Source organism: Callionymus lyra, chromosome 7 (assembly GCF_982586985.1).
Source record: "Callionymus lyra chromosome 7, fCalLyr1.hap1.1, whole genome shotgun sequence".
In the NCBI taxonomy this organism is placed as follows: Eukaryota; Metazoa; Chordata; class Actinopteri; order Syngnathiformes; family Callionymidae; genus Callionymus; species Callionymus lyra.
In genome coordinates this window covers 28753482-29041839 of record NC_141824.1, presented here as the reverse complement: position 1 = coordinate 29041839, position 288358 = coordinate 28753482, and the positions used below count along the sequence as shown (strand labels likewise).

The window sequence follows — 288358 nt, the reverse complement described above, 5'->3', positions numbered from 1 at the left end:
TTCAAATGCGGACCCAAAAAAACACCAAATCATGTGTCAATATTTTGATGGTGCACAGCTACACTCATACGCTCCACCCCCCCATTCTCATCCTCTTAAACCAATTGTGGCAGTAATTTTTCCTTCGCTGAGTTTTATGAGCCATAATGTGAAGCACCTGTAGCCACATTGGGGCCAGACGGGGGGCTGCAGGAGGCCATCTGTGACCCCCGCCACACACACTCTCATGTATTCACATGCTCTACAGGTGGATTCTGGAGTCTAACCTGGTATGTCACAAAGAGCATCCTCCTTTTTAACAACTTTAATTTATATATGTATGAATTTAAATAGGCAGACCATGTCATATTAAACTAAACTAAAATACACTGTCACGCTAATGTACATTCACAGTTAATTTCTGTTTGACATTATCTTTTATTTTTTATCAGATTTCTTTTCAATAATTGCTTGACCTTGAATATCTTATGAAAAGTGTTTTATTTGTGAGTGTTGATAACCAAGAAACAAGTGGCCATTAGTTCCAAAACAAGGTTGTAACTTCAGTTAACGGTCAGATGCTTCCTATTAACTCAGGCAGTCGACCCTGCACTGGTACCTCTGGCAGAGGAGCCAGTTTGTGGACCTAGACAGTGATGCTATTGTTGCGCTCTAATTTTAGGCCAGTGTGGAGAAAGACCAGATAAGATTTTGAGGCTCTGCACGGCACCCTGGTTTCAGCTGCTTAAAACCAAATTCTTTAAAAAAAAAGTTAAAACCTATTTGCCTAATGATACATGTCGATCCCAATAACATTAGACTAATCGTATGATTGAATCATATTAATCAGGGAGGCTGTAAAGACAGAATTTTACAAATAAACTGAAGCGTTTTTATGTGAATTCATCCCAAAATTTTCAAAATCAGATGTGTCTACAGTCAAGATAAGCACCCGGGAATCAGACCAAAAACTTAAGGCAGCTGTCACAGCCTGATTTGTTTCTATTAGAAATTCACTGAAATGTTAATTCTTGTCCAAAACGAAAAACGGAAAAATAGGTAAGTAAGGCTGACAACTAAATGATGCCTTTTTTTTTTAGTACCTTTGGATTTATTTATGTAACACTGACATTTATAATGACAATATTAGTTTTTAACTCTTTTTTTTAAATTGTAAAGCACTTTGTGACTCATGTGGTATAAGAAAAATGCAATATAAATATTCATTTATAGATCTTGAATGTGTTTATATACTGTGTATATACAGTGAGCTGACAAAACTTTTCTCTTGTGAACTCCCTTGATCCCACACCCAAAAAATTATCTTTATTTTTATAGTTTCACTGCATGTTCTGTTTCCACCTTTTTGCTCAGAGACATTTAACGTTAAATTAATGGGATACCGTTTCATCACAATGTAAAGGTTGCTTTAAGGGGACAAAAAGAGAGAAACTATCCTTTATTAAGACCAACTGTTTGCGCAGCTTAGAACTTGACAAAAAACCTTTCATCCACTTTTGTTCAGAATTTTTGATGGACAACTTTTCAGTGCATCCCTAGTTGACAAGTTAAATACCACCATTCATTTCTAATTTGTTACTTTTTATAAAATGGCCTTCTTGTTGGTTTATAGTAAATGTCTCTCTTTTCCCTTTCTTAAGCTGCTTCAGATATTTTTGCTAATGCTGTCATTTCTTCCACTGATTGTATATTATGTTGTCACTACATGTTAATAACTTTATTGTAAAGCAATGGTAATGGTTTGTGGACGCCAGGTCCTAAAATGTTAATAAAATGGCCTAAAATTAAAAAAAAAAGACGAATATGACAGGCCACACAACTTATCGGTAGTTTATGAATAGAATCTTCTGCAAAATTAAAAAAGTGAGGTTGATGTTGATGAGTGAAGTGAGCTGATGTTGCAACTGTGTCTCTGATTGGTCTCTAACGGTGGCCTATGGTGCCCATGAGTCAGCTGCAGGGTCATCAGCCAGGAACAGTCCTGGAACGTTGACTGGTGGCCGGGCAATGACAGGGCCGTCTCCATGCCACCCCCTGCAGCTGATGACCTTCTTCAACTTTTTCTGATTGACATAAACAATTTTTTTTGTGATATGTTTGGCTCGAGTTGAGTTACAAGGTAACTGCAAGATAATAAGTTGTCATGACATTGAATGGGATCTTTTGACTCTAATGCAGTTAATGTTTCCCCCTATTGTTATCTCAGGGTCAAGGTGACCCAAAGGCACAAAAACAAATGTGTTTGAGGTATCCCTTGTGTTGTCCCTGGGTCAAGGCAAACAACCTCCCTGTCATTAAAATAGGTATATTGATATATAAGTTCATCTTAAAAAACATTTTCTTTAAGTATAAATCATACAAGAACTGCAATATAAAAATATAATATTTCTTTGTTTTGTTTTTCTGCCTTTTTTTACATTACAATAACATAAATAAAACATGTTCAAAGTACTATCATGTTTCATTAATGCATGATATTTTATTTAAAAAGCACTAAATCTGCAAATGGAAAGACTTGAAGACTAGAGTTGTTAATATCTGCTGATGACATTTGGGATGTATTTGTAGAAAATGACACATCCACATAAAAGGCAAAAAAAGCCACTAAAACAATCTTAAATTGACGTATTTGACTGTGTAATGGATTTATCTATGATGAATATCCAGTCTGGAAACTAAATGTTTCGCCATCGTCTTATGTCATTTTGGCTTTTACTCAAGCCGTCTTTACTGTTTGACAGGTCCAGTCTTGTGACCACTGCTCAGCTGGCAGAGCCACAACACAACCTCCTCTGTTCAATTTAAACTGAAGTTTATCGCTTAAAACGTCTTCTGGGTGGACGACCTTGCATTATTGAATTACCATAATCTATTCATCACTTGGTGCTTCAGTCTTTGCTGTAGCTTGAGTTTTTGGGTATTAGATGGTGCTGATCAAAGATCCAGTTTGATCCAGGTCCAGTTGACTGAGTGAGAGACATGTTCAGTCACTGGAAATCTGGCTGGAAGGCAGTAAAGCGTGTTTGAAATGCTAATGAGAACTTTTCCTCTCTTGCTGGCTACCACATTGGTAATTCCCCTCCTAATTTATCAGTGTGAATCCAGTCCAAATAAAGCGATTAGAGGGTTCTGATTTTGAAGGATGCCAGGCTTGAGTGGAGCTGTGGAAACTTTAAATCCTACCCTCGGTAAAAACTTCTTAAATACATTCATATATCCTCATCTAAAGGTGCGCTTTGGCAGCATGATCTGTGTGTGGACAGTATGATGTTTGACTTTCTAACAGTATTTATCTGTTGCACAGCCACAGAAGTTGACAGTTATGCATGCCCACCCATGTCGTCCCACCCTCACCCCTCTTTGTCTCCCCCTTGGTTGGTGCGCAATTTTCTTCATGAATATCCAACATGTGTGCTCGTGCCAACATGCAGGCCAAGACAATACTGGAAATATCTTGGCTCAATCATGGCATCGCTTCAGGCAGTGGAGAGATCCATTTTAATGACTTCAGACAGCTAGCTAGGGTCTGAGCAGGGACAGCCAAGCCTGGAGTCTCAGCCAGTGCCGACTCAAGTGCACACGTGTGCAGGTATGCATACAATTAGCGGGGAAAGTGAAAATAAAATATATAAAGCAGCTACAAGTATATACTAATATCAGAAACAGATTTTTCTGATCTTTTGTACTCGTTTTGTTGGTGATCAGCTACAAAATAATTACCTAAATTACAGCAGGTGCAGATGAGTGGAGCAAGTAATGAGGAATAATGGTTTCCATCAGTAGAACCGTGAACTGACAACAGAAAGTCACATAGAGTTAGAGACAATGGTAGCTTCAGAGATACAATCTTGACATCATGAATGTCCTGTTGATGTTGATAAAAGTGATTCAACCCCCTTGATATAAATAATAATGAAATAATAATGTAAACTGACACACAGCCTCACTGTATGACCAGAAATGTTTGCCACAACCTCAAGTTCTGCTCATGAGTGGATCCAACAACATGCCATAAACAAAGAACGTACTCGAGGCAAAACCGCCAGTTGACATTGCACCTGGCAGAATTATGAATGTTCCTAAAGGATTCGACCACCTCTACAATGCACACAGGGTTTCTGGTAATGACATCATCATGTTCAGTAAATAAATCTGGATCTTCAAATCAAGGGCCCTTTTGTTAGGAATGATCAGAGGCAGCATGATAAGAACCGTGCCAGACCAACTGTCTAAAAAGAGATCAGCTACCAAAGCACTATGTCTTTGCTAGCGATGGGTCGATGAGGCCTCATGATACAACATCAACGTGTTTCGGTCAGACTTTAAAAGTTTTATCATACTGCATACATAAAATCTGAGCTCTGATTGGTTTCCAAGCTCTAGATTCATCAACTTACTGCGTTACTGCACAGGTCGTCTGAAAGCTGCATGATCTAGTTGTATTGTTAAATCGGACTGTAGTAGAAAACCTGAGTCATTCAAGCAAAGGGCAAGTGAGCGTCAGCGGCCTCTGTCTATTTGACCATTTTGTCATGGAATGTTAACAAATTACAAAATACTCAGGAGCGGAAGATAACGCACAAACAACGTTTAAATGATCATATACTCAATTTAATTTACAATTAAAACAGGTCAGTTCACACAAATCACGCTATTAACAAAAGTTCACAAGATTGCGGCAGAGTCCTATTGAAAAAATAACCAAAAAGCAGGAGGTCCAAGAAAAGGGGTGGGGACCAGAGGCCACTAAAACAAAAAATGTACAAAATAATATTTGCTAAAACCGAGTAGCATAGCGGTGACTGAAAATATCCAGGTAATCCTAAATCCAATGTAAATCAAAGAAAAAGGGAACGAGGGGAGACAGTAATACCAGGCAGAACTGTAAAACAAGCTGATGCTGGTCCATGGAAAGTCTAGCGTATAACAAGGGTTGGAGGATTGGCAGATCTTTGGCAGCCGCGTGTCATGAGGAGGATCAACCACACATGGTTTTGAACCACCCCTGACAACTTAAACAACACTAGGGGAAACAATGGATAAGACAGGAAATAACAAAATAAAACATCAGTAGAGGGAATCTTCACTCGACTTTTACCAAAAAATAGTTGGGTTTTTTTGTATTTACGCTTTAAAGGCCAACATGAAAATTTCTATTTGTATCTGTGATACATAATTTGACTGTTTGAAGCGGCAATGTCACCACATTATTCCATGGTTAAACATTCCAAGTGGAAGTGACAATACTTTAAAAGCCTTGTTACATAAATGGGATCGATAAACTTTTACTACTTTTAAAATGTGGCTTCGATGTCAGGAGGGTCGCTGGCCGGCTAGACCATCCATAGAAAGCGCTCAGCTTATCTGAAACGCCCACTGGAACCGAAAAGTTTTATGCTGGAAACTCATTTACAACTTGTTGGACATTTGAGCTGCATTATCGTACCCCACTTGAGTCAAGAATCAGCAGTTTGTGTGCTCAAGACGGCTAATGCCTGCTTGGCTTTCTGGTCCATTAGTGAATTCTTGTCAGAGTTTTGTCCGTTTATGTCCCAAGCAGATGTGAATGTTTTACCACTGGGGGGCTGGCATGGTTCAAAAACAAAAAGGGGCTTACGATAGACATTTTTGTGTGCAGATAATCTTCCTCTTGAGATCACCAGCTCCTCTTAAGTGGTGCTCTGCTGGAGCCACATTGGTTCCAGCCGGGCCTGGAGGAGGGGGAACCGAGCCAGGCTGTATCTGAGAGCAGTGTGACCAGGACACGCGGGTGACAGGAGGCCGTCGAATCGCTGTGGGGACGAAGGGAGGTAAGAGGAGAGCCGCGTTTGATGTGGAAAAGGAATCCTCGACCCCTTTTATAGCCCACTCTTATGCCCTTCTCCGCAGAGAATGGTGTTTTTCTTTTTTGGAGAACACATAAAGTTGAGATTCTGATGATTTATCGAGAAATGAAGAGGAAAAGGGTGAAAGGGAGGGGTGATGGCAGTGGGGTTTAAACATGATGCAAACCATTTGGAGCTGAGAGCGGAGGTTGCCAGCACAGCCTGCTCTGTTTAAACTGGAGAGGAAGTGACCGTATATACAGCATGCCAGCAAACTCCCTCTCTGTCTTTCTGTGTCTTCTTTTCCTCCAAATCTTTCTCACACACACAAAGTCAGGATCAGATGAAGCCCCAGAACGTGTGCACACACACGCACACAGGTCAGGCCATGGCCATTGGTTATAGAGAGTGTGTTTGTTATTTTAATATTCCCTTTCTTTACATCACCGTCACCAGACCCATCATGGGTATTATCATTATGACTATTATTACAATCTGGAAGGCCGAGGAGGTGAGCAGGGGGGGGGGGGTGGGCGCATGGTCGAGCGAGAATGAAGGAGCTTCAGGGAGAGGAAAGAGCCAAAACACAGAGACTGAAAAATGAAAGACAGGGAAAAGGGGAGAGGAGAAGGTCAGAATTTTCCCTCAACACTGATCCATGACTTAATCCAAGTCCACTACTCAGTGGAGACCTTCCCAGGAATGAAGTTTGGCTGGAAGAAGAGAGAGCCGAGAGGGAGATGACAGGAAGTGAGGAGGTGCTAGAACAAATTGTAGTGATGAAAGGAGGTGTGACCTGGGTGTCGAGCTGAAGCTCAGGAGGTTCTGCATGAGCATGGAGAAGTTTCAGTTGGTGAAAAACTCTTTTTTGACTATTTAGGTTTAAACAAACTTAGCCTTAGGTTCAAAACTTAGTGTTCCCATTTATATTTCTGATTCTCTCTGAGGTTGAGTTCCAGCATAACTATTTTATAAAAACCTTCATGAAATCGTTCTAAGGAGATTTATGTGAGTGGTTTCTGTCTATATGGTCCCTTCAAATCTGTGGTTCCCACCCACCGTGCAAGGGCTGATAAAGGTCTGTGAAGAGTTTGATACCAGGCCACACAGAAAGAGATACATATATGATATATTCTTAATTGATAACAACTGTCTAAAAGATGTTTTGTGAAAAAAAAGAAGTCTCTTTCAAGTCTTATTAGCCTGGTCACTTTAAAGTCTTCAAAACACTTTTTTTTCTATTTACTCCATATGAATACCAAAAAGCAAATGAAAGATGCTACAGTATATTGTGGAGGAACTTTGTTCCGTACAAATGCTTGAATGATCTCATCTGCTGAACGTGATTCACAAAAGAAATCTGTCTCTTTGAAATTGCTAAAACAGGTGTCTTTCAGTGTTGGTATAAATCATACAGATATACCTTCTATATTATACAAAAGCCTTGAAAGGCCCCCCCTCCAAAAAAAAAAATCATTGTGTAATTTTCAGTGCTCACATAGTTCAAAATAACATGATACTTAATAGTTAGTATGACAAAATGATAACGTGACCCATTTCCCAAACAATGACAACATTCAGGCAGCATTTGAACACTTGACTTGAGGAGCTGCAGTGAGACGGCGGAAGTAGAAGGTACACATTTTTTACCTTTTTCATCATTAGTATTATCTGGATATTGATGCCAATTAATTGACAATTATAATAAATAAATAGAATGTTACTGCACAAACAACTAATAATGTATTTCATGTGTAAATTTTAATAGTAACAATTTTTGTGTTTGGTTGCACTTTAAACTAACTTATTATTGTGTGTTGTTTGCATGTATGCTAACGTAACCAGGTGTTCAACATGGCTCTGAACATCTCAAAAATAAAATAAAAAATAAAAGTAAAAGTTGTCATTTGTGTCTTGTCATTGGGGCCTTTTTTTAAATAAACAGCACCACAGAGTTACACTTAAATCCAACAGATGTGAAGCAGAAGATGATCGACATCCTTCTTGAGACATGGAGGAAGAGGCTGTGGTCACGCCATTTCCTTGCTGGGCAGTTTGAAAGTTTCCATCCATACCTTTCTTGTGTCAATTACTTTTTGTGGGGTTTCTTGTTTTGATTTTTTTGTATTGTATACTATTTAAAACCTCCACAGCATCCTGGGATGAGAACTGTATGGAACAAGGTAGGGTCACCAAGACGACGCAGTTGTTATCTCTTTTTTTTTGATGTAACACTTTATACGAACCGGACAACGTGTCAAACTCACTAATCACTGCTGAAATGGATAACTATGGACTGTAAATCCATTTTGAAGGTAAGAAGATAAGAAGGTCAGATGCAAACGAACATTTGACTTTTTGTAATTGATATTAAAATTGCCAGATTTAAAAAAAAAAAAAACAACAAACAATTAAAACTACTTAATTAGGTTTTTATTTAAGCGAGAAACAACCTTAGAAGGGATACAATCAAAGAATAGAAAACTGTAACAAAATGAGTTTTGCACTCATTCAATGTTTGTAATTAGTTAGTTCACTTTATCATCTTGTTTCAATAGGTTGTATTTGGTTTGAAAACCACCAATAAAGTCTGTTAACTTTCATGGACTTCTCAAGAAACTCACGTAGATAAGTTTTTTTTTTTTTCTAAAGACTGCTGATATAAAGTCTTTAAATTACAACTGAATTATGTATCATTTTTCAATGCCTCCCATAAAAGAAATGTATTGCAATATCATTTTAAAAGGAATTTAGTTGACTGCCAAAGAAATCTACAGTTGCAGAGCTTCTGAGTCCATTATAATGACCTACGTCCCCCTCCGGATTAATCCAGCGAGTCAAGTGCCGTTTTACTGCACCATATACAAAGACTCCTTCCTGGTAAAGAATTTTATGAAATAATGGAAATTGTTTACCAATGAGGGGAAACGCTGCTCTTGAAAAATACATTTTCTTCTGCAACCGAGCCGTGAAACATGAATCAAGTAAAACTGACCTATTAGTCCCCAAACTCTTATTCAAGGACCACCTATGTCTGCGGGTTCTGCATCGGCTGTGGTGATTCGGTCTAGACCTCTGGAAGTTAGTGCGCTGCACTCTGGCACTGATGTCATCTTTACAAGTTCACTAAAAGACTAATTGGCCTGTGATCACCTCCCAATTGGTTCCCCGAGGACCCCATCAAACAGAGAGGGGAAAGGTTCACGGCTCTGACAAGCTGCACTGCACTTCCACTTTTAGCTCCAACAGTAAAAGTAGCTTGAAACAAGGTTATTGAATGAACCCGAATAGATTGCTCTGCACCGCATCTATGGCCTTAAATCATCCCATGGAGAATGCAAAGAATAAAACCATGAATATATTTATGTTGTGATTCATCACCCAGACGTTCACACCTTTCATTAATCAATTAATTCATTAGTAGTTCTTAAGGAGTACCCGGAGGAAACCCAATGATATCAAGATAATAGTCTGGATGTGTGCGGACAAGTCTAATTCTAAGATGGAGGGTGTAATGATTCTAAACTTTAAAATGAACTCTGACCTATTGGTTATCATCCATAATCATCATGAAAATACATTTAAATTATATTGAAATTAATAATTTGATTTATTAACAATAATTCGACTTAGGAGAACAAACAACAGATTTTTATTTACTCAAGTCTTGAATCAATTTGTAGGATACAATAAGTGACACAAAAAAATAAAATAATAATAATAATTGAAGAAACCTGTAAAAAAAATTAAATGTAAATCGTATAATAATTTAGTATAATGGTTTGAAAATAGTTTCTTATTTTTTGGAATTTCACCAGAAATAACAATAATCAATGAGATACAATTTGAGTTTCTACACACGGACAACAATATTCAACTTCTCCTTCAGCATCTTCTCGATTGATCTTTAAGATGAAGAAATTTAATTCATAAGAAACGTATTTTTATGGAGCCAACAGAGAGCCAATCACATCTGCCACATCATTTCTAACATATTGCCTAAAGTCATCATCAGCTTATATGAATGTCACAAATACAAATGAAGTCAGTGCTTAATGCAAATAAATCAGTGTTGAATTTGGGATAAATAGTTATTCACTTCAATTATAATTTAATTAGTAAAATAGAAACAACTTAATTTAGTCCTCAAAACCAAATGGACTGCATCATGCAAAAAGCTGCTACAGTTGCATTTGCAGCCTCAGCAAATGTGGTTTGTCTACATCAAGATGGAAATGTTTGGTTAAAACAAGTGACTTCCTGACTCAAAATGAAAGTGTCAAAGATCTTTCCGACATCTTTTTATGGTAATTGACAAGACCTTGCTTAGGCATCTATTTATTTTTCTTAGATTTATTCTATAAATGACTTGTTAGTCCCAATTCAGATCATTCTGTTGAACCCTCCAGTTTTATCCGTCACCTTTATGAAACAAAGTCAAACCTGCTCTGACATGAGTCAAAAAACGCCGTCACGTTGCAGAAATTCATTTTGCTTCACCATGTTTTCACCATATCTCCGGCTTCCTTTTGAGCCCAATGATGCGCAAAAAAAAGAGGCCGTAAATTCTACTGAGTATGCAAACACATGCCAGCATTTCTGCGTTGCGAGCGTGTGTGTGCAGCCAAAATGCTGGTGGCGCAGCTTCAGGATTGTGTCTGTCTGTAATAAATGTGCCCGGGTGAGTGGGCCCAGAAAGATATATCACAAACAGGAGGGGAGAGAGGAGCAAGTGGGGGTGATCGGGCCGCAGAGTGGGAGAAGAGACCCGGGAACACAGTGGAGATCGAAGGAAGACTCGGTGAGGAAGGAGAGAAAAAGGGAGGCAGTGGGCTGCTCTCTCCTGGGTCCCGCTATGTTTCCCATTATGTAAGGCCTGGTCACCGGCAGCATGCCAGCAGGCAAAATAAAAGAGTCTCTCTGGCTTGGCACGACTCGTATTTTCCTATCCTCGACCGGGGTCAGGGAGGGGTCAGGCAGCTGGATGGGGCGCAGGGGGGATTGTGGGGTCTGGGCCGGCCTCCAAAACCCAAAAGGCCCAAGGTTCAAGTACCAGCTGAAAGCAATCAAGGGGGAAATCTGGGAGTGCCACAGCTGCTCGCAGCGGCGTTCTTCTGCAGATCGACTCTCTCCCACTTTGAATCTCTTGCCCCACTTTCCCCTTCATCAGCTCCCCGGTTCCCTCATGACTTTTACGGAGCGCCACACAATAAGTGCATACTTTAGTCATGAAAACATCCCAGTAACATGTTTGATTGAACACGTGCGGCCGCTCCGCATGAGTAAGCGAGGTCAGCGAAGAGACAAAAGCCGGTCGTGAAGTTTAAAGAGCCACTTCAGAACTCCTCAGGTGGATTGGAAACATTTTGTGGAGCAGTTTCTTCAAACACTTAATATTTGTTTAAAGTTGAAAACACCATTTTCATAGCCATAGAGAGAATTTGTCAGTTGAATGTTCCTTTTACAGTCAGCCATGACTTCCCAACTTCTTTAACCTTGTTCACCAAACATTCTTCATATCACTTTTGTGTGCCTCTCTTTTGGACTAGGAATCTGATCTTCCCCTTGAACTATTTTAAACATACTCGTATTGAAGGTTGCTGGATGGCAAGAGTGAGTAAACAGTCTGTGCGTCGATCTGCAGCAGAAGTCATACATGTTACACCATCAATTTGTGTGTCACTTGAGTTCCACCTTGACATCCTCACCTTCAAAATAATTTAGTGCCTCACACAATTCAAAGTACCTCCTGTGGATAAAAGGTCAGCAAATACTTTAATACTACTTGTGACACCATAACTTAGAAATATAAGTTTTTAACATCGTTCCAAATGGAGATTGATCTTCAGACTAAAAGAATAAAGCCTCTTCCGTTCAGGTTTTCTCCTCAACTTCAATATTTGGTGGCCAGACTTCCCCTCTCCATGGCAACAGAACAAGATGTTACCACTTCACCAGCATCTTGAAATCACTTTGTTATTATTCATATAATCCTACACTCTTTTTAATCTATGAAGCTTGATCCTTAATAGAAAGCTACAATATAACTGTGAGCTTTAAAATAAATTTGCCGGAAAAAAAAGTTGGTCAAACTCAAGAAGCATCAGAAACAAACTCATGTTAAACTAGAAAAGCACTTACGTGAGCGCAACTTCTGCCAAGCTGCTCTTTCACGCCGTCAGATTTAGTTGAATTGAAGTGTGCACTGACAATGACAACATGTGTTAGTGCAGAGATAATTAGAAGTTTTCCTCTTGAAACAAGCCTAAAATATAGACTTATTAAAAAGAATATTGGAACAATTTATCATGTTCATCATACTTCAATATACCTCTCTGAGGTTGAGTTCCAGCATAACCACCAAGAGCTTGGTACGTATTTTTTTGTCACTACTATCAGACTTACATTTTTGCCTATAACTTTAAAGAAGAACGGACTAACAATACCAACCCTCAGTCAACTTGATGGTAGGATGGTAGTAAGAAAATGAGTACGATTTGAATTTTTGGTGAAGTGTCTATTTAATTAATTTGATTTGCCTACCTTAGTTTTCTTTTTTTTTGCATATAAATTATCTTCGATATAAATCAATAAATCACCTTCACAACACACTGGATGCAGGGGCAACAACAGTTTGTTCTGCACCATAGAAAAGTCCTTTACAATATTTCCCACAATATTTTTCCCTAAATCTGTTTACACAAGCTCCTCGGCGGAAATAAAATATTTAAAAAAAGGGTTAACCAAAACTTTATTTTCAACAAAACTCTTAAGACTCAAGTTGAATTTGACTTTGTTTGTCCCAGGACAAAATACTTTTTGTTAAGTTTGACTGCAAAAAGACCAACAACTGAGCGCATTATCATTAAATCATTAAATAACCAGTATTTATTTTCATGAGTATTAAAATATATCATGTCCTTATCTTTAAATTAGGCACCAAAAGTGTTGGTATGTATACATTTGTTCAGCTTGTCCAGTATATGTATCCATTTAACTTATATAACTTAAGTATTTTTTTCACCTTCAGCTTGATGTGGCAGTTCTGGACGTTTTATTTTATTTTCACTCAGCTTGAGGCTTGTTATAGAAACGTGTGTGAAGCCTGCAGCAGGAAATAAAACGCTGGAAAATATTTAATGTAACATATCCATGTTGAACCGCAAGTGTCTACCTGTGCTTCCATTCCAAAAATCATTTGCTTATTTAAATCACTACTGTTTCCATGTTGACCCGCCGTTGCACTTTGGGCAACGTTCCCAGCACTGGTAAAAGTGAAATCCTGATCCACTGGATTTCAAGTGGAATTTGTAGTTAAAGAAGTGTTGCACAGACTCATTGCTAATTTTCCCCAAATGAGCAATGAAGCTGCGTTCAGTGCGTTGGCGGCGAGCAGCCACTGAACACCCCATTATGACACCTTGTGTTGTTGTTTTCTTTGCCCCGACAGTTACCTGCGAGAGTGAACTTATTACCGCGGCCTGGAGAGAAACACTCGCCATGAAACCGCTCATTAGCCGAGTCATTAGTAGCTACAGGACTATTAAACTTTCTCCACCGCGGCTCAGTCTCATAACAAGCAAGAGATAGTGCAGAGCATTCGGCAGGGGCTATTAAGCTTTGCATAATGTTTATGACAGGCCATGGATCTCCATTATGTCTGGTTCTAATGTGCTCTGCATATTATCTCTGGGCTTGCTCCACACACACTATGCTGAGCTGGCACTGCTGCTAGAGTCAAAAGCCTGTTTGGCCTCGAAGCTCTGTTATCATCAGCACTCCTCTGGACTTGCTCAACTCATGCCCCACATCCAGACACCAGCGGAGGAGGAGGACAAATATAAAGACAGATAGCCATTGCAAACGGCAATAATAGAGGAAGTTATAGAGAGGAGCCTGGATGCATGGAATGAAACACTACGCTACGTTCCCTCTGTTCCAAGGAGCTTTCAGGATTCATTAATCTAGGATGAAGCCTTTATTATCATCAAACTTACAAAGGCATTTTTACGGTTCACAAAATAAATAAACAAATAATGTAAAAAAGATAAACTTCAATCTACGAGGGGTAGATATGAAACTGAACTTTGTGCAAGATGACAATACTATACTACCCCACAAAATATTAAAATATCAGTACATAACAGTAGTGCTGGTTTGATGAAGCATCGTGATACAGCATCAACTCTATCATGATGAATTTTAAAAGCCCACTAGATGGCACTCTGTTTGAAAATAATGCCAGTTGTATTAAATCAGTATATCAGAGCCAAAGGTCAAAAAGCACGGAGTGCCACCTAGTGGTCTTTCATAATTAAGACATTGTATCAATAGAATACATCATCCCTTTACTCCACTCCTACCCCTAAACTCAGAACTCTACAGCCTAATAGCGAACGAGTCCCTGAGTCTATTAGTGTTGCATCTGGGGAGGAGCATAAAAGGCGCCCATAGACACCATATTTAGTTGAGTTAAGTCTTAATAACACAGAAGCAATACCTATGCAGACAACCTGACCAACAGTTCACTAGGCTAGCAATGTCCAGGGTCAGGCGTGGTTCAGAGGGAAAGAGGCACCTGAGATACCAGGGCTGTAGACATAAATGGCTTAAAGAAAAAGGCAGTGGGTCAGATCTAAGATCGGCAACAGGCAGAGAGTCATAGTCCGTAAGATGAAGCTCAAATGTAGGATTCAGAAGATCTTACTGGAATAAGTGTTTCAATCTGGCAGTTATTGCTGTGAGTGGGGTAACATATAAAAATTGAGAGGACAAAGATGCATCATTATCAATACATGAGTAACCTCTAATTATTGAAGAAACAAAAGTGGCTGTTGACTAGGAAAACACATAATTGATATTAGTTAAATCCTATTGAGCACGAGGGATTAGTAGATTTGTTGCCAAGTGCTCACCAATATAACCCAGATTGAGAGCAGAGAGGGTGGTACAAGTCTCCGGACACCTTTCCTTGGTTCTCAATGGTTCCTCAGCGTGAGTGACGGAAGGGCTGGCTGTTGTCAGCTCAGCCCAGAGCAGGAAGTGTGTCGGGGATAACGCAGCCATGTGGCAGGATGTTATGGATTTCTAATTAGAGCAATTCATCTGTCAGCGAGCGCGCGCTTTCACTGGGGTTTTCTCTGGCCCTGGTTCTACGTGGACCTTCATACTTCGCACTCGGAACGTCACCCACACATTCCTCAGCCAGGAAGATTAGAACACATGTCCCGCCGAGACTTCCAAGTCCTGTCCTGCGTACTCCACTTCACGCTGCAGCAGAACAAATTGACCAAACAACCCAAAATGGACAGAGGGCATCCCCGGGGAGCGCTTACTCTCCATCAGCATGAAACTACAGCTGAGATAAGGAAAGTCAAGAGAAGCGAAACACATGCACAAAGTGACAAAATGGTCTGTTCCTGCCTGAAGGAAATGTTGCAGAGTCGGCTGTTCTTTTAAATGATAATGCTACTGTAAATCTGGATGCGACATTACAGAGATCTCTCAGGGGAACAGGCCGGGCTATTGTGTTACACCAGATATCCTGCTGCCACTTTTTTGCTCATGAGCAGATAATCATATAAATAAACAAGCAAGGAGGAGGCGGCTTGAATGTCTGACATGTGCGCCTTTCTCAGTGTGGGTGTGTGAAACATGGAAACTTCAAACAATGCTTCAAATTATACTTCCTTATTGGATTAAACTGTACAAACAAACATTTGTTATTTCACATCATTTAAAAGTCACATTAGAACTCGCACAAGTTAAAAATATGATTCAAACGATAACAATCTACTGATTATAACATGTTTTTGTAATAATTTGAAGCATCTGGAACCAAGAAAAGATGAAATATATATTAACAACCATATTCTGTCACCTACAAGTAGCATGCTATGAAATAGATGTAGTGGTCTAGATACAAACACATACATAAACTCCCAAATCAACTTTAATGTGACCCAAGGACTCGTTTTCAAAGAGCAGATTCATTCATATTTATTTCACTACAACCAAAATTGTGCACCCCATTTGTGACTTGATGCATGGATTTATTTTAACATAAGGGACATAAGTGAGAATACTATTTGTTATTTGATTGAAAAATTACAGAATTTAGATCAAATCTTGAGAAAAAATAAAATCTTACAGGGTGGCAATTTCCACCGCAGGAGTTTTAAACTCCATAACACAAGAGGTCAAATTATTTCAAAAGTTTAAGTCACGGAAAATTTAATGTATATTTACGAAACTAATATTGTTTTTCCATTCTTTGAGGCTTGATGTATCTATTTTATTATCCTCCTTCATCAGATGTATTTACTTTTCATAATTATAGTTGACATAGATAACCTATGTTCCTTGACTTCAATTCAGGCATATCCAAAGCATATGTCACCATATCAACATAAATATCATTTTACTTTGATTTTAGCCACATAAAATGACTTGATGGCCCATTTAGTCTTAATCCTTGGGTTAAACAAAGTGCCATAGAGTGATTGCAGCTAGTAGCACTGATATTTACAAGCTAAGGTAGCAAGTACACAGCAGTACGACATTTTACATTTCACTTAATATTACTGTTGAAAACAACTTATCTTCAAATAAATCTTCAAAGTTTTGATGCTACTCAAAGAAACAGTGTCTATGTAATTGCCAGTAAACGTGTTTTGTGGTGTGTGTATCAAATGTATTAAATAAAATAAAATGGAGATTTTTATATGAGGAATTACTCTCAATCAACAGTTCAATTTTTAAATTGAAATAGATGACAATTGTGTTAAAAACAAGTTAATTCTAGGTGGAAATTAGACGTTTAAACAGTTTATTTACTTGAGAAACAGAGTAGTCTCAGAATGTTAAAATCCAACAAAGTTGTGTCATAATATTTTCTTAATGTCTAAAGGTCTACTTGTATATGGATCCTAATAAAACAAATCACTGCAAAATGAAGAACGCTGGCGTGCCTAGAACGAGACAGTAGATAAAGAGAAAGACGGAACACTGCAGGAGGGATGACAGGAGGAGTGGTAGAGCACAGAGAGGGTGTGAGAGAGAACAGGGTGAGGATGAGGAGGGGGCAGCAGAGGGCTGTTTGAGGCCGGGAACACAGAGCAGCGGCCGGGGGGATGTTTAGATAGGTGCAGGCTGCCACTAGGAAGTCCACGCTCCAGTATAAACAGGCCGCCACACAACCCAGCACTCCCGACTGTGGGAGAAATCTGCCCTGAGATGCTCAAAGTGGCGTTGGCCAACAAGGCAGGAGTGGGAGGGAGTGGGAGGACGGGGAGGACGGGGAGGACGGGGAGGACGGGGAGGACGGGGAAGACGGGGAGGATGGGTACACGGCCACTTTCAGATCCTGACAGAATATATATACACAGCTGAGTCTGGACTCTGAGCCCATTTCCTTTCACTTTGATTGTAGAAGACAGTGGAGCCTGTAGCTCTAAGACACCCCAGAAACACACAAAGTCCCCCTGCTAATCCCTCCTTGCATCACTGACTACTCAAATGTCAACCCTTTCTTAATAGCAAGCGACTCCTGGAACTGACTTTAATTCTTGAATGCTGATAATACCAAAAGGCATCTCTTTGGTTTGTGTCACAAACTGTCTTCTTACTTTTCTCCAAAGGACATCTGCTCACTGGATTCCCTTTGGTCTACATCAATGTTCAGTTATTAAACTTTTGAAGATGAATCATTGCTTGCTAGAAAACAGCCTCTGTAAGCTCTGTGAATGAAGATATCAAGGTCTTTTTTTTACCCTAGTAGGCATTTCGATCTCATGTGGGCTGCAAAAATGAGTGCGATGGCTAGGGTTTGAAAAATCTATATTGTTAATCCTGACAACGAAAAATGAACATCCACAGTGGAAAACTTCAGACTGTACCTGCCAGGCTAAAATGTACTCCAGTTGTAGAGTGTAAAACAATAACAACAACATATATTGTCAGTCATTTCTAGAATGAGCCAAAAGTGAAGACAGATTATCTGGAAACTGAAAAAGAACTCTCCCAATACAGCAATAACTTAACAATGCCCAGGAAGCAAAACCATAAAACTTCTTCCTGATAACTTTGGCTCACTGTTGAGTGTGCAGTTAAACTATTATGATTATGTGAGGAAGAACTATTTTTGTGTGGCTTTCCAAAACTATGATAATAAGGCACTGCGCAAATCTTTTAAACGCTTCTCTAAAAGCTCATTTTAATCCTGGCTGTAACAACACCAGGAACAATGCTTCACTGTGGAGGAATATTCATAGTTTGTCCCTGGAAGAGAATACATGGTATTTTCTAGCTATAGAAAAATAGCCACACTTATATATTTAAACACACTATCACACACTTGGTGGTTTCCATGCTTCACTGAGGGTTTTTTGGGGAAATTCCTTCAAGTGCAGAGCAGAGTTAGTGAAAAGAGAAACATTCCAAGAGAAGTGATAGAGTAGAAACCCTCTCTTCCACACTAGAGACACTAATGTCAACGTACATCTTATATGGTTGGGTATCAGGTTCTGACATCACAAAGGTGCAGACTAGTGATCAAAATTCCACACACAGCTTAGCAAGGTGGAGATCACGTACATTATTTTTGGTCTATTTCGGGAGCAGTGACACAGCACATAATACAGTATAGATAAAGGGACTGAGAGTGTCATAGATTTATCAAAAAGAAGGTAATCATTTCTGTGCAACTCTGCTTTGTCTTCAGGGGAGAATCAGAAAAACAAGTGGGGCAAAAGATCCAGGGAAATTCAATTAGGTCCATTTCAAAATAAATGTTTAATAATTTGAATACGTATTAAATAAGGCTGATTTTCATAATTACAGCTCTTTTATTCGGACCCTTACTAAAACAAACCTATGTACCTGACATACCCTGTATTGATGAAGCTTCATGAAGCAGTGTCATTATCTTTAGATGGCGATCTCTGCATTCATTTCATTAAACAACATGACACTGCTTCATGAGGCTTCATCAGCCAATCACCCGGACACTGTTCAGGTATTTTCGCTAGTATTTTACAAAATCATTGTATTTCACCTTCTTTTTCCAACTTGCTATTTATTTATTTTGAGGGAAAACAAATACATGAACAATGGCCAAATGGATAGAGAAAAATAAACAGTTTAAATAAATATTTAAACAAACATATCATATTTAGAATCAAACTTGATTAGATTAGACTTCAACTGGAGACTTCTGGAAATAAGTTTCCGAAAAAAAGACGCAATTTGTCAAATTATAATTATTATGTGGCCCATTCTATACAAAGCCCAGATTTAGGGATTTATCTCGGAATCGCTACCATCTTTGCTGATGAAACACTCTAGATTTAGTGAGGAAACACTTTCCCAAAATATTTTTCAGTAACATAGAAACTGTCAGATTTCCCAGAAGCAGCCACAGAGCATCGATCCCTCACTTAAGACGGACAAGCGTGCAACACAGACTGTCAGGAAGAGGGAAGGAGATTTTCCAAAACCCAATTGTAGCTGTCTTTTCCACATGAGGACTCAAGGTATCGGAATAAAACTGACGATGGAATGTCCACACAAGTCAGATTTCAAAAATATGAACTCTTATCTCTTTGACCCTTCATTCAGATTTAATGACCCTCACAAGATGAAAATGCACCTTATTTCATTTTAAACATTCTCAAGCATAAACTTCATTTGAACTCTTGGCATCCTCTTTTGCCACATAGCTAGGATGGCGGCCAACATTCTGACTCTGGCGCTACAGGACTAGAAGTGGTCGATGATAAATGAATGAATGAAAACATCTAAGTGTATCATATACAACATACTTGTCTGAATATTCTGTTGATACTTCGCATCTTGTTTTGGGAACTTTTGGGTAAAAACATTCCATTAAATATTTGCACTCTGTTTTGAAATACTGCACATGGATCAGAGTGTTTGGATTTTGTGTTTATCGCTGCTGAACATTATTTAATTTGTGGGTTTACACAGTTTGCCACACTGAGTCGCAGGAAGGGCTTCAACTTTTGATACACGGAAGAGGCTGAAAGTTTTTGAAAACTCGTTTTTTTTCTTCGGGAATGAAGTCTGTTCGAAATAACAAAACTATATAATATCAGGTCATAATCTGGAAAGATTGGCATCATTTTTTTGGCCCATTTAGTTTGATAAAAATGTGATCATCAAAAGCTTAACTGTTCTCACCACTTGCAGTCAGAATTAGATACAAAATATAATTTTTTGATCAGATTCTTGCCATCAGTTCCAAATAATGGATTTACTAAGAAAGTAAATCATTTGCTGCAGGAAAAGAAAAACTGCAACAAATTTCACATTTATCTTTTTTGTTATGATCAGGATGAGCTTGGCATCGCATCAAGTAGAGTTGTGAAAGTGTCTCATTCTTTTGGGACGACGTGACGAATCAAAAGATGGACACAATGACAATGACGGACTAGTTGAATATAGACATTATTTTCTGGGACCGATTTAACATCTTCAGTCTCTGGACTATTTTCCTTTGTTTTGAACAACTGTTCTAATGAAGCATGAACTGATGGCGCCACCTACTGACCTCTAAACAACATGACACTGCTTTATGAAGCTTCATCAGTCCATCACTAATACCCGGACACCGTGCAGGTATTTTAGCTAGTATTATATATAGAATCACTGTATTTCAACTTTCTATTTTTTTTGTTTTGAGGGACAACAAATACATGCAAAACAACCAAATGGATAGAAAAAACAAACTATTTAAAAAAATCTTCAAACGAATCTATCCTTTTTAGGAGCCAACTTAATTATATTAGACTTTAACTAGAGGCTTATGGGAGTGAGTTAAGTGTCAGAAACAGACTCGATAATGAAATTATTATTATGTGAACCATTTATATCCTGCCATTCTACCAAAGATTTTACATCTTAACCCAACGCTGAATCAGCAGGAACCCAGGACAAGTTCCTCTGTAAAAAGATGCTCCCATAAAGAGTTTGAAATTTTTTTTTAGTGCACAGTCTTATGTATTTGAATAAATTGATTCAAAGAAAACCCCTTCTTTAAAACAACAAAAAAAAATGTTCTGTGTACCAAAGCCTAAGAGCCTTCTGATATTAATTACTTAGTTCCATAGAGTTCCATGATTATAATGAAACAGGAAAAACATATATTTTTGTTGTTGAATAAATGAATGTAAAATATAATTTTAATACTTTTCTTATTATCAGTATTATGTATTTTTGTGTTGTAACATTGAAACATTATTATTTTTTTTATTTATTTAAAATGCTCTCCTGACTTTACAAAGTTAAGTCTAAATATTTTTCTTTCGCAAAGCATTTCCAATTTTAGCCTTCACAGGTTTCTTTGTTTGTTCTTCGGTACATCGGATGCAGAATACTTGACTTCACTGCAGTTACTCATTGTAAGTCACTTGATATAAAACATAAACTGCTGCTTATTGTACCTGATGTAACAATTCTTCCATCATTGCTACTGTAGTTCAATGTCACCACTGGGACCTGGAAAAAATGAGTGCTGAGCAGATTCTAGTTCAGTTACATTTTGAAACAAGGCCGAAGAACTTCAAGGGCAACATATTCACTCCCTGCCCGACATACGGAGAAAAACACACAAAGACACACCAGCTAGCTGCCAGTAAACACTAACAAATCCAGCAGCTCTTCCTGGAACAGAACCACGAGGCAGCTGTGAGTCCCAGCAGAGCCCGACCCTCCCACTCACTGGGCCTCTCTCAGGCAAACACACACCCATGCCCTTATACACACTGATACAAACACTCGCCCACAACCTCAAGCCCAATTTTCATGTGAATCATTAGATCGCATGACACCTACACTTTATAATTAAAACAAATTTCGACCTAAATGAATCACAAGACCGTAATAACTTCTAGTTCACTGCTCGCGGGTTGACTCAGATCTTTGAACACGACATCTCTTGGACATCTCGTGGGCCCATCTTAACCACAACATCAAGTCGTAACCATCTTTGGTTATTATCTTGAAGGTTCAGCGCTGCTTGTTGACGGCTATCTTCTTAAGCGGGAGCATTCGCTGTCTCCCTCATCTGGATTTATGGTTCCTGTCATGCTTTTTCTTCAGCCCTCTTTCAGATGATGCAGCTTAAATAAGCACGGAGGTCAGACTTTTATTTTGAGGGACTTTGTTCTCTTAAATCTGTGAACAGCTCAGGTTTTAACATGAGACATGATTTTTCTTTTTACCCTTAATATTAAAGAAATGTATTCCTCTTCACAAGTTACCTTTATATTTCTTTTAATCCTTGTGTTATCTCAAGGTCAAGGTGACCCAGTCTGAAAACAAATGTGAATCTGAAAGTCATGGAGGTCCTTCTCCTTGACCCAGAGATAACACAAGGGCTAAATTCAGTAAGTAATGTTGGATTTCTTCTCATCCTAAAATACTTGTTTTTGAAAAGAAACTTTCACTTGTTTATTTATTTATCTTAGGATTTTATTTTTTAACAAATGTGCAACACTGTTTTTAATTATTAGCATACAGCCTAAATCTGAATGTAATTTAAAGGGTATTTTTCACTAACAAAGCTCAACAACTGAGCATACCTCTGCCAAGAAACTTGACTTTAACAACATAATACATTGTGTCCCAGCAGTCACATAAAAGTTGATTATTTTAGAGATTTCATTGTATTTAGTTTTATTAATTCATGTTTTATCCTTTTTTTGCAGCTGTAAAAAATAAAAATGTATTTTTATTTCAAGAGAGTCACAATTCCAGAAGTAACAGAAAAACACCTTCATCTCCAGCATTCGACTCCGCCCATTGTTGCTTGTGCCATTGTGCAAATCTTTGAAGGGAGTGTTAAGAGGCCTTACAAGTAAATAACGTTACCAAAAGAATCATCAAAACCTACTTAAATCCAGATGGAAGGCCTGAAGACCATCGAAATGTAATGTCCCTTGTCTTACTGTCAACCATACAAGAACCGACGACCACAAACCTTCTTTGGAGAGATAATCACGTTCTGAAACATAAGATGCAGATGGAATAGCAACTAAGATACATTAGCGTTATGTTCATCAGGATGCTTCAGCATGAGCCGCATCTTGAAATATTGTTGCCATTCGAAATCCCTCCCAATAGTGGTGCATAAATGTTAAAAATATCCAGTCTAGTCTTGCTTTGGCTGACTCTATGTAACAGTGGAATGTTTGATTGTCGCTCACCAGCCTGTCTAAAGAGGATGTGGACTCTAGTAGTTGAGTTTCACTGACACACTTTCCCAGGCTTCGCTCAGTCGCACATCTTGCGTCACAACTTCTGGTCTCATGTGGTTTTATTGTGGTTGCAACTGCTTCAGTTCACAGAGCGATCACTGAGCTTCTAAAGCAGCTCTCATGATCATTCACATCCTCGCAGACTTAGTGCCTGTAGCACATCCGAGAAGCCTCAAAGCTAACCGAACCAGAACCAAAACATAGTTTGATTCTCTGAATAAGCCTGTGGAGAGTTTTCATGTATTGTGTTTACACATAGACTTGGACTAATGTTTCAGGAAGCTTTTCAAACGGATGTTAGCTAGCAAGTTGACAAGCGGAAAGGCAAGTGATGACACCTTGTGGGGCTCTATTGTCATCCACCTCTCATTATATAAAACATTGACTTCTTTTTTAAATGAAAGATTTAAAAGTTAAACAATAGAAAGGGAAAATGTAATTAATTATTGTACGAAACTTCCTTTAAAACATACTTTGATTTTTCACCTCATGACTTGCATTGGACTTGTTACATTTGTTTGAGTGTTTTTCCCTTGCACACCCTTGTGAGGAGTGGCAGACTAATTGTGAGTCAACAGCACAGTAGTGAACAGTTAACTGGAAAGTTTAGGACGGACTGAAACGTTAAGGTCAGGCAGAAACCTCAGCCAATAACTTGACCTAAATGATACGATGGAATAGAATTTACTTTGCTGGGCCTTGGATAGTGTATACAAGATGATTATCTAGCTCTCTTGGCATCATAGAGGATCAGGAGTGCAAAGTAATTTCTAAAACTAATGCCTGAATCTAATCAACAAAAAATATAACAAGACAGACAGGGAACACATTTGGGCATTAATATGATATACATGATTTAAACATCTTTACTATGGTTGAACGGTTTGACTGTCCCTTAATAAGGGATACAGTTAGGTCTGCCAGGAAAGGTCTTACTGGAGATAAAGGACCAGACAAAGAATAGGGGTATATATCAATAGGTAAGGGCTTGCACCTGCACAAGGGCAGAACCAGGATACATACGAAGAACCTTCCCTAGGCTCAAGTGTTGCCCCAGAATAACTGGAGTAGCTTTCTAGGTCGAGGGAAGGCTATGTCTTTTTGCTCAGAGCCCTGTGTCCTGACCTCAGATAGTGTACAGTGGAAGATGGATGGATGCATTTTTTCTTCTAGTCTCGAGATAATAAGATGATTAGCGTGTTTTTTCAAGCAGTAGGGATATAAAATATTGAGTAATAATATGTGAATATGCCTCGCATGAAGAGGTACCTGCACTGATGAACATCTTTGATGAAAACTAACAGTGTACACCCAAGATAAACCAAGAGTGAACACAACAAAGGTGCGCTTCTGTCTTCTATAAACAACACTTCTAACTTGGGCGCCCATTCAGACGGAGCAGTGAGCCAGGACGAGCTGCAGCCCCGTCCACCAGCCCATGTGTCTGTCCTCAGGCAGTAAAGAGAGCCCTGAGAATACCCAGTCGTTGCTGGTTTATAATCAGTCAAACAAAAACTTGTCAGCTGTGCGACACTCTGGTCGGTACACTACTGAGGACAGTCTGCTGAGCTAGGACACACTCCTGTGGTTCTTCGTTAAATTGAGTTGATTCTGCCTGTGACCCATGGCAAATCAACACGAGCATTTACAAGGTCCTGTCAGCAAGAGGCCTTCTGGTCCACCCAGCAGAAATGCAGGTCCTGGACGAGATGACACTGTGGAATTTAAACATTTCAAACCATGGAAAGTGTAATATTCAGTTTTCCGTGTATCTTTGGCCTGTATGGGATCTGGCACATCTATCATAGGGACAGTTGAAGAGGACTAATGCAGCTGCTGAATGCCTGCGGTCATCACATGGATTTTTTTTTTACTATCCTGAGACAAAAAACCTGGGTTACATTTAACTTCATTTTAAGATTCAAACTGTCCCAACTTTTACGCTTGTATTAACATCCCAAACGTTCTATCTATTTAAGATTTAACTTTTAGTTCCGTCTAAATTATGAGGCAAAATTGAAATACATAAAAAGGTTAAGGTTAAGCAGCCAAAAAGACAGTTGGAAATACAAAGTAATTCTTCTTCTTTATTTCATATTAGTTGAGATCAAGTTTCCTACACCACTAAACAACATTCACGACAACAGCAACTAATATGAAACCCAGCTCTCTTGACTTACCCACGTCTTTCAAATGTTGAAGTCTTCCTTCCTCCAGACTGCTGTAGTCGTGCCTTTGTTTATACAACGAGTGGGCGTGGGTATGATAAACAAGATTTTAACTCCAGAAAAATGAAGCACTTAAATCAACACATTAGTTGCGCTTTAAAAAAACATAACTTTAAAAGCCTTAAAATAGGAAAGAAACCTCAAAACAATGCGGAAAGGAGTCGAAAAGTGTATATATGACACCAGTACTCCTTACCTGACTGCAGTGGAAGGGTTTAATTGGTGCAAAAGGAATCATGTGTTTGGGGGCATTAGGCATCCAGTTAGATCCCCCGTGATAGGTCTTACTGTAGATGAGGAGCAAGACTAAGGGTGAGCTCCATCAGTGATAGGATGCTCCACCACAGGTCCTTCCTCCCTGCTGCCATCAGATTAAAATGCTTAAAATGTCTCTTGTCCAGTTGTAGGTCAAAAAGCGAGACATTATATATTGTATATGTGTCAAACGTAAGGACTGGACTCTGGTCCTTCAAGTCTTTTTATGTGGCCCGCTGGATGGTTGGCTCAAGACAGTAAAACTGATAATGAAGGAACGGAAACAATATATGACTCCAACCGTTAAAATATTTTGGCGTGAGTGAGTTTGAGTCACATGATCTGTTTCGCACCAGCGTTCTTGTGACATGGATATCATTTCTTTAGACCAATAAGTTACTGTATGCTGTGTGATATTTCTTTTTGAGAACTAAGGACGTGGAAGCTGGACGATGTTAAGGTGGTTGAAGCCGAAAAAAAAAATCAAAAATCAAAATATTGTTGTCATGTTGAATTACATAGGCAGACAGAGCTGTCATGTAACTGTGGACTAAGAATTAATCTCTTCCTGTGCACCCCACTCATCACTGCTGACAGTCAGTTCCGAGTAAGAAGTACCGCACTGAAAGCACCCTACAGAGGTGTGACATGGCACAGCAGGGGTCGCATCAAACTTCAGAAACACTGGGCCCCTAATGTGACGAAGCCTAACGGAAGAAGCGTCCTCAGCCATAAAGATTCCATAGTGAAGAAAGAGATAAGTCTATGATATACTTTGCTTAAATAGTCCATATTTTGATGATTGTGATATTTAAACAGACGTGCAATATTTTGAGCCGTAATTGTAAAACATGTATTTGTTGCTGGGATTGGAGCGGCTGCCAGGTTTAACAACTCTTGATGCACTACAATACATGGTGGCAAGTTTATTTTTGCAAAATATTTGAGCACAATCACACTCACAATTATAACCAAGTGTTTGAATGATGTTGTAATTCAATTCAACATATCTTAAAATGTTATCGTATTGATAAATGGATCAACTGTGAGGAAGAAAATGTTGGAGCCCCCTGCTCTGACCGATATCTTTTTACATCACTGGTTCGTTGGCATAAAAAACATAAATGAACAAACATTAATCAACCTCACTATCAAGTTTTTCACTCAGTGAATATTGTATGAAGATATTTGCCTAACTGGGGCAATTATGTGAAATGAAAGTCTTGCATAAACAACCCTTGTAGCTCCAGCCATGATGTGCTGATAAAACTATACACGTGGACAAATCCACATCTTGGAGTAGAGTTAACAGCGTCTCAAGAGGAAATGCAACGTGCACAGTGTGTTGCAATGTTGTGTGTCTGACTGATTGAGAGAGTTGCCGTGTGTGATTAAGAAGGGGGAGGTTTTGCAGGTGGCTTGCACGACTGTGCTGCCAAGAAAGCAGAATGCCCTGGGGTACGCTGGAATAAAGGATATGTAGAGGAGGGAGTATTTGAGAAGTTGAGGCGAGGAGGAAAGGAGAGCGGCGGGGACTTGATTTAGTTGGTGGTTATCATAATCGATTAAAAGTCGTTTTGCATCAGCAACAGCGCCCAGTGTCTCTTGACTGAGGTCGGGTGGGGTTTCTCGAGAAGCCAGATGACATCATTGCCATATGGTATCTAACCTCCCAGTAACACCCACTTACAACAATACCCATTCTCCAAACACTCCCTTTGTTATGCACTTCTCAGTAACTCTGATAAATCCTGACCCACACACAGAAGACTCCTGAGAACTGAACACAGATGACCTGGTCATCACGATCATCATCGTGGTGAGAATGGTAAACTCTGAGTTGTGTTTCTTATCATGCAACTTTGTCAATATTCAGTGGAAGTCAGGGTGTGTTGCAGTTTTGAAATTCTTTAAAACAAACATGAAATAAACCAATATGTTCTGGTCTAGAAAGGCGCTTTACAAATAACTATCTATCTATCTATCTATCTATCTATCTATCTATCTATCTATCTATCTATCTATCTATCTATCTATCTATCTATCTATCTATCTATCTATCTATCTATCTATCTATCTATCTATCTATCTATCTATCTATCTATCTATCTATCTATCTATCTATCTATCTATCTATCTATCTATCTATCTATCTATCTATCTATCTATCTATCTATCTATCTATCTATCTATCTATCTATCTATCTATCTATATGCTTTGATATCTTGAATAAAAACTGTCTTATAAGAGAGAAATAATTGTTCGTGTGAATCCTGAATTGCTTTTCTTTTCTTTTTAAAATAGTGGTACTTCACTTAACAACATAAAGTGTATTGGTCTCTGGTATGATCTACGAAACTACTGTTATAGTTCTTATCTTCTTTTAAATACATTTTTTTTTTCAATTTTTCAAAAAATCCATACAAAAAAAAGTTATATTAATGCTTTCTTTTCTTTTCATGTTATTATTTAACTCATGTTTCTCATTATAATAACAAAGTGTGAGAAATACATATAATGAGAAAACAATAGATTGTATAATACGTACTGTAGTATCTTTGACGTCACTCATCTGGTACCGTTTTGAAGCCAATCTGTTGGATACAACTTGAAATATAGAGTTCCAAAATTGTATTTATTTTGACCATAATTTGACTTCCAGTCTTTCAGCAGCCAGCGCCAAGTGGATACTGGATGAACTTCAGCATTTTGTACCGGAACTGCATTGGCTTTACTTTTGTCCCTTGGACAAAACTTAAAAACAAGACATAGTTGACACCATGTTTACAATTCTAAAATGTTATTTTACTTTCAATGTGAATGCAATGTAATTACTAGAAATGTGTATTTATAAAGCATATAAGCACCTAAATTCACATTTATTTATAGTTATACAAGAGAAGCTTTAATTACTGTTGAAGAAGGAGGGAATTGTCCGCTCATCTGAAAACTTAAACTGGAAAAAAGCAGTTTCAGAAGTTTGGGAAACTCATCTTATACTCTGTGACAGAAAACAAAACTGCAAATAGGTCAGGAAATGTTCAGATGTGTTCATAGTCCTTATTTTTGGTACCTTTTAAGCGACAGCAAGGATGAGGATCTTCTATAATGCTCAAAATGTTTCCTTTGATTTTCTTCACTTCAGGATCTACTTAAGCATTCATTATTGACACAATTGAAACAAGGTTAGGAAGGTTGACGCTGTGATTAAGATGATTTAGTGTTGAAAGTATGACTGGGTCAAAAGTCTGGTAATATTTAATGTGTAGTAAGTGATGTGTGACTAGCCCCTAAAGGGCGCAAAAAACACTTCCCACAAAACAAATCGAAAACGTACAATACTAACAATCAAATCACGTAATCAGTGACCAAATTTTGGCTTCAACTGAAAGTAATTTTACGACAACAAACAGTTTTAGCTGAATTCAAGAACAATATGATTTGACAATAATCCTATCAAGGATACGATTACTTCAACGATTGCTTCAGAAATGTGGCACGATAGGATTTGAAATACAACTTTCATTTCCCCGTCCCTGGCAAACCGTTCGAGGATTTCCATCGTCATGCAAAATCAGAAATAATTCCAAAGCTGGCAGGCGCTCGTGCAATCACACACTTGCAGCTCCTGATTAGTTTAAGATAAACACAAGATGGACCACGGAATCAGAAATCTTCACTACCGCTCCGCTTGCATTCAATAAACATTCATCTTCATCCAGCAATCTGAACATGGACGGATGTGATTCATTTTTTTAAATGTTTTATTCTTCCATGTATCCAGATTGTTGGTTGGAGGAAATGAATGTTGTGACATGGATTTTTACACAAAATATATTTTTATCTGCCAACTCTTCGCAGAGTTACGATCCCAATAAATATTACCATGGTGACCGTAGAATAGATGATAAACATGTTCAAAATGAAAGTGGTTGATAACGGTTAATTAAGTCTACATAAACTGAGAAAAACAATACTTTAACATTTATTAATGAAAACACCCAAAATCTTCAAAAGCCAGATGAAAGCTATTATTTTTATCAAAGTTTCAGGTTTCCACAAAAGGTCAAATATTAAATCACAACTGTCTCAGAATGACATCAAAATGAAGGTCAAATGAAACAGGGAGCTGTTCAGCATTGGGTTCCATCCTATGTAATGGTTAAAAGGCCTACTGACCTAAAAAAAACGACAACACTCAGGACGAAAAACAGAAAAAGTTAAAACCATGAGGCAAGTTGATTCAGATCATCTATGGTGGCTTCAATTGGGCGAGTAACGGAAAAAAAAGTTTAGCTTAAATTCTGTGAAATCGTTCCAGAAGTCTGCATATTTGCAAAGTAAAAAATGTTTCGCATCCCTACTCCCACTGCAAAACATTCACAGTTAAATAAATGTAGTAGATTTCATTTTTCACTTTAACAACTAATGTCTACTACTATTAAAGCTAATACTAGTGATGGACTGATGAAGCCTCATAAAGCACTGTCATTATTATCAGAGCCCACTAGATGGTGGTATCGGCACTAATTTCCTTTGTTTTGAACAACTTGTTCTAATGAAACATTAACTGACCTCTCAACAACATTATACTGCTTTATGAAGCTTCATCAGCCCATCAATAGCTAATACTACTACTACTAATTATAATTACTATAATAAATAGATGAAATATATGCTTTTAGTGTTTTTAACAACTGAGTTAGAGCCAATTTGTATGTTACCTTCGCCTGTGACAAAGAGACAAAAGAAAATACAATCAGAGGGTATAATAGTATTGTGTATACTCAAAGTAAAAAAAGAACAATAAGTTAACTTCCTAACGCCTAGTGTAGCTACTTTCCTGTCTTGAAAGTAATCTCTTCACCCAGAATGCTTATATAGTTTTCTGGAATGCAGCCTAAAATGAAAGCGTAGAGCACGTATTTGCCCTCGACTTGGGTCCCTCGGCTGTGACTTGGCGGCGCTATAAAGGTTAGTGAGAGCATGGTGTGGGTGTTGGTGTCTCTGGGTGAGTTATGGGCACTGAAGCCAGGGGACCCCAAAAAGAACGGAGTGAGCATACTGTTGGGAGAAGGATGAAAGAGAACAAGAGAAAGGGAGGAATGGAGGGAGGGCGGGCAATTTAGGAGTTCAGAATGCCAAGTGCTGATGTGTTTGTTTTCCATCACGGCTGTTCTGGGCAATGACAGAGAGAGAAAACAAACGCTAACTCTGATATATTGCACACAGACTTTCAACTCTATACTCAGGGCTATAATTCTACAAAGAAAATGGCTTACAAATTGCCTCGTATCTCCTCGTATCACATTTTCTTGCATGGATTGCAAACAGAGAAATGGCCGCAAATCCATTAGCTATTCCCGATGAAGTTGAAAAACAGAAGAAAATATGGACGTCTTTGTGTTGCTGATGAGCTAACTATTATGGCCACATGAACCACCAGAGTGAGTTTCCAAAGCTTAAACAAGTCCACATCAGCCAAAGCTTTACTGCAACATTTCAATTCTGTCTGTCATTTTTTTTACACTGCACAGCACTTTATGCTAAGTGTGAATACCTGTCTTTATAAGGAAGTGTGTTTCTGTTGTTCCATCGTGCTGCAGACGCACCGTGTCCAGCCTCATCAGTGCAAGGAGACAGATCGAAAGGTGGGAAAGCCACTCCAGGAGAAGAGACAAAATTTAGATGGACGGTTTTTGATGGAAAAGTTGATTGAAACCAGGTTCCTTCTTCTGACAGACAAACACCTTTTTACGTGGAATTTGTACTTTATTCGCCACATTTTTATTCGCTTTTTTTAATGTTATGGTCAGAACATTTTAAATTCAAAAGACCTTTGCCGAATATCTGTAAGCAAGTTGACTATTGACAAAAATGTCTAGAGCTAATTTTTGAGTTAAACAGCTGGACATTTACAGGATTTTAGCATTGCTCCTGAAGAATGCACTAAAATAATGTTTGTCACTATTGAAAATGTACATTTAACACACATTTGTTCCGTGAACAATACACGGTGCCTTCGGAAAAAGTTACTTGCTTATTGCATTTAGTTAAATTAGTTGACAATTAGCAGGATTACAATCTAGATTTTGGGAATTATTGTTTTAATTGACTCAAAAGATTAAACATTTGTCCTCATTTGCAACTCATTGTAAAAATTTACTTTCCTAACTTACTCATGTGTTTCAAAATGTGAAGTCTCTCTCTCCAAGATATAGTAAGTCCAACTTCATGACGATTATTTGAAATTTTTACTATAAAAATGTGTATCATCAGGTATATTACCTGACAGAGAGGTCACCCCAATAAGTTGATCCTTTCTATCAGCAGGTGATATTTTGGACTGTGAGATCAACTCCTCCTGGGATTAACATGTTTTTTTTCCTGTTTTTTGTTTCTGTTTGAAAAGAGCAGGACTCATGAGTGGCAGTAAGTTCAAGGAGCCACTTCAAACCAGACTTTTCTTCAATCATATCCCTCATTAACTCTAATGAATTCTAAACATTCTGATCTTTTTTGATTAATTTTGAAACAAAAAATGAACCTTCTTGAAGAAACTAGGTACCTACAAATCCTGATCAGATTTGCTTCTGATGGGCCTGATGGAGTCTCTTGGTTCTTTAACATGGGAATGGTTGATCCTTGACTCTAGGGAAGATATTTACGTTTATTAAGTGTTCTTAAAAATATATCACGATGAACATGAATATTAGTATGAGATGAAATCTTAATAAACTATGAAACAAAGGATGCAGAGGCAGAGGAAGTGGAAGACCCCCAGCAGCCAAAACAGACAGACTCAACCTATGAGCTGTCTGACCCACAGAGCTGCTAATGAATGGAAGGAAATTGTCTCCTCAAAAGAGGTTTGAGAAAATATAATAATAGAAGCCGCCTTCTAGACAGGATACCGTACAGGAGCGCGAAGCTTACGGCGGTTCAAAGACATTAAAAGGTAGAAGGACAACAAGAGAGGTTTCTTTCACTAGTCTTTAATAAATATCTTACAGTTTTCCTGAGGAAATATTGCAGATCACATGCAAAATATTTTAAGACTGATGTCAACTGCTGCAACATATGAAATCTATTAGCGAGGAGCCACAGCAGACGGAGGGTGATAGAGGTAGAGCAACACGGCGAAAGAGAGCGAGAGGCTGTGCTGCTTAAATTCATGCAGGGAAAAAAAAAATCTCACAGCCATTCCAAATTCTTCGAGAGGTAAAAAAGTCAGCCAAGACGCAAAATCAGAAAAAGGGGGAAAGAAGAAGAAGAACAGAAGCACATGCATTGTGCACACTCAGAAACACACACACACACTTAAGCGCTGATCTCCACATCCTGCTGGGTTCAGGGCCAGCCACGAAATGAGTGCCCCGACACTGCTGCCAGCCCCAGGGAGGGATCGAGAGCGGACACACACACTCTCAGGAAAACAGAGATGAAGAATAAAAAAAGAGTTGGCAGAGCCCTCCCTGCCAAGAGTGCTACCATCTGTAAAATAGCATGACTCGAATGCAACGTCTTGAAACGTACCTCCTCATTGTGGTTAACCTCTTCACCTACTATTGTTTACCTGAAAATTACAGATCGCTGTCGCTCATCCAACTTTCCTCCCTTTAGCAAATGAATGCCTCCGTTTGTAATTCTAACATGACGCTAACATGCTAGCTGGCAACACGCGTGCTGCAATTATCCCTGTGAGAAAGTTCATCAGTTCAAGTCAGATAGAGAAAACCACATCTGCAACTGTAGCACTCACACACACGCCGCGGTAGATCTCAACTTGCACCTGCTCTCCGGTGCCACGATGTCTGTGGCAGTGTGGCAGTCATGGTGTTCCGCCACCCTCACCCCCATTGTGCACCGAGAACCAAACCACAGGCCAATACCCGCAAGCCAGAGAAGCCTGGATGAATGTACCCACCACACACACACACACACACGATGCACACAAATAACACACACAGTCAAACAACCACAAATACCAAGTGAAGAGGTAGAGTTCTGGAAAATGAGAAAGACTGAGGTTCAGTCCGTTTTCTCTCTTTCCCCTTTTTAATCATGATGGGCTGAGAGGGCAAACAGAGTTCAACAGGAACGAGGAGATCAGAAGGTGGGGATGTGCTGTCGCAAAGATGAGCAACGGTTCTGCGTCGTACGATACAATGGTCGGAAAAAAAGGAGGCGACATGTCTGTTACAGGGCCCACCACTGTGTGTGTGTGCGCATGTGTGTGTGTGTGTGTGTGTAGGAGAGAGCGATGGAAGGAGAGAGAGGTTGTAGACGGGAAGTAGACTGTTAGAATTGCCACCAACACAGGAAGTCCATGTGGGTGATGAAGTTCATTCAGGGACAGTTTTATCATTTTAAAAAAAAAACCTTGTACAACAGTGAGTCATTCGGTAGGCAAAATGTTGCTATTCATTTGACAGAATTAAAAAACTTCAAGGTAACTGCCTAAAATGAACAGAGTAAAGCTGTACATTACAGTTTGAATTAGAATCTTTTGAATGCTTTTTAATCCTTTTAATAATTGTTCTACGATGATGATGTTAAGGCATAGCTATTAACCCTGATTAGTTTCAATCAGGGTATTGTAGATTATTTCTCATTCTGAACCTAAATAAAATGGCGCTAAATCTTGCTTGCCTACGTTTTTCAAAATGGATTGCACACTTTTGACGCCACAAAGGGTTCAGTTGTGTTATTATTTTTTTTAATATTATCTAACAGAATAAAAAGGGAAATGATCAGTGATTCTCTAATGTAACCATTAGCCAAACTCTATTTTTTTCTACCAACATTTTGCAAAGTAGATCATCTCTCCACACGTTATCCAGTCCATTGTCAGCTAAGCACATGCCCCTGTTCAATTGTTCTTTTATCGCTTAATAAACTCAATTACAGTCTGGAAAATGGAAGAAGTACCAACGTTAGTTGAAGTTTAAAGTAGTCTAGACTATGTTGTCTCTGTAAATCTCCAAAAATTGTTTAAACTTGGTGATGCTGGATCAACTCACAGCCAACCAGGAGCGTGAGTAACAGGCGTGTACATGTCCCGGTCTACATATCTGTGTATGTTTCAATGTCGAAGGTTTTCAGAGCCGCCTCCAGTATGTCTTCTCCCAGTTGTGCAGTGCAGAAGAAAGTGATGAGACGCTGGTGTTCGAAGCTCCTTATATGGACCACTGAAGCCGTTGTCTCTCTTCTTTGCTGTCATGATTCTTTCCAAAAGTGCTACGAGGTCGGACAAGACGAGGACATCCTTCCAAGTCAACATATTTACATATTTTCGGCAGCGTGGGGATATGCAGGCTGTCGTGGGCCAGCTTTGTGGTGGTCAGGAAGGACAGTTGAGAGTCGACATCTGGGCCCAAGATTTATCTGCGTCTCACTCCCCCGGCCTTATCTGCCATATTGCTCATGAAACATTAGACTTTCCACAGCGTGTTGGACATCTATAGATGCTATCGTCTGTGAAAACTTGAAATGAACTTTCTAGATTATTAAGTATAATACATATTTATTATCCCCACCATATTGAAGTAAGACCTCACATATTTAGCTGTGAGCAAATGATCTTCTCTTGTGATAAAAACACATCAAGACTTGCGTTATCAGATCGTTTGGATCTCTTTGGAGCGAGTCCAGGGGTTTGCCCAAGAGAACCACTTGTCTTCATCAACCACACACACTCACAGATACACACACATAGACACACTTCCCTCTCACCCCTTCCCCTCCGCCCCTCTCACATCCCCATAGCTCTTGCAAAGAACACTGCGCCATGTTTCTCTTGGCAGAACTCAGAAGGCTGTCCCTGCGTGCCTGAAAACCAACGTTCTCCCCCTCGTCCCTGCAGCCAGCAGGCGCATTTCTCACATTTTCTGCCTACTCTCTGAGAACAGTTCACTTTAACCTCCTCACATCGGCGAGAATCCCAGGCAGAGGACAGGGTGGGACAAACACGTCTCTTACATTACATCCTCCCCGTCTTCATCCACTGTCTCCAAGGTTCTATTCATAATTCACTCATTCTCCATCCCAGAAATCCCTCTCCCCGGTGGTTACTTGCCCTTTTTGCTCAAGTAGAGCCAGCCAGCTGTGTGCAGGTGTGGGAGCAGACTGTAGTTTAACTTAGCAAAGCTGCAAGTGTAAACGTATGTGAGCTAAGAGGAAGGAAATCTCTAAATTAGTCAAAGTCTTCCAGATGAAACTTTGTTTTTGACTGCGTCGCCATCCAAGAGATTAAAAATGTCCTAATGAACTATCATCATTAGTCACGTCTATGGGAAGTAGTGCTGAAGATGATTGGAAAAAGGATTGGCTACGTCAAGAAAAGTTTTATGGATAAATCAAGCAGAATTGAGAATAAAGAATAGCACATCTAGTCAATAAGCACTCTTTTGATTGGTCCATGATCACATTGGAAATCTGAAAACCATTTTGAGAGTCGTGACTTTCCAGAACAACACAAACTCAGTTAAGCATAAGTGTAGGTTAACTTATTACACCTCAGCAAGGGATCATAATGTAAGGAAGTCGAGATATAAATCTCATAAAGTTCATCCAAAATTCAAACTTCATTTTCTACTCATGTTTACTACGGGTTGAAAAGACGCTCAAAAAACATCCATATGCCTCCATACTGCTTGTATTAATTAATTCACATTTTTGATTAATTACTGATATTATTTATTATTATTATTATTTATTATAGTCGCTTACTTTGTGACTGTGATGTGACCACCAACTTCTTTACACCAGAAGGTCAGAGACAGTGATGAGAGATTTCAATGATAATGAAAAATGATGAAACAACAATGAAAAAAACAGAAACTGACACAAGAAGAGCCTTTTTATCTTGTTTAATAAACATGTGGTACGTGGCGAAGTAGATTCCAAGACATTGCAGTCATACTCTTCTGACACTGGGGGGAGCCATGCATGATTTGTTCAATTTCATGTATTGCAGGATTTGTAGAAACAGTCACTCTTGATTCAGGAAACGAAAAAGCAAATTCTTCACACCCGCACGTTGAAGTAAAAAAAAAGTGAATTCTTGTAATATGACCCTCTGGGTTGCCTGTCTGCACAGGTGCAGGATATGAGAGGGTACAGGAAGTAGTGCACACGATATAATATAAAGGACAACCTTACAAGAAGTTGATGAAATACAGACCGAGGCAGGGTGAACGTGTGGTCGACTCCGGCTGAACACATTGGAGATTAAATGGGCTTTAGTCAGAGGAGGAGGAATTGAATCCATACAAGAGGATGGACGTTTAACCTCCGTCCCACACAGAACGAGCTGTTTGGCAGGCCGTCACCATCTGTATTTATTATTTAATTTATTTCTTCTAAACTTTAATTTAAGCGTTATTTCCTCTGTGAGTCTGGGCATTGCTACATAAATGAATGTTCTCAGAGAGAAGTGAGGGGAGGAAGAAAAGGAGGAGAGAAGAAAAAAGTGCAGCCTGTCTCTTGGGTGCCCTTTTTGCCATCCCATTTCCTTTGCATCTGGTCTGTGTTTGTGCGGAGAACGAGAGGGGGAGCAAGAGGGGGATGGCCGTCTGGGGCCGATTAATAACCAGTGATTTATAGGAACTTTTATAGAATAATACAATAAAAATGTGTGCGTACATGTGTGCAGGCTACATGTGTTGGTGCGTGTGTTTGTGTGTGTGTTTGACATGGTGAAAGTGGACACAATGATTTTCTAATTCCAGAGAATCAAAAACAAATTATTATGGAAAAAACGCAGACCGTACTCAGGATAAATGGAGCGCAGATGGAGTAAAAGAAATAAAAAAGGAGAAAAGAGATGACACATGAGGGAGGCGGGTACCAGGGAAGGTGACAGAGTGAGTGCAGGGCAGGGTGAACGTGTGATGGAGCGAGGTTGAGGAGAGGGAAGGAGGGGAAAAGAGAAGAGAGGATATGAGGGGAGAAGGGTGAGTAAAAGGACATAGATGATATGGAGGAAGAGAGGAGAGTGGGAGAAGAAAGATCAGGGGAGTTCCCATGCCCTGTGCAGAGGAAATGGGTTTTAGAGAGTGGGTTAGCATGTGTGTGTTTGAGGGGGCAATGAGATGAGCAGACCGCTCTCTGGCACGGAGCAACGTTTCCTTGCCAAAGTGCAATCTGCACCCCCTAAACCCCTGTTCCTTCTCATCCATCCCTCAGTGACACACACACACCAGTGTGCTTGCTGTACGCCTCAGTAATGGACTGTAAGTGAACTAATGGGTCATCTTGTCTCCTTCACGTGGCTTTTAGATCGCTACATCTTTAGCCTCTTGCACTGAAATATTCACAGCGGTACTGCGGTGATTGTTTACATGAAAGAGGGAGAATGACTCCAAATAAACCAGCACACTCAAACAACATTTAAACTTCACTAAGGTCTTTGTCATTTTCACTTACTTACACTAAGAAAATGCTTGCTTTGAAATACAAACCTGTAACACCTACATTTTCGGGCGACTACAAAGACACTAATTCCTTAAGAGAGACATCAGATGCCATCACTCTTGCATCACAAAAAAATTTCTACATAAATTCAAACCTTGAGGCTTGACCAATCACAGAAGAGGGGGTGTGGTTATGGTAAACAAGATTTCATCTCCAGTAAATTAATCGTTTTCAGTGGGCAGGGCTTAAGCACATTTTCTAATTCAAATATTTCATTTGAAAGAGAGTTTTGTACAAACAGACACATACTGATGAGTACAATAGAGGTCGAAGATGTTTTAAGAGACACATTAGTTGACCTTTAAATAATGTGAAGGTCCTAAATATTGTCTTGTCCCAGATTATTATGGGTGGCTGATCCACAAGAAGAATAGGAATGGCAGTAGTGAACAGACTTAAATTTCATAATCGAAAAATCTGAGCAACGTCAACAACAACAACAAATAGAAGCAGCTGAATCATAAAGTTAGTGTCTGTGTGAGAGAAACCAGAGACTCAGTGTAGAGCTGGAGCAGGATTTGAGAAGGATCCCAAGATCTGGTTACCCTAGTTCAAAAGATTTTACTGCAGGTTGAGAAATCATAATGAACTTGAACAAATAAACATTTACGAATGTTTGAGGTGAATCTAGGAAAATCTTCAGGATAAAAGAATTGAAATAATGAGCAAATGCAAAGACCAAACAGAGACTGTACCATTGCAACGTTCCTATGATAGATGTTTTCTAAATTGAGGACAAGTGAGAGTGAGAGGAAGTGAGCCTGGAACAGAAGTTTATGTCTTTTATTATCAGACGAAAATTAAGAAAACAACCCTATCTAATTAAATTTGAGTTATCTAGATCAAAAGAGTAATCCAAGCCTGTTCCTTCAAGAGTGGGCCGCAGCACTATTCATCTGAAGCCACACGTTATATAACGTTTCAGTATCTGAACACAAATAGCATTAATACATCAATAAACGACTTAAATGAATCATCAGTTTCTATATTGAGTTTTATTCGTTTTTGTCTGTCTGTGATTCTGTGAAACCCAGAGGAACTTCAAGGGCAGTTGGTTGCTTTGATTATAGTTGAGATCATTGCTCTTCAGCTTGCCAAAGTTTCCTCTATCCAAGTTCTTTTCTTTTTTTTTTTTAAATGGCAGTCAAGATTACAGCGAACATTTGTCTGTATTTAACAGGTCATTATTGCAGTGTCAAGGTAGGATATATTTTCCCCTTTCTGTTGCCGTCTGTTGCACTTAATGTGTCTTCATGTCAGTCTAATTGTGATTTGGTGGCCAAAGCATTCAGTGAGCTTAAAAATATCCTTAAAGAGTAGACTTTGTGAACAAAAAGGTTCATCTTACGATGAATAAACCTGCGTCCTGTCTTTTGGATTTTTGTTATTACAGCTGGATGGATGAGGAGCCCATTATTACGTCATACTGGGATTCACTTTTGTAACCTCTTGTTTGCTGAGATTTCAGATGGGGGAGAACTTTATAAAATAATGACTATAAATCATCATCATGAAGAGGACTTCATCTTGGAGAGGAAGACTTCAACATTAGAAACATGTGAGTGTGTCAGGATAGTTGGGATTTAACATTAGTTTCACCTTAAAGTTCATGATGATGCTTAATTTAAGAAGCTAACCTCCTCTGATCAAACATACCTGATGTTTCCATGCACAATTGGGTGGGATATATCATTAATACTTGGGGTCATCAGTCATCGAGTGACAGGTCTTTCTATAAGTAACAGGCTGTTCCATCCCAGGGTAACAGCTGCAAGGCCATTTTCATTTTTTAAGACACATATTGTCATATAAAAATAAAATATTATAATGGAACAGGGATTAATGGGGCAATCAGAGACAACAAAAATCAATACACTAAAAGCGTGTTTTAATAAAAACAGAGGGAAAAAGCGAAATGAAGAGCGATCTGAACCAGACAGCCATTAATGGCAATATCAGTTTATCACACAAATATTTTAATTCTATACTTCATATGCCAACTCTTAAAATCCACCATGTACTTAATGACTAATCACTTTGACAATAAAACAAGGGTCACTGCTGAGGTTTTTTTTTTTAAATGGCACTTCCTGGTTGACATGTTCAATTGATGATACATTTTCCAAACCTAATAGCACACTAGAAAACATTGTGTATTTGTTGAAGCTGCCAGGGTGGATTTTTTTTACAGATCAGTCTTAATATCTGTCACCGATGTGGTTCTTCACCACATATGACATCAGGGCCTGGATAAAAGTGCAGTGTGTGTGCTCTATGGGGGTGATGCTAGCTGAATTGTCACAGGATCGTCCTGACTCTGCTCTGTGGCAACTTAAAACAAGCACTTTTTGAAATGAACGACTTCCTGTGCAGTGTTCCTGGACTGTGGCATCACTTAGATCACCCCTTCCCCCAACCCTTTGGCTTCCTCTACTCTTCGCCCACTTACCACTCATGACTCGGGTTTGAATCATCAAATGTTGCATGCGACTCAATGGTAAATACTCCTCCTCACTGGACCTCCCCACTGCCCCCTTAACATTCTCCTCTTCCTCATCAATTCCCTGGTAGTGCCACCCACTCACTGCTTCCTGTTGATCCCCCTCTCAACCAGTTGGGTCTTATTTCTGTTGCCCCCATGTGGAGGCCAAATCCAGGAGAAGAGGTTGGTGTATGTTGGCAGGAAGGCAGAAAGCTGAGTAGAGCTTCACTGGAAACTCCATCAACGGCTGAATCACTCTCAGCTGCACGTCCGTGAGGAGTACAAGCTGGTCATGCACTTCAGACCCTGATGAATTTATCTTTCACTCTTCATTGCCTCATATCCTCATCAGAGATTGTTAAAACGGCGCAAAGGAAATATGATGTATTTATTACATCTAAGAAACAACATTCAGGGTTGGAATGTGTTGATTTATTGTAGCTGAAATAAAACCATGTTTTTAGTGAATGAAGGGAAAAGTGAATGATGGAATGCCTCTTCATCCGACTGTACTTTAGATCTAAACTCCATACTTTTCAGCTTAAACTATTACTACCAAAGTTGTACACAGTCTCACAGAAATGTCAATCTACAACGTAGGGTTTGATCCTCGTTACAACTCATAGACGAATGTACTTCAATGAAATTCCAAGATTGGTTAGAAATGAGCAAATATTCACTTGGTGAATGAACAAACCGGCACAGTAGTGATGGGTTGATAAGCTCTTGTGATACATGCATCAGCTGATGACACAGCTAACAACTAATTTAATTAAACCTAGCATTATTTTCACTGAGAGTGCCATCTAGTGGCCTTTCAAGCTGTATCATGATACAGCATTAGGCCTCATCACTACTCCACAGCTTACAATCAAATTACTACTGAACGTTGTTTTAACACTGCTAGTTAGTCCCCAAGTCCCAGTCCAGGGGTTAGGCTTTTGCTGAGAGCCAACCTTAAATTTATTCTGTGGTTTATTCTTCAGTCATAAGGGAAATTAATTCGTAGGTGGGGGTATGCACTGTCTCTGTGCTCGACTAGTATTTCCAAATGTTGTCGGGATCATGGTTGTGAGGTAACACATTAGGAAAAAATCTGTGTTTCTACAGGGACGACAGTACTTCCCTTTGCCTCGTCACTTCAGCCAGATCTGAGCGAGGGAAGCCAAAACAACCCCAAGCCATGGCCATAAATCCTTCACCTGAATCCAGGGTCTGTCTCAGGTCACCTTCTGGGAAACCTTCAAACAAAAGAAAATAAGTGAGGTTTGTGGGAGATTCTAAGAAATAACGCACAATTGCTAATTGTCTTTTATATGTTACAGAGTAGTAGATTTGGAAGGTTTGGTCTCATCACAGTGAAATGTTTTTGGTAGTATCATTGTTGCAGTCCAATAATTATGTTTTACTTGATATCTTACTCACTTAAAGTCAAGGGTCAACCTAGAAGTAGGATGTCAGATCCAGTTAGTTAAAGTGCGCAAAGTAAACAGTATGCCTTGGGACGAATAACATTTAAATATCTGATACTTCCACAACATAGAACCAAAATCTAAACAGATTATTATACAATAAAACATATTTCACTTGTGAAATCTTCCTTCTTGAACCACAACCATTCATCTATCGCATTCATTTTAACTAATTTACTTTCTTGCATTTAAAATCTCCACTTGGTAGAAGCACCATATGTAATGGAAAAATATATATAATGAAAAGACTTATATATTATAATAATGTGTATTAACTGTATAATTTCTGGATTACATTTAATTCATTTTGAATCAAATTCTGATTCAATTATATCTCTCTTGGGTGCATAAAAAAAAAAAAGAAAAAAAAAAAAAGAATAGAATTAAATACATAAATACATACAGTTTGACGTGTGAAGAGAAGACCAAGGTACACAAATAAAGATACATTTGTGCAACACTTATGCAAGTAGTCCCACAACCACCAATCTATTAGATCAAGCAACATTCCTTTGATTTACTGGACTGGATTTATCTGACTAAATTACGAAAAATTATGTGTTTTCCTCACTACCATATTGTGTTTATTAGTGTCAAGAACATGTAGATGTCATTTTGGAAAATATGCAGTACATTTAATTCAGAGCTTGTTTTATAATTGCTGCAATATTATAATAATAGTGGTAGTCAAAACTGCTCTGTTTTTAGGAGGAACTTAATTTAAAGTTTTCACAATATATCTTTAAACTACACATGATTTACATAATCTAGCTTTTGCCCTTACATTGGGTCACATATTCAAATATTTGATTGTATTAGAAAACTTAACATCATAACCAGAAGACCACAAAAAAAACGTGTGTTTCTGTGTCCATAATAGGCAATTTAGATTGAATGTTTGACATAAAAACCGGTCTGGTCTTGCTAAACAACCGTCACCTCAGATTTGAACTCACACACGTGTCGTTCGACGGAACAGTCAATGTGAAGATAAAGAGGCAGGCAGCTCGACGATCAGAGTGTGTACGTGCCGATCTGCCCTCATCAGTATGTGAAAATTGGTGCTTCGTACTCTGAGACAGTAAAAGTGTGCGTATGTGTGACCACACTGCCCGCCGCAAAAGGGGAAAATGAGAGAGAATTGGAGAACAAAAAGAGAGGCAGGCGTCAGAGGTGCAGCAGAGTGCCGTCTGTACAACTGTGGGTATGAGAGAGAAAATAAATAGTCACACAGCAGGCTGTCACCAAGCCGCACACCCAAAGGTTTCACTTCTGCCTGGTGTGGCAGCAGCTCTCGAAACACCAGTGCAGTGGGGTAAAGGTTCATGTGCAGGTCAGGCCACATTCTCACACACATGCACCTGAGATGTGCACAATTGCATTTTATATTATTCTAACATATCTAAGTGCAGGATACATGTTAAAGCAAATTCAAATTTCACTCATTTTCTACTCACACTCATGTCGAAAAATTATTTTACTATAAGTAACCTGTTCCATTTTAGAATTACAGGCAAAAGTCAACATCCATTTTAATATAAGACTGGTCGTCTTCATTTTTCTAAATTACGCACTTAAAAACACAACCAAATACCGCTGGTGCTTGTCCGGCATTTGAGAGGTCACTTTACAGAGGTTTAAGCAGCCAATGTCATCTGATGCTCTAGGATGCTATATGAACTAAAATTCCTTTCCTATCTGGACCGAAAGAGAAAATATCTTGACTGGAAGCAAATTCGTGAGACTGTGGGACACTTTCTTAAAGGAGATGGATAAACAGAAAGAGACCAACCACCCAGGAGATTATGTCAAATTGCGACTTTTACTTATAAGGAAGCAAACTAACCAACTAACACCATTGAACACAAGGGTCGGTGCAGCGCATTAACGTGTCAATATTCACCTTTGTTGTGAACCCCCCCGAATAACTGCTGGTACAGACGTACATGTCTACTTTCTGTACCTCCATCACTGTTCACAAAGCCACAAGACTGGGCAAGAAAAACGTGCACAGAGCTCTGTGTGTACCAACCTTCTCTTTTTATTTCCCAGAGATACCGTGCCAAGGAATTAACAAAGTATGATCTATCTATCGAAGAATCTTTGGTTTAGAAGAATGGCTGGCAAAGTCATTTTGAAACTCTCTGACAGGGCTTCCTTGATAACCTGTTCTTCTCCGCCAAGAGATGAGAATTGGCACTGTCACAAAGGGGCATCAACTGATTAAAAGAAAGAGCTTCAGGGCATTAAGTCAAGAAGGGGCACAGAAATAAGTTCATTTACATTGACTGATGATTCATCAGATTTGGCCGTTTGCATGAGACACAGCGTCGAGACTTGTTGTCTTGCTACAGGGGAAAGAGAGCTTATGAGAAGTTCTGCTGTAGGATTAAATAGTGCGAAGAGGAACTTGACCCTGGGAAAAATAACCACCTTTTGCTGTGCCTCATTTGCATGATCACACTGTCTAACGATTGCCCAATAAATCCACAAGGCTTTTAAACTTGTGACCTCTTGATACACACTCGTTGTGTACGTGTGTTTTTCTATTTGTGCTCTGCACATGTGACAGAATGAGTGTGTGTCTGAGCGTCTGCAGGGGTGAGAGGGCCGTTGGTTGAGAGGAAGAGGTTTTGCTGGAGGGGTGGGCGAGTCGTTCTCATGGCCTTTGAGCGTCCTTTTAGACCCGTTCTTGTCTCGCAGTTGGTTGACTTCCAGACGCTGTCAGTGTGACTAGACACAGCACACACAGAGAGAAGGCAGAGAGCGCACAAACAAACCCTAAGCAGCAGACAGAACCCGCAGATGGGAGGAGGAGGAGGGAGAAAAGTAAAATATGAAGTGGTTTTAAATAAATATGACACTCTGTGCTGAAGGTTGAGAGTGTCAATCAGTGTCATAGTTAATTTGGAGCAGCAGACAACCACAGAACCTGCTCGAGCTTCTGTTACATGAAGAGCCTGTCCTCTGCTGGCAGCATGTGTAAATTGCACAACCATGTATTATCTGTTCCATTTGCTTTCTATGTAATACAATTGATTATAAAGGATTTGATTTCAGTAAGGTAAGGTTCACAAAATCACAGTTGTTTTTATTCTAAAATGTAAGAAATAACACAAAAGGTATTTAAAAGGATCAAAACTGATCAATTAAAGCATGGGGAATAACATCATGTTTCAATGTTATTTAATTAATTTCCCCTGAAACTCTCAAATAATGTAGCAGACATACGGCTGTAAAGAAACCAACAGAGAAGACAACTAAATGAACTTCACTCACAGAAGAAACTTGTGAAGCTCAATCTACGTATTCCATGTCCCTTTATAGGTTGAGTCAAGAAGGTTTTCAATGCTTTTTTATTCCACTTATAATGTTAGTTACCTCAATTATAAGTTCCTCGATTACTTTTATCCATTTCCATATTCTCTTTTCTTTTCGCAGGAAAGTGGAAGAATGACAAGTTAGTGTCTTTTATTTGTCTAGGTTCTGTTTGGGAAAGAACACAAATGCCTACAAGTAGAAGCGGTTTTGGGATTTTGGTTTTTATGGTTTTTGCTTGCTGAAATAATTTTTATTTTGTCCCATTCTTGTTCATTAAAAAATACCTTAACTTATCTTGTTTTTGCCATGGTTTAAAAATAATACTGATTATTTTATTTTGGATTTATTTTCCCTCATTCATTTTCTATTTAATGTAAATTTCCATTGATTACTACTTAAAATATTAACCTTATATTCATTTTGGATTTTCTTATTTGTTTTTATATTCAATTTTTTTTAAACTATTTTTTAATATCATATATATATATATATATATATATATTGTTTATTATTATTATTTATATTGACATTATTCAGTTAGTCATTTATAGAATATTATAAATTCTACAAGAACCTTTATTGACTGTGATTTTAATTTATATTTTATTCTATTATAACTAATTCTTATCTACAAAAATGTCTTGATTATTTCACGGCCTTCACGACACTGTCAGTATATGATGTGGCCTCGCTTAAAGTGTGATTGCCCACCTCTTCTCAAGAGCATGTTCAAGACTCTTTTCTAATGCAGTATTTGAAAACATTTGATCGGAGAAAGATCCTTGGTTTGTCAAGCATTCAATTTGTGTTGAATAATTAATGGAAAGGTGCTGAGGTGCATTTGGGTACAAGAAAAAGGGAAGATAACAATGGTTTACCAGCATCCCCTGAGATGCTAATGAGTAAATAATTGAAACATGTCAAACCATAGGTTCAGCAGTAACAAAACAAAGAAATGTTCTCGGCTTGTCGAAGCCTCGGTGTCAGCTGACTTTATAACCGATCAGATACAGGGCAGTTTTGAGTTCTGTTTTAGTGGAGCAGATGCATTCGAGAACAACACTAAATAAGCTTCAAAGAAAAAAACATTAAACAGTATGTATTGAGGAAACTTATTTGAGGTTGTCAAAGTGGTTTCAACATTCTCATAAGAGGTTTCTATAGGTCAGCAGAATTTCCACCCAGCGAACCACAGCGTTGTGTAATACACAGAACTGTGTGAACCAGTCACAGAGACAACTGTGTGTTGAGTAATTAAATTGTAACTACATTCAGATTCACCCAAATTCAGTCAGTCAATTTGTTTTAGAAGAGAATAAAACATTTATTTTACTAAACATTAGCATATGACTGCACACTTTTTAGCCAGTGACAAAGTAACAAAGAGTTGCAGTTTGAGGAGGAGAGTGACTGAGAACTCAAGTCAAGACCAAAGGACAGTTAAGCCCATTTTCCACCCTTGTCAGCTGGGTCAAGCTGACTTGAAGGTCCGAAACAGAATGTGTTTGTGGTATCCCTTGTGTTATCTCTGGGTCAAGGTGAACTTCTCTTTTCTATTTCTTAGGTTCAGGTAGTGAAGATTTTATGTCTCAAAGCAGCACAACATAACATTTTACTTGTTTTTTCATGTTTTCAGTGATGATGAGTTCAGTTTGAACACTTTAGACATCTAGCTATTATTGAAACATTACTCTTGAATATGCAACTTTGCCTCTACAGCAATGGGTCAGAGACATTGGTTACATTCATTTTACATTATTGCTGAAGTACTGAGATTTCATTGTGAAGCTTTCAAGAAGAAAAAACTGACCCAACAAGATCCTGTTGACAAACTCACAGGGTACAATTAAGCTTGAGTAAGCACATTTTGTTGCAAGTGGATTTGCCACCTGGGCTGGAGACGCTTCAGTTTTCAGATGACAGAATTTTATATGTCCAAACTCTATGTATGATGGAGGTAATGAAGCATTGATCTCAAATTTAGAGCCCACCAGCTGACAATAATAGCGCTATAATCCTGTGGTTTAAACTAGGTTGAAATGTTCAACCTTTATTTATTGGTAATAGTAAGCTGTGAAAATGACACTATCCCTTCAGAATACTGGTTCATCTCAAAACAAAATCAACTTGGATAGACTTTGGTTCATGTGTTGCTTCTACAAAAATGTCTATCTAAGATTATACACCACCCTTGTTTGTAACAAGGACTCATTTTAGTGGCACTTAGTCATTAACAGCTATGTTGTTGACTCAAATGCTTGTGATGTGTCATCTGTTTCCATGTAGCCATTAGTGCAGAGATGATTGTCAAGGCAGCGCTCAGTGGTAATTATACTGAGATTGAACCGCTGAGCCGAAGTCGCAACAGAAGTCAGGAGCCTGTGAAAAGACAGCCCTGGGCACTGAGCGACGACAATTACTCAAAAGTTAATGGCCACCTTTAACACGCTGAGTCACATAAACAGTCATCCTGAAAGCTCTGACCAACGGTAGGATTAAAACAATAGTTTACACAGTAGTCTCTGTCGAGTGGCACAAATCACCTTCACTATCAACACGTCGTAAGAATGTTTCTATAGATTATACACACTCACTTGTAGGTGTGTATACAAACACTCTTCAGCAGGACTGGTACTTCACTCAGCTGGAGTGGCTACGATGTTTATTCTACTTTAAGCTGGTGATCCGTCCGATCGAGCACTGCTACACAACTGGACAAACGGTTGGTACCACTCGTTTAATGAAAGACAATGGTCATAGAAATAACTTGAATCCAAAAAAAGGAATAATATATATATTATTTTATGATTAATAAAAGTAAGGCAGTGCTTTTGAACCATAGGCCAAAATAACGATTATATCAAATAAACTGATGGAACAAGCTTATACAAAACTGATGTTATCCTCAACTTGATGTTTGGATGAACAACCTATTCAGGCAATCACTGCAATCATATGATTTCTGAGATTAGACTTGTCATTTATTCTGCACTTCTCAGCAGGTATTCTGGCCCACTCCTCATGAGCAGACCCCTCCAGTTGTCTCAGGTTTGAATGGTGCCTTCTCCAGGTGATGTTTCAGCTACATCCCTGAAATGTTCAACAGGATTTAGATCAGGGCTCATCGAAGGCCACTTCAGAATAGTACAATGTTTCCCTCTTAGCCATTCTGAAAGTTGGCTAGAGCTTATATCTCTGGATTATATGTGCTATTGTACTCACAGGTTCATCATGTACTTGGAAATAACTTTTACCATTTACATGCTTGTCTATAAATATCTTCCTGATCTTCTTAGAAAACTCTGTCATTTCATTCACTTCCCCAGCTCCATGTTTGGTCAGGTACACACTTATTTGTCTAATTACAATTTTGTTTACAGCGGTAAGGTTGTTGTTTTCGAAAATAGATTATTTTAAACCACCAGCAATTTCTGATTTTACTGCTTGAAGGGAAACTAGTGAAAACCCAACTTTCCTGAATCACTCACAAGTTTCAAATCATGAAGTCTTCCTCTCCAAGATGCAGTAAGTCCCTTATCATGACGATGTTTGGAAGTTAATACTTTACAAAGTTCCCCCAATGTCCGAAGTCTTAGCGAACGAGAGGTTACGAGAGCGGAGTGAATAATGATGTGATAATGGGCTTCACTTCTCCTCCAGGCAGCTGTAATAACACCCTGCTTTGTTTGTACAACCCTTGGAGGTGGAGACTTCTGGGATTGATGATGCGCGATGACAAACCATGATTCTTGACCAATCGCAGCAGAGTGGAGGTGGAGATGATAAACAAGATTTATTATCCAGAAAAAAAGTGTTTTTAGTGGGCGTGGCTTAATCAGATTTTCAAATGTAAATATGTGAGTGTTTTGTACAAACACACACATACTGATGAGTACAATCTACAATGACATTAGTTGCCCTTTAATTTTCATACAAATTGTACTAGCCACTACTTTTTAAGTCATTTTCTATTACCATTGTGAGCTGTGTCTGTTTTACAGGGAGCAGAGATGTTCTTTTTTTTTTTACACATGTTAATATATAGAAGGATACAATCAATTAATCAGGGGGAAAGTTGGATCAAGCCCTTAAAACTTGTGTTAGATTAATTTAAAGTGACCAGACTGATAGGACCTTCACCTGATGCAGTGCATTATGTGACAAATAACATAAATTGTGGGTGGGATTTTGCTGGTTAGCTATAAATCATTATCATAAGTATACTGTTCTTGAGTCTGGTAGAGACATGATCAATCAAACATACATGTTTCTCAAAGTTCTCAAGAGAAACAGAAACAATGAAGATCATAAGATGAACTGGATGCATGTGAAATGTACAACGAAAGCACAAATTCTCCAGTAACGTTTCAGGAGACAAGCTGGACTTGTCTTTGTTCAAAACAACGCTTGTGTTTCTCTGCTAAAGAAAGGTAAGTAACCCTGGCAACAGCTGTCTTCTCTCTCTGCACACCGACGCTCGCTCGACCACTCAGCCCGTGTGCGTCACCCTGTTTTTCAACAACTTCCTGTTAAAGTTATCGCACGATTCCATGAATTGTACTGTCGATGTATTCACAGTTACTAATGACAACGAACACGTGCCAGCGGCTTTGACTGAGCAGATCTTGTAAAGTTGTGTGTTAATGTTAATGTGTAATGTTGTGTACCAGTGGTTAGTTTTCATGAAGGAATAAGACTTTATCATAGCTCTGCTTATTCAACGTTATCAAAGAGGCCCAGACTTCTCTTCACGGAAACCTGTCCAGTTCTTCTTACAGGAATATAAAGATGTTCAATGGCCAAGCAAAGGGAGTCTCTCTGATTTTTCCTCCGTGTGCCCCAGGGCCTCCCCCGTCTCACTAGGGAGAAGTCTATAAGGGAATAAACTGAACTGAACTGAACCCAGGGATAACGATTGAATACTCTATGTTGGTCTTTTGTTTTGATCTTTTTACCTTCCTGGATTATACCCGATTTTGTTGTTTGAAAGTAAAGATTGATTTTTGTATCCTTTTAACTTGAAATTACCAGTGCCCATTTGTGATACCGTCTACTTATATTCTATGCACTGGTGCAAGTTTTTCTTTTGTACTAAATAAAAAAAACAACTACTTCTGGTATGTTTTTTTTTCTTTTTTATTAGCATACATTCACCAGTTACAAACAGATATAAGAAGAAAAAGAAAATAAAAATCACAGGGTAAAATAATACTATGTTCATCCTGTGGTGAGGTATACATTGTCCAACAAAATGTTTTCATAGATAATTTCAGCTTAGTTGTTGTTGTGGTTCATTAAATATTGGACCTGATAGGACCAGAGCTGCACAGCCTACATTTATCTGTGTATAAGTGAGTAATATTTGTATTATTTACAAAGATTTAATCTGTGGATTCATGGTTTATTATTTACATTGTTAAATGTAAACTTGCTCTATGCTACCCGTGCAGCTCTAGTTCCCTGCCAAGAGCTTATGATAACATCACTGTGGCAAGGAAAAACTGCCTCTAGGAGGCAGAAACCTTGAAAGGACAGTCTCCTTCACTACTGATTGGCCGATTGCAAATGTAAATAATACACAGGTAAACAGACTCAAGAGGTCTCTTCGGTACCACCGTTCCCGCCGGCCCTCCGCCATGCCCCTGCCCATTTTACGGCCCCAGCCAGGGAGGCAAACGCCCAGAACCCGGCACATGCCACACAGGGCACACGCATAGAGTCACAGCCATCATGGACAAGGTGGAAGGCCACCCAGGCCAGAGTGCCATCCAGAAGAACTAGCAAACCCCAAGTCCCAACCTCAACAGTCCACGCGCCCCCCCGACCCAACCGCCGCCCCACCGCACATGAGATGCAATGTAAGCTTCTGATGTCACTTTTATACCAGCATCTTAAATATTGAATTTCAAAGGCTACAAATATTGAATGTATTTTTTATTATTGTAATTAGTAATTGTGTAAAAAAAAAAAAAAAATTAAGTGAAATTATTTAAACGCAAAAAACAAATTCATTTATTTTTATACAATTATTATTGACTTCAATTAATCAATAAAAAGTGAATTTAACCTTTCAATATACAAATAAAGGAATTCAATTATTCAAAAAACGAATTCAACGTAACAACATTTGAAATATCTGAGTGTTTAATATTCTGATGGCACTGATCTACTTCCATAGATCTCTCCTCCAACCTAGACAGGACAACCCTTACCTGACTGAGAACCACTGTCTTGGATTTAGAGAACCGTCATTTTTATTACCACGGCTCACCATTGTGATGGGAATGTTGGTCTAACAGGAATACAACATAGGGAATCTATACGATGATGCAACCTCCGATTCTGGACAATACCACTTGTGATAACAATTTTGAGCAGCTGTTTTTGGAAGCTTCTAAAAACTGGCGAAGTTGAGTAGAACCTAACCTAATAAATCCCATGTCCACATGCAAGATCACATTTTTTCCGTCCATGGTGAAAGCCTTTACAGCTTAAACATCTTTTTATGAGCCCATGTGGCTGTATGTTACATGTGTACAGGTGGAAGATGGTTGTATTGTTTCAATCCTCAACCTGATCCTTGTCCTTCCTGTGTCTGACACACGGAGAAGATAAGATCTGTTTGAAAGAAGCATCCAAAAAAGCCAAGACTCATTCATGGCCAACACCAGCTGTCCTGGCATTCCAAGCACATCCATCTGTCTGATCTGGCCCCAGACTCTGACAGTAGATCATAATCAAATCCATTAAAGATTCAATGACTGTTTCTGGAGCACGAGTGAATGGAAAAAATATGAATCTTGGCTCGAGCACATGTGTTTTCGGAGACATTGGATGACCTCTGTAGTTTCAAACTTGCATTATATTAGATGTGGAGCAGATACAGATGCGCAGGCCGTCCTAATCGTTTTGGTAATAATTTATCAAGCACACTTCATCAAACCACCATTCCGAGAAAAAAAGGCAGAAAGGGGGTCAATGAAACTCTCACGAATGATTGGTGGAGCAGATAAAAGTGCCAAGAAGTAGAACAACTTCTCTTTTCTATGTAAGCAGATAACAACAAGTTGCTCAACGGCTCGGGAGCCACAGGCACCTGAGATGTGTGAATTGTATTTGGCAAGGTTTGTTTTTGTTGGTGTGCTCTCTCTTTGCCAATTGTAAGTGGATACATTCTCCAATATGTTTATGTACAACCAATCTTGAAACAAACACTGTCAGACAACGTTATTATGAATGTATCTACTGTTGTCCACAAATAGTTAAAAATATCAAGATATTTTACAGAAGATATATTATGGACTAGAATTTTGGATATAAATCATATAAAGCTATCTCAATCAGGTATTTTCTGTGAGAAATCAAAGCAAATGCAAAAGATATGGCACTGCTCAGACACCAATGACCCATTTTCCTCTTGCTTCGTGTTCAAGAGCTGGTAAAAGGTGTGAGAGCTCTTTTAACATAATTGGTTAAACATGTGATGAAGATAAAGTTTGGTGTATATATATTCTATTAAGTGTATTAGCTTAGTCTTTTTATTATCATGGTATAGTTTAATTTAGGTTTAAGTAATACATGTTACGCTGAAGCCTTTTATTGCTACTTAAGAAATGTGTTTTTTTTTCTTTCTTTTTATATATCTTTATTCGCTTTAGAGCGTACGTGCATGCAGGCGCCCACAGAGTGCACTCAGAGGGCAAAGGTTCTTCCACGGCCACTCATGCAGCGTAACATACTCGCAAACCTCAGAGTCACTTCTGCTACCACAAAGTGTTGCAAAAGGTCAACTATATACGCCTTTCGGGTTTTTTTTCAAGGTCACTTCCCCTCTCTCTCTTGTATCAGATATGTTATTTCCCTTTTTTTTGAAGGATTGTTTTTTTCTCATGCGTTGCTTAAAGATTTGGCGAGTGGTAAGGTGATGTTTCAAACGTAACCGTGATAGATTTGTCGGTACTTTGTAGTGGTGGTTGTTCTTCGTTGGTATTCCACACTCAAAGAATTGATGAAAATGGTTTATCAAGCTTTTGAGAGTTGTTTCATGCTGTAATCTCGCTCCAGCTTTGTCTCAAGATCTTGTCTCTGTGAGTGTTTATTGTGTATTAAAACAGAGCTATTGGAGCGTTGTGTTAAACTCAACGTGTGTGGGCGACATTCAGCCTGACAGTTATTCTATATTTGACCTTACAAATAACTTCCACTGCAACAGTTAAAATCAATATTGCATACTTGAATCCGATTTCTTGGTGCCAGGGGATGAATCTCTCAGCTCTGTAATCTTGAACTCTGAACCACTTATTCAATTGAACCAAACATCAATTTTGAAAAAGAAAGCACCACCTACTGAGCTCTGAAAATTATGACACTGTGTTATGAAACTATATCAACCCATCACTAATTTGTAGGCCCTACCAAAGTCCAAGATATTTACCACAAATCTGGCTGAATGATGTTTTTCTTGGGCACTTGGAACCATATTAGTTCCAAATTGGACATTTAAATGATCAATATACCATTCAGTGGGTACACTAGTGATGGGTTGAGGAGCCTTCATGATGCAGCATCATTAAGTTTTAATAATTTAAACTGAAAATGCCATCTAGTAGCCTTTCAAATATATGACACTGAATCGTGTTTCAGTTCCAACAACTGATCCAGCGTGAGGCCTCATCAACCCATCACAAAGGTACACTCGCAACAAGAAGGTTGCAGGTTTGCTTCCTGGTTGGAAAGGAGGCATCTTGTGACCTTTCTGTCTGGAGTTTGTATGTTCTCCCTGTGTTGCAGGAACTACTCCAGACACTCCGGTTTCCTCCCACAGTCCAAAAACATACAGAGGTTGATCAAGAAGTGTATGTGTTGTTGGCTGTGTGTCTTTGTCTGCCCTGCAACAGGCTGCCGTCCTGTTCAGGGTGTCCCCCGCCTCTCACCTGAAAAAGCTGGGATAGGCTCCAGCCCCCCTGTGGCCACTCATCAAAGCAACTCTATGAGATTTTTAGTCGAGCGATGCCAGTGGACTAAAGTGGTAGTGTTTAGCCCGACGGGAGACCACATTTCCCATGAGCACTCGCTAAACGTCGCAAAAGTTACCATGTCCCGGTTTGAGGCAGTTGGACGAATTTTCTGTTTCCAGACTTCCATTGTCCGAATGAAGGATGGATACCAATGAGGTAATGAATCAGATTGTGGATAATAAAATATGATGTGTTATGACGGCTTTGTAAATAACAAAACTTTAACTTCGTTTTTTGTACCGTAATTCCCCCCCACCACCACCACAACCAGCGCGATATGCAGCATGTTCACACCATCCCCAAGAACTTTTACAGTGAAAATAAAAATCACACAAAACACCTCAAATTCACGGTATACGAGTCATTCAACTACTTTGAAGTTGATGTGTCATTACAAGTGTTAAGCAAATATTTTAGTACAAGAATATTAAGGTACCAAAACTACCCAGAGCTGCTTTAAGGGATGTGAGTGGCAGAAAACAAATGTATTAATGAATAAACCATTCAATACCCCAAAGTGTTTTTTAATCAAACTTCACTCGTTTTTTACCCACCCACTAAGGGTTCGGATTATTTCCAGTAATATGTTCCTTTTTAGATTTATAGGAAAGAATGGAAGTATAGACACGCAGGGGTGGGCAAACTCGGTCCTCAAGGGCAGCGGTGCGTGCAGGTTTTTGTTACAACCAATTAAGAGGACACACTTTGACCAATCATGCGTCTTAGGAGTGTAATCAGTTGATTGTCAGTCTGGTGTTGCTTGTTTTAGCTGAAACCTCATTGGTTAATTTGTGCATGCTCGATCGGTTGGAACAAAAACCTGCACCCACTGCGGCCCTTAAGGACCGAGTACTCTATGTACTCTGGAAGCGCTCGCAAGATTTGCCCGGACTACTTCCTTTCTATATCGCTTCTTATTCTTTAAACTTTTGTACAAACGATCTGATATATATATGTATTTCAGAACAATTCTTTTCGTCGAGGTTTCAATACAAATGGGTGTTACAGAGCCGGTTTATACTTTAAAATGAACATAGATTTTTGCATTTAACTATAAAAAGGAACAGATTACTCTGAAAATAATCCCAACCCTAAATCAGAATCAGAATCAGAATCACAATCCTTTATTTGTCCCGCGAGGGGAAATTCGGTTTAAACAGCAATATACAAAAAAATAAAAACACCCAGAAATAAAAATAAAATGAAAAAAATCTAAATAGAATAGAATAAAAATCTGCCCAATATTATATATATACACTAACATATTTACAAAATTAACAAGAAGAAAAGATGATGATGGTGAGTAGAAAATGACTAAAATTTTAGTTCTGCTGGTTGGTTAGTTGTTTTTCAAATGTTTTTCATTGATATTTATATATATTTTACAGTGTAAGCATTTAGTGTGGGAACAACGTTTATATATGCAAGCACTTCAAACACGTAGGACAAGAAGGTTGAAAGCGGTGAAAAGGTTCTGACCCAGAGCGCATGTGAGAACACAAAAAGCAGCAGTCGATAGAAGAACCGGTCTCTTGCAGCGTGTGTGGCTTCCCCATCAGCGGCCACTTCCTCGTCTGCAGGGGAAGCACGACAGTGCCAGGGTGAAGTGTTTATGAGCGGGACTCAACCAGACTCTGCACTTTCCCACAAGCGACGTATTGATGGACGTGACTCTGGTCGTGCAGCTGCGGCTGCCTGACCACAGGGAGCGTTCGACTCACAGCGTTCATGTACTTGTTCCAACCTTTGGTGGAACACTTGATGCACTGCAGTCGGCAAATTCTGTCTATTGAAGAATGACATTTAATACACACATATTTTAGTCCAGTCAAAAATACATTGTAATAATACCTTAAACTTTGAATAAATACATGTGATTATTATGTGGTATATTTAGTTTTATTTCCACTCTCTATTGCAGACATCTGGGGGGGTCAGAACTTTAAAGTTTTGGAACCCTAAATGAGAAATTTGTGAGAAAGGCATGTCTTTTCAAAGGGATAATTTTAGACATTTTTCTATATCGATATGGACAGAGAGCACTTACGGTGTTCATGAAGAGTGCTGAGGGAGAATCGGTGTTGCAGTTGAGGAGAACACTGATGAATGGAATGAACATGAACATGTCTGAACAAGAGGTTGCAGATATACTGCAGCTGTTCACAGCCCATTGCACCGAAATTGTGAGCAAGAGGTAAGCCTGTTCAAAGGATAAAGAAATGCATCACGTTGTGGGTCTTTATTAGAAAGACATAACACAGGCCTTCAAATATCTAACAGATCTATGAACAAATCCCTGAGAATCCTATGATTCCACGTGGTTCAGAGTCCATCGCTGCACCTGCAGATGGTCTGGCGTTTTACCTGACCAACACTGACATCTACTGGTGGACTGTTTTTAACCTCTTAAATACTTGAAAGATTAAGATTAAACTATTGTCTCTATGGTCTCTTGTCACTAAATAGATTATTTATTTTTAGTCGAAAAATGTTTGTTTTTTAATCCAATACTTTTTTATCTGTGAACTTCATTTTTACAATTCACTACTTCGACGAAGATGCTGATCGGCTCAACCTATAGCTGAAACTATAGTAATTTCATATTTTATTTTACTTTTCATTTAGACTCCTCACTGGTGATTCATCGTCAATGGGAATCAATGTATTTGAATGACCGTGGTCACGTGGACCGTCGAACAGGAAGTGACAGAAGCTTGGAAAAATAACCAGATAAGCATTTTTTTTTTGTTCATAGTGTTTCGTGTGTAAATTGTCCTCGGAAACTTAATTTTACTCTCACTGGCTCATAAAGAGTTTTTTTTTAATCAACTGCATGACTGGACGTCATCACCACGGCAGCATACGATGACGTCACGGCGCACCGAACCTCAAATTGCTGCGATGGTCGCAGCTTGAAACCTTGTGACGCCAATGACATCACGATTGTTTCGTTTTTCAGAGTCGATCGCCGACGCGATTTTTACATTTCACAGTGTAGTTTGCATCTCCAGTCCCAGAGGCTTATAATGCAGACATGTGGTTGAATCATCCGAGCGTGAAGTCATCCTCAGTATATTGTTTTATTTATATTTATAGAGGCTTCACACTGTGTCATCTGAACTCTGGCTCACATGGTGCTATTTTTGACGCGGCGACGCTCACTGTTACATTTATAAAAAATAAAAATAAAAAACTAATATCTCTGGAGCGGGTCCACGTCCTTATGTAAAACACGGAGGTGTCGTGAAGCTGCGTCTTTGAATGCCTGCACCTTTTTGCTCTTCTGTCAAGGTGAGCTCGGGGAGAGATAATACAAAGATGTGTGAGTGTGAGGAGGAGGGGGAGGAGGCTGTGAGTCATCTGGATGAGTCATGTGCAGTGTGTGTGTGTGTGTGTGTGTGTTCATGGTGTATACAGCTCAGGGAAGGATGGGAGAGCAGTGTTGGGGGTGTGAAGGCCAGAGAGGATCATCTGAGGTGTCGCATACTTTAGTTGAAGGAACACTTCATGAGCAGAGCATGTGTACTGCTGTCTACGACCGATGCAGGTCTGACACTGTCTAGTGAGAGACACGAATGTGTTTTAATAATATTCCTGCCGACAGAGCAGCGTAACAGCATCAATATTCATAACCAGGCTCAGTGGGAAGTTCACAGGGAATGTTGGGAACTTTGATTGAGGAAAAGAAAATCGGATGACGGTAAGGGAGCACAAACTGATATCTTTTATTCAATGTCGTTGAATCCACCTGATTCGTGCCTTCACCTTATTGTCAATTCAAAATCTGCTGTAAGGGACTCAGCTCATCCAAAAGAGCACTGTTAATGAAATATTCAATGAAAGGTCATAGGAAAAAAGGTAACAATAAATCAAATTGCTTTGGGGTTTCTTCTTGTTTGCTTCTAGCACATGCATTGCTTGTTCTGTGTGTTATCTTGTTTTATTCTTTAATTCTGTACTGCTGCCGCAAAAACCTATGTTGCGTTTACAACATTGGCAGTAAAAGTTTCTGATTCTGATACAGTATGTGTCAGGCATTGATCCAACGCAGCATAAACTCGACTGTAGCTGTGATCACAGATTCAATTCATGTCAAAGCTTCAGGACATATATTAAGTTTAAATTATTATATTATATATATAATATATTATATATATATATATATATATATATATATATATATATATATATATATATTATATTGGACAAACTACTGTCCATCATGGATGATGACAGTCATCCTCTCAACACTGTCATCAGTGAGCAGAGAAGCAGAATGAGTGCAAGAATGATCCTTCCCAGGTGCAAAACAAATAGACTCAAGGACTCATTCATTCCTCGGGCTATTAAATTGTATAATTCTGAGTTCGGGGGCAGGAGTGGAGTGAAAGTATCTGGATGTTCTGTTCTCTTTGTATCCTTTGTCTTTGTTGTTTTTCTTTGATCTATGTTCTTTATCTTTAGACTTAGATTGTATCATCTTGTTCTTTCTCTTTATGTTCTTGTTCTTATTTTATTTAGATTTATTTTTTATTTTTCATGAAAAATTGCTGTATTTTCTGTGGCTATTGGAAAAAAAACAATTTCCCGAAGGAGACCTCCTGAGGGATCAATAAAGTTGTACCTTACCTTACCTTACCTTATTATTGTTTAAACAGATAATAAACAATCAATACCAATATTGATTTTACAATTTAAATAATAAAATGTGGTAGTAGCTATACGTGTTGGAATGTTGGAGTTCACATCAGGAGTGGTCCAGAGAGAGCCTTTCTTTCCAATGTTCAGTCATGACCATGTGAGTCAGACTCATGACGACTTTGACCGAACCCGTCCAATTTATGTGGAGTGACTCAGACTCCAACTTCACTTCTATACTTCCATCAGCCCTCCGGAGACCGCACGCGGCGCTTCTGTGCTCACGTGGGCAGCATTTCAACGAGGGCTGATAAATATGTGACGAGTTCGGCACACGTGAACACGTTTCTACACACTTTTCGAGAGCGTTTGTGAATGAACCGTCAGAGCCGGAGCCTTCAGGTGGTACTGTTTAATTAATTCTCACTCGCTATCTTACACTTTCTGAAGGGAGGGAGAGGGCGATGAAACATTCATGAGAAGTGGTGAATCTAAAGGAAGTCAGTCAAATGAGAGACAGGCATGAATATATAGAATAGAGAACATAGTAACAATCAATACACTACATGTCTTTGTGTATGAGCAACATACTTGCAGTCATTGGTTATTATAAAGTAGTGATAATTTAACATTCAAAATGTGGAATGTAGTCATGCTGTATAATCTAGGGTTCATTGGTAATTATTACAAAGCTCTTTCTTTTGGGAGTTCAAAGTAGAACTGATGCAACTTGAAATTGTAATTTAAGTATTGGGAAACATCATTATTAAATGAAATACCTTAACTACACCTCATTGCTCTGAACTTGCAACAATGACACTTCTTTTACTTTTTTTTGTACCTCCAAATCAGTAAAAACATTTTTTTTCCATTTTGACTTCCCACAAATTTGATTAATCTACTTTTTTACATGGGGGAATTCGCTATTTTATATTTTTATTCTGACGATAAACAACATGAACCAATCATATGCCAGTAGCTCACAGTAACGCTGGAGCTTGTGCCAGGAACTCTGGGTAAGAGGAGCAGGTCACATGACAACAGACAAAAGTGCATCAATGGACCTGTGCAGGAGGAAACCGAGGTCACTGGGAAACCTGCAAACACAAAACATGAATTTAATTTAAATTATTTTTTAAGTTCTAAATCATAACAGATCATGAGTCAAATAGAGAAAACTAAAAAGTCAAGCTGCTAAGTGACAATGTAATTGCTACACACTGAAAGTATTTGAAGTTCTTGATTTTCTTTTCTGTTTTCAAATAAAGTCCGTTTATACGTTGAACTTCTGAACATGAAAACTATGTGTATGATGTCTCCAACTCTTCTTGATCAAAAGTGACACTTTTTTGTAAAATGTTTAGATCATCCAATATTACAGTCTTGTTCAGATGGTAGACGAGTACAAAGAGATAAAATACAGCATATCTTCTCTCCTTTCTCTGGTATCGATTAGTTCTTACTGCAGGGCCCCAGCAACAATGAAGGATGACGACGAAGAAGAAGATGATGATGATGATGATGATGATAGTGAAAAAATCCTTCTGCTTTACTCACGGTCATTGGCATGTTTGCTGGATCTGCAGTAGATCTACAGATCATTCCACAGGGTGGATGAGCAACATCAGGCATGAGAGGAGCGTAGATCCGTGAGAATCCAAGTGTGAAAGAGTGTGGGGGGTGGAGGGTACGCCTTACAACATGTGGAGCGATGAGGCCTCTCGCTCTTAGTGACGTAGTCCTTCTACATACTTTATTCATGGAGGCCCCATGAGAACACTGATGGCTAGATCTACTTTTTGTGTGCGTAAGATTGCGGACCAAGCCATCTTTGATCGTGGATGATTTATTAATGACCGGCTTGTTAGTTCAGAAGTCGAGTATCTGTAGGTTGCTGGAACGCCGGGGGGAAAGTGAATAAGAGCGCCGAGCTGAAGCTATAGATGCCACCTTTAAAGACAATATTCAAATATTTAACGGGTAACTCAATACAAATATTGCCGTTTATTATATATAAAACCTTTCTCACATGTAGTTCTTGACATTTAGCTGCTATTTTTCGTGCATGTACACAATATTCAAGTAAAAATAAATACATTTTGATTTATTCCCTGAGTTTACCAACCACCCTGTAATGCCTACGATACTCAGCTATTTCACAGACAGATTGAATCAATCAAACCCTTGCATGTTGTTCAAGTTGATACCATTTGTTGACAAATCAAATAAATTGAGAAAAACAATGTGATTTTAGTAATATTTTAACATGAGCATGATTATCTAATCTTTCGTTTGAAATGAATGTGCTTTCCAGATTTTTAATAAAAGCCTTTTTTTCTTTGAATATGTTGAGGTTTGAGATGATTTATCATGACTCGTATACTAACCGGGACTAATGTTTTCTGTATACTTCAACTCAGTTGAACCTCTTACCTGCAGTGATTAATATATTCTCTAGACTGGTTCGCCTCATGGAAGGTGAATCATCCGCCGTTCCCTCCTCACTGTAGCTGCACTTGGTCACCTCACAGAAAAAAAAAAAGCAGCCGGAAACCATTCCACATCTGTAAGAGAGAATGACCACAAATGGTTAAGAAAACAAATGTTTCGGGAGAAGTCGCAGCTTCTGTGATCACGTGTTGCTTCCTGAAAATGTGTTATTCAAATTGAATCCTGCCTTGATCTGATAAGATTCAGGGATTTCTGAATCAACAGCAAGCAAGCCTGCACAGACCAAGTTGGCTTCATCTACAGTATAAGTAAGCAGCAACACGATGGACACACAGAAGAAAATACAGTGAAAAACAAGGTTTAGAACATACATTTGATGTCAGCTTTCACTCGTATTAAAGATTATTTTCACAGAAGGATGTATTCATATTATCTTCAGATGGATCTAGAATGTTTAGAATTCTACTAAAGTTGCAGAAAGTAAAAAAAAAATGATCTAAAAGAAATATAAGGAAAAAGAGCAATTATAAGGCTATCAGAGAATTAGGTTTAATCTCTGGAATTGGCTAAAATATCTATCAGAAATAATGAGATATTGAAGCTCAAAGTGAGCGTTAGAAACTCGTTTGCAGGGAGTTTCACTTTCAAGGAGGAGAAGAGCAAAATCTTTTTATTCACCGTGTGCACATTCATCAGAAGTGATGAATAACAGAAGAGAAGTTAAATGTGTCATTTTGTAAAAGAAACTAGAGCTCGTTCTGCTTAATAACGCACCAAGTGGGTAACTAAGGCATGACCAGGTGCTTGATTCTCTACACTCTGGACCCCTTTTGACAGGAACTGAGCACAAATGTCAGTTTGAGATGATGAATCTTCATTCAATCACAGGGATAGTAACAGTAAAAAAAAGTAGATTAGATGTTAATAAAATCAAGTTAAAAAAAGAGAAAACTAAGATTCATTTGTTGGTTCATGCTTTGGTTTAGTGTGATTTCAATGTCTAATTCCAGTATTTTGTAGGAATAAAATAAAGTAAAATAAATACATAAAAAAATAAAATAATAATAATAATAATAATAATGAGAGAGCTATAGAGGTGTTCAGGGCATGTGCCACCAGCAAAAGGGGTCCTCATGGAAGTGGTGGGTGATTTAGATAAGGTAAGGTAAAGGTAAGGTAAAACTTTAATGATCAATTGAAATTGTTTTTTTCCAATAGCCACAGAAAATACAGCAACTTTTCATAAAAAAAATAAAAAAAATAAAATAAAATAAGAACAAGAACATAAAGAGAAAGAACAAGATGACACAAACTAAGTGTAAAGATAAAGACAAAGAACATAGATCAAAGAAAAACAACAAAGACAAAGGATACAAAGACTAACATAGAACAGAACATCATGATACTTTCACTCCACTCCTGCCCCCGAACTCAGAATTGTACAATTTAATAGCCAGAGGAATGAATGAGTCCTTGAGTCTATTTGTTTTGCACCTGGGTAGGAGCATTTGTGCACTCATTCTTTCACTTTCACTTCATTTTCACTTTCATTGTGAGATGGGGAGAGGTTGAAGTTGTTGGCTCTGAAAACGAAAGACGAAGACAAAGGCTCAACTAATTTGCAGCATTGATAGTAAGTTTACTTGAAAATACAAAAGAAAACCCAAGAACATTTTGGATAATAAAGGTTAATAAATAAATCTTAAAATTTGAGATGAATAAATAATAAAAATACAGATGTTTATCATTTTATATAGGAAAACAATGCTACAAAAATAGACATGATGAGAGCACAGAATACAAAAATGAGATCACGTGATCATTTTTTAGGAAAGTGTTGAACTAATAGTATGGAAAATGGTCCAATATAAAAAAAAACTGTTGGACTAAGATCTGGAAATCTGAAGTAGAATAAAAAAGTAAAGAACTGAGCAATCATTTTTAACGTTAAAATATTGGATTTTACTATTTTCAAGCCTTGTTGGTTTAGACCTGTGACAGTCAAAATGGTACTTGATTACGGAGTGAAATAAATATCAGGTGAAAATCCAACTGATCTAGTTCCCTGCATCATCGCTCTAGTTATTGGCCCTCAGTGGATGCAGACGAAGGGAAAGCAGCAGATAAAAGTGTCTTGAGAAGCTGTTGGTGGTGACGACAGACTGAGTGGGTCGAAGATCGAAGAATGTGAATCGCAGTTATAAACGGAAATAAAGAAATGGAGAGGGCGGTGGATTCAGTCCATGTGCTTCAATTTGCTGAGTCATTCCCTAAAACCTACCGTTCCCAGGAGCAATTTGCAACTGAATGTTAAATTTAAGTGGAGAGCCATACGTAGAGAAGGTCTACGTTTCTTTGAAAAACTCAGTGAACTCTGAGAGTTTGTTAGGAGGTTAAGACGAGTAGATAATGACCGTCACTGTGACCGCGGTGACACGATCAGTTGTTATTGTTCCTTCATTGATTCAAGAGACTCAACAGAGGCTTGAGGTCTCCAGGTTGTGGAGCAGCAGTTTAAAAGGCTGCATGCTAAGACTTCAAGGTCCTTGAATCATGGAAGTTGTTTGATTTATTTGCTTGTACGCTGTGTTTTTTAGAAGACCTTGGCAGAGGTATACATTATATTAATGCTTTTCTGGTTATCTTGTACAGTAAGTATAACAATTGGTCTATAAATGATCTAATAATTAAATTGCTTGAGTTTGAACTAGAGTGTACTTATCATGACACTGTACACAATATCATATTGATGAAAAAAAAGTTGGAGACAAAACGCACATATTTATTTAATCCCATTCATCTATTACAGTATTTATGAGGGAACTATGTGAATGATGTGGTTTTATTATATTACTGTGACAATACTTTATTAGAGTTGACTAATTACTTGACTATTTACACTCAAACATGCTGAATTTTCATATTATACAAACAAATAGCAACAAATCCATTATATACTCATATACTTACATCGAGATAAGGTGTTAACTATACTGTTTTTATAATATATATACAAACTGTGCAATACATATTGAAATAAACTGAAATAGACTAGAAGGTATACTATATACTGCATTACACTTTACAAAAATACAATCATACAGTATATGGATTATAATCCACAGAAGTGTCTTGTCGTAAGACACACTATTAAACCTTACAATAGTACACCCATTTACTTGTCGTAATACACAATATTAAACCTTACAATAGTACACCCATGTACTTGTTGTAATACACAATATTAAACCTTACAATAGTACACACATTTACTTGTCGAAATACACAATATTAAACCTTACAATAGTACACCCATTTACTTGTTGTAATACACAATATTAAACCTTACAATAGTACACCCATTTACTTGTGGTAATACAAAATATTAAACCATACAATAGTACACCCATTTACTTGTCGTAATACACTATATTAAACCTTACAATAGTACACCCATTTACTTGTCGTAATACAAAATATTAAGCCATACAATAGTAAACCCATTTACTTGTCGTAACACACAATATTAAACCTTACAATAGTACACCCATTTACTTGTCGTAATACACAATATTGAACCTTACAATAGTACACCCATTTACTTGTCGTAATACACAATATTGAACCTTACAATAGTACACCCATTTACTTGTTTAAAGATGTCCAATTAAGAATGAGTTTATAGAATAATTACAATTAATTTAAATGCATAAATGGAAAGCAAGCAATGGGGTAAATATCTCGCCTGACACTAACGTGTTTGGGTGAATGGAGAAAAAGGATCTATCGATTGTTCACATCGCCCCCCCACCCCCACAAAAATACAATCATACAGTATATAGATTATAATCCACAGAAGTGTCTTGTCGTAAGACACACTATTAAACCTTACAATAGTACACCCATTTACTTGTCGTAATACACAATATTAAACCTTACAATAGTACACCCATTTACTTGTGTTAATACAAAATATTAAACCATACAATAGTACACCCATTTACTTTTCGTAATACACAATATTAAACCTTACAATAGTACACCCATTTACTTGTGGTAATACAAAATATTAAACCATACAATAGTACACCCATTTACTTGTCATAATACACAATATTAAACCTTACAATAGTACACCCATTTACTTGTCGTAATACAAAATATTAAACCATACAATAGTACACCCATTTACTTGTCGTAACACACAATATTAAACCTTACAATAGTACACCCATTTACTTGTCGTAATACACAATATTGAACCTTACAATAGTACACCCATTTACTTGTCGTAATACACAATATTGAACCTTACAATAGTACACCCATTTACTTGTCGTAATACACAATATTGAACCTTACAATAGTACACCCATTTACTTGTTTAATGATGTCCAATTAAGAATGAGTTTATAGAATAATTACAATTAATTTAAATGCATAAATGTAAAGCAAGCAATGGGGTAAATATCTCGCCTGACACTAACGTGTTTGGGTGAATGGAGAAAAAGGATCTATCGATTGTTCACATCGCCCCCCCACCCCCCCACCCCCACACACTCCCGTCTCCCTCCGGTTGACTACATTTCCTCGATGACGTAGGAGTCCACGTACGTGGTTGATGTAGGTGATGCTTCTGAATGAATGAACGTCCCCTCCCATCTCCACCGCTAGTACTACGGGATGCCTATAAGAGCAGCTCGCCGGGCAGCGCGCTCCATCTCACCGCTGGACGAGAGACGCGCACCTCACAATAACACCCATGTATCCTCATGATCTGACCACCGTGTATGATGTGATTATAGCTGTCAGGTGAACACACATCATCCTACGAACAGGTAAGATTTTTCTTCCTTTTTTTTTTTCCATTATAAATTATGATAGGAAATCTGGTGATTTTAATCACTTGTTTTTTCGGCTGCGTGTCGCGTCGCGGGTGTACGGTAAACCACCGGGGGTGAACTTGCTGCAGTGTGAGTCACTTTTGCGCACACGGGCCGTGACTGGGAAAAAGTTAGAAAATATAGAAAAGATTTTTTTTTATTGCGATCAATGTTTCCTAATGTCAAGTCAACTCTCTGACGCTATTCTCTGTCTTATATTTCTTTGTTTTTATTACAAATTCGAGAGTAGAAAACTCTCTATACAATGTTTCAATCTAAATGATTTGAGTTAACTTTTGAAGCTTTTGTTCGCCCCTTTTTCCCCACATTTGTCATGTTGAAATGACATCGTGACGCGCTCCGGAGGATGAAGTGAATATTGCGTCATTCCTGCGCACATGCGGCTGACCTCCAATCAGCCAGCGGCGGGATTTAAAGGCACAGTGCGCCTCTAACCTGCATAGTGACGGGGTGATGCCGGGGGCGGGGGGGAGGGGAGGGGAGGCCTGTGGGGGTACTGAGCAAATCTCCCTGAGGTAACTCCTGAAGGGGATCTCTGCCCCGGATCAGAACGAGCGCTAACCATCAGAGCCTCGCCACTTCCCCACGGTCCTTGAACGCAGCATGAGTCATAAACAGAGATGAGCTGCTTGCGTCGCTGTCCTCGGTGCTGAAATTGGAGCGGAGCCTGAACACGTCAGTGTAGGAACATGCCCTCGACAACAGTGACGTCATTTACAGTGATAAGCACTTTTTTTTTTTTTTCAAACGTGGATGTCAGATCAACTACATTCTGACTGCAGAGGCGCGTCTTTTCTCATGTTTACGTGACGTATGTCAGGATGTTTTTCAGGACTATGGACAGAGACACCAACTTGTACAATAACTAAATAATGTCCTGTTTTCCAAATACTCTTCAACTTTATTTTCATAACGAAATATTAGAGTACACTTGTGTTAGGACAGGTGCGGGCGATAACAGTTGTCAGTTGACATCTTATAAAGGAAGAAATAGAAGAGAGATGATTAATTACTCATTTTCAATCAAACTTAGACATTTCCTCTTGTTTATACAACGAGCCCAGATGACTCAACAAAATTAATCTTGGCATTTTGAGATTGTAATACGTGTTACAGTCTAGATTTGCAAACTCTTTAAAAAAAAGGTTGGATTAATCTAAATTGTAAATATAGTTGAGCTGTCTGTATATATGATTCTGTCCATTTGATGAATCACACTTGATTTAATGTATAAAGTTATACAAAGACTTATATCCTACAATGATTTTATACATCCACTGCAGGTGATCCTATTTAACACAAAGTCATTTTTCTTTCAAATTTCCATTCAACAAATAATAGAAAATGAAAATTGCTGTTAAAAAAACAAGCAAAAGTTTGTTTTTTGGTCCAGTCACACACTTGCAATAGATTTCAATAGATTTCTCTGACTCCATATTTTAAGAAAATAAAAAATAGCAATTAATAATCAACAGTTGTATCTTTTAATTTAAGGGAATCAGCGGTAGAAAATGAATGTATGGACCTTGCCTTTAAATCACCATGATGTACCATCAATATTCAAAACTGATTGATTAAAAGCTATTTATTTTTTTGTACAGCATTGGTTCAACATTTAATTAAAAATATATATATATATATATATATACATTTTATTCAATCGATATTGTTAACAAATAAAAAAATAAAAGCTGTATTCTTAAATAGCCATATTATTGGGAAACAGGAATATAAGATTAAAACAGTAACTCCAACAATATAACTTAATGTATCCTTTCCTAAAGATAATTTTTGTTAATTAAATTAATCAATAATTTACTTTACAGTTTCTTTAATAAAAGATACATGGACACAACAAAACTATGGGGTACCGAGAGTAGAACAATCGAATGTTTAGCGACTCATCAGGCGGTTGGCAGCAGTTCAGTCCCAGCTAAGAATCTTATGGTGGATTCCTCCTACACTGTGAGTCATGGGGATGTGGTTCCTCAGCAATGCGCTTATAGAGAGAATCTAACAAACGTCTGCATCATGACCAAGCTCACAGACGGCATAAGCAGATGCCATACAAACACCAGACTAAAGTCCCAGTGCTCTCATATTTCCTGCCTGGTGACGTCAGTTCCATAGCTGCTAAAATGAGCTTGCATAAGCCGCCCTGCGGTCCAGTCCGTCCATATCCTGTGGCTGACTCATAGATAATCAGCGTGGAAATCGATTTAACGAAACACAAAACCAGACAGCCATGTATGAATCAGCGTGGAGAGTCCAACACTTGTTTACATGTGTCATTCATGTGTGTTTCTCTTCTCCCACAGGGGCGGATTGGTCAGTGCATCAGTACCTTGGCTCTAGACTGCTTACTGCTTCAACTCTGGCTAAGTACAGTAACAGTCTACAGTCATGGCTACTGAAGGCTGGCAGATCTCTGCGGCTCCAAACTCACCTGCGGCTCCAGAAACACTCAAGTTTGGCTCCTGAAGAGTGCAACATCCTCCAACCACATCAGCCATTCACACCACAGCCAATCTCTTCCCTTCTCTCGATGTCTCCATGGTGACCGTGGCATTAGATTGTTACTGTAGCAACAGCACCATTGGTAACAGTCTACAGCCATGGTCGCTAGGGGGCAAAACACACCCTAGCCAGAGTGGAAAGATCCCTCTCATGGTCATGCAAAACGAATAAGAGATTATTTAATCCAGAATTAACTCTATGTAGCTACTGTCAAGAGAATTTTGAATGAAGATTCTATATATTCCGAATTGATAATTCTGCAGTGCTGCGATGAGGGTTGTTCACTGATGCAAGCAACTCTACAGCAGATAATCATTACATAAATCATTAAATGAACGATTCACTTTCCTCATTGACGCAGGAATGAGTCATAGCTGTATTATATGAAGAAAAACATGAAATAACTGATCTTCATCTTCCTATCTTTCCATCTGGAAATCCTGTCGGCTGCATAACTTCAATGCTCTACTTGCTCAAGAGCATATTGTGACTGTTTATGCATGCGAGTCGAAAAGTGTTCAAAGTAGCGTTTGAAGAATTACAACTAACGACTGGAATCATGGTACACACAAAGTAGCATTTGACAATATATCCAAATAATCTAGCTCCTAATTCCCTGGCTGGGTTTCTGTCGTTTGACCAGCATAAAGTAGTTGGGTGTACAGGTTTGATCTATTGACCTGAATTAAAGCATCATTTTTCTAAAAAGTATAAAACTATGGTAAATTTAAAGTACATTGAACCAAGTCACCCACCGTCACACAGGAGTAGACTTCGCAGTGTGCCAGCTTTACATTCAGGAGCAATCGGGGGTTAAGTGACATGCTCAGAGACTTGATGACAAAAAAGTCTGAATTCTTGTCCAGGGTCATAGCCAGACCCCTTTATTGCTGGATTGGTGGACCTTGTGACAAAGAAAGCTTCAGAAACATCGCTTTCAAAACCACATAGTGCCAGTGAATTCACTTTTGGTGTGAGTCACTGCAAACCAGGACTGTGAGTCTAGGATTAGCACAACACTACTTGCCAATTATGTAAGGAGTATTTAAGTTTTCAAATCGCTAACCATAACTCTAAAACATGTTGTCAAAGGAACAAGAGCAAAATATTTTGCAAAGTCGTTTTTATCAATTTTTTCCTGTTCAGAACTAGCAAAACAGAGCAGTAGTGCTAACAAGCATGAACGACAAAGCCTTTAAGACCTTCTTTAAGCTTGGTAAAAAAGAAAGTAATTATCATCACAACATCACAACGATTTATTCATTCAGTTGTACTTAAACCTTATTGAACCTAATTTAAAGGTCAAACTTAATTTAATAAAACTCTATGCAACAGCTGCTGAAAAATATCTTTAGACTATCGAGAATCTTTCATGTCGGTCATCAGGTCCAAGCTTCAGCAGCACAAGTGAACAAGATTAAATCGAAAGGATAAGAGGGATTCACTTTCATCCTCAGGGGTATATGAGTGTCTATCTTTACAAAACCTGTATCCACACATGGATGAAGCTAAATACAGCAGAAGACCTTGTTTATTAAAAATATACTGTATGTATATACATACTGTATATATATATATATATATATGTCATAATATGACATGATAAAACAGAAAGAAAACAGCACAAATAGTAAAAACAGATTTTGACATGAATCTTGTAAACTGAACTGTGGCTTTAACTTCTTGTTTAATTCAAGTTGCAATAAAGATATATTGAGTTGGTCGTGAGGTTCTGTCCTTCAGCCCATTTGAACAAATTACAATGAATAATCAGGTTATTTCATGATGAAAATAAAATGTAATCCCTAGCGCCCAATTGTGGAAAAAGTCATCATTTTTATACAGGGCTTATACATGTCACCAGGACGTCCAGACCTTAGTAACAATCTTACTGATGTGCTGGAGAAGGGCTTACGCAGTGGTTGGAGTTTCCCATCGTTGACTACAGATGGAAAGTAGCATTGTGGTTAATCTGGCGCAGCCCTCATTTTAATGTAACTGCACATTGTCTTTTTAAAATAAACTGAACTGATCCGAAATATAAATCTTGGTCAAAAATGGCCAACTGAAGGTTGGCTTGACCTTTTTCTGTGGTACCAGCAGAGACTTTTTCCTTTTGTTGACCATTCTTTCCACCTATTTATTGATTTGACATGTTGATTTTCAATGACTGGAACTCCTTAAAAGTTTTTTCTCATAGAAAAATTGAAAAAACATACAAAAGCAAAGAACTGGAGCTTTGTGCTCTTTACGATATACATTTCTGCCTAAACACAGAACAGATTCATAAGCACATGTGTCAATAGTTATGCAGCTTCCTCAGTATAATAACTACTGAATGATCCGAGCAATCAATAATTTACAACTGTTTATGACAGGAGTAAAAAAAAGAGCTTTCCAAAGAATATCAGCAAGCACATACATTTTATGTACACAAATGCATTTGATACAGGTTCAATAAGAGGGAGTGAGACAAACAGAAGGCTAGTTCAGGAGTTTAGTTGTATACGTTTATTGCTGGTTTCACTCCTAAACATGCTGAGTAAGTAAACAAGAACAACAAAAATCTACACATGCTGCTCAGTGCTACAACACCAGTTAAAACTACTTCGATATCAGCATTAAATCCTGAATGAGAGAGGTCCTGTGGTGGAAGTTTGCTGTAAATATGTCAAATGTTCAAAGTGAAAACCTATAATCTTAATTTGTCTACGGGTGTTAGTTTTTCAATCTATCCATCTATATGATGGTAATTTACTGTGCAAAATTCCACAGATAAAAAACCCACAATGATGTTTAATAAAAGTCAGATTTTAAAAATGTAATTGTACACTTTTCATCACAATTCTATAGCCAAATATGTACAGTATATATTTATATTTATAACACATCTTTATAAACTTTACTAGTTATGAGGATGTAACACTTCTTGGCACTTCATAGAGCTTGAAATATTGTTTTTTGAAGTTAAATGGAAACTTTAAAAGTGTTGTTGAAAAGCTTATAAATGAAAGTTAAAAATGTATTTTTATTTTATTTATTCAGGAGAAAAGGTAAAAACACAAACATGTTGTTGATCTTTATTATGTATGTATGTGAAAATAGAGGACAAATAATACTATGAGTCATTATTATTCAAAGGCAATGCATTTGACAAAAAGAGTCAGAGGGAGAGGTTGTCAGAAGTGAGTAGACAGTCTATGCAGAAAAGTTCACAGCGCTTCACTTTTTCAATATATTTATGTTGCAGATATTCCAAAATGGATTCCATCCATTTCCCCCCTTTAAATTATACATCTGCTCAATACTTGAGGCACCTTTGGCAGCAATAACAGCTTCAAGTCATTTTAAATATGATGCCACAAGCTCTGCAAAATATCTTTGGTCCTCTTTGCAGTATCTCTCAAGCTGCATCAGGTTGGATGGGAAGCGTCAGTGCACAGCCCTGTTCAGATCTCTCCAGAGATGTCCAGATGGATTCAGGTCTTGGCTCAGGCTGACTCAAGGACACAGAGTTATTCTGAAGCCAATGCCTCAATATCTTGTCCGTGTGCTGGAGACATTGTCCTGCTGAAGTATGAGCACTCTGGAGCAGGTTTCCATCTAGGATGTGTCTGTACATTACATTGATCTTTCCCTGTATCCTGACCAGTCTTCAGGTTCCTGTCCTAGAAGAACACCCCACAGCATGATGCTGCCACCAGCAGGCTTCACTGTAGGGATACTATAGTGATGAGTGATCCCTTGTTTCTTCGGATGTAACGCCTGACATTCACTCCAATTCTGACTCATCAGACTGGAGAATTTTGTTTCTCAGCCACTCAGGCTTCTGTCTGGAAACCACCTCACAGGCCTGAATGGTGGATTGCTGCTGAGATGGCTGTCCTTCTGGAAGGTTCTCCTCTCTCCACAGGAGACTGCTGAAGCTTTGACAGAGTGACCATTGGGTTATCAGTCACTTCTCTGTCCGCTCAGTTTAGATGGCCGGCCAGCTCTAGGAAGTGTCTTGGTTCAAATCTTCTTCCAATTATGGATGATGGACGCCACTGTGAACTACTAAAACGTTCCCCAGCCTTGAGTCGCTAGACAATCTCAAAGGTCTATAGAAAATATTATTTTCTTTATTTTTGGTTTGTGCTTTGACCTGCAAGGTCAACTGTGGGACTTTATAAAGGCAGGTGAGTGCTTTTCCAAATCATGTCCAATCCACTGAATTTAGCACAGGTGGACACCAGGTAAGCTGCAGAAACATCTCAAGGATGATCAGAACCCGTGCTCAACTTTGATTTGATTCACAGCAAATGCTGTACATGTTGTTACATGTTATTTCTTTGGGTTTTATTTGGAACATATATGAAATAACAATAAAACATTGCCTTTCATTTTGTCACTATGTGGTGTTGTGTGTAGAATGTTTAGGAAAAAATGGATTTAATCGATTTTGGAATAAGACTGAAAATGTTGAAAAAGTGATTCTCTCTGAATACTTTCTCTTTGAAAATACTGTACCATAACTCATCTAGAGACTTTTTAGAGACAGATCGAGGCCAGCCGGGTTTTCAGCAAAACCCAATTCTACTCTTCAGCAGCCAAACTCTGAAAAAAATCACACAAGTTAGTTAAAGTTAAATGTTCTGCTTTATGTTGTATGTGTGACTGTAGAGTTTTCTGTGCAAGGTTTCTATGTAGGATATGGTGTGTAGGGATGGATACACTCATTACTACTATAGGACTGATTCTGAAGTTTAAAATACAAACAGTCAACATGTATATAAACATATATTGTTGACAGTGAATCACAGCAGTCTCACTCGTCCAGCTAAGCTCCTCATTCCCTGCATCTAAGCACACACTGTTTAGCCCAGAAGTTATACTGACAAAATGAAATTAAACTTTTTACACTGTAATTTAAACTTTAATTAACTGTTATTATTCAATTTGTAAGATCAATCACTTCCATTTAAGCTTTTTTTTTGGGAAGGATTTACTTTGTTGGTTCTTCGAGGACCAGCAGCTTAGAAAATACTGATTTTTAACCAATAATGTGTAATGAACTATCTTCATTGGAAACCATCTGTGAAAGCTCAAAACACTCCTCAGGATCTGTGTCAACATTCTTCTGATGATAAGACAACCCCAGACCAGTTGAGATTGGCATTTCACAAACTTTGAGTGAGTAATCACAGCAGAAAGGGGATATTTCAGGGTAATAAAGTCCATGAGCCCGACTTCCCGAAGCAAGGAGGATTAGAAGTTTGACGGTCAAGCTAAAACCTTCAGTGACCGAGGATTTCAACACTTCATGTGAGATTCTGACCAACAAGAATAAGATAAGAACTTTTATGGCTTCCTACAGATGCAGAGTCTGTGAAGCTGCTATTCACCACTGAAACCATTCAGAGGCAAAATGTGTGTGCGTTTGTGTCTTGGATAATATTCATTGAAATGTTTATTACCTGCTTAAAGAAATATACTTTTAAGTGAATGGAGCTACGTGCAAGGTGTTTGAAGTTATCAAAATGAAGAAAGAAATCACCGATAAAATATATGAATAGAATTAATCATTATCAAAACTTTCATTTTGTTAATCCTTATCCTAAATTTGTCATGTTTGGTGTTATTTTAATGTCAGAGCTCCGTGGGAAAAGAATCTAGAAAGAACAAATTGATTTAAAGCTTTTTTGATGTACATTTGATTTTTCTTGTTTGATGAGAAGAAAGACAACTGAGAAGGAGGAGTGGGGGTGGGGGGTGTCAGTCTGGAAGGACCCTTTTCCCGCCGAAGAAACGTCAACCAATCATAAGGGTTTGCCCCTTTTTACGATCACTGAGTGTCAACATAAGAACTGTGTTCAACTTAGAGAACTTCGTGTTGTTCCGAAAAACAACTTAACAACTTAACTTAACATCAGAGTTTATCACCTCCCGCGTGATAAACTGGGTCTTCACTACCTGCCTTCAAGACGGAACTCCGGCCTCCTAAACTTCAGCTCCTGCAAGCCCAAACTGAGGACCGCGCTTAAGGACCCGCTTCCAGCATCCTTCTAGACTCCGCAAAGTTTCGTGAGTTTCTTTTTAATATCGACCAGACCGGTCCGATTATTCCAATATTCGCAGCACGTCTCCCCAACTGCGAAGCTCCGTCAAGAAGCAAGCAACCCGTGAATCATCCTTACCTCCCGTAAGAAGAAAGTGTTCCTGACCTAAAAGACTTTCCCTCAGCGAAGTGAACATTCCAGGCGTTCAGCGCGTTCACGTGAGGTGTCTACAACCAGGAAGCTGACACTGTGATTCATCGGAACGTTCGGTAGACTGAACACAATCGCTTGGCTCCCTCGTTGAAAGAACTTTGATCCCCTCGTTCCTGACTGTCCTCCTCATCGTCATCTCCTTCATCCTCATCCTCCAACTCCGTTGACATCCACCCGCTTGCCACCTTCATCTGGTCTCCAGCTGCTGCCTAAACCTCCGTTCACCATCTACCATCTACCAAGTAAGAAGCTGATCACTTCATCTTGAACAAATTGATTTGTTGTTTAATATGCGGGTAGTCTAGTAAGATTTCTTACACGATTCTTTTCCCGTTTCCCTTTTGATTCTCGGTTCCGAAACTTACCATAACATACCAATTTATGTCATTCATTATTCATCCCTTTTTGAATACATTTATAAAACGTCACGTCGTTGTACGCATTTCTATTCTGGTGTAATTAACGGCCAATTTAAGAGCCTCTTACTCAGTAAAGAACAGATAATGACGACAAAAAAGTAGTAAACTTCAGTTAAATGAGATTGATTAAAACTAGTGCTACATAGTTAATTAATTAGGGCAATTAATTAATTATTATTCACGTAAATTTAATAGTTTCCCTTGCACTATAAAACAAGGGTGGTATCCCCTTTCTTCAGGTAAATCTTACCTAGAGTCAATTTTAAAGTTAAATCTACCAGAACTTAGATGTTCCGAGAATAAACCTTTTTATAATGAATATAAAATACTACAAATGGATAAAACCTATACAATTCCAATCCTTAGTGTATATACTGACATTTGTGTATATGTTGTATTCGTTTCTGTCTTGTAGTATTTTGTTACTCTTGCTCTTGGAGGTTGTTGTCATTTTTTCAAACCTTAGGATTTCTGAGTCTTCAAGATTTTATTTTCCGATATTTCCTCTTCTATCTTTGGATCGTACCATATGTGTCTTTTTATCATGATGAAATTTCAGATTTCTACTTGAATGTGTATTTTTACAGAATTTGATGTTTTCTGTGTTTCGTAGCCTCAATAATTGAGTTCCTTTAATTGTCCTGATGCATGTTGTGTTTGATGCTTTCTTTCATTGCATTGTTTACTTTGCCTTACTCTTGCAGTAAAAAAGGAGTTATTATTTGCCACATGCCAACATCATTCCATTTAATATTTCCAAATCCAAAAGAACCTGAGTCTGATGTGGCTCCTCACTTCGCTGGTATGAGTCATCAGTTACTTCCAGCTGTTCCTAATTTCAGGACTTATCTAACAAAGACTCAGAAAGGTTTATAAAAGCAAATTCACAGTCCACTTCTGTGAGCTGTGATGGTTTATCAGGTACACATACCTTCAGTTAAACATACACAACATACAGTACACAACAAATCCACCCGTCTGCAGGAACCAACAGAGAAGAAAATTACTCATGAGGAATCTGAATCTGTGGCAGGACAGAGTGGGCTGATGACGCTGTGTGCCGGGGTGGCTCGTGGCCAGATGACCAGGGACAGGCCGACCTCCCACGCCAAATTAGTCATTTCTTTACACCACTTATTTGTTTCCCACTAAAGATTCATCTCAACCTCCTACCGCTGTAAAAAAAGAAAAGGCTTCCTTCTCCCACATAGAGCAGCCTCGAGATGCCGGAGCTTATTGCTTGAATTTTAATGAAGATGTGATGAGTCGTCGTATCATTAATTTTATTTAGTTTTACAAACTTTCTCCTCCAACTCCTTGTCAGCGACTACATGATAAATGTATGCTAGTGAAGCAGCACTTTTGTTCCGGAGAGACTGGCAAACGTAAAGACACGGTCGTTAATTAGAAGATCACGTCAACTTTTCAGTTGTCAGGCCAGCAGAATCAAGACTGATCTGCCTGCGATAAAGTGGATTAATATTTGGGACAGAATTGAGACGGATGATCACATCTTAAAGAAATGTGTTGGCCAATCAGCTCTCGAGGCTGTCATTTGTAGGGTGACCAGTGGGCGTTACGTAAAGTGACCAGAACGTGTCCTGTGACTGGATAAGCATTTTGTTAGCGGCACACAATATTTCAAAATATTCATCATGACTGAAGGAGGAGAACTGATTTGGTTGCAGATATAAAATATAGACTTATTCATTGAAGTGCACAGATATACTGCACGGCATTGATGTCTTCTGGAGTGAAGTGATTGATCAAATAAATAAGGAAAGTTTTTATTTTTGATTAAGCAGCCGACATGTAGGAGATTCATGTTGGTGATTCAAGCATTCAATTTGAAATTTGACTGTGTTTTGACATTTTATTTGGTTATCAATATATGTAAATCAATGATAATGAAATAAAATGGCTAAATTATCCACTTAAAAAAACGGATCCACTTCAATTTATAATACATTTAATGTGGTGCGATGTTGGATTGTTTTGCTTTTAATTTTGACACCTAATAAATGCCAATAGTTTATTTGGTAAATACATTTTTGGTGGACTTATGAAATAGTTGACAATGAAAAATCAGCTAATAGTTTTAAAGGTTTTAATGATTTTTATGAGATGTTAGTTTCCTACTCCAAATGATGAATGAGAGTTTATGGATTGATTTGCTTCGAATCTGTTAGGTGTTGCATTAAGTTTGTGTTGATTTTGATGTGTGTGTGTGTGTGTGTGTGATCGTGTATGATTCTCCAGGTGTCTCATTGATGCCATTATGAGTTCAATTAATTTAGGTTGTTATAACGTCGCTGCTGTAATGCACGGTAACAGTTTTCAGTTAAGTTATAAAATGGAGCCATTAAACAGCAGTACTAGAACATTAATTACAAAACCTAAGAATTACTTTAAATAACTAGGATTACTGGGCAGGCTTTTAGGTGAGGAGCTTAAGGAAGTTGAAAGGCTTTGTCGTTTTAAATGGCCATTTCTGAAACAATGTTTACACGGTCAGCTTTTTTCTGTGCAGTGAACATTGAACATTTGAACATGGATCGTGTTCAAACTATCCGAGAAGAAACAATGACGGCAGAACGACACAAGATGAAGGCTGCTAAAACATTAGTTACACACTAGTGCTGATCAATTGTTAAATACTGTACAACTACTGGATGTCTCCAGTCAGAACACAGAGCAGCGTTACATCTGAAATGAACTGCAAAATATGCAAACAGCACGACCTAGTGGAGGGTTAACATATTGCAGCTAATAGTAAAGATTCCCAAGTCAAAACTCAACTCAGTCTTGTCAATGAGCAACATGTATCTATGCAAGATAAAGGTAAAAGGAAATAACTTGAGCTACGTGATTTAAAACTTGATATATTATTTTTATATATAATATAGGTTAAGTAATACATTTTTATTTACGAAGGCTTTTTCATGATTTTCTGGAACTCCTGAGTTATTCTTGTGTCTTGGGATTTTAAAGTATATATTTTAACTGTGTATCGTTTTTGATTGTTAAATCGCTTCGTTCTAGAAAAGCACTTTACAAATAACCTTTACTTACTTACGTTATAATTCATTTTCTATCACCGGTTCCTTTAATGGAACTGACGGGGGAGGAGTCTAAACCAGCTACTCAGGGCGAGAGGTGAGGGACCTTGTGAAATTACAGGTCATCAGCCAATAACACAACACCTATAGATGATAAGTTTTTCAATCCACCTATGTTTTCTGACTGTAGGAGGAAAACAGAGTACCTGAAATAAAACACCAAAAACAGGGAGTACATAACTATTACTCATCGATCAGAAAAGTACTGTCAAAAAGATTTAAATTGCTCACAAACACCTTAAAGAATATGGTTATTGATCTGATGTGATAGGAACATGTACATAACATGAACCGCATTAACATGAACAAGGTTCAAGTGGATTTGATGACTGTTATTGTTTAATCTAAGTATTTATGACCAGGTTATGGTTAATAAAATAAAACATTATACAACATTTTCTTGAAAAGATATCTGATAAAAAGTTGACAGTCAATCAAGTACTTTATTTTCAAAGGGGAAAAAAACAACTTAACAAAACGATTGGTCCAAGGGTTGGCTCTTGTGTTACACCATTTGGAATAACATTTTTTGGGTTTCAGAAAATATAGATCACATTTTTTTATATGTTAATTTCGCCTTATAACAAAATTATTTACAAAATCAATGACTTAGACATTTTCTTATTATTTCTTACCTGTATTTGTTAGTTGGAGATGAATGTTGTTTATGTTGCTTCACTGACAAAATAATAAGGAAACAAGAAAAAAAAAAGTAAGAAATTCAACCTGTTGTTTCTTTCTTTTCAGATGGACTTCAGTGCGATCAACCATCTGTTGCTATGGTTTACTGGCTTTTTAAAATTCTGCTCATAAGACACACAGAAAAACTATTTTTTTCCAGACACAAAATGACTTAGTTTCACATGAATTCAAATCAATCATATATTATTTAAGGCAAAGAAAGAGGAAAAACAACTCGGGGCAAGGAAATTAAAAACTGCATATTTAAGACGAGGGGAGGATTAATCAAACTTCCTTGGGCGTCCCCTGACGAGTCTCCACAAAATAAATTAAACAAACATCCACCAAGACGTCTGGAAGCTAATTATTAATTTCTCGCCTGCATCAGCAACAACTGACCTCTTTACAGTCTTGCAGCCGCTGGATCTGTTCGGGCGTTTTCATTTCAGGGTCAGAAAGTGCATCCGCTTGCACTTCTTATCCTCCCACAGTCCAGCATCATACAAGGTCAACGGATGACTCCTCGCTGTCTGTAGGTGCGACTGCTTCTCTATATGTAACCTGTGACGCTCCAGTTAACTGTCCAGTGTGTCCCTCACCTCCTGCCCCTGAAACTACCTACTGCTAATGAGCGACAGAAGATCAACGACAGCCGTCAAATGTTGCCATTAGCAGGTGATTCATGCTGATAATTAAAGGATTCAGTAGAGAGTGTAAATGTTCAATGTTCACATGACCAAGACATGGATTCATGGAAATGTCTGAGAAAACCAGCATTCCCTGCGCCCCCCCCCGGACAGAAAGGCATTATTATTTTAACATATCAAGATTAAATAAATGCCATATTAATCAAAATAACATGATAGATTTACCCTAATACAAGAACTATGTTGAAACTTTGAAACTATGAATCCATAATTATAAAAAGGTATGTGAATCCAAGAAATGAAGAATACAAATATATAATTACTAATAACATTAAAAGTACTTTTAAGTGTATCTATAGATCAAACAATTCAAAAAACTGCTAATAATGATGTACAGTACTTCATGATGTCACATGATGTCCAAGGCTGACGTTGATCCGTGACGCGAGTGGTTGAATAAGAATGTACTGGTATTTTCCAGCTTACGTGAGACACATCATAAGAGTACAGACATCTGCCGACACGAGCTTCATCGCTGTTGCCATGGCGATACAAAGGCAAGAAGGCGTTTCAAGGCATGAGACGCTGGTCCCAGAAGATCAAACCCACAGAAGACACCACCTGAGGATGAGTTCACAAGTTCCTTGGGTCAGCAGAGCCCACGGAGCGCAGCTGTCAATCAACTTGGGAAGCCGGCAGAAATCGAGAGCTGATTTTATTCATTTTTTTTTTTTTTTTATCGACAGACTGGATGAATAAAAAATGAAGGTTGGGCAGCAGTCGTGACTCACTCATACCTAGAAGCTGGCAGCTCCAGTTTTGCAGCTCTTCTCACACAACAAATTGAAATTAAAGGCAAGATTTTGTTTGATGAGATTTATTATTGCATAAGAGCACCATCACATCACACTGTGTTTCACCTCCTATAAATAAGTGCTGCCAGCATTAAAGTGGATTCATATAGAGGACTCTGGAGTTCAGGACGATCAACATCTTAATGTTCTGACTGCACAGAATAACAGCCACGCGAGGCTTCGTCCCTAAAGCTGCGTCTGCGTAGATTTCTACTGTGTCAGACAAAAGCGAACTCTACAAGTCCCTCATTGAAATGTGCCTCTCATGAACATGCATGAGCTCAGACACAAAAGATATTCCCGGGGCTGAATGTATTTTGGGCAAAGAATGCATATAAGGCGATGGATTTTGATAGACGGGCTGTTTTTGTTAAACCAGGGATTATTTATGGCTGATAATCCGTTTCAGGAGAGTCTGAGAACTCACTCGGCCTCCCTCACAGATGAAGTGTGCGTCTGAACAAATACCGGCTCTGGCGCAGCATTCCGACCTCCATCCTTGTTTCGTGCAGAAGCCACGGCGCTGGTTATCTCGTGTCAGTCCCTCTGGCAGCCACAGGGGGAGCACTGGCCGGGCCCACACTGGTTGGTGGTGGATGAAGGTTCAGGAGCAGATTTCTGCCAGAACAGATTGAATTAATATACAATTTAAATACAAGTACCTTTTGAAGCTGGGTGGACATTTAAACATATATAAATATCTATTTCAAAACTATCATCTTTATCAAACCAAGACAAATGATTAAAACAATAACCTTAAACATGGAGTTAAAAAGCAGGAAGAAGCATTAGCATGTTAAAGATTGCCTTCAAGAAGATGTTACTATGGTAAAAATAACCATTATTTGAACCTGATGAAGAAAGATTAAAAAATAAAACCTTCACAAATTAAAGGTTTGAACACAAATGACATTTAAAGTGGGTAAAGAACCACGTAATATAAATCACAATATACCTGGTGACCTGAGCATTTAAAAAAGAGGGGAATATCATTTCATTGTCCATGATATAAAAAGAACATCAAGTACAATTAAAAAAAAGCTAGATTTATTTTTGTCCATTTGAAGTGAGGAACGGAAAGCAAGTTCAGACACGTAACTGCCAGGACTAGCTCAACACCGTCGCCTGTTGCCATGGTGATACGATTGCGTGGAGACGGAAATTCGAGAGGAGATAACATGTCAAACCACCTGTGAATCTAATGCCGGGAATGAAGAGTATTTTCACCAACAACTTAGTTGACAAGTTTAGACAAACATGGTAATCCAATATGATCATTTGAAGAGGAAGATTCAATTGTGCTTTAAAAAGCTTTGCACTCTTCAATCTCAGCGCCGAGACAGAAAAACAACCTAAAACGTGTCAAGTAACAGAGGGTAAGGGCTCAAGATGATTATAATAATATGAATTAATTGAGGGACTTAAAGACTTGAAGGTCAGAGCAAGTCTAGCATGCTCTACGGTCTGTGTGCCACTAGGTGTCAGTGTTGTGACACTGAAACTCTCGTTCACCTGTCTGCGTGGAGGCCGCGCCGGCTGGTGCTCAGGGTGGTTCGGGGTCCAGGGCCCGAGGCTTTCGTTTGAATAGAAGTCCATGGGGTAGACCTCCTTCCAGCCAGTTTCCTGGAGAGCCACAGCTGCCTGGGAGACCAACCGGGAGATCATGTTAGGTGGGAAATGTTGAATAAGAAACAAACATCCTGACTGGTCAAAAGTTTGAAATTGAAATGGAGAAAATATGAAATATATTGGTTCCGCTTCTTTTTTGTCAAACTAGTGATTTATCTGCCGCTGACAAGATGACTGACATCACGTGTTAGGTGGAGCTCCTGATGCGCAGAAGTGCATCTTATTTGTAAACTTGGCTGTGGGTCGCCGGAGAGAGATGATAGGGCTGCAGCAGAACGTCTTTCCAGACCAGACAGGTGTCACAATAGAAAGCCTGGATAACAGGCAGTCGTCATGTTATCCCCGTCGACTTACCCGGCACACTACGGCATCTGTTAAGAGGAACGCCGCGGCGCCGGCATGACACTGCCGAGGCAGGGAGTGTGGCGCTCCATATGGAGGAGGAGTGCACGTGAATATTGATTATGAAAGAAGGAGCAAACAGCAACGGACGAATAAGCAAACACAGGGTATAAGACTAAACTTCGAGGAAGCCCAGAATGGTTGAGGCTGCAGGGACGAAAAACAACTTTTTAGATTGTAAACAACGTGAAACTTACAATTACTGATTCATGACTGACAGTGGATGGTATAGAAAATATTGATATTGAAACAATCATTTCATTCTACGCTAGAAGAGGAGCTGGCTGAGAAAGAAATAGTTCTTAATATTGCAAGTTTCATAAAGTGTGAAGAAGTTCTGAAGTACAGTGGAATGGTAGAAATAAGTAAACTTGCTCAAGCTAAAATGAAACTTTGCTTAACCATGTTTAGGTCTACATGCTGATTAACACTGAAGAAAAAAAACACTTTTGCCAAGAAGCTCATTCAAATTGGCACGAAAGGAGCAGATCAACAGCTGTACAGAGGAAGATTCTGCTCCTAAAAAAAGCCAAGACCTCATGGCCATCTAAAATTCGACTTCAAGTATGGATTTTCAGCCAAAGAGAAAAATTGCTATGATTGCTTTGAAAAAACTTCAATAATACATATTCGAGCAGGGAAATGCACTCTAAAAGATTATGTCTTATTAGCTTATTTAGTTTTGCAAAGAGGGTCCCTGGGCATAGGCTAACGATTAAGTTTGGTAATACTTAAACAAGGCTTACAACCAAAGTCCCTTCAAACACAAATGCAGTCAACAACATCAAAAAAACAAGTCGTCAGTGAACAGTTAATATGAGCAACGACTTAGGTTCAAAAGTAGCTTAAGTGTTTACAGCTCCAACTCCAAAATGTACACATGGATTTCATGTCACAGAATGCGGAGATTGCCGTCAGGGATTATTCTGACACTCCAAATCACATGTGAACAGATATTTATTTCATATTTGTTACATCATATTGAGAGGTTTTAACAGTTGCTGTGGTCCATGGCCACGCCTTGTTCCTCGCGCTGCTCTCCTCCACTCTCTGTGGAAGCTAGCTTCTCTTTTTAATCCCGGCTCTGACAGGAGAGCCAAGTGTGTCTTATTGACTATAAATATAACATGAGACGTACTGAAAATAAACGCTGCCCTTCTCCCGCCCCTTCCCCACTGCTAAACCCTCCCTCCCCTCCAGCTCATCAGTAGGCCACAGAGAAATGTAACAGTGGCTTGTATGAGGTGAAGAATTACATCAGAGTCCACACAGATATGTTTATGTTCTGCTCAAAGTTCATTATCAGCAGGAGGCAGCTGGAGAGACTCGACACCAGAGGAACATGGGTTTATAGGGTTTATATAATAGAGATGTACCAACCAGACGAGAGAAAATGAATTAGTAAAATAAACATCAATGACAATGCAAATGGATTTCTTTTGCCGACTCATGAATCCAGCTTGGATTGAAGCGGATGCTCATGAACTGCAAACTGATCCCAGTTTGGACAAAGACTGCTCGACTGTGAGGACAGTAGAGGGAGCTGGTTTTCTGTCATTGTTTCTTTGTTAGTTTTTAGTGAATTGCAAAAGCACCAGAAACACCAGTCAAAGAATAGAAAGAATTTTAACAAAGGTGATTTAATATGATGGTAAAATACAGCTGCTACATTCACATTACATTGACTAACTAAGCAAAACATAACAAACATGATATGCTGAGTATTCTATTCATTAATATCTTCAATATTTTACACATTTTAGTACGAGATTGTTGTCCAGAAAGACGTTTTAAGATATATCTTAAATGGTCCTTAAGACCCTTGTTGCAGACATTACCTGCAGAAAACACAGTACTACTGAAACACTGTGTAATCATTTAGAAGCAATGTTTCAATGCAATTACTGATTAAGAACTTTATAAGTGACAAGTCAAGGGGTTATAAAAAGTATTAATATGGATGATATGTTGACATTTTGACATGAAATTGATTTAATGACCATTCGTTTTGGATTTTTAATAAAGATATGAATAACACTTTGAGTACGGTCTCTTTAAGAAAACTGTAATTCATCCAGACAACCTGCCAGTATTTTTCTATGACTTAAACTTAAACTTAAAAATATTCATGTTTCTACACCTCCTTCTTTGACACTTATTTTTGATCACTTCTTTTCGTCAACAGCTCAGCTTTTTCATCTGCAGCGTCCATGTATGTGACATGACCTCACCTGCTGCTGTGATCAGCTCGTGTGCGACTGTGAGAGAAGCTGAGCAGCAAATCATTTATATTTATGTGTAACTGCACAATGTGATTCCATACATGGTGCAGGCCTTTTTTTTTTACTTTTTAAACTCTGCCAATATTCTGTCTTACCTCATACGGCGAGAGCAAAGGTTTGGAAAAGGCTGAGCCCCAGTCAATGGACAGACGTGGGCAGGCAATCTGGACCCACCTGTGTGAAGAGAGAAGGTGATTAATCCGTGCACACTTGTATGTGCACAGGACGGACATGACAAGAGGCCGCCAGCCTATTAGACAGGCATGGCACATCTGCAAGCGCTCCCGGCATGTGGATATGTGATGCAATGAGTTGTGCGGGGCGCCGCTCGTCCACCTGATCTCAGGCATCTGTTGCTGAGATCTGTCCTGATTCGCAGCAACGTTACATTGTCTGAATGCAGAGGCAGCTGGTGGAAGAGGGGAGCAGGGAATAGAGGGAGGGTTCAGAAGCAGGTGTGGCTGAGTGAGAAGAGGAGAACAGGCAGAGGTGCGAGATGGAGGGTTAGAAAAAAGACAAGAAAATGTGGTGCAGGGAAAAGGAAGGAGAGGTTAGGTGAGAGAGAAGTAAAAAAAAGGAAGAAGAGGCGCACAAACCCAGTCTCCACGGAGGTAGCCTACATAGCAGGCAGACAGGGTGGTGGAGGAGGCGAAGGAGGGAGGGGTGTCTTAGCATGAAAGTGGGAAAAGGAGGCAAGTGAGAAAAAGAGGGACACGCATATATAAAGATGGTGAGCAGAAAGAGGGAAGATTGGCATGGAAAAAAAGCGAACCGATGAGGAGGGAGTGTAAACAGCTGGAGGGAGGAATAAACAATAGGGAAAGAGAGACGGTGCAAGGTGACCAGGGTTAGCTTTCACAGATCAATGCTATCAAAAGCTGCATCTCCACAGAGGTTGAGTCGTCCCTAATCCTTTGTATGGACCTCTGTCAGGAACATCGACTTACATGAGCAGAACTGGAGGATCAAGGAGGATGTCAATAAAAATAAGTAGGACGTGGGTTGGATTTATATTCATCTAATATTGTTTGTTTACATCAGACTAGGGTCAGGCGTTTGGAGCCCATCTCAGCTCAAAGAGGCGTGACGCTCCAATAGCATGTAGACCAGCGAACATTCTATACAAAGACCATTTTGTGTTGAAATGGGCATTAGATCAATTCAAGAGAAATAATATTTTTCTACTCTATGAAGCTGAAACATTTCAAATGCATCTTATCATCTTGTTGTCTGGTTGTTAGAGTCCTAGTTTCAATACTAAAAAGTGTTCAATTCAATATGCATTTTGATTATTTGTCGTATTTTATATATGGCGGATGTTAATCTCTTAAGTTTATTTTCCACAACTCCTGTCTCTGTCTAAACACACACTGAGACCCCTCATATGAAGCAGTTGCTGCCAGAAGGGACATTTCTGACACCCGTGTGGAGACCGCACTATTGTGAAGATGCATGTTGTTACGCCAGATAAGGCATCGATATGGCCCAAATAGCATTCCCAGCTCATCTCTGGCTTTCAATCTCCATGAGACAGGCGAGACTTTGGTTTGTAGAGAAAGGGGAACAAGAAATGAGGCAGACTTGGGCAGGACGTCTGTTTCACATGTTGAGCCACAACAAAGACGGTAGAATAAGGAGGGCTAATGAACCGGTTCACTAACATAGTTATTCAGTATATCAATTGTTAATTAATGATACAAGTCACCAAAATTCTCGGATGGCTCTGAACTTTCTGTAGACTGCAATTTATCTTATTTTATTTTATTCTAACCATATAACAGTTAAAATTGTTATTGGTATTAAGATGATTTATTTTGTGTTTTTGATTTATTACAAACCAATGAGCACTCGCAGGTTGAAAAGGACTTTTTACTTTTTATTTTGCGTTAAGGTTATTAAATGCCTGCACAATGCAGTGGGGAGATACTCACAGGACAACTGCTGCAACATATGTTCTGTCCAATATTATGTGCCTTAACTACCGGTCAATACTTTTAGAACACCTTAATTTTAATGTTGTACTGTAATCTGAAAAGAATAGAACAAATAAAGGATTTAAGTAAAAAATAAATAAATCATGGAATATATTAAGGAACCAAAATGTATTCTAGACTTTTGAGTCAACAAAGTAGCCTCCCCTTTGAACACTTTTACTATTTTACAATAAATAAAAAAACTTCAGCAAGAAGTTGCACAACTAAATAACTAATTTCTAACATAGCCTGGTTTGTTTGGGGTTATTATCGGTAGAATGAACCCCTGCCCATTTAGGCTCATACCAGATGGTACTTCATGGCGCTGCAGAATGCTGTGGTGACGTTTTGGTTCAGGGTGCCTCTCACTCTGTACCAGTCCCCAACCGTAGATTCACAGAACATTACGCTTCCACCTACATGTTTGATAGATAATGTCATACACTGAGGTCATACCGCGACGCTGTACATGATGAACCAATGATTTTAAACTTGACATAACAACAGTCTTCAGTAGTTCATTGGCAGCGTTTCATGGCCCAGGTAAGCCTCTTTTTCAATTCTGACGCCTTGGCTCTCTTTCTGAAACTTCACTGTTCAAACCTGCAACTGGAAGTATTCTGCTCACAGTTAAGACTGAGGCTTACTACTACTATTAAGCTGTGCTTGAAGCTCTTGTCCTGATAGCTGCCTTTCGCACAAGCTGTTGACTCCCAGAAAACCTCTGATTCTGCTTTGGCTTTTGGTCTTCCACACCTATTTCGGTCAGATTCTCCCACTTTCTCAGTGCCATTTGATAGTAAAGGAAACTGTACTCAATGACACCTCAACTTTCCCAACAATTTCTCCGTAGGAAAGCCCCACATTTTTATTATAGTCTCTCTCTTTTTTATTGTCAATTGACTTGTTTTGCTCACAGGATGCTCACAAGGTTATGGTACCATGTGTTCTATCACTACTTTTATGCAGACAGAGGGGTTGTAAGTGATCAAGAATAGTCAGAACCCCTCTAGGAATGGGTAGCATCAACTTTAAAAGCTTGATAAACTTTCATCGCTGCAGAACAGCTTTGAGTTGATACCCATTTATTGTTACCTCTGAAAGGCATTTTATTTATTTTTCAGTTTCTGGTAACTTGCCTTTTTAACCTCCATTCTCTCTTTTTTATGATACTATGTATTTCTGCTAAAATAAGTTCAAATATTTAGAAATGTAGTGCGTTTGTGTCATATTTGCAAGATATGTTTTATGAAAAATAATAATGAGATAACATGTACTGTATATCAAATTAGAAGATACAAAATGATCTTAACTTGTTTATACAACCTGATGGCACTATACGTTTTCCATAGTCCTTTACTAATTAATTTTCTTAATTCCTTTTTTAAAAGGTTCCTTTATGGAAATGTAATTGCCCATCTGTGTTTGAAAAAATCCTATTAAAAGAGTCAAAACCCCAAACTAGAAAACACAACAGATGTTGTGATACATTATGTTGCAATTGAATCATTTTCTGCTGCTTCATGGTGCAAGCCCAATCTCCGCTATTGCCGCTACTCCTGCTGCGGCCCATTACACTCCAGGCCTATTATGCCTGCACCTGCACGGCTTTGCCTCCATTACTTGCACAGTCTTGACCCGCCAAAAGCTTAACAATTAACCTTTCAGACCCTGCAGGATAATGGAAGGGTTTGTCTCCACCGTGAAAGTTATTTGAAATTAATAGTCTGGTGTCCTCAGAAACGAGCGTCCAAATGAGGGAGATTTGATGCTTGAACACACCTGGCGGTTTTTTGTGGTGCGATAGCATAAAGATAATTGTATAGGAGTTTAAAAGCTGCTTGGAAGGAAGAGTATAATTACACACTTAAGAGAGTGTTAATGGAGTCTCTGTCTATATGAGCCTAATGATGGGGAGAGCCACACGTTCGTACCGTGTCATCCGCCCTGAAGCATCTGATGTCCTTCTCTATTCTACTTTACTGGTCGTCATTGGCATCCAGGACACGACATTTTTTCCACTGACAAATCATTTTTTTCAATATATTTCATTCATTGTCATGGTTAAATTATGTCTTTCTCTGCAATTCTACTCCAGAAAATGCCGCTCTAACGTGATCTCTCACTCTTCCAACCCTCTCCTCATCTACCTCTGCATCACTCCATCTCTCTCCAGAACTCCCTCTAAATCTCTGCCAGACCTTCTGCCCTCCTCTCACCCACTCCTCCCTCACACATCACACCACTCATTACTTCACAGTGCGAGGGCAATATGAGGTGTGACTGGGTGCGAGCTATTGGAGGTGGAGTGCTGGGAAACTCACTAGCCAGAGGGATCCATTCAACTTACTTGAAGGTTTGAGAGAACCAAAATTAACACTGTAGAGTCGGGCCATACATCAAAGAGTTTGGTTTATCGTGTATTTGATGGAATTTTTCCTCTTGCAAAAATCTCATGAGACAAAAAAGGCAGATCGATAGTTATATACGGGCATGAGGACGTCAGAAATGTAAACTACTGAGCTTCCAGAGGATCTTTATGTCTAAAGTCTAAAGCCACGGTGTGTAACATTTTGACATTATTATTTACATTTACTGTAATTATTTGTTTAGTTTTGAACATTTATGTCTCATGTAGTTAAACTGTAAAGCTATTATTTTAGCCTAGACCAACAGAGAGATTGTGAGTGTCCACCACCAAAATGCTTCACAGCAGTGGGTGAGAAACAGTGTTTTTCTATGAAGAACTGAGAGACTTTCTTTCATCTTGTTTTGTAATCAAATGCACACACAGTATAAAGGAAGAATCCAAGACATTGCAAATACACTATGCTGACACTAGTAGGAGATACTAAGGAATCAAACCTGGAACAAGGTAACTGGAGATTATATACAGTAGCTGGTAAAAGAAAATCACTGATGAAGGCCAAAGGAACAGAACCTGCACCAAGGTACGTTGATTAAAGCCTTGATCACTGATGGAAGATTTCGACAGCAGGATTGTGGAGCAGATAATCACAAGTCAAGAAACAGCAACACATTCAGGTATTAGGCTTCAGCAAGTATGACAAACATGTAAGTATTCCACGCTTCACGCCACACATGAAACTACTTAACATGAAAATAAATCAACCGAAAGTTGATATGGTTAAATGCAATTTGTTCTTGAAAGTTTAATGGAGATAAAAAATCAATTTTTAATATTTATTGCAATATTTATTTCTGGTGATATTGAAAGGTTAAGATGGAAAGTCATCAGCATAAATTAGTTTTTGAGGTGGAAGGATGAATAAAACACCATGTGGGGTTAAATATTCAGGGGGGTAAAACAGATGTAAATATTCACTTAAAATTCAGCATTTTGGCAACTAAAACAGTGTCAATGTCTGGGTCCTGGATCAGCAAAGATTTGTTCTGGCTGCTCTAGGTGATTTGTCAGCGGCTCAAAAAGCATCAGCAGTGTTGTCAGGTGTCAGAGTTGCTAAGAGCAGTGCAACACAGATTCAACTGCAGATAAAAGTCAAAACACAGCCCTGCTACTTCGTCACGTTGTAGCTCACCGATGCTGTCTCAGTGTGGTGCAGGTCTTTTTTTAAGTATTTTACAAACATGTGAGATCCCTTAGAGAGAAACGGGTTCAGACCAGATTCTCAAATTCAACTGTGTGGGGGACAAGCAGAGGTATGTTGCAATCGAGACTGGGCTACAGGTTGGAGGTTCTGTAAATGTAAAATTGTTTTGTATGCATCATGTTTTGTAAGCAGCACAGCCATTTGAAGAGATGGAGATAAAAGGTGAAAGGAGAAAAGGACAAAATCAATGAAGTCTATGGATGTGGTAAATGAGGAAAGGCGTGACGAATGAGGATGGTCAAGACCGGTTAGGGTGACTTGACACAAAGAAGTAAATACTCACGTATCAACTTCAGGCAGCAGATCCAATTTGCTCGGAAAGATTTCAGACAGTAGAACCCGAGTGAAAGTTCTACCCAGAGACTGCAGCTTGGACTCCAGGTGCTGGAATAAAACAAGTGTTAAAATTAAACTTGAAGAACTAATTTTGACCTTCATTACAAAAACAGAAAAAAGCTGAGAGGGTTGCCGTAGCAACTACACTGACCATAACCACAAGATCAACAATGACATTTTCTCTAACTATCAGGCAGACAAAAGAACACAATTAATTTGCTAACATAGTACTATCCCAATTAATAAGATGGTAACACATTACAGACAGACGTATTGTCTTATTGAGTCACAGAGTTGGTCTGTTATGTTGTGCTTTATGCTTATCCACAAAAAGAGCCATCTGAAGATGTGTCCGAACAATCTGGCAATGCCAACCTTGTCTACAAGGCTCTCCAATCTGTTTCTATTCTTGTCCTTGCCAGTCATTCCCAAGGAGTGCTTATGCTTTTCTTATCTCTAAAATCAATTTTTATTCTTTTGAATAGGCTTAAAACAAGTTCTAAATAAATGTATTTCTGACATTAATTTTAAATAAAAAACATTGGTCAAGGGACTGTCAATGCAATCTTTTAAATGTATACTATTATTCATCAACATCTTTTTTTTTTAATAAAATGTATTTGATTGATTCGGGCTATCTGAAGCTGTATTCAATTCTGACTTTACTCCTTATAGTTCACCATGTTTTAAACATGTCTTAAATACAACTGTAGCAAAGTGCTTGAAACGATCTTGATAATGATAGAGCTGTGCTCAAATTAACTTCACTGAGCCCCAAAAATGCCTCTTCACGACAATAAAACCCAACTTCAACTGACATTAAACAAACAGCTTAAGCAAGAAGACCCCTTTGGGTAAGCCAGTCTACTGAAAATTGATGTTTAGAGAGAAATATTCTCATAAAAAAAGAGAGACGTCTGCATTCAAGCAGAAGCACCCCATCAAAGTCCCTCCAGGTTGATAAACGCTCATGTTTTACGGATACATTCTGTCCTTGAAAGTATCATGAGACATTTCGGTGACAGAGCTCTTATCAAAAATAGTTCTGTCTCCTTACTCGCAACGGTATCTGTCATAGCATTTGTGAATCTCACTGGTGGCCCATTGAAATCTTATTTCCTGTCCCTTTTCAGCTGCCGTTTTTGAAGGAAACTTTCCCATCGCTGGCAGGCACTTCTGCTGAAATACTGACTCTGAGAGGAGGGGTGTTTATCAACAACACAGCCATCATACAATATTTCTTTGGTTGAAATTCACAACATTTTTCTCTCATCACAAGAGCTGCAACATGGAAGATGCCAAAGGCCACTTGGGGTACAACTGATACTGGGAAAAATTCAAATGAGTCAAAAAGTATTTATCATTTGCTTAAAAGGCTCTCACATGTAGCCATCAAACCAAATTGTTTGGTTAAAAATGACTCACCTCCAGGACTTTGGGGCTACCCTGTCTGCCAAGCGTTCCAAGTATTAGACCCCAATGTTGAGCAGTACGGGCTTTGTCAATTGACTGAATCCTCAGCGCTCGCATGGCATCGTGGTCATAATATTCTCGGGTGAAAACTTTACTGTAGGGGTCATACCTATAAACACAAACGGACATGAAGACAAACAAAAAAAAACAATTAAGATTTCAGGAACAAATCTTTGGGAGAAATGTAGAAAAAAAATCCAATCATGAAAAGACATCAAGTATGACAGGAGTTGGTGTATCTTTGGGAAATTTGAGGCATTTCTGCGCTTCTAATCTCCTTTTCTCCGCTACAAGGGGTTCACTTGAGATTAGAATCTTGTTTACGTGAGAGACCTGTGATCTGTTCAGCGGTGCATATCTATCTATAACGACACTTTTCACTTTGCATAAAAACAACTCATCAAAACTGAAGTTTATCCTCCAAAATATCTGCATGATACTGCTCAGGGAGGGACTGAAATAAGTTCTGAATTAAGTGAGTTAGCAAGAGGGCACTGTGATACATGTTGTGATCTCCAATCAGAATCATTTCATAGAATGAAACATCAATCATACCTGTAGGCAGGAATATCTGGATTTGCGATCATAATTGACTCCAGATGAAATCTTCCATCGCCGAGATAACTGTGGAAATAAACCTTCTTTAATGTCATTGTAGAACAAAAATGTACAATACAAAATATATGTGAAAACTTGTAGAAGGATAGATGAAACAGCCAAATAAATAATGTCCAAACGTACTAGGTGCCATTTAAGGGGGGACATAAAATCTTTTTCTCCATCATTTTATTCCCCCTTTACATTTTAGGTCTTCAATAAATGTGAAAAATATTTTTAAAGTTGCTTATCAGACTTTTATTAAAATGGACTTCAGTTCTAGCGCATGACAATAAAGGTGGGGTAGACAAGAACAATCAAATCTATACCTAACTCCTTCCCTGCAGCGCACTAACAGAAGAAGTGATATTTTAATAGGTCTTTAAGTCTTTAGGGTGAGTGGAGTATCGAGCAACATGGCCTCAATGATTTTAGCATGCTGTTTATAGCAAATACAATTAACCTAAAGTCTTTGCTCTGGGACCATTGGACTCAGAGGTCATGAGGCCTGTGTACATTAAGGCATCACAAAGCCTCAAATGAAAGTTCAGACTGAGAAGTTAAAAACCCTGGAAACGTGCCACAGGTAGAGCATGAAGAGGCTCCTGCTGCTAAGGTCACTAGTCTCTTTACAACAACACAGTCTTAGTCGAGGCAGGACGTGTAATTAGAGTTTCTAATTGGCCAGTGTTCAGAGGAGTCGCTAGGTGGTCTGCTAGAGAAGTAGTCTAGACTATGAGCAAAGAAAAATATCTCTCAACATCCAAACAAATGAGAAAAATAATCAGAGGCCGAGTCTGATCCTTTGATAGGCAACATCTAAGCCCCCCTCTTCAGCTCCCTCATCCCCTCTGTAAAAAGCCTGCTGCACTTAAGTAGTGGTTGTCCTCGCTCATCGTCAGCCTGAAGAGTCGGCGTGAGCCTCTCGTTGTGTTCTCAGTCCTTCCAGACATTCTATGCTTTTAATAAGAGTGCTCCCACATTAATGATGGATTCTAAGCGCCCTATGAAACAACTAATCAAAGATTGCACGTCTAGATTCATGATGAATAAAAGACTGGTAAACACTTACAGCTCTGATGATTTGTTTCAAATAAATAAACACAAATTATCAGTAGACTGAGCAACAAATATGTATAAGACTACTCTTTACTGCAGAATTATGTGATAGTCTTTCTTTTTCAGTTTGTTGAATTAAAAACATTTGTATACTGTGGCCTAATGCAATAGAGCACAGACTATGGTTGATATTTAAAACATGTATAGACAGAATCCTGCTAAAATAACAAACAAGTACTCCTGTTACATAACCAAATACCTTTTTACCTGGGACACTTAAATATCAAATATTAAATATACAGCTTAAACATATCAAACATCATTTGCATCTATTTTAATGAAACCCTCTAAAATAAAAAACTATGAATTTCAGTCAGATGTGAAATACCCACACAAACTTAAAATTGGGAGATTCAGAAAGATTAAATTACAACATGCTCACAACTTTAAGAAGAGCATCTACCCCACCTTTAAGATGCCACGTCAATGTAGAAGGTAATAAGAGCGGGGAAAGCATTCTAGCAGTAATTATAGCAGTTGGTTGAAAAATATATTGAATTCAAGTGAAATAAACATATGCATTAGGTTTGAAATTAAAAGCAAAAAACCTCAACATACTTCTATCCTAAATCAAACAGGGAAACCACTTAGTAGTAGTAGGTGAGGCAGAGTCTAACCTTTTGACTTTCTTTTAATAATATGTGCACACAACAAACACTGGAAAAAGCCTTTCTCTCCCACAAGACTGGAGATATTTACTAAGTAAAGATTGTCCTTGCCAAGCCATTTTAATCTCTGCACTTGTTGGGGGGGATCAGTCGTCACAGGTGAAGCTGTGGCGGAATGTTCACAGGGGAATTCATAAAATCCAGCGGGGGTTCTTCTACAGCGATGTGTAGAAGCAGAGGCTGTGGAGGCGTGTTTTGCCTGCAGCACAGCAACATTGAAAGAAAAGAGTACATTGTTGTGATGCAAATTGAATTTCATAATTTATTTTCTTTTATTAGTATCATGGCATTCTTTAGCCATCAAATGTCAGGCCGGTGGATTTAAGAGGAGCCTCGCCTGATGCACATAGCTACTTGTCACAACCTGCTACCTCAGGTGTGACTGGTCTGGTGTCACATTGATTATTGCAAGCGGGACACGGCGAGTCATGGCGATGACGGGGGGGTAATTACAGCCACGGAAGAGGGAAGTGACTGGATGAGTCGGACAGGAGGATTGTTGGTTACTCCTCTGCAACAGCCATTAAACAGACAAACAAAAACATGAGGTGGAATAAAGGAGAGAGAAGACCTACATTATGGCGTTGACATCACGTTGCAAGCGAGGCGACGTACAACCCAGGATCTCTCCAGGCGACAGAGGGCGACACTGTGGCACCAGCACGTCGTAGTCTTGTTTGAGGGCGGCACTGACGGACTGCAGCCCGGAGACAAGGAAATACATCTCAAGTTGACATCTATTCGAACGTTTCTGTAGCCACAGTCTTGTAGAAATTGTAAAAAGAAATGCAATTTGAGCTTATTAATTTAGGATTAAAATACAATAAAACCATATTATTTTCAGAATTTTCATTATTTCCGAAAATAAATAATCCCTACAAACCTGCCAATGCCAAATATAACAGGAAACATCATTCTGTAACACATATGATAGACCTGACAAGTGATCCTTCTGTTTTACAGTATTTCACTCGCAGGCAAACGAGCAAAAAGACGTGACCTACTTCGTGGAGGTAATTGAGAGAAGCTGCTGACACGTTCTATCTCTGTATCTACCAGCTCACAGGCTCTTTTCTTGTATTACTGAACTGATGACAATGAAGGAAGGGAATTAGAAGGGTAATTTGGATGGACGTGAAGGTCAGAAGATTACACCCTACTGTACAGGTCACAAACTATTGTCCAGACCCATGAATCCATGGACTTCAAAAGAACCATATATTTGATGCTGATATCCACAAATGATTGCTAAAGATTTATGTTTATTGAGCTATACAAACTAAATTACATTTCTCTCTTCTACAAGTTTCGTACAGTAAAAAGATGATTTAGAAGAAAAGTACTGATCTTTGTTTCTTGCTCCCTCACTTTGTTCTGGGTGGGAAACTTTTGCTTAATAGTGTGTTGGAGACCCTCAACAGAGCCTAACAGACAGGGCTGAGTAGAAGTGATAATGTTTCAGGAGCGCAAGAACCGTGGGCAAAGTGTTCTGTGAATAAATCATGTACTCCGAATATGAATTAGGCTTCAGAGTGCCGGGGAAATTGTTCGTGGTAGAAGAGACCTTTTTACTCCACTACTAATGTCTAATTTCATAGGATGATGAAACATTTCAAGATGTGAAAAGTGAGATGATGATGATAACACAACATCCATTTAAGGGGAGTCTGTACAGACACGGATCTGACTCCTAACGAGGCGTATCTTTGGAAAGATAAAATGGCTGTTAGGCAAAGCTTTAAATCTCATCATTAAATTAAGTAGACTAAAGTGAAGCTGTCCATTAAAAAATCCTAAACGTGCAAAATTAATACAAATTTCTTTGCGTTACTTCCCAGAAAACTGATGAATACCAAAAATCATGATCACTGCTTAATTGAAGGACAATTTAAAATGCTGGAATGGTGAAAGACAACTTAATCAGGTCAAGGGAAAAAAAGGGGAATTTCAATTCAAATGTCCAATTTTGATAAAATTGAAACCAAAATTCAACGCCAATTGTAAAGGGGTACATACATTATGAAATCAAAACCAAATCAAAATGTATCAAAAACAAAGTAAGTAAGTATTTTTGGAGTCTTTTTAAATGTATTTTAATACCTGGATAATGTTGGCTATTTAAGATCGTTTCATATATAGATTATGGTTGAAAAGTGTTTTTATTTTTCTAAAGTTATTTGATTTATTGAAAAATTGTGGTAAAGCTGGTGACACATCCACTAGAGAGGACAATGTGTCACTTGAAACAATTTGCAAAATGAAATGTATGTTTGATCTCCCCTGCAATCACATTTATGTGTGTATTTGATTATGCAAATGTATTGTTAAAAAAACTGCTGCATGCATTAAGTTAGAATGTCAAACACATTATCATCAGCAGCAGCAAGCTTGATAAAATGTTAAGTAATCTAAAAATAAACTGTCAAAGGCGCCATGTCATCTTCACACATATGGTGACGTAAACAAAATCATGGGTTCAAACATGCAGTGAATGTTTAGCTATATAATTTTCTACATATGCACATAGATGCACTCAGCATTAAATAAAGGTCACGCTGGCTGAGTGCACTTTAAAAATAACAGTGGGCACTAAGTGACGGCGTTAAGTGGTTCTGACCCAGGCTAGGACATGAAAGTCGTATGACCAGTATTTTATCAAAACAAGGGGCTGCAAGTTTAATAAGATAGCTCGTTCAAATGGGAGGCCTAGAGAGTTCGTTGTGTGCTCGAGTCTGAAATAACTGCATGTTTTTTGAAAATTTAAACAGAGGTATGCAGGCTAGTTTCTAAAAGAAGAGGTGGGGAGGCTGTGTGAACGCATCATTACCTGCAGTGCTGCGACAAACTGAATAGTGCTGACGAGTGCCAGGGATTTTCCAGGGGTGAAGTTGAACTTGACCGTGTCCAGGAAGTGAGCGTTGTCCATCTGGATATCCACAAACACATAGAGCATCTTAATGCCAGCCGTGGAGTCTATTGGGACTGTGGAGACAAGAGAGAAAGGAGGATCAATAATTAAGACTGTTTTGTCAGGTAACGATGGTGCATATCCACTATTGATGACGACGCACAAGAACACAGGCTTGTGCGTATGGAGCTGTGTAGAAGCTTCTGTGCCGCTCCTGCACACACAGGGAACTAATGCAAATGCTTTAAATATTTAGGAGAGAGTATGTCACTAGTGCCATTAATTGCAGACCACTTAAAGCGCAGCCATGCCTTGAAAGTTAAACTGGGAGTAATGGGTAGTAGGCCCCAAAGTAATGGTGAATTACGGAAGGACACAAATAGGATTAAACAATAAGCAACATTATAGTTAGATGTAAACTATTGAACCTCCTAACCATGACCTGATCGAGTACGATGTAGAATTATTAAAAAATAAACAATAAAATATCACAGGGACATAAATATTCAGATGCGAGACAATTTAACTCGGGTGCTATCTTCAGATAGTCCCTGAGACGGGCTCACACCATCATTGTAGTCCAGCTGTCAATATATGACTTACAGCACAGTGTTAAGACTGAAGAGCTTGTGTTAATAAGGCTACGGAAAAAAACTTTTGTTGCACTAGAGGTTCCTAAGAGAACTGTGGCTGGTTGGTGATTGAACTAGCTGAGAACCCACAGAACACTCTGGCTGAGCTCCAGAGGTGCAGCAGGGAGATGGGACTAAGTTCTAGAAAGACAACCATGACTACAGACCTCCACCAGTTGGGGAATGTATTGCAAAGTTGCCCACTGGGAAACTGTTCTCAGGGAAAAACACATTAAAGCCAGCCTTGAATTTGCCAAAAAACTCCCAGACTCTGAGAAATAAAATTCTCTGCAATGACAAAACCATAAAAATAACATCCGGAGAACACCTGCTGCTGCTCATCACCTGCTGAATACCATGCCTGGGGTGAAGGTTGATGGTGGCAGCTGGGGTACATGATGACTGGTTTCTATCAAATTAAAGATGAATGCAGCCAAGTTTATTGACATCCTGGACAAGAAGCATTTTATATTGTATTCACAGCAGGGTAAATCTTCCAACAAGACAATGATCGCAAGTACACTTGTAAAATAATAAAAAAGTGGTTTCAGAACAACTTTGTCAATGTTCTTGAATGGTTATGAGTCCTGACCTAAATCCAGTTCGGAGAGACCTTGAGATGGCTGTCCACCAACAGTCACCATCAAACCAGACAGAACTGGAGAGAGATCCCCAAGTCTAGGTGTGAAACTATAACTCCCAATAAGAGAGATTGGGCTGAATTTCTTGACAATATTGTGTGAAACGAAGAAAACAGAAAAATGGATTCATATTAGCAAGTAGATGCAATATAACAAAGAGTGAAATATGGTTTGAATACTTTCTGAAACCACTGTATGCAAGCATATATATATATATATATATATATATATATATATATATTTAAAAAAATCATATATTCATACATACAGTACATGCTAAAAAAAATACAAATAAATTGTAAGCAGGTGGAAAAGATGGCAGAATCTAATTCGAATTCAATTTTCCCACATTGGATGAAGCCAAAATTGGTTAAAACTAGACTACTGACCCCTTAGTTTTTGGACTCAAGTCAAGGTAAGGCAGTTCAAGGTTGGCAGAAGACCCACATGAAAATGTTGATATGTTTGGTTTTGAAGAAATCTTATTTCATCTCATATATATTAAATATTTAAAGAGTGATAGAGAGATCAACACTTAATAAATAACATCTAAAATGATTATAATAGACAAAAAACAACCTTTAACTCCACCATCTCTTCAGGCAGGCAGCTTAAAAGTCAGCCTGCCACAGGAAAATTCAAGTTTGTAAATTGTGGGGAGAGCATAGGTTAGACAGGGATCCAAAAAATTGATCCTCCACACAGGAAAATTTAAAATAATATTTTAATTTCAAAATCCATGCTGTGATGGCAGCTGGTCTGTTATATTCTGAGGTGGTTGAGAAGAGAAGCCACAATCTGCTCATTTGTTTTGCTTGAATACACCAAACCATGTCTAGTCAAATAAATAAAGATGCTCAATTAGGCTCTTGCCAATATCTTTCAATCCTAAAACAGATTATATTTACATCACATCATTAAGTAAGCAAGCCTTCATACTGTGTGATGATACAGCTCTAATGTATTCCCCTTTTGGATGACGAACGGATGAAATGACAGCAGCATTCAAAAAGTAAGCACTGGGAGAGGTATGAAAGGAAAATAAAAGTGTGCTGAAGTGACATTTTCTGTGTGTCACTCTGCTTGAGTGATGAAGGTCAGGATCATATACAAACCAACAATGTTTTACAGAAGCTGCCAACAAATGGGGAAAAATCAAAGTTGACATTTTATAAGGAGTTGACCTCAATAAATGTCAGTTTCAGCTTCATTTAAATATGTAAATAAGGGCATGTAAAGGGACCACTCATTAGTTGAGTCGTGTGTCTCTCCAGATTTATTTTTCTTCAGATCAACGTATAAACACAGGTAAAGACAGTTAACATTCTGATCATTAGTAAACTTGAGTTGTGTATTCCCTGTGTTATATTCATTATCTAACATACTGAAGTCCCAATCTAGAAAAGCACAAGGATTTCTCAACAAACACTTTGCTGCTGACACGCTCTCAAATATCACAGTTGGTCCATTATCTACGAATAACTATAGTATAGTGAGTCACTAGTAACTGATTCTTCTTTATGCTGGAGACAAATCCCAGCAATTGTTCAACCTTCTTGCCCATTATTGTACTGAAAGTTGTGTGTGTGTCCTGTTGCTCTAGGTCAAGTGTCCCCAACCTTTAATGCACCACCGCTTTAATATAGATATCATTTTCATGGATCGCCATTCAGATAAAAACTGTTTTTATCAGAGGTGAAATAGCACGACTGGCATACAAAGTCAACATAATGCTGGATCAGCAGAAGCCATGGGCTGGTTTCTCTGGCCCCTATATAGCTTCAGTTTTACAGAGTTGAGCTCTTTTACAGGTTTTCTTTTGTAAGCTTGACGAAGAGAAGCATCGTCAGTCACACGCTCACGTGTCTTTAGAGAAAACATTTATTTTTTATTGCCTAAAAAAATAACAGAAACAATATAAATATTGTATTTTTGACTATGTGGACTGCTGCAATTGCCTCGAGGACCAGTACAGAACCCCTCCTCAGGGGTTAGGAAGTTTTTCTCCAGGAAATATGACTGTTACATCATCAGCACTTCTAAACTGTAAAGGTTCCGGTCTAGATTATAGTTCTTAAAACTAAAGGTTCTCCAACAGTAAACTGTAAAAAAGTAAAGGTGTTTGTTGTTGACAATGTTTAACATATGTAAGCATTTTATATAGCAGCATAACAACACAAGAGTGTCCAAGATGTTATAGTTATGTAGTTTAAGATCATGTAAATGCTGTTGAAACCCAAATTACGAGGTTCACGGTTCTCGTAGGAAGTTACGAGAGCAGAGCCCAACTCCAGCCAGCTATAATAACACCTAGGGCTGGGCGGTATGACAAAATGATATCCCGGATTTTTACATCAGTTTCAGGGCATTTGAAGGTTGTTGTTTTTTATGAAAGAGTGTTCTTATACACATTTTTTTTTGATAAGAAAATAATTACTGCCCATTTATTAAAGCCCATTTTGATGTCATAAGGACTGTATCATGTTTTTTATGTCCAGACACAGGTAAAAGCATGACCCCTTCAAAGTATGGAGGCAGTAATTAAGTTCAAGATGAGAATGATAATGGTTGCAGTCAAACTAGAACATTTTATTGAACATAGTTTGCATTATCAGTGCAGTTAACCTTCATTATCATCCATGGTATTTACAGGAAGCATATCCTCGACGAGGCGGAACGTGATTCGTTCGTTAACTCGACCCACTGCTTGCTTTTATTTTCATAACAGTCCCTTTAGCGAATGTGTCTTGAATGGACGTCCCCTACTTGCAGGTTGAGCTGTGGGTGCGGTGGGAGGGTACTCTAAAACGTGTATTCAGCTAAGGTGAAGCAAATTGCTAGTGTTGCCACCGCCGAATACCACTTTGTGCGACAGCATTTACAAAAGGTAGTTGTTAGTCTGCGTCCGACCTTTTAAAACAGATAAACTTCCACAACGGCCGTGGCTTTTTTTTCATTTTGGTTTAAGTTCCTCTGAGGCAATAATGTGTGCACTCGCCGCCGGCCATTCTATGCTCCAAACTTTTTTTTCAGTGGCCGGGGCTTACTGACATACTGATGAGTACAATAGAGAAAAATCAACAAATGAGTTGCCCTTTAAAGTCTACCATTAAGAGAGCATGTGGGATCAGCCCACTTAGTTCACACTAGTGACTAAATAACTGTGTAAGAATGGCAGAGTGGGAGATGTTTAGTCAGAGTTAATAACAAGATTGATCTTGCATTTCCCCTTTTGTACAGAACCAGATCAATAGCCGGGCTTGAGGGGAAGTCTTGAAGAACCACATGAGGTTTTCTAAAGGACGCCTGTAATGCATGTTCACCATCGATCTCTTGGGTAAATGTGATGTCCAGGCTCCAAAGGTCTGATCTGTCTCCTATAGTGAGGCTGGACAGGTTGCAGTAACTAGTTACAATTCTGCTGATCGATACTGTTGTCTGTCCGCACGCCCTGCCTACTTTCTCATGCGGCCCACTCCAAGTGGGCTGTAGAGCTTGTAGATTGCTCACTTCACCACCCCCCTCCCCACCCAACAGATGGTCAGACCAGTCACAAAAACACACTCACTGAGACAACTGTGGCCATAGTGAACCATAAAATCTGCTCCCAAAGCACGGGCAGTGAAGTCATCCACGCAGCAGGCGCCGTAAGTCACGTCCCCCATCACGATGGTATCTGCGTCAGTGAACCTTGAACACAGACACACAAAGAAAGAGTCAGCTACAGTATGCATCTCCTGTTGTTTGTTGTCATAGAAATCAATTTTCCAGGCGTGATAGTAGCAGTGTGATTATGAGCAAGCTAAAGAAGATCAATCTTCATTTGGTCCCGGTAGACTGAGGACACTATTGCATGTGACATTAGTCGATAGGAAAATCAAAGAGTATCAGGGTGATACACTGATTAACAGCAAGGAAGAAATGTCTATTTGAGAGATCTTTGACAGGTCAAGAGTAGAATCAATGAGCCCAAGTCTTTGACAGATCAACAGCCAATCGCCTTACGCAGCTGGTATAGGACCTTGATAAGAAAAAGTGGTAGAAATTGAATTATTTGAAAACACTTGACATTGCTGACAAAAGAAAAATGTTTTTCACTTCTGAAATTAACTAAACTGTAATGCAATTTTGGGGGGAGGAGAGTTGTTCGACCTATCAATGGAAATAAAACTACACAAAATAAAACATCATCATAGTCAGCATACAAACAAAACAAAAATAAACAACTAACAATAAAATGTATCTGAAAAAAGGACGTTGGCGTATGTTAGTATGACTACTAGAACCCTCTATGGTTCTGATACCATTTGAGGGTTTGGCATGAACTCCAAGATGATTGTGTATATATAAAATATAAGGTACGTCCGTGTGTGTTTTTGTGTGTGTGCCTGATATTAATGTTGTAAAGACTCCTGAACTGTTAAAAAAATGCTTGAAAATCAGTATGTAGACTTCTGACCTCTCAATAAAGCTTTTAGAGGAGGCACAAGGTGGCAGAAAAAATCGGATACATTCGATCTCAATCAAATTTAAACCATATGTATAACATACTAGTAAGGGATATTTGCAGAAATTAGCCCTTTCAATCAATTGTAAAGCCCATATTAAGAGTTCACACTCTTCTCTCTTCCCAGAATTTCACACTGTTGTTTCTTTTTTTGCTCTCGTATTATTGCAACTCTTACAGCAAACCTTCATACACAACTCACCTTGGCTATTCATGAATATCTGACTTGTTAATAATGTAAACAAGTTTCAATGCTGTGGTTACACACCACAAGGGATTATAACTCGGTGTAATTAGCAAGTGGTTGAATTTAAGATAAGGAGACATGAAGACAAAGGAAAGTTTAATAAAAAACATCAGATTTAGTTGTACTGGGAATGGAACATATGGAGCTACTCCGCTGAATCAAGAGAGGAAATACTTAGAACACACCATCAGATAAATAAAGTCTTTTCCTGCTCAATCATTTTGTGGAATCCTGAACAATAACCGTACAATGATTGTACGAGATATCTAGGAACAGGCAGGAATGAAAGCACAATAGATGAACAAGTTTGTGTAAAGCAGGCTGCACGGACTAGACTCTTAGTAATGGGAATCCTGCTGGCCAATCATTCTGTGTCTGTTTACTCCAGGTTTCGCTCTCACAGGGGCTTCAGAGAAAGTTTCTATTTAGACCTTTTTTCACAATTTTAGCGTAATCGTGTTTGTACTCTCCCTAGGTAGTCTGTAATTACCTTTGTTTTCTATGTGTTTCTACCCCTCTGTGGTGGTTCCCAGCCGCTCCACTGTTCTCTCTCTAATGGTCTGCTCTGAGGTAAGGCAGGCCAGCTGCGCTCAGAAGATGAAGACAAGCATTCATCTGGTAAATAAATATTGGTTTTTGAAGATGTGAATCATTTGACCTCGGGCTTGTCAAGGGTTTGTTTCCATCTACCTGTGTGGTTTTGTTGTGTAGCTTGCAGAGCTCGGGGTATAGGGTATTGGGGGGGCAGGATTTGTTTTCTCAACCATGTTAATTTTGGTTTTCTATTGCAGTTGCAAGGAAAAAAAAAATCGACAGCAGAACTAGACCAGCCGTCTATCATGTTTCTACCAGAAAAGCAACTCTGACACACAGGTATAGTTACAGGGGGGATAAAGCATATCAAGAAGTAGGACGGTAGCATGAGAGATTAGATTATAGCAAGATAGACATCAGAAGATCAGTTTCAAATCAAACATATCTTTCCCATATCTTGCATCATTTCACACAGGACACACGTTAAATTTGGACATGCAGGCTTCATTACACCGTTACTAATAATAACTTCATTTACTCCTCGTTCTAGTCTTCACATCCTTCGCTTTCCAGTCCAGCTCCATACTATTCCAACTGGAATGTCATTAAGATCTAATTAAGATGTCAGAGAAACTCCAGAACCTCATAACATGCCACCGTAATTAGCTCTTTAGCATGCTCATCCTGCTATGTGGGAAACATTAGCCTGAGATTGGAATCTTTTCAATAAAACCTGCCAATTTGAAGTGTGTCCAAGATGCAGCAGAGATTAAGCTGCATGAGGGATGGTAGTAGTAGATGGTAGTAAAGGCCATCCGACACCTTGAGCTCTAGTGGAAATTATCCAGCAAGCATTAAGGGAAGATCTTAAAACTAAACGTTTACTGCTTTTTTTATTAATGCACCCAACTGGTCGACTTATTGAAGGTACTTTTGTAACGACTGCGGTGTTTCCCATAGAAACTTAGGAGACATATACTGTGTGACAGATATGTGAGTGGCAGAATGTTTTTGTTTTGACCCAGCATTAAATCAACTTTTTAAAAAGAGGAATATATAAATGGAAAAAAATACTCAATAGTTTTCAATGATTCATAAGCATAATGAATTATTTCAGAAAAACAAACAAACATTGCATTCCTCTTAACCATGTTTTATTTGTGTATGCATTTAAATGTACTCCATCCCTACATTAAATGAGCAAATTAACAACCCTAACCCTACTTATTCAAGTATTTGTATTTATTCAAGTTATTTGTATTTATTCTAGATTATATCATTTCATTTTGTAAACCAAGTTTAGTCTCATTTTATTTCCTCATCACCAAATTTTATCTTGCTTCTCTCATTTTATTTCGACGAAAACATCTCGTCATAATTTATGTTGCAGAGTCCCTATATTGAAGTAGTTAACTCAATATGCAACTTTAAAAAAATGTAACTAAATACCTTTAGTTAAAGACCAGCTAGTCAAGCTCTTTTGTCCAAACTTCAAAAGTCTTAAATGAGTGAATGACCGGTCACACAATTTTGATGTAAAAATAACTTATTTAATACTTTGTGAATGTGCAGCAGCTGTCAGTGTTAATCAAATAAAGACAGTCTTTCAGACATTAAGCCTAATATTTATGTTCAATTGAAAATCTTTACACCTAGCGGGAGCTGACAGATTCACCTGGTGAGTTGAAACATCCGCTGAGATTTTCACAGCTCAAATTTGCTGTCTTCCTTTAGTCACAGCGTGGTGTGAAGACTTGTTCTCCGAAGACGAGGAGAAGCTGATGTGCAAACTTGTGTGGGCACAGACAGATTATTGCATCAGCTGCTCCTGTGCTTATTTATGATAAGAGGGATGTTAGAAGTTTTCAAAAGATCAACACAGCGACTTTGATCCCATTGGTACGGCTGCAACTCAGTATTTTGATTATCCCTGCCAAAGCAGGCGCTTAAATATAAAAAGGCTATGTAATGTAATGCGAGGGTTTTTCAAGGAGGTTTAAAACACTAGTGCTAGTACATTTTATTGCAAGAAACTATATGTATTGTTCTTCATTGAAGGTGTATTGAGGATTTAAGTTTTAGGGTGCTGCTAAGAACAAATCAAAAACTTATTAAGATTGATAATATTAATTATTGTTAATGTTTTTAGGAACTATGTAAATTTTTTTGTGTGCCCTTAATACCGTAATGAGTCATTAAAATAAATTAACAATGAATGTAGTAATGAAGTAAAGGAAAAAGAACAAACACGACTCCTGTTTACTTAAAGCGAAACACTATTAAAATGAATACTGTATCACTTTAATAAAAATTTTCACTTTAATAAAACTTTGTTTTCAATAATCACTTTTAAAAAAAGTTAGATGACTCTGAGATAACACAAGAGCAAAAGGAAGTTGTGTTTTTAATACAGTGTTGTTCAATTTTATTGTTTTTAACAGAGTCACCAATAGAAAAAATTAACAAAAAGTGACATTTGTGTGTTTAAGTTCTTATGGGGGATATAAATTGGGCAGGTTCTGGTCGGTTGAGACTCAGATATTGTTAATCTGTATTGGCCACAAACATTATGATCGGTGCACTCCTAATTTAAATTGTTGTTTGTTTTGTTTAGTTCATGTATTGTTCTTACCTTTTTGTCTGAATTGATTAATCACAGCATTGAAAGTTACACTGACGTGTACATTTGGCAAATTTTATTTAAATTTTATACCCCTAAAAAATGTACTTTCCCTAGTAACTGGTTAATTTAAAAGAAGTAAGTAGTTGTGTAACTAAGTCACTATTTTAAAGTAACTTACCCAACACTGGTAATAAAAGACAAAGCTAATATTGAACCCATCATGTTAATTTTAGTCTCTTATCCTGCAAAGATGTGTGAAGATAATGTTCTGCTAAACATCAAGGTCATGGTGTTAAATGTAAAAAATAATTTGGGGATTTTTCTACCTTGCTCCTACTTTTGGTCAGTACTGGCAGGATGAACAAAAAAGTTTTAGTTTTTGATCCAAATTAAACCTGGTGCTCCAGGCAGTTTGAAAATAAGTAAAAAGTGTACTCCAAAATAGAATGTCAGTCTGCTGTCGGTGCAGTCGGTGCAATTCTTACACTTGAAGTCTAATAATAGCTGGGGGAGCAGACATTGGAACGTAAGTGACAAGCAGGTCAGTGTGGTGCGTACAGATGTGGCACTGTGGGCAGACAGCTCAACTGAGCACGTGCAGGTTTATTTGCATCCACAGTCCCGGCACACAAAAATGACTGAATACAAGCTCCAAAATATTTCTCATTTTCAAAGAAGGCCCATCTTTTATTCCATTATACTTGGGAGCATTGTGTTTTAGCAAGAGGACTTTGGCAGGAAGTACAAAACATTGGCCTAGGAAGGAAGGCTGCCACAGGCACAAGAGGGTGGCAGAGCGAATCTCAAAGTTTTTGATGAACATTTCCCAGTGGATGTCTGTGTATTATCTTACATCTAACCTATAGCAGACTCAGGCTGGCGTTCTCCTAGCAAAGAGTGGTTCCAGCCCAAACAGTGGCCAGGTAAATACTTCCCAACAGGACAAGTCCAACAAGGTAGTTTAGGTGCTGAAGCTCGGAACTTGAGCTAAGCTGTACCATCTGAAAACCACACGTTTCATTTCACTCTACGTGCTGCCATCCAATGCTTCCTGTTGTACAGAAATCCATAGTCATACCGAACATACCCACAAAAAGTACAAATAAAATAAATTGAGGCATTAAAATGTAGTTTAACTTACACTTAAATAGTAATACATTAATAAAAACAACGGTAAATAACATTTTTAAGTAAGAACATTTAAATTTTAGTTTCATAGTTTTGATCTCTATGAATACCGTTGCTACATAAACACAGTTGAAGGGCCACATTTACCCTGTTATTCTCGACATCTTGATCAGGGATAATGGCTTTGTTTTACTTTATGATTACGACTGTTAGAAAATATCAACGTGTGGATCCATCGTAATATTCTTTTCTAAAATACTGTTTCGATATTCTGTCCTTGCAGCTTAACAAACATTGATATCCCTTGAGATACCCGTGAATACTGAGGACCAGAGGATACAGTCGACTCCGGCAGATTTTACAGCTAATGTTTGGACATTGTTTGGTTTCTATACAAATTACAGCAGTTATGATTTTGTCAAGAGTCAAGCGGTCAGGAAATTCTGCAACAACAGAAGAAAGTACTCAGGCAATACTATGAATATATCTTTGTTTCTATATTATTGTAATATATTGCACCGTTGCCCCCGTTTCGTGATGCACATTGTATTAGCAGATTCTTGCTAATACACATCCCTATTAACGATAGAGGAAAATGCTGCAGTCAATTTGGCAATGATCATTATTTTAATCTCCTGGCATGGCCCTTTCTTCCATAGATATGTTTTACCAAAGTAAAATCATGATTCCCTTGTTTTGTTCATTTTGCACCCATCAATTGTAACATGCTCATGATAATTGGCTTGGTTTAATGTTTAAATTGACACTGTAGGCTATGGTTAATAAATAGAGTCACTACTAATGTGCATTGGTGATGTTTCAGTGCTGGCGCCCAACATCTGCCAGAGCAAAGATAGACGGGAGGCGGCGAGTTAGGGATGGAGCTTTTGACAGATGCTTTCAATAAAACCATTAGATAATCCCTTAATTCCCTGAAAAACAAGACCATTAGTGCTATTTCTGTGAGAGTATCTCATCTATTTGCTGTGGCAGCTATTCAGAGGCCCTGATACATGAAGTCATTATAGTGAAGCTGGCAGCTTTATCAAGATGCAGCTTTGAACTGCACTCAACTGCAGAAGATACCTAAAAGAGCCGTCACTCAATTAATTATCCCAAAAGAGGGTAAGAGTTTCCAAGTGTGTTAGGTCTGAGGATAGTGATTATGGTGTTCCTGATCAACATCTGGATCAGGGTATCGACGATGCTAAAAGTTGCATCCCTAGTTGTGTTAAACACACATTTATGACACAAGTATGAAAGACTAAAAGTATGTGATCTATGGAATAATTGAAAAAAAAATATTCCTATTCGACAACTACATATGGTTTGAAAGGTAATTAAGTCTAAAATGTTCAAGACAAATGTGTTGACGTAACGATTTGTGAACTGCTGTGAATTTCTACTAAAAGTAAAGGTTTTAACAAGATGGGTATTTATTTTGACAAGAAAAATAAAGAAAAATAGCCATGGCTGAGGAATTATGGGAATGTCAGAGCTAGCAGGAGGGAACAAATGTATGACTTAGTCATTTATGCTGGTTGTCATTTATCAGAATTTGGTGTCAAATCTTATGTCATTTTTCAGTTTTTGATGCGGATTTGCTCTTTTGGTACTTGCTGGAGAATCAACATATGCTAGTTTAACTTGTGTAATTATTAAGTAGAATGTTTTTAAAGTTTTTAAAGTAGCATTTCCTCATTTCCGAACAAGACCCGCATTGAGAATCTGTATTCAAATGACACATTTTTACAATTCTAATGTTTTTATAAACAACCTGAAAATTATAATCAGAAAACATATTATTTATTTATTGTGATTATTTATGTATATTATTCATGTTATTGTTGTAAAGACACAGCCCTTCAACACCACCACCACTTCAAACACCTTGAGAAACGCTGTGTTAAAGAGAGAATGACGCCTTTGGTCAATAGTGACACAAGCCTAAAAGAATAAAAAGTAAGAATGACCTGCAAAGTGCAGCTCGGACAACCATATACATTTACTACAGACATTTACCCGCCTGAATGTTCATCTCCATCATCCGTTACTTTGCTCCCTAAAGTAATTTTTATGTCCGTTCTCCCACCTTAAAAAGGTCTCTGTGTTTTTATGTGGCCCCCTGTTGCCATTTGAGAGATTTGGTGCCTATCATCACAGTTTTTACGTGCTATTCGATCAGTTTTTACGTGCTATTTGATCAGTTAATCCCTGTACACTAAACTGAACTGAGCAACTTGTACAGTTTGTACAATTCACACCAGAATGTTTGGCAGGATTCTTGGGTAATAGCCATTTGACATTAGATAGTAAAAGAGTCACTCTATGAAACAAATGTGTTTAGTGTCTGGCCAATTTCATGAATTCTCCAAATCTGCTAAAACAATGTTTCAAAAAGAACAAAATGTTTATTAAAGAACATGTTTGTCATTAAGATAACAATCACTTTTACCCATTTTCTTTTATCAAGAACATGGAAAGTCCCAGATAGATATAACTGAAACTCCTACCAAATATTAATTAATAAAAATTACATTTTGAAAAAAAGTTAAATGAATTGTATAAAATCTATGTATAACTTGAAGAATATAATTTTAATTCTAAGAATGTCCAATTAAATAACAAACATCTAATGTCTAACATAATTGGACAGTCTATGATCACCCTCTCTTTACAGGAAGTCTGATTCAATTCTTAATTTCTTGAACAAGATCGTAGGGTTAGTTTATCAACATGCTGTACTGGATGAGAACTCATTTTTGATTCACTTTAAATTCCTATTTAATAATTTCTACACAACTTTATGCATCATCTACAGGACATATAATTTGGCTCCTGAGCCGTAAATTGGACAAATACACTCAAATGATTATATGACTATGTCTGTGGACACAAAACTAGTCACTATTGCAAAGCTTAGAAGTAATCCAGTAATCTGTCTGATCAGTGGCGCTGTTTGAGCTGGTGACGGAGGACAAGAAGGCGTTAGCAGATCATAATGTGCATCTTACTTATGGTAGATTTGACATTTTCCCTGGGAGGATGTGGGCTGGAGCAGCTGTTCCTACAAAAAAATGATTCATACGACTGTGAGTATAGAGGGATCTATTTTTGATGGATGGAATCGCCTATAGAGAGGCACCTCTGGCTGTCTGGGGGCTGAAAGATCATTTTATACCTTAATTTTCCAAAATACTATATGCGACACAAGTGTTCCTTGAGCCAACTGGAGTCATCATTCACAGATCAGTCTGTGACCAAAGGTAAGCGAGGACCATGGTGGCGTCTATAATATTTGAATGTGATAATAAAAGTCTAATATCGATTGGAATCAAACTCAATCATAACCAAAACAAAGTTTTAAAAAGGGACCAGAATTCAGGTCTAAAAGTCAGAAAACAGAATGGTTAAACGATCAAGTTGATACTGTAAAAAGCATTGAGACCAAACATATAAAATTGGATACAATAGACATGCAAGCAAGTTTATTATTTTTGTTATTAGCCCACTCACCTTAATGAAGATAATAATGTGAGTCCAGCTGGTGACCACATCGATGTTAGTAATTTTGTTATAAGATGTGGCTAGCTTAGTCATGACTGAAAGCTGAATTTCACTGCCTTCAACTCACTAACGGAGCTAAACCTTGTTTCTTATTATAATTTTTATTAATGCAGAATCTGGGTGCAAATATAAACTGTGATTTAACCAAAAGTGAGCAAACCAAATCTGTGAAAAAATACATATGTAAAGATCAAATACCAACTGCAGTATTTTTGCTATGGTTACATTTAGGTTTATTGATATTGATTTTTACACTAAAAGAATAACAACCTTAGTGTCCAATCATGTTATGATGTATGCTTGGGTTATTTATATTGTAGTCTTGTTTTTGCTGTGTCAGAAATGATATCAAGCTTCAAATATCCACCTACTATGTAGTCTACATAATTTCGGAAGCTCCAACATTTCAGAGAAAAACGCAGAGGGACACTTTGCTATGTTGGTGTCCCTTCATGCAAGCTGGCATGAATGCCAAGAATCACAGCCAGCTAAGATTTGCTTTTGGCAAAGGTATCTGTATCAACTCAGCTGACTCCCAAACATATATCCGACATAAACATGTTTCCCTATAGCATCGAACTTCAACTGCAGGAAAACATTGATAAAAAGTCTAAATGTTAAATGCAAGTACAGTATGTGAAAATGTCAACATGGATAAATCTCCAGAATAAAGGTAGAAAGAGCAATTCTGCATTTAGGATGTTAATTTCGGATAATTTTTGGATTAAAGATGCAAATTCATGACTCACAGTCGTATAGCATGTGCCAGAACAGGATGGCCATCTTCTTCTTAACCGAAGCTTAGTCACGAATACATCTTTCTTCATCAGCTCATTTGGGAACACTTACTTCCTACTCTTCTTTCTATATTAATCAAAGATGTGGGCATCATTATATATTCCTTCCAAGGACAGAGATATTTCTTTCTACCATTTAACAGAGATGGGTTTTTTTGTATTCTAAAAGAATCTTAAAACGGCCATGTTTTCTGGCTATAGAAAGTGACTTATTGCGACCATGTTTTTAATAGAATAAACATGTGCTGTGTCTCAAATGGCATACTTCTCTTAGTGCACTGGAGGTTAGTATGCATCAGGATAGTGTACGTACTAACAAGGGGTTAGGGTAGAAAGTGTCCATCGATCCATACTTAGTTTTGTGGGCATTTTAACATGCCAATTTAGTGTGCATGGAGCACTAAATTTTGCATACTGAGAATTGAGACGCACTTATACACTAAAAATACTAAGATTAAGTATGCAATTTGAGACACAGCTATCTTTTATGTTTAGAATATGAAATATATAATATATTATAATTAAACCGTTAATATGGTGATATACTGTAAGCAGCCCAGCAGCACTAATTTCCGTCTTACTCCAACCCCCCTTTTACACCTCTCGTTAAAAGTTTAAATACCTGCAATTAACAAATAAGAAGCAAGTGCAATATCGATTTTGAAATTAGGTAAAGAAACTTGGAATACATATAATAACAATAATAATTAAATAAAAAGTTTCATTCATGATTTTGTTTTTTTAATTCTCTGATTCACCGTCTAATATCAACCCGTTGATTGAAAGCAAATTAAGTAAACATAAATAAACGTGATACTTCATAGACAGATGGATCGCCCAGATCCACAAACACAATAGATTAATGACAAATCATTTGAGGCAGCGATTAGTGTGATGGAAATTAAACAGTTTAACCGGAATTTATTAGGGCAATGTTTGAAATTAATGCGAAATAACAAGAACATATTATTTTATTTACAACTTTGAAATGTGTGAGGCAGTAAGAAGGATTTGTGTGGTTATCTTCTGCACAAGTCAGTTAATGTATTTTGTTAGGTCAACCCAATTCCAAACACTCATTACTACTCACCCTCATGTCAACTAAAGGTTGGGATTATTTCTAGAGTAATCTGTTTCTCTAGAGATATAGCTTTGTCCAACATGAGACACTTAAAAACATCAAAAAACCTCAATACTGCTCGTTTGTAATGCCCCTCTTGTATTGAAGCCTACAAATGAGGAATTAAATAAGTTTATATTTTAAACGTGTTTGTAGCGGAATGAGGGACTTACTGCATCTTGGAGAGCAAGACTTTAAAATTTGAAACATGCGAGTAAGTCAGGGGAGTTGGGTTTACGTTAGTTGCAAATTTGTGTTGGCGTTGATAGAATTATAAGCATTTTCATCTGTTTTGATTATAACATTGGTGGAGAGAATTATGACTTAATTCGCAATATCTTAAAAGATATTTGAGAGCAGCTTATAAACAAAGTATATAAACTATCCTATAAAACAAGGGCAGACATGGGTAAGCTATTGTTTAATTATTGTTCTTTGCTTCAATTACAGGCGTCTCGTAGCCTTGGCTGCTCAGCAAATGTGTGGTCCTCTGATATTTTGTGGTAGAACAAACTGTCGGATTCGGTTACAGGGCAGTGTTTCTGTGTAGCAGCCAAGTGCTGTGGTGCCAGGAAAGGACTGGACATCAGGTGCCTTCCTCAGGATTAGGTTAAAGTGGCAATACCAGACGAGACTTTATGAGACTCATGACACCCTTTTCACTGTGGCAAACGCAAGTCATTTGTAAACTATAATGACAAAATTGGGTTTTCAAAACAAGAACAAGCCAGCTGGCCTGCTATTAAGAACAAGAAGCATATGGTGCAGTGACAACACATGCATCACTGCTTACTTTCCAAATATTAAGTTATTAATGTTGGATTATTTGTAGTGTGTTTACCTGGAGAGGTTCATCAGTTTCTGGACTATTTTGGTCACATCTAGAGGGATTAGAAAGTCATGTTGGTGGTTATTCGTTTTTACCCAGTTGTGATTGAGTCGTTCATCTGGCTGGAAGACAAGTTACTTTGAGGTCACTTGGCCTTTTCAGCTTGCATTTGCCATCGACTTAATTCTGGCAGTCTGAGCCAGGAGTAAAGTCTCTTTCCGACAAGCGTTTCAAACCAAGAAAGCTGTTTAATGCCCAAAAGAACAAGTCCATTAATACGCTCTGCTGAAATAGTAAGAGGGCACTTGTATTAGTGATACCTTAACAGCACGGAGGGAAACACATTTTATGTGATGTTTATAAATATACTTTACGTTGGATTATAGCAAACATTTGCACAGGCACTGTTGGGAGGCCCGTGGCTAATTTTGTGTTGGCAAGACATTGTCTTAACAATGATGGAATACAATGAACGATCACAACGCTTATATAAGACTGAAAACAAAAGGAAATACAATGCTCACTTTTTTTGCAGCCTATTGGGGGTAAGAAATGTTGTGATTAACTACTGAGCAGCACTGCAACAAGACATACATTCTGCTGGTTCGATCCCAAAGTGAAGCACACCATTCCTCAATGTAAAACACTCAATGCATGTTGTATGCCCCCCATGGCACATCCACCATGCAATGGTGGCAAGATTGTTAAAAAGTTATTGGAGTTAAGTGGATAACATCCTGGATGGCCACTTAAGCTACTCATGGTCAGGCTCCTCCTTATATCAGTAATCTGATCCAGCCTTACACCCCAGCTCTGTGGATCAGAATCTACTGATGGTTCCACAAACACACTTCCAGACCAGAGGAGAGAAATCCTTACAGGCTGTTGCTCCTAAGCTTTGGAACGATCTTCCTCTCCCTCTGTGTTTGATGGAGTTTACTGACTCCTTCAAGAAACATCTTAAGACTTATTTATTTGTGCAGGCTTTTTCCTAATCTTCTGAGACTCCTGTGTTTGTCTTATGTGTCTTGTCCTTTTAGAGTCTATAATTTTTTTAGGTGTTTGTATCTGTGTATTGCTTTGTATGTGTAGTATTGTTGATTATTTACTTCTTTTTTTTTTTTTGGAATGTCTTATTTAATGCCCTTTAAACGGTCTTTTCCATGTTTTGCATCGTGGGTCTGAGAGGACTACAATTTCATCTATGCTGTATGTCTTGCATACATGTATATTTGACAATAAAAGAACTCTAACTTTTGATTGTTTAAGCGCCTTGTGACTTCCTGGTCTGGAAGGGCGCTTTAAAAGTAACTATTACTTACTTAAATTAATAAAAATGCATGTCACATAATACTTTGGCTAGGCTTATCATTTTGATGATGAAACCCTTCAAAGGTATGACGCTGACCCACTTTAGGTGCATCATAGACCCCTTGCTTGGCTCCATATTTAGCCTGGTGGGCAAATATAATTTTGATAGAACGGCTAACACTGCTAGACTGCGTGGAGCAAGGCAAATAAGCTTTACATAGACTCAAGCCTTCCATACTAACCTTCATGGACTTCTTAAGTTCTAGAAGAGGGACTCGTCATTTTAAACTTTACATTGAATCTCAAACCTCCAGTCAGACAAAGGACAAGAATGTCTTAAATTACCTTCAGATCTTCAGCCGAATTTATTGGAGTTTGTCTATCGAATAAAAATGTTGAGGGTGACTTGTTGCTTTACTGTGAAAAGGCAGATTATTTATGGCTCATTTATTTCAGCCTTGGAAAAAACAAGTAGACCGATAAGAAGTAGATTGCTGCAGACCGACTAAATAATTGTCACCTTGCGAGTTCAAGTGATCAGTGCAAGTTGGTGATCATCAACACAGGTTTTATTTCACTAATTGTGAGTTACTCTTTTTACTATAATTGAGTTTACTTTTTAACTTTAATTTCTCAAGAGTTTAATAAGGCATTCTTGCTGACATATACTGTAGGGTAGCTGGTGTCATCCACAGAGGCAGCAGGTCTCGTCTACATTAAACACTCCTGGAACACCAGGAGTATTCTGATACATTTTACTTATCACATTTTTGCTGATGACATCCAGCTCTACTGCTCTTTTGATCCAACTGAGCCCCAGAGGCTGAACAGCTTAGTCAATTGTTTGGTAGAAATCAAACAATGGCTGAGTGAAAACACTCTACAGCTAAATGTGGACAAAACTGAAACACTGGTAATTGCTCCTGATGATGAGATTCCAGGGTTGAGTCAGTACTTGGGTGACTTAGGTCAGTCTGTCAAACTGAGCCTGAGAAACCTGGGTGTTGTATTTGATAAAGACATGTCTCTTGTTCGACATTGCAGAAAACTGACCAGAAACTGTTTCCTTCAACTGAGAAAAATCTCTAAACTTAGGAAAATGTTGTCGGAACATGATCTGGAGCTTGTAATCCATGCGTTTGTTTCTTCTCGTCTGGACTATTGCAACAGTTTGTTTTCATGTCTTAACAAGAAGGAGCTGTCTCGTCTGCAGTTGATTCAGAACTCTGCAGTGAGAATTCTAACCAGCTCAAGTAGAAGAACTCACATCTCTCCGGTCCTTAAAACTCTTCACTGGCTTCCAGTTTCTTTCAGGATCAACTTTAAAATTCTGGTTCTTACTTTCAGAGCTATTCATGGTCAGGCTCCTCCTTACATCACTGATCTGATCCAGCCTTACACCCCAGCTCGGGCTCTGAGGTCTGTGGATCAAAATCTACTTATGGTTCCACGCACACGGCTCAGGAGGAGAGAAATCTTTTCAGGCTGTTGCTCCTAAGCTTTGGAACGATCTTCCTCTGTCTTTGCGCTTGATGGAGTCTACTGACTCCTTTAAGAAACATCTTAAGACGTTTCTATTTGTTCAGGCTTTTCCTTGAATTTCTCGAACTCCTGTTGTGTTCTCAGTATTATCTTGATCTTTAAAGTATGTACTTTTTTGAGTATTGTTTTGATTGATTAAGCGCTTTGTGACCCTGGTCTCGAAAAGCGCTATATAAATAAATATTACTTACTTACTTACTTACTTACATGTGCCAACAATAAAAGTTCCTACTTTTGACTGGGTTTTGAAAAGTTTGAAAAGATTTTTCTGCGTTTCAGCTTGTAAATGGGGCCTTAGTTTCACCTTGGTATAATAGATTTTAAATCCTTGACGGTAGGTAAATAAACTGATGTTGGTCCCTAAGATGGTTCTGGGAGAAAGTTGGGAATTGAATAGAATTTTATCTGATCCCTTTTCGTTCGATGTTTTAGTCACATTGTGGGGAGAGAATTATGCAGACTTGAAAATCATTACCTCTTGGATATGCAAATAAAAACCTTGGAAGAGTTGACTACACAAATGGAAAATAAAACTCAACTCATCCTATTTACATTTGGGAGATCCCGCCAGATTCTATAAATATACATATACAGTACGAGCTTAGACTTGAAAATGACCCACAACACATACCACAACCGTCTCTGTGTTCGTCCCTTTCACAATCCACTGCTGAAATCCTCATCCACGGCTTCATTACCTCCAGACTCGATTACTGCAATAGCCTCCTCTACGGTCTCCCCTCCTCCCACCTCCACAAACTACAATACAGTCCCCTCCAAAAATATTGGAACAGTGACGCAAATTAGCTGTACACTGGAAACATTTTGGCTTGGATAAACAAGATTATTTTTTATGAAGCACCACATTTTTGGGAACAGATAAATTAAAGCCAATAAGACTTAATATTTTGTTGCAAATCCTTTGCTTGAGATAACTGCATTAAGTCTGTGACTCATCAACATCACCAAACTTTTGCGTTCTTCTTTTGTGATCCTTCCAGGCTCTCACTGCAGCCTCTTTAAGCCGTTTGTTTTGGGGGGTTCCACCCTTCAGTCTCTTCTTCAGCAGGTAAAAAACATGCTCTATAGGGTTTAAGTCTGGAGATTGTCTTTGCCAGTATAAAACCTCCCACTTCTTGCCCCTGATGAACTCCTTTGTTGTTTTTGCAGTGTCTTTTGGCTCATTATCTTGCTGCATGATGAAGGATCTCCCAATCAGTTTGGTTGCATTTTTCTTTATATTGGCAGACAAAATGTTTAGTTTGACTTCTGAGTTAATTTTGCTGCTGCCATCAGGTGTTACATCATCAATGAGGATTAATGAGCGCATACCAGAAGAAGCCAAGCCATTACATTGCCTCCACCATGTTTCACAGATCTGCCCATGATCCCAAACATACAAATTTTTGGGATCATGGGCAGATTCTTTTTCCAAATGTTAGCCTTTCCATCACTTTGGTAAAGGCAACAAAAGACACCTGCCAGTACTTTTGTTCACCCGAAAATTGTGGTGCTTCTTTTCAAATAATGTAATGTGTATCAGATCCATTTTTTTTTTACGTGTAGTTATGTGTTATTAGAAAGCCCAGACTATTGTATATTGGCTCATAAACCATAGTGTTTTCTCATTTTTTCTAAAATCCCTATGCCCTTGAATGCATCATTTGTGCATGACGTTTAGTAAAGCAAAAGTTGAGGTGCCTTTCTTTCAGTTTAATACATCTGTTTTTTTCAGTGTGTAAATGAAAAAAGGTGACTCTAATGTTGTTTTACGGATTTATTAAACTCACAAATGTCATCAAATGTTTTATTATTAGTACCAATAGTACTATAAACTCACATATGCACATATGTGTTGAAAATGTAAAGGTGTAACTCAATAATTAGTATTGAATAAGTATCAGTTTTTTTATTCTTTCAGATTGTTGTGTTATTTGGAAAAGTGGAGGATATACCATTTTACCATTTCCCTGACGCAGCTTGACCACTGAGAATTAGGTCCCTAAGAAGGCTGTTAAGAGTGGCTTAGCTCGATCTTACATCGAAGATCTGAAAGACCTTTTTAAGAATGTTGACGTTACACATATCTAAGCCAATATTTCTGTCAGACCACAGAGGGTGGCTGAAAAGACATCTTAAATTCACATGCACATTTTGTGTGATCCATGATAGAAAAATTGTATAGATATTTTTAGACAAAAGCCATGATTTGAACTAAAATTGAAGGACATAAAAGGCATAATTGCTGCATGGTATCCTTTAGGATGGGGGTGAAACTACCACTGCAGTTTAAAGAAAACAATAATCAGTAGAAGAGCAATAAAGTGTACAGAGCAAAGCTCTGTGATTGTTTTCATTTGGTGAGACAGAGCTGACTGTGTAGACCGTCTCAAGGGAATCACAAATTCTCAAAAATGTAAATAAATCCAACACAGCTGCCTCAATTTGAAAGAGCAAGGTAATGCTAACAATCCTTGACAGATATGTACGATAAAAGCAAATGACTCCAGAGATTGTGATCAAGATTAAGTAGTGCCACTGTGTACAAGGGCTGGATGGCAGACTAAACCATGGGGGAAAAAAAAGATAAAATGCTAAAGACACCAGAGTGAAACGCTGACGTCTTGGGAAGTGCTGCAGTCACAGTTACGTGATCCAAGTTTCCTGCCTGAAATTAAATATTCACTCACTCCTAAAAGGTTTACAGCAACTCCCACCACTTATTTCACGTCTTGTTCCTCTTATAAACTGGTTTCTATCGACTTAACACCGACACAAGAATCCAGTAACAGTGTTTAATGAGAAACACCCTCTTTAGGAATCACTTAGCAGTAGAGGGAGGATCTCAATCTCCTGCTGGATATTTTGAGAATTCACTAACATATAACAGCTTTTTAAGTTTATATATTTGATAAGTAAGAAGATACATGTTTTGTTTTTACAATGGACCAAAGTGATAGTTTACCCAAAATTCAAATTTAACTCATTTTTTTACTCACCTTCATGTTACTAAGGCTTGAATTTTTCAGTGTCATCTGTTCTTTGCCTGAATTACAGGCAGAAATGCATCTCAATTCTAATGTAGCAACGAACACACACTGCTGTTAATGCAAAACAACACAAAAACCTACCTACATGAGATATTGTTCCTAAGAAATTGAATAGAACACGAATACATTTCTCCAAAAAGGGACGGATTACTCTGAAAATTTGAACTTTGGGTGAACTATCCCTTTAAAATGCACACAATATAGATAAAAACTTCATTTAGAAAACATGCGTGACAAAAATACCATAATTAATTGGATGTATTGTTGCATTACGTTTTAGGTTAAAAAAAAGAAACAAGACAATTTAATGTTATCTTTAAAGGTAACTGGATTCTTGACCCTGTGCTTGAACTCTTCTGCCGTGAGCATGCTTGTCACACATAACCTTGTTGGAATCCATAGTTTCAATCAATTTATCAATACAATGAACAAGACTCAATATGGTCACTCAATTCCAAAAAATGGTTTAATATGCTAGTTGAGTTGAAAAGCCAGAGGACACTAAAAAAAACTATACTATATATAGTATATACATATACTGAGATGTGTTCAGTGAAGTGCAACAAGCAATAAACAAAAATAACCATTTCCCTTCACACCGTAATGAAACTGTTCCATCTGCTTTGTCCTAAAAAAGCATTATCGCCTCATTTCCCACAAAACCCCAGATTGAGTTGAGGGCAGGAATTATGACAAAGCTTTCTCTCTCCTAATGAGCACCAAGTGGTTACAGCAGTTAAAGTTCCTCCGCTGCTGACTTGCCTTTTTCCCAGCTCTTCAAAGAACCATTAGATATCTTCTGAAAGGAAAACAAAGACGGCTTTATCACTGACTTACCTCTCAATGATATCAGCTATGACACAGGCAAACATCTGCAGGCCTTCTGGAAGCTGAAGGGCAACTGGAAACAAGAAGAAGAAGAAAAAAGGGAAAGTGAAATATTATCATTTGAGTGATGGCAACAAGTTATTAAATACGTCTCAGACAGCCTGAATTCAAGTGAGCTCTACCAGCGGCAAAGAGTGATACTTATTATTATTATTATAATTATTATGTATTTATAAAAATGTATCCGCAAAAAATGTATTAGAAAACATAAGAAGATGACGAAAAGCTGAGACAGTAAATATTAAGGCAACATTTGGGTAAATAATTCAAAACACAGCAAAATATTCTCATAATACATGCCAGTGCTAAGTCACCATGTTAGCCATTATTGGTTTCTTTGAATCGTAAGTATGTGACTCTGGAGGAATAATTGACTCCACACGGTTCTCATTCCTGGGAGTCAAATAGGCTGGTGGCATTTTTATAACGTTTACTGGCGACTCTCAATATGACGTTGCCGATGATTGAATGCTGGCTATGGTTTATAAAATTCATGGAAGATTGTGTATTCTTCTTCTTTACTAAATTTTGATGCAGGAAGCATGTGGTGTTGCCATGGAAACCACCAAAAGGGACTATCACCACTTGCTTAATGCTAAATATTTAGGTTTGCCCTATCTAAGACCATTTCTCTGTCTAAGGATAGCTTCACACAGGATTCCGAATCCAACTTTTTCCCTCAGTGTACTCCTTTTAAGACAAATTCAATGAATCCATCAACGTCTCAATAGACACTTTCAATTCAACACCAATTGCTGTTCACCGACTCCACATGGATAACCCTGAAACGAATCTAAGACTTCAATCCCTGTGAGCGGTGAACAATGAGAGCAGGGAAGAGGGAAAAGGCCAAGGTGGATAAGGCCAGATGATCATGAGATGGAGCAATAGATGTTGCATTGCACAGAAAACAAACTCTCACTCTCTCTCTTCTTGTTGATGAAAGGTCAAGGGATCACAGAATGCTCATGCGGCTCGTGAGAGAGAGGTCATTACCCAGAGAAAGTTTATGCACAGAGAAAGGTTTCAAACACATTTCCGCCAAAGCTGGCTGAGGCAAAGTGCTTCTTCTTTCTTAAATGGGTGAATTAAGAGTGGTATACACATACACATTATAATTTACATTGATAACTTTTCATTAGGATAAATAATAAGAAATGACATTGATGGTACATTCACGATTGTTGGCTCAGAAAGTTTCCCCTGCCAATTCAGGTGAGAGGATTATCTTTTATAATCTTCAATATAATACAAAAGGTGTTTGCAATCTTTGGTCCAGAGAGTAAAGAAATCAGGATTAAACAGCCTGGTCAGTTGGTGAACATAAGTTCGGAGATGTATAAGGTTGTACAGCATCCATCAGACACCTATACATTTAAATCAAGGCGGAAGAATGCATCACTGTTTTTATTTTGTAGAGCAGCTACCATTTCAATTTAAATTAAATAAAGTGTAAAATTCGAAACAGCCTCATCACTGAAGACAGTCCATTTATGAGATCAGAAAACTCTTTTCGGGATCCAAAGCATTATTAAAAATAGGAAAAATTGGAAATGACTGCAAAACCCAGGAATAACATACTTTAAAGTGCTATTGAGTTTATCCCTGTAAGTAATAAAAAAACAAAGATCATCGCTGCAACTTCTTCTACCATCCACTCTTTTATGTGAAAAGAGTTTCAAGGGAAAATAAAATGTACATGCATTTTAAAGTCATGTAGCTGAGGGAGATATCTGAAGAGAAATTGTCAACTGTGCTTGTCTTTTGAGAGAAAGGCTTAGAAATGAGAACAGTCCCTCCCCGTTTCATAATTCTCTTAGGACTATACTTTCAAGTTCTGCATACCCCCACACGTTTTTTCAAATTGTGAGTGAAATAACCTAATGGTGTTTGTGGATGAATGGGTTGCAATAGTTATAATGAAAAGAAAATCTGAATTGGTGCTGGATTAACGAAAAAACAGATGTTTACGCAACAGTGATTTTGAAGTGCAAGAGAGGGAAGTGAGGTTGTTCAAGTTGAAGTAGTTTGAAAAACACATTTTCAACAAGCGCAAAAATACAACTGTCAGTCGTCAGAATTCTTACTGCTTGCCATAATAAAAATGTAGATGGATTGGAGCAATACATCAAAGTGTCTCGGCTGTAGAAAAAATCTTCATTAAATAAACTTTGGGCCAAAAAATTGAAAACTTCCTTTGTAAACCAGACAGTTAAAGCCTTGCTGCCCTTAAGACTGCTTTTAAACTGCTGTATGGAATAATAAATACAGAATACAAATTTTATAGTAACTAGTAGAATAATCCATAGAACACACTAATATTTTATTATTATTATATTATTATATCATCTTTGTCTTTGAGTAGCTAATTCATTATTCTGACAGATAGTCAGTGCATTTTTTTTAAATGGCTGCATAACTGGAACTCAAGACCTTCCTCTTTCCTCATCAATGCATTTAAACGAAAGATCTGTCTGAAATATAAGTATGCTTTATTTTGAAAAGCGCCTTTTATACCGCAATCACTTCCAGTGATTTCATGCAAAACCCTTTGTAAACTAGAGAAAGAGTCGGTTAAATCACTTAAACGCATCTTAATTTTATTTTTTATTTTCTACTCCCCAAAACTTGTAATAAATATGCAGTTGCAATGAATAATGAAAACCAACACGAAATGACGACAGGCTGAGACAGTAAATATTGAGGCAACATTTGGGTGAATATTGTCACATGCTTATCTTTTCTGTCAACGTTCCTGACATTCCATTATATGTCAAACTATACAAATGAATTCAATTGTGTTTTCCTTTCTGCATAAATAACAAACTAAATCATTCACAAAAAACACAAAGCGTGAGTTTGCCATAGAAGCAGGTGGACAAATGATGGACAGTGAAATGATAGAGTGCTTGTACTTTCAGATCAGACAGACACAGGGAAAAGATGCTCTTGGATGTAACACAACAGAAAAGCAGAACAGTGTGGTAAATCCCACGCTCCATGCGAGGGCTTCAGGGGAGTGATTCAATCCTCTTGACGCGCCATCTGCATACGTTCTCCCTAGGCTGAGCCCAGCTGACAGACGACACATTTTGACATTTCTATTTAGGTTTTTACCACTGATTCATTAGGATGTTTCTGATCCTAAAGCACCTGACTCCAAATTCATAGAAAACATGATTCGCTAAATATCTGGGTCGTGTCACAGCCTATTAACAACAACCATTAGGTCTTTTTTAGTTAGTTCCCTCTCTGTGTATTAGTACAGTTTCCCTAAAATCCTGAAGCAGGTGACTTCAAATGTACAACTAGATTTTTAATATCGTTAACTCTCATTCATTGAGGCAACTTCTGCTCGCAAACTTTAGGAAATCTGGATGATCCTACCAGCATGTAGACAAGAAACATACATAGGTCACTGAAAACTACAGTCTGAAAATAGTCTGGCAATCGGTCCAATCCTGTACTGTCAGAAAATAGCCATTGACTAAAAAATGTAAAGAAAATGTAAATATTTATTGGATCTAAAAAATATGAAAAGGTTTAAATCAAGCTCCAAATGAACATGAAGGTAAAAAAGAATTAAAAATTTGGAATATCTGATTACATAGAAATTAAGAAAGTAAGGTTAAAGTAGTTTTAGAAAAGCATAATAAACATGATCACTACATTCTTTTAATAATACCCAGATAATTATGTTGGCCAATATGATATTATCTTAAGCCCAATTCGCACAGGATAAGTTTTACCTGGGAACCTCTGCGTTTTGTAAATTACCCGCCTCCTCTGTGTTATTTTAAGTGCATTCAAACGGGATAAGCGACGTCTGTAAAATAGTCATTTTTACTGACATTACCTAGAGATACAGATGTAAATGAGCGCAATTACTGAAAGACAAAGTTAGTGTAACCAAGCCTTCTTTGTTTAGAGAAGATCAAGTGGACAACCGTTTATTTTCTTTCATTTCTCTCCCAAACTTGTGCGGACGCTCAACAGCGAGAGCTCTGCCCCGCACATAAATTTGCCCCAACATTATTTGTAAAGAAGAGACACAGTCTGTTACAGTAGTGTAACCGAGGGTATTCGTGTGGGAAACAACGAGGCTGGAACTTAGTTTGCATCTGTGCAGCGCATACGTCTTCTTTACTTTCGTCATGTGGAGCAAACCCCCAACAACAAAGAACTCGATCTACTTCCTTTTCAACCCCTTCAAAGGGGAGGAAGTAAATATTAACACAATGGCGAGTGCCTAGAAGTCCGTTAAAATGACATATATGCCGTATTCAGAATTACAGACACAGACATTCGGATTCACACGGGATTAGTATTTAACCCGACGTCTGTTTTTGGTGAATTACAGTAGGTAATTTGCAGCGGAATTATTACATTACAAATCACAGACACGGCACATTCGCACGGGATAAAAAAACTCAGACATTCTCCACAACTATTACATATTACCTAAGGTCTCCAGGTAATACTTATCGTGCGAATCGGACATTAGAGTTCATCAAAAGACAGGTAACTACAGTATATAGCACAGCAGCAAGTCCTGCCATGATGTACGGCTTAAATATACAGGTTGTAATTGCGACTGTGTATGAAGCACAAGATCAGAAATTGGAGAAACAGCTCGTGTGGACATTTTGGAGAAGAAGTTTATGAAGCAAGATTGGATGCCTGAAAGAAGAGACACAAACAAATAATGTACCAAGGACAATGGAAATGATGATGTGAAGAGGAAAAAAACCAATGAAGTTTGTAGATGCGCGTAGCAATGGCATAAGTAATAAAAGACTTTTGAGAAGATAAAGAAACTAAAGTTAAATTGTGAACTTTGTGTACCCCACAACCTGAAAAAAAGTGAGACCGTCTGTGAATTTGACTAATTGATGTTACAAAATTGACAATTTCAAACGAAGTGCAAACAATACGTGTCAAGTGTCAAGTTCATTAAGTGATCACAACAACGGACATGATCGCTACTTTAAACACAATACATGAAACTTTAGTATTGACAGTATGATGTATTGAATGCTAATGAGAGTTTTCTGTCACGATCCTCATACTTGGATCATAATCTTTATGTGTTAAAAACTAAACATGTTAAATGTATTTTTTGTATTAGTAATTCGTCATTGATCACAGCGAAGTCATCCGATTTAGTGGAGCGCTGATTTTAGAAACACAAAACACAAAGCTGTCAGTCTTTATTCAACCAGTAATAAACACAAACTCACCAATAAAGACAACCCAAATAAGGCTGCCAGGAACCTTCCCTGTTTACCTGATTTATTAGGTTGACAGTCGTGAAGGAGTAACCGTATCAAAGTCACATATATTAAGAATATACTGTGATTTTAGTGATATAGTCTGATAATTGGTATCCACATTGCTATTATTTATAGTTGCAGATTCAAAAAAAGCTCACCTCTTGTAGCGTTTGCTTGTCTCACTCGCCAAACTGTTTTTGGAATCTCAAAGTTGTAGTTGGCAGGTAGAGCTTTAATGGCTTCCTGGAGCTCCAGGTCTTGAAGGATTTCATCTGGAATTTGGTTAGCTACCCGACGTGGTCCTCTAACTGGATGACGTCAGAAGACACACGCACACACACACACACACACACACACACAGAGAAATCTTGTCAGTAATGTTTAATAAATCTCAATGGGATAGAAAATAGTTTGTGCGAAAGTTTGAAGCGTTTTAGAGGCAATAGATGTGGGCTTCTAAAGGACGGAATGAAAATATAAATACTGAAGGAACCTCTAAACATAACGTGTTATAGTAAACTTAATACTAAGGGCTCTTCGGGACTTGAACACAACAGATGACAGGAAAAAACAACTGTTAAAGTGGATTTAGAATTGACATCGTTTGTCACTTAATAGCAAGAATCTACGGACAACGTATTACTCGTAAAATATTCAGCGAAAAGAAAAGAGAATATCGAATGATGTTTAATGTCACTAATTCAATCCCGATATTTGTTTTAAATTATTTTTCACCCGTGGGTTTCTTCGCCGGAACGATCTGTACGTCAGCCGAGGGAGCGGCCATGTTTCCCTCTTTCAAAACATGAGCAGCATGCGGAGTGGAAAGTCCAAAGCAAACGATCACAGATGCCAGGAAGAAGAATCGAGCGTGGATAAAATCGATGGAACAGAAAAAACACGGAGCAAGGAGAGAATGTAAAATCTAAACATTGCTGAATACACAAACATATACAAACAGTATAACAGTACACCGTTTTATTGTTTTAATACATATCAGTATGATCAAAGAAAATATTTAAAATGTAATTTCATCCATAAAAATAATTTCATGACCCACAATTATCAATATAAATAATCTTATTTGTAACTATAAATGTGATTTGATTGTTTAAGCGCTTTGTGACCCTGGTCTAGAAATATAAGTTACTTACTTACTTACTATTAATTAATAAAATTGCTTAATTACTTCAGTTGAAAGCACAGCTTGCGTCCATTGTAAAGTTGTTTAGATTTGATTATAATTTATGTTCTCAATATGTATAGTTGACCATTATAATTTGAACAATTGTGTCATACTAAGCACAGTAAAGAAAAAAAACATTACACTACGTAATAAAAAAAGACTGTGGAGCTTTTCCTGACATAGAAACGTTCTTTATTTTTAACATAAACGTCAAGCCATCTATTTTATCAACATTTACAAAGACCTCTAAATTCTAAGGACCTCCCAAAGAAGCCTCTTTAGTTAGAATTATTATGTGCTTAAAACATAGCAGATTTAAATGTAACATCAACAAGGCTCAATAAGTCAAATACGTAGTTTCATTTTCTTTATTTGGACTCAAGACTGTCTCTCAACATGTCTCATCATGGGGATGAAAAAGGTCACAGATGTGAGGCCAGAAAAGGGAATATACTTTACTCCTACATTTGGAAGGACCATAACAATGGCTGATGCTGCATCATATTTTGATGACTCTAGATTAAGGAACTGATGACAGTGTTCCAGGTAAATCTGAAATTAGAAGTAATAATCTTACCTAAAAGACTAAACAAGAACTGTATTTTTGTACTGGTATCATTTGATCAGAATCAGACTCAGAATTATTTGTATTGCGATTAGTGATGGAAAGCTCCACCAATTAGGAATTTGTTTGGGCACGTATGTGCAACGGTTAACATCTTAAACATAAATAAATAAATAAATAATACAGTTGTTATATGAACTTGTTATACTTTTTACTGTTCTTTCTCTCATCATTTTAATCTCTCGCCAAGTCAACCTTTCCTTAGCATAAAGCTTTGAACAAATTGTAAGTGAATTATTAAAATAAGGATATATAGGAAGTATTGTTTCACCTATGAGGGTGAATCATTTAGCTCACTTAGAATAGTTGTTAAAAACGGAAGGAAATTCTTTTGGGTCTGCTAATCGTTTTTAATTTTGGCATCTGTCTAATCTCATATTCCTAGTTTGGATCGTCCACAGATGCCTGTAATATCCTGGATCTATTTTTAAACCGTGTTGGGACGTCTCGATTGGACCTCTGGAAACAACGTCATCAATCATCCAATAACTAAATATAAGTGAATTATAAACACTTAATTCAATCGGAAATATTTGTCTTAAATTGATCATTTTTCTTTATTAAAACCGCTTCTCGGAGCGAACCTCCGGAGTCAGCGGGCGCGCGTGAGTCCGCCTGCCGGAGAGAGGGATGGAGCGGCGGGCGGGCGGAGGAGGAGGTGAGGCGGTGCAACACTTCTCTCCTCCTTCCTCAGCGCAGCGGCGTGCTCGGCACCAGAGGTTTGGCGATGTTTTCCCAGACAACACCGCAGAAAAATCCACTGTGAGAGGAGACTTTAATCAAGGAATATTTTTTGAGGACGCCTAAAGCTTCAAAGTCTTTATTAAACAGCGAGGATTTAAGGATTGATAATCCGACATCAGAGACGGAATGTGAATCCAAATAACTTCTGTTAATTGGATATTTTTTCTTCCTGAAAAAACATGTGAACGGATCCCAGCCTCGTGATCAGAATTTTTTAAAGATTCGAGTTTTGGGAACTCATTCAGGAGCCAGCTCATCTGAACGGGCGCACACATGGTTCCGGGCTAATGGGAGCCTTCAATTAGATGAATAACGGTCCTGAATGAGGAGTGCTGCACTTTCTTGCTGGAGATTTTTGGTTTCTTGTTCTTATCCCAGCGTCCGTGGACTGCAGTGCTGCCAGAATCCCCTGGCTCTAGAAGGAAAGGTGTGAAGAGACATTTCCCAAGACGACCAAAAACTCCAAAAGAAAAAGTTCAAGTCTGGAATATAGGATAGATGATTCCCAGAGGACTGAGCACCAAATACACCTAGGGATTCAAAATGTTCAGAAGGGGTGAGTAGATCTTCAATTCTCTGAAGCCACATCATCTTATTTGGTGTGTGTGTACGCGATGCAGCATCCTTAAGAATCCTTACACTGCCTGATTTTTTTTTCTTAAAGATGGAATATTAATTTTCTGCAATGACTGATATTAATACAGCTGATGCCGCAGTGCAGTTTATGAGTTGTACTTGGGACACAAGGCTATCTCTCTGAGAGGTATTATTTTCTGTGTGTCAGTACATCTAGCTGTGATGGATCAAACCACAGTTCACAAGGTTATTCACCGCCGGCAACACTAGATGAACACTTGAGACCTTTCCCACCTCATATAAGAGAGAGCGAGCCTTCTTAACTTTTAATATCAGGACCCTCTCTGGTTGATCCCCCCCCCACAAACCTAAAGGAAGGGCTGGTGTAATTGGCCGTGTAACTGGTACAGCGGCTGCATGACAACAGAGCTGTGTGTTAAACCTCTAATGAGACAAGATTACACTGACACATGCCCCAGAAGACCCCTTAAAGGACCCTTGGAGGTATTCTGCTGAAAGGTCCCACACATTTATTATCTTATGTTGATATTGTTAAGTGGGAATGTTTGTTATGAGCTAGCAAAAATTGGATTAATTATGCTAATGATGGAGTTTGAGTTAAGGGGTTAACTCACAGTGGAGAGCTTGACCTTTTATATTATAAATTGTGATTCTGAGCATGAGTCACGATTCCTGAAGATGCTCTTTTGAGTCGTATGAATGAGTGAGTGTCTGTCTCCATGTTGGATCATACTAATGGGCATGCTGGTAAAGCCCATTATAGTTTATGATGCTCTGTGATCATCAACAGACATTTGAGATAATTTCCCAAAGCACACATTCATTTTCCATTTGGGCGAAATGGAGAGTGCAAACTATGCAGAATGATTGACAGCTGAGAGTTTTAGCTCTCCCAAAACCTCAAGCACTCAATCTGATCTTGTTTTTACGAGAGTCGGCTCTCTCACTGCTCGGCCAAAAATCACTTAATTCAAGACAAATGACCTCCAAGTACAGGTTTCACGGGCCTGTCAATCGTGCTCTGTGCACTGCCGGTCTACACAAGTGAGGTGGAGAAGTGTCAGCTTTGGCAGGAACAAGCTGGAAGTGATCTGTTGAATTTGACTTTTGCTTGTTTTTTGGGGTGCCTAAAATAGTAACGATTGCAGCAGTATTGGCAGGCTCAGCATTTGCTGCCCCTGACTTACAAACTTGACACACCCAGCATCACTACTGGTTAATTGCAAAAGCTGCGCCATACTATTATTATTGGACCAAAACAAGTTGTCGTTTCCTCTTCTTGACCTGGACATCACCAACGCTTAGCAGATATTTTTGGGCCGACCTAATGTTTTTAGGTAGAGAAGGTGTCGTTTTTCTTGATCAATAATAGCCATCGCCTGAATACGTCCTTTCAACTACTTCTGTATTGCAATCAGCCACAAAATGACAAGCTGGGTTTCTAAATACTGGTTTCTTCCTAGACTCTTATATTGAGTCACATTTTCATGAGTGTGTTTTGCAAACCTATATCTGTCTTGTGACTTTCCTATCAAAACTTATATGCACTCGTTTAGAAATAACTAGAGCAATCTTTTTATATTCAAACAATGTTATGCAATAATGTAGTAACTTCTGTGTATCATGTGGATAACAGAAAGGAAAGCATGAAAAACCTATAGGCACAGCTTTTTGTACAAGAACCTTGGAAAAATGTTTTGGTAATTAGGAAAGCATGGAAAATGACGATCTATCAGCCCTTAGATTAAAGAGTGTGCGAGTGAGAGTGTGCACTTGTCTGTTCACCTCCTGACGACGACAACATGATTGTTGCTAAAAGAGGCTTGTCATTTATCAGATCAACATTTTTTTTAATGATTTACAGCTGCTTGGTGATGGTATGTGTTCTGTGTGCTTAAAAAGGTTTTGGGGTGTTTGAGGTTCCTCCTCTACACCCTCAATATATCGCTTAAGAATTAAGGATGGAGATAGTTCGACATGAACAAAACCTTTTTGGTTGAAAATATCTTGTTCTATCAAACTCAGTGTTTGCACAGGTTGATGCGATAAAGAATGGTCAATAATCTACAAACAAGTCTGGACAAGCCTGGTTATGATTTCCACCTCAAGTGAGAACCTATCCTGATATCTTTGTTTGGACAGTCCGGGCTCTCTGTATGTATCTTGTTACTGTGTATGTCTGCTGTTTCACTCATGATATGAATATGAGGCTAACAACCTACTATATACACAGCCACAGAGCAATCCAGGCCCTAATGCTACACTCTTTTTTGGCATTTCTGTGGGTTACAAACTCTTTTTCTCCCGCTCCAGTCATCCATGGAGGAGACACGAGGGATGATCTGTCAGAAGAGCTCCGAGATGTGGAGGAAAAGTTGACGATGAAATATAGCAGTCTGTGATCTGCTGTAATTGCTGCTTCATGTTATGCAGAATTAATGGTGGGAACTTGGCAACAGCCACTTCTCACATAACTCTCTCCAGTCAGCATTACAACAATGAGTTATGATTAATGAGCTTCGGACGGGTACACAACTCTTATATAGTGTATCCATCTGCCAGAGCAAGAATGCTGCGCTGACTATTCAATAGTCGTACATTGAGCTGTACACACCGTACATCACCGATGACAGCACGTGATGGATTGTCCATACGTGCGGCCATTGTTTTTTATCTAATTGAAAATAAATATGTCGGAAAACAATGAAACAATACCATTATCCTGCATAATAATTGTGTGTGTTGTGTATCATCTTCTTGCTTACTTTAGAGAAATGGACAAGCTGAGGTATATGAACAAATGAATAATCTTATACTGTTACCTTTTTCCGCTGATTCTTTTTTTCAAGCATGCATTTTAGAGGCAAGGAGCTAGAGCAATTTAAATCTAGCTACTGGTTTAAAATACACATAAAAGAAAATTAAAATCAATAAAACAAATGAGGTTTTAAACATTTTCTACTCACAAACCATTTACAGATCTAACCTAATTTATTTTCTGGACGCAGGGAAACTCCATGATCCTGATAAAGTGTAGATTTCTATTTAAGACTCTATTGAAGCAATTCATTCAGTTATTACCAACACCTCAATAAGCAATTTCAATACAGTACTTTTTACACATTGTTGAGAGCTCATGAAACGGCAACTAATGCATTGATTTAAGTATCTGATCTTGGACCTCTATTGTACTCATCAGTATGTGTCTCTTTGTACAAAATTCTCTTGTCATCCAAATATTTATAAAATGTGTTTAATCCCCACACACTGAAACCACTTTAATTTTATGGAGATTAAGTGCTGTTTACCAAAACCACACCCACTCTGCTGTGATTGCTCAAGCATCAAGGTTGTTACCACGCGTCTTCAATGCTGGAAGTCTCAACCACCAAGGGACTCATTGTATAAACAAAGCGGGCTTGATTGCAGCTGGCTGGAGGAGGAGTGAAGCCATTATTACGTCAAATGGGCTCCGGTCTTGTCACTGTTATTACAGATGTGAAATTTTTTTATAATGTAATAACTTAAAAACATGGTCATAATGAGAGAGGAATTCAACAATTGAAACATGTGTGTGGTTTCACATTAGTTGCCCTTTAAGTTGCACTTGTAAAACCTGTCTGCTGAATTAGTAGTAATGCAACGTAATTGACCCCCCACAACCCACCCAACGTAATTGTGGTTAACCGAACCCATGCATTAAATCTACGTTTGTATAATTTTTCTTGAAGCAGGATTCAACCCTAGTTGTCTTGTGTTTGTCCTGTCTTCTCTCTGACTTTTTGAAATTAAGCTCTGATGGCTAAATTCAATGCAAGACATTTTGTTTTTCTGCTGATTTATGAAGTGTTGTTTTCCTCCCTGCCCTCGTTTCTCATCATCTGATTAGTTCTGCTGTATTCATACGTTGTTGTTTGTTTTTGTTTGGATCCGCTGTTATCTCCTTCCCTTTTATTTGTTATTTATTTGTTGAAATTAACACCCCAGGCTGAGGGATGTTGCTGGCTTTCTCAGTTTTTATGCATTTATGAGTTCACAGGCTTCCCCTTGACATCACAAGAAGCCTGTGACAAAGTGACAGTGGCCTCAGATGTTTCTTGCATTTGGGAGTCAGTTGTCTGTGTAGATGATAGCACAAGAACTTTTGATTAGACATGGTTTTCTTTTATGAGTAACTAATTCCCACAGAACTCTTCAACTCTTACAGGCTCAACACTTATTTCTAAACCAAAATCAGTAAATCGATCACTGTTGCCTAGACCTGACCTGATTCCACCACCGACTCTCATCTGAATGCACAGCTGCAACCCATCTGGGAGCGAGAGCAAGCTGAAAGTTCTAAGCCAATACTAATGGCATCAACATAGTTAACCATAATGAGCTATTTCGTAGAATCCATGAGAAACACACATATGAATAAATCAAAGACTTGTCTTAACATTACATTGTGTACCATATTAGGCTGGTTTCATGGGTTTTTCAAATCAATGTTTGGCCCCCATCAAGAAACACTGTTTATATTCATATCATATTAATCAAAACACCAATTCCCATACAGAAAATTGATTGTTTCCCAGAGCCTCCTGCTCATCATGGTTTGACCAGGCACTTTTTGTGCAGATTACCTCTTGCTGTACATGAGAGCTACCACTCAAATTCAAACAAAAATGAACTTAATTATTTTTTCATACAGGTGATGGTTGGATTTTTCTCCATTGTTTTTATTTATTTATATATTCATGTGTTTCTTAATATATTTATTTATAGTTGAGGTTGAGACACAGTAAAACAGTGTTTCAACATATATAAAAGAACATACGTTCATTTTCCGGCCCGCTTAATCCCTTATGGGGGTTAAAGAGGGGCTTGAGCCTATCACAGTTTCATCAGGCGAGCGGCGGGGGACACCCTGGATAGCACACCAGTCTGTCACAGGGAACACAAAGACACACAACCATTTACACACACTCATACCTACAGACAATCTCCCCAAATTCCCAATCAACATCTGTGTGAGAGGACAACCTTGGACTGTGGGAGGAAACCAGAGTGCCACACAACACGGGGAGAACATACAAACCACAAGTCACAAGTTGGCTCCCCCCCCCGACCTGGAAACTAACCGGCAACCTTCTTGCTGTGAGGCAAACACTGCACCATAACAATATACAGTTTTAGTAAAAGAATGTCTTTGAATGTTTTCATATAAAATATAAATGAAGGACATTTTTGATGGTAGAAGAAGTTGTAGATAAAATATACAGAAAACTTGTAAGAATCTGTCCATCTCAGGTTGACCTATCAACAAATCCCCTTCTTTGCGAAGAAATGAGATGCAAGGACGGTCATTAGTGGATGATAATGAGGTGAAACAGACAAACAACCTAAGCCCTGTTGGTTTTTATATAATTCATAATTAATTCCAGATTAAATGGCTAATTGGAGTTTAAAGGTCAATGGCAATGAGAGAGCCACAGATCAGAGGAGACAAGAGGGCGGGGTGGTTGACAGTAATCCCAGGTGTTCCCCTGTTACTCTGACAGCTCCGCCATTTCTGAGCCTCCTTCCCCAGGCGACATCGCCTTTGTGTGCAGAGGATTCCAATTCAGAGACGGAGCACCTGGATGTGTGCCCTTGTGCCACTGAAAGTTTGAGTGTCCTCAAGATGGAATTGCTTTTTCGCGACAAACTGTTCTCAAGTTTGTCTCACGCTGGCCATTAACTATCTGGAATGTTTCTTACAGATTTTCCGGTTAAAATGTAGGGCTGGGAATTGTAAACTTCCACCATGATTCCAAAAGCCACTCAAGTCAACGATGAAGTGGTTTTACAAGGCTTAACACGGGTTTCAAACTTACGACCCTTGATCATTTTCCTGAGCTATTCACCTAATTAGTTTTGGGTACTCCAACTTTGTACAATATCGGCTGGTTCAGGATTAAATGTCAAATATTATGAACCAGAATAAAAAATAAAAAAACAAGGCCAAAATGAACAGTAACACAACATAACGATTTACAAAGCATTTAATGCCAAAATACTGAAAGAAATGTTATAAAGTAATTTTTAGCAGCTCCTTCACTATTTGTTATTTATCCCAACATGCAGCCCAGACACAAATGTACCTCTAGTGGCCCCTAAACTAGTCGGCCACAAAACATGTTTGTCTAGTCAGCACCACAGCTTCAACCCTTGCTGCTTTTTAAATGCATGCAGGAATAAGTCACTGGTTAAAATGAGGACTTTGCATACATTCCTTGATTCACTGGTGTGAAGCAAGACAGTCCCAAGAACAATTTAGTACTTATTCATTCTTCCAGAAAGTGGTAAAATTACATCTGAAAGATGCAGCGAAAAGCAGTTACATCTGTTCGGAGGTTGGATGAAAATCTGTGAACGAATTTGCCTTTTACTTAAACTTCTTCAGGATAAAGTGAGGTGCTACTCAGCGGGTGTAATGAGGATGTGTGTGTCATTTTGTGGCGTTTTCTTTGACATTACTGCTGAACCAGCCGGACTCCTGGCATTAATTCATCTCGTTTATTACGCTTCAGATTAATCTCACACAGGAACGTGTCAGTGCCAGAACTCGTTTATTTTAAGATGTTTGACGCGGAAAAACAGCGACTAATTTCGTCAGGCTCCCGGCTGAGAGGAATTAAAGTTCCCTCAATTGGAAGTTTCCTCCAGCAGCTGCATGGGTGAAATTAAAACACAGTGGGGAAGGTGTCGAGGAAGGAACACAACGACTGTCTCTTCATTTTTCACGTCTGCGCTCACTTCTTCCCCACTTTAATGAAGCAGGCTACTGACACATTCTCATCAGAGATCAGCACCTGTAATATCTACGGTGTTCATGTCCTGGCAACTGTTATCAGTGTCCACATGTCTTCAACAGCTCAGACTCACTTTAAGGACCAGCCTGGGTTCAGGTACATGCAGCAGCATGTGGATTCACCTCTCCTGCTGTGTAACACATGCTGTGAGATTGTCAATGCAGAATCACACTGAAGAAGTAACGCTTTTCCCCTTATGGGGGCTGCGGGGGGGCTGGAGCCTATCCCAGTTATTTCGGGCGAGAGGCGGAGGACACCCTGGACAGAACGCCACAAAGACAGACAACCATTCACACACACACACATATTCCTATGGACAATTTCCCAAAGTTCCATATCAACTTCTGTTTATTTTTGGACTGTGGGAGGAAACAGGAGTGCCCAGAGTAAACCCACTCAACACAGGGAGAAAACACAAACTCCACACAGAAAGGTCATAAGTTGGCTTCCTCCGGACCTGGAAGCAAACCGACAACCTTTTTGCTTTGAGGCGATCACGCTAACCACTAAGCCGCTGTGCGCCCACTTCAATTATCTGATTTTCAAAATGAATAAAAAAATATCCAACCTTGTTATTTAGTATCTTTTTATTTAAAACCAACTCTTAGCCAAAAGCATTTCACAAAGATTCTCATAGTTCTTTTGTTGTTATAAACGGTGCTTTGAGATGTCTTTTTAATGTTTCTTTTCAAATGCACAAAACTCTTTTCTGTATCATTTTTTTAAGCTTCATCCAGTAAATGCTATTCTTTGGATTTCTTTTGTCCTAAGATATTGATCTCAACAGATCTGCCAGTTAATGAGATGTGCTTAATTTGTGTTGTTCATAAACTTATTTTATACCTTCTTGTTTTGGTCAAAGTAAATAAAAATGACCTTTGGTTTGTTTTTATTAGTCATCAATTTTGCCATATATAATTAATGATAGTGACAGTCACATGATTCTGCATCTTGTCTAATTTTTTTTACGCGATAAAGAAAACATTGTGTGTGTTTTAGAAGTTTTCATTGTTTACCCAATCCTCATTATTTAACATTACGATGTTACTTCATTTGCCAGAAAATATACTTTGTATTGGCAGCAACACTGCATGTAGAATGAATGAAAATGAGATATGGATGCTGCACAATGATGAATAGTTTTGAGAGAGGCCATTTTATTCTACAAAATATGATTGAATCCATGATCCTGAAACTGAAGCCTGTACTATGGCTGGAGGACGACAAGAGGATTTATTCCAACAGTTCAGGCGATTGAGGGGAGAACACATGAAATCATTGATGAATTAGAGCCGGATCAAGATGAATAATTTGCATAATTTACGCCAAGGTCTTTCCAACAATAGCTTCTCTATACTCTATAAGTCTTGTAAGAATGGGACATCAAAGGTTTGACCTTTGTAGTAACATTGAATTGGAAATTGGGCTGTTCACAGCTGCATTCACTGGTCATACGGTTGAATTGAATATTTGTGTTACTGAGATCAGAGTGATGGCGAGCTCGCTTTATGTGTGGGTGTGAATACGTGGGAGCATGTGTGTTTAGCAACAGCAAAGATAGCAGTCTGACCTACACACAAACAAACGGTATTCAGCAATAATTCTTGGTCAAAGTACAGCAATGAATGCTAAAGAAAGATTGACGACAACACATTTTTACAAATAAATACTGCAGGATCTAGAAGGATATTTTTAGCACACTTATACATGTAGATAAAAAGGTTAAAGCTGTTATTTATATATATTTTCTACCACTTATCTCCTATCTCCCGGTGGCGAAGGAAACCTCGAACATGTCGCCAGCCTTTCACATGGTACAGAAATTGATCAGTTATTGAATCAATCTATTTCTGTTTTTGGACTGTGGGAGGAAACTGGAAACCCAGGGGTAAACCCAAGCCAGCATGGGTTTATATAAAAACGCTACAAAGAAAGTGCACCTTTCAGCCAATATGATTGTTCTACATTTATTCTGTCTATATAATTCAATACCTTTCATAGCATATTAATATTAAGCAATGAGCTCGATGGGATACAGGAAGCTATTGTGGTCTGGAACTCACTTGAAAAGTGATAGTAGGGAGGAAGAAAGATATAGCGCACTCTTGATGTAGCTTGAGGAATATTTCATGAACAGATAATAATTCAAAACAACACCAAAATGTAATCATACAGTACGTTCCTTGTCCCATTATTAACGTTTGCTAAAAATGGATTGAAATTCAGTACATTTTTGAGTTATTTTGCAAACAGGCATCAAATAACTCACTTCAAGTATACAAAATAGGGGGGTGGGTATATTTTATTGCCTTTCAAAGATTTCAAGGACTCTCGGCTGTAGTCTTTCTTGCTTCTTTTGGTGACATTTCACTGACATAGTTAAGGAAAATAAAGTTTATTTCAAATTAACTTGAGTTCATTAACCCTTATGAAACCATCAATAAAAATATAGTGTTTGCGACTGAGCAGGTATTATAAACGTGGCCATGTGTACTGCTGAGTGATGCTGTAGTGAAGTGTCTCTCGCTCAAATAACAGAACGTTTGTTCATTGTTTTACACGTCACAAGTTATAGCAAACTCACTCACCCACTCCTTACAAGTCAGGTGTTTGAGGCTTTATATTTAATCCCCTTACAACCAAGTTTTCCAAAGTATTTTCAAATTGGACTCCAACAGTAGGCAGGTTCATCAATAAGACAAGGAGTCTTGTTTTAACTCAAAATAGCAGAAGCCATTGTTTTGGAAACAGAGGTTATTTTTCAGCGTACACAACACTCACACATGTAAACTGCCGCTGTCGGTTCCGCCAAGATCATGGATTCAAAAGGATTTAAGAGCGGTGGCTAAGGAGGGATTTAGAATTCCCTGATCAAATACTGCCCAACAGACCAAAGCAAATGCATTGAACACAAATGCACAAATTCATGTTAGGATTGCAAATTTGCTAAAACCTGAAGGGACAGAGGAATTGTGAAAATATTTTTATCGAGTAGAGGCAGAACAAAGAAATGTTTATGTTTAAATTCCTTTTTTCTCTTCATTTCTCTTTCTTTCCTTCTCTCCTTCAGCCAACTACATCTACTGGAGCCATCACAGTGCTTAAATGTTGAACCTGAAATCAGAGGAGAATTAGAGGCAATATAGACATTTATCCCAAACGTTTGACATTTCTCTCACAAAGAAGAGCAACATGCAGCTTTATGAGTCAGAGATAAGCATATTCATGTTGGAGATAAGAAGAAAAAAGGGTTGCTGAACTAAAACAAACAATTGGATTTTTGTTTACTGACTGAACGACCACCAGACTGAAGAGTAGATATTTCGACAGTCAAGAAATAATAAATAATAATAATAAATAATATATGATATATTTTAAATGCATTGTTTAACTTTAGCATTTCATTAACTTCAACAAAAGCAAATATTTTGGGTGCATTTATGTAACTTTAAACTTATGAGAGATTTCAGATGTTACATTTACTGGGCAAAAGAGAAGTAAATGTTTGAAAAAAATTGCTAGACAAAAATTGGTTTAATTTGATTTATACATATATAATGGATTATCACCATATGACTATGACAAATGTAGAAGATTATATTATATATTTTAAATATACTTCATTTTTATTAAATTTGACAAAAGATTATTTTGAACAGATTTATGAATAGTATCTTTCCGATATTAAATATTGCTAAAAGATGTGTTATTGTATATCAATGTTGAGTTCAACACATTATTTTCAATTTTAATAATTATTACATTGCCATGTTTAACAACAACTCTGATATTCAAAATAATATACCAAATTAATGAATCAGCATTGATAATGGTCCGTGAGGCATGTTCTTGCACACTGATACAGAGAAAAAAATGTCCACTTTTCTTCATGCTTTCACTACACTATTCGGAAAATACTCTTTCCTCACAGGGTTTCATCACCCTGTTGTTCAAGCACGTTTGGCGTCAGAGACACAGATGCCAGAGCAGTGAGGTCTAAATTAAAGCGGGGCCATTTGAATGAAAACACTCCCAGAAAAAGAATTTCTTTCTTTGGCAGTGCAAGACCATTTTTTTTATTTTAATGGTGAGGAAAGGGGAACGCTCAGAGCTGTTTTTATTCCAAAGAGAGGTTTCCACCCATCTGCTCTGCTTGGCAAAGGACCTTGAAGAGAAAGAGAAAGCTGCCGCAGCATCCAGCCTTGCCTGCAGTCAAGATGACAGAAAAGTATAGGAAGAAAAAAAAGGGGCAATTGTAGTCACTGCAATGTATGTGTTGTGTTCAGTCTGGGTCTCCATGGCGCTATTCTCAGAGGAGCTACACTCAAGCCTCAAAGTGTCCTGGCTATGCTAAAACACTATCCTTGTCCGACCAGGTCAATGCTATATAACCAAAACTCAAAGGTACTTTTCAAAAAGGCAACTTTAAAATTATATTTAAATTGCCAGAAAGGTGGTGGAAGAAAGGCTCAGGCACCAGTTCATGGAGTCACTGCTTCCAGGTTTACTATTATTATGATAGAATTCCTTGATAACTACTTTTAGCAGGGACTTTAACTGTCTAGTATATTGTGTTAGAAAAGAGAATATTACCCTCATCCTAATAATTAAAATGTTTCAATTTTTATACTCAAACATATAACATAGATATTTATAATTAACACAATACTTTCCTTTCATTAATAGGTCATTTCTTAAATCAAAGTCTTCCGCACATAAATATTACTTTGACAGCATCGACCACAAGCCTCTTTTTGTCGCACATTCACAGAAACAGCCTGCAATTTGCCCTCAGCACTCACACTAATATGTCCCCTGTTCCAGCGCACGGTCCTGCCTGACGTTGAAATGATGTTTGGAATAAAAATGGAAAGAAACCCAAAGTGTAAATATAGGCTGCTGCCAGTGAAACAATAAACTCAATGGCGGAAATTCTGACTCCTTATATCGTTGACTTTGGGGTTAGACACGATATATGACTCACCAGGACAGTAACAATTCAATTTTGGGAAGAAACAAACAAAAGATGCTGAAAAATCTAGATATAGATGCAAAGATATAAGATAGAAACAATTATCAAGTGCGTGACAAGAATATAAACATGACATGTTGGAGGCCGGTAGCAAGAATGAAAACAACTCCCAGAAAGTGTCTCAACATCAAGTTCTTCCACAAAACCTTGTTATGTTTTACATTTACACAGCCATCTTACGAGCAGAGAGGATTTTGGGACGACCCACCCCTGAGGATTATGTTGCATAAAAAGGTCATATTACAATGTTCACTTCATGAAAAGAGCCAGAGGAGAGAGAAGACGTCTTTATTCTGAGAAAGGCTAAACAGCAAGCGGGTGAGAACATGAACAGCTATCGGGCCTTTTTGTGGCTCTAATGGAAGAAGCAGGTTTTTTGTGTCACTGCTGCTCACACTGATGGATGAGCAGGGAACACTCGAGACCGCCCAATCATCTGGGATGTGCTAAATTTGTTTTCCAGATCATTTTTATCCTGCCGTTTCTTTGAGATGGAGAATTATGTCTTTGGTTCTTTATTCCAAAGCCTGGAAATAAAAGTGGAAGCACTGCATAACTAGTAAAACGCTGCTCCATGGATCGTCTTTGCTGTCACCACCAGAAGTGGAAATTTAGCAATGGAATCCCTGCAGCTCACTTGATTAGGCAAGAATTGCAACATCTCTCTTTAGTTTGGATCAGACAATGAGCGGGGACATGATTATTTGACTGTTAAGTCTCAACTTTTGTCTTGCTTCCTGAGTAATAATCACGTTCATGTTATCACATGTACCACCAGGGATGGTACATTTATTTTGAATCCAATTAATCTCACTTCCTTAAACAAAATGTTGGATTTGTTGCATTTAATCTGTTAGCGTGTGCCTTGCTAATATATGTTTTACATCTGCTGTAGGATGAGGTCACTCGTGTGGGCAGTCCAATTTTGTTTTATTTTTCCATCGCCGATGATTATTGTACTAGTTCATTTCTAATGGCCAAATACAGTTTGACTGATGTTCTCAGACAATGTTGTTACTCTTGCAGCCTTCATTCACAGTATTTATTTTCACACTGTCACACACATCACTCAGCTGCTGTTTATATTCTTTATTTTTCTTCTATATTCTTTCTGGAGTGTAGAAATTTCAATTGTCCATTGCCAGAGACAACACAAAATCCAAAGTGATTGGAAGATCACCTGATCGAGAAGTGTTCTAGAAGGAACTAAAGTGGCCTTTGATATTGTGTCAATGAGTACACAAGTGAGCCGTCCTTAAAGGCCTCTTCCATGTAGGAACACGGAGTCCGTACATGCATTGATAATGAGCACATGGCTTTCATATATCAACCCCCCGAGAGACATGCAGTAAATAATGTAAACAGGACGCAGAATGCTTGACGGATGCTAATCTCATTTGACTTTGTATTGAAATGATCATGTCTGCATGATCATTTCAACAGCAACCACAAATATATCATTCCTCTAGTTATCAGATAAACACTGAGAACAGGCGGAGACAAAAATGTTTTTTATATATGCATGAAAATGATGTACAGTCCCTCCAGCAATATTCTGCACCAAGATGGTTGCAAGGGAGTGATGTAGGCTGCAGAAATATCTTTTCTGAGCAGAAACATCTCTTACAGCATGTACTGTACATATAGAGGAAAGAAGGATGCGCCATACGAACAAATTACAAAGCATCTTATACAAGTGTGTGTCATGTGTGTATTAGCCTGATGTAAACATTTGTCAAAATTACAACACATTGTAATCCTTTTTGCATTTAAAATAGTAGTCAACTTTGATTTTACAGATTTCATGTCAAATGGATTGTCCAGTGTTATTTGTACTAGTGCGGAAGAACTGTTTCTAAGGTAATACTAAAACTGCCATACATTTATGTTCAAAATAACCTTCCAACTAGACTAAAATACTTGGTCATTTTCAAAGTTGCACCCTAAACTTGCGGCTGCATGCACACATCATTAGGAATGTTCGTTTTCTACTTCCTGCACCAATGTTTCAGGAATGATTGTATCATTATTATAGGGAAGCTTGTTTAACCCTTCGGGTCGTGAATCTGGTCTAAGTCTGAGCTGTCCTACAGCAGAAGTACCGTTGCTACTGTACTGACAGTTATACAAGAGCATGGCCCTGCTTCTCTGTTGTCAGATAGTGTGTTGGTGAATATTCAGAGTTTTATTTCAAAACTATCTTGATGCCCAGCTATGGGTGCAGCTGAGTGGGAGTAGTTTGACTCTCTTGGGACACAAATATACACACTGTCAATTTCTGATGAGTCACAGGATTCTACTATATATATTTTAAGGATTTACAAATCCCAGTGATTCAGAAACTTGTGTTTTCTCTGTGTTGTGTTTACCGTTCGCTTGTTTGATTTGGTTACCATGAAACATCTTGAGGCTCTTATATGAGGTTTCAAACTCAATCAGGGGCCCAACATGTTTAACACAGTGTCACAGTTCAAAATGTCTAGAGACCCAGGTGCGGAAGTAAAACAAAGTTCCAAGTAGGTAATCCAACAGGGTTTAATAAAACAGGTTAAAAATCCAAAACGTAGCCCAGAACGAGTGTCGATAAACAAAAGTGTAACCACAAAAAGGGGGATCAGGATCACAGGAAAAACTCAGGACGCAGGCAGGGGCGCGGCTGGCCGATAACTAAAAAAAGAGGAACAAAAACTCACGTTACAACGGAGAGGTACGGACAACGTCGGAGACAGGGAAAAGTCCAAAACACGGTAAAACGTCCAGAGACAAGCGGGGAAGCCAAACCTCGATCAGGAGACGAAATACTCTGGCGGTTTCTTCCGGGACGAGAAGCTCCTTAAGACTGGGAAGAAACCGCCCACAAATCAGCCGCAGATCATGCGCACCTGCCTGCGCCTGTCACAGAACAAAAACAAAACAAAAGCATCACGTGGTCAAAACATGACACACAGTCCAAGTTGCAGGCGAAAGAAAGTTTATACTAACCAAACTGTTAAAAATTCTTTAAAATTAATTATTAATATTTAAATTAGAACTATCTTCTCAAAACACCCCCTAAATATAGGCCCACTCCTTAAAGAGAAAACATCCACTTGCTGCTCATCAAATTCCCTTTCTCTAACTTATGGTTTTCTCTTTAGTTAAAGTTAAATTAATAACATATGTTCCTTAGCTTATCTTAAATACGAGCACCTACATCGCATTAATATTCATCTTAGTTTGATTTTGAGACAGCCCTCGCACAGGCCACTTGACTTGTCTGGCAGGATTTGGCCTGAGTTTCATACATGTGGTGTAAAATATAAAGTGAGAAGTTACCATAATTTCTTATCCTGCTTGGGGTTGCAGCTCAACCAGGTGCTGAAGTAGAACTTTTATAGTATAAATAACAATTGCCCCTCAGTAGTCTCAATTTCTAATGATACTGGTAAATGTCCACTCCAGATGAAAAACAGGAAGAAGGACTGAAAGAAAAAGAAAGATCTGACTTCTTCCAAAGTCTGGGGGTATGCAACATATGTCTGGCTTGTTTTCCCTCAGCATGTGATTAATAAGACATGTCCAAGATAGAGGGCCCTGTGTGTGTGTGTGTGTGTTGGTGTGTGTGTATGTGTGTGTGTGTCTGAGGTTAGTCGTCCACTGAACAGAAAGAGCTGTTTTTCCCTCAGCGATGTCTGAACATAGAGGCTATGACCTCCCCAGCATCAGTTTAGTGACCCTGCATCTCAGCATGTTTGGCCCCCGCAGCCCTGTAAACACTTGCACTACTCCTGCTTATCTGCTGGCATAAGAATGAACACACTCTTGGAGAAAACCAAGACAAGATGCAAAAACAACAAGTGGTGTTTTCTGTCTCATCTGCATGATGTCTGCCATCACTGTGAATTCAAAGTAAAACTACATGGTCTTGAGCAGCCAAATTGAAAAGCAAATCCCTCTACATTTAAAGCCAGGAACTACACAATCCTAAAATGCCAAACTATTTTCTTTTCTTTTTGATGAATAAAAAGACCATACATTCTCAAGTCTGACTCCTTTACATTGAGGCTGACATTACACATTACATTTCTTGGACACACACTTGCATTGAAATCAATTTATGATTGACAAGGTAACCGGTTAAAACAAAATGTCATTAACACAAATTATTTGATGTCACCTCAACACTTGTTGTAGCTCGTCTGCCAGCGACAAGTGTGTGTGGCCTTTAAGATGAATAATTAATGTTAAGTGGAATTGTTAGCAAGAGTGCCAGAATCACAAAGGGCTCGACTAATCTGGTAATGTGTTTTCACTCTCAGGACATTTGCAGCAGCAGTCAGGAAATAAAGATGAAAAGAACTTGAAATTAATTTTAGTTGTATTAAATACAAAACGTCTAAATCAAAAACATTTTTGATTACGGTCAAATTGAATTATAGCAAACCTAAGGACGCGTTTATAATGTGTAATTATGTGTTTCAGTGTTTATGTATCAAAATATGCCCTTACCTGCGGTGCCATGTTGTTGTACCTGGAGGTAAATGGTGTGATCAATATCTAAATGGTAATACTGCCTGTGATTGTCCTAATATTACCAAGCAGGAATAACAAACTGGTTACCTGTCCATACACACACAGTTCACTGAGAATGTCACTAGATTAAACTAGATTAAAAAACAAGATGAGACACAGAGTAAATGCTCGTCATCTGTACATAATGCAAAATGTATAAATAATAATCTCACTAAAGTTGACTGTATAGGCAAGTGTGGTGCATTCATTAATTCATGTGTATTTATTAGTGCGTGAATACAATTTATCGAGAAACAAACATTGACTGAATGAAACACAACTTACTGGCCTAACTTAAAACTTTAACCTAATAAAAAATAAAACTGCACCATACAGAGCTAGCTCACTAGTAAGCCACACTGTGAAAGCTCAGCAAAGTATGATTTATTAAGTTGTATTAATATTTCAATCGTATTGTGTGTATTAACTCAAAAAACAGACTCAAGAACCACGTATTTGAAAGCATAAAGAACAGCTTGTGTCACATCAACTTCCTGCGATGAGTCAGACCGAACAACCTGAAAAATGCTAGGTAATATACTAAAAATGGAATTGTCGTTTTTTTAAAAGGCATTCAGAAACCTTCAAAGCAGAGAGAGCAGTGCTGTAAAATGTTGCTTGAGCACATGCAACTTAGCCAACGCTGCAGAAGAAAAGAAAATGCCCTTTTGATTTCATATGGAGAAATGATTTATAATATGCTCATACATATCATTCATAACCGTCTGCAGTTTGAAGTCATTTTATTTAGGAAGTGTTAGAAGAGTTTCTCGCTGTCATATTCTCGGTCTACTCGTTTGCTGCAGAATCCTCCTTCTCTCCATTCACACTGAATTATTAAGAAGTCTTTTGATTCCCAGTATGATTGTGAATCTGGGGCTGCAGCTCTCAACTGCGTAGCCACATTTGCTTGTTTGTCTTTCTCCTCCATGTGTTTTTCTGCTCCCTCGCTTCGTGCACCAACCACAGACATGACACTGCAGTCCTGGACCTCACCTTGAGCAGGCGACAGAGGTGAAGTTAAAATGATGAAAACGTAAAAAGGTCGTTCCCAGCCACTGTCTGTGAGAGCTGGCGTAAGCTGCCAAATCTGTATTCAGGTCAGGGTGCCTTCCAAAGAGGAGGGTTAAAAACAGAGAAGGGATATTTTCCCTTCCCATCATGCACCAGCAGCAGGACCTAAATTGGCACACAGAGGGTTGGGCAGTTCCTCAAGGGATAAGCATCTTGTCTGTAGCCTGAATCCTTCAGATGGAGTCCAGCCAGATGCACTACACACCAATATTACAAGGCTGTTTATTGTTCAACGATAAGCAAAGTAGTCCAAGTAGATTTGCAAATTTCTCCTCCTACGGCTGACCCTCAGATCCAGCCGTGACCAACTGCTCCTACCCATTAAGCATCTACAGATTCACATTCACTTCAAGAAGGTACATGTCAGCTACCATCAACAGAGTAGACTTTAGTGGCTGCCCTGAGAAAAGGTTATAAAAAGTGCTGAGTGTTAAAGAATTGATGCAGAGGCGCATAGTCAGGCTCATATCCCATCCTGCTCTTTCAGCCTGACATATTTACGTTCCTTTGTTTTGTGTTTCTTTGCACTGATCTAGTTCTGGTAAGCTATTGATCAAATCTTAGATCGAATCATGTGTTTACAGAAAAACTGTATACACAAATTCACAATTTATTTCTAATTCTGATCCCACTAATTATATTTGTTTTTTACCCTTTTAATATATTTTGAAATCAAAAAGTTGATTTTCTTGATTTAGGTAACATAAAATATTACCTTAATATGCTATTTGTCCATCCATCCATTGTCATCTGCTTGTGACACAACCAAGTACCTCTATCCCCAGAAACCTTCAGGTCCTTTAAATAGGATTTCCGTGAGAGGGAGCAGCAGTCTGAGTCGCTGAATCATGTTTTTATTCAATGTTCATCCAAAGCTGGTAACTACATGTTACAGTTGGAACGTATACTTCCATTCTTAGCTTACTCACGCCTCTCTTGCTCTAATGCTCAGGGGCTTGTTACTACTCTGTGTGTTTCTCGCAAGCTGCTTCATGTCTGCTTTGATGCTAATTCTGCTTTCTGCTGGCTAATGCTAACTTGCACTTTCTCATTTACACACAACTGTATCAGATAGACTGAATGTATCAAACTGTTAAAAATGATCATCATACTTTATCGATCTTAATCATTCTCTATAACCTGCTATCTATTTCTAACCCTTCCACACCATCCATAACTTTGTCTTTAAACTTCTCTGCTTTTCTTTTCCAGTCCCTCCGGATGAAAAGCTTCAGCTTCTTCAACTCAGACTCTCATCCTGACCTAAAAATCTTCCCTTTTATTGTTGCTGCTACAACCCTGCCACAGACCCCTGACAGACTTTTATATGATGAGTTTTTATATATTTTAGATTTGCAGAACACTATTCACATAATTCAAGCAAGAGCAAAAACAAATTAAAACCACAAAAAAACATAATAAAATACATCGGGCTATAAACCTTCCAGTGATGGCATTAAATGAAATGGTTACTGATACTCTGGACCAGTATGTCTACAGCAATACTGACATAAGACTGACTAGGGTGAAAATAATGCAAAAATGTTGATTTTTATTTTAGTTTTAGCTTTATTTGACTATTTCCTTTTTTACTATATTTTCTGAATGTTTTGGTTTAATATGAACTGTCATGACTCCTGCACTAGTCTTGGTATAGAATCCCTGTGATGGGTGAGACACGGTGTTCATATGAAGTAGGAGATGTTTGAGGTTAACAAGAAGGTAAAACCAAAATCTGACCTATTGCTGCTTAACACTATCATACCAAAATGGGTCATGTACGTCATCTCAAACTCACAATTTAGCCCCAAAATAATATTAAGGTGAAAGTCTGTTACAATTGAAACTCACTCGCGCTGAGTGAGTTACAGCTTAAAAAGTAACTGCGTATCTTTCTGTTCTTCAAGTCCCATTTGAACAATGGCAACATTACACCAGATATAAAAACCAACATCTCCATAGTCATTTCTAGGCGATCCAAAAAGGATCATGTCTCAGTAGGTTGTTAAAGTTATATTGCCTCGAAGTTTTGGAAATGGAAGCCATTTTGTGAAATGAATCACAGCGGGATTTAATTCAGCCTGGAAGGCCGGCTGGATTACTAGAAGTGGTTATAATGAGGCAGGAGGTGGATGAGGAGAGACTGGTGGCCCAAAGCGACTTGAAGAGAAGTCCTTTACTCCGATCAATATATGGTAATCAGGTAATTAAGACAGTTGACCATGAGACTGAACCAAATATGAATCAAGTGATACTGGTGTGAGAGGCTCTGGAGATTTGTAGTTTGAACCTGTGAGGTTTGGTAGGCGAGGAGATACGATAAAGGCCCCACACTGTAATAACAGGTTCCATTCCGTTCAAGGAATTCCCAGTGGCAAGAATGCTGTGAGAGATAATCTTGAGGATTTGTAAAATGCGGTATATGCTATGAGGATGATTCTAAGATTGTTCGATGGATTATGTAGCGTACTCACACCTAAACACAATTGAAAAATGTACCATGTTTAAATCAGGCCCGTGCACAGCAGTCCAGTGGGCTTTGAGCCCCAAGGCCTGCCTGCAGGCTTGTATCTGTCCACAGCAAGAATAGCTCTGATGAGTTTCTGAAACATGTGTGCTTGGGATGAAGATCATTTGAAGGGATGACACGTGGATATTGGTTAAATATAACTGAACTGTGAGGTTATAATCTACTCACCTAGAATATATTTTTGCACCTCAAATGTAGCTGCTTTCCTGATGCACCATTTAAAATCATCACGACTGCTCCTTTAATCAGTGGTTTTGCTGAAATTAACGTAAATGTAATCAGTGTCATTGTACAAGAATAACCCTTCATGAACAAGGGACTTGTGTTGAATGTCTTATCATGATATTCAGCTGTCATTGTGCAATATTAGTCACTTCTTTTCATCATATGATCTACATAATACAACATAGATAATAAAGGTTAGTTTGTCAAAGAATCTTGATCATGTGAATAACTAACATAAAAAGATATCTCAGCAAAACCTTTGGGTCAAGATAAATGACCACTGCATATGTATTTCTGGAAGCCATGGATGTCGTTGACCTTGACCTAAAGTCAACACAAGGGTTAAGGTGACGGTAAAATTGTTGTTGTTTTTTTTTTGGATGAAATTACAACTGCTTTTAGCATAAATTCATGGCTTTTTTCGCCTTGGAAAATTAAATAAATTATATAAAAAAATCACATGTCTATACATCATAAAAGTGAAATGATTTTGTTTAATTGGGCAACAATAATGTGATACCTTCACCAAATGATGTTGTTTCTAGTCCGGCGACATCGTATGGTTCTGTGAAAAAATCATCTTCTAAATGAGCTGCTCTCTCAGTTGAAAAATCATATAACGCTTCAAAACACGATGTGGAAATGGGTATCCAGGCTTTTCTGTTGGTCCGAGCAAATCATCAAGTTAGGATATTGAAATCATTCAAGCTTTAGATGAGATGACACACTGCTGTCAATTATAATGAAGCTTGTGCTTTGGTCAGGGTTAGAGTTGAATCAGCTCTCCTGGGCTTGAGAAAAAATGTTGATTACAGCTCTTTGTTTTCTCCTTTAACAAGTGTTTTGACCTAGCGAGAGCTGACGCAACACCGTGATATGATTTAACAATTGCACTACGTGTCAGTGCTGCCAAATCACCCCAGTTTTAGTGGTGCTTTAAGTCAACCGTTACAAAAGACAAATGTGGAAATACAAGTTTTAAATAAGTTCAAAAGTCATGAGTCAGTGCTTTTGTTTGGTTTCATGTTCACTTTCTTGAACCGTTGAGTTGTGGTTTTGTTACAATGACAGCTTCCTGCAAGATTGTCTGGTAGAATCACTTACTTGACAGTATTAAATCCTGTCACTGAAAGTGATATCATCACCTTAGAGTATCTAACGTGGATGTTCAACAAGTCAAGTTTTTATCTGATATATCTTGAAGTTCAGTCTGTGAAAATATCTTGGTTTTTAACAATACTATTGTGTTTATTTACTCTCCTTTTAAATCAAATACTATTTTAACTTCTGGTAAAGACTTCGACCTCTATCATCTATCCTGAAATATATATATACAGTATATATATATATATATATATTTTTTTTTTTATTAATACTTCATGTTTTAACATGCATGTTTACTTCAAGGAAACATATGGAAGGAGAAAATGAAAATACCGCCATTTTAAGTTGAATTATCAACCTTTCAAACATCTAAATGATAAATGCAGTTCATTAATCTTCATGTTGCAAAAATATTTAATACTTTTCATGAGCAGAAACATGATTAATATTGTCTTATATTGTGCAGCAGAATATCTAACCAGACTTTGAAAACTGAAAAAATGAATTGCAGGCCTCCTCTCGTGTCGAAGGCCGTTATGAAAGAGATTTAGAGAAAAGGCCAACATTATCAATAATAAACTTCATGCTTGTAAGGTCGTTGTCCCACGCTCATTTTTCAGAGCAGGGCATTGTTCAGAGATATTTCTTTTTTCGATTAGCCGTCATCTTTATGCTTAATATATGGAGTGAAAACAGGTCCTTGTGGGGTTTTATCGACCTGACTTGCTTTAGTGTTTATCATCAATTTTATAATCTGTCCATTCTTCTAGCTCATAAAAGGCTGATGGATAACTTGATCCTACAACAAATTTCCTGGCCAAGTTAAAGTGTTTTTGTACATTATCAAGTCCCATATCGCACTTTCAAATCTCTAAGAGTTTGACTTTAAAAGAAGGGAAATATAACCATATGCTTAAGACAATATTTAACTCAAGGTGTGAGGCATCTACACCATTTTTCTGGATTGATAAATAATACACTGTCTAAACCACGCATCGCAAAGTCAGGCCGGGATTCAATGTGGACCCTAAAGAAGAACTAATGTCTTCTTTTTTTTTTCAATCAGAGAATTTTAAATTGGTCTTTCCTTTATCGTGACAGTTACGTTCTAAAGAGCTCCTGCCTTAAATGAAAACCACTAAGTATTGCCCATTTAACTGTTTAGTTAACGATGTCTCCTTATCCTTTCTTGCTTTCTATATAAGTCTTTCCCAAACTGACGATAAGATTGACCACATTCTCCCATAGTTTATACACTTGGGCAAAATGCATGCATGCATTTATGTGGCCCTAATTAGTGTCCAAGATCATGAAGTAACTTTTATTTTGTAATTCTTTTTTTTTTCATAACTAGGCTCTGAATATGACTTTAGGGTTTGTGTTTTAGGACTGTTGTCTAGTGATGGGCTGATGAAGCTTCATGAAACAATGTCATGTTGTTTAGAGGTCAGTGGAAAGTGCCATCAGTTTTAAAATGAGTTGAAGTTTTATAAGAAAGGTAGTTCAAAACAAAGGAAATTATTGCAGAGACCGCCATCTAGTGGACTATGACAATAATGACACTGATTTATGAAGCCCATCGCTAGATTTGTCCTCCACTTTGTCATTTCAATGAGTATTTATTGCCCCTCAAACAGATAAGAATATTTGAAAAAAGGGTATGTATATCAGATAGAAAAACTGATTTTAAATAAATTAAAGATAATAGCTTGATTTGTATACCTTTATGTTATCTTGATAGCCCCTCACAACAGCCACCGAATCAGCCGTCACTATATAGAAGAGTGTAGAAGGGCCTCATTTGAGTTCACTGTTTTGTTGGCACCATAAGAAAGGTGGGTACAAAATCACCAAGTTCTGTGGTTGTGTTGATGTTTTTTATCTGCTGTTCAAATAAATCACTCATTACAGAGTGAACAAAGAGCAAGAGCTTTGCCGCTCCTGGCTGCTGCAGGCAACAATATACTTAATATGTAATATGTAGTACCGTGGGTAAATTAACAGTGATATGTTGAAGGACAACAAATGATTCTTTAAATTGACAAGTTAAAGAGTCAATGGAAAACACCACAAAGGGAAAATGCTAACGCTTTAATACTTTGTGATTTTTTCTCTAAAGTTTGTCTCATCCTGGTGTAAATCTTTGGCGCTTTCATTTTGAGATAAAACAGATAACTTTTGGCATGATGTCACTGTTCACCCCTGACCTTAACCTGTTATAAGTTATTAACTTCACCTAACAATGACCTAAATGAGATGTATTATGAAGCAGCTATCCAAGCTACATGGGTTGAGAGGCAAGCACTACCTTGCACAGGTCACCAATCCATTAAAAATTGATGTTTAAGAAAAAAAATGGTTAAAAGCAATCTTCTGGAAATAGATTGCACGTTTTTTTAAATGTTTTTATCAGCACAACCCAAACTATGTTATGTAAAAATTATTTTCGCTGACAGATATTTAATTGATTTCTCTACAATGTAAACATTATAATTTTGACTCGTTTCCAAATAATGTTAACTGTGTGAATGAAAGTGTAAACATAATGCGATATGACACACAGTCACATTCATAATTAACCACAACAAATTGAATACGATTAAACCATATTCCTGCCCTTTCTTCCCTCCTCTACATCTCCTCAGAGGAAGATTATATATATGAAAGTGGTGCACGGTTGCAAACTCCGTCTATGTATAGACGAACTAAGCAAAACCTTTGGGGATATAGATTTTTCTGTGGGGAAGTATAAATGGCTGTAAGTGCCCACAGAGTGCTTTTTGTACTGTAGGAGTCAAATATTGAGCGCCACACCACAACTTTGTAAGTCATGGATGTGAAACTAAAGAGACTTTTACAAAAACAAAATAAACAACACAACCTGTAAAAACATCTGAAAATAGATACTTTTTCAAGTCCACTATCTTGATCAAGGCAAACAGTCAGTTGATGCCACAACTATAAAAAGTTCAGGGCACCTATTAAAGACCTCAGGGTAGCTTATTCCTGCATAAGGGTCGCATGGGGGGCGCCCTGAACAAGACCCAAGTCTCTCACAGGACACACAAAGACATACAACCATTCACATACACACTTACCTATCGACAAATTCCCTTAGATCCCAATGAACCTCTTTTTGTTTTTGGACCTTGGGGGAAATCTGAAATGCCTACCAACACGTGGAGAAAATTGAAACTCAACATAGAAAGGAAAATATTTTAAAAATATTCACATTGTATAGTGAATTATCACCCTGCCATAATCCTACAAGGTTGTGGATAAAATATAAAGTTTCTGATTCTGATTATTAGATAGTGAAGTGAAAGAAATGTAGAATATATTTTCAACTATAGTGTAAATTGAAGAAAGTTTAGAACTGAATGGTATGCATGATACATTGAAGCTGCTGGAACTCTCAGGGGGAAGTCTCCACCTTGTAACTTTGATGTAAAGATGTTGATCTGAATTATGAAACTCTCAAATAGAAAAAGTGTAGATTTTGAAAAAAGCTTTGTCGTTCAAGTGAAAAAAGAGTGCCCTGCCTCGGCAACCACAAACATGCTTCCCACACTGAGTACCACTGGCGAGTGTAAGAGAAGGTTGTGCTAGCAGGGCGGATACTTTACAGCTCCATAAATCCCCCCCACCTGGAGCTGCATCCTCATGGAGGGTCTGCTTTCTTCTGGAGCGTGTCAAGACCAGACTTGACCGTATAGAAATGTGTCTTCATAGATTGGACCTGCTGCATGGAGAGCACGGCCTCTTGTGACTCGGGTGAGCTAATAGGTTTTGAAGTGTAAACAGGGTGAATTGTTAGTCACTACAAGTGGTGAAGTGTCAGTGCGGAGATTGTTATGAGGCAAGAAAAGCAATCTTGACTAACATTAATAGGAAATGTCAGCATGTGTTATAACATCAGAAGGGCAGTAGCAAACATAGATACATCAACAAAGTATTTAATATTATATTTATTTTATATTCCTCCAGGGATTGACCCTGTTCTTCATTTCCTTTTGTTGAACAAACACACCCTTCACTCTGAGCTCCTTCCAGAGTCCGCTGGTCATTTTTGTGATTTTTTTTTTTGGCCAGGAGAAGATGTCTGAACTCATGAATTGAACAGAAGTAAAAAGAAACTCTTAACTTCATAGTTCTTGCTTTGTTAAAAAAAAGGCTTACTTGTTTTTAAACTTCACAACTTGTGTTGAGGTAAAAATTTAATTCATAATTAAGACAAGTAAAAAAGTAAATCTCTCTATTTAATTTATTAAATATCATTGTACTGGGTTTAAACGTGTATGAATTTGGATTCTTATATTAAAATTTAAAGAGCTTTCTTGAGTCATTGTAACTGATTACATTTGCTGCTGGGATTATTTAATTGTTGAAATTAGACTTTAGACTTTAGACTTTCTTTTATTGTCATTGGACAGAAAACACAGAAGTGAAACTGCAAAGAAATTTCGTTGCTTAGCAACTGTTAAAAAAACAAATTGAATCTCATAATGCAGGAATCCTACAAACGTGTAGATAAGATAGTTAAAAGAAAGTTAAACATCAAGATATCAGTCACTTTTTACAAGCGGCTTGAAATTTCATTAATAGAATATTCACTATTATAATTTTCTCTTCAGTTAAAAGCCCATTTTGCTTTATTCTTTATTCAACAAAATGGCAACATTGTGGTCAGTATTTGAACATAATTTAATGGGAATTCGGCACACTAGGGATTGACTGACAGCTTATTATTCCACACAGTTCGTCTAAGTGAGATGTAAATGAAGATTTATTTAATTTTTAGCCAAATCTGATCGTTCAACAGAGTCAGCTTGTATGATCACCTTTAACAAGTTCAAAAGTTCTTCAACAGGATGTGAGCTACACATTCCTTTTGGTAGTTTTGAGCTTTTGGGGCCTAACGAGAATTTTAATCGATATAACTTTATTTTGAAACAATAAAAAACAAACTATTCTGATTCTTAAAAAAAAATGTTTTCAGAATAAAAACCTGTTAACGGATGGTTTCCACCGACTAGTCATCAACTTTCTTCTATTGCTCTCCAATTGGAAAGTAGAAATGAACTATTGGCCCTATTCCAGCTCTCTTCTCCCTCTGCTCTTCGGACATCCTTTTTTTGTTGAAACGGTGGAAATGGGAAAAAGAACCAATTAATTTGAAAGCAAGAAAAACCGACTCTCTATTCTTGATCTGTGTGCCAGCGATTGAATGAGCCTCCTTCCGAGCTACGTCAACCTCAAGTCACACAGAAGCTCTTTCTCCCTATAACCATGCTGACTAGCTCTCCTTATTCTCCGTTTCCAGCTATAGGAACAAAAATACTGTCTGCTTGTCTGAGATAACAGCTTAATGGCGTAAACACTCGACAACTGAACATAAAAGCACATAAAAAGAAGATAATATATGTGCTGATGCCAATTAGTTTGGAATATTAAGCCTGTTTGCTCGTGAAGGCAGATAACAGAGTGTCACATTTATTTCTCAAGAATTATATAACCTAAATGCAGACAGATATAAGCATGAGTTTAAAAGCAAGGCCGGCCGCTTCTGTCAGTGAATCAGTGAGTCCTGAGGGAAGGCAGGGGTTTTTAAGCCAATTGTCTATAATGTTAAACCCACATTGTGAAGGAGCTACGGTACAGACCAGCCTCTGGGAAGTGTGGGCGGGATGTCGGCGCTCTCAAACTTAAACACTTTGGGTGGCAACAAAATGTTTTACTATAAATTAGGACAGCCTGCAGTGATGTATGGTGTATGAACAACAACCAAAAAATGTGACCGAGAAAGAGGTTTACAGATCAGGTGAAAAAGTTTGTGAGGATTGTTGGAAGATGAATGGCGGAGATGGAAAAAAGACTTTGAAAGACATCCAAAACACAATGATACATTCTTTGTTGTTATGAAGATAAAAACAATAAAAACAAGCCAAGCCTAACGCAGTCTAAAAATAGATCCCAAAAGAAAAAAGTACAACGTTGGAATGAAAGTCCAGAGTGGTTGTCATATTTCTTCTTCTTCGCACTCGTCGTTATTTGACTTCTATTTTTTCTGCAACTCAGGTTTCCTTCGCCTCTATTCTCGTGTCTAATTTCACTTTTTAGCTCAATTAATAACTTTATTATCCATTTTAAATACCAGCATCAACACAGATGAAAACGTGTTGATATATAGTCAGCTTTTAATGACTTAATGAAAAAACCTTCACCAATCTTTACTGACACCATGTTTAAAGATTGATTGTGAAAGGACTTAAATATCAGGAAATTTTAGCTATACCCACATAAAATGTTTTAAATACAAATGGTGCTGCAGATGGAATATGAATGTTACAGTATTATTGCAGTATCATTCACTGGAATGGCTTGCCTAACCAAACAAAAAGCAACAATTCCTTTTGTGTTCATTCATAATTATTTTTTCTTAAAGGGCAACTAAAATAAAAACCCAACTCTCCTGACTCACATGTCTCCAAGATGCAGTACGTTCATCATCATGATGAATGTTTTGATTACATTATAAAGTTCTCCCATGTCTGAAATCTCGGCGAACAAGAGGTTACGAGAGTGAAGCCTGTTGTGACGTAATAATGGCCTTGGCTCCTCCCCCAGAGGACACGTCCCACTTTGTTTATTGGAGGTAGAGACTTACAGGGTTAATGACACATGTCAACAAACCTCAATGCTTGACCAATCACAGCAGAGTGGGCGTGGTTATAGAACCAGCACCACTTGGGAACTACCATCTTGGCAGGTGTACCAGACACAAGCCAACAGACAACCATCCTGAATAACTAAGTGTTGAAATATTCAAGTGCTGCTGGTTTAAATGCAAGATAAGATGAAGAACACGTGCTTAATTTTCAAAACAAAATGATGGTGCATAATTGGTTTACCGTTCTTCACCATCTGCCAGATATAATTGATAATCATAGAATAAGTACAGCTATGAATCACAACAACATGTGCTGGGACTGGTTTCAACGCTGAGAGCTGAGATAATAATGTGTTCCTCACATCTATTTACCGTACATCAGGCAGTACTGCACCTTTCTTGTTGATGTAACCATCACCAGTGTAATAACCTAATAAAGCGCCCACGTCACGCTTCATTCAACACGCATAACATTTGTGACTTCATGTAATTGAAATTAAAAAAAACCTTTTTGTTTGACAAGCTCGGAAATTATTCACGGCCAATGAAAAGCATGATTCCCTCAATTAGACGGTTAATAATGGGTTCACCTGGCTGGAAGCTCAGATTGCTCCGTGGTGTGGCGGCAGGCAGCCAGGCCACATGTGAAGACCGTGATTAGACTCTGACCTCAGAGACTTCTGCTTCCCTCCGGGGCCACAACTCCCACAGCGAATAAATGGCGAGTTCAGAAGCCAGAACGCTGTCAGTCACATTATATTCCAAAGCACGTCATCACGCTTCGATTAAATTAGACAGTTGATTTCCTCAGATCACATTAGAATATAATTATTATAATCGCAAACAAAGTTTAGAGGACATTAACATAAATAAATGTCAGCAATAAACTGTCCACTTGCTCAAATGTGTTTTAATGTCAGAACAAGAATTATAAAATCATTTAATTTATACATTTTTTAAATATTTCTTTCCACCTCCAGTTAACAACAGGAGCCTGTCAATGAACGCCACACATTTTTTAAATGTCAAAAGTGATATTCAGTCACTTTATTTATCATTTAGTACCCCAAGTCCTTTAAATGTGTTAGTGTGGCCAGCAAGAGCATCAAATACCTTAAAATAAATTCAATAAATATTTGTAGTCCATTACAAAATCAAATTGCTATTCCTTTTAAGCTAACAACAATTCAAGAAAAACAACAATATGAATTATTCAAAGGCTGAATGAATGTACACTTCACTTAGTGAAGTTTTATCTCCAGGCAGGGACCTTGACTTTGTTCCAGTGAGAAATCGAGAACTCAGCAGGTTAGGTAAAAAAAAACAACGTTTTGTCTAATTACAAAATTCAAGTTGAGTGCTTTGCCACAAGCCACATATTAAAAGTGTGCCTGTATGCGTTCTCATTGAAAAAAAAAAACACCTCAACTTTCAATATAAGCTGAATATGTTGATGCCATTTTAAAATTATCTGTAACTGATGCTAAATGAAAGCACACAGATGAGGTGGCCATGGAAGCATACTTTTGTACTTTTCACGACCAGTATCAAAGAAGGTAGATGGTTTTAAACTAACAAGTCGATGGCTCCCCATCTGTGCCACATATAGAGCCAGTGACTGCGCAAGAAAAGAGAAGTAGTTTACTTGTTGTTGCTTTTTCTCAGACTGGTTCACCGCTGAGACCGAGCAGACCTCATTGCACCTTCCAGAGCGTTTTCTGCCCCGCTGTGCTTTTCCTCTCAAAGACGTCCCCACATAAATCTCCAGACGGTTAGACCTTTCATGCTCAGCACAGATGACACAGCTATGTTGCAGTGGGATTAGGAGAAGGGAATAAAATAAAGAGAGGAACTTTACAGACCTCTTTCCCGATCTTTGCCCTGCTGCTGTGCTCGAGAAATCATTGCACCTTGAAGGTATTGTGAGCATTGATTTCCCTTGATGGTGGTTTCGACTCGTGACAAGTTTGGGATTTTTATATTTGCTCTTCAATAGCAGTAGCAGAATAGGTAATATATTCTTGCTGTATAATGTTTTTTTTTTTCTTCCTCACTCCCTCTGCTGTCATGGTTTCGCTCCACTCATTGGACCATGTTGGCCTTGGCTGCCTGGAGGTGGAAATCATCCTGCACTGATGTTTTGGTTTTCATGTTTAATATTTACAGAGCTCAATAAATACTGTATATACAGTGTTGGAGCTAAATCAGGCGGACATAGCAGAACTTCACAAGGTTTTTGTGATTTAAGATTTAAACACTTAAAACAGAAGACATGTGATAGACGTTCATGAACACAAAACCCTCTCCCTGCATTCATCAATTTATCTTTAAAGTCATGCGGTACACTTTTAAATTACGAGATTTAACCCCACCTGAAATCTGTGAATTATTTTAAATGTGAGCTGAATGATGTAATGTTCAGGAATGCCTAATATAAAAAAAGGAGCCGGTATAAAGATCCTTTAAATTAAAACTTTATATGAATTATTGAAGGGAGATTTTCCCCAATTAAAAAATCAAATTGTGGCTTTTCCTTAAAATAAATAACTCAATCAAAATAAACAGAACTGATGCATACATTGGGAAAAACCCTATTACCTGGAGAAAAACATGTGTTACTGAGGTAGTCATCATTTGGTAAAAAAAAGAAAAAGTAATCTGATTCCAGCTGACAGAGCATTAGCTTTAATAACAAGACATATTGATAATAAATACATGTTCTATTATGTCACTGTAGCCTTAATATGAGAAAAAATTGCACGGTTTCACATTAAGATTGATTAAGATTACCAATATTTTAATACCCTGTGGAAGAGGAACATCTTAAAGTTGTATTTTTTATATATATAAAACTAAGGGAAAATGTAATCATATGGAAACAAAAACGAATCCAAAACTAATCTTGGAGAAAACATTTGTAATATATAAATATTTCTAAAACAGAGAAGAAAAACATAATAAGTCTGAGCACCTGAAAAGGGCCGTGAGGCACCAAAACTAAATAGTTGCTCCTCAAGAGTGTGACAGTAATGAATCTCTTTCTTCACGTTACAAATGTTGGCGTGCCTCAGTATTAACCTCTGCCTGGGTCGCCACTGTGCTAATCTTCCCTCCTCTCTGACATTCATGCTGCTGATGATTAATTCTGGACACTGTGGGAGATTTGTGCAGAGATTGAAGAGGGTTGCAAGTCCTCTGCCCTTTACTCCTTCACCCTTGTGCATTTGCCTCTTTACTGACAGACTAATTGAATGACCGAGACTTATTTCGGGCGAGCAGGAAAGCGCTCTTGGCAGCAGTGACCGCGGTTGGAGGTAGTAGCAATTGTCTTCTAATGTCGGTACAACACGCGGGAGGAAACTTTGTGTGTAACCATCAAACCCAACAAACTCAGAGCAAGCTTATTTAAAAGGGATAATGGCCTGACACACTGCTGGACACACACTGAACCTCTTCTAGTTCCGCGCTATTGTTCGCTCTTGTCGTGAAAGTGCTTTCATTGAAGACCAGCTCTTAGAGACGAGTGAGGGAAAATTAAAGCTCCATGAAGATACTTTCAGCCGTGATAACATTTGGAACTGAAATCCAAATATGAACACTAATTGAACATAATATATATGTGTCCGACAAAGTAATTTCATAAATGATTATTCAAAAATATTATTATTTTTTAATCCTGGTAAGTCGTTCATTCATCTTTTCAACACTTGTTGTTGTTTTCGTATCAAGTCAGCAACAGCTGGTGAAGGTAGATGACTGATGGAGTAGTTGTGGAAATAACTGGATTGAATATTAATGCGCTCCATTTGAGCGTGATGTTGGTGCTACAATACACAAAAAGAACACAGTTGGAGTGTGTGTCTCAAAAACATTTTTTCTTGGATGGAAAATGATCTTTGCAATGTTTTCTTGTGTGACCAATGCATTTGAAAATAGTTTTGTTCAAGTCAACATTGAAATGTCAGCAGCTGTTGAATGTGTGTTGTTGTCAAATGTTATTCTTTATGCATCAGGAAATCAGATTTGCTAGAGTTATTTAAAATAAGGTATAAAAATATGGAAAAGTTTGTCAAAATAAATGTACAGGCAGTTTATCGGGGGAAGCCTTAACAAAGTGTGGCAATGGTTCTCTTTATGCTTTTCTGCTCCTTATATTAGTGTGCAATTATAATTTGTTCCATTTTATTTGTGATTCAAATGTTTTTGTTATTTCTATATTGTTTGGGGAATTAAAAAAAAAAAAATTACCTTTCTTTTGTTATATTACCAGTTCTATAACAATCTGTTTTTTCAAACATATTTAATGGATTATTTTCAATATTTTCTTTACATTAACATTTGTTTTTTTTTCTAATAGGTAATCCAATATTCACTACCTTTTTAAAAAGTCTTGAATTTTTATTTGTAATGTAATAGCATGATTGTTTATTCATTCTTGGATTGAAAGTAAAAAGGATGACTTGGAGTTTTTACTACCTTGATTTTATCTTGCCCTTTAAAATATATACTTTACTGAGTATTGTTTTGATTGTTTAAGCGCTTTGTGACCCTGGTCTAGAAAAGCGCTACACAAATACAAATGACTTACTTACTTACTTACTTACCTTTCAAGTCTAGTGTAAAAAGCTATTTGAATTAATTTGACTTTATTTGAGACATTTCTGTTGTACCTGGACAATTTGTACATTTTCACATTTATTATTTTTAATTTTATTATATCCTTAGCATAGTTTTCCTAAAATTATGTGTTAATGACAAACCATTAAATTCAGCTTTAAGACTCTTTATAATGTTCGTCCTGTACAACATGGGTGAATATCTTTTTATTTTCCAGCTGCCAAGTGTTGTTAAAAAGAAGTATTGCAGAGTTAAACACAGGCTGACCGGTTCACCCACATTTAGCCTGCTCATCCGACACAAACAGCCCTTCTGTGATGTGCTGCGGCGTCTAATTCTGGTTCGTGTGCAGTTCAAAGTGAATCAACGTCAAGAGGAAAACAGATCTAATGTGATGTCTGCGGCAAATGAAAACAAAGCTGATGACATTTTTGACATTGACGAAATATTGTTTCTGCCTGTCTCATCAGCATCAAGTTTGTTGTGCTCCCGCCCACCAACATCCTGTTCCTCCTTCTCATCCATCCCTCTCTGAAGTCGGCGATGAAGTGTCACAGTCAGGAAGAGCAGCCATGACATTGTTGTCTCGTCACATTTTATATATAAACGAGTCACTCAAAAGAGAGCGCACAGACAACATGAGGTTGCAGTTTTATTCTTGAGCCTTCCAAAAAAATGGTAACCAGAAATATCAATCAATCAAACCAGGAACAGATGACGGATGTGACACCCATCGAAAAAGACATGTTTGATTGCAATTTTAATTATTTTATTCATACACAGAACAGTCATCTATCGTGCAAGATGTAAAGTCCTTTGGAAAAGAAGCAGAATCCTGCGCGCAGAGACAATTGAAGCAGTACCTTTGGCCGAAAAAACGATGCCAAACTACATCAATATTTGTGTTTAAACAGCAACATAATTATACATAACAAACATACATAATTAGAATTATCTCTCAACTCATTGAGATGAAACGTTTGGTTAAGTAGCTGTTGAACTTAGTTCATGTCCTCCATTTATTAGATGGAATTTCATCAGTAATTACAAACACATTACCTTTAGTTGTCATGTCATGTCTTGTGTTGGTCCATCTATTATTTTTTATATCAGGGATCCCCAAACCTTTTTTGCACCACCGACCGGTAAATGTCTGCATTAATTTTGCAGACCGAAATAAAGATAAAAACATAAAAAATAAAATGGCATCACCTGCAAATAAGCCACGTTGAGAGGATAAAAATACATCTCACCATTACTCTGAATCAGCAGGAGCCCCAAGATTGTCCCATATTGAGTTTGTGTTTTACTGATTTTCGCTGCTTACTTATTTTTGGACTAAACTTGACCAAAATAGCGTCTCGACGTGTCAAGAGACTCATTCTTATGACATGAGAAAATCTGTAGTTTTGTTTCAAAAATAAAACATTTCAGAGAATAACACAACATAGAATCAACAAAAACGATTATTAATTTATTTTATTTTTCTCTGTGGCACTGTAACTAACTGCAGAGCATTATTTTTATCAGATAAGCCATGAACTTATTTAAATAAGAGTTTGATGATTGGTTAGTAAAATGCAATCATTTGAACGGGATTTGATTTGATCATTCTCTGTAGTTTCTTTTAAATTTGGAAACATTTTGAAGGTATATTTATTCACTCGTATGGCTTATACTTACCATAAAACACTGAATCTAATCACTAAAATAAATACATAAATTAGTCTGTTATGAATTCAAATGAGACTCCCATGTGTTAGCAAGCGTTCTAAAATACTGATATTAATCAAGGCAATACTTTTACGTTTTCTCAGATGCAATATAAACTTGTACGCCTTGATATTCCATACATGAAACGCTCTCAAGGAGAGTGATTGTCAATGGACCAGGAAATGTGTTTGCACTGTGTGATTGGAGAGACTTTGTGGGTTTGTGTGCGTGTTCAGCGTGTTAATGTCAACACGAGGTGCAGCGGCTGATCCACATTGTCTTTGAAGACGTCAACGCGAGATGAAAGAGCTCTCTTTCGATGCACGGCTGCCTCTGTTAGACTTCATCCACCCTTCTACAAAATACTGCGCCGCTGCATTCTCACCTTCATCGTCACACAACAACGCCATATTGACACGCATCAGCCAAAGCACTCTTTTAACAGAAAATGGATTTCCCAGAGAGGTACTTTTGCCATTTCAAACGTCCCACGAGCCCTTTGAAAGGAAGCAGGTGAAAAGAAATCTCCCGTCTTCACCCACGCCCGACTATCTTCACCTATAGATGTTTGTGCTTCAGACGGATATCTTGCAACTTCAATGTTACACAAAAAATTGTTCAGTATTGTGTCTCTCTCAGGTACAGTAGTAAGGCCTGCATTGATACGGTGCATGGTGTCAGAACAACATGAAAAATACATTCCACTATGTATAATGCTGAATCACTGTGGGACTGCTTTCACTGGAAAAAAGAAAATACATAGAGAGTTTGTATTTTGCTGATTTTCTGAGGTTACAGCCTTATTTTTGAAGTGAACTTGACTAAAACAAGAATCTTGACGTGTCATGAGCCACAGGCAAATTCTATTTTACAGAAAGGTATTTCTTCAAAAATAGAACACCTTTGAGACAGTAGTAATCAATAAAACAGAAACTATGTAAATCATACTACCTAAATGCAAAGGACACCTTTTCTGTTTCTGTTACGGCATAATCTATTTCACACTGTCTACTCTTTCAGCAAAAGAAAGAGAGAAAACTAATTATTGGGTTTTGAAATGTTGTAAAATTATTGGGACAGTTTGTTTATCATATAACATTTCCAAGCTTTGTTCACTGTAAATAAGAAATAGAGAAGTAATTGATTGGTAAATTGTTGGTAAGGATTAATAAACTACTCTATCTAATTGATATTTGTTTTTGTTTTGCTACCCCTTTATTATGAAAGCAGACAAGAGCAAAATAGTTAGCATGTAATGAGGTATTTAAACAACACCACAGACTGTTTGGAGCTTTGCTTTTGTGTTGTCTGTCCTAATCTTTATGTGACAGAAACCGAACTGATGAGAAGATACAATTGACAGATGGAATAAATAACTATTTAATAAGCAACACAGAGTCCAATCAATACAAACACAATAGTCAATAGAAAACAAACCCAGTCCAATATTTCTAAAAGTCCAAAAACCAACGTCCATCGAACCATAGAATAAACAGGAAGGAGCAAGAAACCTGGAAACAGAAGGGAAAGAATGGAGATCAAAACACCCTTAGATAAACAAGAACATACAAAGCACTCAGGCACAGGTGCAAAATACAAGAAGTTCAGCAAGAACAACCACAGTAGGGAACAAGAGAAACAACTACAATACCAGCACAGAAAAGCCTTTGTTCTGGCACACTGACCAAAATGACCAAAATCAAAGCAGAAGGTTACACTAAAAGTTATTTTAACTTTACGTTGCACAGGTTTTTGCTGTGAATAATTACGATGTTTGTTAAAATTGCCCATTTTATTAAAGTTAATTTTCTACTATTACATTTTACAGTAATATGACTGTTGCACTTTGTACCTGTCATCTAAACAAGCATCTAGCTAGTAACCTGTTTTTCTCTTCGACTTTGAAGAAATGCTGCGTGCACTGACCCATGATAAGCCCCTGAAAGCGATTAAGTGGCTCCCAGTAGCATTCAGGTGAACACCCACTGGGCCGGGCCACAGGCCTCAGTCCTGTCTCTTGGCTATTTGACCGATGTGTATAGGAGGTAGGTGTAACAAGGTGACAGCAACAGTGCCTGTATGAACAATGAGCAGTGAGGCGCATGACTGCCATCTGTCATGACTTCTGTGTCGCTGCTTAGAGGTCAGACACAAACAACCAACGCACGGTTAGAGCATGATACCTATTGTGGGAAGTCTAGTTCAAAATTTTAAGTCACCTTTTTTTTCTCCAAACTATTAGGACAGAATTAACAATCCTTTATTATGCACAGTTAATGTTTGAGAAAAGATAAAAATATCTTATTAGTGAGCTACACATTTATACATAGATACAAAAAGCTAACACTGATAAGGCCAGCCATCTTCCTGTGAAATTTCCCGGCAAGGAGTCTGCCTCTTCCCCTAGTGCCTACCATGACCATTCTTCCCCGACTCACATATCATCTTCTTGCCCTCTTCTACCACATCCACGTACTTCAGTGCTTGTCTTCCACCTCCTCTTTTTTCGCTTTTCTCCATCTCATATCCACTAACTAAACTTGTTCTTGGACTAGAAACTCTACACAGTCCACAGATTTCACCTCTTTTCCTACAAAGCATAACGAAACCATCAGTCCTCTCCACCCTGCCTGGACTCTCCTCTTATCTTTCCACGTTTGTCACTGTCCATTACTCTAAATGTTTGAAACTGTGTTCACTCCCTCTCCTCCCTGGAGTTATACATTTCCCCTTGCCCTCACATTAACTCGACTTTCCCATTTCCTCCATTGCCTCCACCTCACTCAAATGATTTTATAATAACAGTAACCAGAAAAAACAAAACAATTACTGTAGCAAGTATTGATTAATGGCAGGTGTATTGTTCCCATGAGGAGAAAACAATCTATACCCAAAAGAATCAAACACATTCATATTTATTTACAGCAAACTCTAGAGCAGGAATACTGCCTTAAAATACACAACATTCTGCAGCTTATCTGCATCACTGGATCCATGAAGGATAACTAAATCCAGCCTCTTAAAATTGACTCGAGGAGAGTCTCATCTTACATATACAGTCCTGACTTGAAAGAACAAGCTTGTGTTTCCTGGTGTCAAATAAAGCCGAGCCTTCTATTATTAGATTGGAAAATCATTGTGTTGATTTTTTTTTTTTTAGCTTTGCTTGGTTGAAATTGATTTTAATACAAACAACACCAACATACAGCCATGACTCGATGTTGACAAATGGCAGTGATAGCCAAGAGCATTAATCCTCCAATTTCAGTCGTTCCAATCGATACAGATTAAGGTTTCCTGAGCTCTGTTCCAGCCCAGTCATCTCAGGTATCTATAATTGCTGATGGTAATGAACAGTGATTCTCCGGATCAGCAGGTATCGCTCGCTATGATTCATGTAATCCGAGATTTACGTCAATATTTAAGGCGAGCGATGCAGGTGAAGCTCTCAGAAGCTGGGCGGGGGGGAGGGCCGGATGCTGCAGATGGACAGGCCTCCATCAAAGCTGTGACTTTTTGCTGTTTTCACAAGCAACCCCAAACCTTTCATCTCCTTATGGCCTTGGAATGAGGACACTTGCCTTAAAACACATCAACAGAGGCTTTGAAAAACAGAGGATCCATATTTTTCATTCTCAATATTGAGTTTTTGACAGTGTGTTCATCTGAGCAAGGGCTTTAGAAAAATAGCAACATTAATATAATGATGGCTTCAGTCCAGCGCTTCATGACCCTCCTGCACTTGAAAAGTGTTTCCGGTATGTAATGAGAGCTTCACGTTAATTGCAAACTTCAGACGAAGGACTTCCTGCTCAAGTATATAAGACATAGAGCACATCTCATATCCACTTGAAAAGTAATTTCTTTCTGTATATTTGAGAGACTGTGGAGTGTTTGTGCAGCACTCAACCAGATCCCCAAAAAACATCTCATTCTCATCTGCAGTAGATGTGGAGAAGGACAAGGTTGTTTAGTGATAACTTGGGTTTTATAACTCAGTTTTTGTCAAAACCATATTGTTGTATTTATGGCGTCAGTTAGAAGCATACAAGCTTTGAGGAAAAGTAGTGATTTAATAAGGGAGTTACTAAAGATTTTTCAAATACATTGTTCGAGGCATGGGCAATGACATTAGAACTGCTCCCTTAGAAACCTCCTTCAACATTTTTCTTGAAAACAAGCCCACTTGGTTTTTATACACTAAATAAAAAGAAAAATGAAACAAAGGCCTTGTAACTTGTTGTCATAGGAACAATTGATTTTTAGCGTTTAGTAGAGTGTTTTGTGATCAAACAAAACTGCACTCATGAGATTTTTGATTCCCTGCATTGTCTAAGCGTGTAAAGAAACAGAGATGCAGACACATCCAGTTTAAATCAGAACTTTTAACGCCCAATAGCGTGTTTTATGTATGAATATAGTTGTGAAAAAGCAAAACTCTTTAGTCATTACGGATCGATGTCAATTCAGGTTTATTTGTCCAAGTACTAAACCGGCGCACGGTGGTCGACTCACAGCAAGATGGTTGAATCACTGACTATCTGTTCTATAGCATCAGTTGATGTATTTAAAAACGTTTTATTTAAAAATATCATTTATTTTTATTTTATACTTGTGGGAAGCAGAGGCCATATAATTAATAAACGAAGTGGTACTTTTTAAGGATTTGTTGTTTTGATACGAATTTGACTAAGTTATAATAATAATTGGGTGTTCAACACAAACTCATACACAAGTCCTGCCATTTTGAACTGCACTGGCAGTTCCATCCCTTTTTTTCACAATTTGGAGCAGCCTGGTGACATCTGACCGACCCTGGAGAGAGGCAAGTGGGATAAAACCGACCCAAAGTGCGATCATCATGGGTGTGATGGCAACAGATCAGGGAGTTTAGTCCACATGTCGTCTTTTTGCTCATTAGAACCTGTAGGCACCTGTGCTCCCGCTGCACTGCACATCTGCCTCCATACCTCGCCACCTCATCATGGCTTCCCCCTGCAGCTCTCTCAGGGGAAGATGCACCATAAGTTATGTACATAGACACACGTATCTCCTTTAATCCCTTCACTGAATTTGCACTCTTCAGAGGCTTCGAGCTGCTGACCTGTGGAGACTCCATCTGTTTCTGCCTTAAGGGGTTCTTACAGTGTTTCTGTGGGCCTCTAACTGCACCTCCTTCACCCCAGTGTGTTCAAGCAGCTCCTCAGTTCATTGTTTCCAGTTATTTCATCACTGTTTTTCAAGACAAAGTGTTTAAATGATTGTAACTGACGTTAACAATTTCTTTGATAAAGCACAAAAGTGGTGAAATAATAGATGATAGGACTTCTTTATTGAGCTTAATTCAATAAACCTCAAACAAATATATATAATAAAACATATTGTGGCAACATAATTGCTGATTTCTACAAGGAATAAAACTGGTGTCTTAATGTGGACACGAGGACTCTTTTCACTGGATTCTCAAGGGTTGTTTTAAAGCTGAACATAATTTAATTAGCCATTACTTTAGTCTCACCGCTCTGGTGTGGTCTAGTTCTCTACCAGCACCTTGAACTCCCTCGTCTGATCCAGGAAGAAAGTGTCTAAAGGCTTCAGAGAAAACATCTAATACAATATATTTTCTAAAGAACAGCAACCTACCATTTGTATGTCTGCCTTGCATGCATCATAAAGGGTTTTTTTGTATCCCCTGCTTAAACTGTTATTTGATCTTGTGCAAATCACTGTTATTAATAACCATTAAACTTTCTCTCCACATATTATTTCCAGAGCTTGATTTAATTATATATTTTCAATGATAATATTTATTGACCTTTTTTATGCACAGGGTTCCATTTTATTCATATATTAGGAATTTGCAGATACATACGATGACTTTATTGTACACTTCTGTGAGCAGCTGTAAAAGACAAAATGAGCAATGAAATAAAGAAAAAGAAATATATATATTAATACAACCAAGTAAATAGAGGTGTCAATAATTATTTTTTTCAATGTTGTTTTTTCATTTTATTTATGAGAAACAAGAAATACTTACAAAAAGAACAATTGGAAATAACAATACTTCATGAAAAATAAAGTTAAATGAAATAGAAAATAGTATTTTGAATTATCAAATTATTATTATCTATATGTTTGTATATATGTTTTTTTTCAAGTTGTCAAAACATTTGCATGTTTATTGTTTTTCGTGTTACTAATACCACATACATACAGATCAAGGCTTCATGGTTTCTTACTAATTTGAATGTTCTACTTCTTACAGACTTACAACCTGAATCTGGTTATCTTATGATTTCTGCTTTCAAGAGATCAGTCTGGTCTTCCAGTTGGTGTTATTGTATTATGGTTTTAAATGAAAAGTTGCATCATGATGTGAGGAATTAGCATTTGGAAATGTAATTTTACCTTGTAAGTCGAGTGTCAAAATACATCACCGGTTATGTGTTGCGTGACTTTCACAGAGAACATTCAAGCACTTAAGACTTAAGAATTCATATTTATTGACTTCCCTTGTATTGGCAAACAGCTGTGGATCTCCAGATGGCCATCAAATATTAAAATATTTCCCAATCCATAAAAGATCCGCGTCAGGAAGAAAGCCGACCGTGGTTCGCACTGACGTCTGGTGTTAACTGTAAACCTGTCCACGCCACTTCTACTTCACTGCAAAACCTCTTTCACACCCCAGAGGAGCCGACACCCTGTCAGCAGTTACCGCATGCTCACTGCTGCGATTAAGCACATTTATGATGCCACTAAAAGTAAAAAAAAAACACAGTTTAGGGCCAAATACGTTCATAAATCACAAGGCAGACCTCCAAAGAAAATGATGCGTAACACAAGTGTTCCGGCGTCATTTATCAGCGAAGCATCTCATGGTCTTATGATGCCTTGAGTTTTCAGGGCATCGCTTCCTATCAGGGCTTCACCCCACACAACGTCATCCATGTCGACCCTCATTTCTCTGAATACAGTCTCGCCAGTGAAGAGCAAGACTGGTGAATTACTGGGAAACAGTCTTGTATGATGTTGAAGATTCAGTGTGAAGGTGCAGATCAACAGTGATGTACTCTGACTTACAGTTTCAGGGCCATCCATCATCCGGGCAAAGACATACTGGATGATTTATGTCGTCTCCTTAACGCTGCTGAGAGAAACAAGACGTACAGCTTCAGCTGATGTCGATTTATTTGCAGTGGATTCAGAAAAAAATAAGGGGTTCTTTTTCATAGGAAAGAAATGGTTTACAATCTGTTTTCCTTAATTCATCATCGATTTGTTTTGAATCGAGATCACAGACAATTTACAGGTGACAAACAAAATAAGCCTAATTTGCAGTGTGAGCTCAGATTTTTCTGCAATTGGATGTCAAGAAAGGACAGTAACCTGTTTACTTCATATCAAGTTTCTTTTTGAGCATATGAAATAGAATATAGATGTGTATTTCGAAAAGATTTGTGAATCCAGGTCAGAATAATGAACTGAACTGAAATCTTATTTAATCTTCTTTTCAGCTATTTGGATACACAGGCAAATAACATCTACAAAATTTGATAAAAAATAACCTCATTGGCAGAAGTAGAAATGTCTGATCAACATACATTATCAAATAAATATTTTTAAAGGTTTAAAGATACATGTCTTGTTTAATTATTTTTAAAACAATATTCAGCGCTCCACCGTCTTTTGCCTTCACATGTTCTAATACCGCTCTATCTTCCATGACTCATGTTTTTGTGACACAAAAATGACCAACCAAGTTGCTATCAAGTTAAGGGAGAGGTGAATCAGCGGGCAGGATGAATCCATTATCGTGTGCGGCAGAGCCTTTTTTCTGGTTTATTTATCTATTATTCATATTTTAATGAAATCAACGTAGTTCTGTGCCAGCAGGGGCTCAACTCTCTTTTTTTAGGTCTGCTGTGAATATGTGATGAATCCCTTTTTAAACTGTACCATTTAAGACTTACAAAGACGGGACCGGTTTAAAAAAAAAAAAATCCTTTGGTTAATTTTTGGTGCTTTTGATGCTCTCCCCTTATTCTTGTTTTTGTTCAAGTAGAAACACTGGATCAGACTGAATGAAAGACATTTTTTGTGCCTTTCCTGTCCCACATATGTTTTTGAAAGTCTTTCAAATATCTTTCTTCAGAAGAATGTTTTATTAGAATATGTTCATCTATTTTATTTTCATAAACTAAAACTAAAAGTGGATTTAGAAATTATTGTTAAAATGATTTCAAGAGAGATTAATCGATGTACATTTATCTAACACAAACTCAGTTTCCTGCCATTGTTTCTGACCAATTGAACCAATAACTATTCATTTGTTTGTTCTTACTTTAACATTGTTGAAACATTTTTGTTTTTCTGACATGCATTACATTTGTAAGTAACTGTATCTGCTCCTTAAGTCGAGTTTTCTGCCTATGAAACTACATTTAAAGAACATCGTACAATACATTAACCGGCTCCATGAAACTTGACCAGTATTATGTTAAAAATCTATTCAACTACAAATTTACTTAAAACCGTGATTCATAACTTTTTAAATACGTGCTTGTATGTTTATGCAACTCTTAGCATTAAGTAAATGTTTTTCGTGTGTTTTGTCTTTGTCTACTGAGGGGATTTGCTTTCGTAAAATCAATGAGAAAATGCTATTGTATCCTAGTTAACATTGCTTGTAAACATGAGTCTTGTTTTTATTTAGCCTTATAAGCCTTATTTAAGCAAACATTTCAGTTAAATTCACCTTCCATCAGATTTGTAACTGCAGGTTTTCTTATTATTATTATTGTTAAAATATTCTTACCATCTCATATATCAATTCATGAACCTCATTGGTTGCCTTCTTCTTCTTTATCTCCAGCATACTTCACCATCACAATCACCATTCCACATGTTCAAACCACGTGATCTCTCTAAATGTGTCTAGAACGTTCTTCACATGAGCTCTGACACTAATATTTGATCAGCAGGTATTACATACCTGACAACTTAAATATGATTAAATATGATGTATTAAGGATTTATTAAGGTCAATAATGTGAGCAGTTGCTGTCGTCATTAAAATTGCATGAGAAACTATTGATTGAACTGTTTTTTTCTTCCGCTAAAGAGAATGTCCGGTCAAAAGTCATTGCGGGTCGTGCTGTGAGAGCTTTCCAGAACAAAAACAATGTGGCTTGTTCCACTCCAGTTACCTTCATGTACTCAAGAAAAAGGGCAGCCTTTTTGTTGTCGAGTGTGACAAGGAGGGGAAAAAAAGAGGTCTAAGTCACGGTGACCTCTTCACACACCCTTGTTTATTTATCGACTGTCAGTTCTAAGACGACCCAAGGACGTGTGGCGGTACATGCTCTGCACCAGTGTGCACGCTCGCCGTGTCAGCTCCGAGCAAGTTTCAAATTAACTAGCATCACCGTTGTGTTTGATGTCAATGCAGAAAACGAGTGGAGTTCTTTAGTCTTGAAAATAACCTTTCAAAATACCAGGAATGACTGAAGCTACTGAGTAGGTAGTGACCCAGAAGTAGTTGGCTTTTTTGAAGAGAGTTTTGAAGATCTGGAAAAAAAAACAATGAAGAGTTGAAGGAAATAAAACGTTATTGTGCAGCTAAAGAAATAAGAACAAAACAAGAATATAACATATAACATTAAGGTCACTTAACAACAGTATTAACACTTTTAAAATTAAGCTGGAAATTGATAGAACAATATTGTTAAATCTAATGCACTTACTGAATGTACTTATTAATTCAAATTAAATTAAAATAAAACACAATCATGCTTTTTAATCAAATCTTACCAGTTCTAAAGGTTATTTTCTCTCGTTTTCAATGTATATAACTGTGGTAGTTTGATATGCATTTCGAAAACAATCAATGGTTTTGTTGTTTTTTTAAATTCCTGTAATGTCATTTTTCTTAATATTTAGTCATCAAATGGATGAAGTACATCTTAACCTCATTTATTACTTTACGATGTTTTTATTTCTTGTAATTAATGTGAAATAATAAATGAGTAAATGAAAGACAACTTATTTGAATTCACATGTTATTAATGATTGAAAGAAATGTAACTATTTTAGGAAAAACAGAAAGGGGATTAGGATAATAGATGTACTTATTTAAAGCTATTGTGTTGGTGAAGCTGTTTTGTGCCTGTGTCGTTATTCACAATGACAGGGACCCCAACCTTTTTTGCAACACCATTTCAATATCAGAGAATTTTTTATGGATCGACCTTCAGGTAACATTAGCAGAAATATAAAACAAACAGCATAAAAAATGAATATCTCTAGTTTACAGGCTGGAGGAAAAATGATTTGAAAGAAGCGTCATGTTTATCAGGAGTTAAAAAAAAACTGGCTATTTTACCTTACAGACAGAAACATTCAACACAAAAGAAATTATTGTGTAGTCTTGGCCTGCTTGTTGAGAACCATTGCTTTACATCAGAGAACCAACACACTATGAATCTATTCAGTCTCAATTCAAATGGTCTGGAAGCCCCAGATATGTTGTAGGATTAGTTATCTTTGGTCACAATGTCCTCAATGCTTTTCCTCCTGACATTCACAGTCGTGACTGTGTTTTTGTATCCAATCAATGTTTCTTACAAGTGAACAAAGTCTTGATTTGTATGGTCGTGCAGGCTTCAGGATAAAATGTTGAGCACTAGCCAATGATAATTCATTTTCCTCCTCCAAGCATTTCACAGATCATTGTATTCATGTTTTACATTATCCCTCGTATTGTCCTGCAGCAGTTAGCGCGCTGTGAAAAGGCTGTGCGCGGGCATAATCGATCAGCCAGGACGTCCCTTGACTCTTAACTCTTTTGTGTTATTATGTGAAAACTGCACAACCATTGCTTAAATCAGGCTTGAAAAGATTGAGGCCATAAATACATCATGTTTACGTTTAGTTTGAGGTAATCAGGAGCGTACACATGTACTGTTGCGTTTTGTTAACGTTTTGTTGATGTATCACATCATCCCATTTATTAAACTCAAACTACAGCATAAGATGTTACCAGCATTCACTACAATATACTTTCAGTAGACAAGAGAGGAGCACAACCATTTGTCACAGGGTTGAGGTATTATTTTTTTTGGGGGGCCTCATCACTTAGCATATCATTGGAGCTGATTCCTGATTTCAGACCGATTTCAGATTGACACAAGAAATATTTATAAACCTTCATTTACGATCGTGCCACAGTCGCCCTTCAGAAGTTGTCTATTTTTAATCACCATATCATACCTATAAATGTACCATCATAAAGCAGAGGTCAAGAATTGTTTTTTTGTCATTATTGTCAAGTTCATAACATATCCTTTAATAATTGAACAGCCATGAACAATTACTAAAATGGTGTTTAAAATATAAGCTGGTAATAATTCTAAAACCTTAGTTTGTCGATAGCATTGAAGGGTTGGTGGTTGGTATTCAGGATTTCCGGGAAAAGTTCAAGGAGTCCTCATTTATATATGCGACCTTGCTTTTTAAACTCAGGAGTTTCAGTCAAAGCTGACAGTAATAACAATCTATAGAGAAATCAGTCATGGGAAATCTCACTAGAGGGATAGAAACGGTTTTCTGACTGTAAAACTTTTACAGTTTTTTAACCTTTAAAATTTTCCCTTGAGACGTTAGACTTTCATACAAGGTTCCACACGAGTATTTCCAATGAAAGACATGGAAGCATGAAGGATTTCCAGATGCTCGTATCCTTGCTAAATCAATTTGAAGATGTAATGACATTTCTTATATGCCGGAGCGACGGCCCAGTGCTCCAGGATGTAACAATGTTTGAGTTGTGGAAATGATGGGCAGAGTTATGGGGAGGGACTGCGGGGCAGACGGCAGCAGGAAGTGTAGAGGAAGACTGCCACTAAGCAGCTGTTAGGCTCTGCTGGTCCGCCTTGTGTTATTTATTGCAGTGCGGGTTCGTAGCTCAGCGTGGTGTTTGCAAAGTGGGTCAGCATATTATGTTCCTCCCTCCCTCAGTCACTATCTTACAGTTCTCATCATGCGGCTCCTTCACCAACACTGACTCTGTCTGACATCTGTTTCAACACAAAACGTCTCCTCTCGTTCTCCTGTTCCCCATTTAGCCTCTTTTGTCTCCAAAAACTTGATGCTCTGTCTCTGTGGGCAGATCATTCATTTTAGTATTGCTGCAATCCCATGAGAATAGCTGCCATCTTCCCTTACCAAGGTCTGATGACAGACTGAGTGAGAGAATGGGTGGAGGGAGCCAGTGAAAAGTAGAAGATGACTGCAGCCTACGAACACAAGCTGCTTCATTAAAACATGCTCAGTGCTGGCGTCAGGACACACAGAACTGGACCAAAGCAAACAAAAGTCAGATGTTCAGATCCTTCCACTGTTCGTGTTGTGAACTTTTTTCTTTTACAATACCCCAAGCTTTCTTTCTCGCCGAGACTTTTTGATCTTTTTTAGAGCCACAAGGCAACAAGAAAGCATCCTGCTGAGTCATCAAGGTTTCTCGCGAATAGCTGCCGGGTTCCATAATTTAGCCCGCAAGACACAAGGTTGCCATGCTTACACCTGCGATTTCCAATCCCTTCTGTGATTGGCTCAAGGCTTTAATCAAAATCTCAACTGCCCATTCTCTTGGCCGCTGCCCCGTTCTGCTCCCAGGTTGCTAAGATACCGTGCCGGAATTTAATAACCACCTGAACTGCACCCGCGCCCGTAAGCCGTTCATTACAAAGCCCCGTGTGTTCCTACCAAGTTAAGAATGGAAGTAAGCCTTGACTCATTTGTTCGGTCAATTATGTGTTAAATGTAATAGAGATAAGAGGTGTTGAGCAGTAATTTGCTTTACACACATAATGTCCAATTAGTTGGGAAAGAGGTTTGGCAGTTCGATTCTAGCTAAATTGTACAGCTAGGTGAAAGAACTAAACTTCCATTCATTGGAAGAAGATTATACCTGTTAATTGTGGAGGTTGAACCCAATGATTTGATACTAATAATAGCACACGTCAATGAAGAGTCCTGCAGGGGGAGCTGGTAACTTCCAGGAGACAATATTAATTAACGTTCCTTTCACACACTTAAGAAGTAGACTGTAAAAAAGCCAGAAATACTATTTAATAATATTTCATTTAAGTGGTTGAATGAATACGGGTCATGACATTTAAAGGGCAACTAATGAGTTGACTGTGTCTTAAATAGATCTTGGACCTCTATTGTACCCATCAGTATGTGTCTGGTTGTACAAAACTCTTTTTTAAATGTAATCATCTGTTTATGTCTGGTTAACATTTCTTAAAGGTTTCAGTTGCTTTGTTAGCAATCATAACCCCCTCCTACTTAAAGGTAGACTATAGAGTCTTTCTAGTCAAAAACAGTGAATCTAGGCCATGCTAACTCTAAATCCTTTCTACCTGCTGCACACAAACCCTGTAGCGCTAATGAGAATGAAGACACACTAGAGGCTGTTTTATTTTTCCTTCTCCTCCTACTTCCTCGTTCCACATCTACAGGTCACTTCTGAAGCTTCATCCTTGAACCAGGTACACCAAACCAATAAAAAGTGGTTGCGTGAGAAGCTTTTCCGAAGGTTTGCTACCAATTAAAGGCTTCCTTGGAAGAGCTGTTGCTCACAAGACAGAGTGCCTTGTTTGTTATCTCGCCTGAGCCGTCCATTGGCCCGCTCATCAGTCCTTGCAACGGGAGGGGCAGAAGGGACACTGAGGAGAGATGCGGTGTTTTGCTTCGGGGTCGCTTCATCTTCGACTTCCTGCCAAATCTCTAACCCTCTATTGCCTCCTTCACACAGCACCATGAATGTCAGCACCCTACCTGCGCCCATGAACAATCCCAATAGCCTGAAGAATCAAACCTACAGGAGCTGATATATGAGTCCTTTACTGCTGCTCCACAGAGACCCTTATCCAGTTGAATGATTATATGTTTAGTTTGGCTGCTGGAACGACTGGCTTAAAACACACCCAGTCAAAAGAGGAAGAAGTTATTCTGAGGACTGTTTCAGACATACTGAAACTTCAAATTGACCTAATTTGTGCTTTTTAAATTCAATGCAATCAAATTCAGGTTCAGTCATTTTTGAAGAATATGATCATGAAAACACAAAATCATCAATGAGAAGGTTTTCTAAACAAATCTCAAAGAGCTTTTATTACTGCTGGTCAACGCACAGTAGAGGGTCAAACTGCAAACAAAAAGGCTGCTCATTTAAATTTGTCAAGTTACGTCAAACATTTGTGTGTTTTTTGGACTCCTTTCACCTCTTAAAATCTTTGACAATAAAGTTGTGGCACAGTTTTCTTCCCAAGAATGGTGTGAAAGGTTTAAACACATTTTATCCACCTGTAAGGAAGGGGTAATTTTCTGTGACTTGAATAAGAAGTGAAAAAATCAGCAGCAGTTTGTTGTTAGTGACAGCTTGTTGAGGCTGATGGTGTTATGGTTTGTGTGGTTATTGTAGATGTCAGAGGTTTTAATACATTTGTAATGTTGAGGTTTGTTCTCCCTAGTAAATATTGCCACATGAACCTTTATCAACAAACAACAGGAATACAGCAAATCAACTTGTTACAGTGGAAGTGGGTGAGTTAAGACTTATTGGCCTTCCTCCCCTCGGGATGACTGTTCATTCTTTCTTCCTGACACGCATTTGTCTCTTCCCGAGCTCCTTTCTAATGTGTTTACAAGAAATTCCTTGTCCATCTGTCTTCTTTTTATCTATCTTATTTCCCTTAAGGACAGTTTTTATTTTCATTTCTTTGGCTCCGGTTTATTTTTATCCCACAGAGCATTTCCATTTTTAGCTTTTCATTCATTCTTCCGCTTCCGTACTAAAACTTGTCATCAGCTTCCACGACGAACACATCAAGACTGTTTGAAATCCACCTTCAAATAAATGAGAACTTGCAAATCACTCGAATAAATGTGAATGAAGTATCTGACGAATCTGAATGTTTAATGGACAAAGCAGAAAACTAATTTATCCTTTCAAGCGAAGCAGGATTGTGTTGGTGATAAATACTAATGAGATCTGGGTCAAAATAAAAAAGAATAACTTTAATAGGGATCTATGCCTGGGGAGAGAAAATTGTTTTGGAGTCCCTGTGTGTGTTTTAAATAATGTTGTTTTTTTAATATCTAACCAGAAAAAAAAAATCAAAATAGCAGTAGTTTTGTAGAGCGACCTAGGGTTAATGAAGCCTCCTTTTCATTGCCATCTAGATGATACTCAAAGCTTTATCATATTTGGCTTTGCAAAAGTAATTACACATTGCTGTTTATTACATTCACAGTGCCAACAGATCTTTATTTCGCTCCATGGCTTTGTCTGGACTAACCCTGCTATACACTGTCCTCTCTTCTGTCGCTGGAAACTGTTTTTCCCTACTGAAAGTGAACAGAACAGAAAGGTCCCATCATGCTAGAGTCATGATTGACATCCCTAATGCACACACTGCTGTCACAGACTGAAGGCCCTGGACACATGATCTTCTGACGGGTGCTCGGGTCGGAGCGGCTTCAGTGTCTCTACACCCTCCGCCGAGGATTGGACCCCTTGTCCTTCCCGAGGCCTGCATCAAAAATGCAACACTTCAGCCTTTATTCCAGAGAATGTGTGATGAGGAATATGCATGGAACAGGATGTGAACAGAATCTGAGCGCGTGACAGCCTAAACCAGCTGTGGCCTGAATGTGTCAGGTTCAAACGTCACTTTGTGTATTGAATGAAGTATTGAAAGAAGCTTTATGCAGGCACCATCAGCCTTAATGGAGTCTGAGAGGCAGCAGTGTACGCTGCATTCTCTCCGCTTGTTTTCCCTTCTAGTTTCACCCCATCCCTCTGTTTGCTAAACATAGTTTGCAGATCTATTAGAAAATGTCAGTCAAAGAAACATAACAACATGCAACCACATAAATATTGACTCTGCTTGCAACACAATTTACATTCATGGCTGTCTGATTTAAACTGGTTTATTCCTCTGTGGCCATAGAATGTCAAAACTGCATTTCATTTACTTTGTTGAATACGAGGCGTTTGCATCACTCAGATTACTCACTTAAACAGCATCGTCACATTCTTCAAATGCAAATCAAGTGTATTAAAGCAAGGCTGATGAAATGGCCCGATAAGGAATGTCCTATTTCTATGATGAAACCACTTTTCTGGTGTTCGCTTTGGTTCACTTCAGAGCAGAATCTTTTTGATTTCTCAGATGGTTTTTGTAGTTATTTTGTTGCAATTTGAATTTAGTTTCCTTTTGTCTTTCATTTCCTTAGTTTCACATAACAGGTCCACACAAAAGTCACCATCCTCGACCTCATCATATCCTCTTCATGTCCTCTTATTTTTCCCTCTATCTCCATCTATTGCTTTCCTCATCCACACGTTGCGTACATGCGACTCTGACCTGCACTCTCCTCTTTACCTCTTATGACGGTTAATAACTGACCAAAATATTCCTCTACTCTTTGCAACTTCACATATTCTCCTGCTTTTCTCTTGTGTCCAAAGCTTTTCTTCCGACTTCTACGAGTGATATGTATCTCATTGGCAAACATAATTGTCTATTTAAATTCCTCTCTAGCTGTGTATGTCCATCATCATATATTAAGCATGGCCTTCCTTTCTTTTAAGACCTTGGCTCCTGCAAGGGTTTGAGAAATGCTGTAGGAGTCTGTAAAAAACAGAGCCTAATAGTCAGAAGGATAATGGGGTGATATTTAAAGCTTTGGGGAGGATGTGAGGCAGTATTTTATATAAGAAAATACACTTTTGTTTAAAAAAAATAAATCTATAATAAATTAGTATGGAATAATTTTATGAAAGTTTGGTTTAAAAAAAGAAAAAATGAATGCATAATGTAATATGTAAGGTAAAATAGGTGTGCATATATATTAACAACAACATTTTAAACACACATTAAGTGATTGAAAAAACTTAATTAAAATGAAATTAAACAAATTCTACATTTTGACACTCAATTTCTTGTTTTGTTTAATATCTTGTCCCCTTAAATAATTAATTTTAATCTGTCCAGAAGTGATCCAAGACTCCACACATGAAAACATGGTTGGTATTGGTGACAATGTGACCCTGAGATAAGGGTTAAAAAGCAGCACAGAAGAATACCTAATTCCTAGAAACCCCAGAGTACAGATCAGTTTTGTGTCGATTTTGCTGCACCATGGTGTCTCATGTTTTTTAACACCTTTTTCTCAGTGCCTTTTGTCACTCGCAGCTCTCTCTTTCTTAAACAAACTTGAAGATGCACTTGTACAAACTGCCACCATCACCATAGCTACAGCCGCACACAGCAGACGTTTTTCTGCTAATGTACAAAGAAAATGCACATTTTTAATAAGCCACTCTGCAGCGGACGTCCTCATCTAGCATTTTTCTGATCTCATTAGTATCTCTTTCTCCCTGCCTGAATGCAAAATAGGAAAAGTGGAATGCAGACATGGTTCCGAGCCCCTTGATGAGACTTGGCGCCATTGAATGAAAAATAAACACGTCTATCAGGCGTTTTTTCCAGATACGACAATCACTACAAAGCTCTGTTTAAAAGGGGTGGAAAGGCAATTAGGTTCTCTTGACATAATGGAGGCAAGTGAACCATGACTCCATGCTTGTGTTTTCTCGAATAACAAAAGTCCCTAAATAGTGCTTTCTTCTACAAAAACTCATTCTCACTGGTGTGGATGAAAATGCCAGCGAGCACAAAAGAGTTATTGACAAAAGAAATGATTCCCCTGCTGGAAATAAGGCAAAGTTGCAAAGTTTGCTGTAAATGTCAGGGGCAAGGGTGTGCTGTTCATTTTACATGAGACAGTTTGAAGGCGCTGACCAATATTTTTCTGTAATTTTTTCAGAAAACATATTAGTATTAAACTTGGCATGCCCCTGAGGGAGGAAAAAACTTGGATACGATTTTCAATAAATAGCTTTTGTTTCTGTGGTTACATTCACTGAATCAAGCTTAGGTTTGTGAAAAAGGGTTGTTTTGAATAATACAGTTTATGAATTTGATCCTTTTAAATTGCTTATTGGCTTTAAATATATTTTGACAACATTTCTACACTTCTGTACACCTATCATAAGCTAGACACTAAATACCAATTACTCTCCTACTCTCTCTAGCTGCGTAGTGTGAATAGTATATCACACATATGTACATTACATACATTATTTTACACCTCAAAGACCAAGGAGCTGGTCTTGGACTTCGGGAGGTCCAGGACAAAGCCACGTCCAGTGTCCATCAGAGGCGACGAGGTGGAGATAGTGGACAACTATAAGTACCTCGGTGTGTGGCTGGACAGTAAACTGGACTGGTCCTGCAATACAGACCATGTATATAAGAAGGTTCAGAGTAGACTGTACTTTCTGAGGAGGCTTCGATCATTTAACATCTGCAAGAAGCTCCTCTGCATGTTCTACCAGTCTGTGGTGGCCAGTGTCCTGTTCTATGCTGTGGTGTGTTGGGGTGGAAATGTGTCCAAGAGGAGTGTCAACAGGTTGGACAGGTTGATCAGAAAGGCTGGTTCTGTGGTTGGAATGAAGCTGGACTCACTGGTGACAGTTGCTGAGAGGAGATCATTGAACAAACTACTGTCCATCATGGATGATGACAGTCATCCTCTGAGCACTGTCATCAGTGAGCAGAGAAGCAGAATGAGTGCACGAATGCTCCTACCCAGGTGCAAAACAAATAGACTCAGGGACTCATTCATCCCTCGGGCTATTAAATTGTACAATTCTGAGTTTTGGGGCAGGAGTGGAGTGAGAGTATATGGATGTTCTGTTCTATGTTAGTCTTTGTATCCTTTGTCTTTGTTGTTTTTCTTTGACCTATGTTCTTTGTCTTTATCTTTAGACTTAGATTTTGTCATCTTGTTCTTCCTCTTTATGTTCTTCTTCTTATTTTATTTTTTATGTATTATTTTTTATTGTTTATGAAAAATGGCTGGCTATTGGTAAAAAACAATTTCCCGAAGGAGACCTCCTGAGGGATCAATAAAGTTTTACATTACCTTACCTTACCTTATTAGGTTATCACACCACATATTGTTCCCATGTTTGGTGGCATTTTCTTGGTATGACTAAATATGTCACTAATGCAGAGTCAAGACAGAAACATCTAAAAAATGAAGTGATGAGGTATTACAACATTTCTAAAACACACCCAACAGTGCTTTCCACAAAAATGTGTGTTTGGTGTCACATGGTAGCATGTAGTCACAATTAAAATTGTGCAAGCATCAAAAAGTTTTATTATTTTTTATTTTTACCATAAAACTGCAATCACCGTGCTTCCATTCCAGCCCAATATATATATATATATATATATATATATATATATATATATGTATATATATATATATATATATATATATAGGTTATTTATATTATTTAATTTTTAATTTTGGAAATGTCTGTTTTCCTCTGACTTGTTTTTGTCCCATGCTATTAAATGCTCAATAGGCATTCCCTCTCCTTTACAACTGGGGTGTGTTGCCACAATGAAGGCTGGTTAATAAGATTATCCAACTGATTTGCAAGTCTAAGTGTGCTGATGTGATAGCATGTTCTTCCTTTTTTTTTACAGTGTAATTTATACTTTCTTTGGCAAAATGTGCTCATTTTAAGTGGATAAGTAATTCTAAATGTAAGTGATCATGAGGAGGAAGAAGAGTTTGAGATAATGAGGAGGCGCCTGAAAAATAACACAGAATATCCATCATTATTTTGAACTACTTTTCAGTTAGCAATGCATCTGCTGTTTTAAGGTACGAAACACTTTAATATATGTTTGGTTTGAAATTTTTTAGACAAATAACTTAAAAATATCTTGCACTGTTTGCGATAAGTGACAATATTTGGTTGAATTAATGACTTTTTCAAAGCTATTTGAGTTGAAAAGTGTAAGTTAGAGGAAGGACAAATACTAGGAAGCAAAGGTGTGTTTTTCCCTAACAAGTTAATTCCCCTTGAAGGGCAGCTAACAGAGTACCAAAGTAAATCAAGTGTATTTCTCTCTGACAGAGCAATCAGTGTTAATGATCCTCCGAGCAAAGCAGCAAACCTGCAGTTCACTCAAACCGGCTCGTCGATGAAATGGAGGTTTGTGGTCCTGTGCTGGGCAGGTCTCGCTTGTAAATATTTGTAGCTTTTACAGTGTTTAAGCGACTGCTGCAGGGAGTGACATTATTGTCAATTTCAGAGTAAATAAAACAGTGTGAATCCAATGGTTAGGGAGGTAAAGGGATAATGATCTGCACCTAGAATTACTGTATCACCAGAAATCTATTGAATCGATCGCAGTAGAACTGTCTCTTGTAATGAAGTCTCTGCATTGGTTGGTTTGTTCACAGAAAGGAAACAAAGGAGCCAAGAATTGATGGCAAAGCACAAAGGTAAAGACTATTATCATGTTAACTTTTCCTGAAGTATGGTGGAACATACAGTACCTTCTAGTTTTTTTCAATAGAGATGTTGAACATCTGTCTCAGAGATACGCTTCAGGATAGTCTATAAAGCAAGTGCCATGTCAAATGTATCCTTGGAAAAAGACATAAAGTAGACAGTGAGCTGTGATTTAGGACAAAGATCAGCTAAAGCATGGGTGTCAAACTGGTCCAGAAAAGGGCAGGGTGGGTGCAGGTTTTTGTTCCAACCAGTCAAGCAAACATGAGTAAACCAATCAGGTGTCGGCTTAAACAAGCAACAACTGACTGACAATTCATTGATTACTGTCTTCAGACGCCTGATTGGTTAAACTGTATGTGCTTGACTGGTTTGAATCAAAACCTGCACCGACTCTGCCTTTTTCTGGACCAGTTTGACACCTAAACTCCTCTAATATGTCCTATATTAATGCATGATGGTGAAAATTGTGTCTTTTAGTCTGTGGGTGTTCGATCGCAAAAGACAGACTCAAAATCAATTTCAAGTACTCCACAACTTTGCATCTTTGAGACCTTGCATTAACATATAGTTTAATTACAAATACATTTATTTTAGCTTTATGGTGGATATTTCCTCTTCTTGGACGTCAAAATGAAAAAAATATATATATATATTTTGGCCAATAAGTGTTTCTGATTTAATGTGTGTTTGTAAATGAAATGCATGTGAAATGGAATAAATATATATTTAAGTATCATTTTTAGGTTTTTAATTATAACCTCATTCCCACACTCTCTTTATTTTTTAATATTTTGACAAAGTTCATAGTAATCCACTGGATGGGGGGAACCAGGTTTGTGGAGACTGGGCCACAGATGTTTGATGAACATATTTGACAAATTGTATTTTAAAATTGGTTCGATGTTTTATATATTTGGTCTGAAGTCTCTTTGCAGCATTTTCTCCTCATTTTTGGCGATGCTTATTTTTGGACAATTTATCAAACCTCACTGTCACTGTTTACGAAAAATTTTTGAGACTTTGGAAAATCACATTTTTTAAATGTCTGTAAGGTTTCATTGTATTAACATGGTTTGCAAGGACCCGATATTCTCCCCATTTTTGCTATAGAGATTGGGAATTACTGTTAAGAATTATTTTGTTTGAAAAAAATGTTTTTGTTTTTTTTATCTGTTCCATCTTAACGATATAATAAATCTGATGATCTTTATCCAATAACCATCTCATTTTAATATGAGTCCCTCACCCAGCCTGAACTCATAAAAACAAATGGATAGTCACATATTATCATGGCTCCCATGCCTTAGGGGAATTAAACTACCCACCCCAGCTCTAGAGTCAACATATTAATCTCCCAAAAACATTCATTTGAATCTGAACCGTCCATTTGTGACCTGTAGGGTCTAGACTGTTGACCCTGAACATCCAGAGGATATAAAGAAAAAGAACAACTGCTCAGTCACTTTGTGTCATCCATTAACTCCTGTATGTTTTTGTTGGTGGGAGGAAACTGGAGTGCCATAAAAAGCAAGGTCTCCTCGAACCAAATTGATACTTTAGTTTCAGATGCTGCAGCACTTCCTCAGTCCACTCTCTACTACGGTGGCTCGGCGTTATAACCAGATACACATGGATGACACGGATGATATATATTTTTTGAAAAAAAAAAGGTGAGACCCGAACATGTTCTCTTACATGCTCCTGTCATGTTGATCACCAGCGATACCAACACACTCTGAAAAACACATTGTTCAAGTTCGGTCAACATGGATATGAAAGTGAGCCTCGCGAGCCACGCACTGTATCTAAATGTAAATATATCGATGCGTTCATGCATTTATGTATGTGCTCAAGGTCACTCGCGGGCCCAGCTAGAGCCGTGTGCCTGAGAAAAAGGGATTTTGAAAACATTATTGCTAATTCTAGCTCCACCGTCATGCTTAAATACATTCTCCAGATACCTCCGTGTCATTATGGAACACATCAGAGGAGAGAGAAGAGAAGCACAGTAAAATTAAATTCATGTATTCATATTACTAATCTGGAGTGTTCCCCTCGTATCATTCCCGACTCTACAAGAGTGGAAATAATGAGCCTTTGCTGGACCACATTTTAAAAAGTCTTATCTCGGAGTTTCATTTTACAATGGAAACATTAGTTATGCCGCATCAGCGTATATCAGCATAGCATTAGCATCAAAATTAGCAATTTTGTCAATTGTATAGAAAACCAATTTTATGTTCCATTTTACGCTAAGCAACCACTATTTATTCTATAAAACTGTAAAAAAAAAAATCAAGAATCGCCTTCCTTGAAGGGGTGCGAATGGTGTATGTTAGTAAATTGTGTGTGCAGTAGACGCCATGTGGGGTTTTGCTGGGAATCTGGGAACCACTTACATGACTATATTCTTTAAAACATGAATGTTTGTTTTTGACACAAAAGAAAGGAGATAACGAAAGTGAAAAGAGGCACAATTTATGCCGTAACAGTCCGATTATCGTACCTGGTATCAGTGCGCATCCCTACTCCTTAGTGTTTTCTTAAGGGCCCGAAGAGGCCAAATATTGTTTTTCTTTCAAGCACACCTTTTACATGGGCTTTACTGTTGTTCTGTCATGCTAGTGAGTCGAGCAGAAGGGACATTACTCCTAGGGATTACTACTCTCTTTTTAATTTCTTTTCATCTATGTATTTTCCTTTATGTACTCATATTTGGTCACAATTAAATACAATTAAATTGGCAGTTTCAATCTAAACCAAAATTTCAAGTAAACTCGCCCTACATTGCCCTTCGTGTTACTCACTTATCTGGGTAAACTTGACCAACAGTTAAGTAAATTATGCCATTGGAAACAATAATGCAAATTAATTAATTTCTTTCAAGTTAATTTCATATTTAATTTTAATTTTCAACTTAAAAAATCGTATTTTTCTGTATGAAGTCTGGCAATTCTAATTATGCAACTTAATCGATGTATTGCAGTAAAACAACCAACACGGTACACTTGACAGTTTTAAAACTACATTTTAAAAGTGTCAACACAATGACCTGGTTCAGGGAAGGCATCATGCAGGGCTGATCCTGCTTCCTCCGCACTAAATATGTCTCATACTGTAAACCTCTTTGCTTTAACTGTCATTAAGAATCACTCAAATCCTCCTCCACTGCCCCACTGGCCTCGCAGCTGTACCCAGCAACATCGAGAGCGAATCAAGAGCTCGGTGAGCAGACTATGAGGATGGAGTTCACAGGGAGCAGAAGGGAAAGTTCTTCCATTGCTGTGAGCAGCTCTCGTTCTCGTCAAGAGCTCTTCTAAATACCAAGCAGTCAGAGGTGTTCAGTGCAAACAGTGTTTTCGGTCTTGCTGCTATTTCTGCTGCTCATCCATCCGTACTAATGGTTCAGGCTTCATAGCAGTGTGACTGACTTATCTGGTCCACATCAAAGAGGACTCCCCCTGCAGGCCCGGGCTCTGTAGACTGGTGCCAGACTCCAAGACGGTTTTAGCCGCCCTGATAGCCAAGTGGCCTTGCTAGGGCAGGCTGCCACCCATCAAGTGACGTCTGGCTGTCCAGTCTGAGTTCTTAATACAGAATCACTCTGATGGCTAATACTTATATTTAGAACAGATTTATATGAACTTCAGTACATTCAGAATTGCCAAACACATGTACAAATGTGAATCTTCTTTTCCCTCACACTTTCTATTTTACAGTTTTGATGTATGAAGTAATGATTTTTTAGTTCTGTCATTAATAAAACCCGGTATTAAGTTGCTGGGCTCAAATTTGGCCCACCAAGTTTTTTCTTGTCATATTTATGACTGTTTGAAGGCAATGAACAACTAGATCATGACATGGCAATATTAATATAATGTCCCAGCTCTGCCTTTCCACACAAGTAGAAATTATTATTGTCCCCAACTAATCAAGAAATTCCCAAAAAAGGAAGAACGACGTGGATGAAAAGGTAGGAAACCAAGATGTGTTATTAAAAAAAAAGATTCAAGGTATTTTTGGATTAGAGTAAGGATGGCGACTGATGCTCGATACCAAACTCGAACCGGTTTTCACATAAACATTACTAAAAAGACGAAATGGTTTGGACTAACGTGCCTCATTTTCAATCAGATGTTGTTCTCCTTGATGATTTTTTCAGAATAGAATATAAAAGTTCAACATGTATGTCATGGCAGTGATTCGCAGCTCTCTTATTATATTTGCCTCTCTTACCAGGAACTTGCCTGGCAAAGCCTGTCACGCACATCAAATATAAGCCTCACCAAATGTCTTTGCACATTAATGAAACCATGAAATACTACTGACAGAACATAAGTCAGCCAAAGTGTAAGTATTTTTGGTAATCAAAATCCTGGAAATGTCACTTTAATTTCTGGTTTCCTCTTTGAAATTTGGCATATATTACGATTAAAATGAAAAGGATACCCATCCCAGGCCCAGTACTTTTTTCACAATTTGCATTGATGCATGATGGAGTTTGACACTTCCTTTATTGCCTTTAAGATTTGTTTTGTTTTATTGTTTGCTTTTTTCGGTTGTCATCTTCTAGCATTATTCAACAGCACAACAGTTACCTTCGTTTTCAGGTCCCTAGTATAGTGGTTTTCTTACAGGGGCTGCTCGCATAAGTCGGTCGTTTCGATGAGGAATGAATGGATGAATGGATGAATGAATGGGTACTAAATTGTGATTTTTATTTTTAAGTATGGATTTTTAAGTGGATTAGTCTGAACAGACACATTCTCAAAACTTTCAATGTGCTACATTTATGTTGTTTTCCTCAGGGAGTTCCTCAAAGTTGCATATATTTTTGTGTTCTTTCTCTGTAACCTTTCATTTGTCCTGGCATCTTGTTTTGTCCATATGCACAAATAACTGCCAAATCACTTAGCCAGGAAATGGCAGAAGTAATGATGCAAGACCTTGGCTGTAATAGTGGACGGTTACACAGATCGTCACGTGTTGTCCACGCTGGTGTATCCGTGCGCCTCAGCAAATTCTGTCTGTTTTATAGATCGACAGTGTGGCCTCATGGCTAATCTGGCGACACAAGCTTTTCACGTGTTGAATTCATTTCTCTATTTGCCATTGTTTGGCCACTTGTTCTCACATTCATTTATCCACAATGGGTTGTGTATCAGTGAAGCGGATGTCTCATCATCGTCATTCAGCCAGAGACAGAGTGCTTTTTAACAAGCTAAGCTTGTTAGATTAATTTTCTTCTGAATGTGCCTTTCTGCCCACCCAATCGTAAAATATAAACACAAATGTATCAAGGCTCATGAGCTGACACTATGTCAACAAGAATGTTAGCATTACATTAAGATTACAGCACTCTGCTTACTGTTGTGTAGCCCTCACACAACCAAGTAGCTTTACATACTTTATCCTGGTGTAAGTTTGCATATATTTAGAACATTTTTCTTGTAGGAATAAAAACTAATTCAATGAGCTACATTCAGCAGAGGTCAATTTGACAAATAAAACTATTGGTTAGTTTCAAATTTGTTGTAATGTTGTATTGTGTAATTCAATTCAATTCAAATGTATTAAAAGTGTCAAATAAAAGCATTTAAAAACACATAACATTTAAACATTCACTATAAGAGAAGTTATTTTGGCGACAGTGTCAAGGAAAAAAAACGTCCCTTTAACCGTAAAAAACTTGACCAGAATCAGATTTCAGTGTGGAGGGACTTCTGCTGTGAATGACTGAGATAAGCATCCATTTTGCTCTGTTCAGAAATATTGTTTAGAAAAAAGGGTCGTTCTAAATCACTGGTGCAACAGGGGTAAACAGCCTGTGGTTTAAATAATTTGTGCCCAACCTTTTTTGCACCACGGACCGGTTTATGACTGCATTATTTTTACGGACCGACCAACAGATCAAAAATAAAATGGCACAACCTGATAAAAACACATTGAGAGCATAAAAATACATCTCACCATTACTCTGAATGGGCAGGGGCCCAAATACAGAGATAGAAATGGGAAAGACGTCCAGCAGGTTTTGGGTGATCAAGGATAGAGAGGGACATGTGTTGACAGGTGCCACAGAAGAAATAGGAAGATGGAAAGCGCAGTTTGTTTTACTTATTTTTACTACTTACTTATAACTTAGTAAACTTGACCAAAATGGTATCTCAAAATGTCACATTTGTATATATGCATTTTTTTTCCAGATCAAAACACATTTCAGATGATAAAAAATGCAATAATTGAATTTTTTTTTTTTTCTTTGGCTGGTAACAAATGCAACTCGGACCCGTACCAGTTGTTGAGGACCACTGGTTTAAATGACAAAGGTCAGAGTTTAATTTTTATCTCTTCATTTATGTCTTTATAATGATTATTTATTCTTCTTATTTGATTGCCTTACCTACTTATGTGTAATTAGCTCCTTGGCAGAAGTATGTAAGGCTTCAGTGATTTTTCTGGTTTTATATCTGTAACAACATTAAACTAAAACTTGAATAGATATTTATTTTGAATCTATATTTTATACTATCTTTTGCTTGTTAGCTTTATTAATTAATTTACTTGCTGGATTCAAACCACAAGAAACAACACATGTTTATTTCTATAAAATAAAAATGAAAAAATAGATAAATAAAATCAACTTTCATGGAACAGTGACAAACCTCCTGTCATATCAAACATCGCTGCTGTCAATCATCAACAAACACATTGGAAACTGCTACATAAAGTTTCTCTAATGACGTGAAAAATGGTTCATCTTCGCTTTGGAGATTTCTCCGAACCAGAAGGAGATTTGTAATTTGATGACCTGTCTGTTCTCCTGCATATGTGGAGCCGCTGGTTCCATCTCCAGCTCCCGCTCCACCAGGATCAATCATATCCTTTCAGTCGGTAACAGAAGCTGGCAAAAAGGTGCAGAGCAGAATATAGATTGCCTGGAAATTGAGAGCTTCGCCTTCAGGAGTTTTCCACTGCAGTTTGATCTTATGGCACATTGCAGGTGCGACAGCCAGGTATGAAAAAGACATTCTTGGTCTTCTTACATGAAAAATGGAGGCTTCCTTTTAACAGCACAAGGCTCTGAGATATAATACTTTCTCTTAATACCTCTCTGTTCTATGTCCTCACCCTTTACAGATCTTAACTCTTATGTTGTCTCTGGGTCAAGGTGAACAACCCAACCAACGGTTTACTGGCTTCAAAAGGAACTAGTATGATTTTAGTTAAATCTTTTTACTCTTTCACTATAAATTGAAACCTCAAATGAACAATTTAAAATACATTTTAACAAGACATGAAACATGTATTACCACAGAAAGACAATACTTTTGAATAAATTAAATCTTAAAACATGTCACAATGTGTAGTTTTACACTGGGATCCATTTTACTTAAAAAAAAATAAATGTTTTTGTTTTTTTAATGACATCGGAGACAATCTTACTGGTTAAACAGTGCTTTTCATACTAAACTTTTAATTATTGAATTCATATTATATTGCATTTTCTTCATCTAAATTCTATGACTTGAGATCGTTGCCGGAGCCGTTTTGATGCAGGGAGTTTCAAACACATTGAGTTTTTTTTATTTATTTACTTTGTTTATTAAAATTCCCATTTAAACTTTTATACCATTAATTAAAATTGTTACAGCCAATCAGGTCATGTTTGTCCTGAACCAAATCCCCATCAATTGCACCGCAATTTGTTAAATAATAATAATAATGTTAAATTTGTGTTAAATTGAAGGTAATGTTGATGTTTTAATTAGTGAAATAACATAGCACAGTTTCTGAATCAGTGATTTGTGGGTCAGATTTAGCCTTGAGTGTGTTTTTTTGTAACAAAAATAGCGTAGAATTCCCCACTGATTTGTTTTGGATGATGAAAAAACTACACCGAGGACAGGAGTGGTAAACTTTGATTTCAGAAAATGACCCATCGTATCCTTTTCTCTGCCAAGTCCATCCAAACTCAAATAACAGAACTCAGACAACAGAGCAACAAAGTCTCTGCCGTCTTAGTTCGCAGGGCAGCATCCATGCTCGAAAGGACATCAAAATTGGAAGGAGCATTTCACACAAGAGCTTGATCCATGCAGTGTCCTTTTGACCAGATTTTTACAACAATTCTTCAAAAAACAAACACACAAAAAAAAGGTGTGATATTGTCCTTAGAGTCTGAGTGCCACTGACATGCGACAAAACCAAAGCAACTGCATTAAAAAAATGATTAAAAGGAAGACATTGATTTATTGCACGACATATTGTTAACACAATTAATCTGTCATATAATATTTAGATACTTGTAATGGATCTTATGCAAATTAATTGGCTATTGTGCAACACATGGGCATCAAATTACATCCCTCATTAAATCGAAAACATGCTGCATCTTCATCGTTCAGTCTCGTGTAAAAGCGGATTATCTCTTCTGCCACGTGCGCTAAAAGGTTAGCATTCTTTGTCTTGCCACATCATTTGGCATGGCGGGAGGGAGATTAGCGCTGCATGGTGGTGTGCTGCTATACATGCTTTAAATGAATAAGCATCATTATAAAGGTCTCGCTCCTCTGAACTTCAATTCCAGCCTGTATCCCGGCCCACTCTGTCATTGTACTGCCATTGTTAGAACATTTAATTACTGCTCTTGAAAACTCTGAACCAGATGGATTACCCACAGGGGATGAGAGTCTGGATTGGTGTTTTCTGGGAAGCTTGTAAAATATGGCCAGGCATAGGACGGAAGTAAGGAAGGTGACTTTATTGGTGTGTTTGTGTGTGTGTGTGAATGTGTGTTATAAACAATCTTTGTTCAAACTCAGGGTTGCCTCCAGCTGAAATCAAACCAATAACTTTCTAAGCGATACTGCCAAAATTATACAAAACACAGAGTGAATTTTAACTTTAATATTAATATTCAAGCATTCTGCATCACTATGGAGAATAGAAATCTAATTTTCCTTTTTCGCTTGAATAAATATGAAAAAATATATATTTTTTTTAGTTTACCAACCCATCTAACTGTGGTCTGACAAAAAAAAAAAACTTTTTTTTTCCTGATTGAGTTGCAAGCATTATGAGGAAGGTGTTATAGAATGTTTAAAATAAAGGTTCCTAAATGATTGACTCAAAGTTTGCACTAAAAGTAAGAGAGAATGTGGTAGCTAATGAAAAATGCAAGTTAAGTGTGACAACGAGCAAAAGGGAAGTGTGCCAATGCTGATGGCAAGATCAGTCGTGTTGATGCATGACTTCACTTCTCAGTGTTGTTTTCTCAATCACTGTGGGGTTTGTAATGCTGCTCAATATTTGATGAGGCCACATCAGATGCCGGGGAAACTACTGTTGTATTTATCAGTAGAATCCATGTGAGATTGTGTTCCTACATCGGGAGTACAAGAGAAGTGACGCTCTCCATTTCATTTCAATGTGTTTTGGTTTACATTTTTTTGCTAAACTTTATCTTAAAGAAAAATAACTATGTTTGCTTATCTTTTGGTCAACCTTACAAGTTCATTGACCATTACTTTGAAAATTGAATAACCTTGGCCCAGGAGTTCATAACCAGATTTTAATGAAATTATAAGGAAATCCAAAGTCATACTTAGATAAGGAATTATATGTCTATTTAATATATTCAGTTTGTAATAATTCTCAAATCCTTTATTCATACATAGTAAGTAAGTAAGTAAGTAAGTAAGTAATATTTATTTATATAGCGCTTTTCGAGACCAGGGTCACAAAGCGCTTAGACAATCAAAACAATACTCTTACATACAATACATACACTTTGGTTTTAAGTTTGTATGTTGATTGTTTAATTAATCCTGCATAAACTATATTATGTCTTTCATCTGCAGTAGTTTTATTTTATTTTGCTGCCAGCTTTCAAGTCTTAGCCTCCCACCTGCCTGTTCAACCCGTTTCCTTCTTTTATCATTGGATCTTGCAGGAGAAGACCATGTTTACTTTCCTGAGATATCATGTGCGCCTGAGTCACGATACACACTCCATATCTGTCTCTTTAAACCCCCCTCACTCCAAACCCCCTGTTACCCTTTACATCCTGCGATTTGGATTCTGCTCACACCTGTCCGTCTAATTAGAGCGAGGCAGAAAGAAGGAAAAACAAGACATTTTCTTTTTTTTCTTCCACATGTCCCCACCCATCCAGCCTCACTCCCTCACTCAATCACGCACTTACTCACACCACAGTAGGATCGCGAAGATAAAGCGCTCTAATTGATCTGATAAGATTTAGCCGGAATATTGCGACAACACTATTTTAGTTTCTCAACACGACTTCTCCACTATCTCTTCCATCTCAGGTTGTGTTGTACCTGCTTCGTTTGTGGGTGCCTGTGTGTGAATTGTTATCGGGGATGTGAGTTGATTGTGCGCTGAATAATTTACTTGTTTGGAGTGAGCAAACAAGTCAGTACATTTCCCTCGCAGCGATGTGTTTTGTATATTTTTTGCAAGTGCTTCTACATATCAGGAGGCTCAGTGTACTAGATGACAATTGAATCCATCGGGATAAATTATGTAGAGTTTATTGATGTCCCTGCAAATGATCAGTGTTGATGAGAAAGAAAACCTGTTCATGAAACTCTCTTTTACAGCAGACCATTTTTCTTAAATAACATAATATAATAATAAATATTATTTTACTTGTGTTACTGATTTATCTCTTGGTCTTTGTGTCTGCACATTCACAATCCATGTTTCAATTTCCTTTTATTTTATTTTATTATTATTTGTTTATTTTTTAAGTCTATTACTACAAAAGTATTTCAAATAACCTAGATTTAAATAGCACAATTCATTAAATAAGATAATTTATGGTCTTTTCTAAAACATATCTCCACCTCCCTAGCTTTTCCTCCACCTGTTCTCTGCTCTCACCACAGATCACAATGTCAGCTGCAAGCATCATCGTCCATCGTCCTGGATAACCCCATCTTTCAGTCTGTCCATTGCCAATGCAAACAAGAAGGGACCAAGAGCCGAACCCTGATGTAGTCCCACCTCCACCTTGGACATCTCTGACACACCTCACCGCTGTCTCACAGTTAGCATACATGTCCTGCACCGGTACAAAATACTTCTCCTCCATGTATTTCTCTTACTAACATTCTTAAAGCAAATACTGCATATGTAGTACTCTTTCTAGGCCTGAAAACTTTTGCTAACAAATGCTGACTTCTGCTCTCAGTCTAGTTTCCACTACTCTTTCCCATAACTTCATTGTATGGCTCATCAACTACAACTATATATTTACTGCAATACTAAACATCTACCTTATTCTTAAAATCACACTTGTTACCCATTCCTTAGGCATCTCTTCACTCTCTAAGATCTTGTTGAATAGCCTAACCAGAAACTCTACTGCCTCCTCACCTAGACACTTCTATTCCTCCACAGGTATATCATCAGGTACATCTGCCTTTCCATTCTTCATCCTCTTCAATGCTTTTCTCACTTCACCTTTACTAATCTCTGCTACTTCATGGTTTACAGTAGTAACCTCTTTGCTCTCTTTCATTTTCCTTATTTATTAGCTCTTCAAAGTACTCTTTCCATCTTCCTATTACTTCTGTGGCACCTGTGGACACATGTCCCTCTCTATCCTTAATCACCCAAACCTGCTGGATGTCTTTCCCATTTCTATCTCTCTGTTTTGCCAACCTGTATAAATCCTTCTCTCACTCCTTACTTTCCATCCTAGCATACAAGTCATTATACGCCCTTTGTCTGGTCTTTGCCAACTCTACCTTTAACTTGTGCTGCATCTCCCTGTACCCCTGTCTGCTCACGTCAGTCTTCTCAATGTCCCACTTTTTCTTTGCCAACCTTTTTCTCTTTATATACTCCTGCACTTCCCCATTCCATCACCAAGTCTCCTTGTCTACTTTCCTTCCAGACGACACACCAAGTACTCTCCTTCCTGCCTCCCTGATTACATTAGCTGTAGTTGTCTAGTCATCCTGGAGCTCTCCCTGACCACCCAGATTCTTTCTCAACTCCTCCTTGAAAACCATAGAACAATCCTGTCTTTCAGCTTTTATCACTTTCTCCTTTGTTCTGCTTTTGTCCTCTTGGTTTTCCTTGTCACCAGATTCATCCTGCAAACCACCATCCTATGCTGACATGCTACACTCTGACCCACCATTACTTCCAGTCACTGATCTACTTCAGTTTACATCGTCGAAACAAGATGTAGTCTACCTGTGTGCTCCTACTCCACTCTTATAAGTAACCATATGCTCATGCCTCTTCTGGAAGAAAGAATTCACTACCACCATCTGTCCCTCTGTGTTTCTGTCCTGGATACCAAACCTGCCCATCCCACTATTTCCTGCACCAACATGTCCATCGAAGTCAAATTACCACTTTCTCACCTCTGTGGGTATTTTGCATCACTTCATTTAACTCACTATAGAATGTTTCCTTCTACTCTAATTGACATCCGACTTATGGGGCCACTAAAAGTATTTCTGACACTCTTTTCCCTTCCAGGACATTCCTAACAAACTCCTCTTTCAGGATAACCCTACTCTATTTATTTTCCTATCAATACCATAGTAGAACTTAAAATCAATTTCAGGACGCCAATGTTGCAAACAATAGAACAAGTTGCTTCTTTTTAATTTAGTTTAAACACTCGATTCAATTGTTCTTATTAGATTTTCAAAGCTGAGTACTATAACATGCATGACTAAAAGGTTCCATTAGGCAACTGTTGTATTTCGTAAGTGAAACTGTCTGCTTTCTGAGTACAGTCTCGTTTGATTAAGTGCTGCGACAGTGGTTGCATAATGAATCAACCACAATATTAAATGGAAACCGACAAAATATTTTCCTTTAGGTGATCTCCCGGATTGAAATTTACAATCAAATTGTAATAATATTGATAACAATAGTAATATCATAAAATATAATATTTAATAATTATTGTTATTCATAAGAAAAACAAAAACATAATTACTAACTTTATTTGAGTTAAGTCAGTAATACGTTTTACATCAAGGTGTCGAGATCAGTCCAGTGGACAAATGTGTTTGGTCTCCATCGTGCAGCCAAGATCAATTTCCGCACCTTGGCTGGTACAGCTGGACCAACTAACTGGTTGCCACAGCTCTCCAAATTACCGGCTGCCCGGTGCTTGGTCCAGCTACCCCAGCAAGTGTCGCTCATTTATAATGGAGGCTGTGTGACAGACTGCAGCATAAGTACGCACCAGTGTATTCACACGCAGAGACATCACGCATTCCAGCACGTGGGTTATTCCCCAGCAGTGTGAGCCCTTGTTTCAGTTGGCTTAGTACTCCCTCAAAGCTGCCCCCTGCTGTCACTGACCCTTCATCATCCAGCCTTCCTAACAAGAAATTTCAATCGTTGAGAGATCACAGAGAAACATCCTACCATGCCGACTCACTGCGTCCAAAAACATGCACACATAGAGAGCACAGTGGATGTCTTCAGTCTCAACACATGAATTGAGTTTTCAAAAACCCAGTGGAACTTCATTTAACCGAACTGTTTTAAAGTAATAACTTTCTAAAGTGTTCTCATAGGAAAGGTTGAAGTGAGAGAGTTTGTGCACATAAATGGCTGTTATGTTGCAAACTAGGAACAAAGAAAGAATGAGGCGATGAGACAGACGTTGCTGGCAAACATGAATGCCTGAAATATTTGACTCCTACTGCGCGAGAGACCCGACTAGAGGAAAAAGAAATTATTCGGTTCTTGATTTACAGGCTGGATTTATTCCCAAAACGAGATTTGATCAAGAAAAGGCGACGCTATACAAAACTATATTTTCCCAGAAAAGACAACAGTCTGAGCAAGTAGTTCATGCTTCTCTTGTTCCCTAATGATCCGCAGCTGATTAGGCAGATAAATCATTAACACTTTGCTGTGTTGTGGTATTGAAAGTGACCCCTCCACTTACAAACGAGCACAAGAGTGTGTTTAATCTCCTGCAGTGTAATCTCAATTTAGACCTTGTTAGGTTTTCTTCCACAGGCTATTGTTTCACTTCATTACCATCACTTTGGGCAGGTATGCAATCTTTCTCACAGGATATTTCACCGTAACTTCACCCTTTGCTGTCACTTTTTGAAATAAAGTGGGGGAGAACAGAGGGGGGAGAAATTAGTCCATGTTGGCAGGAAATCTACTATAATTTAGTTGACAGAGAATGTTAATTATTTCTGGCCTGGTCATGCCTGGGCTGTCTAACTGAGGTCAGAATAGGAAAAGGACTGGAGTTCTAATTGATGCTCATACTTCTCCAGATAATTCACTTTTTAAACCCCTAATATTAAAAACATGAAGGAATCACATTGGTGTTAAATCTTGTGAAGAATCAACAACAGTAGCCTGCTTACTAAGATAAGCTCATGATTTTATCATTAGACCTGTGACTAATGTAGCGACAAAAATAAATAAATATACATATACATATATATATATATGTATATGTATATATACAAATATGTATTTTAGAATTTCAGAGATGCCTCATTAAAACTGCTAATACACAGTCAAATATATTGGGACAGCACTTGCTCATTAAACAATCCGTCATCCCTAAAAAAAACTGGGATGATCTGTAACTGTCAGAAAAATTCTGAAATTGTCACTTGAAGTGTACAGTCTGGAAAACATCTTCATCATTTAATTCCTTGATATTGAGTTTCTTGATTTCTATGAAGCCTTCGAGCTTAAATCCAAAGAAAAGGTTCAATCCATTCACTTGCGTGTTGGAGTGTTGGAGAGGACTCAAATCCTCCCTGGGCGTCCTATTTGAATAAGACATGACGAGCTCATCCAGACAATGAACCTTTGTTCTTTGTCTCCGCGAGACACATTGTTCACTGCTTATTTTTAGTAAATGACGGTGCGAGAGATCGTGCTTCTGTATTGTTTGATTGGTTCTTACTTGCAAATTATTTTCTTGATGAACAGCAGAATTGTTTTCAAACAAGATACCTACATGATCTTTGTAAAGACAATATATTTAAAGAGTTTTTACTTAATGTGTTTGTTATCTAACCGATTGAAGCTAGGGATTCATTATTTGACATTTTTGAGTCATTTTCTTTGCAGAATAATGAAAAAAGTAACCTGTGGCTAAAACGGGTAAATATTTGGACCTTTCTACGTTTCAAAGTATTCACATTCATTTGTGTATTTGTTGTTTGTGTTTAGTTTGACTTTTGTTTTAAGAATGAGAATAACATTTTTAGGTGAAAAGAAAACACTGTATTAATATTGGAGCGGCCAATCAGCTTTCACTATTGAGCAGGGGTGCATGATGGGAGATGACAGTTTGTGTACGTTCATGTGGGCAACATAAGTTAGTGAGGTAGGAGAATTGTTCAGTCCCATCATGTTCTTGCATTAACAACAAGCCAGAGTGCCACACATAAAAATATCCCATCTTCGGTCATGTGGAATACTCTCAATATTCTCTTCTAAGTTATGGTTTTTTGAATACTGCATTCAATTCCAAAATCGTTCACTCTTGCTTAAATATCTGGTATTGTTCAGGGGGGGCGGACCAATTGTGGTGCGTGCCGTATCTGACCAGTGGGCTATAGATTGGAGACCCCTGGTTTAACAGCAAGACTACTCCCAGCAGTGCTGTTCTAGTATTACAATGCATTAATAAACAACATTGATTCTGAAACTATACACATTCAGAGCTGAAAGTCATTATGTTGCTGGTTTGACAAATATGCTATCTGTGCATATTTCAAACAGAATACATCATACTCAATACATCTGCCTTGCTGAAATTTCAATTGCAGTTCACTTCCGCGGAAGACCAACATGGACCAGGGAGCAGTCTGATTGCATGTCATAGTCAGTTGGTCTCACAGGCAGAAGATGGGATCCAAACTACTATCATCTGTCTGACATGCTCCAAAGCACCATAAGAGCCCTTGTCAGTTTCAGAGACCTGTCTCCTGCCAAAGCTGCAAACCCAACTCTTCATCTCAGTCCCTAACAACAAACGTAATTCCCAATTGGTGCAACCAATCTTCTCGTTTGCAGTCAGTAAGTTGGTTGAAAATAAAAATTGTATTTCTGCTGAAGACTCTTTCTGCCTATTTGGAACTCCTTATCTGCATTTGACAGTTCTGACCCTGACCTTTGATTTTTTTTTATCAGCTACTGTTTTATTTACAGTAAAGAATGCATAGAATGAAATATTTGCTTGATAAAAAATTGAATTTAAATTCATTAAATAGTTAGAGTTAGAGAGGAAGCATATGTTTTAAGACACAAATCACAGAGCTGGACTCTGGAAAGCCGTCAGCCAAACAAAACAATTCTGAAATGTTTGCTTTAAAGCACCCCTGAAATTTAATTAGGAATCGAATTTGACAAAATGTTTCTTCATTACACTTCATTATTGAAAGGATATCCACAAGCCAGTGATAAACAAAAAATAAACGATGAGCTTTTGAAATCTCACAGGTGGAGTGGATGGACTATCGTTGTCAGAATCCCTCATCTGTATGTGCTGCAGACCTGATCAAGGCTGCAACGGCAATCAAAATTTAATCAGAAGTCAGGCAAACAAACACATGCGTCCCGGTGCTGGTGCTGGCATGAAAGCTGCTTCTTTTGCTATTATTAGTTTCTGACTGAAATCTTATCATATTTCTGTTCAAAGCTCCGGCTGATCCTAATAGGAGAGTTGGTCAAGAACAAATGCAGTTCTATTTCAGATAGAGTGAAGTCATCGTCAATCGTTCAATCTAGTTTCACGATATTGAGCTGCAAGCAGTATGTGGAGATGTTGGGAACCAAGTGATGAATCCATGGTTTTAAGTGGATGAAATTGTGTTTCCTCCCTTATGTGACTGGGTTCTCAATTACAAATGGCGTGAGAAGCCGTGTTATACAGAAGGGGTGTGAAGTTGAGTTGAGCGCAATCAGATGTGAGGTGTTCATGCATGTCGCACTGTTTAAAGAGAAAAAGGTAAACTGCATGTAACTACAAGTACCTATAGATAAATGGATTTTGCCATGATCATCAATTCATACTTTTAATACTAATAGTAAAAAAAATTACCAGGAAGCATTTTTTTAACTCATCTCCAGTCTTACAAGCTCTTAAAAGAATGCAAGATCAGCGTCTGTCTGCTTTGATTCAAGAGCCTTCCAGAACATTTATAATTAATAATGGTGGCCTTATTTGTAGCCTTTTAACACATTGTGTGGGCAAAAAAAATGGTTTGGCCATGCCTCCCTGCCATCCTGTGAAAATGTAGCAGATCAGTATGACAATGATTATTTGATCATTTCAATGGTTCCTCTAATGCAGACGCTGAAGTGGTCCATTAGTGCAGACATCTACAGCCTGTTTAACAGGATACAGACAGTTTCATATAAGTGACAGTTGCGTTACATACAGCCGCCTCAAACCGGCATATGAAAAGAGCTCTTATGTACCGACTAGAAGCTACTTCACAACCAAACGCGACTCTTCCCATCCATTTGATGGGGAACACCAGTGAAAAAGCGAGCATTTGATCGTTTATGCTCTGTGACTGGCCACAATGTTCAGGCTGTACTTTGGGGAATTTCGACTCCACCAAACAGAAGAAACAAACAGAATCAGCTGCCGTCAAAAAGTGTTTACTCCTGCTGTGCAGAAGAGTTTGTCCTCTGTAGGGAGAAGTAAAAACTAGTGTTGTATTATGTCTCGATGGATAATGACTAAGAGTAAGTTTTGATTAAGACAAAGAGTTCCTTATATAAATATATCCTTATATCGTTGTGTCCCTGAGCAAGATACTTCACCCTGATTGCTCCTGATGGTGAACTTGGCACAAGTGTGCAGCCTACTCACATCAGTATGTGTGAATGGTTGAATTTCCCCTCGCGGGACTAATAAGGGATTCTAAAAAAAAAAAAAATATATATATATATATATATATAAAATAATTAATTAATAGGGTAATGGCATCATCATAGGAACCCCAGTCTAAGTGACCATCCAACTTCTAACACATTCGTTGTAAGTAATGGTGGGAACGAAGTGAATTCATTCATTCAACAGTCCTTGCCTAAATTGTAGTAACCAGGCAAACATAGGTCCTTGATTTGTTTTACTATCCTCTGGTTCCCTCATGAAGATGTATAATTATATATCATCCTACATGTGACATTATTTGCAAAAGGTTACAAAGAGTACCTTTGCTAAAGCCTGAAAAACGTGCCAACCAACCTTTAAACAAAGACCTTGGGTCATTGTGCAACCCTGGGATGGTGCTAGTATGTTATGCTTTATGTATCCTACTGAAGTAATTGTGAGATATGAGTTAGTTAGACGATCGATTCTAATGTAAATCTAATGTACAACTTGGTCTAATGAATGTGAATAAACACAAGACACCATGTTGACTTTAAAGTTGGGGAACTACATGTATTGATTGTGGGTGAAATCCTGGCATAGACGGGGCTGTTCTGCAACTGTGAAGTCAGACAAGCTGAGCCCCTCTGTTGTGCTGATCCCCCAGACTGGAGCAGACCAGCCGAGCTCAGCCGGCCGCTGAAGCTTGTCCACGCTTGTTTGGACCATTTCAGATTCTGGCGGCGCTGCATTTGGCTTCGTCCCAGCTCCACCTTCCTGAGCCACCGTCTTTAAAGATTGATGAGCAGCCAGAGTGTCAGAAATGTGCAGCAAATAGTGATGGAAGCTACTCATGAATTCAGTTTTCATTTAAATATTCTTCAAGTTGCTTTTGAAGATCGTTTCGAGTCTGGATAAGTTTTTATTCTTTTACTTAAAGGGCAAGTAATGTCAAATCCCAACTTTCCTGATTCACCCCCTTGTTTTAAATTGTGTCTTCCTCTCCGAGATGCAGTTAGTCCCTCATTATGACAGTGTTTTGAAGGTAATCATTTACATGTTTTCCCCAGTCTGAAATCTTGGCGAACGAGAGGTTATGAGAGTGACGCCCATTATATCTGCTTCTACTGGGTTGTGCAAGGACATAACTAAACACTTCTGCCATCATTCTGTCCCAATAACCTAATTGGAATACAAGTAAAAATAGAGATGAGCTGAAATGAGCTGCTTGGCAGAGGTCTGCCCTCTAACAGCACTTTACTGTATTTATCAACAGTGGAAAGATCGTGCTAATATTCAATGTAGCAAAAGTACATTCCAGGCTGTGTGAAGCATATGAGTTTTAAGTTATTGGAAAAAAAGAAAAAACACATTACGTCGCAGCAGTCACTCCCCAGGAAAATGCATGATGTGGGTCAATTTTCCCCAGACTTGATTGAGCAGCGAGCCGGCCACTCATGCAGAGCCGAGTGCTGCATGAATGCTAAGCTCGTTTTAATGAATTTCAATCCAGGACCTTATCCGTCCAACCACACGCTCTCCCCATGAAAGTAACAAAAATCGCTTAAAGAAAAATACTCTCTGATTTTGATTAATTTCCCACATCTAATGCTTTTCACGCCACCTGGTGACTTTCTATTAAAAGTAATTTCAAGTAAGGAGATAAAAGTGTCGCAAATGAACGTCACCTACATGTTTCAGGATTTATAGTCACAAAGCGAGGGGTAAATTCTTGTGTTTAAAAGGTTTACGATCCTAATGCCCCTTTTCTCTCGCTCGAGAATCCAATTATCTTGTGTGACGAGAAAATTGTACCTGTAATATCCCGACAGCAGAAGCAAAGGCTCATTAGTCGTGAAGTTGTCCGATTGTGTCCAAAAACTGTTTACTCGGCCCACAGGTTGTTCACCAGCTGTAGTAAATAGATAAAGGCTTCCAGGGAAATTCAATAGATCATTATAAGGGCGCATTCTAAAGTTAAAATCATGGCTGGACATCAATGTTGGTTTGTTGCTCTCACAGCTTTTACCTTTTAGTTTTCTTTTATCTTGTTTTTTTAAGACCTTTTGTGGATCTCTAATAGGGTGATCTCTGAAGCTAGTACTGTACTGAAACTGAAAAATTAGTCAAAGTGGTTTGTAAAACTTGCAGAAAGTTTATATTCATATGTTTTCTTTTGTGTAACAAATTATTTTTCAACATTTTAAAAACAGGCTGAGAAGCTTGTCCATTTGGGAGACACTCCTGAAGAGCAGCAATGTTGTGATGGAGAAAAAAATAACATGATATTGAAAACACATCTCTTCAGGATGGAAAGGCAGGTAAATATTGCAAAATGTCCTGTTTTCATGGTCGAGATCCAGGAAACACATATATGAACATCTATGAAAGGAAGTGGTGGCTTCACCTTCACTCAATGTACAATGTAGGAATGTCTAAGGCTGCAAAGTGGAAGTGGCTCTAAGTGAAGCAGAATTACAACATGTTTCTTGTTTTCTTGGAAAAAGAAAGCTACAAAATGTTGTGTCCTACTACCATATTTGTAGAGTAGTTCTCTTCACTGAGAGTTGACATCAGAATAAGTCTTAATGCAACACATTATTCAACCTGCAAAAAAATAAAACATTTTACCAAGTAGTGGGAAATAAGAAATGTTTCTTCTTGCATATTGAGTTTTCCTTCTTATTATCAGATTGGCTGTTTTCTAGTTAGTGTTTGATTTGATGGAACAATTAAAATACAAGTATCTCAATTGTCAAAACAATTGACATTTATTATCAATTATATCAAATACCATAACATAGACGTGATTTTCTTTGAGTAAGGCATCAGATTGATAAAGGAATTTCCAAGTTATGTAAAAATGTTGACATAAAAACTTAAAAATAAAATTATCCTGAAATTTGACATATTGTTGCTTTAAGACCTTCGATTAAGAGAGGGACTGTTGTAGACCATTTAAAAGGTATACATTTTGGTCCCCTTGTGTTATTAAGTTTAACATGTTTCTCTTAAACAATCATCCCACATAAGTTGTGATAATTACATGACGTTCCACAAGTGTGTGCTCTCGGTAAATATTGGTATTCAGGAAATATTGTCTCTAGGAAATCGGCAATGCCGGTGGGACATCACGCTGCTCATAAGCTTCACACCTCCATAGGTGCCGAGGGAGGAACCAGACGATCAGGGTGGGGGCGTGAGTGGTGTTGAAAAAGCAGTGTTTACCAGAGTGGACTTTGAGAAGAGGGATTAGCCCTCTTTCACTTAAGGCTGAGAGTAGCAAGCCCTCCACATAGATAGATAAGACGGCGGAAATGGCTCCTGCAGCAGCTCACAGGATATACTCACACCCACACAAAAACAGGGGGGTGTAATATCTACACACAAAAACATGTACAAATCAACACATCCTTGGTATAATATCGATTTGATATTCATCTCGTCATTTATTACAGCGGCTTTCGATTCAAGTAGAATAAGAAGTGGCTAAAAGAAATAAATGGATAAGAGAATTTAAAAGTACGCTGTTACCAAACGTGCAGAGAAGAAACACATGGGTTCCCACAGAGTAATGTGAGAGCTGAGAGAGGTATGATGCAAGGGATTGGATTTTTGGAACGTTAATCGCACTGCTACCCAAAGGGACAACTCCCTCTTCCTCGCTCACTCACGCCTCTGTCAGGCTGAGGAGGAACACGGCGAGGATTGAAGTGTAAAAGAGGGTGCAGATCACAGACGGGTGGAAACTGAGAGGAGCAAAGGGGAGATGAAGCAGAAATGGTGCTGCTCCTTGTACAAGGCACTGTTGTGTTTGTTCCCTGGAGTTGATCATAGGGAATCCGAAAATTGATTATTATTTTTCTAGGAGACAACAAGAAGTATATGTCTGAATCTCTTCCGCCTTTCAGGAAATGACACTTTTAGGCGTCTCCCAGGAACGAGGGAGGTAAAGCGGAATCCATTGGCAGTATAAACAGCTGGTGGTAACACAGGAGACGATCAGAGCTGGGACTCCCCAGACAGTCGCCTAAAAACAGAGCTGCAGCATCTACATCTGTGGGTATCTCAGCTCTGAAAATACATCTGAGGGAATTATGGAAGCTGTTTTTACGGTGCAACAAGCTTTTATCATAAGAAACTCTTGTTTAGTCTTGTCAGTTTAGCATTATATACTTTTTGAGTTTTGAGAAGGATTGATTATGTTTATCTGCTTGTTTTTGTGATCAAATGTGTTTTCTCTTGTCTCGCAGGATGTGTTTTACTGGTTCAGTTCAATTATAATCTGAAGTGTCATCATCAGTGTTTGCTGGAATATTTCAAAAATGTATTTTAATCACTTTACCTTTTAACTGAATATATAACCAATAAGACAAAGCCTCATTACTGGATGACACAAGAATGAACAAACCTGAGATATGACTGTGTTTGGAGTGATGATGGATAAAGATACAAACTGTGTAAACATTTTTAAAGGACCCAATTGAAAAGATAAAATACCTGTTTTACTGTCATCATGGTCAGAATTGAATTGCCTTTAACTGTACCAGCATAATCTTCCTCTCTGGATTAGGGCTGTGTATCATTCGAACATTTTCAAAAGACAAAGCATGTTTCGATACCCAACCCTACAACATGGTCTACAAATAGAAGTTGTTGTTGAAATTCACGATACTGAAATGGACACAGTGTTTAGTAATAATCTAATTTTTGGTAAGGATCAAGAAGTTGGGTATCACGAAATAAATAAAGTTTTCTTTGACCCATTTGGAAGGAAAGAGTCAGCGTCCGACAATCAGCGCTCATTATTCCATTGTTATTCAAATGGTGCGTAAGGACTTGTGTACTGTGCAGGCATGCATTTCTGAATACTAACAAAATGTATTATTCATTGACCTAATTACAGCCTTGATGCATTAATGTACATGTGGAATGCATGATGATATTCAAAGAAATACAGCTTATGAATCATGAATCGCCCTCAGTGAACACACATCAATCGGGGCTTGCTTGTTCAGTGAAGAAATGCTAATTGGGCCCAAAGAAAGATGACTATTTACAGAGTAATTACATTTTAAATCATTTCTAGTCAATTTTAATAACAATTGTTCTTTTAAAGCACAATGCGTATAGTTCCGATACGTTGATTGTTTTATAAGCATCTGAAAAGGTTTCATGATTCTTTTCCTTCTTTTCTCTCCGTTCTATAATGCATTATTTCAAAACACAGCTATTTTATTGAAACCTACTAAACACAGAGAATCACACATGGTGCTCTGAAAATTATGACTGTATCATGAAACCCCGTAAACCCAATACTACCAAACATAATTTATTAACTGTGTGCTTAATCACATTTTCACAGTTAATCTGGGTTTTAGAATGTTCTTTTGAATTGCTTACCACGGCAGGTAAAATAAAGCAGAAGTCATTTGATTTGCTTCAATAACACGTATTTAAGCTTGAAGTTGACATTGTATTCCTCAAGCATTTCATATTCATGTCATCATAACACAATTATAACACGATTAACAGGATTAGAGTAATTTGATTTAATTTTAAACAATGAAAATATATTCAAAGAAATAAAAAAGATTTCTTATTTAATATGAATTAATGTGTCTCAGTGTTTTTATTATTACGTCATTATGTCTAATGTTAACTAGGGAGACTTATTTGCGTGGGGGATCCAGCTTTGTTGTATAGTCAGTGCTGTTTTTATTATAAATAAACATTTTACACATTAATTTATTAAATAAAGTTGGTTCGTAACTAGGTTTAGGTTTATGATTTTCTTCATTGAAGTCAAGACCACGTTCAAGAGTCATTCATTGATTATGATGTGCATTCAAATATTTACGCCATTTTAGGATTAAACAGCAAAGAGCAGCTCTCTGACTCCACCACACAAATGAACGGCAAGTATTCATCTACACTTGCAGACACTTCACTGCACATATTCTGCTGAAGTGTGCAAGTGAAAACGTTGTAGCATTATTGCATCATTAAAGTTAAAAATAAATATCTGCCGCTCAAGAACTTGTCAGTGTCAGCACAGATGAGAGTTGCTGTCTCCATGTTGGCGGCCTCGCTGATATGAAAGTGACGCACAATTTGACTTTGATTCATGCAGCAAAAAGCTGTAGTTTTCTTTTTATCTTCATTGTAGTGTTCCATATCTGGTTTGTGTATATTTTCTACTTTAAAAGGACCACATTGAAACTTTAAATAATGTTCTTTATTTTTTGTTTTCGGAAACAAACACAAAGAAAAGAAAAGCTTGGCGGTTTAAAAAGAAATGAAGAAACAGTATTAAAGACAAATCTCAGTTGGGACTGAGTCTTTTCCTCAAGTGGAGAAGTTCAAGTATTCGTGAGAGTGTTCGGGAATTGGAGATTGGACCACCGTTGAGCTGAGGCAAAAGGCAAAGCTCTCTACTTACCGATCAATCTTTGTACCCACCCTCACCTACGGTCATGAGCTTTGGGTCATGACTGATACAAGCTGCTGATATGAGTTACCTTTCGACGAGTGGCGGGCGTCTGCCTCAGAGATAGGGTGAGAAGTTCTGTCACTCGGGAGAGACTCGGAGTAGAGCCTCTGCTTCTCCGCGTGGAAAGAACCCAAATGAGGTTTCACCTTTGGAGTTGTTCCAGAAGCATCCAGCTGGGAGGAGACCAAGGGGTCGACCCAGGACCAGGTGGAGAGATTATGTCTCTTCACTGGCCTGGGGGCGTCTCGGGATTCCCTCAGTCAGAGCTGGCAGATGTTGCTAGGTGACAGAAATAAATATTTCACTACACTTAAATATATAATTACAGTTACTTAAATACACAAGATACATTTTGTTATATGGACCTTATAGTATAATATCAAGCTTTTTCTCTTCATTAAATAAAAAAATAAAAAATACTGAAAATGAATGTTGATCGCTGAGATATGTTTGACATTTGTATTTTTTGGGGTCATTGCTCCTGTGGGCAGACTGGGCTTCAGTGTGTAATAATGTTATGCAGAAAACATAAACTGTACCAACACTGTATTTAAACTCAAAACTTTCGATGCTGGAAAGAATTGTGTTATCTGGGATCATCCAGTGGTGTCACATATGAGACAATTGATAAATAATTGTAGATGTGATGTATCATTGTTGTATTAAAGATGTGTTTATGTTTGGTGAAAACGATAATAAGTACTTCCTCTTAGTTAAGGTACCTGACTGATGATTTGATTTGTTACAGTTTGATGCGAATGAAAACCTCATTTGTGACCAACAAGCTCTTCTGAGATAATTCAAAACGTCATTTTCGTCTTAGTTGGTGTCAAAAATAAAACTTCAGAGTCGTAATTTTAACAAGGGTGAAGCAGAGTGGAGTTAGTCACAGCGATGAGTTTCAAGCTGTGGATGTGATTGATGTTGCGCGTCAAGATTCATGCTATTTCGGGAGCCTTTGAAATAACTGTGATGCTGCATGGAGGAAATGGAAATTAAAGTAGCTGTCACGTTTCTTTGGAACCTGCTCGCTGTTAAAACTCTTGTGTGTAGCTAATTAAACTTTTAACAGCGATTACGTGTGACAGCTCGCCCTCTCATCAACTCTCTGTTACCCACCACCTTCACACTATTCTTAGCAATGATGCTCCATTACTCTTTATTCATTCATGTTCCACCTGAGCAGAACTATAACACAAATTGATATTAATCTTCGGTTTTGGTGTAACAACATATAAACGATTATAAGAGACCCATTAGGAGATGATAACAAAAGGTGTGACAAGTTTGTTTGAGGTGGAGGAGACTGTTTTAATGTAAAAACCCAGATGGGAAATTTGTATTGTAAGCTACTGTTTGGTTAGACAACAAATATATTTACTAGTTTCTGTTGAAAGACTCGTAACACCTTACAAAAATCATCAGATAGAAGTCAGACTGACTAATAATTATGGGTCAATAAGATCCTCAATAATAGCAAGAAACAGGAACCTTAACTTACCTCGACGAGGAATCACACTTCCAATATTTGTTAAAACAAACACCATCGCTTTTTCCACAGGTTTCATCAACCTCTTTGACTCTTATTTATGTATACAAGAGCATCATTTAAGATACAGAATCAGAGATGGACACAAAAATCAATACTGATTCATGATAAAATATATTCTGTGGAGGCTTTACAGCATGAGAGCTTTTTTGTTGAACTTCCAGCCTACTCAGTATGTATCTTGAAAGAGGAACGATGTGAGCGTTCACTGAGGCCTGAGTCAAACCCTTCACATTGAAATAACATAACTGTGCCATCTCATGGCCTCTGAAAGCAAGGAGAGTGCTTCATGATGCTTCTTCATACTTGACATGTTCAATCATGTACTTCGAACAAGCATTTCCTTGAATAATGACCTTTTTTACCGAAGTATGTATCCATTTTATTTGAATACAAATCACTATGAATCCCCTGTAGACTTGGCTCTTGTGACAAATATAATTGTCAAAGGGTTCAAAACTTTTCATCGCAAGTGTTTCATGAATATCTAGAAATCCAGTCTTTCTCACTCACCTCGCTCATCTTTAGCATCATAAACACCCCGCGGGAATAACCTGAGAGAAGCCAGCCGAAATAATGATGGGGACACTTAATAATGCACAGTGGAGGTTGTCTAAAAGCTTTGTAGCGGCTTCAAGCAGAAACATCCACCTGATCATCTGGTTGATGGAGTAAATGCACAATAATGAGATGCTTAGATGTTTTGCAAATCATTTGATATATTTCACTTCCTTCAACTGGAAGGGAAATAGACGGAGCAGACAAGATCTGTCAGGCCAAAGGAAAAAGTGATTTATATTTCATCTTTGGGGAAAAAAAAGGAGTGTGTCTTTATGAGTATGTTTCCTGTGTATAGTTGCGCCTGTTTATTGATCGACGGCCTTGGACTTCCTGACCCCTTTTAGCATTGTCTCGACTGGCTTTTTCTCGCCTCTGCAGTGAAATTTAAAGGTGAAGCTGCTGTGCCGCATGACTTTTCTTAGTAGTTAACAGTAGAATTACTATTGGCCCAACACATCAATAGTACAAAAATAACCTCTCATGACGGTCTTAACCCTTTACCTAAAACTGAAACTCTGGTGATTGCTCCTGATGATAAGATTCCAGGGTTGAGTCAGTACTTGGGTCAGTCTGTCAAAATGAGCCTGAGAAACCTGGGTGTTGTATTAGATAAAGACATGTCTCGTGTTCAAAACTGCAGAAAACCGACCAAAAACTGTTTCCTTCAACTGAGAAAAATCTCTAAACTTGGAAAAATGTTGTCACAACATCATCTGGAGCTTGTAATCCATGCGTTTGTGTCTTCTCGCCTGGACCACTGCAACAGTTTATTTTCATGTCTTAACAAGAAGGAGCTGTCTCTCCTGCAGAATTATGACCCGCTCAGAAGAACTCACATTTCTCCGATCCTTAAAACTCTTCACTGGCTTCCAGTTTCTTTCAGGATCAGCTTTAAATTTCTGGTTCTTACTTTCAGAGCTATTCATGGTCAAGCTCCTCCTTACATCACTGATCTGATCCAGCCTTACACCCCAGCTCGGTCTCTGAGGTCTGTGGATCAGAATCTACTGATGGTTCCTCGTACACGGTTCAGGACCAGAGGAGAGAAATCCTTCCAGGCTGTTGCTCCTAAGCTTGGGAACAATCTTCCTCTCTCTTTGTGCTCTATGTAGTCTACTGACTCCTTCAAGAAACATCTTAAGATGTTTTTTATTTGTTGAGGCTTTTCCTTGATTTTCTGGAACTCCTGTTGTGTTATCAGTTTTATTTAGACCTTCAAAGTGTAAACTTTATTGAATATTGTTTTGATTGTTTAAGCGCTTTGTGACCCTGGTCTGGAAAAGCGCTATATAAATAAAAATTACTTACTTACTTACTTACTTACTTAATACGAAAAATACTTTTTATTGTATTAAACTGTGGCATAAGAGAGATGACACATTTCACATCCACGGTTGAACTGAACCGTTGAATGCTTTGTATTTTGGCTCAGCTCTTTCTCACCATGACGTCTTTATAAAAGTTAAAGCATCTAAATACATTTAAAAAAATGTTTTAGAAACTTTCAATCCTTCATAACTTACTGGGAAGTTCTTGGAACATACATTAACTGACCTCGGAACTCAAAAAACTCAGAAGAGTTTTCAAGTGAACTGGATGTTTGCAACAATCCACACAGAGGCAATGGTTAAGTATTTAAGCTTTAAGGCAAGAAGCTATATTTTAATAATTGGGACTCTCACTCCGCTTCTTAAATATTTGGTAAACTGGAAGGGACAAAACAAGGTCACATAAATAGAAACTGGGCCCCTGCAGAAGTAGAGAAGAAAAACATCAATGCCTGTTTTCTTCTCTGTCCATTTTTTAATGACACTTTAAATGCAAATACCTGGCTTTATATTTGAGGATATATTTAAAGATAAAATATAGGAGCAGTACAGCAAGAAATTACAGTATAATATATTTCAGTGTTGCAAATTGAGTCGTGCACAATTAACTATTGCAAACGATTAGAATGTAGTGTGCGTGAAGCAAAGATATCTTTGTTAGTAGGAATTCTGTTACCTATACATTAACTTTGTGTAAACTGTCAAAGTAATAATGGTCTTCACTCCTCCTGCAACAGCAACAGTAGTAAGTTTAATATAAAATCTAGAAATATTTTAAGAGGACTGAGTTTTAGACCAAACTGTCACTACCCTGAGTCACACAGCTAACTATGTGAATTCAAAAAGGAAGCATCACATGGAAAGATTCTTAGGACTGAACAAGTCTACTGGGATTATTTTCAGAGAAATAAGTTACCTTTTAGAGTTTTAGGAAAAATGGAAGTCCAATTTAACATAGCGACTGATGCTCAATGGTCCTCGGCCTTGCCTTCCTCCAAAAAACAACTTCAAAACATCCATACACCTGTGTGGTGCTTGTCTGTAATTTCCATTTTGTATTAAAGCCTCGACGAGAAGAATTGTTGTTCCTTTAAAAAAATAAATCTATATTTTAAGCTCATCAGTAGCAGAAGTTTAAAGAATAATCAGCGACACAGACAGTAGGTTAATATTATGAGAGATGCCATAGTGCATACAGTCTATTACACTGGATGCACTCGATATTAACCCCGAGTACTTTTGTTCTTATTGGAGGTAGGTAAAGTCGAAGACCACTGAGGTTCATTAACTTTATTTAAATACACACATTTGTCTACAGTGTAACTCTAAAAAGAACAGATTACTCCAATAATCCCAACCCTTAGTTGACATGAGGGTGTGTTGAAATGAGTGAAGTTTGAATTTTGGGTTGGACTTTAACTGAAGGAGGTGGAGTGAGTGATAACAGGTAGACAAACATTTTGAACGGCTATATTTTGAATTCAAAGGTTCAGCCTATTTTTCTCCTTGCAGACAGGTCTAGCAGTAAGAAACGATAATTGCTGTCGGTAGCGCTGAGTTTGGTATCTCACATAACTCACTCATCATCAAGCAAACTTCATACCTAATAAAAGTCAACACACAGAAGAAATCTATTGTCTATAATAGCTGGAGAGTTGTTAAGATGCCTGCACAAAATGCAATAGTGTTTTTAAATTATATGTATATATTTTTCCATGTTACATTGTCTCTAACAACTGAAAGAATATATTGTGAGATTTATTACCAAGAATCAGAATATCAGGCTCCGGTATTCTGGAATTTAAAGCAATTTTTTATTTCTATCTTTTGAAAAAAAATCCTCAAGCCCTGGATCCTGACAGTGCAGCAGCCATTTTGTTCATTTAACACTCACACAGATTACACATCATCTAACAGGGATTGTATAGTATGGACACTTTGGGGAATTCATATTCAGCAGCAGCATGTAATCCGATCACCTGTAGACTAATCGTTTTCAATGTTTGTCCACGTGTGCACTTTCGCATCTGGTCCAGAGTACAAACGTGATAATGACTTTTAACCATCCCTGTAGGAGGTTTGGTTCTGGTGTCTTCAGCTGCAGCTCCTTGCGGAGGTTTCTGATCGCTTGTAGCTTTTTAGTTTAATTTTGTTTGGCTGGGGAACGTCATTAGTGGCTTAGTCAGGATCATAAAGCCTGATTACCAGTAATCTCATTAATCCTTCGATACTCTATTAGTGTGCAGCAGAAAGTCTAAGTTGACTGGTAGCAGAGCAGCCAAACCCATTCCTGCAGCATAATCGATAAAAGCACAATAGAGGGAAAAAAATTGTCTTTACCAATACAATCAAAGGATTATTTCTCAGTCCCCACTTGAAAGTTTATTCACAGCATGCCTGGTGCAATAATAATACTTTTCTGCTGAGGAAAATATGTTCACACACTGCAGGAATTCTACCTTGTACATCAGTCAAGGCTTAATTTTACTCTGTGTTGCAAAGATCTAAAAGAAAACTAGGAAATTCCTATTGTTTTCTTTCATTGCTCTTCACTTATTTTCACACATAAATAGTAACTATTGCCCAAAGTTGAGGAGATGAATTCATGAGTAGATCAGTGAATCTTGATCTTCTTTTATTCTATGATGTTTCTTGAATAGAAATTCACGAAAAAGCAAAACATTTAAAAGTGTATTTCTTAAATGTAAATCTGCAGATCTCATTGGATTGTCTTTCTCTCCTACATGGTATATCCCTTTCCACACACACTCTTCGCTCAACAAATGTGTGTATTATCGTTAACAGTGGGTCATTTACAGGAGTTTCATCATTTTAATCGCTCCCACCATGTCCTTAAACAGAATTGTTTGTTTAAATTCAAGAATGGACAGAAATAAGGTTTGTCACTGTTGTAAATTAATATTTTAATTCATATTTCGCTTTGTTAAGTAAACAATATGTGGATGCATTTATTGAAAGTGATTTGAACAAATATCAAAATGAACTTTTAGTTAAATTAGTTGACTTATCAGGTTTAAAATCTAGATTATGATCATGATTGTGATTTATATATTTAAATTAACAATATATTACACATTCTTTCACATAATGAATGTGTATTAAGTAATACATAATCAAATATAGGAAAGTAGGCAAAATTATCAAAATATGTAAACAACCGTCTGGTATATTTCCAAACAGTAATGTGAGCGATGTTCTTGTCAGCAGGTGTTATTTTGGACTGTGAGATCACTTCTCCTGTGAAGTGATTTTTTTTTGTGTTTATTTGCCCCCAGTTTCATATCAGATCATTTACGTTTCACCTTTGATATGTTCTCTGTTCTACAGGGACAAGATTAACGGGCTGCGGTAAAGTTAGTTTGATATTGAATGTTTGCTCCAGAGCCACCCGAGTCTTCGTCCAGGACACACCCCGAATTTAATCACGGCCGGTCGAACCAGCCTCTTTAGCTAAAGTGTTAGGGTTCTGTTTGGATCATCTATATATTGGGCGTTTGACACGTTCGTTTTGTGAGGATGATTAAGGGCATCCGTCACATTCCTGCACTTCGACTGTCCAGTTACAATTCCACAACTAACAGAAGAAAATAAAACATATATGTTTAACGAAAGAAAAGAAAATGTTTTTCTGACCTCCACCTTCAATTATTTTGATCATTGCTTCAGAGAAGCGATTTACTTTCTCTGTTTGCGGCTTGTCTGACAGGTGGACAAGATCATCTCCACCTCCTTACACGGTCTTTATTGTCCATTTATGGGAAGTGATGTATGCTAATAACTCATAACCATGAGCTGCTCTGACTTTTGGGATTCATCAAACACTCACATGTTTATGATCAGATCTAAGAGTTCCGCCTGGTTCATGAATCTGGAGTAGGTTTTACATAGGGGAGACTTTTACGAGAAAATCTGTTCAGGGATTTACTCACGCATCGTGAATGAGACTGACTGTCTCTACCATCTGACCTTCTTCTCCTCGTAGTGTCTGCTGACCATTTTAAGAAATTATTTTCCCACCCCAACTAGGAGGGAATAAAGAATAAAACGTTATTACAATGCAATAGAAGTAAAACAGAAGAAGGAATGTCATACAAACCTTTTTTCCTGCTTTAGGCTAATGTGGACATTTCCATTAACCTCAGATTCCATCAACCTCGGATTCCATAGTTCAGGATTATGCTTCCAAGTACTGTGCGCGTGTCATAGTCTTGTGATGTCTGACAAGCGGAAATGAGGCTCTGAGGTTTTTCACCTGCTGCAGTTTTAAAACAGTTGCATTGAACAAGTGGACATTCGGAAACACTGCTAATTGTGTCAGCTGGACTTCCCCAGAGCAGCACTGATAAATCACTTACTGAAGTTTCAACAGACAGCATCAGCAGAAACCAAGCACCACCTGGGTCCGTTTATTCGGATGCAAAATGCAACCTCAGGTCTCGGTGCTTTGTGTATACACCACATGAAATGATGAACCCGAGAAATAAACTAGTGATTGATGGACGGAAGTGACACGAGCATAGCAGCTATTTCTATTTTCAAGTGAAAGCAAGAGGAGAATTTATTCTGCAGATGTGGCTGTGACAGCTTTAAATCCACTTTTATTGATTTAAGTAATAAAAAGGTGGGATTAAAATAAATAAAATGAATGAATTTGCTTTGTTACATTTAACTTGCTGCTCCTCTTTGGCTCTTCTTGACTGCAGCTCTTATCCTGCATGAATGCCACCAATATAAATGTTTAGAAAGCACTTTAAGTTTCTCCCCATGTAATGTTTGTTGTATATTACAAACAAATTGTTGCCATATAAATATCATTATATAAAATAAGTGCGTGACAGCATTGAAACCTGCACATTAACCACCACTGAATTGTAGCGTGACTGTGTTTTCAGCAGGTATAAAGAGTGTGGATATATCAGCAAACCTGTGCGCCCGAAACTCCAGATTTATTTATTTGCTTTGAAGTGACTCCTGCACTGTCCCACTGACTTATGTTTTGAGCACAATATTGGTGTTTGCAGACAAGTCTAGTAAACAAAGAGGATATAGGAGGTTGTGGTGTGAGAGTGAAATATGTGAAGAATCGATTTATATGTGTCGAGAAAATGTCTCGTAACACTCCTCAGCAAGCTTGGTTCAAAATATAAGACAATGTGAATTTTAATGTAAGAAAACACAATTTTCAATCAACTGAACAAAAAAGTCAATATATTTGATATGTTTTGACCAACATTTTATGCAAATTATGACAATATCCCTAAGCCCTAGCGTTCCAAAGTGACACTGCACCTTCTGTTATTCTATAAAGATGGTACCATGCTTTCAGGTTCAGGAGTTTAATCATTATTTTTGCACTTACAATGGCTCTGATTAACACTAGCATATTTAGTTGTGACAGTTTTTTAAAAACCTGTATCCAATAAGACAAAATCTGGAGAAAGAAAACACAGTCAGTTTTGACTTATTGTGTGCTAACTTACAGCAATAGAAGTATCATTTTTTGTAGGCCAAACTTGGTTTATAATGCTAATAAAAGAATGTGTCTTTTTTGCTCATTGCTCTTTGTTTCTCAACTTATTTGGTTGGTAAATATTCTTGATATGTCCTTTCTAGCTTAGATACCACTGGAATAGTTCTAGTTTGTACTGGAGCTTACATTTGTTCATTTTCTTTATTGTGTTGCCTCTGATCTCTGATTGGCTGTTGTATATGTGTCTTTCCTTATAGCCGTGCCAAGATAAAAGCAGAATATTTTCTTATCTGCTATTCAGATGAAAGCCATGGACCTTTTAATAAACAAGACATAGGGAGGAAAAAACTCCTAAGAGTGTTGTTGAGTGGCAACTCACATGCTATAGTATTCAATTGATGGCTTTGAGAATTCAATCCACTATCGGCAAGGCAGACGTTATTAAGTGGTACTACCCCAAGACTGACTTCCACCTTACTGTCTCGAAGCACCATCAGTTGCTGAAGGTTGGGTAGTTGAGAGCAGCTGATATCATCCACCAGTGAGTGGACCTCCCCAGACTGACCCCTCAGGTAAGGCCTCTGTACTGATAAATAAGTGTGATAAGTTGGTGGGGCAGAAAAGCATCAAGTTTAAATAAAAGAATTAATACTTTTATTCATGCTTTCTCTTGTTGTCACAATATTTATTCCATTTTGGATTTGTTTGAAATATTAAAAAACTATAGTATATGATTAAACAAAAAGTAGTGCTGGATATCCGTTAATATAGTATAATATAGTTTAGCATAGTATAGTAGTTGTACTTACTAGATGTCAATTAATACATTAAACAGGTGATTATTACCGTGTCTGATATACATATTGGATTTATTTTTCTTGGAAAAAAAAAAAGTTTATTTACATTGTTTCCTGATCAGCAGAAATATATGATGCAAAATTGTGACTTATTTAAAATTTAAATCCAGCTGTATATTTTTATCTGTGTAGATAGAGCAAGAACTTAGTTCAGAAAGGAGGTTACACTCTTCATTTGAAGTTTCTTGATCATCTTTTTGTCAGACCTTTGTGGACTGTAGGGAGAAAAAAAAAACATCTGAAGCTGAGCACCTCAAAGACCAAGGAGCTGTTATTTGACTACACAAACACCCAGTGGTAGTGATTGTAGAGAAGTACCTGTGGCTGGAAAATAGACTGGAAACAGACCACTTTGTCATGACTAATAAAAAAGCTTTGGCTTAATAACTCGTAAAAAGTATAAAATAAAAACATATCAAACTGATGTTTAGAAGAAAAATGGATGCCAGAAGAGAAACTCTCTCTTGTAACACAGACTGCGATTGTGAGATATTAATCTTTTAGTAGCTTCAACTTCAGCGGCCCAGGGTTCAAGAGGCCATCTGCAATCGCTCCAATTGGGCCAGACAGTCACTCGGGATGTGCCGATCTCCAGAGGAGGAAAAATATAATAAAACACTGACGCTCTGCATGCACCACTTTCCTCGCCTTTCTCAAGGGCTTTTCAAATCAAGCAGCTGCAGCAATTATTAATTATGGCCTCGTCGCTTGGAAGAGCCTAAAATATGGCCATTAAGGACGTGATAGCGAGGACGAAAGATGGCTTCATCAGTGTTGGACTCACTTTCAAAAGTATGGTTATGTAATTACTGGCCAATTAAAGCTCAACAAAGTACTTAACTAAGAACCGAAGCAAGGAAAGTGTATTTCAAGTAGATTTGAATCAAGTCTAAATGTAGCGCAACCTGCATGACGGTGATGTTGTGAATGACGAAAGCATATGACATGAGTGAAAGAGATGACCTTCACTAAATCCTTCATCTTTGCCGTGAAATTGCTTCACTGCACATTGCTTTTCAATTTTTTAATGAGGACAAGATTACAGCTGCCACACGCACATACAGAGCAGGAGTGCTCTGCGACTGGAATCTTTTCCCATGCCTTATTTTTTTAGTAATTCCATGTGGTAGGCCTCAGTGTATAATGCCGGAAGCAATTTGGTAAACAGAAACATGTTGACTTGGTTATCTGTTTGCACTCTTTTATTTCAATTCTGATGTATTTATATGTTACGATAAGTGTTTGAACGCAATAAAATCAGACGATGAATGCATGTAAGCATGTTTGAATAGGTCTTTAGGATGCTGGGCTGTGGAGGTCAGCAGTGTTTGACAATGCCCAGCAGAGGGCCAGTGAAAGAAAGGTTACTGTTTCAGAATACTGAATGAAGGAACATCAGCTGCATCAATGACATAAGTTATTCATATGTTTTGCTCTTGCCCTACAGGGGAACGGTTGCCCTTCAGCTGCTCTCCCTTTCTTCAAGTCGGCCACTGCTGCCTGAGCTTCATGTGGACAGACTGTATGTGCTGTGATGATTGATGAGTTGGTGAATCTGCTGTCAGTTCTGTCGGATGGAGACGTATTTGTCTCGGAGAATAAACATGTCACAGACAACAGACTTTTTCCCTCTTGAGAGAACTTGATGCTTTCTTTGTTCAAAAGTATCGCTTTACTATGAATTTCAATACTTAAAATAACTTTTCAAATCATAATCCAGTTAAGCTAGGCTAAAAAATAAATTACATATTTGTCATTATTATATAAACAAATAAAGAACAAACTTTACTCAAACTCTTTTCATGGCTCTCATTATGCTCATTCAGTTATTGTGGAAATGTCTCTGCTTTCTTGGTTGATGATGACATGGAATTAAATCAATGGCAACTTAGTGTGCTGTTATTTTATAGGGTTAAACCTCATACAAAATATAATTAAATACAGGAAACATATGCATTTAATTAGAATATTTGACAGCTATTAAGAGTAATAAACTCAACCCAAAAATGTGAAAAAGATAAACATTTACATTTAATATTCAAATAATAGCATATATCTCCCATCTCATTCGCAATTCTAGTCAAAAAAAATACTTGAATGGGGCAATGGTGTCACTTTATGGAAGAAAAGTTTCTTCATCTCATCACAAATCTAAAAAAAACAAAACATTCTAGTTTGGATTTTGGTCATTTTAACCACCAAAATATTGTCATTAGAGTCACGAGTGTTTTACCTAACAGAATTTTGAAATGTCGGTTGTGATCCGACACTTGAAACATGATTGTTTTTGTGGCAGGCAGAATTATTTTTCTTTCTAAACTCGTTGCTTTCTAGTTGACCCAAATTTGTAGTGAACTCATCATACATTACTTAGAGTGCGAGACACAGATGCATTATTCATCCTTATCCGCTCTCCACCTACTCTTGACCTCTTTTTCAACAACCTACTGTTGCACGTCTAAAAACAGCACGCCATGCAAACATGATCCTCGACGACAGACGTTTCCTCTCTTAACTTGATTCATACGAGAGAAACTTAATCATTGCGAGCGCTCGACCTTGGCAAATTGCCAGCAGGTGTTTCGTAAAACGCAGAGCACAGCGGGAAGCCATGGCGTCATCTCCATTGATAGTCAAATCATCACCTGCGTACTTCCTCTTGAACCACGGGTCGCCCCAACTTCCATTTATATCATCCTACTGTATTAGATTTCCATTTCATTTGATGGGAGCTTTTTGGAGTCAGGAGCGGAAGGAAGCTCTCCGGACAGCGATTTAAAGAGGCAAAGCAGAGTAATCCATTCACATCCTGGAGACTGCAAACTGAATTGCGGGACCAGAGTCAGGTGGTGGTGAGGATCAGAGCTGAGCGTTGGTTTCACACCTCTCAGTATCAAAGACTTTCATGGACGGAGAAGGAGCTGGGAGCTTCTGAATAGCAGCGAGGGATGGCTGATGATTAAAGTTAACGTTAGCCGAGTGAGGTGGCGATTCAACTCTGTGTGGAACTTACATTCCAGAATGATGACTTGAAGGCTTTGTCCCTGCAGAGCTCAAGAAGACGGAAAGTGACAGTTAATTCTTGGTAATATTATTTATTATTAATATAAGGGGAAAACTTACCACAGATTTAGATCTGGAAGGTTGTTTTCTATTATGGACACTGCTGTACCAGTATCATCTTTTAATTTAGTGTTATCTAACCTTTTAAAGCATTGGAGTTGACCTATACCAAACTATAGGGCAGTAGTTACCACAGTGGTCTGTGCAGCCCCATGTTTAACACAGCAAAGAAAAAATAGAAGAGGACCTGAGGGTAGCTGAACGTCCTGAAAATACTGAATCATCCAGTAATGGATACGATTCATTACTGTTTGCACTCTGACTGTAGCAAATTGCTGTTAAAATATCAGTGACTGCAGACTAAACTAATTCTCGAGACTTTTGAAAAGTTTGAGAACTTTTGAAAAGTCAACATGGACAAAAAAAATGAAATTTTGTTTTACTTTTCTGCTTGATTATTGAGAACTAGGTTGTGTGTAACAACCTCTCTCTATAGTATTCAATTATTGAAACTGTCCTCCCTCATTACAGACTTTGCAGCTTTCAAACAGAAATCTACTAACACAAATCTGCCACTTTCAACCCCAGATTTATTTCCCTTCACATAATTTATTGTTTTTGGAAATTTAGGAATAATTGTTGACATTTTTAGTTAACATTGACATTGAAATTCCGAAATCTTTATTGTATTCAATGATTTGCTGACTGTCTCACAGTCCACATAAAATGACAAGATTTGGTTCTCAGTCTTGAGGTTGACACCTGGTTAAACAATGTCACATAATCAACCCCAGATAATAGGACTGCATTTTAAACACTTTAATAACCACCTGATCACAGACATCTTTAAAATGCTTGGCAGAGGATCTGTAAGGCTCTCTGTTTATGTATCTCTCTGTTATTAAGTATACTAGTTGAAGATGGTCGAGATAATCATATCATGTATTATCCATTCCATGTTTATTTTTTTAATCTTAAGAAATGTTTGAGAGCAACTCACGAAGAGCATTGTAGAAGTTTAGCAGTTTTATTAAAGAATCCAACACCTGGAGGTTTCAAAGTCTCATAATGAACTCACCCCTAACTCCCTTCATTTGTTTTCACCTTGTGGTATTACCATGAAAGAAAGAAATGAATAAACAGAGAAAAAAATTTTGCCTTGTGTAATACACTGTAATAAACTGTATATATTTTATAATCAATGTCATATAATGTAAATGTAAGTCAACAAAGTTCCAATTTTAAATTGTAATTCAATAAAGACCATCAGACCATAAAAGTGAAGATGTCTGTTTGAGCAAAGAGTCTCTAATAAGCTACTGAGTGACTTAAATCCAACTAAATAACTACATGTCAGGCAACCTTTATGTAATCTTGAGGATGTGATTTATTGGAAAGTGTCTGCAATTAGTCACCATTAAATCATGTCTTGTGCTGGCTGTTGACAAGCTCATGAATCCACCAGGTGTGCCGAAAATGACTTTACAGCAGCATACATGCCTGCATATTAATGGAACGTCTTGTCAGCTGGAGAACCTCGCAGTACTTATTGGCCCTCCCCACTTTGCTTTCCAGTGGCAGGGTACTCGCTGCATTATGTAAATCGTGTGTGATTTGACACCAACCGCCATAAATCTTCATTAGCAGAAGAAAAAAGTGAAAGGAGAGATTTTCTGATTCTCTTTAGCAGTGTTTGTTATATAACAGGATTGGCTAGAAGTCACAGCGCACCGCTAATCTGAACCATGTGACCCACTAAACCGTATTATTGATGGCTTTTTACATAATTTGAATACAAATGTAACCCCAGAGACCCTGTTCATTTTTGTTCCCTGACACTTGGGGCTCGTTAGCGACAAGGTTAAGGAAAGGAAATTGATTCAAAGTATATTCAGTTTTTCTCTAGGATCTGGAATTGTAGCTAATAAACACTCCAATTCTTATTACTCTATAACTAACAACTTAAAATGGAATCTGGCGCTGCTGCTTTTTTGCCAAATCAGAGCCTCGACACCTCATTGAGAGAGTCATTTGATCTTTTCTGAAAAGCTAAATAAATTGGGTAACATCAGAGTGTAAATGCCTTGAATAATAATAATAGGCTAATAATTCCGGGATCACTTGGATTGTTTTTTAGAAAGAAAAATGAGTTTTGCCCCAAATCCATCTTATGATTCACAAGTCTAAGAGTATACACAGAGAATTTCGGGGAGAACAGCGGGATCATTGTGTTTGTATAATTGAAAACAAGTGTTAATTCTTCTTCTGGAAAACTTTGCAAAGTAAGTTGATAGAAAGGTACAATGCCAGACTTACTTTTGACTCAAAATATAGACGTCATCAAAAATGAGTCAAATTTAACGGACTACAACAACATTAGATTGACCAACAGCTGAGACTATCAGGCTATATTAAAGCCACAGACAATAATAAATATACGTAGAATCAGTGATGTCACCCATCTGTTAATGGTATTGAATCCAATATGTGGTCGCAACCATCTTAGAAAATGCAATCTTCCACTTTAGCCAGACTTCAGTCAAAAGGCCAAGTTCTGGCGGTTCTTAATGATGATTAGGCGAAGAAACTACAAACTATTTAATTGAGGCCACGGTGGCTTATACACTCTCACCTGTCAATCAAGTCGACCACGCTCCTTATTATGCTCCTGGTTAGTCAAAACAAAATGAAATTCACCCCTGACTGTTTATGAAAATTGTGAAATCAGTCATTAAGACAGAAGCTGTTTCTTTTAAACCAGGCTGTAATGCATTATTTATTTATTATTTAATACCGTGAAAGTACAATTTTAGCTGGGTGTGTACATGACTTCAGGTGCAGCTTGCCTCAAGTGGTAACTTAAAGATCTGCAGCTGTATGCATTTTCACATTGGCTTTGATTTTTAAGAAACCAACACAGTTGAAGACCATTCAAAAACTGATCATTCTAAGACATTATTTAATTTTATCTGAGGATAACGTGTGTTCCCATGACAGTTTTATATTTTAAAATCCCAAGTACATCTGTTGAAAAAGAGCCAGCGGGGCATTGAAAGAGTCTGGCAGTTGCACATTAACAATCACATTGAGTGAGATGATTGACAGAGCTCCAACATCCACAAGGATGGAGGGAGTAGAATTCTGAAAATGTCAGCCTATCTGCCTCCGCATCTCTCACATTCAGCGGAGAAAGTCCATTATCCGACTATTACAGTGCGTGCTCTTATATATTCTGTCGTGGAAGGCGACCAAGATTGCAGATGTAGAATGTCAGCACATTTCCTTAATACTGTATATCAGTGAAAACCATTCTTCTAAGTTTCACTATCTCTCTTGAAACATTTAAAAGTGGAGACACTGCAGAAAGAACACAGTACGGACTGATGTTTTTCTCAGGCGAGTATCTCGATGCATAATCCACCGCAAGCCTTTAGAGTGTTCAATATAAGAGACGTTTTACCTCCTCTGAGTATCAGATTCATCTCATCTCTCGTCTTTAGCGTCACACATCCATCCGCAGTGAGCGCCATCTCTTGACTGCAGCACTACAGAGTCTAACTCTGCAGCCCCACATCTGCCCTGCACGCTCCCCTTGCAACCGAATCTTTCCGTATTACTTCCCCTCTGGCTCTCTACAAGTGTGACTGATAGAAACAAACAGCAGGCCAAACTTTCAATCCGATTAGAGGCCGCCAAGCATCTGCACTGTCTCTCTGCGTCTCTTAACAAAAGAGCGGCTCAGCTCGTCTGCAAGCGTGTAGGAGTGACTTTCAGAGGCTGCAGTGGATGGAAACAGAGGACTTGGAGCCTCAGAGGGAGAAGGGATTTGATGAACAATATCATTAGGTCAACTGACGACAAGTGTGATATTTCATTCTGAAGAATCAACCGCTTTTGTGTCATGACCTTTTTTTATAATCTTAAAAAAATCTTTTAACCCTTGTGCGGCCGTTTTTGGTATCCTGCCACCACTGCATAGGTATGTATGGCAGACAGGGAGGTTGTTCAAGTTTTCACCCAGAGACAACACAAGGGATAGCACAAACACATTTGTTTTCAGGCCTCTGGGTCACTTTGACCCTGAGGTAACAGGTTTCAGAAAATAAACAAATGTTTTAATTTTATTTCAAATTTTCATATTTAAACAAATTTGTATTTTTCCGCAATGCACAATAAAATCAAACGATGTGATTAGATACATACACTATTCATTTACTCATCATAAAGACTTGCAAAGCTTGAATTGTTTATCGTAGGACAGTTTTAGGGACAAACATTGAATGAATATTCCTTCCACCACTCAGATAGACAACAGAACAGATATCACAGGTCTCATTCTGCACTGCAACATTGACAGAACTTCAGCACATCAACACCAGTTTCTCAGGATCAACTTTAAAATTCTGGCTCTTACTTTCAGAGCTATTCATTGTCAGGCTCCTCCTTACATCACTGATCTGATCCAGCCTTGCACCCCAGCTCGGGCTCTGAGGTCTGTGGATCAGAATCTACTGATGGTTCCACGCACACGCCGTAGGACCAGAGGAGTAAGTAAGTAAGTAAGTAAGTAATATTTATTTATATAGCGCTTTTCGAGACCAGGGTCACAAAGCGCTTAACCAATCAAAACAATACTCAAAAAAGTACATACTTTAAAGATCAAGATAATACTGAGAACAACACAGGAGTTCGAGAAATTCAAGGAAAAGCCTGAACAAATAGAAACGTCTTAAGATGTTTCTTAAAGGAGTCAGTAGACTCCATCAAGCGCAAAGAGAGAGGAAGATTGTTCCAAAGCTTAGGAGCAACAGCCTGAAAAGATTTCTCTCCTCTGGTCCTGAGCCGTGTGCGTGGAACCATAAGTAGATTCTGATCCACAGACCTAAGAGCCCGAGCTGGGGTGTAAGGCTGGATCAGATCAGTGATGTAAGGAGGAGCCTGACCATGAATAGCTCTGAAAGTAAGAACCAGAATTTTAAAGTTGATCCTGAAAGAAACTGGTAGGAGAGAAATCTTTTCAGGCTGTTGCTCCTAAGCTTTGGAACAATCTTCCTCTCTCTTTGCGCTTGATGGAGTCTACTGACTCCGTTAAGAAACATCTTAAGACGTTTATATTTTTTCAGGCTTTTCCTTGATTTCCTGGAACTCCTGTGTTGTTCTCAGTATTATCTTGTTCTTTAAAGTGTATATACTTGTTTGTGTATTGTTTTGATTGTTTAAGCGCTTTGTGACCCTGGTCTGGAAAAGTGCTATATAAATAAATATTACTTACTTACTTACTTACTTACCAATAGTTTTATATATATATATTTATATATATATTTTTATAACAATCTCGGGATTAAAGTTTCAGAAATTTCAAAACAAATTATTCGTATACGGAGCATTTTTTCATGTCGGGATGAAAGTTTCTCATCTTAACATTAAAAAATGATATATGTTGTTCTATTCTGTATGTTCAAAATATTGTCTAAAAAAGGCGAAATGAGTGAACTGCTTAATATCTGCATTTTTTTTTAAACCAATTACGGGCAACTATTGTCTGTTTGTACAAAACTCTCTTTTCATTAAAATATTTACATTAGAAAAGGTGCTTCAGCCCCGCCAACTGAAAACTTTTTTTTCTTGTTTGACCTAAGCACACCCACTCCCCTGGGATTGTGAATGTCAAGCATTAAGGGTTTGTCACCACACATCATTAATCCCGAAAGTGCCCACCTCCAAGGGAAACAAAGCGTTGTGTGATTACAGCTGGCTGGAGGGGATTGAAGCCCAAGTCATAATGGACTCGGCTCTCATAACCTCTCGTTGGCCAAGATTTTAGACGGGGGAGAACTTTATAAAGTAATACGTTGAAAACATCAACCTTTATAGTGACTTACTGCATCTCGGAGAGGAAGACTTTAACATTTGAAACACATGAGTGAGTCAGGAAAGCTGGGTTTTACATTATTTACCCTCTAAATGAGTGGACGTGGGGAAGGATGAAAATTTGGCTTCAGAGAATAATATGCCATTTAAGAAAATACAAAATCCAGAGTGGATCATGTTTCAGATCATTTATTTTATTCCTTAAATCTGGATGATAGAACTGTGAGCCAGAAGACCATCATCGGTCCCTCTGTTATTTACACCATGTTACACAGGAAGAACCTGCTGTGAGAGGCTCCATTTCACCAGACACTCGAGTGCTCTCACTGCTTTCACCGGAGCTGCTCAGTTCTGGGTCATTAGGGCTCCAGACTCCAGAAACATTTCACCCCATTAGGTGACCACTAACGTCTCCAGGTCACTGCCAAATGGTTTGAAGGGCTGGTGGTGTTAAACCAATCCCTTTATATTGTATTATAAAATGAAAACTCACGCAGTCACAACGCTCATTAATAAGTGGAAAACATATCGAAACAAGTTTGGGTTAATGATGCAGTTCATATAGTCATTATGGGAAGTTATTGTAATGATATTTTTATGATTTAAAAAAGTGTCATTAAAACAATAATTATTGTTGAAAAATATTTGTACTTTAGTACTTTGTTGTTAATATCGAGGCTATTAATGAACATTAGATGAATTGATGTCAAAACCATCACTTAGGATGCAAATTTAATGTGATATTTTTACACCATGATGCCAAAATTCTGCCAATGAATAATTGATGGGGTTAACAAAGAGACCCTACAGGATTTGCTTTGCATGTTAACCACGATTTTTCCTTTAATTTCGCGCGTGTTGACCGCCTATTCATCAAAAGTCCATTATTTTTAAGAATAATCCTGCCTCCCAGCGGAGCAGGAGCGAGCCAATATGACAGTAAATAATGAGCATACATTGTTGGTATACAGCACACGAGGACGAGGAGGAACCAGGTGTAGTCCAGGACAAGTTAGATAAGGAATGATTATTCCTGAGCCGCCACCGACCAAATTAACAAGAAATTATTTTTATGATGGAAAGCGTAAGCAGCCAAGCTAATGCCAAATAAATAACATTTCCTCCGGGGTGATTGTTTACTCCTAATGAGAGCAAAAGTAATTCTTAAAAGCTTAACTGCTCTTTGTTGACATAAAATATTTTGGGATTAGTCCATAAATAAAACGGAAAAATCGAGAAAGAGTCTGTTAATGGGGCGTAGATCTAGTGATGATGAGAAAGCAGAGAGTGTTAAATCAGATTGTATTAACAGGCAGATAATCTTGGATGGTTTAGGAGCTGCGTATAATCCAGTCCTACTTTGTATATATTATTGATTAATATGGCTGTATAAAACTATTTAAAATGAAGGAAAAATCAGATGGTTTGATGTGCAGGATGATTAGAAGATCATCTAATTAGTTCATTTGATTTTTTTTTGTTACTAAATAGTTGAAAAACTAGACTAAATAAGTTCAAGAGTGTTCGTGACATCGTTGGTGAGGCCTTCATTATCATCTGTATCATGATACAGTGTGATTGTTATTTATGGCCACCAGATGGCACTCTCGCCTGTATAATGTTTGGCTCTGGTCTACTTATTCTTTAAAACCTGACATCATTTTCACTGAGAGTGCCATCTAGTGGCCTTTAGTTATGTCGCTGATAGTTATGTTGTTTTTCAAAAAGAACTGAAAAGAAAGTTTAAGATCTACTGGAGAACCTTTTCAAGTTTCTCATTGGAGATCAATGGAGTGCACTCAGATTTTTCTGTTTCATCTTTGCTGTTTTTATGAGAAGCCTCTAATGCATTGACGGGGCACGCTCAAAAAACAGACTTGAAAATCAAAGCTCTTAGTCCTCTTAGTAAATCTCAAATTTAACAATCCCTGTCTCAAAGTCACTGACATCTCCTTAAGTGTCAACATGTTTATTACTTTATGAAAAGCTCAGGCAGATCCTTTCATCCCAAAAAGGAGCACCAAGTACACCAAGTACCTTATATGGGGATTGAACCCACAACTATGAACACTGACCACTGAGACTACACTTTGTTCTTTCTCTACAATACTTCTTCTCAAGACAATTGTATTGTTGTAACATGTCCTGAAAGTTAAATGGTTCGTTTGTTTGTTGAGACATTTTCCTTCTTAGAAGCTTTGTGAAAATATCTGTATCCGACTAAATAATTAATAAATGTAATCTAACTTTTATTATTACCTTCTAAAGTACCAAGTTCGTGTTTGATGTTTTTTCCATTTGTTTTTAAGGTTTTTATGGATTTTTTCCATTTAATTTCCACTAATAAATTGGATACACTTTTCAAAAGCTCTGCAGATAAGACAAATATTTAGGTGATGAAACTAACAATAGGGTTTGATGATAAATAGGCTCAGATGATCCGTGCCTTCTGTGTAATAAGTGATTGAAGCTGGCGAGGACACAGCGAGAACATCCGTCTAACAAGAGAGGCGCGAGGTGTCCGTTAATAAGAAAGTCTTGTGAGACACTTATTAGTTGTTGCTGTCTTTGCCTTGTGAAGTGTGATGTCGTTTAAGGGGGAATTATATTTGACACAGCAGTATGTGCCAAAGGTTATGCAAAAAATTCAGATTTTACAAAAGTAGCAAGACATGAAGAAAAAATCCAATAAAGCTTAGCTGTGCCCCAGAAAGAGATGATGTTAAACCCAAGCTGGTTTTTCATTTAGACTCTTCCTCTCTCCCTCCAATCTTATGTTCCCTTCTTACCCTGCAGCTCTGAGTGGAAGGAATATGATGCAGCTCAGGCTGGCAGAGAGAAGACACACTGAGATGTGAAGCAAGTGTGTCCGTTTGAGTCGAAACTAAAACAGGAAGATCCAAAGTAAAGAAAATATAATTCATAATTCAGCTACATCTTCCTCCTGGCGGTGGATTTAGGAGCAGCGGCGTTTGTGTTGTTTGCCTACTGGTGGATCTTCACGTGAGACGCCACATGTGTGCAAGTGTCCCATCCCCTGTGAGTGATGTTTCCAGATGGTTCCAGGCGAGCCACCGCCTTAATCACGGTCCACACCTCCTGTCTCACAGGAAGCCACAGCTTCCTGAATCTCATTTAGCATCTTCTGTTCTCACACTGTTATGTCCTGCACACCTTTTGTCACGTCGTTGTTCCCTCACAAGCCTGACAACATGAGGTGGTATAAAAAAATGAACACACATAAAGGTGTGCTTCAACATTATTTTTTCCCCGTGGAGGTTCTTTCAGATGAAGAAAGTGAAATGAAGACAAAAGCAGATCCTCAAACAGACAGGTATGGAAGTAGAATAGGCAGAGTATGTTAATTGATTGATTGAAGGACAAAGAGATGAAGAGAAAAAATGAAGACAGACTTGCGATGAGAAGAAACACTTTTCTAGTGGTGCCGCAATTAAAAGTTTTGCCTTCGGAGAGATTGATAGTCCGAGTAAAACCAACTTGAGTTCAGTTCAGGCTGAATCAGTTCACAGACACAGGAAAGGTAATAGATGCTCTTTATGATGCTCTTGTTTAGATTTCTGCAAAATAATAAATAAAATAAGCATAAAACATAAGCTTGAATAAATAAAAATCTAAATAATTTAATCTGAATATAGGAATTATAATAAGTAGATGATCAACATGTGCATTTGTATATTTCTCATCTATAAAAAAATGTTTTCACATAAAAAACATGTGCATAAAAATAACATAAAGGAAAGTTACACATTTTAAGAAAGTGTAACATGGTCTGTTCAAGCTTTGACTTGACAGATGATGATTGATGGTTGAAGTGACATCAAATACAAGCAAATAACATTGACTTCTCATGTTCTTTAGGGAAATTGACGTTTTTATTTAGGGTCTCTCAGAACTTAAACCCAACACAAGCTTGAAAAAAAGCCCTTTCGGTGTTCAATAACCAATCAGACAATACATCTCACAGAAAACTCACAGTGTGGACAAAAAAAATGGTTAAAAACAAGTTATTGACAACTGTTTTTTTTGGTTTGTTTTTTAATGGCAGTCACACAAACTGATAAACAAACACAGCATGAGCCAAACAAATTCATATGCAGCCAGAAACAAAAAACACAAAACAAATGCAAATTCCTTCATTCCTTGTCAAATAGACGCTTTGTAAATCTTAAATATATATACAGGTGTGTGTGTGCGTGTGTGTGTGTGTGTGTGAACGCCATCCTCACCTCACCTTAAAAATTCCCTTTTCACTGTTGAGACAAATTTCCATAAATATACATGCATTTACTATGCAGACATTTCCGGGACGATTTTACTGCTTACAACTGTTTCCTTAAATAATCAGGAAAAGAAGGAGCCACTTGAGGGACATTGGGAAATGCAACTCTGATTTAAATGCATGAAAATAAAACATTCAAAAAGAAATTGCTGCCAGTTACTATTAATTCATGGTCTGGGCTGAAGCAGAGGAAACACTAGGGAGATTCAAAACATTTTTTTGTAAACATGAATTCAAATCATTCAGTGAAATTTAATCGGATTTCTAATTAAACATTTGAAACACCACGGGTGTCGAATTACGAATACAATCAAGGTAGAATATTCCAAATGAACACAACTTTTCCCACAAGTATCTGCATACTGTACATAAAACTGTGTTTTGAGGTTAAAGTTGATGTTCTACCAGGATCCAGGGAAGTGTGTTGTTTTTTTTTGCAGTTGAGTCACCATTGATGAATTTTCTCCAATATTCATCCATATTCATTCGTTATAGATCTGTTATGGCTGTCTGAACAAGTGGACAATAAGAAATTGTACCTCTGACTTTCCTGATGGCTGCAGTGGTCATTGAATAAGGTCCATGATATTTGGGTGTATGCAATACATGTTTTTGTCTTTTGAAAATGGACATTTGAAATGCATGCATACACCTTAGTTTTGTTGAAGAGAAATGTTGATTTCTTATAAAGCAAAAAGAGAAACCAAGTGTCTTGTTTCAAGATGAGATGAATTGATATGAAACCCATTCACCTCACCAATAACGTATTTATCTTATTGTATTAATGTATTCTTTTTTTTAAACTTAACAATGACTTATTTTGAACCAAAAAGGCAGAATTTCAACTATATACTAGTAATGCCTGTTGTATGTGGTTATATCTTAAATAAGATGATTTTCTAGAGTGGCAAACATAGGTCTTCATTAAGCCTAAAATATATTTTTTTTCTTAAAATAACGATTCATCAACACTTGATTGGATTTTAGTGTTTGCAGTGTCTCAGCAACAAAGATAATCCAGAAAATATGTTGATGAAGCCTTTGTGCACCCCAAAGCTATATTGAGATCTAACTGCATGATCTACTCTTATGTTAGATTCCAGGTGCTTAATGTTAATGTTTATTGTCACAAAGTCATGTTATTTAAAAAAAAAGTCATACCATTGGACCTTGGGTCTTTGTTGTGTGTCAGAAAAAACAACAATCCATAGATGTGTATATCTGAGATTGTAGAGGTAATTTATGAGTTTAAGGGAATAGTATTAACATCATGGGAATGCTGGGTTTAGAGTTGGTTGTGTTGCCAACTAGCAACACAAGATGTCTCTTTGCATTTTAATTCATCATGAGGCTAGTTTTTTTTTTAGGAAATAAAATAGATATAAATTAAATAAGTAACAACAAATAACACAATCAAATGAAATGCATAATAAGAGACTGGTACATTAGATTGGACATGTAAAAACAATAAATAGATAAATAAATTGAATTGAATGTAATGAAATAAATAAAAAGTGGCAGTGCAGAATGGCACCAGCATCGTCCATTGGAGGTAGAATTTCCACATGAACTACATCCACTTCTGAGCCTTCTTCACGATGAGACCAATGTTGGTCCCCTTACTTCAGGTCTCCAGTGAAAATGGTACCCAGATGATTGGGGTGGCTACAACTCTCTGGAGCTCTTCTATCATCACCATTGTCTTATCAGCTTTGAGCTGCAAATGTCCTTACTGCACCAGGTCACCAGACGCTCCACTTTTGATCAGTAGATGGACTCGTCTTTCTGAAAGAAGTCTGATAAGAGTAGACAAACTTGAAGAGCTTGACGGAGTGACGACTTGAGGTTCAGCTGTTCGTGTCTGAAGCCTTCAACATTTACCAAAGAAGAAAACAGAAGACAGAGAATAGAAAAACAGACAGAGAGACAGTTAGTTGACAGCTAAGAAGCTGTTCTCAGAAAGTAGAAGAAACATAAGAGACGGCATTCAGACAGACAGACAGACAGACGGGTCTGGAGACTTGAACACAAAACTTAGAATGATCCAAGAATATTGTTGTCAGTTAGCAGTTGTATTCTCACACTATTTTAGTCACATCATTAGGGAAAAGTATTTATTACATAAAGATAGTGATTTTGTCCAAATCAACAAATAGCTTCAGTTCAATGGGTCAGGCTATGTGTGTAAGTAAGTAAGTAATTAAGTATTTTTTATTTGTATAGCATTATTTTTAATTTATTATTTTTAATTATTTAAATAGAATGTATTATGTGTGTGTGTGTGTGTGTGTGTGTGTGTGTGTGTGTGTGTGTGTGTGTGTGTGTGTGTGTGTGTGTGTGGGTGTGTGTGTGTGTGTGTGTGTGTGTGTGTGTGTGTGTGTGTGTGGGGGTGTGTGTGTGTGTGTGTGTGTGTGTGTGTGTGTGTGTACAGCTATGAAAGAAAGGTCAACAATGCCATGTTTTAGAGAGATGACAGACAACTTTTTGGTCGAGAAAAACACGATTTGCCATACCGTAACCTGTGAAGGAAGTCACAACGGTGTCAGAGTGAGACGTTCTGACCTTTGAGGAAAGTGTCTACATCAGTAGAGCGATGGAAGGAAAAATACAGGGAATTTTTAATTATCGGCAAACTACTCCTGATCCAAATTATGCAGCATGCTAAAGTGTATCCCGAAAGAACCCTGCAGCTTCTGATAACTCTGTCTTATCAGCTCTAAAGTAAAATACTGGACAGTTTGATGCTATCAAAAAGACAGTTTCATGCTTCAACTCAAATATAGATCATTGTTTGATTGTGTCTCTAAGAACATTTTACTGATGGTGTTTCCGGTTGATTTTTTTCAACAACTTGCAGCAATCATTGAACTTCTACAATTACTTTGAATCTTTCATATGATATTCCTTGAGTTAAGTCAACTCTTACATAATTATAGAGACATTCATTCATTCATTTTTCTTCCACACTTAATCTGTTGTGGGGGTCGCGGTAGGCCTGGAGCCTATCCCAGATTCTAGGGGTGAGAGGCGGTGGAAACCCTGGATAGGACACCAGTTGTTCCCAAGGCACATGAAAACACAAACAACACAATAGAGACTTTGGTGCAGATCAAACATGATGTTTTTATAGGTCGGAATGGATCTCTATTATAAAATATATATTTTTAAATCTGTTTTTAAGAAAAGAGGTTTGTTCAAAATACTAAACTAATGTTTGTGATCCTCAACTGGTCTCCTTTGGTATATTTAGGTTGTGTAAGGAAATGACAACTTTACTGTAATCAATCATCTAGATTTAACACACATTTCAAATAGTCACTTGATTAACTGATACTCTTTCATATTTAATTCATATTAAATAATCCTATTCTTGCATTGCAAGTTTGTCTCTGACTTTTGCATAATTCACTAAACGAGCATTTTTCTTAAACTCATCCATGTGTCTGTCCTTCATTCCATCACCACGTACGAGGCTGGGGAGGGGTCGGTTCATCGGAACACAAAAAACCCTAACAGTTGTCTTTACTTTGAATTGTTTATTTGCTGCTCATTATAATGAAAGAATAACCAAACAGTTTGTGTTATTATATCCGGCTAGCTGAACAGTCGTAACTATGGTGTCATGGTTTTCAGAATTATGGTTATACAGACTTTTTCAAATCTATCAACTCTTGGAGCTATCAACTCAGAACGTCTGGGCTATGGCAAACTCTGCCTTTTGGTCACTTCTGATTCCACTACTAACCATTTTAAGCATTCTGGTAGCGCAAAATCATGTTTAACTTCTATCTTAACGGCCCATTCAGTCTTGCTCATACTCTCAGGGGCCAATGAGTCGATCGTTTGCTCTTGCTAAGTTATGTGATAACATTAAAAACAACATTTTCCAGTTATAAAATGTAAGTTTTAAAAATAACTTCAGTGAAGGGAAGTTTTTTCTTATATCAAGAAATTGTTTAACAGGGACAGAACTTTTAAGAAACAAAATGTTTTTGCTGAATAATATTTGTGATTTGTGAGTGTACATTTTTACTGCAGGAATATGACTTTCTACCCTTTGGTGTAAAAACTGTGTTCTAACTGTTGAAATGCCACCGTGCAGCAGCTAATAACACTGGCCCTGGAGTTGCCTTAGTATAAATGTCATCACACACACATAGGCTGAATGAATCCTTGGGCACTCCTGTGAGCACAAAAACACAATATAGCCTCTGACATGACAATCAATAGGTCTAGTCTATGAAGGGAAAGGTGTGTGTTCCTCTGGACCCAGGTGGGTCGACTCGTGTCGGCACCAGAGGCATGTGCCAGCCAGGTTTGGATTACAACAGCCAGAAGAGGGAGTGGGCGCGACACATGCCAGGGCCAGGCTGAGTCACAGCTTATGCATCATGGCCCGATATGCCCCATCTCACATCCTCTCTATCCCAGACCACACATCGCGCTGACACATGCATGCAGGGATTTCCAGGTATAATCAGATTTTCTCCAGGTTCCGCAGCTCCAGTCTCATCTTTTATGTCAGCTTTCTCTATTATTTGTCCTTGATGTTGCAATCATGCTGCTGACGCTCATCACCGACTGTATCCATGCAGTCGGTAAATGTGACGGATCATTAGGAGCCCACGTTGTTGTAGAGCCGAGGTGGTTAATAACGGTGTAAATGTGTGATAAATGTGCTGCCCTGGATTAGAAACTGGGGCAACTTTCACTTAAGTTGTTGTTCCACAATCCAGAAAAGATTTTAGATTTTGTAAAACAAAACTGTATTTTAAATAGACCGCTTTAAAAAATGTACCTCTTGTTCAAAGCATGTTGTTTGGGTTTAACCAAGTTTGGTTTATGGTTTATATTTGTCTTGGTACATTAACCAGTTAAAACTTCTTAATAAAAAGTATACACCAGACTATGTTTACCAACTTCAATTTTAAATCAGTGTACTATATGGGTTAGTACACTCTAATAAAAATTTCACACAAGGAATGTGTCTGGGATTCTTTATGATGCTGCTGAATGAGTGTATAATATGTCATTAAATTGTTTATTTAAGGTTTCATTAACTCATAAAGGACTTTTGAAAATCCAATCATGAAGCAGAAGCCCAGACCCTTTTTGTACTTACGAGACTTGGCCCATGTGACCAATCAAAATGTATATTATTATTATCTATAGTGGTCTTTAACAGGGAGTGGAGTGAGAGTATTTGTTGCAGGATATAAACTAACATTGTAGAACCCTAACTCCAACTCATAGAATTGTTGTTCTACTTAACACACATACAGTTTCCTGTCTGTCATTGGATCACCGTCTGACTTACTCAAAGCATTTTCATTGAATTTTAGGTTTTTAGATAAATTCATGATCTTTGCTTTCAAAAAGACGAAAACTATGAAATTTTCACTCTTTAATTGTCCTGATGTTTATGGTTTTGGTCCCTAAACCTTTAGTTTGACACATGGTCTACTTGAATTTAACAATGTGACCATCCCACCTCATGCCCCGATTGGAGCAACTGGGACTCTCTAATCCATACTATCCATCTCAGCTCTACACCCGGGGCCAAATGGGATTAGCTCGTCTGGCAGAGTACGACTCCGGTACAAGGATTTATAAAGGCTGCCAAATTTCCCATAAGCAAATTTCTGTTTCTGCTCCTCAGCCAAAGGACTATCAAATGACTCTGAGGAGGACTTTATCACTGCACTGATGCAGAAAATTAGGGACAAAATGAAGGATAGCTCAGAGAGACACATGGTATCAAAGCTGCATTAGCAGGACACATATATTTATATAACTCACGTTAGGGGTCACTTGCTGCACAACAACTTGGCAAAAGAAAGACATGGTGGCAGCTGAGAGAGCTGTCCAGATGTAAGGCAGGAAGATGAAGGCGGGAAGACTCATGATGATAGATGACAGACAGCTAAGAAAGAGAGTTAGAGTCTAATAGTGATGGGTTGATGAGGTCTCATGAAACATCTGTGTAGTGAAGACACTCTAGACCACTAGATGATACTCTTTTGTTTAAAACAGATTCCAGGTCTGGAGCCAAAGATTATAAAGCAGAGAGTGACACCTAGTGGCCTTTAAACATGAAGATCGATACAGTGTCTTCACTAAACAGCTGTATCATGAAGCCTCATCAACTCATCACTAGGGTCCAGGTATGTCTTGCAAACTTACATAAAAGGTTTAAAAATATATAGATTTAGACTAAATTAACTCATTGAGCTCCTGTCTTTGCTTTCTAGAATCAAAATTAATGTTTTCTTTATTCCACCTAAATACAGAGTGTTTTATTTATACTGACTGACTGAATGTGAACTTAACAAAAAAAAACAAGAATGCCTTTCGAAGAATAGACCTTTGATGACTTTTATGGTGGCCCCTGAAATCCGAAACACTTCGCTGAACAAATCAGCAATTTGCAATACAGCAAAGGAAACCCTTGATCTGTCTGTGGAGGATGTCACGCTATACGATGTGGATTTGGGAATGTGCTCACATTTTTAAATATGAAATGAATGTACTACTCATCAAACATTTATATAAACAAAACGACATCCGTCATGGCTGTGATGTGGCACCAGCTCTCACGGCCTGAGTGGGCAGACAGTGAGGATATTTATTTTGTTTTTCATTGCTGAAGAATCATAAATATACTGCATGATATATCTTTAAAGAAGTCATGACAAATCTTATTTTAGTTTTTCTAAAATGTTCCAGTTTCAAACGTGGTGTTGGAGCGCGAACATGATCACAAAGTAGACATAGGCCTTAATGTAAAGTAAAATAGCTTTTTTAGTAAAATTGTATAAATTAAAGCAAAGGCTTAATATTAAATGCTAACAACTGGCAGAAAAGTACATTCTGTACTTACAATGGATTCTTATTCTTCCAGTGTTTTGAAAACACTGTTTTTAGTGAGTCATAATTGGGTAACTTTGAAATTGTTCAGCAGATTGTAAATTTTCAAATCAAAAATGCCCGGCGAATTGTAATTGTCATCTGCATTTCAGAGCCTCCGTCTTTACTTACTGACAGTATGGCAGCCATTTTACCTGTGTTACATGTAAAGTAAAATGCTCTTGCTCTCATAGGAAGTCTAATATTTGTTTAATTTTTTTTGTTTATCTTTCGTTTAATTAGTTTTCCTCATCATGCTACTGACTAATACCAACTAACTTAGTGTATTGATCACAACACATTATACACAGGGTTATGAAAAGACAACTAGCAATGCATCTCCTTTTCGTGTACAAAAAAGGTTCTCATTGCATTTGCTTTTTTGTTTTTATCTCTCTCTCTTTTTTAAAATATACTTAAACTGCTTAATAAAGGACACAAAAAAATGCTATTTGTCCTTTCAGTTAGCATAAAGAAGCCTCACATTTCAAAACCTAAAGTGATTCCAGGTAAGAACCTGGATGAGACTGCGCTGTTATCAAAACAATACCTCCCGTGCTCATCACACCAAAATAAATTGTCTTTGGTGACATAAATGGGTGAAACAACTCGCAACAAAAGAGCAACCATCCTCCTGTTTCTCAGCTATTTTGAGCAACAACGCTGGGCTGTAATTCATCAACAATATCTCCAAATCTGCTTTTTTAGCCTTTTGGGAAGAATGGAGGCGGTTTGTGAAAAAAAAAAAAAGATTTATTGTTATTACACATCGGTGTTTGTGACGCTCGTAGGGAGCTATTTTGGTAGCTGCAGTTAAAAAATGCAGTACTAACCTCTTCTGTTATGTCTCTGGAGAAAATTCTTTGCCTGGAAATGAATCAAGAAAAGTGTGCTATCTTCCAGCATAAACAACATTAAATAGCCAACACTCCACGATATTATTTATTCCGGCATTATTTTCTGATCACACTGACAGCTAAATTGTTGTCACGTGCACGTCTGGGTCATCTTGCGGAGATGCACGCATCCTTTGTGTGTGAGAGAAAAGCAAGACAGGCATGTTTGACGTCTGAAAAATGTAATCAGGATGACAGATTGAACTGCTTTAGTATGCAGCTCATCGTGTGATAGAAATGAGTCAGATTTTAAGACGTTTCTCCAGAGACTCACCAAATACCAGACTTGTGTCAGAGCAGAAAAACGCTGAATAATTCACAAGTGAAACACAAAATGACCGTAAGATATAAAGTATTGTCAAGCAACTTGCACAAGAGCTGAAAGTAGAAATCTCTGTTTGCATCAGGATTTATTTATTGTGTCTACATCAGCTTAAAAGATGCTCAAAAAATACACAAATATGAATAAGCAAAAAAAAAAAATCAATTTTTTATCATCAGGATCATTATTCAGCCATCATGCCACTTATTCCCTTTTGGGGGTCGCAGGATGGAACCTATCCCAGTTTCTTCAGGTGAGAGGCGAGGGACACCCTGGACAGGATGCAAGTCTGTCACAGGGCACACAAAGGCAAACAAATGTTCACACACACCCATCCAACTTAGGGGAGAAGATACAAACTCCACACAGAAAGGTCACAAGTTGGCTGCCTCCCTGGCCCTGGAAGCGAACTGGCAACCTTCTTGTTGTGAGGCGATCATGCCATCAGGATCATCAGTTAAATAAAAATTATGAGAGTTGAGCTTGTAAAAAAATTAACTAAACATCTATGTATTTTGTGATCTAATATTATATCGTCCATCCATTCTTTCCTCCTCACTTGTCACTGGTCTTCATATCTTTGCTGTGAGAGGAAGTTGTAAAGCTCTTTTTTTCTTTTCCCTTAGGTCCATCCAATTTCCTCAGGAGCCCACTGTTATTTAGTGTCTCTCTCTTTTACTGTGCGACCATCCAGCAGACAAACAAATATCGACCAGGTGAAATGACAAACCACCTGCTCCCACAATGAAACTCATAGATGAGCTCGGACCGACAAAACACACAAGAGCGATCACACTAACATATCGACTTGGGAGGCTGAAAAATTCTCCAACACAAAATCACTTGTAATTTATCATCATCAAAACAATCCTCTTCATAGATTAGAGCTGTGTAATTGGAAAGCAGTTTTGGATGAAAGCGGGGCTCTGCTCATAATTGGGCGTGTTAGAATTACACAAAATGAGGGGCGACACATTCTGAAGAGACCAAGTTCAACTCATTTATATGGGTCATTGGTTCTGTAGAGCGTGTTAATTAATGTTCTGGCTTCTGAATATCTTTTATCATGAAACTCCCATTTGTTTGGGGTGTTTTATGTGGAAAAATGTTCAAGTAAGAGTGAAAAAATTGATCTTTTCAACTGTTCACAAACATTGTGGATGGCAGGCTGGACATATGTTGAGCCCATTCATACTACTCTCTGTGTTTAGATAACATCATTGTTGAAAACAAAAGTAATGACAAAGCAGGTTCATCTTATTGTAGTTTTGCCTCTTACAGAAAAATATACATGTAGATAGAAAGCACTGGGACAACAAACATGTGTTCACATTTGTATATTAGCTTGTAAAAGAAAGAACACAGACAAATAAATACAATTATTCCATTATTTATATATTTTTAACTAGTATTCGAAAATTGATCCTGGAGGAAACTGGCAGCCAATGCAGAGTTTAAAGGATCAGGGAAATGTGAGTTCTCCTACTAGAGCTGGTCAGAATTCTTGCTGCAGAGTTTTGTATTAACTGGAGGCGAGGTGCCCTATCTGAGGATGTACTGTAACTACTGCACCTGCATTGAATTAAATCATTTCAGTGACCTAATTGTCCAAATTATTACAACAGTTTCTCAATTTTTTGAACTAACAAAAAAAAAAAAAAAAAAATTTGTCCAATTCCTAACAAAATACTGAATATTTCATAGAAATGAATTTGCAACAAAGTTACGCTGACAGCATAAATAAACTACCCAACCTATACTCAGTGGGTGTACACACTTTATTTTGTATCAATAACTTTAATGGAAGTCAGGTTAGAAATTTAAAAAAATTAACGATTTTATTGTATATATAACACAAATTCAGCCTGCTTTCATGGTTTTGCATAACATGTAACCCCTCCTTTCATCTGCTGCATTTGCACTACAGGTATAAGAACTGTTTTAACAGTTTGATCATGTTAAACAAACAAAAGAAATCTGTGAAAGTTTCAGTTTATTTTCATTTTGAAAAGATTGGATAAACTGATGTTCATCACGTCCTACTAGCCGTACTTGGATTTGATTTATTAAATAGAAAGTAATAAAAAAAATGAATTCTTAAGCCAGAGGTTAACATTACCCCTGAGTCCTTATATTTAAATTGTTCAAGAGCAGCTAAAGTAAAATGAATATTGAAAAATGTCCTCCTGCTAACCGTCAATATGTAGAAATATTGGCCTAACAGTGAAATAGGTTGGGAAGCTGCCAACACCACTATTTTCACAAGTAATTTATTTCACAACCTCTGTTATAGCATCAAGCCGCAGCCAGAAAGGTCATGGTACAGGAACCTTTCCCTGAACCGTTTACAAGGCGTCACAATATTTGATGGATACATTTGTGTCCTTAAGAAAAGTGCTAGCCCCAACAAATGTGTTGGCTTCTTTGCTTTTTCGACAATTTTGGATGTATCTTCAGTCACGATGAATTTCTTTGCATTCATGCCACTGTAAAGTTTCCATAATAATTAGAATAATTTGAACCAAAAAATGTACTCTTAAGTATTCAATCACCTCTATCTGTGTGCCAATTTTAAAGAATTACAGTTCCATAATACAATACAAACAAGTTCATTGTAAAATAATGTACCTCGAAAGAGACTAAAATGATTTGCTCTTGTTCACCTATAGTTACCTACAGTACATTACATGCTGACTACTTTTACTACTGAGACTGCAGCAGTTAATAAAGTCAAGGGTAGTGATGGGTTGATGAGGCCTCATGATACAGCTCTCTAGTGAAGACACTGTATCATCATACACTGTCTTTACTTTTAAAGTTCACTAGATAGCACTCGCTTTGAAAATGATGCCAGGTCATTTATTTAGAAGATTAGAGCCAAAGATTACAATCAAAGAGTGACATCTAGTGGCCTTTAAACATGAAGACACTGTATCATGATACAGTGTCTTCACTACACTGCTGTATCATTAGGCCCCATCGACTCATCACTAGTTAAGGGTCAAATCAATTTGTGTTCCTGGTAAAAAACATTCATAAAATTCAATAAAAATAGTGGTTTGACTTGACTGTATTTCTTAGCTTTCCTCTTTCTATGATTGAACATGACTCCTGCAGGTTGTATTGCTCAATATCATTCCACTTAAAATTTATTTTTAATTCAATTTCATCGATTGCAATGTTGATGGTTTTATTCTTGAAGACATTTTTTTGTGAGAGTTCAGTTTCTCTGGGCACAAATACTATTAGCAGCCACTGGCACAGCAGCGTGGACAAAGAAGGTCCACTTGAATTCTCCTCACTCCCGCTGACCGCGGCTCATGTAATTGGGTCTGCCAGGCCGATCCATTTACTTTATATTGTTTCACTTTTTCCTTTTGCTTCATCCAACTCCCTTCATCCAATCATCTGCCGGAATCTCTCGAGGAACTCAAAAAACAGCCGGAATATTAAATTGTAGTAGCAATAGATTTGATGATGTGATGACTGAGTGCGCTTCTCCTCTGCAGCTAAACCACAATGTCAGGTTGATGAGAACAAACTGAGAATGATCTGAAGGTTTGGTAGTAATTCAATTTAATTCTTATGCATGTGTCATGTTACTACAGGTAAAAATGGTTTCTAACATGATGAACATTTCGATACAAAATCAATGAAAGTGATACAAATTTAAGGTTGGACTTGATGAAATAAATCTCAAAAGATATTTCTAATCCTGTATTCAAGGTATTATCATGTTGTTTTCTATTTAGAAGCTTATAATCACAGAGGAACTAATCTTGCGATGGATTACAAGTTAAATTTAAAATTATCTCTGCTTAAATCGGTCTCAATCTCATTAGATGACAAAAGGCACAGCCTGCTAGAAACTATGTTCCTCCTGAGTCTGTGGATCTTTCCTTTCACAGAGAGCAAGTGTAATGAGAGATAACTTCTTGTTCAATTTAAGAAAATAAAAAAGATCAGTATCAGTATATAGCTGTAGAAGGCACATGAACAGGATAAACGGTAAAGTGCTTCATAAATTAAATTCATTTTATGCACATAGAAATATGTATGCATTCGTATCCATATATTCCTGGAGTCACATGACATCTTGGAAAGGTCTTGAAATAAATCTAATAGCTGCTTTTATAGGAGAAAGGTGTTAAGATAGAGAACCTAAAAGGCTGCCAGAGTGTGCCGAGTAGATCCACATAACTCAGAAAGGAAAGCAAATTTCAACGTTATTTCTGCATCTCCTAATGTGTAATATTTTATTATTTACTATGTGATAGAAGATATACTGAATAAGTAACGGGTAAACAGGTAACAGCATTTTTGATGAAATATAACTGCTTGATAAATAAATGCAGCCATGGCTGGCAACAAGAAATGGGCATTTTTAAGGTAAATAAAAGGAATAACAGCCAATTATATTATTGTCCAATAACATAATGAAGTGCCCAGTTAATTCTAAAATTGTTTCAACATCACCACCAGGCAAATGGAAGCCTTCTCTGAATGAATATTAAAACCAGCATGGTGTTTTACTTTAAATCCACAGCAGACAATAAGATGAATCTGTTAGCACGGTGTCGGCAGTTAAATTGCAGAGGCGTCCGAATAATCGCTTCAGAAATGTCTTCTTCTGCACAGCCTCCCTCTTATTATGAATACAAACTATTTGTTCATATTTTCACCCATCCATTTATCTTCACACAGTTTCCCGCAAGGTTGTGGTTCTGACGGTGTAAATTTCCTGAAGAGACCACAAAAACGACTTCTCTATCGTCGCCAGAATCATCCATCACCAGGTTGTTTCATCAATAGTTTTGTCATCAGCACAGTTTACTCTGGTGCGCTGGGACCCGAGCTTGTACCACCAGATTCAGTCACCAGGGTTGGATTGATCCTATTGGTTTAAATAATTATCATTTTTGATCTGAAAATGATTTGTTTTTTTAATCCACAGATCATTATTTACACAAAACAACAACTGTGTTTCCGGGAAAACAGGAGCAGGAGCTGTGTCCTTCTGTTGTCATGGATTCAATTTAATTTAATTTATTTATTTAAAGAATCAAATCACTGGGGGGGGGGGTTCTTAAAGATTCATTGATGGGGGTCGATGAAGCTCCATGAATAAGTGTCTTAATTTTTAGGAACCACTAGATGGCTTTGAACAGCAATTCCAATACAAACTCAGTATTTTAAGTCCCTCCTTCATCTATTCTCTGAAATTGGGACGATGCTGCCGTTACAAGATGCCACGAAGGTGATTGAGAAGCTTTAAAGTTAAGCTGGCTGGTCACATCACTGTAGAAGTTTTCAAACATCAACTTGGCGAGAGATGTTGTTTGTGCTCGAGAGATTGGATTGATTGGAACATCTTTCAGTTGAATGATTAGAAGCTTTGAAACAGAAATGCTTATCAGAGAGCCAAATCTCTGTTCTCACTTAAATGATGTACTCCGGGCTATGAAAACAATGCAGATGGGACTTATGATGAAAAATAATTAGAATCAAACAGCAGGACCTTATTCATCCATGAAGCACCGCTACTTGATTTCTGCTTTACCATGTTGTGATTAATTAGGTTGTTTTATGTATCAAAATGTAGATTATAGACAAGTGTCAAGATTCTCATGGCAAGTGTCTGTTTGTTTGAATACAACTTCTTTGGTGGATCAATACATTTCTCTTTTGACAACAAACAAAAAGACAGCAAGACAAATCATTTGTTTTCAAGGGAAAGGCTAGCAGGTCGTTGCTATTCCTGCTCCAGCAGTAGACAAGCATCAGAGGGGCCAAAATAAAACACAATCAACTGTTCGATCACAGCTTCTGGGTAAAACCATCACTCGCTCTTATCAGTGCTGACATGAGACAATTGTCTGACGGACAACAAATAAGACTCAACTCTGGTGTCGGCTGGCTTTGAGCTCAGGAATTTACCGCCAGTCTCACAGACTTGGATACTCAAGATTGTGTTAATGTTGCTGACATGAGTGGAAGACTGAACATTACTTTGCAGGAATATTTTATTTTTAAACCCTCACGAGCGAATTTGTTTAAAATATGTTTTACTTTAAATGCTTTTTGTTTTATTTTCATTTTTCAAGTCCTGATTGTGAAGAGGTCAGTTTCCCATGATCAAGGAAAAGGTTTGGTTTTCAGCCTTATTATGGGTTAGATGGGCTGATGAAGTACCAGGACCTGCTCTAAACTCTTGCACTTCACTTGCTCAGCAAAATAAGTTGACCTGCCACATGCTCGCTTCATTTTCAAACCTTAAACTAACATAAAGGGTTTGTTAGTTGTTGTCAGATGTTCGCAAAGATGTATGTCAGTAAAGTCTCATAGGTTTGAACGCATGTAGGATATTTTTAATTCTCATCATTCGTTAAGCAAAAGCAACAATGCTATATGTCAAATATTCCCAATGATGTGCAAGAAAACACTTTGTATCTTATTCTCTCTCTTCTATCGATTCTCAGCTATATGGAGGGGAAGGAGAGGAGATACCAGAGTTACAAAGAATCAATCTTGTGTTGGACGGAAAGGGGGATTTCAGCCAGTGAAAAAAGCTGGGTGGCAAATTGTTGTCTGAGAAGCAGACAAACGCTGCATTCCAGCCTGTAAACAATGTGCAGGGGTAAATATCGTTCACATCTCAGGCAATTACGTGGCTACATGGCTGCCTCACCTCTCGCCCTGATTAAATTGAATCTGTTTTTATCAAATAAAAAGAAAATCTATCCTGTTCACTCACAGGGTTGCAATCACGTCTTATTGCATTTGTTGTTGTCTTTATTTTGTGTTCATGAGGTGACTTTGTGTCCTACAAAGACATTTTACAGTAGAGTAATCTTGAAACCGTTTGAAGACTAATATGTAATCCAATGTGATAGAGTGGCACCTTATGCTCCCAAAAAGGCTATTACATTTCTGTCAATCTTCATTGTTTCCCCCTTCTGTGTTAAGATATCAAGGTCAGAACGTCCGGCTGGGTCTGCATGACTTCACCAGCTGTGCACATGATCCACACAAAAGCTATGACTCTTTCAAGAGAAAGAACACAAGTTCTACATGACAAGTCTGACTCACACAAGTAACACTAGTTCTGTGTATAATGTAAAGTCTCATAACTTGACGTTGAATTATTGTTTGATCAGAAGACAGTAAAGTCAGGAAACCAATCAAACCAAATCAATTGAGGCTAAATGGGATTGAACCTCTTGAGGTGTGTCGTCACTGCTGGTCTTTCAGGTCTAAAAACCCGAGTGTGTCGTTTCACCTAAGTGGCTGAACAATACCTTTTTCCCCTTTGGGTCAATGCAAAATGTTGACACAATGCTAATCATTTAATGTGAAATATAACTATTAGGATCAAACACACAAGTGACAAAAAAAACCTTATGGTCTAAAAAACAATGAATATTTATTGTAAGTGTTATAATTTAAACATTTGTGATTATATGTTGCAGGATAATGTTGAAAAATTGACCCACTATTGAGCTTGTGTGGGGCTGGAGCCTGTCCCAGCTAGTTAGGACGAGAGGGGACACAACCTTGACTGATCAGTAAAATATAATTGTAACGTACATGTTTTTAAACATTGGGGGTAAATCTGAATGCTCTTAAACAAGCACATACAAACTCTGAATATAAAGGACTCTAGGAGTTGCCTTGGGCAGTGATAAAACCTGCAAAAATTAAACAATAAAAAAAATGCAAAAAATGACAAACAAAATAAAATTAGGCCGGTTTCACCAGTCAAGCCCAAATGACCAATGACAGAATATTGTCATTCTCCAGATATCATTTACTCTTTGGCTGCTTTTCTTACAGCCTCCAACCAATTTCACTTTGCAGCCAGATGATGATCCTGACTGGGATTTCATCTTGGCAACTGCATTTCTGTTGAGAGTTTGACAGCTTCTCAGGGAGCGAAATCATTAGTAATTAAATAAACAGAAAACAAACATTGTTAGGAAAGTAGGATTGCTTGAAGACTCGTCAAAAACCCTCTAAGAGGCTACGTGAAAGAGCGGATTAGACCGTGAATAGAGATGGAGGAAGGAGGGAAACTTTGTTCAAACAAGCCCGTCTCCCTGCAGGTATTGAGGATGACGCATTTAAGAACATTCAAATAACAATCTTTAAATATACTCACAGCTTGACACTTTTGTTAAGAAGCTAGATAATCAGCACCTTCGTTTCAAACTTGTGAAGCAGCTGCAAAATCCCAGTTGCCAAAATAACGTCATCAACTCTTATAAGAAAGCTCCTCCACAATAACAAGCACAATTGAAACCAACATTGTTTTGGTGTTGGAATTTGTTTGAAGTTTGAAATGAGCCGACATTTGATTAGGTACAATGAGAGAATTAAAGAAATGCACAACTACCATCCAGACTCTGATCTGATCATTCTTCGAGGGAGTGAGAACAAGCAAGAGCAAAATGAAAAGAAAAGCTTGAATTGAATAATTTATTAAGTTACAGAGTGACCTAATTTCAAAATAATACATTCAATGTTGTGCTTTAGGAAGTATTAGCTTATTTTTTAAAATTCAGAAACGGTCAGTGCAGCTAAAAACACCTGAAACATAAATTGTACAGTTAAACTGAATATGAACACAGTTTTGTTTAATTGTGTTTTTCTTAACCATGTTGTTTTAAGTTGAAAAGTTGTGTTGTTTTTTTTGCTGTTTTCATTTCAAAATGAAACTTAAAAACGGACTAATGTCAATTAACTGTCAGATATTGAAAATGAAAAGAAAAAATGTATCTTGGAAAAAGAAAGAAAGCATCTCAACCCAAAAAATATAAATCAAGTTTCACGACCTTGAATATAATTGTCGTCATTATCCCTTGTGTTGTCAAGGTTCACCTTGACCCAGAGACAAGACAAGGGTTAAAGGCTTTAAATCGGTGAAAAACCTTATATTTTGTTAGTTTCAGAAGATCTTAGTTGAAACAGACTAGACACTATGATACAAGAAATGTATATTGTATAACTAATATATAAAAACAACTAATAAAATGTCACATTTGTGAATGTTAAACAGTAAATGTTTATGTTTTTATTCTACATTATTTGACTGTCAATACTTGTTTTGCTTAACTCTCGGACGCAGACTTCCTGCTGTCAGGAAGTGCAGCCTGTGGTCAGTCAGAAGGAACAAGTCCATGTTAGCTGCCAGTCATTGCATCTGCTGTTCCCTCAGTAATGATCGGGGGGTGGGGGGGCTCACTACAGGAGCTCATTATGGGAAAATAATTGGAGTTTGTTGAAAACGAGAGGGAAAAACCCAGAACCCTTCAGCTGCCCAGACAGGTGTCAGTCCACATCTACGAGGACAGTCCCTCTAACTCCGCTTCAAATCAGATGAAATTTGCCGTTAATAGTGATCACAGCCGACATTCATCCAGCTCATTCTGCTGCTGTGTGATTAGTCGCAGCGGTACACAGATCCTCTCCATGCTGAAAGCCTCCATTTCACTTTTACCCGGGCAGTCCCCGCCATAATTGCCGCTCTGACAAATAGTCGGGAAATTGTTAAATGGTGCAATCCAAAATTAAACCCAACACTTGTAAACAGTGGGATGTGCGGAGAAACATGTAATTAGAGAAAATTATTGAGCAGGAACTCAACAAAGGGATCCAGTGGTGAAAGAAGATGGTGAGGGTTCTCTCGCTGTGTTGAATACAGCGTCTTGATTTGAAGCTCCTTGGGTCATTATTAAAAATTCATCAGCGAATATGACAAATGGGTCCATTAAGAGGATGAAAAAGTGTGTTTTTGTTTGAGTCAAATGAGACTAAATTTTCCCGGCAGTCTCCCGGAAAGGCTTTGAAAATGGCATGAAGTCCCTCAATATCTGTGCAAATGTATGTCGCACCGTCTGCTGATGACTAGAGAGCACGGAAGAGACGGCGCCCAAATGTTGACCTTGACACACCAGATGGGATCACTAACAATGTTTACAGAAACTATGCGTCATGACAAGCAAGATAGGAAGTCAAATACAAGTTTTGTTGATTATTTAACATTTCTGTTGTTTCTTGTTTTTCATTCGTCTTACTTCTGTCTGAAAAATAAAAAATGGAACAAAGCTGAGAGCTCAGACACGGTGAAGGGAATGAAGAGTGGCAGGTAGAATGAGTGGTAAGCTTCACTCCACAAGTGTGACCCGCCATGATGTATGGTTTCAAGCAGCGTGACAGACTTGTTGAACACTGAAAGTTATGGTTCAAACAATATTTCTTCTTATGGTAGAAACCACAACTCACATTCATTATAGCTATTGAAGCATATTGTGACTCCATGTCCAATGTAAAATGTTTTCCTCAGATTAATTGAATAAATTTAAGATCTCTTCCTGATAGAAAACAGGCTAGTATTCATAGGTCACAGTATCGATGTTCCCTGAAGGTCAAACCAATGTATTTAAAGCTAAAGTGGTCCGGATCAAATGAGTGGGCCGGCTGGATTTGTAGTTAAGAGATTTAGTCGGACACAAAGGACCTGAGGTTGTTTGGTCTTTTGCAGTTTTTAACAGGGGCTAGGAAGGACAAGATTAAAACTGATTATATCAGAGGGAGAGTTTGTTTGGACATGTGGAGAGGAGAGAGACTATTGAACCACGAATGTTGGGGATGAAGATACCAGATAATAGAAGAAGTCGAAGACAACCAACGTGGATCTGGTAAACAAAACCTACTATAGAACAGTGTCAATTTAAGTAGATTTTTCAATTAAAAAGCAACATTTAAAGTCAGATTATAACTTCTAAATCTTGTATTTATTTACTCAAATGATCAGGATATTCAATGAACATGCAGCTTTCAGTAATAACACGAAAGTGTTCAATACATTATGAATGTTATTATGTGATATTTAGATTAAAAAAGAAACCTGTCAATCCTAAATAATCCCACAAAAAGAAGCAAAAACATAATTTTAATCCAGCCACATGACATTTGCAATATGTGAACGATGAACAGTTGGTATGTTTCATCACCGCCGATAACGTTCAAATCTGGCATCGGATCAAAGGGAGGAAAGTAATTACAACAACACAGCGTTCTAAGTGACTGCGAGGTGCAGACCGTGTGGGTTTGTGTCCACTCCATTTGGACCACATCACTTTCTGGAGAAGAACCAGCCTGGCTGAAAGAGAGATCTGCTGTCCAGAGATAATGATAGGCCGTCACATTTACAGCAGCAATTATGCAGATTGTCTTATTCTGAAATGGCTTGCAGAGCAGAATGTCACTTAACTAATAGTCTCAATCAAACATGGATATTTTTTTCTTTTCTTTCCTACCACTTGGGGTCTCACTGAGGTTTATTTTACTGCATCTGCGAGTGATTTCAGGGGCAGAGAGAACACTGCTGCTTTCTTAAAGTGACACTTAATCGTATTTTACTTCTTAGCACGTGGATATTCAATGTTTTTTGAGAAAATAATTTTCATCTCTCACACAAAACATAGTAGAACACGAGTAAAGACTTTATTTGAATTGATTCAAGCCCATCTTGTTCATGCTCAATTGTAACTCCAATCCTCTTGTCATTCTTTACCACAGCCTCATTGGTTATCTTCCATTTTCTGCTTCTCACTATTTATCTCCAACAGTCTCCGTCCAACTTTTTCTCCTCTCAACTTTCCAAAACCGTCTGACCTCCCTGACTTTGTACCTCAGACTTTCACTCCCAATGACAACACACTTTAATACTTCTAACTTTTCATCTTCTCATCAGCATCACTGGATCGAATGTGCACTAATGATGGGTTGATGAGGCCTCATGATGCAGCATCATTTGTTGGAGCTGAATCATGATTCAGTGTCATCATTGTGAAAGGCCACAAGATGGCACTCTCTGCATTATAATATTTGGCTCAAATCTACAAATTTAATGAAACTTGGCATAATTTTTATGAGTTATGCGTACACTATAAAAAGTAGTCTCACAGTTTCTTTTAAACTGCACAGTAACTCGATGCTGTTCCTAAAAAAATACAGTATATTTATAATTTCATAACGATTTATAAAAAGAAGTTCAAAGATGGGAATCACGGATGTTCACCCAGTCTTTTTAGAATATCAGCTCGACGTGCACCAGCTGCTCCCTTTTTCCTGCGCCTGTTTTCAAACCCTGAGAGAACAAAGCTAAAGCTAAAGCGAGTTGTTTCATCCTTAATGATCAGCAACACACTATAGAACACGTGCTGTTTGGATATATACACCAAACCGCCTGCATCTCCAACTTCAGCTTTTTGAATCATATTTCTGCTGCTAAAATTTGCATCTATGAAACATTTATCTGTATGAATATTGAACGTCGGCATGAATGGGAGTTTGGAAAGGTTAATTTGTTGTCTGGCTCTCTGAGACATCCAAATTGTTAGCGTCCATATCAATATGCAGCCATAAATGTTTCAATGTCAGAAACTGAGAGCCAAAATACCAAGCAGGTCCTATGATCGCGATAGCAGGACGGACCGTGTGAGCGGAAGATAATATCAATAATTACACACGTTGAATTGGAGCTGGCCTTCACGTCATAGTCTTGCCAATGGAAATTAAACTCTAGAGGAAAATCGAGTAAAAGAATGAAGTCAGTCATTTTTTTAGTGACAGAGATTTCTTGGTATTAAAAAGTATCAAAATATGTCTTTCGTACCATGTTACGGTAACCAGTGGTTAAGCATGTGATCAATATCTGATAAAGCTAGTGATTGGATTTTGGATAACGTGTGGTGGCAGGAATAATACACACTGGTCACTTTAAAGTTGACGAATAAAATAAATCGATTTATGGTATTTTTATATGCATTGACCAAACAAGTCGAATGAGTATTTTATTTTTATTTAACCCTTGTTTCATCTCAGAGTCAAAGTGACCAGAAGGCCCGAAAACAAATGTGTTTGAGGTAACCCTTGTGTTGCAACAACATAAACCAGTGTGGGTTAAAAAAAACATTAATAGATATTGATCTAAAAAAGGCAATCTTAATTCACTCTGTCAGTGTGTCGTGTAAATTATGCAACTGGACCAGGGAAAAAGTATCATTAAAGAAAAGGTGTTAAAGTGAAGGTATCCATATTTGTACTGATTTTGAAAAATGTTTAAGAGGGAAGAAAAGACAGAGCATAGAGCTGGAAAAAATGGGTGGTTTTAGGATTTCCCTAAAATGAAGAGGCCCATCTGGAGGACGCTCGTAAAAGATTAAAATATGAGATGTGAGATGCTTAGAGCTGTTACTGAGTCCATTGCAGATTAGTTATGGCGATGCTGCTTCGGAAGGAAGTGGTTCGAACCTTCCTGTTGGAGCAGGTTTTCAATTTTGACAGTGTTAATTGGAAGTTGATTGTTTGTGTACGCACCAGTACGACTTGCTCATAAATATTCATGGCCAGAAAGCTCTGACTTAATAGTTTAAATTGAAGGGCTCAGGAACAACCTCATCCATAAGATTAAAAGTTGAGGGTTTTTAAATTGAAATCTTCCTTTCATCAGCTCACTTCACTTTCAAATAATCAAGCCAAGGAATGATCTCATGACTCAGATTAGAATTCATGCAAAACAAGAGAATAAAACAGGGCTTCTTATTTCTCATTCAATCCCTAGTCGAAGCCCGAAAGAAAAAGTGTTTCACTAAAGACAACAAAAGTGTCTGAACACAACACATTTGTTCTGGGCCTTTGGGTCACATTGACCCAAAGTTAACACAAGGGTTAAGAGTAATTTATTGCTTGCAAAAGTTACAATATCTCATAAGTTAACACTGATTTATTTTCATCCCTCAAGCCCAGGGAGTTGTTTAAAGCTATTTTACTTGAATTTATGAAGTTAACATGAGACCTTTTTAACTAGAGCTCACTTATATTCAAAACATGTGTTAAGTAATGCTTATATACTTTTAGCTCTTTTTTTTCTTCAACATATAATTCTTTATACCTTGAAATCTTTGCAGTGCATCCTTTTTAAATAGTATTTATTGGTTATCAAGGCTTTCAGCTATAAGATACTTAGCTTTTCTAATGCCAATTAATTTTGTCATCTTAATTTGAAATCCTGGATCTTTTGCCTGACTTTTCTCTATATTTTAATTGGATTATTCAAGCTTTTGGAGGTAAGTCAGGGTGGAATGTGTCTTCACATAAATTAAAGGGTGATATTAAGCATAGGCGATGACAAATTTGCATTTTCTGTCTTTTCCAAAGCTCTGGAATAATTGCATGATGTTTCTAAAGTAGGCTTTGGTGCATGTTGAGATTAAATAAATGAAGCAAACACACTGGACTCGGTCTCAGCTGTGTAATATATATATCTATAGATATAGATATATATATATATAGGTTTATTTTGATCTCCCCTCAGACTCATCAATCATCCATTTTTGTGGATAAACAGTCGATCGACTCCGCGATTGAGACAGCACAGAGAGACAAGACAAGAGGGATGAGGCAGAGAAGACGGAGAGGTGGGACAGATGGCTGCAGAGTCATTGACTGCTTTCTCAGGATGGGAGGCAGCACTTTGGAACCGAAGCAGCTGCAAAATAAGGCATTTACAAGAAGTAAACAAGAGCGGGTCCATTCATCCAGCCTGGAGTTTTTGTTCTCCCGGGTTTACGCTGAAGGATTGCTGTACAAAAGCTTGACATATTGCAGTTATATGTACCTGCTCACGCCTACAACGGGAGTGTGATGGATGGTGACGGAGGAAAGTTTGTGGAGATGTTGCAGGCGGGTATCGACTCATATTACGCTAATTAATTAAAAGCGGAGTCGCCTTGATCCAGGATGATAAATGGAATATTTTTGGTAAAGAGGAGATTAGATGAGTAATGAGGCGCCGAGGGAGGTCTTTTTAGGTAAAAGCAGACGGTTAGGGCCTTCAGAATGAATCAAGATTTAAATTTTAACATGTTTTTTACATGACTTGGCCTGGTGAAAGATTGTCATCTTAGTTCCTCTGATTTTGTCCCTGATCTTTTTTAGTGACCTTAAAAATACTTGAAAGCATATTCCTTTAAGCGTGTATATTTTCTTGAAGGAATTTTCTAAGGCTGTCCTTGTTCCTACAGCATCCTTGATCCATCTGTGGCCCTTTGGCCCGGACTTCCCATCTCAAGCTTTTGTTGGCGGGAAAACGAGTGATTTCAAATGAAAAAATGAAAAATCCTACTCCTCTAATAAACTTATCACATTTTTTATTCTTCTAACAAGTGTCTTGGCTTACTTTATAAAAAACTATCAATAGAAACGGCTCAATTGTTTTCTAAGCTTTCATAAGAAAGTTATGAAAATTTTAATTAAATTATGACATACATTGCTAAGTTTTTTTATAAACTTTATATTATATATATATAAATTATAATGTACCTAGTCACATGATCATCCCGATTTGACAAAAAATGTGTAGATAGAATAACTTTTCTTAGCAAAAGAAAAATATAACTGACACATTAGACAAGAAAAACAAACTTTTGCAGTGGCCTTAAAACAACCTTGTACGAAATCAGGATTGTACTTTAAATTGAACTGCAAATGTCATTTTATTCTGCAAATAAAACATAACTGAAAACATTTTTAATATTAAACCAATCACACGGTTGTATGGGTCTGAAGAAACAATTACATTTGGTTTTAACGACTGGGTTTTTCAACACATAAACATGAGCATAACATTTCAAGCTACATTAAAAATGTCAAAAAACTGAGGTGAATCAGCAGCTTGATAGCATCAGTAAAATCGTTGTTATTGCATGCTCATCAGACTCACAGAATGATTTCCATGCACAGGTGAGTGTGAAAAATGATCGCACAGGAGCTTCACTTTTAATTTTTTCATGTACAAGTCCAGCTGTCAACTGAGTATTAAACTCGCACCAGAGAATAAGAATCATTGAACCAACTGTTCATTCAATTTTTTGCTCGTCTATTAGATATATTTATTATACTATTAGCCACCTATTAGCCTTGTAATACTGCTTCAATTATGCCCATGAAGTCTGTGTCAGTTTAAAGGAGAGCTAGTTCAGAAGAGAAAAGACACTTATTAGCAGATGGTTAATAGTAAGTCTCGTGTCTTGTTAGAATCCCAGTAGGTTAACCAGTAAGGACACCAACTGTAGGTATAGTTTCACATGCTGATCCTCTGTAAGTACCTTTGTCTACATTGTTGTCAGATTAATGGCATCTTACTTTTTCTACTTAGGATCTGAAAACCAATTGCTTTGTTTCATTTTTGAAAACATAGTTAGTTGAATTTCTGAATGAGAATTCTTAATGTTAATGGTGTCATTTCTAAGCAGGGAATAGTTTCATATTCCTTCCTTTTTTTAAGTCATATCGTCTTGCACTTCTGAAGATAAGATAGAAAACTAGTATTCAAACTACAACTGATGAATTTGAATCGTATCATCACCTCGTCTTCGTTCGGGGCCAGGTCTCTGGGGACACCTTTAGCAAGGAGGGCCAGACTTTCCTTCTCAGCTTCCTCTTCCACCTCTTCCCGGGGGACCAAGAGCTAGCTGAGAGACAAAGTATTTCCAGCATGTCCTGGGTCTCCAGTGGAACATGCCCTGAACACCTCACCAGCGATGCATCCTAATCAGATGCCCAATCCATTTACTATACGCTTTTGGGCAAGAGAAAATACTGGCTAATCACTGCTCAGGGATTGTAGAAGTTCATAAAGGTCTTCAGCAGCCGTTGCATCAAGATCTATAGGGTTGGTGACTACGGCTGGAAAAATAAATTGAGTAATTTGTATTGATAGTAATAAAAATAGTTATTGATATTTATTATAACAAAGTTTAACAAACTTCTGTCATCACTCAAATATTTTTGCTACACATATCTACTATTTATAATAAACAATGGTCAAAACTATGGAGCAAATGAATGAATCTGTAAAAAATGTCCCTTAGCGTGCATTGTCCCCTTATGTGACGTCATGTTTCAACACAAGAAGCTTGGATAGATTGAAATGAAAAAACAGTCAAAGTTAGATCTACTGTTACGTTAAATGAACCCTATATCACTTTAATGTTTCGAAAGTAAGAGTGTGTTTTTCTATACTGTGTAAAATAGTTTTTTACTTGGTAGTCCTTAAAATTAACGTGTAGATGGTAAACTACTCTGGAAACCAAACTGAGGAATCAGGAGTGTATCCTCCGCCGCGTTCTTTTTGTCAGGAGGTCAATTTTAGGATGCAGGTTTTGAAGTTGGAGCCAAGTTGGGCTGACTGTGGCGGAATGTTCTGGCACCAGATGACGAACGTTGATTTGGGTCTGGCACATAAAAGATGCCAGATTGATACATTAGCATACCAGATATTAATTTGCTTTGATGTGGAGAGGCATTTGAGTTCAGAAAACATGTTTTTGAATTTGGCTGCTCACAGTGATCGCCTGTAAATTCTCCTAAACTTCTGAGGAAACAATCTGTCGACTTGTTGATGGTGATTAGCTTAGAAGATAATTAACAGATGCAATAGTTATGAATTAAACAATATAAAGTGTATTCTTTCAAATCAAATTTTCATTTATGTAAATAAAGAAATACAACTTGTTTGTTAGATGTTGCTTTTAGCTTGTCGAGTACAAATCCTCTGCCTTTTGCAAATCCTGCATATTTTCTTATTTAAGAGCAGAAGGTGATAAGGGTGAAGTAAACGCAAGGGCGAATGAGATTTAAAGCCCTTCAAAAATAAATAAAAAGCAGAATAAACTGCAGATTAGTCTGTGTGCACTGCACGACTCCTTCACAGCAGACTGACCAAGCCTTCTAAAGCACCCCTGCCTTGCATATCTCCCCATTGGGGCTATTATCTTCACACCTCTCTGCCCTCACCACCACAGCCGTGTACCTCCTCACCCTGTCACCCTCGTTCTCCTACCGACACCCCCCGTATCCTGAACCCTCAGGCAGGCTTGTTGTTCTGCCAGATTTGGAGGTTAAACTGGGCCCCAGTCAACCATGGGAAGCAGTAATGGGCCAAGCTTTAACTCAAACACGCCAAGTTTGCCGAAGTGATTCGTTCAGTACAACTTTCTGTGTTGACAATAAGTAAGAAACTTAATTTGTGTGTTTAGCTAAGAGGATAGAGAGCATGTTTAGATAGAGAGGACCATTTAAACATTCAAAGTTAGCAGCAAGGAAATGATGAATCAAACTTCTGTGGTCACCAAGGACTTGTCAGCTCAAGTCAACCAAGCTCCTTAATTAGGAAAACTGATGAATGGAAATTGAATCAACACATAACATTTAATCAAATCTCCTGTACATTGTGTGCTGATTATAAGTGTTAAAGGGCAATTAATGTAAACATTTTTTTGTAAATATTTTCATTAAAAGAGACTTTTGTACAGACACATAATGGTGAGTAAAATATAGGTCCAAGATCAATTTAAGATACACTCAAATCACAAGAGTTGCCCTTTAAATACCCAAGCTGAGTTTTAAACCAGATTGTAAATATGTTAATCATTCCATAAAATTGTGTGGGGTTTTTCTGGCAGGTTGTGTATGTGATTTACAGTCCATCTGAAGCCTGCCTTAAGTGGACACTCAATAAACTATAGCTTTTTTCACTTAGGCATCACCTTCACTGAAATGGACATTAGGTTTCCTCCATGGTTCAATTTCAGTATTCCTTTTTAGCAGCAAAGGTTCTTTCACTTCTTGAAGAAGACATGTTTCGTTTTGTTTTTTCTTTCTTTGGCAACGGTTTCAGGAAGCAAAGTGCTTCCAACTTAATAGACCATTAATATTCACCTACTGTTCGTTTTCAAGTAACTGATTGTTTTAAGAAGCAAAACGTAGCATATGTGCATCATACAGAAATATTTTCGAAACAACGCTTTTAACACAGTGGCGAGTAGATAATAAAGGCCCAAATAAAATATGAACTTTGATTAGGATAGAACTTGTTTTAAACTTTTGTTCTCTTGAAAATGGCATGTGACCGCGCACCTCCACCTTACAAATTATACCAGACTGAGGAATCAATAATTCGTACATTTCATTCTTTCTACTTTATAATTCTGAGTGAAGGTGCTGATAATTAATTAATTAATCAAATGTTGAAACATTCATGTGTTTAAAGATGCAAATGCTGCAGGCCTATTTGTGGATTATATAAAATGTTTTCTGCATGCTGAACATGAAAGACAGTCTGACATGAAGAGTTTAGTCTCAAAACCTCTCAGGGCGGGCGGGATGCCATGATGCAAAGTTATGTAGGAACGCAGCGAACACTTGATGTTCTTGGAGTAGACGCAGGATGTTTTGCTTCCCATTTCTCTGGAGCATAAATAACCCACAAATTTTTTCATTAAGCTGATGTGAAAATAAGATTTATGTAAAGTTGTGGTGTATAGTTGGTGAGTCAGTTCTGTGTTTTTTCTGGCCTACTACCTACAACGTATCTGCTGAATATCCAATAGTTTTTATCCAACCTCATAAGTAGGTCATTTAAAGATGAATCTTTAACCTGTGAGTGTGTCAAACCTTTGGGATCTAATGAAGAGGATTGTCAGAGATTTGTAGAGAGGATCATCTAATGAAAAGACATTTAAAGGTATCGTGGTAGGTTTTATTGTCACTTGCCTAAAACTAGGCTACAGGGCAGGTATTGTTTATCCACATTGGCTCAGACAAATCTCAAGCGATGCAGCAAGAGTTTGAGAGTAGCTTCAATTATTCCAGCGATAAACAAGCAATAGAGGAAAAGTTAATGTTTTGACCAAGACAGTTTTAAACTTATCTGCCTTTGAAAGAAATTACTTCTTCTAACTTTTTCCATCTTTTTCTCCTCAAGTGTTAAGTGGCTGGATTCTGTTGATTATTATGAAGTATTAAAAACTTTCCATTAGCAGCTGATCTTTTCTTTGTCACTCCAGATTGTGAGAAGGGTGAGTGAGGCAAAGAGCTGCTGAATGAGGATGCTAATAGTTGAGAAACTTTTGGATGAGGAGAAGGACTTAAGACTATGAAAGAATGCCAATAATTTTCAACTTATTAGGTCTTTTTCAATCTGAAAAGTCAGTTAAGCTGAGGGAGACATATTTTATGAAATACATTGAAACAAAGACAAAACTTCAACTTTACGTGAAGAACAATTCAAAGGTTGTCCTGCCACAGGTTTTGCATATCTGCATTGGAATCAAAATAATATATCAATATTATCATATAAAAATATCACCTAAACCATATATATACTGTATATATATATATAAATCTCTCTTTATCCTACAGAAGATTAAACCCATAATTATATTTTTTTACCGTATTCCAACTTTAAAGTGAGAATTCTTAAATTCTTTTTCTTTTTTTTTTTTTATTGTATTAAACTATTGAAACTATAGAAAATAAAGGAAACATTTCTTATCAATTCCATTTCTTTAAGCTTTTTAACCATTTTGTTCTTAGTGGAATTAGGCTTTTCTTAATCATCAAATAAAGTTATAAATATGTTAAAAATTGAAAAAAAGACGACATAATTATGAAACAAAGAAAATCGTCTAGTTTTCCCCAAATGTTTAGCTGGAAAGAACAACATTTTTTAACGATATAGAGTCAATAGTCTTGCTTTCATAGACGATTTTTGAAACAGCAACTTGACATGTTACCTGCTTCAATACGGAGAGAAATTGTTTTGTTTTTGCATCACTCATTTTTTCGGAATAATTTTAGCATTATTTTAGAGCTTTTCTTCCCTAAAGCATTTTTCTCACCTCTTCTGCCTTTTAAAACATGTCTCCTCATGTCATGACTGTGTAAACAAACCCCCTCAATGGGTCCCTCTCTCTTAGTCCTTGACGTTTGTCTAGTTATCCATCTTCATGCAGAGATGGAAGAAAAAGTGGCCAGAGGGAGTCATGTTTCATCATCCAGTCATACTGGGTGAGACGGAGCCCGATGTCTCCCTTTGTAGCTTCCCGTCTGAACATCATTGTTTATGACTCGGCTCAATATTCAGGGGAAGGTTCTTCTTCTGTGTCGGGAAGTTCAAGGAACTGAATGATTCACTGCAACAAGAATTAGTCTCGGGCCATGACGGAGGAGGAGAGGGAATAGAGTAGTGTGGGGTGATACTTGTGAAGCTGGGAGGGGATTGGGGGCACTTACTAGCATGACTGGTAGTCCCGTGTAGACAAGTGGCTGAGAAGGAGGGAGTAACACTCCAAAGCTGAGCAGTTTGTGTGCTTCGCCTCGCAGGGATTCGGGGTTTATATCTCAGATGAAGCCACCGCGAACGAAGCTGTTGAAGCACCAGCAGCCTCTCTGACTCCATCGTGTCTTTAGAGGAGATCGAGTGATTTGTCATGACTCTGATTCTGATTCATCACAACAAACAAAACACACACACTGCCCAACAAATACAGGAAACACTTTTCGGAGGTTTTGGAGGTTTTTAGTGAGTGAACACTTTGAAGAAAATCTTTGGTTCGGTGCTTTGCTGTGACTCACTAAATCCCATAAGCTGCTGTAGTATCTGCAACGGCCAGACGGGAGTCGGCTTTTATCGTGCTTGTGTTTTATCCAGAGAAGACACCTGCTTTGTAATTTCAGGAAACAACCGCAGAATCAATTGAACAACAAGGGAGACACGGCAATGAGGGAGGAGTGGAGTGAATAACTAAGAAGTGCGTTGGCTGAAGGAAACATCACTGAAACGAGCAATAAACATGATGTAACATACGTTTACTGTTGCTTAGAGAGACGGTTCTGTTATAGCATACAGAATACAGAGCAAACTCAGGATACCCGCTTTGTTTAAATAAGATGTTGGGACTGTGAGAGAGGCCTGTACAGAGCCACCAAAGTGGTATGTCAAAAAAGTAAAGCTATCTAGTGAACACTGAAAAGTTACTGGTAATTAAGGATATGAAAGATACTGTGGTGTTTAAAGAAGACATTGTTGATGTTTGAAGTTTGCTGCTTGTTTTGAAAAAAGGTAACTCTGATCTTGACCGTGTAACATGGTAATAATCTCAAAGTTCAACCAGCCTTTCTCTACTGCGACAACAACAATGTTTTTTCCAGCTAAAAGTCTTCTCTCACTCATTACATTAATGTTGAATTCAATAGCCTGCCTAATGCTCGTACTGCAAGCCAGTCACTATTTATTTTAAAATATCATCCCAGCTCATCATCCATCTTGACGCTGATTGTGTCCATCTATCATTAATATAAAGACACTTTTATTACAATAACGATTGTCCAATAGATATACTCTGGTACATTATACTGAACGGGATTTACCTGGTTACTCTTTAGTTGTGTAATAATTGTTTTGCCAATGCTGTGTCTTGGCACATGAGGAAGAGGGGACGTTTTTGTAGGATAACAGGTATTCTGAAGCAAGTGGATATATTATTATGAAATGGAATATGAAGTGAAAAAAAAGAACAATACAATTCAAGGTTTGTGAATGACATGCATTTAAAAAGAGACAACAATAAAATGATTCATGGTTTCTTGCAAATGTAAAATAAGATCATACTAAAAGACATACATTCATATAATATTTAATCAAAGTGTACACATTCATGAAAGTATTAAATGGTTGTTGAAAAGCAGAGGAAAGGTCAAAGAGCGGGCAGCAAATGTCCGTGCCAGATATGTAGTCGTTCAGTCTGCACGTGTGTTCTCTGTGGACACAACAGTAACTCAAGGGCAAGTGGAACACACTGGAGAGAATTGACTGAATGAAATGATGATAAGTTATCATCCTTCACCAGAGCCAGACTCGGGTGAAGTGAATTAAGACGGAGCACGGGGACCTAATGTGGAGAGACCAAGATGGAATCCAATCAGAAGCAATGGAGGTGTAAATTTGATTTGTTTGAACTGGAGTTGTGTATTTTGTCCGCTCATTTTTTATTTTTTGGTGAAGAGAAGCTACTGGGCCTATTAAGCCATTGCATTTGGTTGGGTTAAAAGTGTATCTCTGTTTTGTTTAGCTTTTTGTTGGAATACATCAAAATGAAAAATCTTTTCAGAAAAATACCAACAGGTAACCACAGCCAAAAACCACAACATGGAAAAAAGACATTAATGTAGGCATGTAATTGCTTTATCACAGATAAAATAAGAAACTCTATTACTAAATTAAGCTGACATGACATTAACCATATACAAATATAAATACTGTTTTTTTTTCTTGAAAGTGTCAAGGACTCCTGTGAAAGTGAAAGCCTGAATTTTTCATTCCAATTTCAGGACTGTCCTCCTCTTCATCAATCTTTTTTTGGTAGTTATGTTATGGTTCCCTCCATTGTGGTTGCTCAGTGCTTCAGGATCAGCCACAATTCACAATAATGACCAGAGTATCAATTTACGGGCCGGGCTCAGAGCAAAAGCCATTTCCAAAGTATTTCATCAGAAAACCTGAAACGTCCGGAGGAATCAACTCTACCTGACTTCAATTACTGGTGGCATCATATTGCTTTTCATCTGTTGATGCGAGTTTTGTTTTGTGGGCCAAAAAATGTTTCCAAATGATTTAGGAGGAAAATATTTTTGCTGTCAAAACCAAAATAAGATGGTTCTGAATTTGCAGGTTCTGTTACCCGTAATACTGTAATTATTTTTGTGAAGATATGGATTCAAACTGATGGTCCACTTATTCTTGATTCTATGATACTACAGTGTCACTATTTAATTATAAATAGGCTTGAGACTTTGTCTCCTGCAAGGGTCATCTCGTCATCATGTTAGTGTCAGAATATGCAGCCCATACCAGGTGGAATGTAAGACTGTGTGAATAATAATCTTCATTTGAGTGATTCTAACACTATAGTCCCTGTGACATACATTTTCAAATGTATGGGAATTATCCCGGACACAAAAGGCACTCATGACATTGGATGAATCAGGATTCTATACATCCATCCATCTTTACTTTTGCTAGAGAAGTTTCAGGTCTTCTTATTGACTTACACTATTTCAGGACGTTGAGGTGCACATTAACAAGTTTGATTCTTGAGCATTTACAGCAGGGACAGCAGGGAGATAACATTCTTGCCTAGTTGCTAGCATTACAGCAACTCACACCAAAACCGTTTTGATTGTATTAATTCGTTCGGAGAGTGTCAATCACATTTTCTTGTCATTTTTAGACTATTAGGTTGACAATTGTATTGACACTTATATTGTGTTAAGCAATCGAAGAATGGCCTAAATCTGCCACGAACAAAGGCTGCTTTTGGTGTAAATTTGAGTTCAGATTAACTGAAACTGAAAAAAGGTTGATATGAAACATACACATTTATAATACTGTTTGATGTTGTTGCAGCATTAACACGATTGGTTGGAAGTCTTGTTAAAACCCCTGTGTCGTGCACAAAGAGGTCTTCGTTTGCAAGAATAAGCCAAGTGCAACATCATTAGTGCTTCGGGGAAAAGGGTGTCCAATTCCTACAATTATCTCACCTCATTTCTCTGCATAATAGCAGTTGTTTCCAACCCCGTTTGGGGATACCTTGTCAAACAGTGTCCAGAATTAGAACGTTTTTATGTGTGTGTTTTTTTCAAAGAGGCTGAGGGCGAGTGAAGCGGAAACACAACAGAATACTAAAGAGCAGAAGAAAGAGCGCAACGGGAAGAAGGAAAGTGAAAAGCCTTGATCTTAAGAGAGTAATCCCTTTTCATTAAGTGTAGTGTTTAAGACGGTGAGAGCTCCGACATTGATCCGGGTGGCATTAATGCGCTGGGCTTCTCGACACAACTCATCACCTTGATGGCCTCAGAGAAAAGGAGGCGCTGGGAGCTCATAACGCTGCACCTTCCAAACAAACAAACTGAAAACTAAATGAAAAGTTGGTGTTGCTTGGTCTGGTTACATAAACAGAGATCTCAACCATCTTAAGTGGAACTATGAGATCAATATATATCTACTTATAACAACCATGCTGGGTGTCAACACTTACAAACATAGCTCATTCATGCACAATAAAGGTGCTGTATACACTATATTGATATATTTGTAATGCACTGTATTCACATGAAGCCAAAGGTTAATTTCAGAAATTAGCAATTACTTTTTAATCCATTTGGTTCTGACAAGAAGCCAAGTACGCAAGTGTGGTTGATTAAAATCGAAATGAGTTTGGCAGTAGAAAAAAAATATATAGCTTGACATCATTTAATGGTTTCTTTATTTTTTCTGTTGTTTGTTGTGGTGTAACAGAGATTAATGTAGTCTGTTGCTTGTATTTGACAGATGTATCTGTGCTGGTTTAATTTGTTTCTTTAGTTGTTGTAGTGAAGGGCAATTATCAGAGGTCTCTTCTCCATAAACAGCTTTGAACCATAAATGTAGAAGTTATGGAGGTAGTATCTGTGACATCACCTACAGTATATGTTACTGAACCGTAGTTTTGAATCTGAAGTCTCGGCCATCTTTGGAATGCAGTCTTCAGGATGAAGCTAATCAAGAGCTGAGTAAGGATTGGGCAATAAAACTGTACCGTTAAATCTTGTTTACCATTACCACACCCACTCTGCTGTGATTGGTCAAGCATTAAGGTTTGTCACTGCGCATCATCAATCCCGTAACACCTGGAGGGGACTTGTTGTATAAACAAAGCTGGGTGGGAGAGGAGTGAATATCCTAAAAAGCCGTAATATCCTAAAAATGTACCCATGTTTACGGCAACAACTTGCCTTGACCGCCCTTGGCTTCTAATTTGTTAATATATACTGCTAGCATAATTGTTTCGTCAAACTAACATAATAAAATCGTCCCAACTTGACTGTTATGTAACATTTTCAACCGTTCAATATCTAACGGTAAAAAACAAACAACATAGGCGCAGCCATTTTGGAATCTTATGTCAAAGGTTAACTGACGACAGAAACAGCTGAGCAGTTCCAAGTGATACACTCATTACATCAGCGTCTAGAAGGATGGTAAGGTGTCCAGTGAATTTGAGTCAAGTAGTGAACTTTATAAATGCAGAGCAAGGAAAGGGTGAAAAAAAGGAAAGTCGAGGAATTACAGGCTGTTGGCAAAAATGTTGCAAAATACACAACTTTTTTAGGTAAGTTTATTTCATTGTTTAAATGCAGTGCTAAAAGTATTTAGTGGTTCGCCAGTTCCTGAAATGTCATTACTGATTTTACTTTTACATTTAATCCAGTAATTTATTAGCAGTTTCTTGTCATTCTCATTCTCTGAACTTGTTTGCCAGGTGCTTATTTATTCAAAGCCTTTTATTTAAGTTTGTGAATATTTGTCATTATACATATTTGTTATAAATGAATAATTACTAGCAGTAGAAGCACAAGATGTTAATGCATAGATGATATTCTAAAATGAAATTTTCAACCAGAGTGAAACCAGAGTGCATTATTTAAAAATGTTGCATTCTTTTTTAAGTAAGTCAAATAAATGACTGAAAATATATATATTGAAGTTGAAGGTGTTAACAAGAGCATGATGAAGAGCATACGTATATATATATATACAGTATATATACGTATATATATATATACACAGTTGTATATACTGTTTACAGTATATATGTATATATATACACACACACACATTTGCTTTGGTGCCCCTACTTCGAAAGAAGTGTTTGCCTTGGTGCTCTATAATTTGAAGGCGTCTTTAAGGGAACACTTGCCTTGACTTTAAAAAGTTTAAATACGAAGCCTGAAGACTTCAACATTTGAAACAATTGACTAAGTCAGGGGTTTTGAGTTTTCAAATTAGTTGCCTATTAAGAAATAATAAACACTTTACCAATAGTGTAACTTTCTTGGTTGGTATCAATATAATCCATGATTAATCAATTGACATTTGCATTTAACAGCACACATTGTCATTGTTCTTTGGTACAATGTTATCATAAAAGCAACAGTTTGATGTATGAAGCCCAGTTTGTGTCGACGTGTGTCTGCATAAATGTGAGATATCACTGCAGCTCTGTTCATCTCAAGCTTTATGTTTAGAGGAGTTGCTGCTTTCTGCAAATCCTGAGCAATTATTCACACTGTGTTCTTTTGCTGCGAGACATCTGTAGTTGAATCCCAAGAGTGCCTGTTTGAAGACTTATATTGATGCTCCCATGATAAAAATTGCATCTGCAAGCTGACAAGAAGTCATAATTTAAACATTTTACCGTCATTGCTATCATTTGAGACATTGTCATGGAGGGTAAATGTTGGTGCGTGTTAGCCTGAGTCTACATGTCTTCTTCTGTAGGTTTATCTGCATCAAGGTTGTTTACGGTTTGACTTTATCTCTTGGTCAAGATATTGAACTAATGATACGTTGCTGGTCCTTCACACATCCTGTTTTCTGCTTGATTTCACCTCTTTGAAGCTATTAGTTGAGATCGTTGAATCTCCCCTTGTGACTGTGTGTACATTGTGGTTCAGAACTCTCACCTGCTATGAATAATTGATCCGTTTGCAAGTAGGTCACATGACAGCGGGTTGGAGCGGGAGGGCTTGTTTTTAGATCATGAACATGGGAAGGTCCTGGAAGGTAGAGGTCAGCCAAATGGAAAATAACGCTTTCCCTTTCGGATAACACAGCTGATGGCCTTAAAGCAAAGCTATTCGAGTGATAAATACTAAACTGACAGAAGCTTTTAGGGCTGCGCATGTAGTTGCACAAGTCTTTAGAGTGAGTTTCCAAGTTATAACAAAAATACACATTATTTGCTTGAGAAACCCCCCCAATACATTTCAAAGTAAACCATTGTAAATCACACATATAGAGGTATGATGTTGTTTATACCATTATAGTAAAAAGGTTTCAATATTGAAAAACAACAACATACTTGGTCAAATGTTTTGTGACTTTTGCTGGCTGGCTGACCTTCAATGATGGTCACTAGTTTCTCTTAATTTAGCTGATTGGTTCTTGTCATAAAATTAATTCAGTTGTCCAACAAGTCGGCTGTGTTTCAACCTGACTTCTGCACAACACAACTGATGGCTCCATTTAAAATTCAAGAAACTTCAGTAGTAACACAGACAAGAAGTTAAAACCATGTCAGGTGACTACCTCTTAAATTCATCAAGAAAAGATAAAAGACTTTAAAGAAGTAATTAGAAAAAGGTGCTACTTCAAAGAAATGTGTTTATTTCAGTTATTTCAAATGTGTTTGTTGAGTACATAATTCCACATGTATTCATTCACAGTTTTTAGGCCTAAAGCGATAATCTACAATCAAAATAGTCACGAAAATAAAGAAAACTAATTTAATAAAAGGGTGTGTCCAAACATTTGGTCTGTACTGTATATAGATTCCATTTCTATCGATGCATGATTTTATTGATCATTTATATATTCAGAGAAACCTTTTTATTAAATAGGCTGGGAAAATGCCGTATTTGTTTGGCCCTTTCAGCAAAAACATGAAAGCGCGGGGTCACTTGGAGAGTAGCAGCCCCGCAGCTGCCAGTGAGTCAGTGGGCTTTTTCACCTCCTTCAATAAACAGATGCAGTCGACTCGGAGTTAAAAACATTTCCTCTACTTTGAGCTCCAACCACACTGAACTAAAGCTCAACTCTTGAGTCAAGAGAGCCACACTTGAAGCGTTTCCTCAAAAGACGGCATTCTTCCAAGAAGGTCACATTGGTAGACAACATCAGAGCAGTAAACTCATGTTTATTTATAAATAATAATCTCATGGAACTTCATTTTTTAAAATGATATGTTGTCCAATTTCAACAAAAAAGTAGGATTTTATCAGTTATTGATTAAACTTTGAGCCTTACACTGCTGGTTGATCATTCACTTTTATAAATACTTTGCTTTGTTCCTCTCTGTATTTATAACACTAACAAACAATGTGAACTTTTTAGAGGCCGACTTTGAGGCATAAATATCTAAAATACTTAATCAGTACACTTCTAAATTCACCCTTTACATTGTTGATATTTGTTATAATAAGGCCTTTTGTATTCACATTTACCCGATTTCATATTTCTCTTCTCCTCTCAAGGTTGTTAGAAGACAGCAACCGAATTTGCAGTCTGGTTAAATCTCAAGGAGTTCATTAAAATGCCATGCAAACGTTGAAGTGTGCGCCAAATGGCAAATTAAATTCGAAGGCAGACCTCCAGAGTGGTTTTGTGAAAGGGACTATTTTGGAGGGTGCAGAAGGACTTAAACATATTCATAAAGATCAAACGTAACTAAGGGGTTTTTAATTTGAAGAAGTTTAGGAGCAGCCCTTGAGCTATTTTCCAAATTATTAAACCACTTCTCTTAGTAATTAATATTCACATGTGGGATGAATGATGCACTAATAGGAATAAGAAATGTTTTATTTTTATTATTTCATTGGTTTTCATCTTAAATACTAACCACAATTGTAATTTATTTGTTAAGTTTTATATGCATTAATTGACTCCATGTAATCCTAGAAGTTTGGAATCAATTGTCACATATATAGAATCAAATGAGAATTTGGGTTTTGCAGCCATGTCAGCCACTTCTCGTTCTTTGGTCAGAGAAAAAGATGTCAACTAGAGAGAATAGAAGTAGCAAGTTTAAAAATCATTGTATCAGACAGATCATAAAAAAAGTAATTATCTTACAGATTTGCCAACAAATCCAAAACAGCAACAAAACAAAAAGATAACTTACAAGATGACACCCCTTCATCCGCTAGTCTCGTAAAATTTCAATAAGTTCCTTTATGCATAATCAAGAATCGCCAAATGAACCAGCAAATCACTGAAATACCAACAACTCAAGGCCTTTACTTGATACTGATTTCACGCAAAAGCTTTTATTGGAATTGCTAAGAGCTCTGGAAAATTAAACAGTGTACATTATCGCGATGAAGGCCAAAACGAAATTACAAAAAACACTAAGGGCACCGACAATAATTCTATAATCATGCCTAGCATTGGTACCAACAAATTATTAAACAGCCACAAGAGCCTAAAAGCACCATAAAGTAATTTACTGAGCAATATCTGCAGGAAACCTCAGGGTTACAATATGTGTCACATCATTTCATTATTTCTCATTATTTCTTTTATATACATTCATTCTATGGTGCATTTTTTTTAACGGTTGCCAAGCAGCAACATTTCGTTGCCAATTTCACTGCAGTTTTTTTCTTTGCAATTACAATAAAAGTAGTTTTTCCGTTTAATAATAATCTAATCTAATTTAAAATAAAATAATTTTTTGAATGCTTGGGTCAGTGTTTCAATACATTTAAACTAGACTTAATTCAAGATTTTAAAGTGGTGAGATGTTTAAAAAGTCTGTGTAAGTTAGAATTCTTGTTGTTAGGGCAAGAAGTACAACCTATAAACATGATTAACGAATACATATATAGAAACTCTATTATACATTATTTATTTTTGCTTTAATGGAGCTTCAGCACATTCGCTCCATAGGGAAAAACACTTCCGATGATTTATAAAGCAACAGCAGAACCATTAGTATACATTGGCCAATGCAGCGTGATATTGCCGCAGGGCTTCAATATATTTGTATCCGTTGCTCTTGTGCTGTCAAGAAGAATGGATGCGGATGTGGGCAGATTGTTTTTCGCCTGCGACTGCGCTGATTCGACCAGTCAACATGTTTATTTGTACAAAGAGGGCGTTTGTGGGAGCCATCTGGCGTCTATCAACACTCAACAGAATGCTATGAAGAGTAAAAGCCCAGCTGGTGCAGATGATCTGGCCTGATGTGATTGAGAAGAATTCACACCTATTAAGTTTGTTAATTAAAATGTAATGTACATGTGTTAATAGCGCAGCCAACGGGGCTCTACCTGGATTCTCACACCTCCAAATCTTCATTCGAGTTATTTCCGTCCTTTTAAAAGCGGGATGATTTTTATATTGATGTTCACTGAAATGTGAATATTAACAACATAAAAGGTTTGAGAAGTTCACAACTATTAGCAGTCGCTGCAGGGAGAACATATAGCGGAAGATTTGAGCTGCTAAAATGGCTGCTTTAATTTAGAGTTAAGTGCCACTGTAGTTTATGACACTGAAATGACTTTAGTTCAAGCAACATTTAAACCCAGTTACTCCAGAATTGACCCACTTTTCTTTTCGATGGAGGAGATGGTGAAGAAGAGAGTGCAAACCATGTTCCCTGTGACAGAAATGTAGCAGGTAAACGAAATATGAGTTCCATAGGAACTGACTTGATGTATCATTTAAAGACAATAGCACTGACACACAAGTTAGAAGAGTCAGAGTCGAAGATGCTCAGGTTTCCATCAAAGGTGACTAGAATTGATCATAAACAAGTTTATCCCAGGATAAGTTGAGAGACAAGTTGGAAGAGGGATGGTTTGACGTGTCATAGATGTGTCTACTGTTGTGCCTGGATAGTCTTGCCTCTTCAGTTATTTATTTTTTATATTCTTTAATGTAAGATTCACTTATTTTATTGAATTGTATTCATTTTTTTTATTGACATTTATTGTACTTGCGTACATTTATTGTTTCTGAAATGACAATGAGATGTGACACGTATTTTTTATTTTAAAATGGATATAATAACTGATGACTTTGGTTTGATATATGATTTTGTATAAGAAAAGCTTGTAGCAACATACAGGGAAAAAAAAGCTCAAGACTATGAACTTGTTCATTCTTGGAGCGGTGAACTTTTGAAAATTTTGAATTAATAACAATAAACTGATCTAGCTCATTTTAAAATGGGTGAAATGAATTAGTTCACATAAAATAAACCTTCCCAACACTGGATGTTGCATGTTGGACAAAACATTTTCAATTATTCAAAGAAAAGGTGTTTTCTTTTAAACGTAAAGTTATTTTAGAGATTTTTTTGGCAATGTTAAAATATTCCCTTCTTGATAAGAAGCACCTGGAATGTATTAAAAGTCTGAAAAGCGTATAAATAACATTCATGGCTTGATCGCTGTGGCATGCTAATGTCCTTCACTTTTCAAAACCTGCCAATTTATTCATTTTGCTCTGCGGAGCAGAAATACACAATCATTATAATCTGTCACAATTCAGCACATAACTTTGCCTCACGCACATAAATGAATGAAATATGCTTGATAATTGCTCTGTGATGATTGGCAGCCAGTCACTGGGGACACATCAGAGGGATAATGGCTATGTTAGTGTCCTATCTTGAACCAAACTTTCATGGAGAACTTTCATTCTATCAGGGATTGTTGTCATACACTGAAGAGCCCTGGAGTTAAGTGAAGTGATTGACTTGAAGTTTTGCTTTTTGACAACATATTGTGAGGGGTTGTTGGACGGCTGTTATCAAAGTGTGACAGTCAGTGAACAGAATCATATGTAGAATCATTTATTTAAAGAAATTGTTTACACTTTCAATGAGTAAACACAGATTTTGAGAGTAAAAGGTTTTTTAAAAATGCCCAAAAAAGAAAGAACAAAGAACAAAAAAACACATGGAATTATGAGATGAAGAAATTACTTCAATTATGCATAATTACTTCTACGGAAAGAAAAAAAAAATGTAAGTAAAAAAAACAAATTTAAAGTATAAAGAACATCGAAAACAAATGTATTTGAGGTATCCCTTGTGTTGTCTCCAGGTCCAGGGAAACGGCAACACAAAAGGATAACTCAAAGACATTTGTTTTCGGGCCTTGAGACAACACAGGGTAAAACTATCGCGAATCAGGATCATAAAGAAAGAATAATGATTTAAAGCTAGAACATTTTGTAATGAACACAATGTTAAATGGATACGAAACCAAATGTCCACTTTAAATATTTGAATCATAGTTTCAGTTCTCTAATCCTAACAGCACCACAACATATTTTGTCAACTGCAGATAAGCCACTCTGAAACTACAAGAATCAACTGGGTAATTAGAAAAGTAGTGTTCCAGACCAGAACAATCCAATAGAACGGTGGAAAATCATCAGTTTGTGAAAAAATAAAAATTTCCTGAAACTGTGTAGTCAGGAACACACATTTAATTTCATCTTCTCTTTTGCATTATTACCTGAAATGGGATAAAATTGGTTGCACTGCAGTTCAGAGTGAGTGTTTCGGGTATTACTATTGCCTACTTTTGTCTCTCTTACTCAAAATATCCTAGTAAAAACATGCACTGGTAAATATGACAATACATTGGATTGCACCCACAAATGTCAGGGGGGGTTTCACGAAAAGTTTAATTTTACAATCTGTTGCTCACAAAGGTTCACTGACGGTCCAGCCTCAATGAGCACAAGGCAGCCATGGAAATGCACTCAGCAGATGGTGAATGGAGACTGAGAGAACACGGTGTCCCTTCCAACCCTGACATTACTCTGGAGTCTCAAACGTAATGTTCCCAGGCAGTGGGTCAAACGTGAATCAATCACGTCTAACATAATCAGAAGGACAATTTTCCCGACACCAACAGCTTTCTCATTTTACAGTGTCACAGATCACACGTTGTCAGCACATACAAACAAGGATCAGGGTTGAGAATCAACAGTTGTGCTCCTCGCAGCAACAGCTTGAGCAACGAAATAAATACATTTAGATCTACAAGACAACAGAATGAGATCATGTTTTTATGACTGAACATGTTGCTTATAAGGTCCGTAAAGTGGCAGATAGGGAGAATTGATCTCAAATATGTGAAGTCATTGAATGAAAAAGATGACAATGAATCAAATCGGTAGCTCATCATTAAACAGTTAGTTCTCAATTCATGGTTTTTCTTTTTCATTAAAGAAATAAATTATATTTATATTTTGCAGTATTACAATAATGTTAATATTTATAATAATATAGAAAATAGATATAGATAATTTAAATGAATAGCATGTATTAAATACAAACAATTGTGATGAAAAGAAATTGAAAAAGTATGATTTGATAATTATTTGAAAAGTCAAAATATTGTGGATTGGAAAATGACCTTTGCTGTAGAGAAAGTTTTAAACAGGATAGAATTTTTCATGAATGAGGTAATATATGGAAAGATTTTTTGATCTAATATACTATCATTCATTCATAGTGAGAAAAGTGTGTCTTTAATTGCTGATCAATAAAATTGCGTAGCAGGCATAAAACCACATTATTGCGTGACAGAGCAGGTCAATGAAAATATTTGTGTCTCAACACCCTGCACTAGTATCAGGTGAACTCAAAAGTTGTTTAACCAAACATTGACACTTGAGTTGTTGTTTACGGATCTCATGCCTGCACATCTAATTATTGACTTAATTATTAATTTACTATTTTGAATGAAGTAGGATGAACAGTCTTTCTTGAGGTAACAAAAGACAATATTATATCTTTCACAGGGTTAGTGTTGTGAAGTGGAAGATAATTGACTGTACAGTAATGATTTTAATAGAAGAGAATAGAATGTGATAATTCTGTGAAATACAGACTGTATTTCTCCCACGAACTGATACATTTTACATCTGTATCACACATCTTTTTTCTTCACTGACTTTACAAAGCTGCTTCTCCATGCGTACCCGATATTCTCTCCCCAAATATGATTACTTGTACATGTACACCTGAAACACATGAAATATACATCTCACCATAACGCTGAATCAGCAGGAGCTCTGGACTGGTATCTCTGCAACAAGATGGTCTCATAAAGAGTTTGTGTTTTCCTTTCTTTTTTTTTTTCAAGTTTACAGGTTTATTTTGTTAAGAAAACTAGCATCTTGTTGTTTCAAATAATACTCCTGAGAACACATTTTGAGACAGTTACATTCTATACAATCAGATTTATTTTTTGTTCAGCCTGCTGAAGACACACTTATAGTGAGGTCATTGCTTCCAAACCTGCTTTCAGTTTTTGTCTGATTGCAACACACCTTCGTGGATTACTTAACAAAATCAAAACCAGATCCTTTGATAAAACGAAGGCTTGTGTTAAACATATATTTAAGGAGAAGGACAAATGTGTCATCATAATCTGTCGTCTATCATCATAACTATCAGAAAGGAGGATGAGATCCAGACCAAAACTTCTGATCCAGGATCATAGCGGCAGACTTGCGGAGCATTAGTCAAATTTCCATTTTATCTCAGGACTTGCTAGGGTTGCTTCAGGAATATGAAGCATCGCAGCGACAAACTCTCTACAAGCTCATACCCGTGACACCAATTACCGACAATACACAAAAGAGAGCATCAATGGAAAGACATTGAGTTTGTCCAGCATAATTATGGAAAGAGTCACGTAAAACGACAGATTCACAATTTCTCTGCGATTAGCAGCGATGAGTTATTCATGAGGGCAAAGCTGGTGTGAACTGTGTTTCATTGATATTCCATAGACTCAACTCTCATTGTCTGTCAATGAAACTCAAATTTATTTATTCATCTGTTTCTATTTCTGAACCCCGGGAGACAAAAGGGAATTTTGTGATGACAGCGGTCCAACATGAGTCCTGGTCCTAAAAATAAATAAATATATATTCAACATCGGTGGCAGGAACGTTGCATCACGACACACTTGAAGGTGAAGTGATGAAATTGCTGCAACTTGAAATCCTTATTTTATTCTTCATATGAAACGTCCAGAACTTTTAGCATAATGGAGACTTTGTTTTGACACAAGTTAATCATTAAATTTAAAATCGGGACACAATACCTTTATTCTACTATGTGCTGAAAGCTTCCCGACTATTCTCTTCAGACTGCCGTCTGACATGGTCCGTCTCATTCATCCATAAACCAGACAAACGCATTTATTCACCGAATTGTAAGACGTGTTTAACCATGGACGTCCTATACATTTTATGAAGAATTTGCACAAGCTTTCATTCTTTTGTCTCCGCATTTTTATTCAGATCCAGTTTCTTCAACCAAGCCAGAGTCGTGACCAATTTCTCCGTAAAGTTTCACAAGAGTGAAGACTTAAGAAGACTAACTAGCAAGATGAGAATGAAGTGAAGAAGGTTCCTTTTATCTTGTGTAAAGATGCAACAGTGTGAAGTCAAAACAGTAGATAAATCAAAGAGAAACTTTTAATTCGGAAGTGTGGGCACAGTGGTTAGTCGCCTTGAAGGTTGCAGGTTTGCTTCCAGGGAGGGAGTCAACTTGTGACTTTTCTGAGTGGAGTTTGTATGTTCTCCCTGTGTTGCCTGGGTTTACTCCAGGCACTCTGGTTTCCTCCCATAGTCTAAAGACAGACAGAGGTTTATTGGAAACTTGGATCTATTGTGTGTGTGTGAATGTTCTGTGTCTCTGTTTGCCCAGTGAGAGACTGGAGTCCTCTCCAGGGTGTCCACCGCCTCACGCCCAAATAAACTGCAACCCTCACAAGGGATTCATTGTCATTGAAAATAAATCAATTATTAATAACATTATATATAAATAAACATGGTTTAGTTTAAAGTGAACCTTAGAAGGACCATTTTTTCTTTTTTTTATGGGTCGCTATTTAGTAACTACACAATCCATCGATATGCAATCTCTCTCCCATCATCTATACGACTCCAAAAAACACACACTAGTGCTTTTCCAACAAAAACTATGATAAGGATTTCAGTCGTTCCATTATAAAATTGAGACACTCCTCATAAGGTCATTGTTTAAGTGTCACTGGTACATTTAAATCCAAGCATCTTTAAGGTGAATAGATTTTTTCTCATGAAGAAATGACACCCAAGAAATGAAAACTAATGTGTTATGCAGTTATCGGTTTTTGAAGAAAGTTTTTCTTAAAATCTCTAGTCAAAGTGAGGTGTCTGTATTAGTATCAATAGATCATGTTGTTAAGTACTTGTGGTTGACTTAAGCAATAACAGATATAATTAAGGTATATTGAGTGAGACAATCTTTTCAAACAATCAATCCCTTGTTGGTTGTGTTGATTGTCCAAGTGAAACTAAATTTTGACTTTATCTCATGTTATTTTAGGGTGCTGTAAAGATGGATGAAAATAAAACTAGTGCGGAGATTAAATGCTTAAATACAGATTCAACATATCGATTTTCCCCATCCTGACAACGAACACCATAATCTCCATCAGCATTAAACTGTGTTGGCACAACAATAAAAGCAGACATATTAGAAGAACAGATTTAGAAGATAATGACTTTATAAGTTCATGGCGACACGCGGAAGCCACATCAATTGGCGACGTGATTAGTCATTGAAATTCTCCCCTATCTTGCCAGCGTCTACATCCTTTTCTTCTTACTTATCAGTGTCTGTCTCTTGCTGCCGAGGATGATTTTTCTATTAGAAAGCTCAGATCTAATCCCACTGAAGAAATGCATGATGGGCACAGTATTAAAAAAGATGTAAGTGCTGGAGTGGGAGGATAATAAGTTTGATTAAAGATGGAATCTGCTTGCTGCAGGTGATGTGAGTCTTTGACAGAGAGAACAAATTATCATCTTATTCTTCTTCACTGGTAAAACATTTAGATAAATACATGCCTTTTATGATGAAATACATACTTTTGTGCAGCTATAGAAATACATTTGGGAGGGCATTAAACCCTATATAACTGACTTTAAAATGTTTACATATATGTTGTGAACAGGCTTTTGTACAATTAAGAGAGAACAAAAGCAATTCGATATAATGAAACTGTCCAGTACAACAATGAAACCATCTGATATGTGGCTAAGGAAGAATGTATTATAATATAATTTCGGTAAAAAAGAAAACATATTAATGAAGCTTATTTAGGATGGTATGAATGAATATTACAAGAAGTTAAATTACAAAAATATGTGTTTATTTCTATATGTATTCTTATAATACACAAAAAATTAAAAGAAATGAAAGTAAAACTATTTGCTACAAGTTACATTTTATAAGTTTTCATAATATTGAAGTTCCATCATTATATTTTATGATTACATTTCATTATGATTTATTCCTCTGTGTTTTTTTTTTTATATTAAAATAAACGTTTCATTGAATTATTATTATTATTAATTTTGCATCAACTTTGTAATTTCTAACTCTTTTATTTGTCTGTTTTTTTTCTTCCATTTTTGTGCATTGTTTTGTCATTATTATAGTTAAATATATCAAATACAAAAATCATTATAACCTCTGGGTACTATTGAGGCAGTAAGTAATCGAAACAACAATTCCAAATTAATTTAACATTATTTAAATAATAATTAAAATAAAGACAAAATACAAGATAATCTACTGTAAAATTAACTTTCTTTGTAGTCTGGTTAAGTCTGGCAGAGGATGGTCAAACCAGAAGCAGAGATTTCGTCTCTTCTAAAGGTGGACCCACAAGAATGTATCAAAAAACACCAGCAGGCAACATTATGACCGTTTTGCTGGTCTTGCCTAGTGGCTGCATGACCACTGAGACATCAGTTAAAGTCATCTTGAATACCGGTCATGAAATTTTCCCCCAAATCCCATGTGACATTTCGACCTTCGTTGCCCCACACCTTCACATTTGTGTCCAACCATGGAAAATGAGTCTTTAGCGTTCACGGTTCTGGTTCAGGAGAAGGCTGCTGTTACTATAGTTGGCCTGTTACGGGGCTTAACAACCCGGATTAGAGAAGTGCCAAAGAGGGCACGAGTGCTCAGGTAACGCAGACAGAGAATTACTGTTAAATGTCAGCAGAGTCAGACTCAGCTTAGTCAGAGAAAAAACACACACAAATATGCTTGTTTCTCAGTGGAGAGCTGCCGAATTCAAGCATTAAAGAGCAGAGGATTACAGCAGCAGTTAAAAGGCTATGCAGGCGTATCGATTGGAGCCAGTGAATGCTTCTTCCTCTTGGCCGTGAATAATAAAGCAGAGAGACGACAGCCAGCGGTTGTAAGATGGAGCTTTTATAACGCACATACTGTTGAGCTCATTTAGGAGGAGACGGCGGATAAGTTACATCTCCTGTCCCCAGGATCTGGGAAATCACGTGAATGATCAGGAAGTGCCTCGGAGCAGCTTGCTACAAGTTTAAATGAGTGTTCCACGCCCCGTTAGACAGCAGATCTGATCACTGCAGAGCTATGCCCAAGAATGGGAGGGGAGGAAACATGGGTTCCTAAAACAGAAACTCCCTATGGAGTTAGAACATAAGGAAGGATGTGTCAAACGACAGCAGCGATTTAGTTTTGCTGCTATCTAAACTGAGCTGCCCCACGCTCCTGTGCTCTGAACATGAAGGCAAATCCAAATCTGTTTTTTATTTCAAACATGTTGCTGATACAATGGTTGCAATCCAAGAGGGGTTTTCTTGATAGCTGATGGCGATTAAAATGGACCAAATCACTCAATATGTACAGTATTTACCTAATTAACATAGCACTCAATATTTAAATATATTACCCCTTCTGATCCCTGTTACAATACATCACACAAAAAATACACAAATTATCGATATGATGGCTTACTGTCTTCTGTGAAGCTGACAGCAATGCATTGTTGAGATTTTTCATTTACAAAATTAAATTGAACAAAGAGAAAATCTCTCTCTGGGTGATATTTCACCACTGGTGAACAAGATGAAACCTTCCTCTTGCTCGTCCGGCGTCCTTCCTTGTAGGCTCTTTATCAAAGTGTTTGATGTAATTAAATCCTGGGTTACCAAAATAGTTAACCTCTCCATTTTCACAGGGATTTTGTCCGATGTTTTTAAACATGCCATTGTTGAGCCTTTTCTCAAAAAGCCAGGCTTAGACCCGACTGACCTCAGTAATTTCAGGTCTATTTCTAAGCTCCCTTTCTTGTCCAAGATCTTAGAACAGGTGGTGTCTGAGCAGCTTTCTTTGTTTGTGGATCAGAGCAAAATCCATGAAAAGTTTCTGTCTGGCTTCCACAAACATCACTCTATGGACACAGCCTCACTGAAAGTATCCAGTGACATCATGATGTTGGCTGATTCGGGTCAATACACTGTTCTGGTTCTCTTGGATCTGTCCTCAGCCTTTGACACAGTTGATCAGATCCTGCTGAGAAGACTGAGGGATGAAGTGGGACTGTCTGGGTCTGTGTTACAGTGGTTCTCATCATTCCTTTCTGGGCGCAGTTTCAGTGTATCTGCCAATCAAATGAGGTCTGAACCGGCGGATTTGTTGTGGGGAGTCCCTCAAGATTCTGTTCTAGGTCCTTCATTGTTTTTGCTGTTCTTGATTACCCTGGGTAAAATCATTCCCAGGGTATCAGAGAGTCATCAGAGAATTCCTGATGTTTCTTACCACATTTTTGGTGATGACATCCAGCTCTACTGCTCTATGGATGCATCTGAGCCCAAGAGGCTGAACATTTCAGTCAATTGTTGGCTAGAAATCAAACAATGGCTGAGTGAAAACACTTTGCAGCTAAATGTGGACAAAACTGAAACTTTGGTTATTGCTCCTGATGATAAAGTTCCAGGGTTGAGTCAGTACTTGTCGGACTTAGGCCAGTCCGTCAAACTGAGCCTGAGAAGCCTGAGTGTTATATTTGACAAAGACATGTCTCTAGTTCAACGCTGTAGAAACTGTTTCGTTCAACTGAGAAAAATCTCTGAATTTAGGAAAATGGTGTCACAACATCCATTCTAATCCATGTGTTTGTGTCTTCTCGTCTGGACTATTGCAACAGTTTGTTTTCCTGTCTTAACAAGAAGGAGCTGTCTCACCTGCAGTTGATACTCTGCAGCTAGCATTCTGACCCGTTCTAGTAGAAGAACTCCAGTTTTTTCTTATCCTTAAATCTCTTCACTGGCTGCCAGTTTCTTTCAGGATCAACTTTAAAATTCTGGTTCTTACTTTCAGAGCTATTCATGGTCAGGCTCCTCCTTACATCACTGATCTGATCAAGCCTTACACCCCAGCTCGGGCTCTGAGGTCTGTGGATCAGAATCTACTGATCGTTCCTCATTGCTCCTAAGCTTTGGAACAATCTTCCTCTCTGTGTTTGATGGAGTTTCATCATGTTATTCCTTACATTTTTTGTTGAACTTTGTGATTTCATAAATTTAAACTCAATTAATTTTAATTTGGAAGTCTGGGTAAAACATGTGATCATGTTAAATATATGTGTGCATATTACATTTGATTGACATTCTAATTCTGACAATAGTGAAATTAAGTCCGAAATCACAGAACCTGAAGAGGGATTATTGATTTGGGGTCGTCAATTTTCTACTAACCTTAAATTACATAGCTCATAGCTCAGATGGTAGAGTGGTTGCCTGCAGTCCAAAAGGTTGCAGGTTCAATCCCAGCTCCAGACAAGGTTGTGTCCCTGAGCAAGACACTTCACCCTGATTGCTCCTGATGGTGAACTTGGCGCAAGTGTGCAGCCTACTCACATCAGTATGTGTGAATGGCTGAATTTCCCCTCGCGGGACTAATAAGGGATTCTAAAAAAAAAAAGATTCTAAAATTAAATCTCAGTGGCCAAGTGACTTTTATTTATTTATTTGAAGTGTTTTCTGCCAAGACGTATAACAAACAAACAAATATATAACATAACAAATATATTTATACATTTATTACAAACTTTTTCATGCAAAATCATTAATTATTTTCATTTTTCTGCATTATATTTACTTGTCAAAGTCAGAATTCTGACCTTCCCTCTTATGTCTTGTTTTCTTTGAAGGCTGTGGACTGGAGTTCCTGCTGGTTCTCTGTGGGCTTGAGTTTTCCTGGTCCTGCCCCCGACATTGTATCTGCTACACAGCACCAAGCACCGTCTCATGCCAAGCTCACAACTTCCTGTCGGTCCCTGAAGGCATCCCACCTGACAGCGAGCGCATCTTCTTACAGAACAATAAGATCCACCGGCTACTCAGAGGTCACTTCAGCACCAACACAGTGACGATCTGGATCTACTCCAACAACATCTCGTATATCGAGCCTTCCACCTTCCAGGGCTTCTCGTTGCTGGAGGAGCTGGACCTGGGAGACAACAGACACCTGCGATCTCTGGCAGAGGACACCTTTCATGGGCTGAGCCGACTCAACGCGTTACACTTATACAGATGTGGCCTCAGTTCACTTCCCAACAACATCTTCCAAGGACTAAGAAACCTGCAGTATCTCTACCTACAGGTACAGAATCATTCCTGACATCTTTGCTTCAAGCAGGAGCTGTTTAATTACAAATGAGCCAGAACACCTTAATCAATAGTTTAGGTATATTAGTAATAAAGTTTTATTTTCCCCCAAACCCATTTAGTGTAAACAGAAACTAAAGAAATTTAGTAACTAGAAAAGCACAAACAACTGAGCTATTTCTTTTTTACTTCAAAACAAATTAAATATACCTAATCAAGATTTGTGTTTGTTAGACAATGTGTTGCCCCTGAGCTCTTTTTTCCAGTTTTGAAAAGAGCAAGTGCATGACTAGCAACAGTTAGAAGCCATCCGATAAAAGCTGGGTTTGTTATCCTTGTGAATGTGCAATATAAGGCAATTAAAAGAGCATTTTTTTCTGCTTTCATGTTTTAAATATGTAGATATAAATAAAGATATTGAAATATATATTTATATATTTATATATATACTGTATACATTGCAATTTTTTTAATTTTTTTTTATAAAAAAGTCCTTATCAAACTTTATAGACTACATAACACAAACAAATGCAACTCAACAACGGCAATGCTAAAAGATAGCACAGTTTTTTAAATGTAAGAAATATTGCTATTATTTTGTCATAAACTAGTCCAAAAGCCAAAGACTATTTATTTGAAACCTTCCTTAATCCATGTGAGACTACAAAAATAACAAAATGTTTCCTGGTGTAGTATTCTTTTTCTGAAGTTTCGTTTGAATACAGTTTATTTTGTATCCATGTCTGAACTCACAGTGAGAATTAGACGGTCTTCATTAGTTTAGCAGATATAATCTGATTATTTTCTGTCTTCCATCAGGATAATCACCTGAAGTTCCTGCAGGACGACACATTTGGGGATCTCCATAACCTGAGTCATCTCTTCCTGCATGGAAATCGTCTTTGGAGACTCAACCAGAACACCTTCAGAGGTCTCCGTGCCCTGGACCGTCTGCTCCTGCATCAAAATCAGATCGAGTGGGTCCACCGCATGGCCTTCCATGATCTGAAACGTCTCACCACCCTGTTTTTGTTTAACAACTCACTGATACAACTCTCCGGCCAGTGCCTGGACACACTTCCAGCTCTGGAATATCTGCGCCTCAACGACAATCCCTGGTCCTGTGACTGTGAGGCCCTCACTCTGTGGGAATGGTTGAAACGTTTCAGAGGTTCTACATCATCTGTGGGGTGTCAAGCGCCTGCTGATATGGTTGGGAAAGATCTGAAGGAGCTACACAAAACGGACTTCCCTGACTGTTCACCAGCAGTTATCAATTCTGAGTCCAGAGCCCAAACTAACAACCTATCCGGGACGGTAAATCCATCCATGAATCGGGGCGTGGTTGTGGGCTCAGGTGGCCAAACCAACAACCTGCAACCTTCTAGACCTAGCCGTCCTCGGAACTGCACCAAGCCTCGGAACCGGTCGAGCAAAGGAAAAGGCGACAACGAGGTCCACAACTCGAAGGAGATCCTGACAGACAAGGATGATTCCTCACCAGATTTCTCAGATGGGGGAAAACATGACCATACGTCCCCTGATGGAACCATCACCAGACGGAAGCATAAGTGTATTCCCCGGACCACTGTTCGGCCCCCTAGTGGGGTTCAGCAAGCCAACAACCGGGCTTCTGGCTCATTACGACATGTAAATGCCCTCTTGGCAGCCTTGATAACAACTTTTGACTTCATTCTCCGCTGACCTCCAGAGCGAAACGCTAATCACAGAAAACACAGACCCTCTTTTGCTCCTGCACAACAAGGCCGATGTGTCTTTTATGTATGTGTGTTGAGTGTGATTATACGTGCAAATGTAATTATGGGAGCTTTATTACAGATAAAACAAGCATCAAACATCCATGGAAAAGAGAGCTCTCAGAGAATCAGAGAAGTAAGCGTGCACTGCCACTAAAGCCTGAGATGGTTTCATGTGTATATAGGGTCATGGGTCAGGAGCACAAATAACCAAAATTCACTGGGATGAATATAACAGAGCACAATTGAAAAAATACATCGTGTCTCATCCTTTTGTTGCATTATTCAGTTACATCAAGTGTAAAGAATCTGTCTGTAAACAAATGATCAGTCCTAATGACTCGTCATTGCCCCTACAGGACAGGAAATCAAAAGCCAGAGATCTTAAAAGGCCATAAACTAAGAAAATGATATCATGCAAATGACATTTCTAAACTGAGTCAGTTGCATTCATTTTTGCATCTTGTTTTATTTCATCATTTTTGGGGGGCCAGACGTAGAAATGTGCTTTTATCTGCTCGGTTAACAATGTGCATCTTTGCGGGGTCAAGCTGTGAATATTGAGAAGTATGTCCCAATCTTGTGTCAATTGTTGGTCCTTTTTTGTCTTTTTGATTTTTTGGTTGAGACACAAAATGGACCTAGAGATGGATCCCTGCAACAGGGCCACCAGGAGCCTTAGAGGTCAAAGGTCATGCAGGGGTTTCTCAGCTTCTCAGTGGCATCGTCGAACTGAACATTTGTCAGGAAAAAAAAAAGATTTAACACTGAGAATGTGAGGAATATATATTTTTTTCGTGATTATGTCAAAAGGAATACCAGAGAAAGACTGGCATGTGCATACATTAGTTGGCGGAACAATCAATGAAAGAAGAAGGAGTGTGATTTTAATCACGCACAATGAAGCCTCTTCATGAACCGGTTGGGCGTGGAGTTCTGGAGATACATCAATCAAAGGAAGGCTTGGGGATCTAAAGAACAGGATGATGACAGGACATCTTGCTGTAAACATGGAGCTTTTGTGCCTCCAGTAACTCAACTGATAAGATGGTGTTTGTTTCAATGATGTGAACTGTAACTATGGCGACAAGAGGACCTCTTGCAGTGCTGATATTAATCATTTACTGTATTACTATGACAAAAAAAAACATCAGTGACATCAACGATGATAACAGGGTTTTTTCCCACTCCTGTCAGGAGAAAATATTCTTTCAGTTTTTCTTTCAGGTTATTGAAATTTTTTGATTTACTTTTTTTAAACTCGTTGTAGGACTTTAATGCATTATTGGTCACCATTTTATTTCTTGTTCTGCTGTATTCATCTTTTTTTTAACAGTTGTTCAACAAGTTATCATATGAACAACAGTAAAGACATGTTTATAAAGATATTAAAATCTATATCTTCTTATGGCTAAAACTTCTGTCTGTGTCTATTTTTTACTCATCCATAAAAAGGATGACCAGACTCAGAATACAGCTCATCATGACGTACATACAGACAGACTAACACGCACACATACGGACACACTAAAGTCATCAATCATCACACTGTGGGAGAAAACAGGAGTGAACCAAAGATACAACAAGTGTCAGTGAAATAAACGTTTAAGCATTTTTTCATTATAATTTGTTCAGCTTTTACAAAAGATCTCATCAGTGACCCTCAAGTCCAAAACACCACAGCAATTCCCCAAACAAATTTACAATTGACTATTTGTTCACTGAACTGAACTGCACATTTTTTCGAAAACTAGTAATATTAATGTATAGATGTGATGTTGTTTAAATCTGTTAAAAAAAAGGATCGACCTTGGAAGGATGCAATCTCAGGATTAGAACAGAGAATGAAATTATTTCATGATGAAACTATTACCTGTACATTTATTTTACCAATATTTTCAATGATAATATAATATTGCCTTAGTATGCTTCAAGTTATATTTCCTGATAACTGTCTGTGACACTTTCACAAGCTTCAGGATCTTTATGACACCCAATTATTCAAACTCTTGGCAGCCCAGTGACCTGATTGAATACCAGGAAAGATCACAACAAAAGGTTAGGACGTTGGGTTAATGGCAAAAATCAATGAATCATACAAAAACCGTGCGGATATTAATGACAGTGTCACATGGTGACTGTTGATATTCTGGCCAATTATTATTATTAATGGACCTTTTCAACATGAATTTAAAGCGCTCATGCGATAAAAATTGATTCACTGGTTAGTTTTTCAATTCAACCCTGAAAAAAAGTCAGTGAAATGATGAATGAGCACATGAGGAGGATTTCTATGCACTGCTGAGGTAATTATATTTGAATTGATAGCTGGTATTGGATCTTTTGGTAATTTGTTCGCCCACGAGAAGACATGCCACCTACCTTCAAATTGAATGTCAGACTTAACAGCAAGGTTGAGGGAAAGTCAAATGAGATAAGATGTAGATGTGATTCTTTCCCATTAGAGTGTGATCAATGCTCTAAGTTTAAATGTACAGCCCTGCTAGCTAGCGTGTTAGCCGCATATTTCTGATCCATTCATTCATCAAGTACCTGAGGTAAAACGCATAGGGGGAAAGAACAACCTCCAACGTTATAAAAATGTATGCTTTCAATGATTCGTCTACAAGCTGTAACCAAGAAGTATCAAATGTAATAGAAAATGTTAGCATCTGTCAGTGACTCGTTCCAAATAAGACTTGTAAAATTCCAGACAAGGCTTCCATTTTGACTGAAGATGCAGATATGAAGCTTGGTTCCCTATGTCTGACGAGTGTACAATGACTTGCCAGATTTGAGGACCATCCCTGCCTCTAATGGATAGGCCAAGAGAGTCTAGTTCATGAGTGAATGACAAACAGAGAAGGGTCCTGAAGGAGCTCTTCTGAGACACATAGCTCTTGATTCACAGGTTGTAGTTACTATGTTACGGTCGCTCTCCATGGGGTTGATAGAATGAGACCAGGGACGTGCGGTCAGGGGAGGCAGGTGAGGCAGTGTCATAAACTGTGTTGATACATGCATTTCACAAGCGCCAGTCGCGTATCTCTGAATGTCGCCAATATAATGCACACAGATACGTTTATTTGCCTTGGTTTTCCACAGTCTGGCTGTGTCTGGATGTCTTTAACCATTCAAGTTTAATGTTTGTAAGGGTCTTATTAAGTTTTGCTTATCAGAAATACAACCACAGTGAAAAGGCAAAGTTGGAAGCACACGCTAATGAGCCTGAGCAAATCTAGCCAATCACAGAAGTCACCGCGCAATATAAACCAATGAGAGCAAACAAAAGGCGGGTTATATCTTTCATTACAGCGTAACATATAACAACATGTGATCGAGTCATTGTAACTTAACATTTTAGTACAAATTAAGCTAACTGTCACCCAGGATTCTTCACTCTTGAGCCAAATTTAAATCTGGAGAGTTCTAGCTAAACTTTACGGTAACTTACCCTCAGTAGGAGAAAATCAATGATTGACTTTCAAATTAAAAGCATTTAATAAGCTGCGTTTTCCTTGTAATCCTTTATTATCACGGTCACACTCAATACTGTTTAAATACACGTTTGCTAATCCTTTTTCAAATTATATATTAGTTTATTCATTTTTTCTATATCTATTGATTGTGTTAAACAAATTTAGATATAAAGTGTTGAGATCATTAAATATGGAAGGTAAATATTTTGAATATAGAATTTAAATAAATTGATAATTAAAAAATAATATTTCAGCTATGACCCTTATGTCAATGTCAAGTATTTACAATTTAAGTTAAAACAAAAGTGAAAACGTGATTTGCATGTCAAACTAAAGTACAAAGGTACAAGAAGAATTTTTCAGACCAAAATGTTATTGATATTACCCCTTGTGTTATCTCAGGGTGAAAGTGACCCGAAAGCCCGAAAACTGGGTCTAGGTTTACCTTGACCCAGAGACAAAACAAGGGATACCACAAACACCTTTTTCAAGGGTTAAAGGTTTTTGCAGGCATCTACATTATTCAATGACCATGTGTGTGCAGGTGTGCATAAACATACCACACACATTCAATACATATACGATTCCTGTGTTAAAAGAAATACCCTTTCAAAACAGATAAAATAGATGTCAAGAGATTACTTGAGTATATTGGTTTCTGCAGGAAGGAATTAACTGAAGCATCTTTGTTTTATCTTCGTTTTTAATCATATTATCATGCTGATTATGACAATTATGTTAGTAAGAAAAAAAAAAAAAAAAAAAAAAAAAAAGAGCAGTAAGAGCAAGTAAATAAAAGCCCCTCTAACTTAAATTCACACCTTTGGTAAACATTGTTCATTTTAAAAACCTCTCCCAGCTCTCATGAGAGAACACAGAGACAGTCCCAGGTCAAAGATGAGACTTAGTCACTCCAACCAGTCCTGGCTCTGCCCCGAGGTCTCCTCCCAGTTGGATATACACTCAACAACTCCAGGAGGCTCAGCTTTATCCTCACCAAATCATAAGTTCAAATAAATTCACTTTTACATGTTCAGTCTTAATTACTTTAATACTATATGCATTTTATTAATGTCATACAATACAAGTGATGGGTGGATGAGGCTTTATGAT

At 37.7% G+C, this 288358-nt stretch overlaps 2 protein-coding genes and 1 pseudogene across 3 annotated transcripts; 1 reads left to right on the top strand and 2 right to left on the bottom strand.

The window, feature by feature from the left end:
* Window positions 1-80571: 80571 nt before the first annotated feature.
* Window positions 80572-144372, bottom strand: dph1 (diphthamide biosynthesis 1). Of its 2 annotated transcripts, none has more exons than XM_087796373.1 (12): window positions 144257-144372; window positions 126702-126851; window positions 121220-121283; window positions 102696-102817; window positions 97774-97928; window positions 95522-95643; window positions 93118-93186; window positions 92515-92671; window positions 91037-91137; window positions 85244-85322; window positions 82348-82476; window positions 80572-81453 (listed from the first exon to the last, which is right to left on the bottom strand). In XM_087796373.1, the coding sequence occupies exons 3-12, from the start codon at window positions 121252-121254 to the stop codon at window positions 81373-81375; spliced, it is 1050 nt and encodes a 349-aa protein (XP_087652499.1). In that variant the 5' UTR covers window positions 121255-121283; window positions 126702-126851; window positions 144257-144372; the 3' UTR covers window positions 80572-81372. The 2 variants fall into 2 exon arrangements, with proteins under 2 accessions (XP_087652499.1, XP_087652498.1); XM_087796372.1 differs by lacking the exon at window positions 144257-144372 and adding an exon at window positions 127279-127347 and having other exon boundaries at window positions 80573-81453.
* Window positions 129077-285131, top strand: rtn4rl1b (reticulon 4 receptor-like 1b). The gene is made up of 3 exons (XM_087796371.1): window positions 129077-129654; window positions 281553-282004; window positions 282829-285131. The coding sequence occupies exons 1-3, from the start codon at window positions 129642-129644 to the stop codon at window positions 283711-283713; spliced, it is 1350 nt and encodes a 449-aa protein (XP_087652497.1). The 5' UTR covers window positions 129077-129641; the 3' UTR covers window positions 283714-285131.
* On the bottom strand, window positions 195920-196653 carry LOC148076043 (uncharacterized; annotated as a pseudogene).
* Window positions 285132-288358: the final 3227 nt, after the last annotated feature.

Excerpts from the sequence above, each read along its gene's own strand:
- dph1 (XM_087796372.1), bottom strand. The coding sequence starts at position 127,330 with ATGGCCGCTCCCTCGGCTGACGTACAGATCGTTCCGGCGAAGAAACCC. Across the intron at positions 91,138-92,514 it reads GTAGCCCCAAAGTCCTGGAG|CACCTGGAGTCCAAGCTGCA; the intron begins GTGAGTCATTTT and ends GTTTTATTCCAG. Across the intron at positions 82,477-85,243 it reads CTTTGCTCTCGCCGTATGAG|GCAGCTGTGGCTCTCCAGGA; the intron begins GTAAGACAGAAT and ends TTGGTCTCCCAG.
- rtn4rl1b (XM_087796371.1), top strand. Across the intron at positions 282,005-282,828 it reads TGCAGTATCTCTACCTACAG|GATAATCACCTGAAGTTCCT; the intron begins GTACAGAATCAT and ends GTCTTCCATCAG.